Raw genomic sequence first — 253,072 nt, 5'->3', positions numbered from 1 at the left:
AAGCACTCTCAAAACAGTTGCACGCTTTGGGGTGTACATTTGTCCCACAACGATAATCGTCAGCTGCCTCGTTTGCTTTTCCTATATTGAAAACGCTGCGCCCGCTACTTTCCTGTCAAGAATGCAATGTCACGCTGATAACGCACATGCCGTTCGTGACTTGGAAGTACTGGGCTCGCAGCGTCAAGGAAAGGAAATGCTGGCAAACGATTATTCTTGTGGGACAAGTTACACCCCGAAGGGTGGAAACTTGTTAAGAGTGTGGGGAGTACACAGTCCATACACTTGCAGTTACACCCCAGGAGGACGAATGCTTGTGACGGGTCTGTTACTCCTAAAATGGAGTAAAATCGTTATGCCTTTTCGTTCTTGGAGTGTTGTTGCCTCAAAACATGGCTCGTACCCACAGTTTGGATTAACCACACTGGGTTGATTGAAAAGTGCATCTAACAAAATACCAAAAGGGGGTGAAGGCAAATATTCAAAACGAAGCATTAGGCAACTGAATGCTAACAGAAACTTCTAGAGGGCCTATACATCAATTTAGAATAAAATGAGCAAGTAAAGTGTCCCACAGTCGGTACCCTAGCGGCGAAACCTTTCTGACTCTTCAGTGAGCTTGTGTATAGAGAGAGAGAGACAACGTTATTCGCGTGAGTGGGGAGCTAATTCATGGGCCCGTCGGGAAGGCCAGATGACCGCCAGGCGATGCGTGACGGCGACCTCTTCGGCTCGCTTCACGGCTCGGAGTTGCAGGTCCGGGCTGGAGCTAAGCAGCACTTCCACCCACGATGAAGGTGAGGGAGCGGCCAGGAGATCGTCACATCCTCTGAGACAGTGAGGAGAACTTGTGTATTGCAGTAATCATTGACCCATAGCTTGCCTAGTTGACAGGAACCAAAGTACACAATATTTGGTGTAGTAAACGCTAACCCCAGCTTACTATAGTAGGACACAACTTAAAAAAAGTTGGCAACCAAGGCACACGAACCGCCCGGGGTTACTCGGCTAGCCAATCATAGAAGCAAACGAAGTCGTCATGCGACGTTTTCAAAATGACGTCGTACTTGATACCTCCTGAGCATCTGCTGCTCTTCAGGAGTCCTTTCATCGGCGGAAGCAATGAGGTGTGCAACAGACGTGGACAAAGTGTATGAAGTCTGAGCATTTCACTCTTCAAAAGTCCCCGGTACAGTTTATTTCACTGAGTCCATGAAAGTTCAATGCCAAGTGAAGTGAAATTTGACAGTAAATAGCTGCAGCGAAGCAAGCGTTTTATTTCAGCTCAATAAATAAATAGGCTTTTACCGTTACACAATAACAGTCGAGGGAAGGCGGGTACAGGAATGGTGCGATGTTTGGTTGATGACACTCAACCAGTGGCGTAGTAACAGGGGGGGAGGGGGGGGCGCCGTGGGCCCCGGGTGCACGGGGCCAGGAGGTGGGGGGGGGGTGTCTTATACGTCTGAAGACACCCGAAAGTTGTCGATATCCTCGCCTTCGTCGACTACACCCGGGGGGGGGGGGGGGGGTTGACAGAGGAGCTAAGGGCCCCGGGTGCCAGACGACCTAGCTACGCCACTGTACAGACAGCTCTCATAATACGTGAACCATAGGTGCACATTTCATTTTCTTTGCATCACGTGTTTCAGACCACCTCAGCCAGAGATCTTGCATCGGTCTGTCTCCTCCGACCGCGCTCGAAAAAGAGAGCGGGTTGCGTGAAATACATTTCCTGTGTTCCCGATCTAAACCAACACATCATGCTTGCTGTCTATCATTTATTGTTGGCCGAATACATTTAGCCAGGAACTTCGTACTCGATACCGATACTCAGGAAGAAAGTCCGAGTACACGTAAACGTTAGTTATGAGTTGTAAATACGAAAGCATAAATATCCAACTGAACGCTGCTGAACGGTCCTTCGAGTTATGAACTCCTTGCGGACAAGCGAACGCGCTGAGATGCTTGGCACGTTCTGATTTGGCCTCACCGAGGCGTAGTTAGTGCGCAGGTTAGAGCTTGCACAGACAAGGAATGCGCGGATAACACAGGCCTCCGAGAGCGAGGGTACGAGAGCGCGAGGCACGCTCGTGACCTAGCGTCGCAGCCAATGGAAAGTTGGGTGCCGTTTCACTGCTACAGGCGCCACTGACGTTTTCGCTCAATGGGCCATGTCACGCTTTCGCACCCAAATTGTTTTGTGGCATGTTATCCGTAGGCAACGCTCGTCAACGAAAGGTTATTACAACGAGCCATAAAAGGCGCACGTATCTGATTGAATAGAGCATCACAATATAGCGTGATGAAATCGGGATTAAGTCCCACAACGACGCGTAAATATTTTTCGAAATTATTATTTCAATTCTAATAAAATTGTATTCCTTATTTAACTATTACGACCCGGGGCGAAAGACAAGAATGTACGCGTACTCGAAGTTGCATGGGCTTTAAAGAACCCCAAGTGTTCGACATTTATCCGAAGCCGCCAACTATGGCACACCTATAGCCCGTCAGTTGCTTTGGTTCGTTCAATGACATCATTCATTCGTTCGTTAAGTCTTTCTTTTCCGTTGACGACTATAATGACGTCTCGTCTATAGTGTCAAGAACTTCATGAATATTAAACCTGCCGTTCTGTGTGATTCTGTGGCACTCGAAGCCTATCCTGTCTATAATTATGATCCATGTCGTTTTTGGGTGGGAAATGTGTTGTCAAAAGCTTCACTGAAGATTTATTTTTTAGGCACTTTTAAAGGGAGAGCTTGCTTCCCACAACAGTCTAACTAGCACTACCTGTCTGTTACACGTGGCGCCACCTGCATTCGCGTTATGGCCATAACTTGGCGAAGTCATTACATCTACGGACCGCTACAACCAGTGACACAGAACTGTTCCGCCGTTTTTAACAAAAAAAAATGAAGTTCTCAATTCTAGGAAGCCTGCGGGCAAACTACAGGGCATGACGTTAAGATCAGAGGGAAGTATAACCGTCAATTTACGTGTTGGAAGCGGTGATTTGTGAAAATTTGTCGTCATTATCACTAAGAATCTGTCGTCATCGTCATCGTACATACTTTTAGAGCCACCGTCCGCCAATGCACCCCTGTGTTGAATGTGGAGGAAACAAGCAATGTATTAGATGAGCACCAAATAGCACTGCTTGCAGAAATGCTTCATTAAGTAATCGTTCAACTGAAATTCTTTATTTCAGCAAAAGAAAAAAATAACTGTAATGTTCTGATTAGCAGCCACTCAGTTGCCGCAAAAGGTGTCGTCGTTGCTTTTAAAGTGAGCGCAAACGTAGTGAGAGGCGCAAGCAATATCAGCCACTGATCGCTTAAGCACACGCCAGTAAATCTGTAGCGTTGATAAGACGCGCATAAGCTTCAATGCAAAAGTTAGGATTCGGAATCAGCAAATCGGAATTTCTTATGCTACTGGAACCCTTCTAACTGCGTAGCAAGTATTATCTTACCCCGCCTTTCTAGCGCTGTCGCTATGCTCCCCAATAAGCAGCCTATAAGGGGCCCTATAACGGAAAACTATTGCAATGTGTTTTTTTATTCCAATCTCCGCACGTCAAATTTACGTAACCGCCAACGCAAGTATTGGAAGGCGGCCCGCAGCGTTGTTTGAACAGCCCTACCAAATGCTCTCATGGTTTACTGGAGATCACTTCTGTTTTCTTTGAAAGCCAATAGCGCGGGCTGCCTTGACAGGTTTCTTTTTTTTCTTATGGCTCACTAGAGCCGTGGAGCGCCCACAAGTGCAGAGGGTTTCGGTGGGTCCGACCTAGTGCAGTGAAAGTCGACAACCGAATGGGGAGGGTGGTGACGGCGTCTGCAATTGGTCCGCTTCCCCTTGCCTATAGCATGCGGTTGGCTGGCCGAAAATCGCTACTTATGCAAAGCAAGTTTAAAAAATACCTCTAAAGCTTGTCCTCAGCGAAGAATCGTTGTCAGAGGATATCCTGTACGTGCCGACAGGCCTAGACAACGTTGTACTGAGCCCCCAATTTTAATTTTTATTATACGCTCATAAATCCAGTCTCGCTGGTAGCTCCGAGTTGCCAGTGCCTGAGCAATGGGTGTGCATTCATCTGATATTTCTTTCGGAACCAGACAATCTCAGGCTATTCCAAAACAATTTTTTTTCTTCGGTACATTAATGTGTCTTTAGGGCGTGCACGTCACTTGGACGTGGCGAGTTCTCGCGGCTTTGTGCCATCGCATGACAGACAGTTGTAGTGGGCGCGGCGCGTAAACGTTTTGCTGAAAGCGGAGGGCTAATGGCAGCGGCGTACAAACAGCAATATTTGTTTTGCTCTTTTTCGATGCATTTATTCCTAATCAGTGTGTACACATCATATTAGGATGAGAGTTCTTGCAATTTACGTGACATCGCGTGACCGACGGCTGAAGTGGGGGGTAGCCCGAAAAATGTTTCACCTCTCATGGAGGGCTAGTTGCGGAATTCGAATGGGAACCGATTAGAATAGCTTCCCATTGCAGCGCCCAAGATCACGTCAACTTGTTAGTACTGGCCGCGGGAACTGCACCCGTCGTTTACAAAATCGCTGCCGGTAGTGCAAACTGTTCGCTTTAGAAAAGCGTTATCACGCGTATGAGCGAGAGTAAGTGAGGAGTAAGCAGGGGACCCTCCTTTAGTTATTATCAACCGTTTGAAGCCAACAGATAATGAAGCTAAGCATGTAAATTATTTGTAGTTCTCATTGAAGTGACCGAATGATAAGCTAAAGGGAAATGAAAATGGACGCTCATTTCTGCATTTTAATTAAAGCTACAAATAACTTTTCTTATGCTTCCCGTTGCTTCGTCATCTATTGGGCTCACATGATCGGGAATAATGAACATTGGTCTCGCTTCTCCTTCATTGCATAGCGAGGGTCTCGACCTCAACATGACTGATTACTTCAGGTGGCATGCGAAGGTTTATGGGTCAGCTGTCTGCTCCTAAAGTAAACGCACTGCGTGACGCCGTCAGCCACAAGGGCGTCCCACATCCGCCGCCAGGATCATGAGTGGCGCAGGCTAGCACAACCCGAGTTAGATCGCGTACACATATAAAATACCCGAGGATGGGGACGCGGGAACTGCTGCCGCCGAGGCACAAATTTTGTGACGCGCACGTAATTTCTAAGTTGTGTTTGGCTCCCACCAGCGACAAGTTGCTTTTTCAGGGTCCCCTTTCATTTTCCTTGAGTTTGTCATTTCTAAATTTCAATTGAAACTACAAGGAACTGCCCTTGGCTTCATTATCTGTTGGCCTTACACGCGTAACGACCGTTCACGAGCTATGCCTTTCACGATTCCCTCAGCTTCGCCTTCCTTCGCCTCGCTCTGTCCTACTCGTCTATGCGAGTGAGCTACGTAAGCAAATGATGCCAACGAAAACAGTTGCGGGATTGAAGACATGTCCCCTTGCCGAAACGTTGGCAAAGCGACTTGCCAGCAAGAAGATAGATACTTTGTACCGTATTTTCCGGTGTATAAGACGCACCCTTGTATAAGACGCACTCGCCATATATGAAGGCTCTCATTGAAAAAGTTGGTATATAAGACGCACCCGTGTATAAGACGCACCCCAATTTACCCACTTAGGCTAGTCAGGGTTAATTAAACACGCTTGATCGACCATCGCGAAATGAACCATGGGTGGACTCATCTGATCGCATAAAAGCTCCGTAGAGCTAAATAATGTTATCCTACCCACCTACCTACCTATCTGTGAGAAGTTCTTGGTTTATGGTTTATGGGGTTTAACGTCCCAAAGCGACTCAGGCTATGAGAGATGCCGTAGTGAAAGCCCCGGAAATTTCGACCACCTGAGGTTCTTTAACGGGCACTGACATCGCACAGTACACGGGCCTCAAGAATTTCTCCTTCAAAGAAATTATAGCCGCCGCGGCCGGGATTGAACCCGCGTCGTTTGGGTCAGCAGTCGAGCACCATAACCACTGAGCCACCGCGGCGACCTGTGAGAAGTTCTTAAGCAACGCTAAGTGATCGCAAAAGGCAACACTCACGCCATACCTGCCCACGTTTTAGCAAAAAAGAAAGAAAAATACGACGAAAGAACTCTCCCATATGTCCATAACAACATTTTATTTTTACTTAAAACCATCGAAGTCTTCATCTTCGGATGCGCTCTCAAAAAGCTCGCCCATTTCTGGAGGCAACGGCAACCTTGAGCCCGTTGTTCAAGAGCCCACTTGAGGAGCCGGTCTTCAAGTTCAGGCCACCGCGCCTTCTTCCCGCGGTCAGCCTTCTTTCCGCTCTTCATCGCCTGCAGTTTGGCGGACGACTGTCGCCACGTGCGAATCATCCTCTCAGTGACGTCGAAATGGCGGCCCGCAGCCCGATTTCCGCTTTCGGTAGCATACTCGACCGCAGATAATTTGAACTTTGCGGTGTAGCTCTTGCGCGAATTCGGTGGCATACTGTAGTAAGACCGAGCACGACAGGTGTAGGTAGTGGAAAACACACGCCGAAGTCACCAACACAGACGTAATACGTACACGGTTGCGAAGTTGCAAAGAATGACTAAAAAAGAACGCCGGCTTGGCTTGTCTTGACAATGTCGAGAAGCGCGACTGTCGCCATCTTTGGGAATTTCACATTACTTTTGCTTGCGCCTCCGAAACGACCGCGTGTTTGCGATTCTGGAAGTCGCCATCCCCGCCGTTTCATGATAAAGTTCACCTAAAAAAAGTTGCGCACGGCGGTCCCCGTATTGAAGTATTAACCGTGCTACTACCGCATCATTGGTAGTGATATTTTTTCGGTGAAAAAAAGCTTGAGCATGAACCTGAGTAATTTCTGAACCCGCAAAAAAAAACGAAAAATTCGCATATAAGACGCACCCTTGTATAGGACGCACCAGCAAGATTTTTGGAAAAAAACCGCGTCTTATACACCGGAAAATACGGTATCTACCATCTCGTGAACTGCTTATATAGGATTTATTTATTTATTTATTTATTTATTTATTTATTTATTTATGAGGCTGTACATTTGTTTTTAAACACTAACTTCGAGCTTTACTTTATTTCCAGAAAGTACGTGTTTAGGCTCTAGGCCATGACTAGACACGTTCGATAATGTGTATTTGCTTCTCCCCTATTACGTCATCGTTCCTTGCCTCTTCTCCCCGACCCCGGTGTAGAGTAGCTGGCTAGAAGAATGTGCCTCGGGCCAGGACTCTCTGCATTTCTTATAAGTCTACTTTTCGCTCAATGTACTTCTATATTTCATTTGACAGTCAACCCTTGCATGATTACACGAATATTGGAGATCTCGGTGTTTTTTGCGTAACCAGCAAGCGAGCGAAGAGAAATCGATTACGAAAGAAAAAAAAGGCCTACTGGTACGTGACTTCGAATGAAGTGCCAAGATTACGTCTTTTGTTTTGCTCGTTTGCGACAAAGTAGAGGGAAATACGCAACCTGATGTCGTAGTAGTGGTTCTGGCCGCAGATGAATAATTACGACAAACAATTAGGCCTAGAGAAGAACAAGAACGCATAAGACAAGGGACAGTCCCTTTTTCATTTCGTGTCTTTCTTTCTTTTCTATCTTCATACATTCACGTTTTCTTTCTTTTTCATGCGTCTGTCATCATTATGAAGCATGACGAAATAACCCAACTCTTAGTTGTATTTCCTTAGTTGGAGACCTCGTGGGAAACAGCACATGTCCACTTGGGATGTCGGCCTATTATTACGGTAATATTAATGGAGGATGGTAAATAACATAAGAAATTGCCTGCCACGTGCCATAGTTTAAAGAAAACATAAACAAAAACTCCATAGTGAATGCGACAAAGTGAATCAGAGTGATGGCATAACTGGGAGTTCCAGTCATTGTAAAAGTGATATTCCTCGTCAGAACCGATTAGTAGCTGTTTGTCGATCAATCTGGTTGCGCTCTTTCTTATCTGAAAAGGCCTCGGCTGTGATGGTGGACGATATCTCCCTGATAAATACACACATGTTTGATTAGGTCAACATGAAAGAGTATCATGTGTTCATAAACAACCATATGTGAAACCCATGGTATTTCATAGGTATTCGTTAAGAAGGTTATGGAACCTGATTTTCAAAAAGCCATTGCACTACTTGACGACTCTTGTTTCGTACCCTACTTGAACCCTATTCTTGTGACACATTTCTAGCGCATTTGCGACACTCTTGAGGACTCTAGCGAATATTTAATATCGGCACATTGGGATCATTGTTTTAAGCAACGTGGCAACACCGTTAACAACGTGTCCACCGTGAGAGTGTCGCTGAAGCAGCAACATGTGTGGCCCAGGTTACATGTGCACTGACGTATCTCTGACGTAGATATAAACTACGTTAGAGAAGCAATGGTGTCTTTGCAGTTGTACTGCGACACCCTAGGCTTCGAGCGCGCTCAAAACCGCGTGGCCGAAGGAACGCGCGAAAGCAAACATTCCACTTCGGTTATTCAAATTAGTCAGTCACGTGCCGTGAGCAGGGCATCTATGACGATTTGCAATGGCTATTTCTTTTGCTAACCGATGTTTACAAGATTGTGATTTTTCCAAGAATAATCACGAAAAAGTCCTCACCAGACTACGGAAGAAAAGAAAATAGCATCCGTCATGAAGATCACACACTAAAAGAACGACATCTACGTCCACAGTTTGCCTTTACTGCTGTCGATGTATTTACATTTCTTGTTTTACACTTTACAGAGAGCGCTTAAAACAAACAAAAATCAGCTGACCATGTCATGCGCCTAATTTGTTCATTATGACTTTGTTAGGCTGTAAATGAGTGTCGTGTGTAAAAACGTTGCCAAGAATTGGGTCACGGTTCATCATTGCAGGCAGGGCACGCGAGAGTGTTCAGAAACTTTGAGCCAGTGCTCTCGTGCATCCTTTACCAATCAGCTTTTTCCTACGTCAGACACGCTGCTTCCTTCCACATTCCAGTTTTGACGAAGCATCTGTGTCAGTTCCGAGGACTATGAGGAAACCTATAAACTTTATTTTACAGTAGTTAGGCTAGAACTTAGGCTATAGTTGTAATATTACAGTCGTTGAATGTTTGCACTGTGTTGATAATCCGGGGTGTAGAACACGAAAGTTTCTTTCTTCCCGCTACTTTCTTCTTTAGTGTAGATGAAAATAATTAAGTTTCCATTTTGCAGTTCCTTCGCCTTGCTCACAAGTACTATACAAACAAGTTATGCCGATCTCACGCACTGTGGGAATCGATGTAAGCGAAGCTTTCCGTTGTGGATGCTTTGAATGACGATAATTAACGGTGATGTGAACGGCTGAAGCTTAACTTCTTCAATGTTTAGGCTAACACGAGAGTGGTGAGTTGATGTTATACGTTACCGTGCGTGCCCCACTGCAGTTTGTCTGCGTAGTACACAGAGCAGAGAGGGAGAGGTGATTGCTTGAGGCGTCGTTGCGTGCCACATTTTATAACCTCTGAGATGGTCGAGTGTTGTCATTTCCACACGTGCCACATCGCATTGTGGCAGTACTAAACTTGAATTGGATTACGGGGCTCTACGTTCCAAAATCCAACTCGGATTAGGTGGCAAGCCACAGGGGCGGACTCCGGAATAATTTTGACACCGTGATGTTCTTTAGCGTGCCCGAAAATCTAAGTGCACATGCTTTTTCCATTTCGCCCGATTGGGATCAATTCCACATCCTCTAGCAATGCCATAGCCGCTAAGCTACCGCGGTGGGCACAAAAATGTGTATTTTACGGTGGACCGCTTCCACAGTGTCGTCTGGGCCCTGCGGTGCGCATTAATTAATGCAACACTGCTTCTGCACGCCCTCCGTAATTTGTCCCCTTGACATATTTGCATCGTGTTTACTTTTCAGACATAGCAGGAATATGCTGTACCGTACCTCGAACTTAAAGTTATCCAGTTTCCCCGCAACCATTCTCGTATAGTAGTAGGCTTTCCTTGCCTTCGCACGTTGCCTTCACCCCCTCCCCCTTGTATGGTAACTACCTCTTCTCTTCCCTCTTCTCTACAGTTCTATCTACGTCCCCTCTGGACTCGCAAGTTAAGAGAAAGAGAAGTGCTGGATTTCCTGCAATGCTTTTGAGGAGAATCAGGGATAATTACAGCTGTCAAGAGGCTAAGCGGCGACGCCCAGACTGCTCCAGAGGGCATTGTACACATTCGACGCGGCGGGGTGAAAACGAGTTTCTAGCGTTCCCTTTCCTCTTTTACTCACGTACTCGCGCCTATCATCTATATACACGCGCCTATCATCTAAGACACGCAGCAAGTGCTCGAAAAAGAGTGAAGTCGGCGTATATTGTCCATTCTCGTGAACGCCCTTGCAGCTATAATTCCCGGAGCTTAACAATTGTGTGCTCGTGCTGTAAATCGTTCTATAGTCGGCGAGGTTCGTTAAACGACACGTTAATTCTTGCATTTTACGAGTCAGAATTGTGGGGTTTGTGGCAGCCAGAATGTTATCAAGACATCGTCCTGATGTAATCCGCTTTTTTATGGTTTAATTTTTCTCGAATTTTCGAATTGTTGTTTCTTTTCTTTGTTCTATGTTTGTTTTGTTTATTTGCACACGCAGTTTTTTTCTGCTTTGTTTGTTTGTTTGCTTTTCATAGTTATTGTGATCCGTAAACAGATTATATTAGCACCATACGATGCCGAAATATTCGCAAGCCCGGCGTGTCAGCTTTTTGTGCCGGCTTCCTTTTCAAAGAAAGCTAGGACGTGAATATCTCAGTACATTTTTTCTTTATTTTTAGAGGCTTCCTTGTTATGGATTTTCATTTCTCACAGCTATTATAGAAGTGTGTTAGCAGCCCCTCCGTTTAATAACACTACACAAGAGGTGTTTTTCGTAGTTGCTCCTTGGAAGCTCCATATTTAAATTGAACTACGCTCTGTGTGCTTCTTCAAGTAATATGGGCGAGACCATCAATAAGCTTGAACGGTAGTTAAAGAGGGGTAAACGTTCTGGGGGCCATGATGTGCTCAAAATATAGCGCTAATAATAATTACAGACAATATCGGCGCTACTATATTATGTCGTATTATTCCGATGAAGAAAGGAAAGCTTCTACTATTATCAATTTGTCCGAGTGCCACTAAAAAATGCTGGGAGAATCGGGGAGATGGAAGTCATTCTTCCCCCGAGTTCAGCGGGAGGGAGGGGGAGGGGCTTTGTGGTATTGACATAATTTAGTACAACGTACATGTTATACGTGAAAATATACAAAGAACGAATCTGCCACTAACTCCAATTAAACGCAATTTTTTTCGTATACATGATATCGACGCCCTTCGTGTATTACGTCTCGGGGCAGCCTTCGAGCAACAACAAAAAATTCAAGCTCATTTCGCCTTGTGAAGGTGAATGACGAGTGGAGCTGTAAACATCCCGGTAAGAAATCTTGTAGTAAATACTTTATTGCATCGGTCACAGTGGCTTTGTGGTCGCTATGATATACACTGATCGGCATAGTCGCAAATGCAAACACATTCTTCGATAAATCATATCGCCAAATCGATACACATACACCGCTGGGTGGTCGGGTGGGCCGCATCGGTGTGACATCTCAAGCGATATGTGCGCAACACGAAACGCGTAAACCACTCTTTTTCCAGCCCCGACACGTCCACATTAAAATCAGCGACAACGACCGAAGCTGTGGTGCCATCGCAACTAACCCACGTAAAATGAGTATCCGTGAACCTTACGGGGCTATGAGCCATTGTATATTTTTTTTTGCTTGCTGACTTACGGGGGTATGAGCCACTGATGCTGATAGTTTTCAACTTGCTCTTCTGCATGTTGTATGCGTGATTAGAAAGAATGTAAGCACTGTCCGCTTCACTGTGCTGAGTGCTTGTAGCCTCTGGCTTCCTGGGCTATGAGCCATTACACCTTTTTGATTGCTTACGGGGGTATGAGCCATTGATAATGATATTTCTTTTTATGTGCGTACGCGAAAATTCTATGATACCCTAGACATGTACAGCTCCGCTGTAAAATTATTATGTAGATCCAGCACGCATACTGAAATCTGTGCGAATGGAAGATTTCTCGAAGCGGGCAAATAAATGCTATGGAACTAAATAACGATGCCTTAAATTGTCTTTATTGGGGTACGATGCAAAGTGTAATCGTACGCAATGTCCGTGCTTACGAGCCACACAGGTCGCGCAAGCTTCGTAGCACGCAACGTCGATCCACTACGACGTTCGCAAGCAGCGCCGAAGTGCAGCCAACAGTTCGTGCGAATCCGCAATGCGAAAACGTCACAGGGGGCAGGGAAAGCGCCAAATGTAGGCTCTGTTCAGAAACAGGAACACCCACACACATAATGTGGGAATGCACCTCGCTCCCGTTCTCTCATCCCCCCGTCAGCAGCGAGACTGACTGGACAGCCTCGCTCAGTTCCGGATACGTCGACCGACAACTTGAACTGGTGGACTGGGCGGAAAAGGCCAAGCAGGCCCAGGGCCTTACTTGAGCCCTAACCCTCAGCCACGTCACTCTTTACCCTTCCCCCTTTCAATAAAGTTTATCACCACCACCACCACGCAGCGCTGCCACGAGGAGGAAGGACGCCTCGTTTGTCGAGGCGGGCGAGAACGTCCGGCGCAAGAAGAAGAGGAGGAAGAAGACGAAGAAGGACGAGCCTCGCCATGGAGCAGCGTTCCTCTGGAACTCCGACGAAGACCGCGAAAGGTGCGACGGACCAGCGAAAATCGAGACACAGTCGTCGCACCGGTTCGCCTGCCCGGAAAGCCTCGAAGCCGAAAAAGCACCGGGAACCGGCTGGGCAGCCGGCTGCGCTCGACGCGAGTCCGCGCACCGCCGCCCAAGACAGCCCCGCGGACTCGCGCCCGGGTCCTTCGCCCAAGCGTAGCGATTCCATTGGCAGCAACTCGCTGGCTCGCATGAAAGACCTGGTGAGCACCCTCCGTGTTTTCGGGAGAATCTTTATTCATTCCTTCTTGTGAGACAAATGCGGAAAACAAAATATGCAGGTGGAGGAGGTTGAACATCTTGAAGGGGCGGCGCTAGACGACCAAGACCGAAGGCGGGAAGCACGAGGGACTGCGCTGAACTCACGAGTAGCTTTCTCAGAAGGCATACGCAACTTTAGTACTACAACCTATAACCACGTGCCCTCCCATCGATGGCGTCATGATCAGTGCACAGGCAAACAGCAAAACCCAGTGATCTAATGCTATACTATGAAGTGGTTTAAAAATGCAAATTCACTGTCATGCAAATTTAATGAAGGCATGCTTACACAAAGCGATCATTTTTTCCTGATATGGTAGGCTTCAATAATCTCCCTCGCAGTCGAATTTCTATGTACGTAAATAATTGTGGTGTCTTCATAGAATGGAGTACACCCATGCTCGGATCAATGCGTGTAATGAGTGTGACTGCATTTGGGATTTTTTTTTTAGATCAATGAGGCGCGCTTCCCTAGCGTACGTTCATTCCGATGTGAATTAATTTCCTGTTCCACTGCAGGAGAACGGCTTCTCCCGTCGATATCCAATAACCGTTGCCTCGCGGCAGCTGATTCCGTCTTATGACTGCAAGTTTTCTTACTCCACCACACCACCTAATTCATTGCCGTCCTCGACTGCGCTTCCTTTCTGTTACTACCCATTCTACATGTGTAACAGACAATCGGTTGTATTACACGGTATAACCAATGTGATTTCTTCCTCTAAACTTCAACACAGAATATCGGCAACCCCAGTTTGCTCTCTAAACCGCTCGGCCTGTCTTCCTGTGTCTTAACTCTACGCCTGTCCCTTTTTTTTTTCTTCGTTCCAACGCTGGTATCCCGAATCTTACCTCCTTATGAAGCTTCCTTTATTTATGCGTTTAAATGTTATCGAGGGTGCAAATTAATATATAACACCCTTACACACGAAGGGTGTAAATGTGTGCGTTGTACATTGATTTACACCCTTATTCACTTTTAAAAGACGTAAATTATTTTACAGTGTGCGCGTGTCGTGTTACATCTTTTTTTTTACGCGTTCCGTCCGATATTTTTTCGTTATTTGTTTTCCCTAAATGACCTGGCTTTCTTTCTCCCGTCGTCCGCAGGCCCTGACTGGCCGGGAAGACCAGCGTCGCCCCTCCGAGTCGTCATGGAGGCGTGCGAAGGTGGCGGGGCTGTCGTGCGCCCGCACCGCGACTCCACTCTGTGTCTTTTGTGTGGCACTGGTCGGTGCCGGCCTGCTCACCGCCTTGATCCTCGGCTCGTCAGCAACGCGCAAGGCCCGTCAGATTGCCTTCCAGTACAAAGGCTGCACGACCAGGTGATACGGTGGTTCACGCTCCCACGGGCGGGGGGGAGTCACTGATGGCGGGTTGTTCTCACTTTCGGTTTCTTAAAACCGTTCAGTGTCCTACAGAAGTTACTATGTAGAAATCTATCCTTGCAGCTGCAGGTTTGAGGCGTAACCAACGCATTTTCTGCGAGGCAAAGTGCAATCTGATGCAAGATATAGAAAGAAGCAGCTTATTTATTTCAAACACTTTTTTTTCGATAATCAGTTTGTGTAGTTGAAATGATTAACATTGTAGCTAGTTTTCTTTGTTTTCTTTTTTTTTTGGGGGGGGGGGGGAGGGCAGCACGCGCTTGACCTGGGAAAGTGGAAGAGGGTGGCTGGGTGTTGTCATTCGTCATTGTTTGCCAGGTACCCTAATACTCGAATTTCGCGGGGAGGAAGGTAGGTTCCGGGTGTGCCCCCTCCCCATCCCTCTATCCACACCCCATGGGATTATGAATAGCTAGTACATTGATTGCCCTAATTTTGCAGAAATTATAAAGTTGGCATCATATGAATTAGAAATGACTTTTTTTTGGGGGGGGGGGGTGGTTATTAACGTGCGCAAGCATCTATCCATTTAAGTTTTGTTCCTAGTGTGGTATTTTTGTGGAAGTAATTACGTGTTTATTTTTGCGTGAACTGTCTAGTCTTATAACGGTGTACTGTAGCTCTACCTTTCTAGCGACATATAGCAGTAATACTATATGTCGCTTTGTGAGGCAATTTTTGTGAGGCAATTGCCTCACAAAAATTTCTAGTGGGTACTCCGCCGCTAGTGTCTATTAAGAATGGTGGTTCAGCAGGCCTGTGAACGGCGTAGGCTACATGGATTTGTCTACTAGACATCGTCCTTGTGGCTTCGAACGGTTTTTTGACTTTGTAAATCGGTGATTTTTAACAAAATATTGTATTACGAATGCAACACTTCACAATGAGTATGTATGAGTGCATTGTGTAATTGTCTTGCTGTGCTTAAAGAAACTAAGTGCCTGGAAATTTAGATATATACGGCGTAATAAATAAGCCGACAAGAACGTTTGAAGCTACAAGCAAGCGCGAATATTAGACAAACCTGTGAACAAAGAACCACTCGCATGTTAACGGGAAAACCGCAGTGCGAGAGTTACCTATAGCAATCATTGCAGAAAATTCCATGCAACCAGTGATCAGTTCCCGAAGAGTATACTGCCAAACAAATATCGAAGGTCACGCGTTTGCATATTGTACGTGCGAAAGCGACGTCATGGCGGTCATATTTTGAACACCAGCATAGTAGAAAAGTGCACAGACATGGTGCTGATGGTGGTGGTGGTGAATGGGGGTCAAGGGTGCGAGTATCCTAAGAATAAACCTGCATAAAAAAAGACTGTGTTTTCATCTGTTTGGTCGACAAGATCGTAGGCAGCTGTTGGTTTTATGTGGTAGATGTTTTTTATGCGAAAGCGTCAGATAGCCCATTGAACGAAAAAGCCGGCGTCTGTCGTCTGGAGCAGCGAATCGGCTCCTAGATTCCTATTGGTTGCGACGCCACGCGCTTCGACGGAGCAAAGTGGGCGAGAGGGAACATCTATTGTTCTGCTAGCGCGCCAGGTGTTGCGGAAGGGGAGAGAACATCGTCGCGACGGCCCGTCACCCTCGCTCTCGCTGTGGGAAGCCTGCATTACCCGCGCGTTCCTTGTCCGCGCAAGCTTTCGCCTGCGTTCTATCTGCACCTCAGTGACGCCAGACCAAAACGCGCCGAGTGTCTGAGCGTGCTCGCTTGCCCGCAAGGAGTTTGTAACTTGAAGGGCTGCTCAGCGGCGTTCCATTGGACATTAATGTTTTCGCTTTGACAACGCATAAAAAGTGCTTAGGTGTCCTAGGATGTTTTTAAAGCGAAAGCTTTACTGGCCGCGAACTTGCGATTACACCGTGACCGTGCTCCGAGGAGGCACATTACGTCGGGCCGCGTTCCTCGTCGTTGCGTTCGCCTCCGCTCGCTTCGCCAGCTGCGTCGCATGCCTGATAACGTGTCGGAGGATTGAAAAGGAGTGCTCGCGTGTGCCGCAACCACAGTTGAGTCGGCAGTATGGACGGCGACAGTTCTGATAAGCAGGAGGAGGCCTGGAATCGACATCGGAACGAGATGAAGAGGAAACGAGTCGCCCAGGAAACAGACAAACAGCGCGCCGAACGACTGGCTAAACGCCGCAACATAGCTAGACAACCAGACTAACCAGGACTTGCAATCAAGATTAACCAAGGCTAACCATGCTATGCCTTGGCTTTCACTACGTATATCCTGGCATAGCCGAGCCAATTCACTGCCAATTTTGTTTTATGCGAAGCATATTATTAGAGCTCAACCCAGCTCCTCAGGCGCGGCGGTGTCGCCTTCAATACCACGTGACACCGTGACGTCACGACAGAGGAGAAACGGGGCTCCAACTCGTGCCGTCGCTCGCGGTGTCGCGGCGGTATATAAGCAGCTGCGCTTGCCTCTGCTAGACACTCACGAGGTGAGATGCCTCCTGGAGACAGAGCTGCTCGTTGGAATGAGAAGCGAAGGTTGCGGCGTGCTACAGAGGCTGTTTCTAGGTGGCTTTGCTACGGCGCAGCGACTACGCGCCCCGAATCGGACGCGGTGAGCGTCGAGCAACGCAGCGTTCGGCGCGACAACGAAGTGTGCGCCTGAGCATGCGCCGCACGCCTGAGCCGACGCCGACGACACCGGCTTTTCTGCGACAGGAGCTCCTTAACGCTGTCGCGTTAAAATAAAGGCTAGTATGCTTCGCATCCTGGGCTTAACCTTGGCTAAGCCACAGCCAGTTTTTTCTTTAGCTCCTTTCCTAAACATGCGTTCTGTAATCATCGGTAAAGGGGCATTGACGCCACAATTCTTAAGCTCGCAATCATGCGTAGCACATGAGAACACACACGTCCCACAACAAGCCGGCAAAAAATGGACCGCATTCGGCGCTGTAGGAAATTCGTAGTATAAGCTTTATGTCGCATTTGAACCTTACAGCAATGTGGCAACACTGAGTAGTGGTGCAATGAAATCGCACTGCCAGAAACAGCTCTCTCGGATCACCCAAAGCCAAACGCCGAAAGTTATTGCGGGAGACTAAAATGCGTGTGGCTGCCGTGCGTCATATCGTCTTTTTTTTTCTTTTTTTTGCATCTGCGTCTCATTGGTCTGGTGTTGCTTTTTATCGCGTGAGTAAAAGAATCGCACGCCCAATTGTTCGGCGACGCCCTTGCTTCGCAGTTCGGTGCCAGAGCATGTGGAGCGTAAAACGTTCGACGTGGTTTCGAACTGTTTCGGGGCAGACGACCCAGCGACGGCTTTAACTGTCGTTGTCTTAATAATCCTGTTTCACTCGTACTTTGCTTGTTTGTTTGTTTTGTTTTGCGTATGGCCCGATGGCTGACAGTACACCGTGAGTCTTCTTAACGCGTTCTTGTTGCCCGAAAGTCATGAGTCTGCGGTGGCAACATGTTCTCGCGAGTCGAAGCGATGACGTCGTCTCACGCCTGGGGCTCTCCCATGCTCGCCGCACAGAGGCTGCCAGGAGCACTTGGAGCGCCTGTCCAACACCCTCAACAAGACCGTAGACCCGTGCAGGGACCCGATGGCCTACGTGTGCGACAAAGTGCGCTGGCGGAGCGAGATCGTAAGGGACGCGCTCACCGACACGCTGGTGCACTGGTACGAGCTCGGCGCCACCTTCCTCGAAAAGCAGCGAAGACCATCGCGTGAGTGATGCGCGCAGCTGTGTAGCTCGGCTCTTGTCTGTATGCTTTTACGAAGGTGAAGGTTTATTTTGTTTCCATTGGAGAAACGTGAATAACAGCGGTCGAACGAGAAACGAAGTTTCTCTGTCGCGAAAAAAGAAAAAAAAAAGAATAAAACAGACTAGGCAGTACAAGACGAGACAGGCACGTATGCTTCCAAATGATCACATTTACTGCTATTCAACTTACATACGTACGAATGGTCAAGAACAATGCATGTTCGCAAAAGCAACACACGCCGCCAATCCTCGCTATGTCTGCTAGCCGTGCTAGACCGTGCAGCCAAGGTACAAAACATTTTCCTTTTTTTGCTGACAGCCCAATCGAAACCCTACTGAAAGTTTTCGGACGCATTTTTTTATCCTTTCAGCATCGACGATAACGCGTGTGAGCTGACTGGGATGTCGTTGTAAAACGACGCATTCTTCGGGCTGCATTCGCACCATGCTGCCGCACACTTGTTCCCTGATTACCTGGACACTGTACAACTTCGTGTTCTTTATCTTTTCTGCGCTATCGCTGTCCGTGCAATGTCAGCTCGTCCAGGATACAAAATATTAGGTTACTGAACAATGAACTATTTTGGAGCAAACATTTCGACAAGGGGGCTTGCCTTGGTCCTTTACAGGTAGTGTTTCTTGTGGGCTTTTGTCTTGGTGGTGAGATCGGCGTCGACTTATGTTCGTCTGACGATTTGTTTGTTAATGTATGCAGGTTCCTGCGTGAAAGTAGTGCGTTCTTTTGTGGGCTTTGGTTGTAGCGCGTGTGTGCGTGGTTCTTCTGCTATTCTTTTTTCTTTCTTCTTTTTTTTTTCACGTAGTCTTGATCCCACGTCCACCGTATGCGTAGATGCTTCATGTGTATTGTCTTCGCCGGAACTTGTTTTACAGCTATAGTATACTCTTGTACAAGCGTTGGCTCCAGCGACATTGTTTCGTTCGACCGTTGTTATCCACTTCAAGCCTCCATCCGCCTGCGAATTTTCTCTCGTTCGGATCTCTATACATACAAGGATCATTCGTAAGTTAATTACACAATCGTAATGAAACGTGACAGACGCCGCGACCGAGGGAAATCAATAGCATCACTTTTCGGTTCTAACAAACGAGCCTTGTTAACAACAAACGTGCGTTGTGCTCATTCATTGTAAACAATTCTCCCAGGTGGGGCAAACGTGGTTTTTAGTCATTTGTCTTTTTGTCAGCGCATGTCCTGTTTTATTGTGATCGTTACCGACTAGACGAGATTTCGTCCGATTCTCGACCTCTGACCATCGTCCCTGTAATTATTTTTGCTCCAGATTCGTGAACATGTCAGTGCTTAGAGATTCACAGGCAACGAATAGTACATAGCTTAGACAGCGGGGCTATTGACCCTTTTCGCGGAGCAGTTTGTTCTAGAGAAACGAGATGGCGCTTTCTGCGGCGCGCCGCACCTCGCCTCGGCGACAGCGTACGGATACGAAACCATTACCGCTTCCGCCTTGCTTCTGTGCGATCAGTTTTCGCGAACGCACTATGCTCCAATGATGCCGGATTGAATCACGCGCATTGAAGACGTGTGCAGTAGTTGGCTGCAAAAATAGTGACTGGCGTATTAAGGAATGGAATGGATATGTGCAGCAAACTTCGCGGACCGTTGCTGGAACTTACCCGGCACTTAGAGATGTGCGGTCGAGTGCAAAATTTTAGAGACCATGGGAGCGGCGATTAAACTGCATCGCCGCGCCTTCTGGCGGCTGCGCGCCTAAGTTCGACAGCCCACACGGCGCACACGGCGCACGCGCGTCCTCTCTTAAAGGGACCCTGAAACGATTTTGGCGATTTTCTACAAACGTACTGAGTCGTTACAGTAGGTCGTTCTGACCATTAATTGATGCATCTAAGTGCTCTGCGTAAAGCGTGTAATTTATTATAAGGTTTTAAAAATGCACATCGCTGTCGACAGCAGCGCACTGCTCGGCGGAATTTTAAGCCGCCCCTACCCATATGATGCAAATAACCCATATGACGTCACATGGTCGAGCTATCTGATTGGCTGACCAGGGCGCGTGGTCGATAATTTTTCCAACTTTATGGTGAACAAATGATGCTCGTAATAGTTGGAATGTTAGTTACTTTGTTTTTGTAAAAAGAAAATAACTTAAAGAGAATACACAAGAATAGTTTTTTAGTACACTTGAGCACTTCCGGCACACAGCAGGTGTCGTCTGCTTGTGTTACAACGTGCGCAGTCTTTGACGAGAGCTCCGCCGTCAGTGTCGATCAGTCTTTTCATGAACACGATGAATCACCCTTGTTGCGTTGTGGGCTGCAGACGTAGCGACTGGAAAGATGTGAAGTTGCGAAATCGTGTCTATCTGCAAGGCAGCATACGAGCGAACTGGCTGCTGCGCATCGGACTGCGGCTATCCGATAGGCGCCAGGATTTGCGCGTTTGTGGCCGTCACTTTACAGCGGAAGATTACTAACGCAATAGCGTTTCGCAAGTCCGGTATTAGGGCAAACACAAGCGCAAGGGGACAGGGTCTGGCCGCTTGACTGCGCCGGGATGAGCCATGAGATGAGCAGAAAGGTAAATGTGAATGGTCTGCACGGTGCAGCCACCTGGTGGCACAGAGCTCAACCATACACAGTAGCAGCAACGAAGTGCATTTTTCTTTGCTGCTGGTGTGTATTTTCCGCAGGAGTGTAATCATCAACACGTTGTTCTTATGAATGTTTAAAATGTTTTACACTTGGTTAGAGCAATATTAGCGCTTCGTTTGACTGGTTAAGCGCTGCGCCTACAAGTGTCTGGACAGTGCAGACCGATCAGGCTGCTCACGTACGTCCACTCTGAAGTTCCTTCATCAGCTTGAGTTTATGCCTCCAGTCATTTGCCGAAATGACCAGCTTGCCTGTGGTTACCGGAATACCGGCCACCTTCGGCACTACGACAGAATTCTCGCAACGCACGCTGCTTCGATGACTCTCGGTCGACGGCCAAGCGGCCAGCGGAGAGGTCTCGCGCGGGAGGAGGCGTGCTCCAACAAACGGAAGTGGACGATGTGACATCGCATCGTGACGCAGGACCAGTGAAGGCGGAGCTTAGCGCCGCTCGCTCGGCGAGCGAGTTGAGGAGGAAAGGCATGGTTAGTGAGGAGGGTAACTTCTAATCGCTTGTAACTCCATTAATACGTAACGCTTCACTTAAATTGTGGTGCGAATGTTCTACTTAAGCTGTACCCTATGCGCCTACAAAATTTGTCCGAACCGTTTCAGGGGCCCTTTAAATGTTAGCCTGCCCGTTCGCTCGTTTCAACACGCGCGCACCGGAACGCGGAAGTGGACGCAAGTTGCCACTTCTGCAGTCGCCGTAGAAGCGCCCGGGCGATGATATCGTGGTGAACATCCTTCATTTGTACTGGCAGGGCTCGGAGTGTGCTGCTCTCTAAGCCTTGATTCTAGACGCTCCGCGCCGCGGGAAACGTGCTTTGCGTCACTTTTTCTCTGAAATCGTATTATGCGATACTTCGGGGGAACTTGCGCACGCTGCAAATATTCGTGGTACTAAGTCCAAATATCGTCCGCCCGGACGCATGTGTGGAACCACCGGATATCGAGCAGCTGGAGAGAAGAGCCAGGGAAGAGAACGGAGAATGCGCAAGTCCCCCACGAAGTATCGCATAATTCGATTTCAGAAAAAGTGACGCTAGGCATGTTTTGAGGAGCTGGTGCTGACTAATTTCAGCTGGAAGAAAGCCGAAAACTCCAAAGCGCATAGCCACAGGGCTAGACGACGTTCCCGTTAGGCTTATTGATGTATACTAGAAACAAACCAGAAGGAAGCTCTGTTCAAAGCAATAGAAAAAACTTTGAAAGATAGACCAATACCAGAGAGTCGGCAATAAAGTTTCACTCATATAGACCGTTGACCATTGCATCAGTAATAAACAAGTTAGCAATGCGAGCAATTAAATTAAAGCTACAAGCATGGGTAGAAAATAATGGCACTTTGGGAATACTTCAGGATGGCTTCAGAATGGCTTCCACACTACCATCATGCCGAAACCCTTCCTATTGCGCATTATTCTGCGCAGCCCGCGGAATCTGCTCATCCACGGACGGACATGTTTAGCCTGTCTCCTAGACTGTAAGGGGCGATCGCATTAGAATTGGTGAGAGTGCTCGACGGTGTACGCTCCGTTTCTATTCCCTATGCCACCGGACAAAATCCTGATTTCTTACGAGACCCGTTCAAGATACTTGAGAGCGTATTGACGCGCTCGGCCCAATCTTTAGCTCAGGGGTTCCCAAATTGGGCTTCCGCGACACCCCCCAGTTCCACAAACGGCATTTTAGTCTTCCACGAGTAGCCAAAACGAATCCGACCCCATCCCTCTTCCGGCATATCCTTTTTTTTTTTACATTTCAGTTTGGACTTATCAATTAAAACCGCCACATCCGCATCAGAGTAATGGAAGGAGAGTTGGTACCGCAGACCTCAGGGCATGCAGGTGGGGCAAGAAAGTTTTGGGACGCCTGCTCTAGCTCTTAGGTCGTAACCAATGTTCTCGTAGAAACAAAGACACCTCAACTCGTCTCTGCAGCTGTGTCGGCGCTGTACCAGGGTTGCGTCTCTCGGAAGGGCCACACCTACGACCGCCTCGAAGAGGTTCTGTCGTTCCTCATGGACCGCGGACTGCACTGGCCCCAACGGGTGACAGGCGTGGGCGCCAACAAGCACGCCCTGAACGTCATCCTCGACCTCCTCATCAACTGGGGCGTGCCCTTCTGGCTCGAGATAAGCCTGAAACAACTGCCCGGCCACACCAGGCACGTGTCTCTATAGGATAGGATAGGATAGGAATAAACTTTATTTGTCCAACGGTTGTTGATGTTGGTGCGCGGGGCTAGGCTGCCAGGGGTCCATCGCCCGAGGAGGATCGGTCTCTATACGCGGTCAGCTATAGAGACGGCACCACCCCCGCGGCCCGCTTCCGTAATTTCACCATCTTCGGCAACCTTTGAACAGATGAAAGCATTACTCATTAAAGGCTTTGCTCATTAGACACGTCTTCTCCGTTTACCTTATGCGCCTGCAGTATGTGAATTTAGCTGCATTACATGAATTGCTTCTATTGACTTTCAGACCGCGCGAGATGATGGGCTAGTTGGTTTGACATGCTAGTGTGCTTTAGCTTAGTACGACAAGTTAGGCCCACTCCGCATGCGCATCCTATGCCGTGGGCTACCGCGGCGCTACCTCCGGTTACCATTATTGAGTAACAACCAGGCAGCGCCGTGACCGCGCACATTGTTCAATTTAAATTCGCGATTTCATTCACCGTCGTGACAACAAAAAATCAATCGCAACAAAGGCCAATGGCACTTAGTCTCATCCCACACTGGACGAAGTGGACAAACTATTGAAGCACTTCTGTCGTACTTATTACGGTGAGCGTTCTGTTTTGGCACTGCCAGATCTGGAGACGAAATGCAAAAACGCCCGTGTCTCCGCGCATTGAGGGCATGTTAAAGATCACCTGGTGGTCAGAATTAACCCGAAGTCCCCCAATTCAGCGTGCCTCATAATCAAATCCTGCTATTGGCACTTAAAACCTTAGAATCCATTTATTCAAGACGGACATGCACGGGGAACGCCACAATCTCTGTAGAACCCTTTGCCTACTTTCAAAGGCAGTAAACGAGTGTATTTTTCATTTTTCTTTCTTAAGGTTGTGGACGAGTTCTTTCAAAAATTTAGATCATTATGTGCCAAAGTACGATATCAATATATTTATAGAGACTTACATAGATATTGGGTACTCCTTGATAAGCTCTCATTAGGGGGGGGGGGAGGGCGCTATATGGGAGATAGAGAGTTGGACTTCAGTGTGAGTTGACTCCAAATTTTTTGCTTATCAACGAAGCCGGCAGGAAAGGTCCGGCTTCACACATTAAAACAGTCCCTCAAACTTACTGGGCATTGAACTATGCAGTTTATCGCGGTGACCTTGCTAAAAGAAAACGCTCGCCTGTCCCCCATCAAGTTGTGACCAAGCACAGTTCGTTAAATAATGTGTGACGTAGTACACACAAATCTAGCCCTTGCACGTTGCGCGGAGACAAGCAGTGTTTCTTTTCTAGAGGGCCACTCTTATGCGCCCGTTCCTGCGTTGAGCGTCACCGTCCCTCGGCGTAACCAAGCGAACGAGCACAGCGAAGGATAAAAGAGCAAACGCGGAGCGCAGCGGGGGATGAAAAACGGCGACGGCGAAGAGAGTGCAAGGAGAAAAAGCGACCAGGTCCCACGTGACTTGGTCGCAACTCGACGCGAGTGTCACCCTCGGATGAACGACAAGTTGGGGTCAGCTTTCCGAGCTAGTCTTTCAACTATGGGGGCGCCTAAATTTGTTCGTTGTAAAGGCAAAGCCGTCGTAGTGGTCTTTGTTGTCGAGGCCTTTATGCTAAATATAGGAAGTCGACCGGGGCATAATGAATCCTTCGTTGTACAGGTGATTCCGCTGTAGAGGCATTCGACTTTATTCTACAAATTTTACCACACAGATTAACCCACTTTGGCTTTAAGCATAGCATATAATCTTTATGCCAGGTCATTTCAATCCTGTATGTGTGTGTGCGTGCGTGCGTGTGTGTGTGTGTGTGTGTGTGTGTGTGTGTGTTTGTGTGTGTGTGTTCTTTCGTATGTCCCCTTATACGCAAAAAAATTTGAGGACGCTTGAGTTCCGCGTTTAAGAGTGAACGCCATAGCATTCGAAGATCCCTCTCGCTTCCCGGCAACTGCAGCTTATGTAACTGTGATATTTAACGGGAAACGCTGGCGCCCAATGCTGTTCACGAAGGTGAGCTTTCTGCTAGAAATGACACGCAATGCTGCGGAGGCGAGTGCCATCTGGAGGTGTCGCAAGGAAACGGACGCGCCGCTCCATGGCCTCCAAAATTGGCTCGCGCCAATCTTGGAGGCCATGACCCCCCTATAAATAGAGTAGAAACGTTGGAAAATGTCTTTGTGTGTCCGTGTAAGAGAAATATGTCTTCTCGTATATTCATATTACAGGCCGATGCTGTCCTGCCTGTAAATTGTGTTTAGATTCTACCTTACGATTTTTCTGACGCATGGTACTTTCAGGAATTAAATTAGTTGCTCTTGCGTCTGGGAACCGAACCCACGACCTCGAGGCTAGTGCTCAGCGTGCACCAAAACGTAGCAACACCTCTCCGTCAGTCGGATGACCTGCGTGTTAGCGGCTCAGAAATATTTTTCGCTAGGCGCCGTCCAATGCCGATATCGGATTTTTTGCGGCACGGGGTCCTTAATGCTGTCGCGTTACTAACGTTTGGCGGTCCCTGTGAACTTCCTCAATAAAAGTCTTATTGAAAAGCCGCTTCTCATCCGCAGCCGACAGGCATCAGGGATGTGTATTGCGCATACTTTTTTACGCTTGGGTTGAATTTTACTCGCGGTAAAAGTGCGTTTCGTGCCAGTTTTCCCAGGTTTCCCAATCGTTCCTATACGCACGGACTCCACCCTTTGAGTGCAGGTACAGCCTACACATGGCCTACAGCATGGTCAGCGTCCACAGCGCCAAGTGGCTCAACTACACCAAAGCGTACGGCAAGCGGCTCGAATACGTGCGTTCCATGTACAGACTGTACGGGGCCGGAGACACGCCGCTGGCCCAGTTGCGGGACCTGGTGGCCGACGAGGACGCGTGGGTTCGCGCCGTCACCGATGGCATCGCGAGCTCCAACCGCGTCATCATGAAGCTGCGGTTAGCCCACCTCGACCAGCTCACTCCGAACGTGAGCAGCCGCCGCTGGCTGGACTACCTGAATGAACACCTGCGCCCGCACCGCCTCTCACCGGACGACAAACTGCTGCTCGTCGACAAGATTGTGAGCACCGTGACCAACAACCTCTTCGAGAGGTATTGCGTGTCTCATACTTATGTGGGGAACGGAACATCAGAGCTCTCAAAAACGGCGACTTTTCTTTTTCGAGACTACCTTATTACACTGTTGCACTTTTCGCTCTACTTCGTTTTAATGGTTTTTTTTTTCACAATACAAATTGCTCGTCAACCTCGCGTGCACTTTATTTCTTCAATGCTGTGCATTCGCATAGTGTTCCTGAGGTGTAAAGTACCGGAAGTGCCAGTGATATAAAAAGAAGTTCGGCAGCATGTTACATTACCTGTAACACTTGAAGGCGAAAGCCTGCTGCACACTTGGTAATGAATTAAGTTATAAAATCGAGGGCCAGACTTCTTGCAAGACATAACGAGCCGCAGTGTGAATTACACGCGTGGCGCTCTTAGGTCCCCCCCTCCCTTTCAGTGAAAGGAAACATCCCTGCACCAGCCAATATATCGCGAAATGAAAACACGTATAGAACTGCGCTCAAATGTCGTATTAAGGAGTATCGGAATCGTCTGTGAACTTCTTTTTCTGCAGCACTCCCAGGTGTCACCATGTTGCAAATACTTGCTCCTCTGTGTTTCTTGTGCTCAAGTAGTCAATTCGGGCACCCTAAAGCAAGGCACTGCCATTTGTGTTATCGTAAAAATATTATTTCTTGGCTTTGTCTTTGCCGTCTTTGTAAAAGACTTTGAACATCCTCATATCATCATCCTCATCATTTTCATCCTTTGCAATAAGTTTACCATCTCTCTCTCAGCTTCTTTTAGAGTGTGTGTGATTGCCAACCTTCCTTAGCTCTTCCATTGTTCCGGGTCTCTGAGGTATAAAGATGTCTGAGCACTCTAGCTACCCGCCTATGTTCATCGGTGTTCCCGAATATTTTCTCTCTCTGGCTCTGCGAGCCTCCGACTCCAAAAGAGGGCCGGTCCAGATTGTGCACTATATACTCTGCGCAAGTAGAATTCTCCATGAACCTGTGGGTGATATTGACGGAGCAGGCAGTGTTAGGCGTAAGAAACTACGCGTGCAACGACCTTCAAATCCGGGAATGCTTGTGGTACCACTGAATGATCCACTTAAAACGCACAGCTATAGCCCTGCCGCAGGTTCTTTCTGTGACGCATTTCTCCTCCTCCTCCTCATTCTGCCCTCAAGGTTCAGCAACGCAGCCATCTTGGAGCAGGTCGCGTGGCGCTTCATCGAGGACTACTCGTACGCCAACGCGTACGCCGCCGCCGTCGCCACGTTCGGCAACAGAGAAGCCGTGGATCGCTTCAGGCCCCGCAACTGCTACTCGTTCACCGAGAGCCGCTTCCAGTAGTGGCTTTTCGTGTGGAGGGTCGGTGAACAGCTGCAGCCGCCCTTCCTGAGCACCGTCAACGCCATCTTCGAAGACTTGCGCAACACCACCCAGCGGCTGCTCTCCGATGCGGTGCCTTGGATAGATCCGGCCGCCCGAATCGAGGCGGTGGCCATATTGCAGCGGTTGCACCTGGAACCGTTCTGGTCGCTGTTCGGTGCCGAGGGATTCAACCCGATGCTGCCTCTCAGCGCCATCCACAAGTACCTGAACGCCTTCCCGACGCAATTTTCATCGCCACTGAAAGGATGGATGCAGGTAACCGGGCATCATTGAAAACATTGGCAAAGCTATAGTCGGCGACAACCTAAAACATACAAACAAGCTCCACCCGCAAAAACGCCATGCGCTTGCCATTCACGTCTGAAAGAGAGCCGAGCCAGCCGTAGTCCACTAACAGTTTAGTGACATTGCCTTTTTTTTTATAAGTGCTGGGTCAATCGAAAAAAAAAGGATCGTTGTTCCAAACTAAAATATTATCTTCGTCCTGAAAGCAGTGACCTAAAGACAATTCTCTACGGAAAGAATTGTCTTAATCTCGCCCGAGCGCTTGACATAAGGCAAATAGGCGTACCTAATTGTCCCCCGGTCTTCGGAAATGGAATGTTCTCCACCGACTCCACCGCTCTTCGGCGGCGCTATCCACCGACCCCTGCTAGAGTTACTATATAGGCTCCCTCTAGATAGGCTCCATCCAATACGATAACTCTAACCACTTACCCTGCCGCTTGTTACCATCGCGCACAGAGAGACGTGTTCAGAGGAAAGCGCGTAAATTATCGCTGATTGAGGTTTTCGTCTCTTATCGCGGTTATAACAGCCAGTCTCGAAGACATCGCACAGTGCTTCTGCAAATCATATTATCCTTACAGAGGTCGCAGGGAAACTCTATGTTCTGTAGCGAACTTGTCAACATCTATTGAAATTCCGCGTTTTACAAGCAAGACATGTTGCCACAAGGAGCATAATTAGGAAAATATTTTTTAGAGCGATAGCTCTACGTTTTTAGGTGCAAACCCAGAAAACGCCTGGTTCCGTAAATGTGACCTTCAAGCTCCGACAAGGTCAAATTGGGACTTAGCGTGCCACTACCCGCGGCAGTGCACCCTTGAACCTTGCAGCGAGTGGGCGCTGCCCGGCACACCATAACTGGCACCCCCCCTGCACCTTTTCGTTTGTGGTGCCGTGCACCTTTTTTCTGAATCGATTATGCGTGCACAGCCTTTGCACCAGCGGCGATGACTGCGCAGGCTGCCGACCTGCACCGCCGCACGTTCCCCGGCTGGCCCCTCAACGACTCGCTGCTGCACCGCCACGGCGAGTACTCGTTCCCGGTGCAGTACGACAACTGGTGGAACTCGGTGTACCTGCACCTGGCCGTGGCGGCGCCGCCCATGTTCTACACGGACGCGCCCGCTTCGGTCAACTACGCGGCCTTCGGCTGGGCCGTCGCCAGGCAGCTGGTCAGGGGCTTTGACCCGCAGGTGGGTTTTCCTCCTCCGCCGCGCTTGCCCGACACCCCGCGGGTGCGCGTGCGAAGGTCGTGTGTGGGCACCGTGTGCACGCTCGCGGGGCGCCATGACGTATCTCTGGCCCCTTCAATCCGGTTCCGGCATTTCAGCGGGCCATTTCGATTGGCCGTCTCGTATGCCGTCCAGGACTGCGCGACGCTCATTGGTTGAAAGCACCGCCTTGTATGGGCAGTCAGGGACTGTCAGGGACGGATGATAGAATAGACCCAGTATATATGAAAGCTAATGGCTTCGCGATTCATTTCGTTATGCTCTGAGGGTGCCGCCACGGGGAGGGCGTAAATTGAGCACCGTATTTTCTCACGCGGTCTCAGAGGGTGCTATTGTATTGATTCCGCCTAACATCGAATTCTGCAACGATGGTACTTTGAGCCAGTCAGAGAGGCCGTGGCAACGCCGTGTGCCAATTAGACCTTGGCAATGTCCTGAGCGCACTCCCTCTGCGCACACACTTACAACCCCCGAGATCACGAGCGCTGTTCCATCTCGGAGGCCACGCTTGCTTACACGCTCCACAAAACATCAACATCGCAGAAGGGCGCGTTCCTGGACTCCAACAGAACCGTGAGGAGCTGGATGTCGAGAGCCACGCGCGAAGAGCTGCAGAAGAAGATCTCGTGCGCTGGCGGCAGATCCTCCGTGCTCATGGACGTGGCCGCCGCCCAGGTCGCGTACCGGGCCTTTCAGGAACACCGAGCGGCCGAGCCTAGACGCTACGCCGTGAGCAAGGACATCTCGCTGACGCCGGACATGCTCTTCTTCGTGACTCTCTGCCGCAGCCTGTGCGGCCGGGGTGAACTGTGTCCCAAGGTGCTGAGCAACATGGCTGCGTTTAGCCGCGCGTTCTCCTGTAAACCCGATGCGCCCATGAACCGCGCCGACAAGTGCTCCTTCTTTGAGCAGGCGTGATATATCTCGCCAAATATGGAACAGTGGTTGCCGAGTTCCTTCGAGAGGCACCATTCGTTTGTATGCCCATAGTGTTTTGCATCAGAGTTTTATGAATTGCAAATAACGTGCGATATGAGTACAATTTTGCGCTCTTTTTTTTTAATACTTCGCCTGAGCTCACGGGGGTTGCAATGTGGGCTTGTGGGTAATGTATCTTCAAGGGGAGTACGGTAGCGCGATTAAAAGTTGCGACAAAAGAAGGCACATAGGGACAAGCGCAGTTCTTGATCAAGATTTCAACGTACGAAAGATGTTGCGTTCCATGCAGCTCAACTTTTTTCCTGATTCATTTATAATTTTTGCTTGCGCATTTGCTTTTTTGCCTCAATCTCCGTACGGAACGTGCTTCAATTAATAAGCTGTTACTTAAGGACGTGAGGAAAAGCGTGCGCGTTAGTACCTGGTTCTTCCATGTACGCGTCAACGTCGTTAAATATTCAGTTTAGTGTATATCGTAGATCGAAACTTTGGAATAGCCAATGAAACACAGCGGATTTAGGTCTGTTCAAGTGGATTACTTTTAGGGCAGCGTTGCCTGCCCGAATAATTGCTATGTACAGGTGGATAAGTTTAAGAATGTGTTACCTTCCTTTTCTTAATTGTTAATGTTGGGGCACATGATCCAATTACAAAATTAAAGTTGAGCAGCAGTGAAGCCATGTTTGCTTATCAGAAATCGTAAAACTAGCACCACTTCCCTAATATCCGGCCCGTTAAAGAGACCGACAGCCAGTTTTTATAGCACCTATTCAGCTGGGCAACTGAAGGCTTACTGGTCGGAATGCCCAATCCTGCAATGGCAACGCGAAATAACGCATTAGAACATTTTTTATCAATTATTTTATCTGTAATCGCTATCATGTTCATGCAGTCATACTGGAAACAGTCGTATGTGAGCGCGATAACGATTGTACGCCGACGTCAGTGGGAAGCAGGCAAGTGCGGCCCTAGCCGCAACTAATTTATCTGTTTTTTATCAAGCCGATGTTCATGCGTAGGTCAAGCAGTTTGAAATGAGCTTAACTGTAAGGCCAATGCGTTTTTTTTTTAGAATTTTGGAACGGATCTTTCAAGAGTAGCACTAGTCTTATCTTTGGGCTAAGCAGGCATGGTTCCACTACTGCTTAGCTTTAGTAAATATTTTATTTAGCTACATGGACATTAATTAATGCCCGCCTCTTAGATAATCTACCTTGATAGGCCGAATCGTGTCGTAAGTCTTCATAATTGTGGCTTCGTTTATTGGGCTTATGTGTCTAAATCGCCGAAAATTATTTTTCGAAACGCCGGAAGGCATTAAGTCTCTGCGTGCTTGCATAATCATTGCGAGTTCTTGAACTTATAGTGTGATATAAACTGTGAACAATCAACATGCGAAGTCTCAAAGTCGGAAGGGCGAGGTTTAAGCAAATCAATGCATACTCTCAATATAATTCCCACGATGGCTTAACAACCACACTGGCAGCTCCCGTAGACACTAACGCCAGAACTCCGTCTAGAAAATTTTCGAGAAACTGCACGGATAGGATACGGACGAAGGAAAACTTGTCAACGTTTGCGCGCGCTTTTCCAGTGCTGCAATCGTCTTGTATAAACCCCGAGAACAAAGCGAGTACTGGAAACGTTTCTTTCTTTCTTCAAGAGTAACTGCTTGCTTTGAGTCTTATTTAACTCCACTTAACGCAACTTATTGTACGCTGTAAGAAGAGTTTGCAAACTTTGATGCTTACCTTGTTCCCAGACTACAAAAGATTTAGCTCGGGGGCTCCTATATAAATACATAGGAAAGGAGAAATAGCTTTTCTCAACAGCCACTGCAACGAATTTGACGGGATTCATTACATTTAAAAGAAAAAGTCAAAATCTATTGACTGATGGAAGCGGATTTCTTATTTAGGCCGTTCGTTTTTTTTTTAAATATGAAACATCGCAAATTCTCAGGAAACGGAACTATAAAGTTCACGACTCCGTAACTCAGCAATGCAAAACGATATCACAATTCTGTAAATTGCGTCTAATAGCACATCTAAAGCGAAAAAAATGTATCTATTATACATTTTTCTCAAGTACACCAATAATATGCGAGTAGTATTTTCGCAAAACCTTTGTAAACAGACAAATTATTGTATCAAATTTGCCCGCCTTGGATGTTCTGGTGGATGCTATTTACAGAACGGCGATGTCTGGTTCTGACGCAGAGGGACAAATTTGTAAACTTAGGGCTTCCATGTTTTTAAACACAAAATTATATAAAGATCCTTGTAAAAAAATAAGGCCATAAATCGAAATTCCACTTCTAACAGTCACTAGAATTTAATTTTTCAGTCAAACGCCAGGAATTTCATTAAAATCGGCCCTGGGCTTATCCCACAAAAGCATTTCGGAATGGCTGGTTGCGCGATGGCCTTGAAAAAAAAAACACAGCGTCTACTCGAGCAGTACAAAAAAAAAGACCACGTGACCTTCTCCGAGCGAGCGACGATGGGCGATGGAGGGTGGAACGAGCGGCGCGCGCAGACAGGTGTTCCGTTGCTGACGTCACGCAGCGGCGGCGGCGGCGGTTGTGGCGACAGTCGACTGCGAAGCGAGAGAGACGGCGATGGAGGGCGCTGGCCCGCGGCATAACGGATTGCGCGGTAGGCCTCGGGAGTACGTTACGGTCGAGGATGCTCGCCAGGCGACAAACGAGGCGCGACGTGCGAAGTGGCGGGAGCAAGGCGTGCCGCTCTCCTCTGCTAAGAGGATGCAGCGTAATTGTGTCCGGTTTGTGTTACGCAATTGTAACGCTTACTGGCGACAAGCATGCTGCATCTTTAGGCAGTGCTTTAAGTGCTCGCATGTGTCGTTGAGGGGGTCGACCTAAAGCGCCACACGTGTACTTCACACTGTGGCTTGCTATATGTCTTGCAAGAAGACTGACCCTCCGATCGTATAAACTTATTGCATTACCAGGTGAACAGGCTTTAGCCTTAACGTGTTACAGAAGTGTAATATGCTGCCGAACTTTTACAGGGAAGCTGTTTACGGCTAGGGTTCCGTGAAATTTTCATGTGTGTGAGCAAAAACTATAATCATCAGCAATGGCTCGTGCCACTGCTCACGTGTTTTTCGTCGTCTTCCACAGCTGGCTCCGACTGTGCTCATCGTGCCAGCGTTCCCACACTGTCCTTCCCTTTGCGAAGGCGCTGGCGGTACTGGCCCACTGCCAGTCAGTGCGGTGATTTTGGTCTCAGATTCTTTTGATGATGGTGATGATGATCTTCACGCGTTTGGCGCATAACCACGTACGGAGATTGGGCAAGAGTGCATAGTGCTAAGGTAATACATATAAAAATCTATAATTTTCATGAATAAAAGCGAGGAAAGTTCAAAACAATTTAGTAAACAGTCATTCGATAAAAAAGTATATGTAATATATATGAGGCAATAAAGGAGGAATAAAATGAATAATACGGTCAACAATGAAAACGGTTTGATTCAATTATGAATTTTTTTTATGGCGATGCACACATTCCTGCGTGAGTGCCCAAGCACAGAAGCTCCGAAAGACTGCAGTACCGGAGTGTTAAATGGCAAGCCGAGCTGTGCCACTGTAATCTCCACAGCTGACTCTGATGGTACCCATCATGCAAGCGTTTCCATACTGCCCCTCCCTGTGCGAAGGCGCTGACGGCACTGGCCCACATGCCTATCGGTACGGTGATTTCGGTCTCAGATTCCTTGCTTCAGTATATCGCGAAATGAAAACACGAATGTATGTAATGAATGTGTAACACGAATGAACGCGAAAGTATAAAAATAAATGTATGTGCGTGCCTTTCGTGCCGACGACTACCGATCAAGACATAAACATGTTCATACCTTTGTTCGAAATTCCGCGTCACCTCTTTGTCATTTGCTACACAGCTTCGCTGGTCATCCACCTTCACAGAGTGGTACGGCTCATGATTTTTTTTTTTTTGTGCGCACCTTTCCTGAGCGCCAGCTGCAGTCCGGTCGCGAAAGGTATGCGCGTATTAGCTTGAAATGTCGTTGTTGTTTTTATTACAAAAAAGTACCGAGCGCAGAGTGTTAAAGAAAGGAGACGCACGCACAAAGGTAAAGATTGTTGTTTGGGTTCAAGGTAAGCCCCAAAGGGTGTAATTTTTTTAGTGTTTAGCATATTCACTCCGAGCACAAGCAGAGTGAGCTTATTGCACGGCGTGCGTAGTGAAAAAGAATTCCCGAAAATAGATTTAAATATATGAGACAATAATTTACTCCCTGAAATGGAGTTGCCCCGACTGCAGTTGTTCTTAGAACGCATTTATTTATTTATTTATTTATTTATTTATTTATTTATTTATTTATTTATTTAATGCAGTACTCTCAAGGTATTAGAGAGGGGGTGAATGCCAACAAGATCATAACTAAGACAAACATTACCTACAAATTAGGGTACATTGTGACAGATTATATATATATATATATATATATATATATATATATATATATATATATATATATATATATATATATATATATATATATATATATATATATATATATATCGACGCTACAGGCCAGGCCCAGCCGGCGCAGAGTACCACGAAATTACGCGCGCACTCTACTTCTTCTTTCTCTGCCTCAGCCGCGCAGTGCTGCGACTGCGACATTTTCCCCGGGGGCAGACGAAGCTCGCTGAGCGAGTTAAAGGGACCTGTGATGGCACTGGCCACGTGAACAACTCGCGTCGCCCATGAACGCCGATTACTTGCTGTCACTTTGGCGACGGCATAGTTCACATCATTCAAGTGGCTGAGTATAACGAATGGTCCGGTTTAAGTGGCGAGAAACTTGGGGTACAATCCCTTTTTGCGAACAGGTGTCCACAACCACACATAATCACCGGGAGTAAAAGCTGACGGAGATATACCGCGCATCATAGCGAATCTTGCTGTTGCCTTGTGAGGACAACGTCCTAAGATGCGCCAGTCGACGTGCTTCCTCAGCACGACACAGAGTTTGGGCGATGAAAGGATCTTCTTGGCACGATAAAGGTAGAACAGTTTCCAGAAAGGTCTGGGGAGCGCGTGCGTACAGCAAGAAGAACGGCGCATATCCAGTAACTTCGTGCTTGGCACTATTGTACGCGTACGTTACAAAAGGTAAGACGGCGTCCCAATTCTTGTGGTCAGCAGTGACATACATTGATAACATATTGGTAAGAGTTTGATTCGTCCGCTCCGTGAGGCCACTGCTTTGCGGGTGGTAAGGATTGGAATGACAATATGCAGAATCACAAAGCCGTAAAAGTTCTTCAACGACGTCGGCGGTGAATTGCCGTCCACGGTCACTGATTACAACACGGGGAGCGCCGTGACGGAGTATGACAGGATGCAACAAAAATGAAGAGACATCTGCTGCAGTGGCAGATGGAAGTGCCGCCGTTTCCGTGTAGTGAGTAAGATAATCTACGCATACTATAATCCAGCGGTAGCCAGCTGACGTATTTGGGAGCGGGCCTAGCAAGTCGTTGCCGTCTTTTTCAAAGGGTAACGTCGGTGGCCTAACTGGTTGTAAATAGCCTGCTGGGGTCGTCGTCGTTTGCTTGTGGTGCTGGCAAACAGTACATCTGGCGACATACTGTTTCGTTGTTTTCCAGAGCTTGGGCCAGAAAAATCTCTAAGTAGGTGTAGTGTGCGTGCAAAGCCAAGGTGCCCGGACGTGATATCGTCATGCATGGGACGAAGGACAGCAGGGCGCAGGTTTTCGGGCACACCTAGAAGCAATGGGGGACCATCAGCCGAGTAATTTTTTTTTGTACAGCAAACCATTACGAAAAGTAAACGGTGTTGTTCCTGCCAGCTCACGTGCAGCTGCCCGTAGGGATTTCAAGGTAAGGTCGCAACGTTCCTCGCTCTCGAAGGTACGCAAGTCTGGAAAGTCAGAAGAGATGGAAACTAGGTAGTCATCGAAGTCATCATCCTCAGCTTTAGTGTGAGGCGAAGGGAGACGGGATAGGCAATCAGCATCCGTGTGACAGCGTCCGTATCTACATTTTTGTAGATGCTATGAAGAGTATCAGCCTCACAAAGGAGCTACCGGAGGACAACACCCTGCGTTTTATGGACGTTCTATCTTTCTTTCAGGAAAGAACATGTATGCTGGCGGTATGCATCCCGCTCAGCAAAAAGCATCTTGCCTTTTTCGTTGGCTCACCCTAGGTTAGTGAAGAGGGGAATCGCAAAAGCCGCCTTCCGTAATGCACTGCAAAGATCGTGCGTGCACGAGAATGAAGTGGCCTTTGAAGGCCAGGGTCAGCTGCTTTTGCGGGCTGGTTTTCGGAGCGTACTCCGTGTACAGCTAGCAGCAGACATGTTAGCGGAAATGCACCGAGGGAAGATGCCACGCAATACCGAGATCAATACTTCAAAAATGGCTGTCATCCTCGATTTGCACGGGATGTCCCATAGTGTAGACTGAAGAAGGCCGCCTGAAGGTTGGGTGTTTCGGTTGTGTTTTCAGGCCCAGGCGAGTTGAACTCCTTATGCAGATTCGTCGACCGAGACGGGACGCTGCCTTAATGATCGCCTCAGGGAACACGCTAACATAAAACAAAAATACAGCAGCAATCTTGCCCTGCATTGCAGGTCTTGCAAATGCATCCCTTGTTTTAGAAAGGTCACCGTCATCCAAAAGCACGCTGACAAGCGCATGCGTGAAATTATCGAGGCATTTGCCATCATCCAACGCGCTCCTTCATGCGTTAGTTAGCCATCCATCCAGTTATTAAACTAAGAAAACCACGGATCTGCAAATTCCGCCCACCTGCAAGCTCAAGTCATTCTACTCACGTTTATCACGCCATTTATGTTTTCATTCTTGCTTCTCTGCCTACATATTCCGCGACCGCGCAATAAACATACTTGTTGGAAGTCAGCGGCTGTGTCGTGTGCCCCCTTTTCTGTGTCCCGTTACTTGCGCTGTTTCCTAAAGTATGTGTTCGTACCAAAAAGCTCGGCCAGTCACTATTCTTAAGTTCGTTTTAAAAATAATGGGGGGCTTTCGTTTTGTAGTCGCATATATGTTTGCAAGTGCAAGCATGCAACGTTAGACTTTTCCTGCAAAGCATATACAAAATGCCGTGTCTCTTGCCTCATGCCTCACCTGGGCTGAAATGTTTACCATGGTCTCAGTATTGTCTCTCATCAACACCGGGCCGCTGGGAAACTCGAGTTCGAGTCCTGCCTTGTACCGCTTTTATTTTCTTGTTTTCTCAGCTCAAAAATTATTTTAGCAGCATATAAATAGCTCACGTTGTTATTTGCTTATTTGATGAGCATAGTATGTCCGCTATTCCCTTAAAGACCATTGAAAAAGGGCAACTGGTAGTCCTTGAAGGAGAAGCCGCAAGCATTCTCAAAACAGTTGCACCCTTTGGGGTGTACATTTGTCCCACAACAATAATCGTCAGCTGCCTCGCTTACCTTTCCTATATTGAAAACGCTGCGCCCGCTACTTTCCTGTCAAGAATGCTATGTCACGCTGATAATGCACATGCCGTTCGTGACTTGTAAGTACTGGGCTCGCAACGTCAAAGAAAGAAAATGCGGGCAAACAATTATTCTTGTGGGACAAGTTACACCCCGAAGGGTGGAAACTTGTTAAGAGTGTGGGGATTATACAGTCCATACACTTGCAGTTACACCCCAAGAGGACGAATGCTTGTGACGGGTCAGTTACTCCTATAATGGAGTAAAATCGATGTGCCTTTTTGTTTTTAGAGTTTTGCCTCAAAACATGGCTCGTACCCACAGGTGGGATTAACCACACTGCGTTGATTGAAAAGTGCATCTAACAAAATACCAAAAGGGGGTGAAGGCAAATATTCAAAATGAAGCATTATGCAACTAAATGCTAACAGAAACTTCTAGAGGGCCTATACATAAATTTAGAATAAAATGAGCAAGTAAAGTGTCCCACAGTCGGTACCCTAGCAGCGAAACCTTACTGACTCTTCAATGAGACTGTGTATAGAGAGAGAGAGAGAGAGACAACGTTATTCGCCTGAGTGGGGAGCTAATTCATGGGCCCGTCAGGAAGGCCAAATGACCGCCAGGCGATGCGTGACGGCGACCTCTTCGGCTCGCTCCACGGCTCGAAGTTTCAGGTCCGGGCTGGAGCTAAGCAGCACTTCCACCCACGATGAAGGTGAGGGAGCGGCCAGGAGATCGCCACATCCTCTGGGACAGTGAGGAGTACTTCTGTATTGCAGTAATCATTGACCCATAGCTTGCCTAGTTGACAGGAACCGAAGCCCACAATATTTGGTGTAGTAAACGCGAACCCCAGCTTACTATAGTAGGACGCAACTTAAAAAAAGTTGGCAACCAAGGCACACGAACCGCCCGGGGTTAGTCCACTAGCCAATCACGGAAGCAAACGAAGTCGTCATGCGACGTTTTCAAAATGACGTCGTACTTGATACCTCCTGAGCATCTGCTGCTCTTGAGGAGTCCTTTCATCATCTGAAGCAATGAGGTGTGCAACAGACGTGGTCAAAGTGTATGAAGTCTGAGCATTTCACTCTTCAAAAGTCCACGGTACAGTTTATTTCACTGAATCCATGAAACTTCAATGCCAACTGAAGTGAAATTTGACAGTAAATAGTTGCAGCGAAGCAAGCGTTTTATTTCAGCTCAATAAATAAATAGGCATTTACCGTTCCACAATAACAGACGAGTGAAGACGGGTACAAGAATGGTGCGATGTTTGGCTGATGACACTCAACCAGTGGCGTAGCAACAGGGGGGGCCGGGGGGCCGTGGGCCCCGGGTGCACGGGGCCAGGAGGGGGTGGGGGTGTCTTATGCGTCTGAAGACACCCGAAAATTGTCGATATCCTCGCCTTCCCCGACTACACCCGAAGGGGGGGGGGGGGTGACAGAAGAGCTAAGGGCCCCGGGTGCCAGACGACCTAGCTACGCCATTGTACAGACAGCTCTCATAATACGTGAACCATATGTGCAGATTTCATTTTCTTTACATCACATGTGTCAGACCACTGCAGCCAGAGATCTTGCATCGGTCTGTCTCCTCCGACCGTGCTCGAAAAAGGAAGCGAGTTGCGTGAAATACATTTCCTGTGTTCCCAATCTAAACCAACACATCACGCTTGCTGTCTATCATTTAGTGTTGGCCGAATACATTTAGCCAGGAACTTCGTACTCGATACCGATACTCAGGAAGAAAGTCCGAGTACACGTAAGCGTTTGTTATGAGTTGTAAATACGAAAGCATAAATATCCAACTGAACGCTGCTGAACGGTCCTTCGAGTTATGAACTCCTTGCGGACAAGCGAACGCGCTGAGATGCTTGGCATGTTTTGATTTGGCCTCACCGAGGCGTAGTTAGTGCGCAGGTTAGAGCTTGCACAGACAAGGAATGTGCGGATAACACAGGCTTCCGTGAGCGAGGGTACGAAAGTGCGAGGCACGCTCGTGACCTAGTGTCGCAGCGGAAGGGAAGTTGGGTGCCGTATCACTGCTACAGGCGCCACTGACGTTTTCGCTCAATGGGCCATGTCACGCTTTCTCACCCAAATTGTTTTGTGGCATGTTATCCGTATGCAACGCTCGTCAACGAAAGGTTATTACAACGAGCCATAAAACGCGCCTGTATCTGATTGGGTAGAGCATCACAATATAGCGTGATGAAATCGGGATTAAGTCCCACAACGACGCGTAAATATTTTTCGAAATTATTATTTCATTTCTAATAAAATTTATTCCTTACCTAACCATTACGACCCGGGGCGAAAGACAAGAATGTACGCGTACTCGAAGTTGCATGGGCTTTAAAGAACCCCAAGTGTTCGACATTTATCCGAAGCCGCCAACTATGGCACACCTATAGCCCGTCAGTTGCTTTGGTTCGTTCAATGACATCATTCATTCGTTCGTTAAGTCTTTCTTTTCCGTTGACGACTATAATGACGTCTCGTCTATAGTGTCAAGAACTTCATGAATATTAAACCTGCCGTTCTGTGTGATTCTGTGGCACTCGAAGCCTATCCTGTCTATAATTATGATCCATGTCGTTTTTGGGTGGGAAATGTGTTGTCAAAAGCTTCACTGAAGATTTATTTTTTAGGGCACTTTTAAAGGGAGAGCTTGCTTCCCACAACAGTCTAACTAGCACTACCTGTCTGTTACACGTGGCGCCACCTGCATTCGCGTTATGGCCATAACTTGGCGAAGTCATTACATCTACGGACCGCTACAACCAGTGACACAGAACTGTTCCGCCGTTTTTAACAAAAAAAAATGAAGTTCTCAATTCTAGGAAGCCTGCGGGCAAACTACAGGGCATGACGTTAAGATCAGAGGGAAGTATAACCGTCAATTTACGTGTAGGAAGCGGTGATTTGTGAAAATTTGTCGTCATTATCACTAAGAATCTGTCGTCATCGTCATCGTACATACTTTTAGAGCCACCGTCCGCCAATGCACCCCTGTGTTGAATGTGGAGGAAACAAGCAATGTATTAGATGAGCACCAAATAGCACTGCTTGCAGAAATGCTTCATTAAGTAATCGTTCAACTGAAATCCTTTATTTCAGCAAAAGAAAAAAAAATAACTGTAAAGTTCTGATTAGCAGCCACTCATTTCCCGCAAAAGGTGTCGTCGTTGCTTTTAAAGTGAGCGCAAACGTAGTGAGAGGCGCAAGCAATGTCAGCCACTGATCGCTTAAGCACACGCCAGTAAATCTGTAGCGTTGATAAGACGTGCATAAGCTTCAATCCAAAAGTTAGGATTCGGAATCAGCAAGTCGGAATTTCTTATTTCTACTGGAACCCTTTTAATTGCGTAGCGAGTCTTATCTTACCCCGCCTTTCTAGCGCTGTCGCTATACTCCCCAATAAGCAGCCTATAAGGGGCCCTATAACGGAAAACTATTGCAATCCATTTATTATTCCAATCTCCGCACGTCAAATTTACGTAACCGCCAACGCAAGTATCGGAAGGCGGCCTGCAGCGTTGTTTGAACAGCCCTACCAAATGCTCTCATGGTTTATAGGAGATCACTTCTGTTTTCTTTGAAAGCCAATAGCGCTGGCTGCCTTGACAGGTTTCTTTTTTTTTATGGCTCACTAGAGCCGAGGAGCGCCCACAAGTGCAGAGGGTTTCGGTGGGTCCGACCTAGCGCAGTGAAAGTCGACAACCGAATGGGGAGGGTGGTGACGGCGTCTGCAATTGGTCCGCTTCCCCTTGCTTCTAGCATGCGGTGGCTGGCCGAAAATCGCTACTTATGCAAAGCAAGGTTAAAAAATAGCGCTAAAGCTTGTCCTCAGCGAAGAATCGTTGTCAGATATCCTGTACGTGCCGAAAGGCCTGGACAACGTTGCACTGAGCCCCCAATTTTTATTTTTATTATACGCTGAGAAATCCAGTCTCGCTGGTAGCTCCGAGTAGCCAGTGCCTGAGCAGTGGGTGTGCATTCATCTAATATTTCTTACGGAACCAGACAATCTCAGGCTATTCCAAAACAATTTTTTTTCTTCGGTACATTAATGTGTCTTTAGGGCATGCACGTCACTTGGACGGGGCGAGTTCTCGCGGTTTTGCGCCATGGCATCACAGACAGTTGTAGTGGGCGCGGCCCGCAAAAGTTTCGCTGAAAGCGGAGGGCTGATGGCAACCGCGTACAATCAGCAATATTTTTTTGCTCTTTTTCGATATATTTATGCCTAATCAGTGTGTACACATCATATTAGGATGAGAGTTCTTGCAATTTACGTGACATCGCGTGACAGACGGGTGAAGTGGGAGGTAGCCCGAAAAATTTTTCACCTCTCATGGAGGACTAGTTGCAGAATTGGAATGGAAACCGATTAGAAGAGCTTCCCATTGCAGCGCCCAAGATCACGTCAACTTGTTAGTACTGGCCGCGGCAACTGCACGCATCGTTTACAAAATCGCTGCCGGTAGTGCAAACTGTTCGCTTTAGAAAAGCGTTCTTACGCGTACGAGCGAGAGTAAGTGAGGAGTAAGCAGGGGACCCTCTTTTAGTTATTATCAACCGTTTGAAGCCAACAGATAATGAAGCTAAGCACATAAATTATTTGTAGTTCTCATTGAAGTGACCAAATGATAAGCTAAAGGGAAATGAAAATGGGCGGTCATTTCTGCACTTTGATTAAAGCCACAAATAACTCTTGCTATGCTTCCCGTTGCTTCGTCATCTATTGGGCCCACATGATCGGGATTAATGAACATTGGTCTCCCTTCTCGTTCATGGCGAGGTTCTCTACTTCAACATGACTGATTACTTCAGGTGGCATGTGAAGGTTTATGGGTCAGCTGTCTGCTCCTAATGTAAACGGATTACGTGATGCGTCAGTCACAAGGGCGTCCCACATCCGCCCTCAGGATCATGAGTGGCGCAGGCTAACACAACCGGAGTTAGTTCTCGTACACATATAAAATACCCGAGGATGGGGACGCGGGTACTGCTGCCGCCGAGGCACAAATTTTGTGACGCGCACGTAATGTCTAAGTTGTGTTTGGCTCCCACCGGCGACAAGTTGCTTGTTTTTCGGTCCCCTTTCATTTCCCTTGAGTTTGTCATTTCTAAATTTCAATTAAAACTACAAATAACTGCTCTTGGCTTCATTATCTGTTGGCCTTACATGCGTAACGACCGTTCACGCGCTATGCCTTTAACGATTCCCTCACCTTCGCCTTTCTCCGGCTTGCTCTATCCTACTCGTCTATGCGAGTGAGCTACGTAAGCAAATGATGCCAACGAAAACAGTTGCGGGATTGAAGACAAGTCCCCTTGCAGAAACGTTGGCAAAGCGACTTGCGAGCAAGATGATAGATACTTCGTATATATCTTCTCGTAAACTGCTTATATAGGATTTATTTATTTGTTTACTTATTTATTTATTTATTTATTCATTTATTTATGAGGCTGTACATTTGTTATTAAACACTAACTTCGAGCCTTACTTTATTTCCAGAAAGTACGCGTTTAGGCTCTAGGCCATGACTAGACCTGTGCGATAACGTGTTTTTGCCTTTCCCCTATTACGTCATCGTTCCTTGACTCTTCTCCCCGCCCCTGGTGTAGAGTAGCTGGTTAGAAGAATGTGCCTCGGGCCAGGACTCTCTGCATTTCTTATAAATCTACTTTTCGCTCAATGTACTTGTATATTTCATTTGACAGTCAACCCTTGCATGATTACACAAATATGGGAGATCTCGGAGTTTTTTGTGTAACCAGCAAGCGAGCGAAAAGAAATCGATTACGAAAAAAAAAAGCCTGCGGATACGTGACTTCCAATGAAGTGCCAAGATTACGTCTTTTGTTTTGCTCGTTTGCGACAAAGTAGAGGGAAATACGCAACCTGATGTCGTAGTAGTGGTTCTGGCCGCAGATGAATAATTACGACAAAAAATTAGGCCTACAGAAAAACAAGAACGCATAAGACAAGGGACAGTCCCTTTTCCATTTGGTGTCTTTCTTTTGTTTTCTAACGTCATGCATTCATGATTTCTTTCTTTTTCATGCGTCTGTCATCATTATGAACCATGACAAAATAACCCAACTCTTAGTTGTATTTCCTTAGTTGGAGACCTCGGGGGCAACAGCACATGGCCACTTCGGATGTCGGCCTATTATTACGGTAATATTAATGGAGGATGGTAAATACCATAAGAAATTGCCTGCCACGTGTCATAGTTTAAAGAAAACATAAACAAAAACTCCGTAGTGAATGCGACAAAGTGAATCGGAGTGATGGCATGACTGGGAGTTCCAGTCATTGTAGAAGTGATATTCCTCGTCAGAACCGATTAGTAGCTATTTGTCGATCAATCTGGTTGCGCTCTTTCTTATCTGAAAAGGCCTCGGCTGTGATGGTGGATGATATCTCCCTGATAAATACACGCATGTTTGATTACCTCAACATGAAAGAGTATCATGTGGTCATAAACAACCATATGTGAAACCTATGGTATTTCATATGTATTCGTTAAGAAGGTTATGGAACGTGATTTATAAAATGCCATTGCACTACTTGACGATTCTTATTTCGTACCCTACTTTGACACTATTCTTGTAAACACATTTCTAGCGCATTGGCGACACTATTGAGGACTCTAGCGAATATTTAATATCGGCATATCGGGATCATTGTTTTAAGCAACGTGGCAACACCGTTAGCAACGAGTCCACCGTGAGAGTGTCCCTGAAGCGGCAACATGTGTGGCCCAGGTTGTGTGTGCACTGACGTATCTCTGACGTAGTTATAAACTACGTTAGAGAAGGAATGGTGTCCTTGCAGTTCTACTGCGACACCCTAGGCTTCGAGCGCGCTCCAAACCGCGTGGCCGAAGGAACGCGCGAAAGCAAACATTCCACTTTGGTTATTCAAATTAGTCAGTCACGTGCCGTGAGCAGGGCATCTATGACGATTCGCAATGGCTATTTCTTTTGCTAACCGCTGTTTACAAGATAGTGAACTTTCCAAGAATAATCACGAAAAAGTTCTCACCAGACTACGGAAGAAAAGAAAATAGCATCCGTCATGATGATCGCACACTGAAAGAACGACATCTGCGTCCACAGTTTGCCTTTACTGCTGTCGATGTATTTACATTTCTTGTTTTACACTTTACAGAGAGCGCTTAAAACAAACAAAAATCAGCTGACCATGTCATGCGCCTAATTTGTTCATTATGACTTTGTTAGGCTGTAAATGAGTGTCGTGTGTAAAAACGTTGCCAAGAATTGGGTCACGGTTCATCATTGCAGGCAGGGCACGCGAGAGTGTTCAGAAACTTTGAGCCAGTGCTCTCGTGCATCCTTTACCAATCAGCTTTTTCCTACGTCAGACACGCTGCTTCCTTCCACACTCCCGTTTAGACGAAACATCTGTGTCAGTTTCGAGGACTGTGAGGAAACCTATAAACTTTATTTTACAGTAGTTAGGCTAGAACTTTTAGGCTATAGTTGTAATATTACTGTCATTGAATGTTTGGACTGTGTTGATAGTCCGGGGTGCAGAACACGAAAGTTTCTTTCATCCCGCTTTTTTCCTCTTTAGTGTAGATGAAAATAATTAACAGTATCCATTTTGCAGTTCCTTCGCCTTGCTCACAAGTACTATGCAAATAAGTTATGCAGATCTCACGCACTGTGGGAATCGATGTAAGCGAAGCTTTCCGTTGTGGATGCTTTGAATGACGATAATTAGCCGTGATGTGAACGGCTGAAGCTTAACTTTTTCGACGTTTAGGCTAACACGAGAGTCGTGAGTTGATGTTAAACGTTACCTTGCGTGCACCACTGCTGTTTTTCTGCGTAGTACACAGAACAGAGAGGGAGAGGTGATTGCTTGAGGCGTTGTTGCGTGCCACATTTTATAACCTCTGAGATGGTTGAGTGTTGTAATTTCCTCACGTTCCACATCGCATTGTGGCAGTACTAAACTTGAATTGGATTACGGGGCTCTACGTTCCAAAATCCCACTCGGATTAGGTGGCAAGCCGTAGTGGCGGACTCCGGAATAATTTTGACACCGTGATGTTCTTTAGCGTGCACGAAAATCTAAGTGCACATGCGTTTTCTATTTCGGCCCCGTCGAAAGGCGGCTGCCGTGATTGGGATCAATTCCACTTCCTCTAGCAATGCCATAGCCGCTAAGCTACCGCGGCGGGCACAAAGATGTGTGTTTTACGGTGGACCACTTCCACACTGTCGTCTGGGCCCTGCGGTGCGCATTAATTAATGCGACACTGCTTCTGCGCGCCCTGCGTAATTTGTCCCCTTGACATATTTGCATCGTGTTTACTTTTCAGACATAGCAGGAACATACTGTACCGTACCCCGAACTTAAGGTTATCCACTTTCCCCGCAACCATTGTCGTATAGTAGTAGGGTTTCCTTGCCTTCTCACGTCACCTTCACCCCCCTCCCCCTTGTATGGCAACTACCTCTTCTCCTCCCTCTTCTCTACAGTTCTATCTACGTCCCCTCTGGACTCGCACGTTAAGAGAAAGAGAAGTGCTGGATTTCCTGCAATGCTTTTGAGGGTGGTCAGGGATAATTACAGCTGTCAAGAGGCTAAGCGGCGACGCGCAGACTGCTCCAGAGGGCATTGTGCACATTCGACGCGGCGGGGTGAAAACGAGTTTCTAGCGGTCCCTTTCCTCTCTTACTCACGTACTCGCACCTGTCATCTATATACACGCTCTGAACTCCTCGCCCCCCCCCCCCCCCCTCCGACGCGATTTGCGCAACAGCAGCAGCAGGAGCAGCAGTGGGAAATTCTAAGGAACAGGCAAAGGAAGCCTAATTCGCTTTAAAAAAACAAAGGCCACGGAACGAAACTGACTAAAAACTTTTGTCAACACGTACCCGTTCTCCGGTGTAAGGCTTGCCAGAAGACCGATGGCTATCAGTGCCAGGACGAGCGAGCGGCGAATTTCTTCTCCATAGTTGCTGTTTCGGGCAAAGCAAGACCTGCGCGTAAGGCTTACTCAAATAGCGTGACCACGTCAAGGGCTTCGAGACCGCATGTTCTTTACGAGGATATGTACTTAATACGCGGTACATGAAAACCTTCAGAAACAGGAATTCCAAGATACTCACTCCACCAATGAATCTATACGAAGACGAGAAGAGAGACGATGTTGTAGATCCTTAGTCGTCGTAATGGTGCACCGGGCGACGAGGGTTATTAGTTTTTGAAAGACAGGCAGCAAGTGCTCGAAAAAGAGTGAAGTCGGCGTATATTGTCCATTCTCTTGAACGCCCTTGCAGCTATAATTCCCGGAGCTTAACAATTGTGTGCTTGTGCTGTAAATCGTTCTATAGTCGGCGAGGATCGTTAAAAGACACGTTAACTCTTGCGCTTTACGAGTCAGAATTGTGGGGTTTGTGGCAGCCAGAATGTTATCAAGACATCGTCCTGATGTAATCCGCTTTTTTATGGTTTAATTTTTCTCGAATTTTCGAATTGCTGTTTCTTTTGTTTGTTCTACGTTTGTTTTGTTTATTTGCACACGCGTTTTTTTTTCTCGCTTTGTTTCTTTGTTTGTTTGTTTGCTTTTCATAGTTATTGTGATCCGTAAACAGATTATATTACCACCATACGATGCCGAAATATTCGTAAGCCCGGCGTGTCAGCTGTTTGCGCCGGCTTCCTTTTCAAAGAAAGCTAGGACGTGAATATCTCAGTACATTTTTTTCTTTATTTTTAGAGGCTTCCTTGTTATGGATTTTCATTTCTCACAGCTATTATAGAACTGTGTTAGCAGCCCCTCCGTTTAATAACGCTACACAAGAGGTGTTTTGCGTAGTTGCTCCTTGGAAGCTCCATATTTAAGTTGAACTATGCTCTGTGTGCTTGTTCAAGTAATATGGGCGAGACCATCAATAAGCTTGAACGACAGTTAAAGAGGGGTAAACGTTCTGGGGGCCATGATACGTTCAAAATATAGCGCTAATAATAATTACAGACAATATACTTTACCCGTCTCTGTAAAATTATTAATTTATAATGCCTTATTCGTGTCTCACATACATTATGGGCATCTTGTATGGGGCACCACAACTGAATGTAACTTGAGTAAATTATTTCGTATGCAGAAGAAAATAATACGTGTCATCGCTAATGTACCGTTTGCCGCCCATACTGAAAACCTGTTCAAGAAATACAACATTGCGACAGCCCATAAAATCTATAACTGCAGACTATTACGCGAGTATTACTTTAATACCAAACGTAACAATACTTTACTTGTAGAACTTGCAAATCTATCCGTCAATTCATACCGTTATTCCATTCGTGCACCTGAAGTCTGGAAGGTTCCGCGCTCTAGAACTAACTATGGTTGTCAAATGCTGTGTAATAACCTTCCAAGATTACTGAATTTATACGACAGAGCAGGCTTCAATTTACAGGATTTATCACTGTCAGAATTTAAAACTCTATTGCTTTCACTTCAGAGCACGTTTGTTAGTGATTAGTAATGTGTGTTATGTTCCTCTTTTTTTGTCTGTTACCAAGTGTATATCATTTATTTATTTCAATGCCGCAGTGTGTTTGGCATTGTTATTGTGGAAACATTTCACTGTTATTTCATATATTATATAATTGCAATGTTTTATGGCCACTAGATAAATGTAATTTATATGGCGCTTGATGTGTAACCCCATGCAGCCATATTGTACCTAAGGGGGTGAGGTTACCTCAAGCCGCGTCTGTGCGGCTTTTTTCCCTCATCCACCTCCATTTACCACTCCTCTGTACATGTGTGTGTGTAAATGGAAATCAATAAATCAAATCAAATATCGGCGCTACGATATTATGTCGTATTATTCCGATGAGGAAACGAAAGCTTCTACTATTATCAATTTGTCCGAGTGCCACTAAAAATGCTGGGAGAATCGGGGAGATGGAAGTCATTCTTCCCCCGAGTTCAGCGGGAGGGAGGGGGAGGGGCTTTGTGGTATTGACATAATTTAGTACAACGTGTTATACGTGAAAATATCCAAAGAACGAATCTGCCACTAACTCCAATTAAATGCATTTTTTTCGTATACATGAGATCGACGCCCTTCGTGTGTTACGTCTCGGAGCAGCCTTCGAGCAACAACAAAATATTCAAGCTCATTCCGCCCTGTAAAGGTGAATGACGAGTGGAGGTGTAAACATCCCGGTAAGAAATCTTGTAGTAAATACTTTATTGCATCGGTAACAGTGGCTTTGTGGTCGCTATGATATACACTGATCGGCATAGTCGCAAATGCAAACACATTCTTGGATAAATCATATCGCCAAATCGATACACGTACACCGCTGGGTGGTCGGGTGGGCCGCATCGGTGTGACATCTCAAGCGATATATGTGCGCAACACGAAACACGTAAACCACTCTTTTTCCAGCCCCGACACGTCCACATTAAAATCTCGGACAACGACCGAAGGTGTGGTGTCATCGCAGCTAACCCACGTAAAATGAGTATCCGTGAATCTTACGGGGCTATGAGCCATTGTATATTTTTTTTTTGCTTGCTGACTTACACCAAAGTGCGCCGCCCATAATGACCTCACGAACCGCGGATGAGACGACGACTGAGGATCGCCAAGTCATAGTGATGCTGAAGTCACTTATGGACGCCATTCGCATTCTACTGAGCAGCATGAAAACCCCATGGGCACAGAGCGCACTGCAGGTGCTGGACACCTTGAGTCCGGTGCTTGCGGCTCTAGGGTAAAACCATGGCCCGAGCGATGCCGTCGTTTCAAGAGAAAGTCAAGCATGTATCTGTCTTGCAGTGGAACGCCAGAGGGCTTAAGTCACACATGTCCGACTTTAGACAGTTTGTTTTTACGCACCAGTTCCCCATTATCGTGATTTGCGAGCCCCACCTGTCAGCTCCCATCAGACTGTCCGGGTATGAGTGCTTTATGTCCTCTACCCACGGAGAGTGCAGCAAGGTTGTTGTGTTTATACGCCGTGACTTGACTTATGTACATCACCCAGTGCCTCCTGACGAAGCGAATCAATACGTTTGCTTAACAGTGAAGAAGAAAAAGCTCACGTTTAATATTCTTGGAGCCTATTTATCTCCAACAAGCCGTCTAGATTGTGAGCGCCTACGGGGAATTTTGACATCTACTCCAGAGCCGTGGGTGCTCACTGGTGACTTCAACGCCCACCATTACCTATGGGGAAGCTCCAAAGTTAACTCTAGGGGCAGAACGTTTGTGTCCTTTGCCTCTGAACGGGAATTTTGCTTGTCAAATGATGGTAGCCCTACTTATCTGCGTGGATCAGCGCATGGCAGCTGCTTGGACCTAACCTTCGTGTCACGGTCGCTTTCGAGAAGAGTGCACTGGTTTTCTGATTTAGAAACACGGGGTAGCGACCACATCCCAACCTATTTGAAGATCGAAGGTTTGACTAGTTCCAAGTCTTCCAGAACCGTCCAGTGCACCGATTGGCCTAAATCGTGCGTCGTTTACCTCAGGGTACGCACCTGCGGCCACGCCAGCGTTTCCTCCGTGGTGTTTGAGCCGTCCACAAGTTGAGATAATGATTCCAGGACTACAGAAGAAGACAGATCTACCGGCCCCTGCTCTAAAACAGCTGAGCTTACTTCTTCTGCATGAAAAGTACAGCAACCACGTGCACATCTACACCGATGGATCGACTACGTCATGCAGTTCTGGTGGTGCCGTGGTTATAGCAACGCGAGGAATGACACTGCGGTTCAAGACATCGCATGTCACGACCTCAACGGCGGCAGAACTAACGGCCCTGCGTCGAGCACTGGAATTCATTGATTCGGAAAGACCCAGAAAATGGGCTGTGTTCTGTGATTCAAAACCGGCATTACAGTGCACGCAGTCAGTTCTCCGACACGGATGTCATGACCAATTGACATACGAAGTCGTGAAACTACACCATGGCGTCCAACAAAAAGGCCACGAAGTCGTTTTTCAGTGGGTACCTGGCCACTGTGGAATCAGTGGCAATGATTCCGCCGATAACGCTGCTCGCACAGCTCATCAAGAAGAGCACAGCGTTCTGATTCCGCTTTCAAGGACTGACGCTGCAAGGCAGCTTCGACACCTGGCACGTAGCCTCACAGTGACCGAGTGGAACTCGCAAAACTTACGACTGACACGACTACATCGACTAAACCCCTCCCTGCAGCTCCGACCTCCACCCGGACTTCCTCGACGTGAAGCTACGCTTCTCTGTCGCCTTTGGTTAGGAGTGGCCTTCACAAAGGCATACTCTACATTAATTGGAGTGACTGACAGTGCGGCATGCGAGGTCTGTGGCACCGAAGAAACCATCGACCACCTGCTGTGCCACTGTCCAAGATATGCCCTAGAGAGACAAGAACTTGCCAAAGCTTTCTAAAAACTGGACAATTGGCCGCTTTCTGTGCAGGTGCTGCTGGAACACCGCCCACATCGCCCGTCGGCCCATAAAGCGGTGAAGGCACTTTTGTGTGGACGACGGGTTTGTGCGACCACCTGTGACTATTAAGGCAATCGTTGTAAAACCACACGCGTCAGCGAACTTGCCGCAATTTCCTTCTTTCCTTCCCTCCTCTCTCTCCCTGTGATCATTGCTTTCCCCTTTCCCATTCCCCCGGTGTAGGGTAGCCAACCGGACGTTATTCTGGTTAACCTCCCTGCCTTCTTCTTTTCTCTTTCCTCCTGCTGACTTACGGGGGTATGAGCCACTGATGCTGATAGTTTTCAACTTGCTGTTCTGTATGTTGTATGCGTGATTAGAAAAAATGTAAGCACTGTCCACTTCACTGTGCTGAGTGCTTGTTGCCTCTGGCTTCCTGGGCTATGAGCCATTACACCTTTTTGATTGCTTACGGGGGTATGAGCCATTGATGATGATATTTCTTCTTATGTGCGGACGCGAAAATTTTATGGTACCCTAGACATGTACAGCTCCGCTGTAAAATTATTATGTAGATCCGGCACACATATTGAAATCTATGTGAATGGAAGATCTCTCGAAGCGGGCAAATAAATGCTATTGAACTAAATAACGATGTCTAAAATTGTCTTTATTGGGATTCGATGCAAAGTGTAATCTTATGCAGTGCTCGTGCTTATGAACCACACAGGTCGCAACCTTCGTGGCACGCAACGTCTATCCACTACGACGTTCGCAAGCAGCACCGAAGTGCAGCCAAACAGTTCGTGCGAATCCGCAATGCGAAAACGTCGACGCAGCGCTGCCACGAGGAGGAAGAACGCGCTGGACGTTTGTCGAGCAGGGCGAAAACGTCCGGCGTAAGAAGAAGAGGAGGAAGAAGACGAAGAAGGACGAGCCTCGCCATGGAGCAGCGTTCCTCTGGAACTCCGGCGAAGACCGCGAAAGGTGCGACGGCCCAACGAAAATCGAGACACAGTCGTCGCACCGGTTCGCCCGCCCAGAAAGCCTCGAAGCCGAAAAAGCACCGGGAACCGGCTGGGCAGCCGGCTGCGCTCGACGCGAGTGCGCCCACCCAGCTCGCACCCGCCGCCCAAGACAGCCCCGCGGACTCCCGCCCGGGTCCTTCGCCCAAGCGTAGCGATTCCATCGGCAGCAACTCGCTGGCTCGCATGAAAGACCTGGTGAGCACCCTCCGTGTTTTCGGGAGAATCTTTATTCATTCCTTCTTGTAAGACAAACATGGATAATAAAGCATACAGGTGGAGGAGGTCGAACATCTTGAAGGGGCAGCGCTAGACGACAAAGACCGAAGGCGGGAAGCACGAAGGACTACGCTGAACTCACGAGTAGCTTTCTTAGAAGGCACACGCAACTTTAGTACTACAACCTATAACCACCTGCCCTCCCATCGATGGCGTCATTATCAGCCCACAGACAAAGAGCAAAACCCAGTGATCTAATGCTGTACTATGAAGTGGTTTAAAAATGCAAAATCACTGTCATGCAAATTTAATGAAGGCATGCTTACACATAGGGATCATTTTTTCTTGATATGGTAGGCTTCAATAATCTCCCTCGCAGTCTAATTTCTATGTGCGTAACTAATTGTGGTGTCTTCATAGAATGGAGTACACCCGTGCTCGGAGCAATGCCGCGTGACGTGTGAGTAGGCATTACCCGCTGGCGAGCGTCTATGCTCTGACAATATAATGTTCAGGCATCGACCTGTTTGGCCGATATAGACGTTACCAAAGAAAAACTGAAGCTCGTAAACAACTCCCGCTGTACATTGCACAGGCAGAGACGTGTGCTTAACAGTGCAGCCTTTCCCAGCAAGCGTGGAGGCAGCCTGTGCCTACTTCCTATGAATCTTACTGCAAATGTTGATCATCTTGTTAGGTGAAGAAAAAGGAACCTTTACATCAAATATACCGGCTACATTCCTGAGGTTCTGTGATAGTTTATGAGCATATGGAATTACAACTGCTTTCTTTTTCTTGTCGGCAGGCTCTGGATTATTCATTCTTGTGGGCACTCCTAATTTTACACGCTTAACAAGCTTCTACGCTGCCCCTTCAAGATGTTCAACCAGTGCCAACTTGCCCAAATGTCGATTCTTCTACAGGGGGAAGTCGAAGGGATCTGTGCTGCCAGAGGGTCTCTTGCAGATATAAAAAAAAAGAAAACAGGTAATACAAATGCAGCAAAGGAATGATATGATTACCAAGCACGCGCACAGATAAAAAAGTGTAGGCAGCAAAAAAATGTAATGATACACAGAACTATAGATTGTAAGTATAATCGAGCGCACAAGGCAGAATAAATGACACTGCTGCAAATTAAAATCGCAATTCATGCAAAAAACAAAAGTAACTTTTTCAAACGTGCCTATATCTTAAAGATTGGGGAAACTGCCTGTCCTAGGGGGGAGCGAGGTATGTACGTGTTGAATGCCACAACTCAACGGAATTCCGCGGGATCTCAAAGAAAGAAATTCACCGCGATCACGACACTCCCTAATGCGAAATTTGAGCGCAGCTCGATACGTGTTTTCATTTTTTGTTTTATGATTATATGTGTACACGGTTTATATTAGGAAGAGAGCGCTGTCCGTAGCGCGGGTGTCGCGGACGATCTGTCTCGTGCGGCACATTGCAAAAAGGAACGAAAGGGGGCGCGACTGCCTCGCCCATCGGGAGATCGCGAGAGGCAGTGCGTGGGTGACGCGTGGGCGCGATTCAAAGCAGCAGCCGAGTGGTTTTTGTTGTTAATGATAATAACTAAAAGGCAGTTCTCTGTTCTTTCCTCATCACACATATATAACATTGAGCAGGTCTTTTTTGGGGGGGTTGCACGAAATCAAACTCTCTCTCGTTTTAATTAAAAGGTTGTCTTTTTTTTCTTTCTCAGTCTTCGTTCCTTCCTCACATTGTCGCTTTTCAATCGCTGCTCCCATAGACGCGCTTGCTGATGCTCGTGAAAATTGGTTCTCGACCGCTTTTCGGCCGAAGCTGCGCGGCCCGTTTGGATCGACATTCGAAAGCACATTAGCGTCGGCACCTGCGCGACGTTCTGCGCAAGAAGTCACACGTCACTGAACACTCAGTTCCAGAGCACCGCTCATTTGCGTCGGCTGCTAATGCTTTGAAAACCATTTCCCTAAATGATGAGCCAGGAGGTTTTTCTAGCGAAGCTTTCCTTTCTAACCATACAGGACTTTGCTCGCCGCGGTTGTCTTGTTGAATAGCCCAGCACGAAGGACGCCACACTTATATCACCAATACAGCTTTTATAGCCATTCGTTCTACGCCTAAAGATCCGCTGGTGAACGGCTTTGTTCTTAGCTGGATTAAATAATGAAGGAACGAACGTTACCTAAATAGCTTTACCGCAACAAACATGTGTCTACCTGCACATAATTATCTTATTAAAGTGAAGCCTTAATTTATTTCCTCCTCGGAAATATGGTGAGCCTGCTCGGTCGGTTTCTCGCCGAACTCGGAGGTAGTGCAGTCCGCGGTAGCGTATGGCACTTGTGTCGTATCCGCGTCTTGCCGTCCAGCCGTGGCATGCACGCATTCGCTACGCTACGTTACGCTAGGTTACGCTACGTTTTGCACGCTACACTGCAAAACGCGGTCTGGAACACGAACTGTCGCGTTGCCGGAAACCCTAACGACCCAAAACTTCTGCGACGGGACAAAAACGCGAACAGTTCGTGGCTCCAACTTGGAAATTAAAGAAAAAGTTCGCGCATCAGGTGCGTCTTTGCAAATAATTTAATTGATGGGTTTCAATTACCGTTTCGTGCTTCCTCTCTATAGTTGATTCCGACAAGTTCGTTGGACATACCGTATTTCTCTCGATACAGGTCGTTATTTTATTATAACAGTATCACGAAAATTCCGTGACACTATACAAGACCAACGCAAGGAAAAATTTCGAAATTCTTTTTAATCGTGTATGCTGTGTTGAAATGAACACTAAAGAAAACCGCTTAATCGGTTAAGACTGATACAGTATTACTTAAAATTTCTACTTTTCCCTTAGTTTTGTCCTATGAGGCTGGTTGCCAGAAGGGACAATGAGGATCACACTTCCCTTCCTTGATTTTCGCACCGTAATCACAGCGCCAAACAGCCAGTGTGACGCCGCCGATTTCAAAGTATTTATGGCGTTTCTGCTGTGGTGAAGAGCACAAGTTTTCGAAATATAAAACTCTTGCTAATTTCAGTCATTCGCTTGTTAAATATTACAATTTATTCCATCCTCACGAAAAAGAAAATTTACTAGCCGCGGGCAGACGTAATCGAAATCATTTATCTCAGGGCGGGTTGATACGGCAACTTCAAAGTGGCTTCGCCATCCGCCTTTTGTTCTAGCGCCTCTTCTGGCTTACCAGCCCTCCCAACATGGTATGAATGGCGTTCTTTCCATTGAGGAAGCATAATTTACCAATACAACTCAACTTACTTTTGTAATTAGTACCCTCTTATTAAAGAGCGATTTCTAGTCCTCTTAATGTGCGCTGCATGTTTTCCTTCTACATGACTATATAAGCTACCACATCAGCAAACCAGCCAACTATCTCAAGCCAATTAACGCAGAGGAATCAGCTGCGTTTGTAACAGTGAAGACCAACAATTAGCTCCGTTCATCGTTCTACGAAGACGTAAAGACGCTGAGAGTCTCTCGGGGCTTTTGCTTGTGAGTGAGCAGCAAATGAGTGATTGCTTCCCGCAGGACCTGTTTTATATTCCTGCCACGAGGTATACCCTTTTCTGGGAGGTGATAAACTACGGGTTATGGTGCCTATGACTCATTCAACCTCGGATTTTACATCTAGAGTTTTGCGGACGCTTACGTGTATGTAAACAATCTGTAGTGTTGCAGGAAAAAGAAATAGCAAGGCCAGCGTGTCTAATCTCTTACAACTTCTTTTATTGCGATGGGAATTATATGGGCACCCCAGCCGCATTTATGACGTCGCCGTCGGCGTTAGGTTCCGTATGAAGTCCAAGGGCGATAACACCGTCGCCGCGTGTCGTATGTGTGGGCGAGTGAAAGCACGCGAGGGAAGCCGGCGATCGCGGCTCAATCTGGCGCGCGCGAAGAAAGAAAGCGGAGAGCAAGCGCGCCGTCTTCCGTCGCGCGAAAGGCCGTGGGGGGAAAGGAGGGAAGGGAAGGGGGGAGGGCGCCGTTATGCAACGGCAGCAACTGCGCATTTCGCTACTGGGCGCAAAGGGAACTATTAATCGTGGCTCAATCGGGCTCAATCTCTCGCTCCATATTTAGAGGAAAGCGCGCGGTCGCATGCGCCGTGCACCGTGCAGACGGCTCACCGTGCAGACGGCTCATACCTTCTTGCGCTCTGTGTTCTCGCCGCTCTTGCGCTGAAACGATAGACGGCGCGAAGGTCAAGTCACTCGCTGCTGCTGCCGTAGAGCTGCCTGTTATTTGCTATCGTAATCGATGCCCCGCCTTTCGGGCTAAACTGCGACTTTTTTTTCTTTTTAGTGTGACTGCATTTGGGATTCTTTTTTTAGATCAATGAGGTGCCCTTCCCTAGCGTACGTTCATTTCGATGTGAATTATTTTCCAGTTCCACTGCAGGAGAACGGCTTCTCCCGTCGATATCCAATAACCGTTGCCTCGCGGCAGCTGATTCCGGCTTATGACTGCAAGTTTTCTTACTGCACCACACCACCTAATTCGTTGCCGTCCTCGACTGCGCTTCCCTTCTCTTACTACACATTCTACATGTCTAACAGACAATCGGTTATATTACACGGTATAACCAATGTGATTTCTTCCTCTAAACTTCAACACAGAATATCGGCCGCCCCAGTATGCTCTCTCTACCGCTCGGCCTGTCTTCCTGTGTCTTAACTCTACGCCTGTCCCTTTTTTTTTCTTCGTTCCAATGTTGGTATTCCGAATCCTACCTCCTTATGAAGCTTCCTTTATTGGCGGCCTTAAAAGTTATCGAGGGTGCAAATAACTATATAACTAACACCCTCACACACGAAGGGTGTAAATGCGGGAGTTGTGCATTGATTTACACCTTTATTCACGTTTAACAGACGTAAATTATTTCGATGGGGGCGAAATGCCAAAACACGCGTGTACTTAAATTTAGGTGCACGTTAACGAACCCCAGGTGGTCGAAATTCCCGGAGTCCTCCACTACGGCACGCCTCATAATCAGAAAGTGGTTTTGGCACGTAAAACCCCATAATTTAATTTAATTTTTAAAGACGTAAATTATTTTACAGTGTGCGCGGGTCGCGTTACCTTTTGTTTGTTTTGTTTTCCCTAAATGACCTGGCTTTCTTTCTCCCGTCGTCCGCAGGCCCTGATTGGCCGGGAAGACCAGCGTCGCCCGTCCGAGTCGTCAAGGTGGCGTGCGAAGGTGGCGGGGCTGTCGTGCGCCCGCACCGCGACTCCACTCTGTGTCTTTTGTGTGGCGCTGGTCGGTTCCGGCGTGCTCACCGCCTTGATCCTCGGCTCGTCAGCGACGCGCAAGGCCCGTCAGATGGCCTTCCAGTACAAAGGCTGCACGACCAGGTGACACCGTGGTTCACGCTCCCACGGGCGGGGGGGAGTCACTGATGGCGGGATGTTCTCACTTTCGGTTTCTTAAAACCGTTCAGTGTCCTACAGAAGTTACTATGTTGAAATCTATCCTTGCAGCTGCAGGTTTGAGGCGTAACCAACGCATTTTCTGCAAGGCAAAGTGCAATCTGATGCAAGATATAGAAAGAAGCGACTTATTTATTTCAAACAGTTTTTTTTCGATAATCAGTTTGTGTAGTTGAAATGATTAACAGTGTAGCTAGTTTTCTTTGTTTTCTTTTTTTTGGGGGGGGAGGAGGGCAGCACGCGCTTGACCTGGGAAAATGGGAGAGGGTGGGTGGGTGTTGTCATTCGTCATTGTGTGCCAGGTACCCTAATACACGAATTTCCCCATCCCTGTATCTACACCCCATGGAATTATGAATAACTAGTACATTGATTGTCTTAATTTTGCAGAAACTATAAAGTTGGCATCATATGAATTAGAAATGACTTTCTTTGTTTTTTTTTTGTTATTAACGTGCGCAAGCATCTAGCCATTTAAGTTTTGTTCTTAGTGTGTTCTTTTTGTGGAAGTAATTACGTGTTTTTTTTTTCGTAAACTGTCTAGTCTTATAACGGTGTACTCTATATCTACCTTTCTAGCGACATATAGCATTGCCTCACAAAAATTTCTAGTGGGTACTCCGGTGCTAGTGTCTATCAAGAATGGTGGTTCAGCCGGCCTGTGAACGGCGAAGGCTACATGGATTTGTCTACTAAACATCGTCCTTGTGGCTTCGAACGGTTTTGTGACTTCGTAAAATCGGTGATTTTTAACAAAATATTGTATTACGAATGCAACACTTCACAATGAGTATGTATGAGTGCATTGTGTAATTGTCTTGCTGTGCTTAAAGAAACTAAGTGCATGGAAATTGAGATATATACGGCGTAATAAGTAAGCCGACAAGAGCGTTTGAAGCTACAAGCAAGGGCGAATATTAGACAAACCCGTGAACAAAGAACCACTCGCATGTTAACTGGAAAACCGCAGTGCGAGAGTTACCTATAGCAATCATTGCAGAAAATTCCATGCAACCAGTGATCAGTTCCCTAAGAGTATACTGCCAAACAAATATCGAAGGGCACGCGTTTGCATATTGTACGTGCGAAAGCGACGTCATGGCGGTCATATTTTGAACAGCAGCATAGTAGAAAAGTGCACAGATGATGGTGGTGGTTGTGAATGGGGGTCATGGGTGCGAGTATCCTAAGAATAAACCTGCATGAAACATGACTTATGTTTTCATGTGTTTGGTCGACAAGATCGTAGGCAGCTGTTGGTTTTAGGTGGTAGATGTTTTTTTTTATGCGAAAGCGTCAAATAGCCCATTGAACGAAAAAGCCGGCGTCTGTCGTCTGGAGCAGCGAAACGGCTCCTAAATTACTATTGGTTATGAAAGGGAACATCTGTTGTTCTGCTAGCGCGCCAGGTGTTGCGGAAGGGGAGAGAACATCGTCGCGACAGCACGTCACCCTCGCTCTCGCTCTGGGAAGCCTGCGTTATCCGCGCGTTCCTTGTCCGCGCAAGCTTTCGCCTGCGTTCTAACTGCACCTCGGTGACGCCAGACCAAAACGCGCCGAGTGTCTCAGCGCGTTCGCTGGCCCACAAGGAGTTTGTAACTTGAAGGGCCGCTCAGCGGCGTTCAATTGGACATCGATGTTTTCGCATTCACAACGCATAAGAAGTGCTTAGGTGTCCTCGGATGTTTTTAAAGCGAAAGCTTTACTGGCCGCGAACTTGCGATTACACCGTGACCATACTCCGAGGAGGCACATGACGTCGCAACGCGTTCCTCGTCGTTGCGTTCGCCTCCGCTCGCTTCGCCAGCTGCGTCGCATGCCTGATAACGTGTCGGAGGATTGAAAAGGAGTGCTCGCGTGCACCGCAACCACAGTTGAGGCGGCAGTATGGACGGCGACAATTCTGATAAGCAGGAGGAGGCCTGGAATCGACATCGGAACGAGATGAAGAGGAAACGAATCGCCCCGGAAGCAGACAAAAAGCGCGCCGAACGACTGGCTAAGCGCCGCAACATAGCTAGACAACCACACTAACCTGGACTTGCAATCAAGATTAACCAAGGCTAACCATGCTATGCCTTAGCTTTCACTACGTATATCCTGGCATAGCCGAGCCAAGTCACTGGTAATTTTTTTTCTTGAGCTCCTTTCCTAAACCTGCGTCCTGTAATCTTCGGTAAAGGGGCATTGACGCCACAATTCTTAAGCTCGCAATCATGCCTAGCACGTGAGACCACACACGTCCCACAACAAGCTGGCAAAAAATGGACCGCATTCGGTGCTGTGGAAAATTCGTAGTAGAAGTTTTATGTCGCATTTCAACCCTACAGCAATGTGGCAACACTGAGTAGTGGTGCAATGAAATCGCACTGCCAGAAACGGCTCTCTCGGATTAACCAAAGCCAAACGCCGGAAGTTATTGCGGGAGACGAAAATGCGTGTGGCTGCCGTGCGTCATATCGTCATTTTTTTCTTTTTTTTTTCATCTGCGTCTCATCGGTCTGCTGTTGCTTTTTATCGCATGAGTAAAAGAATTGCACGCCCAATTATTCGGCGACGCCCTTGCTTCGCAGTTCGGTGCCAGAACATGTGGAGCGTAGAACGTTCGATGTGGTTTTGAACTGTTTCGGGGCAGACGACCCAGCGATGGCTTTAACTGTCGTTGTCTTAATGGTCCTGTTTCACTCGTACTTTGTTAGTTTGTTTGCTTGTTTGTTTGTTTGTTTTGTTTTGTTTTGTTTGTGGCCCGATCGCTGTCAGAATACCGTGCGTCTTCTTAACGCGTTCTTGTTGCCCGAAAGTCATGAGTCAGCGGGGGCAACATATGTTCTCGCGAGTCGAAGCGATGACGTCGTCTCACGCCTGGGGCTCTCCCATGCTCGCCGCACAGAGGCTGCCAGGAGCACTTGGAGCGCCTGTCCAACACCCTCAACAAGACCGTAGACCCGTGCAGGGACCCGATGGCCTACGTGTGCGACAAAGTGCGCTGGCGGAGCGAGATCGTAACGGATGCGCTCACCGACTCGCTGGTGCGCTGGTGCGAGCTCGGCGCCACCTTCCTCGAAAAGCAGCGAAGACCATCGCGTGAGTGATGCGCGCAGCTGTGTAGCTCGGCTTTTGTCTGTATGCTTTTACGAAGGTGAAGGTTTATTTTGTTTCTATTGGAGAAACGTGAATAACAGCGGTCGAACGAGAAACGAAGTTTCTCTGTCCCAAAAAAGGACAAAAAAAAAAGAATAAGACAGACTAGGCAGTACAAGACGAGACAGGCACGTGTGCTTCCAAATGACCACATTTACTGCTATTCAACGTACATACGTACGAATTGTCAAGAACAATGCACGTTCGCAAAACCAACACACACCACCAATCCTCGCTATGTCTGCTAGCCGTGCTGGACCGTGCAGCCAAGATACAAAACATTTTCCTTTTTTTGCTGACAGGTCAATCGAAAGCCTACTGAAAGTTTTCGCACGCATTTTTTTTATCCTTTTAGCATCGACGATAACGCGTGTGAGCTGACTGGGATGTCGTTGTAAAACGACGCATTCTTCGGGCTGCATCCGCACCATGCAGCCGCACACTTGTTCCCTGATTACCTGGACAGCGTACAACTTCGTGTTCATCTTTTCTAAGCTATCGCTGTCTGTGCAATGTCAGCTCGTCCAGGATACAAAATATTAGGTTACTGAACAATGAACTATTTTGGAGCAAACATTTAGACAAGGGGGCTTGCCTTGGTCCTTTACAGGTAGTGTTTCTTGTGGGCTTTTGTCTTGGTGGTGAGGACGGCGTCGACTTCTGTTCGTCTGACGATTTGTTTGTTAATGTATGCAGGTTCCTGCGTGAAAGTAGTGCGTTCCCTTGTGGGCTTTGGTTGTCGCGCGTGTGTGCGTGGCTCTTCTGCTTCTTCTTTTTTCTTTTTTTTTTCAGGCAGTGTTGCTCCCACGTCCACCGTATGCGTAGATGCTTCATATGTATTGTCTTCGCTGGAACTTGTTTTACAGCTATAGTATACTCTTGTAGAAGCGTTGGCTCCAGCGAGATTGTTTCGTTCGACCGTTGTTATCGACTTCAAGCCTCCATCCGCCTGCGAATTTTCTCTCGTTCGGATCTCTATACATACGAGGATCATTCTTAAGTTAATTACACAATCGTAATGAAACGTGATAGACGCCGCGACCGAGGGAAATCAACAGCATCACTTTTCGTTTCTAACAAACGAGCCTTGTTAACAACAAACGTGCGTTGTGCTCATTCATTGTAAACAATTCTCCCAGGCGGGGGCAAACGTGGTTTGACCCGCCGCGGTTGCTCAGTGGCTATGGTGTTAGGCTGCTGAGCACGAGGTCGCGGGATCGAATCCCGGCCTAGCGGCCGCATTTCGATGGGGGCGAAATGCGAAAACACCCGTGTACTTAGATTTAGGTGCACGTTAAAGAACCCCGGGTGGTCGAAATTTCCGGAGTCCTCCACTACGGCGTGCCTCATAATCAGAAAGTGGTTTTGGCACGTAAAACCCCATAATCCATCCATCCAAATGTGGTTTTTAGTCATTTGTCTTTTTGTCAGCGCATGTCCTGTTTTATTGTGATCGTTACTGACTAGACGAGATTTCGTCCGATTCTCGACCTCTGACCATCGTCCCTGTAATTATTTTTGCTCCAGACTCGTGAACGTGTCAGTGCTTAGAGATTCATAGGCAACGAATAGTACATAGCTTAGAAAGCGGGGCTATTGACCCTTTTCGCGGAGCAATTTGTTCTAGAGAAACGAGATGGCGCTTTCCGCGGCGCGCCGCACCTCGCCTCGGCGACAGCGTACGAATACGAAACCATTACAGCTTCCGCCTTGCTTCTGTGCGATCAGCTGTCGGAAATGCGACTGAGTTTTCGCTAAAGCACTATGCTCCAATGATGCCGGATTGAATCATGTGCACTGAAGACGTGTGCAGTAGTTGGCTGCAAAAATAGTGACTGGCGTATTAAGGAATGGAATGGATATGTGCAGCAAAGTTCGCGGACCGTTCCTGCAACTGTCCGCACGTGTTACCGGCACTTGGAGATGTACGGTCGAGTGCAAAATTTTAGAGACCATGGGAGCGGCGATTAAACTGCATCGCCGCGCCTTCTGGCGGCTGCGCGCCTATGTTCGACGGCGCACACGGTCCACGCGCGTCCACTGTTAAATGTCAGCCTGCCCGTTCACACGCGCGCACCGGAACGCGGGAGTGGACGCAAGTTGCCACTTCTGCAGTCGCCGTAGAAGCTCCAGAGCGATGGCATCGTGGCGAGCATAAAGCCCCTTAAACCTCGTAAAGTAGTGCCACTCTCCTCCTCCGCCTTCACTTCTCCTCGTTTCTCCTCTCTTTCACGCTCCCTCCTCGACCATGGCGCCACCTACATTGCTCGAGCGTAGCAACGGCCCCAACATGCGCTCCTCGCCACTCCGTAGACGCTTCTCGAGCAAAAATGGCGCTTAAGTAAGGCGAGTGGGCCCACGTGATGTTATTAGGCCAATAGCGACGCGGCCGCGGCCTCGGCCAGAGCGCGCGAGGAGGAGGCGGCATTCTTCAAAGCGTGGCACTACTTTATGAAGTTTAAGGGGCTTTAGGCGAGCATACTTCATTTGTACTGGCAGGGCTCGGAGTGTGCTGCTCTCTACAATTTGATTCTAGACGTTCCGCGGCGCGGGAAACGTGCTTTGGGTCGCTTTTTTTCTGAAATCGAATTATGTGGCACTTTGGGGGAACTTGCGCACGCTGAAATTATTCGTGGTACTAAGTCCAAATATCGTGCGCCCGGACGCATGCGTCAAACCGCGGGATATCGAGCAGCTGGAGAGAAGAGCCAGGGAAGAGAACGGAGAATGCGTAAGTCCCCCACAAAGTATCGCATAATTCGATTTCAGAAAAAGTGACGCAAGGCATGTTTTGAGGAGCTGGTGCTGACAAATTTCAGCTGGAAGAAAGCCGAAAATTCCTAAGCGCACAGCCACGAGGCTAGACGAGGTTCCGGTTAGGCTTATTAATGTACTAGGAACAAACCGCAAGGAAGCTCTGTTCAAAGCAGCAGAAAAACTTTGAAAGATAGACGAATACCAGACAGTTGGCGACGAAGTTTCACTCATATAGACCGTTGACCATTGCATCGGTAACAAACAAGTTAGCAATGCAAGCAATTAAATTAAAGCTACAAGCATGGGTAGAAAATAATGGCACTTTGGGAGAACTTCAGAGTGGCTTCATAATAGGTAGGCGTTTAGATGATAACTCATTTGTTCTTACTTAGTGTATTGAAATATCAAAAATAGAATGCAGACCGTTATATGTGGCGTTTTTAGACATTATAGTTGCGTATGACAACGCAGACCGCAACATTTTGTGAGATATTCTGGAAGGGCAAGGTTTCGGCGCGAATTGTATACAGTTTTTGAGATAGATTTACCTAGAAAATACGATCTGCGTTGAATGGGAAGGGATGAAGAACGAGGAGAAAGTTGACATCAACAAGAGACTGAGGCAGGGGTGCCCAATATCCCCACTGCTGTTTACGATGTACATGGTGAGGATGGAGAGGGCACTAGAAGGAAGTAATATCGGGTTCAATCTCTCATGCAAACAGGCGGCTACGGTAGTAGAGCAGCAGCTCCCAGGATTATTTTATGCAGACGACATTGTGTTACTAGCTAACAAGCAAAGTGATTTGCAACGTCTGGCTAATATCGGTGGAGAAGAAGGCGATAATTTAGGCTTGAAATTAAGCGTTAGAAAATGAGGTGTTATGATATTCAGTGAAAACAGTGAAGAGACAGTGGCAATACTGTGCCAGGAAATACCCCGGTTAAAAGAACATAAATACCTTGGTATATGTATAAACTAAGGCAATAGATTTATGGAAACACCGCAAAAACAATAAGAGTTAAGGGGAAGAAAAATGCAGCCATAATGAAACACAGAACGCTATGGGGATACAATAGGTACGAGGTGCTCTGGGGTATGTGGAAAGCCTTAATGATTTCAGGACTTACTTTTAGAAATGTGGTTGTTTGCTTTATATCAGGGGTAGAATCAGGACTCGATGGCAACCAAATGTCATTGGGATGCCTCGCATTGTGCGCTCATAGGAAGACTTCAAATGAAGCTGTGCAGGGAGATATGGGCTAGACAAGCTTTGAAGTGCGAGAAGCTCACAATAAAATTGATTATGAAGAACGACTGAGGAATATGGAAGAAAGTAAATGGGCAGGGAGTGTGTTCAGGGTTTTGTACAGGAAGAACATTGATTCACTGTAGAGGAAAAGAACTAGGAGGCTCACCAGCAAGTATGCGACCTGTATGGTGAGCTACATGGCCACAAAGAACCTCAAGCGGAAAGTCAGAGAGGCTAGGATAATCTCATGGCTGGCGGCACTGGAAAAGAAACCTGCTATGAGTTACTACTGAAGAGGGCAAAAACAAAATTGGGAAAGAAACTATTTATGATATCTCAAAGGGAAGCTCATTACATCTCGAACCGAAATTTGGATGCCTTAGAACACGCATTTATAGATACAAGAAGGAAGAATAAGCTTATGCTTGCTGCGGTAAAGCTATGGAAACTATGGGGCACGTTATATTAGAATGTGAAGATATCTGCCCAGCTGTTGATTTAGGCACCTCTGGCCTCCTTGAAGCCGTCCTTGTTGTCCGCAATAAAGATTAGTAAGAGGCGATTGGAAGATTGGTGGAAGTAGAGCAACGACAGACAATGGAGGCCTACAAAAATAAATTTCCCAAAAGGGGTTCAAAAAGTTTCGTTATGGAAATTCTTCGTGTTTTTTTTCCTTTTCTTTCTTTAATATAGGTAGGACATTATGCAATATGATAACAAGAGCTTGGTGGCGCAACCCACCACCCTCTTCCAAAGGGGGCGACCATAGCATCCATGCATCACGTGCTGTTTCTACCAGAAAGCTCGCCTTCGTGCATAGTGTTCGGTGCCAGCGTCTCCCGGTAAACACTACATTTACATAAGCTGCAGTTGCCGGGAAGCATGAAAAGCAATCAGGGATCTTTGAATGCTATCGCGTTCTACTCTTAAAGGCGTTTGCAGCAGCAGCAGCAGTAGGAAAGTGAGAAAATTGACTGCAAGTGTAACGTACTTATCCTGGTCGAGTCACGAAATTACCTCTGTACGGGAAATCCCTGTGCATTGTGCAGTCAAATGTTGCGCATGAGGGTTGTGACGTTGCAGTGATCGACCATCTCGCCATCCTTCGCGCTTGCATTTAGACAAATAGAACGCTGTAACGCGTTTCCGCAGCATCATATACGCTATGCTAATAGTGATACCGGCACGCTTCTTTTTTTAGTCGTATCTCCCTTTGCAGCGCATCCCGGACATTCATGGACGTGTGCGATGGATGCTGCTGCTGTCTAGCTGGAGAGCTCATACCTAAAGAAAAAAAAAAAGAAAATAACTCAGTGTCTTGTCACACTGTGAAGAAGGATGACCAGCGAAGCTGTGTATGCGGGCCCCTCAATGGCGAACTACAGCTCCGCTGTGGATGGGGCCTGTGTTGCACTATCATCGGGATTTTTTTTTTCTACACGCAGACACGAAAGCATGAGGGAAAATAGCCTTAACAGCTTCGCTGCAAAAACTAATTACGTGCCCGATGGTGGGACTGCAGATCGGTGTCCCAGCACAGCAGCCCGGTGCTCTAACCACTAGGCCACAACCGCACGTACACTTGTATCTTGGCAAAGGTGACTAGCTCTTTGAGGTGACCGCCGCATGTGCCAGACTGCGTGGCGTGGGTGCACGAGAGAACGTGCTCGCACGCGAACTTCTTCTACATCGAAGACGCAAGGGGAAAGACAATGGGCAAATTTATAGCATTGAATTACTCCTTCAGGAAAGCGTCGCTTCTCGGGGATTCCAAGATGTGCACTGGATCTGCGTAATCTGGGGCGCTATAGCGTAAAACTATTCCAAACTTTTTGTCTATTCCGATTCTGCAGTCAGTCCTCCGCGATTGGTCAAAAACGACCAAACACCCCCCCCCCCCCTCCACTTAACCTGCCTGTCACGCGACGTCACGAAAACCGCAATCGCTCCCCCGTCCGCAATGACGTGTACACACTGGTTATGCATGATCTGACCTAACAAAAGAAAAATATTTATTTCTGAATCGACGCCTTTTCGCCATTAGCCCTCGACTATTGGTCAAGAGTTTTCATGCAATAATATGCTGAACAAAACTGAATTTTCTTCTGAATAGCAGCATGCTGCCCCGATACTGAAAGGTATAAAAGATGGCTCCCGCCGATCACTCGGGCACTGGCTACTCGCACCTGCAGGAGAGCATGGGTTTATTTGCGTATAATAAAACATTTTGAGTGGCCGTGTAACGTTTTCGAGCACTTTTGGCACGTTTACGACCTCACTTTGCGAACACGTTGCTGAGGATCAGTTTTAGCGTCATTCTTAAGTTTCCGTTGCATGCCGCCGTGATTTTCGACCAGCCACCGCAAGCTAAGGGGAAGCGGACCAATCGCAGACGCCGGCACCGCCCTCTTCATCTGGTTATCGATTTTCAGTGCAGTGGCTCGACCCCATCGAATCCCTCTCCACTTGAGCGTGTTCCTCGCCCCTTATCAGACAATTAGATAAGACAAGCCGCTCAGTGTAGGCAATGTTATTAGTTTTTCAAGGAAACAAAAGTGGCCTCCTGTGAACGAGGAGAGAGTTTGATTGGTCTGTTGAGACAACCCTGCGGGTACCGCCCGATGCTTTCGTCGGTGCTTACGCAAATTTGACGTCAGGAGATTGGAATAAAAACATATCGGAATAGTTTTACGTTATAAGACCCCTATTTTGTTTTCCTCGGATATGTGTATGGCCACACTACCATCATGCCGAAACCCTTCCTATTGCGCATTGTTTTGCGCAGCCCGCGGAATCTCCTCATCCACGGACTGACATGTTTAGCCGGTCTCCTAGACTGTAAGCGGCGATCGCAATAGAATTGGTGAGAGTGCTCGACGGTGTACGCTCCGTTTCTATTCCATACGCCACCGGCAAAATCCTGATTTCTTACGATACCCCTTTCAAGATACTTGAGAGCGTATTGACGCGCTCGGCCCAATCTTTAGCTCAGGGGTTCCCAAATTGGGCTTCCGCGACACCCCCCAGTTCCACAAACGGCATTTCAGTCTTCCACGAGTAGCCAAAACGAATCCGACCCCATCCCTGTTCCGGCATATTCTTTTTTTTACATTTCAGTTTGGACTTATCAATTAAAAGCGCCACATCCGCATCAGAGTAATGGAAGGGGCGTTGGTACCGCAGACCTCAGGGCAGGCAGATGGGGCAAGAAAGTTTCGGGACGCCTGCTCTAGCTCTTAGGTCGTAACCGATGTTCTCGTAGAAACAAAGACACCTCAACTCGTCTCTGCAGCTGTGTCGGCGCTGTACCAGGGTTGCGTCTCTCGGAAGGGCCACACCTACGAGCGCCTCGAAGAGGTTCTGTCGTTCCTCAGGGACCGCGGACTGCACTGGCCCCAACGGGTGACAGGCGTGGGCGCCACCAAGCACGCCCTGAACGTCATCCTCGACCTCCTCATCAACTGGGGCGTGCCCTTCTGGCTCGAGATAAGCCTGAAACAACTGCCCGGCGACACCAGGCACGTTTCTCTATACGCGGTCAGCTAGAGGCGGCACCGCCCCCGCGGCCCGCTTCCCTAATTTCACCATCTTCGGCAACCTTTGAACAGATGAAAGCATTACTCATTAAAGGCTTTGCTCATTAGACACGTCTTCTCCGTTTACCTTATGCGCCTGCAGTATGTGAATTTAGCTGCATTACATGAATTGCTTGTATTGACTTTCAGACCGCGCGAGATGATGGGCTAGTTGGTTTGACATGCTAGTGTGCCTTAGCTTAGTACGACAAGTTAGGCCCACTCCGCATGCGCATCCTATGCCGTGGGCTACCGCGGCGCTACCTCCGGTTACCATTATTGAGTAACAACCAGGCAGCGCCGGGACCGCGCACATTGTTCAATTTAAATTCGCGATTTCATTCACCGTCGTGACAACAAAAAATCAATCGCAACAAAGGCCAATGGCACTTAGTCTCATCCCACACTGAACGAAGTGGACAAACAATTGAAGCACTTCTGTGGTACTTATTACGGTGAGCGTTCTGTTATGGCACTGCGAGATCTGGGGACGAAATGCAAAAGCGCCCGTGTCTCCGCGCATTGAGGGCACGTTAAAGATCACCTGGTGGTCAAAATTAACCCTGAGTCCCCCGATTCAGCGTGTCTCATAATCAAATCCTGCTATTGGCACGTAAAACCTTAGAATCCATTTTTTCAAGGGGGATATGCACGGGGAACGCCAGGATCTCTGTAGAACCCTTTGCCTTCTTTCAAAGGCAGTAAACGAGTGTAATTTTCATTTTTCTTTCTTAAGGTTGTGGACGAGTTCTTTCAAAAAGTTTAGATCATTATGTGCCAAAGTACAAGATCAATATATTTATAGAGACTTGCATGGATATTGGGAACTCCTTGATAAGCTCTCATTGGGGGGGGGGGGGGGGTGCTATATAGGAGATGGAGAGTTGGACTTCAGTGTGAGTTGACTCCACATTTCTTGCTTATCAACGAAGCCGACAGAAAAAGTCCGGCTTCACACATTAACACAGTCCCTCAAATTTACTGGGCATTGAACTATGCAGTTCATCGCGGTGGCCTTGCTGAAAGAAAACGCTCGCCTGTCCCCCATAAAGTTGTGACCAAGCGCAGTTTGTTAAATAATGTGTGACGTAGTACACACAAATCTAGCTCTTGCACGTTGCGCGGAGACAAGCAGTGTTTCTTTTCTAGAGGGCCGCTCTTATGCGCCCGTTCCTGCGTTGAGCGTCACCGTCCCTCGGCGTAACCAAGCGAACGAGCACAGCGAAGGATAAAAGAGCAAACGCGGAGCGCAGCGGGGGATGAAAAACGGCGACGGCGAAGAGAGTGCAAGGAGAAAAAGCGACCACGTCCCACGTGACTTGGTCGCAACTCGATGCGAGTGACACCCTCGGTGAGCGACAAGTTGGGGCCAGCTTTCCGAGCTAGTCTATCAACTATGGGGACCCCTAAATTTGTTCGTTGTAAAGGCAAAGCCGTCGTAGTAGTCTTTGTTGTCGAGGCCTTTATGCTAAATATAGGAAGTCGACCGGGGCATAATGAATCCTTCGTTGTACCGGTGATTCCGCTGTAGAGGCATTCGACTTTATTCTAGAAATTTTACCACACAGGTTAACCCACTTTGGCCTTAAGTATATAATCTTTATGCCATGTCATTTCAATCCTGTGTGTGTGTGTGTGTGTGTGTGTGTGTGTGTGTGTGTGTGTGTGTGTGTGTGTGTGTGTGTGTGTGTGTGTGTGTGTGTGTGTTCTTTCGTATGTCCCTTTATACGCGAAAAAATTTGAGGACGCTTGAGTTCCGCGTTTAACAGTGCACGCCATAGCATTCGAAGATCCCTCACGCTTCCCGGCAACTGCAGCTTATGTAACTGTGATGTTTACCGGGAAACACTGGCGCCAAATGCTGTTCACGAAGGTGAGCTTTCTGCTAGAAATGACACGCAATGCTGCGGAGGCGAGTGCCATCTGGAGGTGTCGCAAGGAAACGGACGCGCTGCTCCATGGCCTCCAAAATTGGCTCGCGCCAATCTTGGAGGCCATGACCCCCCTATGAATAGTAGAAACGTTGGAAAATGTGTTTGTGTTTCCGCGTAACAGAAGTATGTCTTCTCGTATATTCTTATTACAGGCCGATGCAGTCCTGCCTGTAAATTGTGTTTAGATTCTACCTTACGATTTTTCTAACGCATGGTACTTTCAGGAATTAAATTAGTTCAGCAACGCCTCTGCGTCACTCGGATGGCCTGCCTGTTAGCGGGTCAGAATTATTTTTCGCTAGGCGACGTCCGATGCGATATCGGATTTTTTGCGAAACGGGGTCTTTAATGCTGTCCCGTTACTAACGTTTAGCGGTCCCCGTGAACTTCCTCAATAAAAGTGTTATTGAAAAGCCGCTTCTCATCCGCAGCCGACAGGCATCAGGGATGTGTATTGCGCATACGTTTTTACGCTTGGGTTGTATTTTACTCACGGTAAAAGTGCGTTTCGTGCCAGTTGTCCCAGGTTTCCCAATCGTTCCTATACGCACGGACTCCACCCTTTGAGTGCAGGTACAGCCTACACATGGCCTACAGCGAGGTCAGCGTCCACCGTGCCAAGTGGCTCAACTACTCCAAAGCCTACGGCAAGCGGCTAGAATACGTGCGTTCCATGTACAGACTGTACGGGGCCGGACACACGCCGCTGGCCCAGTTGCGGGACCTGGTGGCCGACGAGGACGCGTGGGTTCGCGCCGTCACCGATGGCATCGCGAGCTCCAACCGCGTCATCATGAAGCTGCGCTTAGCCCACCTCGACCAGCTCACTCCGAACGTGAGCAGCCACCGCTGGCTGGACTACCTGAATGAACACCTGCGTCCGCACCGCCTCTCACCGGACGACAAACTGCTGCTCGTCGACAAGATTGTGAGCACCGTGACCAACAACCTCTTCGAGAGGTATTGCGTGTCTCATACTTTTGTGGGGAACGGAACATCAGAGCTCTCAAAAACGGCGACTTCTCTTTTTCGAGACTACCTTATTACACTGTTGCACTTTTCGGTCTACTTCGTTATAATGTTTTCTTTTTTACAATACAAATTGCTCGTCAACCTCGCGTGCACTTTATTTCTTCAATGCTGTGCATTCGCATAGTGTTCCTGAGATGTAAAGTACCGGAAGCGCCAGTGATATAAAAAGAAGTTCGGCAGTATGTTACATTCCCTGTAACAATTGAAGGCGAAAGCCTGCTGCACACTTGGTAATGAATTAAGTCATAAAATCGAGGGCCAGACTTCTTGCAGGACATAACGAGCCACAGTGTGAATTACACGCGAGGCGCTCTTAGGTCCCCCCTCCCTTTCAGTGAAAGGAAACATCCGTACGCCAGCCTATACATCGCGAAATGAAAACACATAAAGAGCTGTGCTCAAATGTCGGATTAAGGAGTATCGGAATCGTCTGTGAACTTCTTTTTCTGCAGCACTCCCAGGTGTCACCATGTTGCAAATATTTGCTCCTCTGTGTTTCTTGTGCTCAGGTAGTCAATTCGGGCACCCTAAAGCAAGGCACTGCCATTTGTGTTATCGTAAAAATATTATTTGTTGGCTTTGTCTTTGCCGTCTTCGTAAAATACTTTGAACATCCTCATATCCTCATCCTCATCGTTTTCATCCTTTGCAATAAGTTTACTATTTCTTTCTCACCTTCTTTTCGTGTGTGTGTGATTGCCAACCTTCCTTAGCTCTTCCATTGTTCCGGGTCTCTGAGGTATAAAGATATCTGAGCACTCTAGCTACCCACCTATGTTCATCGGTGTTCCCGAATATTTTCTCTAAACTAACTCTGGCTCTACGAGCCTCCGACTCCAAAAGAGGGCCGGTCCAGATTCTGCACTATATATTCTGCGCAAGTAGAAATCTCCATGAACCTGTGGATGATATTGACGGAGCAGGCAGTTTTAGACGTAAGAAACTACGCGTGCAACGACCTTCAAATCCGGGAATGCTTGTGGTACCAATGAATGATCCACTTAAAGCGTATAGCTATAGCCCTGCCGCAAGTTCTTTCTGTGACGCATTTCTCCTCCTCATTCTGCCCTCAAGGTTCAGCAACGCAGCCATCCTGGAGCAGGTCGCGTGGCGCTTCATCGAGGACTACTCGTACGCCAACTCGTACGCCGCCGCCGTCGCCACGTTCGGCAACATAGAAGCCGTGGCTCGCTTCAGGCCCCGCAAATGCTACTCGTTCACCGAGAGCCGCTTCCAGAAGTGGCTTTTCGTGTGGAGGGTCCGTGAACAGCTGCAGCCGCCCTTCCTGAGCACTGTCAATGCCATCTTCGAAGACTTGCGCAACACCACCCAGCGGCTGCTTTCCGACGCGGCGCCTTGGATAGATCCGGCCGCCCGAATCGAGGCGGTGGCCATATCGCAGCGGTTGCACCTGGAACCGTTCTGGTCGCTGTTCGGTGCCGAGGGATTCAAACCGATGCTGCCTCTCGGCGCCATCCACAAGTACCTGGACGCCTTCCCGACGCAATTTTCATCGCCATTGAAAGGCTGGATGCAGGTAACCGGGCAATATTCAAAACATTGACAAAGCTATAGTCGGCGATAACCTAAAACTTATAAACAAGCTCCGCCCGCAAAAACGCCATGCACTTGCCATTCACGTCTGAAAGAGAGCCGAGCCAGCTGTAGTCCACTAACAGCTTAGTGACATTGCCTTTTTCTATAAGTGCTGAGTCAATCGAAAAAAAAAAAGATCGTTGTTCCAAACTAAAATATTATCTGCGTCCTGAAACCAGTGACCTAAAGACAATTCTCTACGGAAAGAATTGTCTTAATCTCGCCCGAGCGCTTGACATAAGGAAAATAGGCGAACCTAATTGTCCCCCGGTCTTCGGAAATGCAATGTTCTCCACCGGCACCACCGCTCTCCGGTGGCGCTATCCACCGACCCCTGCTAGAGTTACTGTATAGGTTCCCTTTAGATAGGCTCCATCCAATACGATAACTCTAACCCCTTACCCTGCCGCTTGTTACCATTGCGCACAGAAAAGCGTGTTCAGAGGAAAGCGCGTAAATTATCGCTGATTGAGCTGGTTGAGGTTTTCGTCCCTTATCGCGGTTATAACAGCCAGTGTCGAAGACATCGCACAGTGCTTCTGCAAATATGATCCTTACAGAGGTCACAGGGAAACTCCATGTTTTGGAGCCAACTTGTCAACATCGATTAAAATTCCGCGTTTTACAAGCAAGACATGTTGCCACAAGGAGCATAATTAGGAAAATATTTTTTTGAGCGATAGCTCTACTACTTTAGGTGCAAACCCAGAAAACGCCTGGTTCCGTAAATCTGACCTTCAAGCTCCGACAAGGTCAAACTGGAACTTAGCGTGCCACTACCGGCGGCAGCCCCATACACCGCGTGGGCGCCCATGTCTTGAAAGCGATCTGCGACGTGTACAAAGGGCGCCGATCGAGTGCTGGTAGCTTCGTACGCGCTGTGCTTTCGACGCTTAGTTCGCGTTGAAGAGAGACGCGGCATCAAGGTCATTTCCATTGCCGCGCCGAGGAACGTCTGCGTGTTATCTTGTGGTGCAATTGTAGATGCGGTAGTCACTGACGGTGCCGAGCAGCGTCTGTGTACTTTCCTAAAGCAAGCAAAACCGTGCTATTGCTCGACAAACTTAGTTTAACCGCATTCAATCACGGCACTTTCTTTAGCGATACTATCTCTCTTACACCCTGAATCCGGCTCAGCGACAATGGTGCACTGATTAGTGCCGCTTTACAAGTGACATACCTTGGTGGTTACTCAGTAAAGCTCATGAGTGAGTATGTATGTTGCATATATGTTGTTCACGAGGACCAATAAAGATAATTATATTTATTGTTGATAAAACACCAAGAAATAATTGGTCTTCATTGCCTAGACCCTGAATTTCTGGTAACCCTATACCAAATTATTAGTGTTTTTAAAACAAAAAATGTGTGCATCATCTCTACCGGAGAATCATTGACGAAGTGTTCATCCTCATTATGACAGCCTATGTGGAAGACTCTCCCGTTCTGAGTTGCCCAGAGAGCCTGAACAGCTGGCATGGCAGGCGGTCAGCACATTTTATTGCTGAAAAGTTTATTCACCTACGCCTGGTCAGCCACGCAAGCGTTGTCACGATAAGAACGAAAAACACGTATAAAGCAACGAGTTATAAGGCACGGTGGCGTGGTCGTAGTAATATTATCTCACGCCGAGAATATGAACTGCATTAAGCATTGTCATTGCCTTCCACTTGTTCATAATCTATAAAGGGGTGTTTGTCGAAACGTGCTCTGATAAGGACCGTGCTTACTACCCTGTTTAACTAAAATGTACACGTGCCGTGCACTGCGCGTGGACACGCTATATGTCTCGGGCTGCTGAGGGCAATGCTTATCTCTAAAAAAGTTAATTATTTTCACGTCACCAGGGGTTGCGGGAAACGCGATCGGCCGGCTGGTCTCTCACCGTTTTTTGTCCCACATCTCATTTTTTTTTCGGAAAGTTTAACCCGTCAATTTAGCTGGTGGTGGCAAGTGCCCTTACAAAGGTTGTCACCACCCTAGAACAGAGCTTGCATGTAGGCTCCCCGACCCTAGCTCATCCTAGATCTTCCTCGCGCGCGCTGCTGGGTTTCGTGCCACACTACCAGATTGCGCTCGCCTTCGACCATCCCTGGAACAACCTGGAAGTTAGGAGGGAGGGAAAGAATGCCCTAGTACTTATCGGTGGTCATTCAAATATGAGGAGGTGCAAAAGAGCTATAATGGAGCGTGCAAATGGTGATAAGCGGGTAGCAGTCGGGACGTTCCCAGGCAGGCAATGGACGCAGTACTGAAAGAAACAAAAAGCGAGCTTTCTGAGAATGTTGCAGAGCACAATTTGGTAGTGGTAGCGGCGGGGCTAAATGATGTGTTGAATGGTGAAGCTGCAAAAGTAGTGGAAAGGTTAGCGGAGGGAGTTGACGATTTAAGGGCGATAGCACAGCAAGTCCAGATCGTGGTATGCACAGTGCCGGAGGTGCAAGGAAGGAACGGAGCTATTGCCAAGGACGTTGTGGCTGTAAATTGTGAAATAAGAAAGCTAAGCCAGGAGAAAGGATTTGAAGTGGCAGACATAAACAGAGAAGTGCATAGAGCAGGCTCTGGCGGAGGCTTTACACGAGATGGCATCCACTTTAATGGAAGGCTAGGAGCCGAGATCGGCTGGCGCATGGCAGGTCGGGCAGTAGCTTTTTTAGGGGGTCCACTGCGCCTCAGGGCGTAGGGGTAGGTAGAAACAGTGTAGAAAGTGCAACAATAGAGGCTGACGCCAATAAAATGGCCACTAGGAGGTCCAGGAAGAAAACTACAAATAAATTTAACACCAGGATCAGGTACATAAACATGCAAGGCGGTAGAAAAAGAGAGCGAGGTGGTTAGAAATAGAACAGCAGTTAAAGGACGAAGAAGAAGGTGTATACGCGCTATGCGAAACACACCTCAGGGATCTAGAAGACCCACCGCTTATTGAAGGCTACGTCTGGGAAAGGAGCAATAGAACAACAACGGAGAGGAAGGGAGGAGGAGTAGGTATGCTCTTACACCAAGGAACAAATTGGCAAAGAATAAAGTTAACTTGCAAAGAACATGTCTGGGTATCAGGTACAATTGCCGGTAAAAAGGCATGGCTAGGAGTAGTTTATTTAGGGACAGGGGACAAATACAGGCAAGAGAACAAAGATCTAGTGAAGTGTCTCGATGACGATATAAAGCAGTTTGGAGAAGGTGCCGATATTTGTCTGCTGGGTGACATGAATGGCCACATCGAGGATCTGGATGGATACACAGATTGTAATGGGAAGTTGATGCTAGACTTCCGTGAACGACACAACCTAGTTATAGTAAATAGAGAAACTAAGTGTGAGGGACAAATCACGTGGGAGTCCCGTAACAGACAAACGACCATTGACTACTGCATAATTTCGCAGGGATTGTATAGCAAGCTAGCAATAATGGAAATAGACGAAAAGGGGAAGTACAGCCTCGGAAGTGATCATAAATGTATTAGTCTACAGTAGGGAGCCCTACTCAAAAGAGAAATACAGGGAAGCCAAAAAGAGTACGCAAAATTAAATGACGCGCAAATAGCGCAAATAGCGGCTGGCATAGCGGAAGCAATAAAGAAATATCCCATGGAGAGGTGGGATTATAATCAGTTAGAACTACTCATTAGCACAAAAATAAAAGAGGCAAAAGGAGTAAACCGCTGGAGAGGAAAGGGGAAGCCACGAAGTTGGTGGAATATGTAAATGAGAGAGGCCATCGAACAACGACGGTGGGCATCTCGGGAACACAGAGAAGCAAAGTGGGCGCAGTTATCTGAAGAGGAAATAGGCGAAAAATGGGAATATTATCGACAAAAGAAACAACAAGTGCAGGTCCTCGTCCAGGCTAAAATAAAGCAGTCCTCTGATCGCTGGCTGGCTGAAGTTCGCGATGCAACTAAAAGGGGGTCAAGAAAATTCTGGAACCATATAAGCTGGCTGGGTAAAGCTAATCACAGAAAAGAGGAACAGATTCACGATGCCGAAGGAAATTGTTTAGAGGGAGATGACGCTGTGAACTACATTGGTTCAGTTATAGCAGAGTCATTTAGGAAAGACGATAGGGTAATCGTCCCAAGTGAGGGAGCAACACAGAATAGCATAATAGAAAACAGCTTTGAATTGACCAATCTTAACTGGAAAAAGGCAGAAGCAAATGTTCCAAAATGCACGTCCGCGGGGATAGACAAAATTCCAATCAAGTTAATTAATGAACTTGGCCCAAGAAGCAAGGAAACGCTGATAAAAGCATTGGAGGCACTCATAACAAATAAGCAAATTCGGCACAGCTGGAAACAGAGTAAAATGAATTTGATTTATAAAGGGAAAGGTGATAAGAAGAACATAAAATCTTTCCGACCAATTACGATAACATCAGTTATATATAGGCTGGCGATGCAGGCGGTGAAATTAGATATGCAGTCATGTGTAGAAAGTAATGGAATACTTGGAGAACTTCAGAACGGGTTCAGAAGTGGTAGGCGCTTAGATGATAGCCTGTTCGGGCTTACCCAGTGCAAAGAAATAGCTAAGGCGGAAAATAGACCTCTGTATTTAGCCTTCCTGGACATAAGTGGTGCATACGACAATGTGAACAGGGAACTCCCGTAGAACATATTAAAAGCTGAAGGTATCGGTAATGAGGTAATTGATTTTCTACAGGAACGATATCGAGAAAATAATGTTGAAATACCATGGGAAGGAATCAAGAGTACGACAACTGTCGAGGTTCACAAAGGATTAAGGCAAGGTTGTCCTCTATCACTGCTGCTGTTCATGCTTTATATGATAAGCATGGAAAGAAGGTTACAACGAAGCAATCTAGGGTATAATCTGTCGTACAGATTAGGCGAAAAGGTTGTTGAGCAACGACTACCGGGTTTAATGTATGCGGACGATATTGTACTGTTAGCAGATAGCCAAGAAGATTTGCAAACTCTGGTTAATTACTGTGGGGACGAAGGAGACAGTTTAGGTTTCAGTTTTAGTGCAGCTAAATCCGGTGGGATGTTTTTCAACGATACAACTGATCAGGAGCTTACAATACAAGGCCACGAAATACCCCGAGTGGCCGAATACAAGTATCTCGGGGTATGGATAAACAAAGGGCAGATGTACACGGAAAAGCACGAACAGTCTCTAATAGCAAAAGGGCGAAGAGATGCCGGGATAATGAAACATAAGGCATTGTGGGGTTACAACAGGTATGAGGTACTGAGAGGCATTTGGAAGGGAGTAATGGTGCCGGGGCTTACTTTCGGGAATGCGGTCCTGTGTTTAAGGGCAGAGGTTCAGTCGAGACTAGAAGTAAATCAGAGAGCTGTGGGAAGGTTAGCACTAGGTGCCCACGGGAAAACCACAAACGAAGCAGTACAGGGAGATATGGGCTGGGCATCGTTCGAAGCACGGGAAGCTCAGAGTAAAATCCTATACGAAAAACGTCTGAGGAAATTGGATGATAACAGGTGGGCAGCTAAGGTGTTTAAATACCTATACAGAAAGAGCGTTGACTCACAATGGCGGAAAAGAACTAGGAAGCTAACCAGTAAGTATGCCAGACACGAAGACGAAAAAGGACAGAGCATTAAACGACAGGTTAAAAATGCGGAAGGTAAAAATTGGATAAATTCAATGCAAAAGAAGCATAGTGTAGAACTATATCGATACTGGAAACAGCAAATCAGGAAGGAAGCGTTTTATGATAACTCAAGAGGCAGTGCCCTACTCTTTGAAGCTAGATCAGGATGTCTTAGAACGCGGAGCTATAAAAAGAAATTTAACGAAGAAGAAGACACATGTACTGTGTGTGGTAAATATGTAGAAACAATGGAACACCTCATACTAAAATGTGATGGTATCAATCCCGATGTCGATGCGGCCACAGTCACCCTTCCTGAGGCCCTAGGGTTCAGAGATAATGATGGTCATGTAAATAAATGTGCGTTGGAAATTAGCATAAGGCGATTGGAGGATTGGTGGCTCAAAAGCAGAGAGGTGACATAAGGTTAAAAGGGTAGGAAGACGTATTTAAAGAAAATCGAGAAATTCAATAACACACAACACAGACAAAAATAAAAGGCAAAATAAAAATCTGAGCATGGTGGCAACTGCCATCGCCCCGTTTCAAAGGGGACGCTCCTACCTTCCATCCATCCATCCATCCATCCCTACGCCCCGGCCGGGGCCACCGCGACAGCGCTTCACAGTTTGTGCGTTTGGCACGTGTTGTGCTTGCTTTCCTTATAGTTCTTAGATATCTTCTTTTTTTTTTGCTTTAAGAGCAGAAAAATCTAGCGACTTTAGCTGTCCTGTGCGACACAAATGCAGGTCAGGTGTTGGACTGTGGAGGTCGCGTGCTGGGCTTCGATAGTGTATACACTACAATCGTCCATAGCCTGAAGACAGCGCGTGGAGCTGGCGTCTCAATAGTGTGCTGGCCACTTATGCAGAAGGAGCACGTTAACATACGCGAGCAAAATGGCTACAAGCGTGCACTCAGCGCCGAGGACACCCAGGCCTGAAAAAAGCGTCGCGCGAAACAGGAGTGTCTTCGCTACTAATCGAAATTTATTGCAGACCGCGAATGTATGTATGCAGTGTGTACACACAATTATAATAATTAATCGAATTACGTACAGCTCACAATTAAATTAAAGTTTAACATTTTTGTCCCGATGCGATGTACCATGTAAGGCCATGATAATGCTCAACCCTGTCAGAAATTATGAACAATAACGCACAACAACGCCTAGCAAACATATATATCTCCCTGTGGGTTCTGCGGACTACGCAGACAAGCAGCAGTGGTGAACGCAAGGTAACGTTTAAAATCAACTCACCACTCTGGACTAAACGCTGAAGAAATTACACATTCACCGCCAATGTCACCGCGAGTTATCGTCATTCAAAGCAAACAGCAAACAAAGCTTCGCTTGCATCCATTCCCACAGTGCGTAGGATCAGCGTATTTTTTTTATCGGCGCCCTCCGGCGGCGTACAGGGGCCACTAGTGGTTGTCAGACGCCGGAGGCGAAACCGAAGCTCGCTGAACCGAAACTGTGTGCTCCCACACTACTCCCCTTCCTCCTAAATATGAAGAGACAAGTATATTATAGCAAGGACGTCGACAGCACAAGTATAGGTTAATAGTGAGTCATGTCCCAAGCCGCTGAGGTTGACGCACATTTCATTCTGAATTCGTAGCGCGCATGTGTGCGAGTCTTGGGCATGACTCGGTGTCGGTGTGGTTGAGTTGTTGCTCTACTTGCGCTGGTTTCAGTCGGCCCACGGAGATGACTCCAGAGTTTCAGCTGTGAAAGTTTTCGAGTTGCGACGAAATACTTTGAACGGGCCGTCGTGTGATGGCTGAAGGGGCTCCTCAAAGCATCGCGGCACTTGAAAGCGTGGGTGCTGTTACGCAAGTATTCGTACGCGTAGACAACAGTGTTATTCGCTCGAGTCGGCATGGGGTTAAAAGCGTGACAGGTACAGGAGAGGATCGGGCAAGTGCTAGTTTTTGCTCGCTTCCATAAATTGGCCAGGGTGGCGAAGGGTTGTGCCATAGAGCAACTCAGCGCTTGTACATTTCAAGTGACTTTTCAGCGTTAAGGCAATACGAATAACTAGCAGGACTTCGGTTCACCGACATGTTCCTCCGTAGGCAGTTGTAGAAGGCTTGAGCTGCCTATGCATTCGCTCATCCAGGCCGTTAGCTGCTGGGTGGTACGCAGTGGTACGAATACAAGGTGTGCCACGGAGAGCGAGAAGTTCCTCGATGATGGAAGACCCAAACTGGCGTCCGCAGTCTGTTGTGATGGTGTATGGTGTTCCGAAGCGTGCGATCCATGTCTACAAGGATTGCCTTTGCGACGGTCTTAGCAGACATATCTCGCATAGGAAAGGTTTCTGGCCAGCGAGTAAAGCGATCGACGCAGGTAAGAATGTGGCAACAATCTTGGGAAGGTCGGAAAGCGCGAGGTACGTCGATGTGGACTTCTCTTATCCAGGTGTCTGGTGGCAGGAAGGTTGACAATGGAGTCACAGTGTGGTGCTGTTTTTCACCGTCTTTCTTCCGCCACTGCTCTCAGCGTTCGCTCTTTCAACCTTTGATGCGCTCGATCGCCGAGGGGATGACGCCGACGCTAAACGCTGGAACGCCTGCGCTCTCAAATGCGTCAACTACGACTTGCGCACAAGCCGCGGAGATGATAGCTTCGAATTGTTGTTCGAATTGGTGGCGGAGTCATTAGAAAAAGCATACATCCTCATCCTTGTAGGCCTTCCACCTAGCGCAAGTGCGTTATTGCTCTAACTGAATTGCTCAAAGTAAGATGTCTGAGAAAATTTGTAAAACACAGCTTGCGCACAAGCTGCAGACATGGTACCGTTGTATTATAATTCGAATATTTGAAAACCATAATTCTGCTATGCGGAAACTCAAACACAAAGCCTTTCACCTGCCGTTTGTTTTTGTGTGGACAAAATTGCGCGCGCGCGTACACAAAAAATCCCGCTGTAAAAGAACAGAGACTGAGCAGCTTTGCGAGTGCCTTAGAAGGATAAGAATAGTACGAGATGGTAGCTCCAAAGCACAGTAAATGTGCGGGCACCTAGATCCCCAGCGTGAACGACACCATAGGCTTATGAGCTGGTACTCTCCTATATACTTCTGCAAAGCCGTGGATGACGAATAGGCGAGTTTCTGATACTGAGGTACAGCTGCTGGCTCGTATGTCCAGCAGGAGGCAAAATGGCAGCTCTTTTATGGAAAAGGTTACAATAGAAGACGGCACAGAGAGTGGTACGAGGCTAGATATCAAAGGAACATTTTGAAACTGGTTCTCAGGCGCATTCTCACCGGAAAACATTGCAATACATAAGTCCTGCGTGAAAAAAGTTTGAGATTTTGTGATAACCTAGCCCAAGTGTAAGGGAAAGAAGGCAAGAATTTAATGCCTCCAGCAAACCTGCAGGACGTTTCTGATGTTATCAGAGCTATGAACAGCGAATCAGCAACCGGCACAGATGGCTTACCAATCGAAATTTGTCGGACCTGTTGGCCAGAAGTAAGCGCTGCATTGGTATCTCTCCTTAACAGAATTTTCGCACGTAAATGTATTCCTAAATTGTTTACTCAGGGCCGCGTGATGCTCTTGCCAAAGCCAGACTATAATCTTGAAGATCGATTATCCTGGAAGCCTATAATGCTGCTCAACGTTGACAATAAGATATTGTCAAACTTTCCTGTAACTCGCATGAAAGTATCATTGCCGAAAATGATCAATGCACTTCAAACATGTTCCGTGCCTGGTTGGGATATATTTTCATCTCCCAACTTAACACATGATACCACACAATACACAAGAGCGCGTGAAGCTTTAGGAGCGCTGGTAACCTCGGACCATGCTGAAGCGTTCTACCGCTTAGAACACCAGTACATATATATTTGAGGTGCTACAAAGGTATAACTTCCCCAAAGTGTTTGTAATCATGCTGTGCATCTTGTACTTGGGAACAATGGCTGAGCTATTGCTTGATAGCCTTTTGGCACCTAGCGTTGATGTGACAAGGGGAATGTGGCAGAGCTTTCCTTTGTAACCTGTATTCGTGCTTGCGATTGACTCGTTGTTAAAGCGTTTTAGTGAGAGCCCGTTTATAAGAGGACTTTCTATGCAGCGAACAGGGGCACTACAATGTAAAACTATTCCAATGTGTTTTTATTCCAATCTCCTGACGTCAAACTTGCGTAACCGCCGACGCAATCATCGGGCGGTCACCCGCAGGGTTGTCTTAAAAGACCAATCAAACGCTCCCCTCGTTCATAGGAGATCAGTTTTGTTTGCTTGAAAAACAAATAACATTACCTACACTGAGCGGCTTGTCTTATCTAATTGGCTCACAAGAGGCGAGGAGCACGCTCAAGTGGAGAGAGATTCGATGGGGCCGAGCAACTGCACTAACAATCGATAACCGGATGAAGAGGGTGGTGCCGGCGTCTGTGATTGGTCCGCTTTACCTTACATAGCTTGCGTTGGGTCGTCGACAATCGCGGCGGCATGCAACGGAAGCTTAAGAATGACGCTAAAACTAATCCTCAGTAAAGAAGAGTTGCCAGAACGGCCACGAACGTTACACGGCCTCGCAAAAAGTTTTATTGCGCGCAAATAAGTCCATGCTCTCCGGCAAGTGCTAGCAGCCAGTGCCTCAGCGATCGGTGGCAGCCATCTTTTATTACTTTCAGAACGGAGCAGCCTGTGGCTATTCAGGATAAAATTCAATTTTGTTCATCATATTAATGCATCTTTAACGCGTACACGTCACTTTGGCGCGGTGAGTTTTTGCGGTTTTGTGACATCGCATGACAGGCAGGTGAAGTGGGTGCAGCCCGAAAACTGTTGACGAATAGCCGAAGGCTAATGGCGAAAAGGCGTCGAATCAGAAATAACTATTTTTCTTGCGTTCGGTCAAATAATGCAAAGTCAGTGTGTACACGTCATATCAGATAGGGAGCTATCGCGGTTTTCGTGACGTCGCGTGACAGACAGGTGAAGTGGGGGTGGCCCAAAAAGGTTTTTGACCAATCGCGGAAGGCTGGTTTCAGAATTGGAATATAAAAGTTTGGCATATAGTTTTACGTTATAGCGCCCCAGGATGCATAAAAGTATCAGCGTATGCTGATGACATTGCTTTGTTGTTACGAGATGGGGAAGTCGAGTTACGTTATCCGAATCTGGACTCAATCGTTGACAACACACCTTCGGAAGATCGGATATACTTATTTTTGGTTTCTACAGCCGTTCATTACACACTGCGACGTCCCCTTGTTCTTGACACGCCACATAGCACTGGTGGCGCCTTCCAGTAAGTGAAGTTTCCAAAGTCAGCATTGTCAGAAAATTCGCCAAGTATGATGCATGCATTGGCTAGACATGTGGTAACGTTGACTTGTAATGTAAACGTTTCACAAAAACACTTCCGCTTGCTTGGGCACTAGAACACTGCCGTTAGTTTCAGACGACGTGATGGATCTTGAGCGTTGTGTGAGTCGCGTACCGTTGTTGCAGTAAAATTTTGTACGAAGTAACATTTCGACGTGTTTCCAAATTTGATTAATTGCTGTGTTCAAAGTATTTATTTGGTGTGAGGTGTATTCCTCCATGATGTATACTAGGGTGCGCTAACATAAAGTTATTCCAATCTGCTTCTATTTAATTTCTGCCATTAGCCCTTGACGATTGGCCGAAAATTCCCGGACCATGCCCCCTTCAGCTGTCTGACTCGCGTCACCGAAAACTGCGAAAAAAAACTCCGTCTGCTGTGACACGTACACATGATAACGCATGATTAGGGCGAACAAAATAATAACAATTCATTCCGATTATATGCGTTTTTCGTCCTTAGTCCTCCACTATTGGCCAAGTTTCTCAGGCTGCGCTCACTTCCCCCATCTGTCGCGCGACGTCACAAAACCGCAAAAAAAAAAGCTTAACCACGTTACGGTGACGCGTAGGCACTAAAGATTCATTCATATGCGGAACAAAACTGAATTCCTTTTTTTTAATTGCCGGGGACTGCTCCGTTCCGAAAGGAAAAGACGATGACTGGTAACAGGTTACTCTGGCACTGGCCTCTCGGAGCTGCCGGCGAGAACGAATTCCTTCCCCGATAAGAAAAAAATTCCGCGGCAATATAACGCTGCCGAGCCCTTTCAGCACGTGGTATTCTTGTGGTATATTTGACTCCCAGTTGCACGCCTCCGTGCTTTTCGACCAGCCACCGCAAGCTCAGGAAGGACAAGCGGAGCAATCGCAGATTCCGGCGCCACTGTCCTCACCCGGTTACTACTTTAAAGGCACACTAAAGCGAAATAATAAATCAGTTGATACTAATAAAGCATTGTTTAAGAACCCTGCAGACAGTCATTTCAAAATAATAGTTTGATTATAAGATGAGAAAATGAAGGTCGAAGTATGAGTATTCGAAAGGTTGTCGAAACTTGCCATGTTTAATAGTTGGTTCCTTTAGAACACAATGTAGTAATTATGTACCGCCACATAATTAATTAGGCCCTAGAAGATGCCACCAAAATCCATGGCGTCAAGGCGACCAGGTGCGGAACTTCAAGGAGGCGTCACCATCCGTCTTTCGTTCTTGCTCTTTTTCCGGTTTACCAAGCGTCTTATCGTAGTAAGAGTGGTGGTTTTGGTTTCATATAAAGGTAATTTACTGATGCAGAAGAAATCGTTTTTCTCTTTAGCGTCCCTTTAACTACGCTAGCCCGGTCCCACTGCATCCCTTTCCCATTTTACGTGCTCCTCCCCTCTTTTCGGCCAGTTATATAAGAAACACCCGTGAATGTAGGCAATGCTGTCCGCTTTGAGAGCAAACAAAAGCGATCTCCCACAAACGAGGCGAGCGCTTGATTGGGCTTTTCAAACAAGCTGCGAGTCACAACGCGATGCTTGCGTCGGCGATTAAGTACATCTGACGTCAGGAGACTGCAATAAAATTGAAATGTAATAGTCTTACAATGTATGTCCCCTGTTTTTAGAAGCTCAACATGATCCACGCATCATGTATTAATGTTTTGATCACATAACAGGTGGTATCAAAATGTTTCGACACTGACTCTGTTTTGGAAACAACGATTTTATCAGTGTGCTCTCATACACTGCCACGGTCGAAATGGTCCCATTGCAGAGCAATACGGCGCTCGGAGCACTTTTTTACATCCTTTCGAACATGTCCTAAAAGTCTCCTTTCCAGAAGTGTTCGAAGACCTTCCGTCATTCGTGCTTCATTTCAGCGATTGGGTCAAAACTGCAACTTTAACTGGATTTTCATAAGCACACGTTCTTAAATTTTGGGAAAGAGAGTGAAATTAGCGGGAGCTAAATCTGGCGATTAAGGTGAGCGTTAAGAAGAAACATTGTTCCTTTGGGCGAGATGCTCGCGTATGCGGAGTGCTCAGTTGCAGGGTGCCTTATCGCCGTACAGCAACTACAGCAGCATCTGGCCGTTGGGCATAAATTGCTGACGCCCAATGTCGCAACAGTAAAAAAAAGGCGGTGAGCATGTACTTCATCGAGCTGTACACTTTTCCGGCCTTTGTTTTGGTCGTAGAGACGTTGGGCTTTTCCACTGCGACGACTATTGCGTGTTCCCAGGATGGTAACGAGCGTAAAGCAAGGTGCTACGCAATACAAACGTGGACGAGATGAGAACAAGGGCGGGCGCTCACCTTGCTTATAACGATGAACGACCGACTCGCCCAACAACGTGCACTATTCGTAACCGTAAACTTAACTTTCCTTTCTAGTGACGATCCTCGACGTGAAAGACGGGTCAGTTGACAGGTCTTGCTTCCGCTTATTTCTTCGCCCCCTTCCCAACAACAACAAAAAAAGAAAGCCCATCTCAACGGTTGCCGTTTCGACGCGATTGCCGAAATCAAGCGAGAACCGCAGAAGGGGTTCGACCTATTCCAAAAGCAGTTCAGGGACATATTCGCAAAGTGACATATGTAGGAACGCTGGGAACGCTATAATGCTGCGCTGCGGAACTATTTCTGTTGTGACAGCGTTCCAAGGCGCATAATTAAATTACTTCTTTGTGGTCTGATCCCGAAGAGGATGCAGTCTAACAGAGCATCTCAAAGCGTTAGCTGTCACGAGGGAAGACAGCCGGAAACCGCCACATGACGCACGCGCCAAATGTCTCACGGAGCTATACATACTTGCCGTTGGCAAGAGAGATGTGTATGCATGCGAGTGTGTCCTAGTGACAACGAAAACATATCAAAAGCGAGCGTCGGACTGCTGGGCTGTGGACAGAGGCTCCATTCCATCCATGGGGCACTTGAATTTCTTCTTTACATAAGAGGCGCGAAGCGAAGTGAGAAGCTGCTTACCGCAAAGTGTCTACATGGGATGAGTCAAAGAATGCTTCGCATTAAAGAAAGTTGCAGACTCGCGCCAAAGGCGAGACATCGACTGCGATAGCAAATTAATGGACAGCTATACGAAGTAAGGTCAGTAACATTATCGGTTGTATAAACTCGTAAACATTCGCTTACCAACAAAACTGACAAGCATGGTGTCACGCACGCGCAGGAAAATGTAAAGACATCTCAGTCGACGAGCGCGGACGCTCGCTGTCAGAAAGCTGGAGTGCGGAAGAGCGGCAGCAGCAGCGAGCGAATTGACCGTCGTGCTGCCTCTCGCTTCGACGCGAATTGAGCGGCAAGAACAAAGCGCACGCGAAGCTACGAGATGTATGCGCACCTGGACTCTCTACTCATCGCAGATCGCTTTCAAGATAGGGTCCGCGCGGTCGACCTCAGCCGAGCCATACGCACTGGCAGTCGGAGTAGAACGCCTCCCACCTCAACGCGGTGCCGCCTTGCTCCCTTTCCGCGCGCGAGATCAAGCCACCATCCTCGGTTTTATCCTCGCACGCTTTCACTCATACCTACAGCGTATACGGCCCGCGGCCACGGTGTTATCGCACTTCCTTTATGCGAAACATCACGGCAGCCCGAACGCCGCCGGCGACTATGATGGTGCTAATGCGCCTGGAGTGTCCATACAATTGCTATTGCAATACAAAAAGAAATCGCAGTTTCGCCCGAAAGGCGAAGCACCGGTTGCGATAGCAAATTCATCATCATCATCAGCGTGGTTACGCCCACTGCAGGGCAAGGGCCTCTCCCATACTTCTCCAACAACCCCGGTCACGTACTAATTGTGGCCATGTCGTCCCTGCAAACTTCTTAATTTCATCCGCCCACCTAACCTTCTGCCGCCCTCTGCTACGCTTCCCTTCCCTTGGAATCCATTCCGTAACCCTTAATGACCATGGGTTATCTTCCATCGGTTAACCTCCTATATAGCAAATTAGTAGATAGCTTTACGATGCAAGAATAGCAGTTTCATCGGCAATATAAACTTATCAACATTCGCTTACTAAGTAAATTAACAATCATAGAATATTATTGCGACATCATCGAGAGATGCTCAAGAGACGAACCGCCTCGAGAACGATGATGAAGTGGGTCTGTGCCCTTGGCACGAGCGAGGGTCGGCCTGGCTGTGTGGCTCCAGTGTAAATAGCCTGTAAATAGCCTATTTCGTCTGTGTCTTTCCACGCGTAACAATATGTAAGCGCGAGTGAACGGAGACAACGCTGTCTCTGTGTATGTGTTTCTTTCTACGTCCTCGTTCAGTCGCGCTTACACATTCTATCATAGATTCATACCAACTAGCCCGCCAACATGTCAGTTATATTTATATTTAACAGGCAGGGACCGATTTGTCAGTCACACTTCGTGAACCACGGGGGCCCGAAAAAAAATTATCTGAATTTACATTTCTATCTCTTGCAACTATGAAATCTCAAGATGATACAGGGACAAAAGGCAATGAGTGCCCCACAGTGGTCCCTGATCCCGCCCAGTAGCCGCAGTACAGCGCACATAAGCACGCACATTTGCTACAAAGAAGTATAATAATTCAACAAAGAATTGTACTTGCTGTTTAATACTACAACATAAATGTATCGCTAGCTTATGTAATAGTATTGCAGAGGTTATACGCAACGACGTACGATCAACATAAATTACTTGCAATATTCACGCAAAAAAATTTACTCGCTATCGCGGCCCTGCGACAATGGATATGCAGCGAAGCTGTTGAAAACCACCACAACATCTGCTGAGGGGAGAATACAACGCCTTATTGCTTTATAACGCCCCCCCCCCCCCTCCCCCTCAATTTCCGTTAGATTTGATTACTGTTGAGTTCACAGTTCTTCCAGGGCAACGGGATAACTTCTTTGTACGCAAAACACACTCATAAAGCTCTGGATAGCTTACATGCGTAATTTACAAAAACAAATTTCATTACTTCTCTATATTTGAAGTTTACCTACATATTGCCATAACGTGCCCTTTAGTTTCGCCAAATATAAGCAAAATATCTTGTTTAGTTCACCGAGGACATCGCGGAAACTAAGACAGAACGTGTCATGACGCCTGAAGATAGGGAAATAAGAACAACGGCTTATTAATTATTTGCAACGCTTCTAACCGGACCAGGAAGGTAAAAATATTGTCACACATTGCAGTTAGCGTGTCCCCCGTCCTCTTTCCACAAAATATAAACCTGTTGTAACGGTTACGTCGGGACACTGAGATGCTTAGCTAATAACGGCCATATATAAGATTTTTTTGCAACGGCTGTGTTTCATCTAACTGTATTTAACTTCGCACAGAGAGTTTCCATAGTGTACCACCAATTTCCACTAAATTTGGTCTTGGCGGCTTTTTTAGTTCTGCCAGGACAGCGGGCTATGGACCACTTGCATACGTATTCTACTGGAAAATGCGCATTTAACCCACCCATTTGGAACATTGCCTGCACATTACGCTTAATTTTCTGCAGATATAAACAAGATGCCTTGCTTAGCTTATCGAGGACATCGGAGAAACAAACTACGAATCTCGTAATATCCGCTTCAGTCACGGCGTACACGTTTGTGAACGCGACCTATTTTTGCCATTACATGCACGCAGAGTGCCTCGAGCGGCCAGTCACAGGGCAGTTTTGCGTGCATTTGCGGGCTTCGTTCACGCTGTGAAAAACTTTTATGTAGCACGTACTGGGCAACAGAAACCTGTATCAGGAATTTCTCATGTCACTCTACAACTTTCTCATTGCCACTTTTCATCTAATTATAATATCTGAGAAGTTGATTAATTAATCAGCTTCTATTATATTTAGGCGGATTGAAAAAAATAGTTTTGGCATCTCCAAGCGATGGCAAACAACATTACCTTGCTTCTGTCCAACTACGTGGCGTTCGAATATTTTTAAACTATGGCTAAAATTAGCTGGGACACCCTGCACATGGCGTCGGCCATCCGTTCACCATGCGGAACGCTCTAGTCACATCGAGGCCATGCGCTTGGCATGGCCGTAGCCGTGCGCCTTTAGAACAGTCGAAACGCAATGCTGAAACCGTTCTTCAAAAAACGTGCCCTCCGAATTCTCCGAATTATAGCTAATGTTTCGTGCTTCCACACTACTGCGCCGCTTTTCGCCAAGTTCAACATTATCAAGGTTACTGGCATTTATGAAATTGGTTTATTGTTTTGTAGTCTTCCTTTTCCTAAAGTAAGTTTTGATTGTTCTTGAAGTTGCTGTGAAGGCTACAGCGACAGCTAAGCGAAACGCGTACCCCCAGCCAGGATTGGCGACTAGAAGCACATCGGCGTGTACGTACTATTTGTTGCAATGATGAACATATAGTGTTCCTTCGCTCTTTATTAAATATGAAAAGAAAGACAGTGATATTGCCGCATCTATGTGGAGAGGGATGTGACAGCGTTTCTGTCAGTAAATATTATACCATGTTTTGTTTTGCTCCGTTCTTTCACGTGAGCCCGCATGCGAGAATTTGTGTATGGTTTTTCGCTTATGCTATACATTGCCTACAATTTCGTGGTATTCTGTCTTTGATGTACTTAATGCGTCTATTATTTGTTTCGTCGGGGTATGAAGTGGTACCATGTCTAAATTTTTTCTCGTCTCTGCTTGCAGCTGGCGTTGTCTTGTTAAATCAAATTAATTCTGATACGCTAAAATCATTTTACAGAATGTGCATTATAATATTCGCTGTTTCTCTTCCTGCACGTTGACTTCTGCATTGCCGTGAGAGGCCTTCAGGCACTTTCAAGCTACTCGCAACAGCTTTTTCGCCTGGACGCCCAACAAAATACGATTTTCCTTTCAGGACGACGGACGACAATATCAGTGTTGTCGCGCGATATAGTAGAAAATGCAGGAGGCTGTACGTGTCTCTTGCATGCCTTGGTTGGTTGAACGCGCTGGAATCAATGTACTCACTATTACCTGGGCCAAAGCTTGCATGGCAGCCGTCAAGTTCGCGTGAGAGATCTGAATTTCGTCTGGGAAGTCACCCATGCGGCAGCTTCGGTACAGCGTCACCTCCTCTTCGCGACGAGCATGCCGTTCTTGTCTAAGCTACTAAGCAATGAAAAAACAGCACACGCTCAGTATACAGTATAGGTCTATTCGATTCAGCCAAGTTTCTCTGCACCTTCTGCACCTATTCACGGTGCGCTGCACCTAGGCCTTCGATTCCCCGAGGTGCAGCGGTGCGCCCTGCACCCCCGTGCACGTTTGAACGGTGTGCAAGGCAAGGTGCCGCCGCGGTGCAGTGCACCCTTGAACCTTGCAGCGAGTGGGCGCTGCCCGGCACACCATAACTGGCACCACCCCCCTGCACCTTTTCGTCTGTGGTGCCGTGCACCTTTATTCTGAATCGATTATGCGTGCACAGCCTTTGCACCAGCGGCGATGACTGCGCAGGCTGCCGACCTGCACCGTCGCACGTTCCCCGGCTGGCCCCTCAACGACTCGCTGCTGCATCGCCACGGCGAGTACTCGTTCCCGGTGCAGTACGACTACTGGTGGAACTCGGTGTTCCTGCACCTGGCCGTGGCGGCGCCGCCCATGTTCTACACGGACGCGCCCGCTTCGGTCAACTACGCGGCCTTCGGCACGGCCGTCGCCAGGCAGCTGGTCAGGGGCTTCGACCCGCAGGTGGGTGTCATCCTCCGCCGCGCTTGCCCGAGACCCCGCGGGTGCGCGTAATCGTGTGAAGGTCGTGTGTGCGCACACGCTCGTGGGGCGCCATAACGTATTTCTGGCCCCTTCAATCCGGTTCCTGCAGCGGGCCATTTCGATTGGCCGTCTCGTATGCCGTCCAGGACTGCGCGACGCTCATTGGTTGAAAGCACCGCCTTGTATGGGCAGTCAGTGACTGTCAGGCACGGATGATAGAATAGACCCAGTATATATGAAAGCTAATGCCTTCGCGGTTCATTTCGTTATGCTCTGAGGGTGCCGCCACGGGGAGGGTGTAACTTGAACACCATCTTTTCTCACGCGGTCTCAGAGGGTGCTATTGTATTGATTCCGCCTAACATCGAATTCTGCAACGATGGTACTGTGAGCCAGTCGGAGAGGCCGTAGCAACGCCGTGTGCCAATTAGACCTTGGCAATGTCCTATGCGCACTCCCTCTGCGCACACACTTACAACCCCCGAGATCACGAGCGCTGTTCCATCTCGGAGGCCACGCTTGCTTACACGCTCCACAAAACATCAACATCGCAGAAGGGCGCGTTCCTGGACTCCAACAGAACCGTGAGGAGCTGGATGTCGAGAGCCACGCGCGAAGAGCTGCAGAAGAAGATCTCGTGCGCTGGCGGCAGATCCTCCGTGCTCATGGACGTGGCCGCCGCCCAGGTCGCGTACCGGGCCTTTCAGGAACACCGAGCGGCCGAGCCTAGACGCTACGCCGTGAGCAAGGACATCTCGCTGACGCCGGACATGCTCTTCTTCGTGACTCTCTGCCGCAGCCTGTGCGGCCGCGGTGAACTGTGTCCCAAGGTGCTGAGAAACATGGCTGCGTTTAGCCGCGCGTTCTCCTGTAAACCCGATGCGCCCATGAACCGCGCCGACAAGTGCTCCTTCTTTGAGCAGGCGTGATATATCTCGCCAAATATGGAACAGTGGTTGCCGAGTTCCTTCGAGAGGCACCATTCGTTTGTATGCCCATAGTGTTTTGCATCAGAGTTTTATGAATTGCAAATAACGTGCGATATGAGTACAATTTTGCGCTCTTTTTTTTTTAATACTTCGCCTGAGCTCACGGGGGTTGCAATGTGGGCTTGTGGGTAATGTATCTTCAAGGGGAGTACGGTAGCGCGATTAAAAGTTGCGACAAAAGAAGGCACATAGGGACAAGCGCAGTTCTTGATCAAGATTTCAACGTACGAAAGATGTTGCGTTCCATGCAGCTCAACTTTTTTCCTGATTCATTTATAATTTTTGCTTGCGCATTTGCTTTTTTGCCTCAATCTCCGTACGGAACGTGCTTCAATTAATAAGCTGTTACTTAAGGACGTGAGGAAAAGCGTGTGCGTTAGTACCTGGTTCTTCCATGTACGCGTCAACGTCGTTAAATATTCAGTTTAGTGTATATCGTAGATCGAAACTTTGGAATAGCCAATGAAACACAGCGGATTTAGGTCTGTTCAAGTGGGTTACTTTTAGGGCAGCGTTGCCTGCCCGAATAATTGCTATGTACAGGTGGATAAGTTTAAGAATGTGTTACCTTCCTTTTCTTAATTGTTAATGTTGGGGCACATGATCCAATTACAAAATTAAAGTTGAGCAGCAGTGAAGCCATGTTTGCTTATCAGAAATCGTAAAACTAGCACCACTTCCCTAATATCCGGCCCGTTAAAGAGACCGACAGCCAGTTTTTATAGCACCTATTCAGCTGGGCAACTGAAGGCTTACTGGTCGGAATGCCCAATCCTGCAATGGCAACGCGAAATAACGCATTAGAACATTTTTTATCAATTATTTTATCTGTAATCGCTATCATGTTCATGCAGTCATACTGGAAACAGTCGTATGTGAGCGCGATAACGATTGTACGCCGACGTCAGTGGGAAGCAGGCAAGTGCGGCCCTAGCCGCAACTAATTTATCTGTTTTTTATCAAGCCGATGTTCATGCGTAGGTCAAGCAGTTTGAAATGAGCTTAACTGTAAGGCCAATGCGTTTTTTTTTTAGAATTTTGGAACGGATCTTTCAAGAGTAGCACTAGTCTTATCTTTGGGCTAAGCAGGCATGGTTCCACTACTGCTTAGCTTTAGTAAATATTTTATTTAGCTACATGGACATTAATTAATGCCCGCCTCTTAGATAATCTACCTTGATAGGCCGAATCGTGTCGTAAGTCTTCATAATTGTGGCTTCGTTTATTGGACTTATGTGTCTAAATCGCCGAAAATTATTTTTCTAAACGCCGGAAGGCATTAAGTCTCTGCGTGCTTGCATAATCATTGCGAGTTCTTGAACTTATAGTGTGATATAAACTGTGAACAATCAACATGCGAAGTCTCAAAGTCGGAAGGGCGAGGTTTAAGCTAATCAATGCATACTCTCAATATAATTCCCACGATGGCTGAACAACCACACTGGCAGCTCCCGTAGACACTAACGCCAGAACTCCGTCTAGAAAATTTTCGAGAAACTGCACGGATAGGATACGGACGAAGGAAAACTTGTCAACGTTTGCGCGCGCTTTTCCAGTGCTGCAATCGTCTTGTATAAACCCCGAGAACAAAGCGAGTACTGGAAACGTTTCTTTCTTTCTTCAAGAGTAACTGCTTGCTTTGAGTCTTATTTAACTCCACTTAACGCAACTTATTGCACGCTGTAAGAAGAGTTTGCAAACTTTGATGCTTACCTTGTTCCCAGACTACAAAAGATTTAGCTCGGGGGCTCCTGTATAAATACATAGGAAAGGAGAAATAGCTTTTCTCAACAGCCACTGCAACGAATTTGACGGGATTCATTACATTTAAAAGAAAAAGTCAAAATCTATTGACTGATGGAAGCGGATTTCTTATTTAGGCCGTTCGTTTTTTTTTAAATATGAAACATCGCAAATTCTCAGGAAACGGAACTATCAAGTTCACGACTCCGTAACTCAGCAATGCAAAATGATATCACAATTCTGTAAATTGCGTCTAATAGCACATCTAAAGCGAAAAAAATGTATCTATTATACATTTTTCTCAAGTACACCAATAATATGCGAGTAGTATTTTCGCAAAACCTTTGTAAACAGACAAATTATTGTATCAAATTTGCCCGCCTTGGATGTTCTGGTGGATGCTATTTACAGAACGGCGATGTCTGTTTCTGACGCAGAGGGACAAATTTGTAAACTTAGGGCTTCCATGTTTTTAAACACACAATTATATAAAGATCCTTGTAAAAAAATAAGGCCATAAATCGAAATTCCACTTCTAACAGTCACTAGAATTTAATTTTTCAGTCAAACGCCAGGAATTTCATTAAAATCGGCCCTGGGCTTATCCCACAAAAGCATTTCGGAATGGCTGGTTGCGCGATGGCCTTGAAAAAAAAAACACAGCGTCTACTCGAGCAGTACAAAAAAAAAGACCACGTGACCTTCTCCGAGCGAGCGACGATGGGCGATGGAGGGTGGAACGAGCGGCGCGCGCAGACAGGTGTTCCGTTGCTGACGTCACGCAGCGGCGGCGGCGGCGGTTGTGGCGACAGTCGACTGCGAAGCGAGAGAGACGGCGATGGAGGGCGCTGGCCCGCGGCATAACGGATTGCGCGGTAGGCCTCGCGAGTACGTTACGGTCGAGGATGCTCGCCAGGCGACAAACGAGGCGCGACGTGCGAAGTGGCGGGAGCAAGGCGTGCCGCTCTCCTCTGCTAAGAGGATGCAGCGTAATTGTGTCCGGTTTGTGTTACGCAATTGTAACGCTTACTGGCGACAAGCATGCTGCATCTTTAGGCAGTGCTTTAAGTGCTCGCATGTGTCGTTGAGGGGGTCGACCTAAAGCGCCACACGTGTACTTCACACTGTGGCTTGCTATATGTCTTGCAAGAAGACTGACCCTCCGATCGTATAAACTTATTGCATTACCAGGTGAACAGGCTTTAGCCTTAACGTGTTACAGAAGTGTAATATGCTGCCGAACTTTTACAGGGAAGCTGTTTACGGCTAGGGTTCCGTGAAATTTTCATGTGTGTGAGCAAAAACTATAATCATCAGCAATGGCTCGTGCCACTGCTCACGTGTTTTTCGTCGTCTTCCACAGCTGGCTCCAACTGTGCTCATCGTGCCAGCGTTCCCACACTGTCCTTCCCTTTGCGAAGGCGCTGGCGGTACTGGCCCACTGCCAGTCAGTGCGGTGATTTTGGTCTCAGATTCTTTTGATGATGGTGATGATGATCTTCACGCGTTTGGCGCATAACCACGTACGGAGATTGGGCAAGAGTGCATAGTGCTAAGGTAATACATATAAAAATCTATAATTTTCATGAATAAAAGCGAGGAAAGTTCAAAACAATTTAGTAAACAGTCATTCGATAAAAAAGTATATGTAATATATATGAGGCAATAAAGGAGGAATGAAATGAATAGTACGGTCAACAATGAAAACGGTTTGATTCAATTATGAATTTTTTTTATGGCGATGCACACATTCCTGCGTGAGTGCCCAAGCACAGAAGCTCCGAAAGACTGCAGTACCGGAGTGTTAAATGGCAAGCCGAGCTGTGCCACTGTAATTTCCACAGCTGACTCTGATGGTACCCATCATGCAAGCGTTTCCATACTGCCCCTCCCTGTGCGAAGGCGCTGACGGCACTGGCCCACATGCCTATCGGTACGGTGATTTCGGTCTCAGATTCCTTGCTTCAGTATATCGCGAAATGAAAACACGAATGTATGTAATGAATGTGTAACACGAATGAACGCGAAAGTATAAAAATAAATGTATGTGCGTGCCTTTCGTGCCGACGACTACCGATCAAGACATAAACATGTTCATACCTTTGTTCGAAATTCCGCGTCACCTCTTTGTCATTTGCTACACAGCTTCGCTGGTCATCCACCTTCACAGAGTGGTACGGCTCATCATTTTTTTTTTGTGCGCACCTTTCCTGAGCGCCAGCTGCAGTCCGGTCGCGAAAGGTATGCGCGTATTAGCTTGAAATGTCGTTGTTGTTTTTATTACAAAAAAGTACCGAGCGCAGAGTGTTAAAGAAAGGAGACGCACGCACAAAGGTAAAGATTGTTGTTTGGGTTCAAGGTAAGCCCCAAAGGGTGTAATTTTTTTAGTGTTTAGCATATTCACTCCGAGCACAAGCAGAGTGAGCTTATTGCACGGCGTGCGTAGTGAAAAAGAATTCCCGAAAATAGATTTAAATATATGAGACAATAATTTACTCCCTGAAATGGAGTTGCCCCGACTGCAGTTGTTCTTAGAACGCATTTATTTATTTATTTATTTATTTATTTATTTATTTATTGCAGTACTCTCAAGGTATTAGAGAGGGGGTGAATGCCAACAAGATCATAACTAAGACAAACATTACCTACAAATTAGGGTACATTGTGACAGTATATATATATATATATATATATATATATATATATATATATATATATATATATATATATATATATATATATATATATATATATATATATATATATATATACATATATCGAAGCTACAGGCCAGGCCCAGCCGGCGCAGAGTACCACGAAATTACGCGCGCACTCTACTTCTTCTTTCTCTGCCTCAGCCGCGCAGTGCTGCGACTGCGACATTTTCCCCGGCGGCAGACGAAGCTCGCTGAGCGAGTTAAAGGGACCTGTGATGGCATTGGCCACGTGAACAACTTGCGTCGCCCGTGAACGGCGATTACTTGCCGCACTTTGGCGACGCCATAGTTCACATCATTCAAGTGGCTGAGTATAACGAATGGTCCGGTTTAAGTGGCGAGAAACTTGGGGTACAATCCCTTTTTGCGAACAGGTGTCCACAACCACACATAATCACCGGGAGTAAAAGCTGACGGAGATATACCGCGCATCATAGCGAATCTTGCTGTTGCCTTGTGAGGACAACGTCCTAAGATGCGCCAGTCGACGTGCTTCCTCAGCACGACACAGAGTTTGGGCGATGAAAGGATCTTCTTGGCACGATAAAGGTAGAACAATGTCCAGAAAGGTCTGGGGAGCGCGTGCGTACAGCAAGAAGAACGGCGCATATCCAGTAACTTCGTGCTTGGCACTATTGTACGCGTACGTTACAAAAGGTAAGACGGCGTCCCAATTCTTGTGGTCAGCAGCGACATACATTGATAACATGTTGGTAAGAGTTTGATTCGTCCGCTCCGTGAGGCCACTGCTTTGCGGGTGGTAAGGATTGGAATGACAATATGCAGAACCACAAAGCCGTAAAAGTTCTTCAACGACGTCGGCGGTGAATTGCCGTCCACGGTCACTGATTACAACACGGGGAGCGCCGTGACGGAGTATGACAGGATGCAACAAAAATGAAGAGACATCTGCTGCAGTGGCAGATGGAAGTGCCGCCGTTTCCGTGTAGTGAGTAAGATAATCTACGCATACTATAATCCAGCGGTAGCCAGCTGACGTATTTGGGAGCGGGCCAAGCAAGTCGATGCCGACTTTTTCAAAGGGTAACGTCGGTGGCCTAACTGGTTGTAAATAGCCTGCTGGGGTCGTCGTCGTTTGCTTGTGGTGCTGGCAAACAGTACATCTGTCGACATACTGTTTCGTTGTTTTCCAGAGCTTGGGCCAGAAAAATCTCTAAGTAGGTGTAGTGTGCGTGCAAAGCCAAGGTGCCCGGACGTGATATCGTCATGCATGGGACGAAGGACAGCAGGGCGCAGGTTTTCGGGCACACCTAGAAGCAATGGGGGACCATCAGCCGAGTAATTTTTTTTGTACAGCAAACCATTACGAAAAGTAAACGGTGTTGTTCCTGCCGGCTCACGTGCAGCTGCCCGTAGGGATTTCAAGGTAAGGTCGCAACGTTCCTCGCTCTCGAAGGTACGCAAGTCTGGAAAGTCAGAAGAGATGGAAACTAGGTAGTCATCGAAGTCATCATCCTCAGCTTTAGTGTGAGGCGAAGGGAGACGGGATAGGCAATCAGCATCCGTGTGACAGCGTCCGTATCTACATTTTTGTAGATGCTATGAAGAGTATCAGCCTCACAAAGGAGCTACCGGAGGACAACACCCTGCGTTTTATGGACGTTCTATCTTTCTTTCAGGAAAGAACATGTATGCTGGCGGTATGCATCCCGCTCAGCAAAAAGCATCTTGCCTTTTTCGTTGGCTCACCCTAGGTTAGTGAAGAGGGGAATCGCAAAAGCCGCCTTCCGTAATGCACTGCAAAGATCGTGCGTGCACGAGATTGAAGTGGCCTTTGAAGGCCAGGGTCAGCTGCTTTTGCGGGCTGGTTTTCGGAGCGTACTCCGTGTACAGCTAGCAGCAGACATGTTAGCGGAAATGCACCGAGGGAAGATGCCACGCAATACCGAGATCAATACTTCAAAAATGGCTGTCATCCCCGATTTGCACGGGATGTCCCATAGTGTAGACTGAAGAAGGCCGCCTGAAGGTTGGGTGTTTCGGTTGTGTTTTCAGGCCCAGGCGAGTTGAACTCCTTATGCAGATTCGTCGACCGAGACGGGACGCTGCCTTAATGATCGCCTCAGGGAACACGCTAACATAAAACAAAAATACAGCAGCAATCTTGCCCTGCATTGCAGGTCTTGCAAATGCATCCCTTGTTTTAGAAAGGTCACCGTCATCCAAAAGCACGCTGACAAGCGCATGCGTGAAATTATCGAGGCATTTGCCATCATCCAACGCGCTCCTTCATGCGTTAGTTAGCCATCCATCCAGTTATTAAACTAAGAAAACCACGGATCTGCAAATTCCGCCCACCTGCAAGCTCAAGTCATTCTACTCACGTTTATCACGCCATTTATGTTTTCATTCTTGCTTCTCTGCCTACATATTCCGCGACCGCGCAATAAACATACTTGTTGGAAGTCAGCGGCTGTGTCGTGTGCCCCCTTTTCTGTGTCCCGTTACTTGCGCTGTTTCCTAAAGTATGTGTTCGTACCAAAAAGCTCGGCCAGTCACTATTCTTAAGTTCGTTTTAAAAATAATGGGGGGCTTTCGTTTTGTAGTCGCATATATGTTTGCAAGTGCAAGCATGCAACGTTAGACTTTTCCTGCAAAGCATATACAAAATGCCGTGTCTCTTGCCTCATGCCTCACCTGGGCTGAAATGTTTACCATGGTCTCAGTATTGTCTCTCATCAACACCGGGCCGCTGGGAAACTCGAGTTCGAGTCCTGCCTTAGAGCGCTTTTATTTTCTTGTTTTCTCAGCTCAACAATTATTTTAGCAGCATATAAATAGCTCACGTTGTTATTTGCTTATTTGATGAGCATAGTATGTCCGCTATTCCCTTAAAGACCATTGAAAAAGGGCAACTGGTAGTCCTTGAAGGAGAAGCCGCAAGCACTCTCAAAACAGTTGCACCCTTTGGGGTGTACATTTGTCCCACAACAATAATCGTCAGCTGCATCGCTTACCTTTCCTATATTGAAAACGCTGCGCCCGCTACTTTCCTGTCAAGAATGCTATGTCACGCTGATAATGCACATGCCGTTCGTGACTTGGAAGTACTGGGCTCGCAACGTCAAAGAAAGAAAATGCGGGCAAACAATTATTCTTGTGGGACAAGTTACACCCCGAAGGCTGGAAACTTGTTAAGAGTGTGGGGATTATACAGTCCATACACTTGCAGTTACACCCCAAGAGGACGAATGCTTGTGACGGGTCAGTTACTCCTAAAATGGAGTAAAATCGATGTGCCTTTTTGTTTTTAGAGTTTTGCCTCAAAACATGGCTCGTACCCACAGGTGGGGTTAACCACACTGCGTTGATTGAAAAGTGCATCTAACAAAATACCAAAAGGGGGTGAAGGCAAATATTCAAAATGAAGCATTATGCAACTAAATGCTAACAGAAACTTCTACAGGGCCTATACATAAATTGAGAATAAAGTGTAAAGTGTATAAGTAAAATGTCCCACTGTCGGTACCCTAGCAGCGAAACCTTACTGACTCTTCAATGAGCCTGTCTATACATAGAGAGAGAGACACAACGTTATTCACCTGAGTGGGAAGCAAATTCATGGGCCCGTCAGGAAGGCCAGATGACCACCAGGCAATGCGTGACGGCGACCTCTTCGGCTCGCTCCACGGCTCGGAGTTGCAGGTCCGGGTTGGAGCTAAGCAGCACTTCCACCCACGATGAAGGTGAGGGAGCGGCCAGGAGATCGTCACATCCTCTGAGACAGTGAGGAGAACTTGTATATTGCAGTAATCATTGACCCATAGCTTGCCTAGTTGACAGGAACCAAAGTACACAATATTTGGTGTAGTAAACGCTAACCCCAGCTTACTATAGTAGGACACAAATTAAAAAAAGTTGGCAACCAAGGCACACGAACCGCCCGGGGTTAGTCCGCTAGCCAATCACAGAAGCAATCGAAGTCGTCATGCGACGTTTTCAAAATGACGTCGTACTTGATACCTCCTGAGCATCTGCTGCTCTTGAGGAGTCCTTTCATAGGCGGAAGCAATGAGGTGTGCAACAGACGTGGACAAAGTGTATGAAGTCTGAGCATTTCACTCTTCAAAAGTCCACGGTACACTTTATTTCACTGAATCCATGAAAGTTCAATGCCAATTGAGGTGAAATTTGACAGTAAATAGCTGCAGCGAAGCTAGCGTTTTATTTCAGCTCAATAAATAAATAGGCTTTTACCGTTCCACAATAACAGACGAGTGAAGACGGGTACAAGAATGGTGCGATGTTTGGCTGATGACACTCAACCAGTGGCGTAGCAACAGGGGGGGCCGGGGGGCCGTGGGCCCCGGGTGCACGGGGCCAGGAGGGGGGGGGGGGGTGTCTTATGCGTCTGAAGGCACCCGAAAATTGTCGATATCCTCGCCTTCCCCGACTACACCCGAAGGGGGGGGGGGGTGACAGAAGAGCTAAGGGCCCCGGGTGCCAGACGACCAAGCTACGCCATTGTACAGACAGCTCTCATAATACGTGAACCATATGTGCAGATTTCATTTTCTTTACATCACATGTGTCAGACCACCTCAGCCAGAGATCTTGCATCGGTCTGTCTCCTCCGACCGTGCTCGAAAAAGGAAGCGAGTTGCGTGAAATACCTTTCCTGTGTTCCCAATCTAAACCAACACATCACGCTTACTGTCTATCATTTATTGTTGGCCGAATATATTTAGCCAGGAACTTCGTACTCGATACCGATACTCAGGAAGAAAGTCCGAGTACACGTAAGCGTGTGTTATGAGTTGTAAATACGAAAGCATAAATATCCAACTGAACGCTGCTGAACGGTCCTTCGAGTTATGAACTCCTTGCGGACAAGCGAACGCGCTGAGATGCTTGGCACGTTCTGATTTGGCCTCACCGAGGCGTAGTTAGTGCGCAGGTTAGAGCTTGCACAGACAAGGAATGTGCGGATAACACAGGCCTCCGAGAGCGAGGGTACGAGAGCGCGAGGCACGCTCGTGACCTAGCGTCGCAGCCAATGGAAAGTTGGGTGCCGTTTCACTGCTACAGGCGCCACCGACGTTTTCGCTCAATGGGCCATGTCACGCTTTCTCACCCAAATTGTTTTGTGGCATGTTATCCGTATGCAACGCTCGTCAACGAAAGGTTATTACAACGAGCCATAAAACGCGCCTGTATCTGATTGGGTAGAGCATCACAATATAGCGTGATGAAATCGGGATTAAGTCCCACAACGACGCGTAAATATTTTTCGAAATTATTATTTCAATTCTAATAAAATTTATTCCTTACTTAACCATTACGACCCGGGGCGAAAGACAAGAATGTACGCGTACTCGAAGTTCCATGGGCTTTAAAGAACCCCAAGTGTTCGACATTTATCCGAAGCCGCCAACTATGGCACACCTATAGCCCGTCAGTTGCTTTGGTTCGTTCAATGACATCATTCATTCGTTCGTTAAGTCTTTCTTTTCCGTTGACGACTATAATGACGTCTCGTCTATAGTGTCAAGAACTTCATGAATGTTAAACCTGCCGTTCTGTGTGATTCTGTGGCACTCGAAGCCTATCCTGTCTATAATTATGATCCATGTCGTTTTTGGGTGGGAAATGTGTTGTCAAAAGCTTCACTGAAGATTTATTTTTTAGGGCACTTTTAAAGGGAGAGCTTGCTTCCCACAACAGTATAACTAGCACTACCTGTCTGTTACACGTGGCGCCACCTGCATTCGCGTTATGGCCATAACATGGCGAAGTCATTACATCTACGGACCGCTACAACCTGTGACACAGAACTGTTCCGCCGTTTTTAACAAAAAAAATGAAGTTCTCAATTCTAGGAAGCCTGCGGGCAAACTACAGGGCATGACGTTAAGATCAGAGGGAAGTATAACCGTCAATTTACGTGTTGGAAGCGGTGATTTGTGAAAATTTGTCGTCATTATCACTAAGAATCTGTCGTCATCGTCATCGTACATACTTTTAGAGCCACCGTCCGCCAATGCACCCCTGTGTTGAATGTGGAGGAAACAAGCAATGTATTAGATGAGCACCAAATAGCACTGCTTGCAGAAATGCTTCATTAAGTAATCGTTCAACTGAAATCTTTTATTTCAGCAAAAGAAAAAAAAATAACTGTAAAGTTCTGATTAGCAGCCACTCATTTCCCGCAAAAGGTGTCGTCGTTGCTTTTAAAGTGAGCGCAAACGTAGTGAGAGGCGCAAGCAATGTCAGCCACTGATCGCTTAAGCACACGCCAGTAAATCTGTAGCGTTGATAAGACGTGCATAAGCTCCAAAAGTTAGGATTCGGAATCAGCAAGTCGGAATTTCTTATTTCTACTGGAACCCTTTTAATTGCGTAGGGAGTCTTATCTTACCCCGCCTTTCTAGCGCTGTCGCTATACTCCCCAATAAGCAGCCTATAAGGGGCCCAGTTAAGTTTTTAGATGATTGTTCTTTTCTCCTTGAAGTCGACCAAAGTCTCTTCAAGGTGTTTATCGGCGTTGATGAAGCAGGAGGCAGGTTGGAGGCAACAAAACTTGAAGATATATTGTAACGGAAATATTTACACAGTCAAATACAGAGTTAGCAAAAGAACACTGATACAAAACACATAGGTAAACAGCGCCTTACTCTTCTACTTTCTCTTAAGTTAGAGCCTAGGACAACTGTCACTACATACGACCAACCGAGTCTCACTGTTCTACCACTAAGTGGTTACGGCCCAGACTAGCGTTGCATCGTACGGAGTCTTACTGTTCTATCAGGTTTAGTGATTACAGCCTAGACTGAGGAACAAGCACCTCGTCTCGGTTGTTATAGGGGAAAGAGACAAAGAAAAAGGGCGGTAGGGTCGTTAGCCCATCCCACGGAAGCAATTGCCAATGAGAGTTGACAGTTTCTTAAGCCACAACCCAAAGGGATGGGCTTACTCTCATAAGTGAATCTATTGGAAAACCACCCTGTTTTCCCTCTTCCCACATCTTCTTCTCCCCCTCCTATTTCCACGTGGTCAGTGACGGCCTCGTCAAACACGCCAGGCATGCATGATTTATTGAGGCCATCTCGCACCTCAGCGGCGTTTCTAGCCAGCAAGGGGGGGGCTCGGGCGCTGGTGTCCCAACACCGCGTACCGTAGTCCCCCTCAAGGTTTTTCCTGGTAGAAAACTAATTACCGCTGGCGGCATCCGGACTCGGGTGCTCTTAAAACGACGCCGCGCCCCTCTCTACGGCGCGCACTGCATGTTGTAACACGACACAAAGCGGGCTCTCCCCAGCGCTCAAAACAAGATGCACGTGGCTGCCGTCCGAATGCGAGGGGCGCGAACCCCCCGCTCCGTACGCGCCAGACGTGGTCAACAATGCTAGCAGCTGCGTCTCTAATTAGCAGGGGACTCAAGAGCCGGCGCCACAACGTCGCGTATACAACCTTTGTCCACTCGAGCTTTGTCCGCGTGGCCCTATTATGACCATCGGCGGAATGTCAACAAAGCCCGCGTAAAAGCATTTTCTCCGAATCCGCTTTTCGCCTCTGCACCGCGCCCCCCGCGGCGGCGCGCGCCTCGGCTCGTCACCCAACACCACGCGGGCCGTCCGACCCCTCAACAACAGAAACGGTTGCCGCCCGAGGCGCTGGGGGGTGGACGCTTCGCCATTCACAAAACGCATTGGCAACTCGCGGCACTGCAAAAGTATATACAAAACAATCATGCAGCCCTACGCCGTCAATTCTGCCTGTTCGACGATGAGCGGCCTAACACGTTCCCCCTAAAGAGTATACTGGGCTGATTTTCGCTCAGTGATACGATAAATCACTGCCGCGATTACGTAATGAACATTCTAATCACACCCTAGCCTAATTACATCACAACAACAAACACTTTCAAATAACAAAGCAAGAAGAGAGTAAAAAGAAATACACAATACATGTCATCAAACTATTAAGCACACGATTGCAGTTCCAAACTGTAAGAGCACTCTAGTGTCTCTGTGTCTTGAATCGGCACTCACAAAGTGCGCAATATGCAGCGCCAAGTGAGCAGGAACATTCACGCCCATCCAGTCGGCATGGCACTATAGTATTTCGCTGGCTTCCATGAGCTGTTGTGAAGCCTGGACAAAGCATCCGCGTTACCATTACTGACACCCTTCCGATGTCGCACTGACACGTGATATCGCTGTAAAGCCAGCGCCCATCTTGTCAATTTTGCCCCGTGTGGAGTCGAAGTTGTAAGGTACGACAATGGATTGTGGTCGGAAACAACGTTTATCACGGCACCAAAAAGCCAGTAGTCAAACTTCTTTACGGCCCATATGATAGCAAACGCTTCCCTCTCAATTGTCGACCATCGCGTCTGAGTCGGCGTGAAGCGGTGGCTGGCAAAGGCAATAGGCCTCTCCTTTCCCTCCGCTGTCATTTGCGCCAAACAAGCGCCCGCCGCCGTAGCTGACGCGTCTGTGAAAAGCCAGTAGGACTCAGATGGGTCCGGAGTGCTGAGCGCCACGGCCTCGCACAGGGACTGTTTCAGCGTCTTAAACGCCGTCTGAGCTTCCTCTGACCAGGGTATGCTATTGGGTACCCCTTTCTTTGTTAACCGCATGAGCGGGCTCGCCACCTCTGCACATTCTCGGACGCACTCGCGATAGTAGCCGCACAGTCCTAGCAGGCTGCGTAGCTCCTTTTTAGTGCGTGGTGTCGCCACATTCCTAATTGCAGCTATTTTCTCTTCGTGTTCTGGGGTTGAGAATCTTGGTGCGCAACCTAATTTCTCGAGCATCGACTGTGTGAGCTGTGATTTGAAATTAGTGCCCTGGTCGGAACAGATCATTTCCGGAACGCCAGTACGACTAAAAATTTCAATCAACGCGTCGCAAGTCGCCTTAGCTGTCAAAGAGCGCAGTGGGACAATCTCTGGCCCCCCTGTGCAAATGTTCACCAAGCATAGCGCGTACCTATGACCTTTCGCTGACGGTCTGTCTAAGGGTCCAATGATGTCTGCATTGACAATTTGAAAAGGGTGATTTGGCCTAGTGGGAGGAGTTATAGGTACTCTGTCCGTGCGACACCTGTCAGAGCGAATTTGACAATCATGGCATGAACGACAATGCTCTAATACCTCCTTCTCCATGCCAGGCCAAAAAAAAATATACCTAATGCGCGCTTTAGTTTTCTTCGGGCCTAGGTGCCCTCCGCATAGTGACTCGTGAGCCAAATGCATCACCTCACTGCGCTTGTCTTTCGGAACAACTAATTGTCTCACTCGGGTGCCTACTACTGAGTCCCAGTGGTATAAGAGTCCATCAGAGACGAACATGCCGGATTTCCCACTCCGAGCATCTTCCCACCCTTTCTTTAAGGTAGCGTCAGCTAGCTGCAATCTGCGGAACTCTTCTCTTTGGCTTATTGACGCATCCCTCTCGTCACCAATTAGCTCAACTTCTCCAGAAACACCTTCCTCTTCCAAAGTAACGTTGCAGGCCACTGCCTCGGCTTTCTCATTTGATCGCTCTATGATCTGAGCAGGCTCGGCCGGTGCTACAATGGATTCCAGAGAGCTGCTGGCCCTCAACAAATGTTCCCAATCTTCCTTGGTCAACAAACAATCTGTGCCCTCGACGAGCTCATTGGTCAACGCGCAGAGTAGGTCAATGTTCTGGGGCTCCGCCGCCATTTGCGGGCTATTTAACTTTACCGGCAACGTTGCTAGCTTTGCCTCGATAGTTTTACCAAACGCAGACACCAATCTTATTGTGCCTGATGGCTCCACTATACTTTTCGGAAGGAGACTCTCGCGTATGACAGTTATTTCACTTCCCGTATCTAGAATCGCATCTGTGGATACGTTTCCGCATGAGATAGGGATCAACTGCAGGTTAGTCATGCCTTCGCCTTTGTGTTTCAAGGCCTCTACCTTTGCAGTGAGGACTCCATTCGGTATCTCACTTCCCGTCTCGTCGGCTATCACCACCCTTTGTGTCCTCGGCCTTGGCTCGGTAGCCTTCTTTGGCTGCTTTCCCTTGTCACTAGACTTCGGGCAATCCTTAGCGAAATGGCCTGAGCTGTGACATACGTGGCACTTGAGGGCGCTTTTCGCCACTCGCGTCGGCTTTTGCCCCATCTCTGCCGCTGATGGCTTTGAGGCATATCCTTTGCCTTTCGCTTGTTCCAAAGTTTGCAGTACTTTGGCAATCTCAGGTGGCTTAAGCCATTCCTCGCCTTCTCGTAGCCTCACGTACTCAAGACCCTCTATACTAAGGCCCGCTTTTATACGATCCGCGACCATGAGTTCTGCCATCACTTCTACAGTGTCGGCTCCTCTTACTTGAAGGTAGTAGGAAAAATACGTTTTCACTCGCGACGCGAACTGTGACCACGTTTCCTCCTTCCGCTTCACTGCTCTCTCAAACCTTTGCAGATACTCTGCCGGAGAAAGCTTCAGTTCCATCAACACTGCCTGTTTAACTGACTCGTAATCTGTACTCTCTTCCTGGTTGAGGTTACGCAGTAGGTAGCGAACGCGCTCAGTTAGAGCCGGCATGACTAAATGCACGCGACTCTCATACGGTACCCCGTAAGTAGCAAAAAGTCGTTCTACCTCCTCAAACCATAAGGGTACATCCGCGTCACACGGCAGGCGGAACCCTTTCAGCAGTTTTGCGCATTGCGCGACGGAGTCGAAGCCCATTCGCCTCCGATCGCCCCGCTCCGACTCAGCGCTGGACGACGTGCCATTGAGACGTTCAGCATTCGTCCTTGCCTGCAACAGCCTTTCGTACTCGATCTGAAGTTGTATACAGGTAGTCTGAGCATTGAGCCTTTGAATTTCAAGTTCAAGCGTTCTTGTATCATTCGGAATTTGCAAAGGCTGAGATGCCTGCTGCGACAATTCCTGGCTCTGAGTGGGTTCTCTCATTTCATTTGACTTATCGGAATTTAGCCTATCGTCATTTGATGACTCCCGATTCCGATCCATTTCCGCCACCGTCACACCCTCAATTCCATTAGACTCCATTGTCTCTGGGCCCCCGCGTGTCCTCACCATTTGCTCTACACATCAACTGCCATGCCAACTTGAGAAAGACGCAAGAAATCCTGCTCACCCTTTGCTGAATGCACTGTCGTTTTCGGATCTCCTCCACGGTGCCGGGCTTGGCTGCTGTGGAATCTTCTCAAAGGTGCAGGAGGTGCTCGTTGGATGACTTGATCCCTTCACCACTGGTCCAGGATTCGATGTTGTAGAGCTCGCCGATCCTGTCGACTGCGCCAGTTAAGTTTTTAGATGATTGTTCTTTTCTCCTTGAAGTCGACCAAAGTCTCTTCAAGGTGTTTATCGGCGTTGATGAAGCAGGAGGCAGGTTGGAGGCAACAAAACTTGAAGATATATTGTAACGGAAATATTTACACAGTCAAATACAGAGTTAGCAAAAGAACACTGATACAAAACACATAGGTAAACAGCGCCTTACTCTTCTACTTTCTCTTAAGTTAGAGCCTAGGACAACTGTCACTACATACGACCAACCGAGTCTCACTGTTCTACCACTAAGTGGTTACGGCCCAGACTAGCGTTGCATCGTACGGAGTCTTACTGTTCTATCAGGTTTAGTGATTACAGCCTAGACTGAGGAACAAGCACCTCGTCTCGGTTGTTATAGGGGAAAGAGACAAAGAAAAAGGGCGGTAGGGTCGTTAGCCCATCCCACGGAAGCAATTGCCAATGAGAGTTGACAGTTTCTTAAGCCACAACCCAAAGGGATGGGCTTACTCTCATAAGTGAATCTATTGGAAAACCACCCTGTTTTCCCTCTTCCCACATCTTCTTCTCCCCCTCCTATTTCCACGTGGTCAGTGACGGCCTCGTCAAACACGCCAGGCATGCATGATTTATTGAGGCCATCTCGCACCTCAGCGGCGTTTCTAGCCAGCAAGGGGGGGGCTCGGGCGCTGGTGTCCCAACACCGCGTACCGTAGTCCCCCTCAAGGTTTTTCCTGGTAGAAAACTAATTACCGCTGGCGGCATCCGGACTCGGGTGCTCTTAAAACGACGCCGCGCCCCTCTCTACGGCGCGCACTGCATGTTGTAACACGACACAAAGCGGGCTCTCCCCAGCGCTCAAAACAAGATGCACGTGGCTGCCGTCCGAATGCGAGGGGCGCGAACCCCCCGCTCCGTACGCGCCAGACGTGGTCAACAATGCTAGCAGCTGCGTCTCTAATTAGCAGGGGACTCAAGAGCCGGCGCCACAACGTCGCGTATACAACCTTTGTCCGCTCGAGCTTTGTCCGCGTGGCCCTATTATGACCATCGGCGGAATGTCAACAAAGCCCGCGTAAAAGCATTTTCTCCGAATCCGCTTTTCGCCTCTGCACCGCGCCCCCCGCGGCGGCGCGCGCCTCGGCTCGTCACCCAACACCACGCGGGCCGTCCGACCCCTCAACAACAGAAACGGTTGCCGCCCGAGGCGCTGGGGGGTGGACGCTTCGCCATTCACAAAACGCATTGGCAACTCGCGGCACTGCAAAAGTATATACAAAACAATCATGCAGCCCTACGCCGTCAATTCTGCCTGATCGACGATGAGCGGCCTAACAGGCCCTATAACGGAAAACTATTGCAATCCATTTATTATTCCAATCTCCGCACGTCAAATTTACGTAACCGCCAACGCAAGTATCGGAAGGCGGCCTGCAGCGTTGTTTGAACAGCCCTACCAAATGCTCTCATGGTTTATAGGAGATCACTTCTGTTTTCTTTGAAAGCCAATAGCGCTGGCTGCCTTGACAGGTTTTTTTTTTTATGGCTCACTAGAGCCGAGGAGCGCCCACAAGTGCAGAGGGTTTCGGTGGGTCCGACCTAGCGCAGTGAAAGTCGACAACCGAATGGGGAGGGTGGTGACGGCGTCTGCAATTGGTCCGCTTCCCCTTGCTTCTAGCATGCGGTGGCTGGCCGAAAATCGCTACTTATGCAAAGCAAGGTTAAAAAATACCGCTAAAGCTTGTCCTCAGCGAAGAATCGTTGTCAGATATCCTGTACGTGCCGAAAGGCCTGGACAACGTTGCACTGAGCCCCCAATTTTTATTTTTATTATACGCTGAGAAATCCAGTCTCGCTGGTAGCTCCGAGTAGCCAGTGCCTGAGCAGTGGGTGTGCATTCATCTAATATTTCTTACGGAACCAGACAATCTCAGGCTATTCCAAAACAATTTTTTTTTCTTCGGTACATTAATGTGTCTTTAGGGCATGCACGTCACTTGGACGGGGCGAGTTCTCGCGGTTTTGCGCCATCGCATCACAGACAGTTGTAGTGGGCGCGGCCCGCAAAAGTTTCGCTGAAAGCGGAGGGCTGATGGCAACCGCGTACAATCAGCAATATTTTTTTTGTTCTTTTTCGATATATTTATGCCTAATCAGTGTGTACACATCATATTAGGATGAGAGTTCTTGCAATTTACGTGACATCGCGTGACAGACGGGTGAAGTGGGAGGTAGCCCGAAAAATTTTTCACCTCTCATGGAGGACTAGTTGCAGAATTGGAATGGAAACCGATTAGAAGAGCTTCCCATTGCAGCGCCCAAGATCACGTCAACTTGTTAGTACTGGCCGCGGCAACTGCACGCGTCGTTTACAAAATCGCTGCCGGTAGTGCAAACTGTTCGCTTTAGAAAAGCGTTCTTACGCGTACGAGCGAGAGTAAGTGAGGAGTAAGCAGGGGACCCTCTTTTAGTTATTATCAACCGTTTGAAGCCAACAGATAATGAAGCTAAGCACATAAATTATTTGTAGTTCTCATTGAAGTGACCAAATGATAAGCTAAAGGGAAATGAAAATGGGCGGTCATTTCTGCACTTTGATTAAAGCCACAAATAACTCTTGCTATGCTTCCCGTTGCTTCGTCATCTATTGGGCCCACATGATCGGGATTAATGAACATTGGTCTCCCTTCTCGTTCATGGCGAGGTTCTCTACTTCAACATGACTGATTACTTCAGGTGGCATGTGAAGGTTTATGGGTCAGCTGTCTGCTCCTAATGTAAACGGATTACGTGATGCGTCAGTCACAAGGGCGTCCCACATCCGCCCTCAGGATCATGAGTGGCGCAGGCTAACACAACCGGAGTTAGTTCGCGTACACATATAAAATACCCGAGGATGGGGACGCGGGTACTGCTGCCGCCGAGGCACAAATTTTGTGACGCGCACGTAATGTCTAATTTGTGTTTGGCTCCCACCGGCGACAAGTTGCTTGATTTTCGGTCCCCTTTCATTTCCCTTGAGTTTGTCATTTCTAAATTTCAATTAAAACTACAAATAACTGCTCTTGGCTTCATTATCTGTTGGCCTTACATGCGTAACGACCGTTCACGCGCTATGCCTTTAACGATTCCCTCACCTTCGCCTTTCTCCGGCTTGCTCTATCCTACTCGTCTATGCGAGTGAGCTACGTAAGCAAATGATGCCAACGAAAACAGTTGCGGGATTGAAGACAAGTCCCCTTGCCGAAACGTTGGCAAAGCGACTTGCGAGCAAGAAGATAGATACTTCGTATATATCTTCTCGTAAACTGCTTATATAGGATTTATTTATTTGTTTATTTATTTATTTATTCATTCATTCATTTATTTATGAGGCTGTACATTTGTTATTAAACACTAACTTCGAGCCTTACTTTATTTCCAGAAAGTACGCGTTTAGGCTCTAGGCCATGACTAGACCTGTGCGATAACGTGTTTTTGCCTTTCCCCTATTACGTCATCGTTCCTTGACTCTTCTCCCCGCCCCTGGTGTAGAGTAGCTGGCTAGAAGAATGTGCCTCGGGCCAGGACTCTCTGCATTTCTTATAAATCTACTTTTCGCTCAATGTACTTGTATATTTCATTTGACAGTCAACCCTTGCATGATTACACAAATATGGGAGATCTCGGAGTTTTTTGCGTAACCAGCAAGCGAGCGAAAAGAAATCGATTACGAAAAAAAAAAGCCTGCGGATACGTGACTTCGAATGAAGTGCCAAGATTACGTCTTTTGTTTTGCTCGTTTGCGACAAAGTAGAGGGAAATACGCAACCTGATGTCGTAGTAGTGGTTCTGGCCGCAGATGAATAATTACGACAAAAAATTAGGCCTACAGAAAAACAAGAACGCATAAGACAAGGGACAGTCCCTTTTCCATTTGGTGTCTTTCTTTTGTTTTCTATCGTCATGCATTCATGATTTCTTTCTTTTTCATGCGTCTGTCATCATTAAGAACCATGACAAAATAACCCAACTCTTAGTTGTATTTCCTTAGTTGGAGACCTCGGGGGCAACAGCACATGGCCACTTCGGATGTCGGCCTATTATTACGGTAATATTAATGGAGGATGGTAAATACCATAAGAAATTGCCTGCCACGTGTCATAGTTTAAAGAAAACATAAACAAAAACTCCGTAGTGAATCCGACAAAGTGAATCGGAGTGATGGCATGACTGGGAGTTCCAGTCATTGTAGAAGTGATATTCCTCGTCAGAACCGATTAGTAGCTATTTGTCGATCAATCTGGTTGCGCTCTTTCTTATCTGAAAAGGCCTCGGCTGTGATGGTGGATGATATCTCCCTGATAAATACACGCATGTTTGATTACCTCAACATGAAAGAGTATCATGTGGTCATAAACAACCATATGTGAAACCTATGGTATTTCATAGGTATTCGTTAAGAAGGTTATGGAACATGATTTATAAAATGCCATTGCACTACTTGACGATTCTTATTTCGTACCCTACTTTGACACTATTCTTGTAAACACATTTCTAGCGCATTGGCGACACTATTGAGGACTCTAGCGAATATTTAATATCGGCATATCGGGATCATTGTTTTAAGCAACGTGGCAACACCGTTAGCAACGAGTCCACCGTGAGAGTGTCCCTGAAGCGGCAACATGTGTGGCCCAGGTTGTGTGTGCAGTGACGTATCTCTGACGTAGTTATAAACTACGTTAGAGAAGGAATGGTGTCCTTGCAGTTCTACTGCGACACCCTAGGCTTCGAGCGCGCTCCAAACCGCGTGGCCGAAGGAACGCGCGAAAGCAAACATTCCACTTTGGTTATTCAAATTAGTCAGTCACGTGCCGTGAGCAGGGCATCTATGACGATTCGCAATGGCTATTTCTTTTGCTAACCGCTGTTTACAAGATAGTGAACTTTCCAAGAATAATCACGAAAAAGTTCTCACCAGACTACGGAAGAAAAGAAAATAGCATCCGTCATGATGATCGCACACTGAAAGAACGACATCTGCGTCCACAGTTTGCCTTTACTGCTGTCGATGTATTTACATTTCTTGTTTTACACTTTACAGAGAGCGCTTAAAACAAACAAAAATCAGCTGACCATGTCATGCGCCTAATTTGTTCATTATGACTTTGTTAGGCTGTAAATGAGTGTCGTGTGTAAAAACGTTGCCAAGAATTGGGTCACGGTTCATCATTGCAGGCAGGGCACGCGAGAGTGTTCAGAAACTTTGAGCCAGTGCTCTCGTGCATCCTTTACCAATCAGCTTTTTCCTACGTCAGACACGCTGCTTCCTTCCACACTCCCGTTTAGACGAAACATCTGTGTCAGTTTCGAGGACTGTGAGGAAACCTATAAACTTTATTTTACAGTAGTTAGGCTAGAACTTTTAGGCTATAGTTGTAATATTACTGTCATTGAATGTTTGGACTGTGTTGATAGTCCGGGGTGCAGAACACGAAAGTTTCTTTCATCCCGCTTTTTTCCTCTTTAGTGTAGAGGAGGAGGAGGAGGAATAAACTTTATTAGTAGAAATGAGCCGACGGTAAAATCGTCCGAGGTGGGCGGCTTCCCTAGTCCAGGATGCCGTGGGCCTGAGCTGATAACTTGGCCCTGCTCACCAGGCGATGCTGGTCTTCAGGGCTCGAGCTTGTCAGCTGGGCCTCCCACTGCTCGACGGTTGGTCCGGTGATGGGCGGTGTCGATGGGTTTTGCTGACATTCCCATACCATGTGGTAGAGGGTATTGGGCCTAGAGCAGAAAGCGCATTTGTGGGTATAGGTCGTAGGGTACATCGCGTGTAGCAGAGTGCCGTGCGGGAATGTGCCGGTCTGTAGTTTTCGGAACATCACCGCCTCTTCTCTTGTCAGCTGGGGATGCGGGGGTGGATAGATCCTCCTACTCAGCCTGTAGTGGCTCAGGATATCGGCGTATCTTTTCGGGACGCTATCTTGTTGGTCTACCGGTGCTCGTGAACCTGGTGGGATAGCCCGGAGAATGTGATCTCGGGCAGCGGCATTAGCCGCTACATTACCCGCCAGGGACTCGTGTCCCGGGGCCCAGACAATGTACAGTTCAGGAAAATTGTCTCGTTTTTCGAGGATGCTCAAGGCTTGTTTGGAAATGCGGCCCTTTTGGTAATTTCTACATGCTGTTTGCGAGTCGGTGATGATTGTGATTAGATCTTCCTCTCGCTGGCCCGTAGTGGCCGCCAGGGCTATCGCCGTTTCTTCCGCGCAGTCGATGTCTGTAGTGTTTACCGAGGCCGCAGCTACCTCTTGTCCTTGGCCGTTGATCACGCTGATAGCGTGGGCCGCTCTGTTCTTGTACTTTGCCGCGTCGGTGTATCGGACCTCTCCTTGTTTTGGTCCTTCGTAGGCCTTACGTAGAGCTTTCACTCTCGCTCGCCTCCTTTCTCTGTGGTATTCAGGGTGCATGTTTCTCGGGATGCTGGCCACCGTGATCTTCTCCCTCAGGGGTAGAGGAACCCGCTGTTTTGTAGACTCATATTCGACTGGGTAGCCCAGTCTTATTAGCATGTCCCTACCCGTGCTGGTGAGCTTGAGTCGCTCTATCTGGCTGGTCTTGTGGGCCTCTACAAGTTCCTCCCAAGTATTGTGTATGCCCAGGCTGAGCAGCTTCTCCGTCGACGTCGTCGGTGGAAGCCCCAGTGCCAGCTTGTAGGTTTTTCGTATTAGGGTGTTCAATTTGTCTCTCTCGCTGTTCTTGAGACCCAGGTATGGGGTGCCGTAAGTGACTCTGCTGATTATCAGGGCTTGTATTAATCTGATTGTGTCCTGCTCTTTCAGGCCGTGCTTTTTGTTTGTCACTCTTCGCACCAAGTGCGCGACTTGGATAACTGTCGCTTGCAGTTTTTTAATGGCGGCGAGACCGGCACCGTCCTTCTGGAAAGTGAGGCCCAGAATACGAAGTGTGTCCACCTTGGGTATGTTGACTCCATTTAGTGTCAACGTTGGGTCAGGTGTGTCCTGCGGAGGCCGCCCTCTTGTCCTCTTTTTGAGGATCAGGAGCTCCGACTTTTCCGGCGCGCATGAAAGACCGCAGTGGTGTAGATAATGCTCGGTCCTGTCGATGGCTTCCTGCAGGGCGTCTTGTTGTTCGCCCGCCGATCCCGTGCACGTCCACATGGTCAGGTCGTCTGCATACATTGCGTGACGGATACCCCTGATGTTCTCCAAGAGGTTCGGCAATCCCCTCATCGCTATATTGAACAGCAACGGGGAGATCACCGACCCCTGGGGGGTTCCTTTCTGCGGTACTGGGAACTTCTCGGTCCTGAGATTCCCCAGGCCTATGGTCGCCGTTCTACCCGTCAGGAAGTCCCGGACGTAGTTGTATGTCCGCCGTCCGCAGTTGGTATGTTGTAGGCTGTTTAGCACTGCTTCGTGTGAGACGTTGTCGAAGGCTCCCTTCACGTCGAGTGCCAGGATGGCACTCTTGTGGCATGTGCTGAGGCCGTCGATGACTTCTTCTTTAAGCTGAAGTAGAATGTCCTGGGTGGAGAGGTTAGGCCGGAAACCGAACATAGTGTTCGGCAGGTGCCCACCTTCTTCCAGGTAGGGCGAGAGACGATTGTGGACCATGTGCTCGAAGAGTTTTCCCGCGCATGACGTAAGAGAGATCGGACGCAGGTTCTGTAGGTTGATGGGCTTGCCGGGTTTCGGGATCATCGTTACGTCCGCGTGCTTCCAGGAAGCCGGTATACTGCCCGTCTCCCAGCTTTCATTGATATACTTTAGCAAACTCTCCGTCGCCCCGTCGTCCAGGTTACGGAGGGTCTTGTTGTTAATTTTATCCCTGCCGGGCGTCGTGTTTCTTGTGAGATTTCTTATGGCTGCCACGATCTCCGACTTGGTGAAAGGTTGGTCTAAATCCGGATTGGGTTCCCCCTCGTACTCCGGGTGAATGACTGGCTGCGTCTTCCGTTGTTGCTCGTCTCCGATGTATTTCGCAGTGATGGCTTCGAGCGCTTCTTCTTCGGTTCCCTGGAAGTTGTGTATAAGTCTTTGTATGTGTTGCCCCGTGACAGTTTTTGATTCCGTCTTCGCCAGAAGGGTCTTTAAAATGGCCCAGGTCTTTCGGTTGCTGAGGGTTCCCTGTAACTGGTCGCACACTTGATTCCAGTTCTGACGTCCGAGTTTTTCAGCATACTCCTCCGCCTGCCGCGAGATTGCGGCAATGCGGATCTTGAGTTTGCGGTTTCTCTTCTGCTAATTAAAATAATTAACAGTTTCCATTTTGCAGTTCCTTCGCCTTGCTCACAAGTACTATGCAAATAAGTTATGCAGATCTCACGCACTGTGGGAATCGATGTAAGCGAAGCTTTCCGTTGTGGATGCTTTGAATGACGATAATTAGCCGTGATGTGAACGGCTGAAGCTTAACTTTTTCGACGTTTAGGCTAACACGAGAGTCGTGAGTTGATGTTAAACGTTACCTTGCGTGCACCACTGCTGTTTTTCTGCGTAGTACACAGAACAGAGAGGGAGAGGTGATTGCTTGAGGCGTTGTTGCGTGCCACATTTTATAACCTCTGAGATGGTTGAGTGTTGTAATTTCCTCACGTTCCACATCGCATTGTGGCAGTACTAAACTTGAATTGGATTACGGGGCTCTACGTTCCAAAATCCCACTCGGATTAGGTGGCAAGCCGTAGTGGCGGACTCCGGAATAATTTTGACACCGTGATGTTCTTTAGCGTGCACGAAAATCTAAGTGCACATGCGTTTTCTATTTCGGCCCCGTCGAAAGGCGGCTGCCGTGATTGGGATCAATTCCACTTCCTCTAGCAATGCCATAGCCGCTAAGCTACCGCGGCGGGCACAAAGATGTGTGTTTTACGGTGGACCACTTCCACACTGTCGTCTGGGCCCTGCGGTGCGCATTAATTAATGCGACACTGCTTCTGCGCGCCCTGCGTAATTTGTCCCCTTGACATATTTGCATCGTGTTTACTTTTCAGACATAGCAGGAACATACTGTACCGTACCCCGAACTTAAGGTTATCCACTTTCCCCGCAACCATTGTCGTATAGTAGTAGGGTTTCCTTGCCTTCTCACGTCACCTTCACCCCCCTCCCCCTTGTATGGCAACTACCTCTTCTCCTCCCTCTTCTCTACAGTTCTATCTACGTCCCCTCTGGACTCGCACGTTAAGAGAAAGAGAAGTGCTGGATTTCCTGCAATGCTTTTGAGGGTGGTCAGGGATAATTACAGCTGTCAAGAGGCTAAGCGGCGACGCCCAGACTGCTCCAGAGGGCATTGTGCACATTCGACGCGGCGGGGTGAAAACGAGTTTCTAGCGGTCCCTTTCCTCTCTTACTCACGTACTCGCACCTGTCATCTATATACACGCTCTGAACTCCTCGCCCCCCCCCCCCCCCCTCCGACGCGATTTGCGCAACAGCAGCAGCAGGAGCAGCAGTGGGAAATTCTAAGGAACAGGCAAAGAAAGCTTAATTCGCTTTAAAAAAACAAAGGCCACGGAACGAAACTGACTAAAAACTTTTGTCAACACGTACCCGTTCTCCGGTGTAAGGCTTGCCAGAAGACCGATGGCTATCAGTGCCAGGACGAGCGAGCGGCGAATTTCTTCTCCATAGTTGCTGTTTCGGGCAAAGCAAGACCTGCGCGTAAGGCTTACTCAAATAGCGTGACCCCGTCAAGGGCTTCGAGACCGCATGTTCTTTACGAGGATATGTGCTTAATACGCGGTACATGAAAACCTTCAGAAACAGGAATTCCAAGATACTCACTCCACCAATGAATCTATACGAAGACGAGAAGAGAGACGATGTTGTAGATCCGTAGTCGTCGTAATGGTGCACCGGGCGACGAGGGTTATTAGTTTTTGAAAGACAGGCAGCAAGTGCTCGAAAAAGAGTGAAGTCGGCGTATATTGTCCATTCTCTTGAACGCCCTTGCAGCTATAATTCCCGGAGCTTAACAATTGTGTGCTTGTGCTGTAAATCGTTCTATAGTCGGCGAGGATCGTTAAAAGACACGTTAACTCTTGCGCTTTACGAGTCAGAATTGTGGGGTTTGTGGCAGCCAGAATGTTATCAAGACATCGTCCTGATGTAATCCGCTTTTTTATGGTTTAATTTTTCTCGAATTTTCGAATTGCTGTTTCTTTTGTTTGTTCTACGTTTGTTTTGTTTATTTGCACACGCGTTTTTTTTCTCGCTTTGTTTCTTTCTTTGTTTGTTTGCTTTTCATAGTTATTGTGATCCGTAAACAGATTATATTACCACCATACGATGCCGAAATATTCGTAAGCCCGGCGTGTCAGCTGTTTGCGCCGGCTTCCTTTTCAAAGAAAGCTAGGACGTGAATATCTCAGTACATTTTTTTCTTTATTTTTAGAGGCTTCCTTGTTATGGATTTTCATTTCTCACAGCTATTATAGAACTGTGTTAGGAGCCCCTCCGTTTAATAACGCTACACAAGAGGTGTTTTGCGTAGTTGCTCCTTGGAAGCTCCATATTTAAGTTGAACTATGCTCTGTGTGCTTGTTCAAGTAATATGGGCGAGACCATCAATAAGCTTGAACGACAGTTAAAGAGGGGTAAACGTTCTGGGGGCCATGATACGTTCAAAATATAGCGCTAATAATAATTACAGACAATATACTTTACCCGTCTCTGTAAAATTTTTAATTTATAATGCCTTATTCGTGTCTCACATACATTATGGGCATCTTGTATGGGGCACCACAACTGAATGTAACTTGAGTAAATTATTTCGTATGCAGAAGAAAATAATACGTGTCATCGCTAATGTACCGTTTGCCGCCCATACTGAAAACCTGTTCAAGAAATACAACATTGCGACAGCCCATAAAATCTATAACTGCAGACTATTACGCGAGTATTACTTTAATACCAAACGTAACAATACTTTACTTGTAGAACTTGCAAATCTATCCGTCAATTCATACCGTTATTCCATTCGTACACCTGAAGTCTGGAAGGTTCCGCGCTCTAGAACTAACTATGGTTGTCAAATGCTGTGTAATAACCTTCCAAGATTACTGAATTTATACGACAGAGCAGGCTTCAATTTACAGGATTTATCACTGTCAGAATTTAAAACTCTATTGCTTTCACTTCAGAGCACGTTTGTTAGTGATTAGTAATGTGTGTTATGTTCCTCTTTTTTTGTCTGTTACCAAGTGTATATCATTTATTTATTTCAATGCCGCAGTGTGTTTGGCATTGTTATTGTGGAAACATTTCACTGTTATTTCATATATTATATAATTGCAATGTTTTATGGCCACTAGATAAATGTAATTTATATGGCGCTTGATGTGTAACCCCATGCAGCCATATTGTACCTAAGGGGGTGAGGTTACCTCAAGCCGCGTCTGTGCGGCTTTTTTCCCTCATCCACCTCCATTTACCACTCCTCTGTACATGTGTGTGTGTAAATGGAAATCAATAAATCAAATCAAATATCGGCGCTACGATATTATGTCGTATTATTCCGATGAGGAAACGAAAGCTTCTACTATTATCAATTTGTCCGAGTGCCACTAAAAATGCTGGGAGAATCGGGGAGATGGAAGTCATTCTTCCCCCGAGTTCAGCGGGAGGGAGGGGGAGGGGCTTTGTGGTATTGACATAATTTAGTACAACGTGTTATACGTGAAAATATCCAAAGAACGAATCTGCCACTAACTCCAATTAAATGCATTTTTTTCGTATACATGAGATCGACGCCCTTCGTGTGTTACGTCTCGGAGCAGCCTTCGAGCAACAACAAAATATTCAAGCTCATTCCGCCCTGTAAAGGTGAATGACGAGTGGAGGTGTAAACATCCCGGTAAGAAATCTTGTAGTAAATACTTTATTGCATCGGTAACAGTGGCTTTGTGGTCGCTATGATATACACTGATCGGCATAGTCGCAAATGCAAACACATTCTTGGATAAATCATATCGCCAAATCGATACACGTACACCGCTGGGTGGTCGGGTGGGCCGCATCGGTGTGACATCTCAAGCGATATATGTGCGCAACACGAAACACGTAAACCACTCTTTTTCCAGCCCCGACACGTCCACATTAAAATCTCCGACAACGACCGAAGGTGTGGTGTCATCGCAGCTAACCCACGTAAAATGAGTATCCGTGAATCTTACGGGGCTATGAGCCATTGTATATTTTTTTTTTTGCTTGCTGACTTACACCAAAGTGCGCCGCCCATAATGACCTCACGAACCGCGGATGAGACGACGACTGAGGATCGCCAAGTCATAGTGATGCTGAAGTCACTTATGGACGCCATGCGCATTCTACTGAGCAGCATGAAAACCCCATGGGCACAGAGCGCACTGCAGGTGCTGGACACCTTGAGTTCGGTGCTTGCGGCTCTAGGGTAAAACCATGGCCCGAGCGATGCCGTCGTTTCAAGAGAAAGTCAAGCATGTATCTGTCTTGCAGTGGAACGCCAGAGGGCTTAAGTCACACATGTCCGACTTTAGACAGTTTGTTTTTACGCACCAGTTCCCCATTATCGTGATTTGCGAGCCCCACCTGTCAGCTCCCATCAGACTGTCCGGGTATGAGTGCTTTATGTCCTCTACCCACGGAGAGTGCAGCAAGGTTGTTGTGTTTATACGCCGTGACTTGACTTATGTACATCACCCAGTGCCTCCTGACGAAGCGAATCAATACGTTTGCTTAACAGTGAAGAAGAAAAAGCTCACGTTTAATATTCTTGGAGCCTATTTATCTCCAACAAGCCGTCTAGATTGTGAGCGCCTACGGGGAATTTTGACATCTACTCCAGAGCCGTGGGTGCTCACTGGTGACTTCAACGCCCACCATTACCTATGGGGAAGCTCCAAAGTTAACTCTAGGGGCAGAACGTTGGTGTCCTTTGCCTCTGAACGGGAATTTTGCTTGTCAAATGATGGTAGCCCTACTTATCTGCGTGGATCAGCGCATGGCAGCTGCTTGGACCTAACCTTCGTGTCACGGTCGCTTTCGAGAAGAGTGCACTGGTTTTCTGATTTAGAAACACGGGGTAGCGACCACATCCCAACCTATTTGAAGATCGAAGGTTTGACTAGTTCCAAGTCTTCCAGAACCGTCCAGTGCACCGATTGGCCTAAATCGTGCGTCGTTTACCTCAGGGTACGCACCTGCGGCCACGCCAGCGTTTCCTCCGTGGTGTTTGAGCCGTCCACAAGTTGAGATAATGATTCCAGGACTACAGAAGAAGACAGATCTACCGGCCCCTGCTCTAAAACAGCTGAGCTTACTTCTTCTGCATGAAAAGTACAGCAACCACGTGCACATCTACACCGATGGATCGACTACGTCATGCAGTTCTGGTGGTGCCGTGGTTATAGCAACGCGAGGAATGACACTGCGGTTCAAGACATCGCATGTCACGACCTCAACGGCGGCAGAACTAACGGCCCTGCGTCGAGCACTGGAATTCATTGATTCGGAAAGACCCAGAAAATGGGCTGTGTTCTGTGATTCAAAACCGGCATTACAGTGCACGCAGTCAGTTCTCCGACACGGATGTCATGACCAATTGACATACGAAGTCGTGAAACTACACCATGGCGTCCAACAAAAAGGCCACGAAGTCGTTTTTCAGTGGGTACCTGGCCACTGTGGAATCAGTGGCAATGATTCCGCCGATAACGCTGCTCGCACAGCTCATCAAGAAGAGCACAGCGTTCTGATTCCGCTTTCAAGGACTGACGCTGCAAGGCAGCTTCGACACCTGGCACGTAGCCTCACAGTGACCGAGTGGAACTCGCAAAACTTACGACTGACACGACTACATCGACTAAACCCCTCCCTGCAGCTTCGACCTCCACCCGGACTTCCTCGACCTGAAGCTACGCTTCTCTGTCGCCTTTGGTTAGGAGTGGCCTTCACAAAGGCATACTCTACATTAATTGGAGTGACTGACAGTGCGGCATGCGAGGTCTGTGGCACCGAAGAAACCATCGACCACCTGCTGTGCCACTGTCCAAGATATGCCCTAGAGAGACAAGAACTTGCCAAAGCTTTCTAAAAACTGGACAATTGGCCGCTTTCTGTGCAGGTGCTGCTGGAACACCGCCCACATCGCCCGTCGGCCCATAAAGCGGTGAAGGCACTTTTGTGTGGACGACGGGTTTGTGCGACCACCTGTGACTATTAAGGCAATCGTTGTAAAACCACACGCGTCAGCGAACTTGCCGCAATTTCCTTCTTTCTTTCCCTCCTCTCTCTCCCTGTGATCATTGCTTTCCCCTTTCCCATTCCCCCGGTGTAGGGTAGCCAACCGGACGTTATTCTGGTTAACCTCCCTGCCTTCTTCTTTTCTCTTTCCTCCTGCTGACTTACGGGGGTATGAGCCACTGATGCTGATAGTTTTCAACTTGCTGTTCTGTATGTTGTATGCGTGATTAGAAAAAATGTAAGCACTGTCCACTTCACTGTGCTGAGTGCTTGTTGCCTCTGGCTTCCTGGGCTATGAGCCATTGCACCTTTTTGATTGCTTACGGGGGTATGAGCCATTGATGATGATATTTCTTCTTATGTGCGGACGCGAAAATTTTATGGTACCCTAGACATGTACAGCTCCGCTGTAAAATTATTATGTAGATCCGGCACACATATTGAAATCTATGTGAATGGAAGATCTCTCGAAGCGGGCAAATAAATGCTATTGAACTAAATAACGATGTCTAAAATTGTCTTTATTGGGATTCGATGCAAAGTGTAATCTTACGCAGTGCTCGTGCTTATGAACCACACAGGTCGCAACCTTCGTGGCACGCAACGTCTATCCACTACAACGTTCGCAAGCAGCGCCGAAGTGCAGCCAAACAGTTCGTGCGAATCCGCAATGCGAAAACGTCGACGCAGCGCTGCCACGAGGAGGAAGAACGCGCTGGACGTTTGTCGAGCAGGGCGAAAACGTCCGGCGTAAGAAGAAGAGGAGGAAGAAGACGAAGAAGGACGAGCCTCGCCATGGAGCAGCGTTCCTCTGGAACTCCGGCGAAGACCGCGAAAGGTGCGACGGCCCAACGAAAATCGAGACACAGTCGTCGCACCGGTTCGCCCGCCCAGAAAGCCTCGAAGCCGAAAAAGCACCGGGAACCGGCTGGGCAGCCGGCTGCGCTCGACGCGAGTGCGCCCACCCAGCTCGCACCCGCCGCCCAAGACAGCCCCGCGGACTCCCGCCCGGGTCCTTCGCCCAAGCGTAGCGATTCCATCGGCAGCAACTCGCTGGCTCGCATGAAAGACCTGGTGAGCACCCTCCGTGTTTTCGGGAGAATCTTTATTCATTCCTTCTTGTAAGACAAACATGGATAATAAAGCATACAGGTGGAGGAGGTCGAACATCTTGAAGGGGCAGCGCTAGACGACAAAGACCGAAGGCGGGAAGCACGAAGGACTACGCTGAACTCACGAGTAGCTTTCTTAGAAGGCACACGCAACTTTAGTACTACAACCTATAACCACCTGCCCTCCCATCGATGGCGTCATTATCAGCCCACAGACAAAGAGCAAAACCCAGTGATCTAATGCTGTACTATGAAGTGGTTTAAAAATGCAAAATCACTGTCATGCAAATTTAATGAAGGCATGCTTACACATAGGGATCATTTTTTCTTGATATGGTAGGCTTCAATAATCTCCCTCGCAGTCTAATTTCTATGTGCGTAACTAATTGTGGTGTCTTCATAGAATGGAGTACACCCGTGCTCGGAGCAATGCCGCGTGACGTGTGAGTAGGCATTACCCGCTGGCGAGCGTCTATGCTCTGACAATATAATGTTCAGGCATCGACCTGTTTGGCCGATATAGACGTTACCAAAGAAAAACTGAAGCTCGTAAACAACTCCCACTGTACATTGCACAGGCAGAGACGTGTGCTTAACAGTGCAGCCTTTCCCAGCAAGCGTGGAGGCAGCCTGTGCCTACTTCCTATGAATCTTACTGCAAATGTTGATCATCTTGTTAGGTGAAGAAAAAGGAACCTTTACATCAAATATACCGGCTACATTCCTGAGGTTCTGTGATGGTTGATGTGCATATGGAATTACAACTGCTTTTTTTTTCTTGTCGGCAGGCTCTGGATTATTCATTCTTGTGGGCACTCCTAATTTTACACGCTTAACAAGCTTCTACGCTGCCCCTTAAAGATGTTCAACCAGTGCCTACTTGCCCAAATGTCGATTCTTCTACAGGAAGAGATCGAAGGGATCTGTGCTGCCAGAGGGTCTCTTGCAGATATAAAAAAAAGAAAACAGTTAATACAAATGCAGCAAAGGAATGATATGATTACCAAGCACGCGCGCAGATAAAACAAGAGTACGCAGCAAAAATGTAATGTTATACAGAACTATAGATTGTAAGTATAATCGAGCGCACAAGGCACAATAAATGACACTGCTGCAAATTAAAATCGCAATTCATGCAAAACACAAAAGTAACCTTTTTAAACGTCCCTATATCCTATATAGAGAATGGGGAAACTGCCTGTCCTAGGGGGGAGCGAGGTATGTACGTGTGGAATGCCACAACTCAACGGAATTCCACGGTATCTCAAAGAAAGAAATTCACCGCGATCACGACACTCCCTAATGCGAAATTTGAGCGCAGCTCGATACGTGTTTTCATTTTCTGTTTCATGATTATATGTGTACACGGTTTATATTGGGAAGAGAGCGCTCTCCGTAGCGCGGGTGCCGCGGACGATCTGTCTCGTGCGGCACATTGCAAAACGGAACGAAGCGAGGCGCGACTGCCTCGCCCATCGGGAGATCGCGAGAGGCAGCGCGTGGGTGACGCGTGGGCGCGATTCAAAGCAGCAGCCGAGTGGTTTTTGTTGTTGATGATAATAACTAAAAGGCAGTTCTCTGTTCTTTCCTCATCACACATATATAACATTGAGCAGGTCTTTTTTTGGGGGGTTGCACGAAATCAAACTCTCTCTCGTTTTAATTAAAAGGTTGTCTTTTTTTTCTTTCTCAGTCTTCGTTCCTTCCTCACATGGTCGCTTTTCAATCGCTGCTCCCATAGACGCGCTTGCTGATGCTCGTGAAAATTGGTTCTCGACCGCTTTTCGGCCGAAGCTGCGCGGCCCGTTTGGATCGACTTTGGAAAGCACATTAGCGTCGGCACCTGCGCGACGTTCTCCGCAAGAAGTCACACGTCACTGAACACTCAGTTCCAGAGCACTGCTCATTTGCGTCGGCTGCTAATGCTTTGAAAAACATTTCCCTAAATGATGAGCCAGGAGGTTCTTCTATCGAAGCTTTCCTTTCTAACCATACAGGACTTTGCTCGCCGCGGTTGTCTTGTTGAATAGCCCAGCATGAAGGACGCCACACTTATATCACCAATACAGCTTTTATAGTCATTCGTTCTACAGATCCGCTGGTGAACGGCTTTGTTCTTAGCTGGATTAAATAATGGAGAACGGGCGGTACTTAAATAGCCTTGCCGCAACAAACATGTGTCTACAAGCACGTAATTCTTTCATTAAAGCGTAGCCTTACTTTATTTCCTCCTCGGAAATATGGTGAGCCTGCTCGGTTGGTTTCTCGCCAAACTCGGAAGTAGTGCGATCCGCGGTCGCTTATGCCACTTGTGTTGTATCCGCGTCTTGCCGTCCAGCCGTGGCATGCACGCATTCGCTACGCTACGTTACGCTACGCGACGCTACGTCTGGCACGCTACACTGCAAAACGCGGTGCGGAACACGAACTGTCGCGTTGCCGGAAACCCTAACGACCAAAACTTCTGCGACGGGACAAAAACGTGAACAGTTCGTGGCTCCAACTTGGGAACTAAAGAAAAAGTTCGCCCATCATGTGCGTCTGTGCATAAAATTTAATTGATAGGTTTCAATTACTGTTTCGTGCTTCCTCCCTATAGTTGTTTCCGACAAGTTCGTTGGACATACCGTATTTCTCTCGATACAGGTCGTTATTTTATTTTTATAGTATCACGAAAATCTCGTGACACTTTACAAGACCAACGCAAGAAAACATTTCGAAATTTTTATTATCTTGTATGCCGCGTAGTCACCTGGCGTGTAGGGGTTGGAGGACGGACTTCGGGATGAAAACCAAACTTGGGATGGTTTATTTTACATTATATACAGAGAGGTGAGAGTCAAGTAACAGTCGTACAGTCATTACGGGCCAGCAGCAACTCGGACGCTGCGGCCCGCGGCAAGAAGTTCGAGAGAGGTGAATCAGGGAATCAGGGAATGCTTTGGTCTCTCTGGAATGCTTCTTTTAAACCCTTCGAGGACTGGACGTCGCGTCATGTCTGGCCAATGGGAGAGTCCGCTCAGATGACGCCATTTTCAGCCAATGGTTGGCGCCCGTGTCGCGGTGTCACACCCGGCGGCTCTCTGCGGTCTTGCCTCGCAGACTTGCAATGCGCTTCTTCCAAGGCGGAGAATGGGGGGCACTCATGCTCCATTGTCCGAGGGCCCACCTGCTCCCGGCGGTACGGCTCCGCAGTGGGGGCAAATGCCTTCTTCAAAGGCGAAGAGGGGTAGGCTTGGGCCTTCCCGGCACGTCCGCCTGTCACAGCTATTACCGCCGTCTTGGTTTGGCACCCACTTTACTTCCAACAGTGCCGTGCTATCCCCTCGTTTTTTGGAAGAGTCAAGCAGAGAACAGCTACCGGCGGCTTCCGAACTTGTTTGCACGTGAACTTGTTTGCTCGAGCGCTCCTCTGGAATGTGCTGCGATTCGATGTGGTCCAGGGGAACTCGAAGTAGGCGCAGGAAACAGCTCCATATCTAACAGGCGCTACCATGCGTACGCGCTTACGCGTCGTTTTGAGCGAAACACGCCAATACGCTACCAACGTTTTTCACGCGTTCATCTTCCAGAATATATTAGGCGCAAACTATCGCGAAACGAGCTATAGCTACATTGTTCTGTGCCAGATCTTGTCCGCGGTCAGCCAACTGCAAACTCTGGCTACGACGTAGCGTTTCCTTCTTGAATTACTGAATGAAATTATCGCGCCACGGCCGTTTCGCTGCGATTGCAATGACGGCTAATACGTTGATTTTTCTAGTCTTCATGCTTGGAGCGTCAGACGTTCTTCTGACTCGGTGTACTGTGCATGATTTGCCTGCATTAAGCGGAATTTCTAAGCAGTCCTATTTTTCTAAACGCGGAAGACAACGAGACTCTGCTCGCATGCATAATGGCTACGAATTGTGGCCTTTGTGGCGCAACAGTTTGTCGAAAATGACCAGTTTGCGAAGTCACAAAGCTGATGGAAGTCGGAAGGAGGGAAAGTCAGGAAAATGTACGCACTAACCGCCATTCCCAGGCTGGCTGAGCCACGATTATCGCAGCTCCCGTAGAAACTGTAACGCCGGAGACCCCTCCGGTAACTTTTGTGAAAACATGAGGCAGAGTCTGCCTCGTGTGTATCATTATTTCTCTTCGAAGCATTGAACTCCTGGCACGTGACGACTGTCACCTAACAGCCCACGTATACGAGAGCAGCAAACGTTGACAGAAGTACTGGAGTGATGAGAGTGCGAAAACATTTACTAAGACACTAAAGGGAAATGTTAGGTCGAGCTAGATCCATGCAACATCCGTCTATAAGTCTATTATCTTTTCCTGTGTGTCAATATTTCACTTTGTTACGTAGAAAATTGCCGCCGACGTTCCGGAAACGGCTGTTCTATTTTAACTGCCCGCACCCACCGTGGTTCGCCGCTGAGTGCCCATGCTTTGGCGTAGCGCTACTAAGCACGAGGTCGTGGGATCAAATCCCGGCCGCGAGGCCTCACTTTGTTGAGGGCGAATTGCAAACACGCCTGTGTACTGTGAGTAGTGTGTTCGATAAGGAAACCCAGCTAGTGAAAATTAATCCCGAACCCCCCAATACGGCGTGCCTAATAATCAGATCGTGTTTTTACCTTGTAAAACCGCAGAATTGAATCATCTGAATCACAAGCTCGGGAACGGACGAGTTTACGCAATCTTCACGTGAGCTCCCTGTATGGTGCTCTCTGTTAATCGGTCAGGGGTGGCGGTACAGGAGAGGTACCATTTCCTACAACAGGTGGTGCCACTATGATATTCTGACACCTAAAAAAAGAGTTTTCTTCTCGCTACGAATGACGAACTTGCTATTGCGGACTTCTAATCTTTCAATCTAGATCGATTTAACGTTTTTCTTTAGCGTCCTTTTAAAACTCTCGGTCCGAGGTCTTGTTGGCGCGGTGTACACTCCGGCGCTGGGCTGACTAAGTTGGCCAGTCATATTGCGGAGACCACGCTAACAGCCTTCATGTTCTCTGGTGCAACTGTATACCACATCCAACTTCCCAACCACAGTGTAAAATAACTTACAGCCTTAAAAGTGGATAAGGGTATGAATTAGTCTATAACTCGCGCCCTTGCACACTTCTTTGGTGTAATGTTGTATCAGTTTAAGACCTATTTACACCGTTACTAAATATTAAGGGCGTAAATTATTTTACAGCACATCTCCGAGATCGCCTACAACCACATCACCGTTGAGTGGCTGATTCTGTCATCCAGTCTGCAAGACGAACAAGGAGCTCAGTGATTAGCTCAGTGGTTTAGGTTGTCCGGCTCTCAACTGGACAATATGATAAACAATGGCGGTGGTGGTACGCAGCGAAGTGTTGGTTTTCCAAACCATACTGTGACTGTAAAGCTGACGAAGAGATCCTCGCCCGAGAATGACTGCGAAACGAAAAGAACGAACAAGGCTGTGTTGAAAGCGGAGAGCAAGCGCGCCGTCTACTGTCGCGCGAAAGGCAGGGGAGGGGATAGGAGGGAAGGGGGGGGGGGGCGCCGTCATGCAACGGCAGCAACAGCGCATTTCGCTACTGGGCGCAAAGGGAACTATTTATCGTGGCTCAATCGGGCTCAATCTCACGCTCCATATTTGGAGGAAAGCGGCGAGCCAGCGCAGGAGGGAGGGAGGCGGCTTCGACTCCGCCAACAAATGCGTACTTTGCACGCATGCGCGCGGTCGCGTGCGCCATCTCTTGAAAGGAATCTGCAGACGGCTCATACCTTTTTGCGCTCTGTGTTCTCGCCGCTCTTGCGCTGACGCGATAGACGGCGCGAAGGTCAAGTCACTCGCTGCTGCTGCCGTAGAGCTGCCTGTTATTTGCTATCGCAATCGATGCCCCGCCTTTCGCGCTAAACTGCGACTTTTTTTTTTAGTGTAACTGCATTTGGGATTTTTTTTTATATCAATGAGGCGCGCTTCTCTAGCGTACGTTCATTTCGATGTGAGTTAATTTACTGTTCCACTGCAGGAGAACGGCTTCTGCCGTCGATATCCAATAACCGTTGCCTCGCGGCATCTGATTCCGTCTTATGACTGCAAGTTTTCTTACTCCACCACACCACCTAAATTATTGCCGTCATCGACTGCGCTTCCCTTCTCTTACTACCCATTCTACATGTCTAACAGACAATCGGTTATATTACACGGTATAACCAATGTGATTTCTTCCTCTAAATTTTCACACAGAATATCGGCCACCCCAGTTCGTTCTCTAAACCGCACCGCCTGTCTTCCTGTGTCTAAACGCTACACCTGTCTCTTTTTTTTTCTTCGTTCCAACGCTGGTATCCCGAATCTTACCTCCTTATGAAGCTTCCTTTATTGGCGGCCTTAAAAGTTATCGAGGGTGCAAATAACTATATAACTAACACCCTTACACACGAAGGGTGTAAATGCGGGAGTTATGCATTGATTTACACCTTTATTCACGTTTAACAGACGTAAATTATTTCGATGGGGGCGAAATGCGAAAACACCCGTGTACTTAGATTTAGGTGCACGTTAACGAACCCCAGGTGGTCGAAATTTCCGGAGTCCTCCACTACGGCGCGCCTTATAATCAGAAAGTGGTTTTGGCACGTAAAACCCCATAATTTAATTTAATTTTTTAAGATATAAATTATTTTACAGTGTGCGCGTGTCGTGTTACCTTTTTTTTTACGCGTTGCGTCCGATAATATTTCGTTATTTGTTTTGCCTAAATAAACTGGCTTTCTTTCTCCCGTCGTCCGCAGGCCCTGAGTGGCCGGGAAGACCAGCGTCGCCCCTCCGAGTCGTCGTGGCGGCGTGCGAAGGTGGCGGGGATGTCGTGCGCCCGCACCGCGACTCCACTCTGTGTCTTTTGTGTGGCGCTGGTCGGTGCCGGCGTGCTCACCGCCTTGATCCTCGGCTCCTCAGCGACGCGCAAGGCCCGTCAGATGGCCTTCCAGTACAAAGGCTGCACGACCAGGTGACACCGTGGTTCACGCTCCCACGGGCGGGGGGTAGTCACTGATGGCGGGATGTTCTCACTTTCGGTTTCTTAAAACCGTTCAGTGTCCTACAGAAGTTACTATGTTTAAATCTATCTCTGCAGCTGCAGGTTTGAGGCGTAACCAACGCATTTTCTGCAAGGCAAAGTGCAATGTGATGCACGATATAGAAAGAAGCAGCTTATTTATTTCAAACACTTTTCTTTTCGATAATCAGTTTGTGTAGTTGCAATGATTAACAGTGGAGCTAGTTTTCTTTGTTTTTTTTTGGGGGGGGGGTTGAGCAGCAGGCGCTTCACCTGGAAAAGTGGGAGAGGGTGGGCGGGTATTGTCATTCGTCATTGTGTGCCAGGTACCCTAATACGCGAATTTCGCGAGGAGGAAGGTAGGTTCCGGGTGTGCACCCCTCCCCATCCCTGTGTCTACACCCCGTGGGATTATGAATAGTTAGTACATTGATTGCCCTAATTTTGCAGAAATTATAAAGTTGGCATCATATGAATTAGAAAAGATTTTTGTTTTTTTTTTGTTATTAACGTGCGCAAGCATCTATCCATTTAGGTTTTGTTCCTAGTGTGTTCTTTTTGTGGAAGTAATTACGTGTTCATTTTTGCGTGAACTGTCTAGTCTTATAACGGTGTACTCTATATCTACCTTTCTTGCGGCATATTGCATTGCCTCACAAAAATTTCTAGTGGGTACTCCGGCGCTAGTTTCTATCAAGAATGGTGATTCAGCCGGCCTGTGAACGGCGAAGGCTACATGGATTTGTCTACTAAACATCGTCCTTGTGGCTTCGAACGGTTTTGTGACTTCGTAAATCGGTGATTTTTAACAAAATATTGTATTATGAATGCAACACTTCACAATGAGTATGTATGAGTGCATTGTGTTATTGTCTTCCTGTGCTTAAAGAAACTAAGTGCATGGAGATTGAGATATATACGGCGTAATAAATAAGCCGACAAGAACGTTTGAAGCTACAAGCAAGCGCGAATATTAGACAAACCTGTGAACAAAGAACCACTCGCATGTTAACTGGAAAACCGCAGTGCGAGAGTTGCCTATAGCAATCATTGCAGAAAATTCCATGCAACCAGTGATCGGTTCCCTAAGAGTATACTGCCAAACAAATATCGAAGGGCACGCGTTTGCATATTGTAGGTGCGAAAGCGACGTCATGGCGGTCATATTTTGAACACCAGCATAGTAGAAAAGTGCACTGACATGGTGGTGATGGTGGTGGCGGTGAATGGAGCTCATGGGTGCGAGTATCCTAAGAATAAACCTGCATGAAACATGACTATGTTTTCATGTATTTGGTCGACAAGATCGTAGGCAGCTGTTAGTTTTAGTTGGCAGATGTTTTTTTTTTTTTTTAATGCGAAAGTGCCAAATAGCCCATTGAACGAAAAAGCCGGCGTCTGCCGTCTGGAGCAGCGAAACGGCTCCTAAATTCCTATTGGTTACGAAAGGGAACATCTGTTGTTCTGCTAGCGCGCCAGGTGTTGCGGAAGGGGAGAGAACATCGTCGCGACAGCACGTCACCCTCGCTCTCGCTCTGGGAAGCCTGTGTTATCCGCGCGTTCCTTCTCCGCGCAAGCTTTCGCCTGCGTTCTAACTGCACCTCAGTGACGCCAGACCAAAACACGCCGAGTGTCTCAGCGTGCTCGCTTGCCCGCAAGGAGTCTGTAACTTGAAGAGGCGCTCAGCGGCGTTCAATTGGACATTAATGTTTTCGCATTCACAACGCATAAGAAGTGCTTAGGTGTCCTCTGATGTTTCTAAAGCGAAAGCTTTACTGGCCGCGAACTTGCGATTACACCGTGACCGTGCTCCGAGGAGGCACATGACGTCGCACCGCGTTCTTCGTCGTTGCGTTCGCCTCTGCTCGCTTCGCAAGCTGCGTCGCATGCCTGATAACACGTCGGAGGATTAAAAAGGAGTGCTCGCGTGCGCCGCAACCACAGTTGAGGCGGCAGTATGGACGGCGACAATTCTGATAAGCAGGGGGAGGCCTGGAATCGACATCGGAACGAGATGAAGAGGAAACGAATCGCCCAGGAAGCAGACAAAGAGCGCGCCGAACGACTGGCTAAACGCCGCAACATAGCTAGACAACCAGACTAACCTGGACTTGCAATCAAGATTAACCTAGGCTAACCATGCTATGCTTTAGCTTTCACTACGTATATCCTGGCATAGCCGAGCCAAGTCACTGCCAATTTTTTTTTCTTTAGCTCCTTTCCTAAACCTGCGTCCTGTAATCTTCGGTAAAGGGGCATTGACGCCACAATTCTTAAGCTTGCAATCATGCGTAGCACGTGAGACCACACACGTCCCACAACAAGCAGGCAAAAAATGAACCGCATTCGGTGCTGTAGAAAATTCGTAGTATAAGTTTTATGTCGCATTTCAACCCTACAGCAATGTGGCAACACTGTGTAGTGGTGCAATGAAATCGCACTGCCAGAAACGGCTCTCTCGGATTAACCAAAGCCAAACGCCGGAAGGTACTGCGGGAAACGAAAATGCGTGTGGCTGCCGTGCGTCATATCGTCTTTTTTTCTTTTTTTTTCATCTGCGTCTCATTGGTGTGCTGTTGCTTTTTATCGCATGAGTAAAAGAATTGCGCGCCCAATTATTCGGCGACGCCCTTGCTTCGCAGTTCGGTGCCAGAGCATGTGGACCGTAAAACGTTCGACGTGGTTTCGAACTGTTTCGGGGCAGACGACCCAGCGACGGCTTTAACTGTCGTTGTCCTAATGGTCCTGTTTCGCTCGTACTTTGTTTGTTTGTTTGTTTTGTTGTGCGTGTGGCCCGATGGCTGACAGAATACCTGCGTCTTCTTAACGCGTTCTTGTTGCCCGAAAGTCATGAGTCAGCGGGGGCAACACATGTTCTCGCGAGTCGAAGCGATGACGTCGTCTCACGTCCGGGGCTCTCCCATGCTCGACGCGCAGAGGCTGCCAGGAGCACTTGGAGCACCTGTCCAATACCCTCAAGAAGACCGTAGACCCGTGCAGGGACCCGATGGCCTACGTATGCGACAAAGTGCGCTGGCGGAGCGAGATCGTATCGGACGCGCTCACCGACACGCTGGTGCGCTGGTACGAGCTCGGCGCCACCTTCCTCGAAAAGCAGCGTAGACCATCGCGTGAGTGATGCGCGCAGCTGTGTAGCTCGGCTTTTGTCTGTATGCTTTTACGAAGGTGAAGGTTTATTTTGTTTCTATTGGAGAAACGTGAATAAGAGCGGTCGAATGAGAAACGAAGTTTCTCTGTCGCAAAAAAAGGGAAAAAAAAACTGGCTGTGGCTTAGCTAAGGTTAAGCCCAGGATGCGAAGCATACTAGCCTTTATTTTAACGCGACAGCGTTAAGGAGCTCGTATCGCAGAAAAGCCGGTGTCGTCGGCGTCGGCTCAGGCGTGCGCCGTTTGCTCAGGCGCACATTTCGTTGTCGCGCCGAACGCTGCGCTGCTCGACGCTCACCGCGTCCGATGCGGGGGGCGACGCCGCGAGCGACGCCGCGAGTTGGAGCCCCGTTTCTCCTCTGTCGTGACGTCACGGTGTCACGTGGTATTGAAGGCGACACCGCCGCGCCTGAGGAGCTGGGTTGAGCTCTAGTAATATGCTTCGCATAAAAACAAGATTGGGAGAGAAACAATTTATGATATCTCAAAGGGAAGCCCATTACATCTAGAACCGAAATTTGGATGCCTTAGAACACGCATTTATAGATTGAAGAAGGAAGAATAAGCGTGTGCTTGCTGCGGTAAAGCTATGGAAACTATGCGGCACGTTTTATTAGAATGTGAAGATATCTGCCCAGCGGTTGATTTAGGCACGTCTGGCCTCCTTGAAGCCCTCCTTGATGTCCGGAATAAAGATTGGTAAGAGGCGATTGGAAGATTGGTGGAAGTAGAGCAACGACAAACAATAGAGGCCTATAAAAATAAATTTCCCAAAAGGAGTTCAAAAAGTTTGGTTATGGGAATTCTTCGTGTTTTTTTTCCTTTTATTTTTTTAATATAGGTAGGACATTATCCACTATGATAACAAGAGCTTGGTGGCGCAACCCCTCCACCCTCTTCCAAAGGGGGCGATCATAGCATCCATCCATCGCGTGCTGTTTCTACCAGAAAGCTCGCCTTCGTGCATAGTGTTCGGTGCCAGCGTCTCCCAGTAAACACTACATTTACATAAGCTGCAGTTGCCGGGAAGCATGAAAAGCAATCAGGGATCTTGGAATGCTATCGCGTTCTACTCATAAAGGCGAGGCTTAAGCGTCTTCCCAATTTTTTCACGAGATGTAGGATTAGCCTCCCGGCTGAATGTCGTCACGCAGGCGGCGGTAGCACGTTCGAATTCTCGCGAGCGTCTCTGTTTGCAGCAGCAGCAGCAGTAGGAAGGTCAGAAAATTGACTGCAAGTGTAACGTACTTATCCTGTGCACGTACAATCCCTGTGCATTGTGCAGTCAAATGTTGCGCATGAGGGTTGTGACGTTGCTGTGATCGACCATCTCGCCATCTTACGCGCTTGCATTTAGACAAATAGAACGCTGTAACGCGTTTCCGCAGCATCATATACGCTATGCTAATAGTGATACCGGCACGCTTTTTTTTTTTGTCGTATCTCCCTTTGCAGCGCATCCCGGACATTCATGGCCGTGTCCGATGATATGCTGCTGCTGTCTAGCTGGAGAGCTCATACCTAAAAAAAAGAAGAAAATAACTCAGTGTCTTGCCACACTGTGAAGAAGGATGACCAGTGAAGCTGTGTATGCGGGCCCCTCAATGGCGAACTGCAGCTCCGCTGTGGATGGGGCCTGTGTTGCACTATCGTCGGGATTTTTTTTCTACACGCAGACACGATAGCAGGAGAGAAAGTAGCCTTAACAGTTTCGCTGTAAAAACTAAATTACGTGCTCGATGGTGGGACTGAATATCGGTGCCCCAGCACAGCAGCCTAGTGCTCTAACCATTAGGCCACAAACCGCACGTACACTTGTACCGTGGCAAAGGCGACTAGCTCTTTGAGGTGACTGCCGCATGTGCCAGACTGCGTGGCGCGGGTGCACGAGAGAACATGCTCGCACGCGAACTTCTTTTACATCGAAGACGCAGGGGGAAAGACAATGGGCAAATTTATAGCATTCGGTTACCTCCTCCACGAAAGCGTCGCTTCTCGCGGATTCCAAGATGTGCACTGGATCTGCGTAATCTGGGGCGCTATAGCGTAAAACTATTCCAAACTTTTTGTCTATTCCGATTCTGCAGTCAGCCCCCCGCGATTGGTCAAAAACTTTTTGGACCCCCCCCCCCCCCCACTTAACTGGCCTGTCATGCGACGTCACGAAAACCGCCATTGCTCCCCCGTCCGCTATGACGTGTACACGCTGGTTATGCATGATCTCACCTAACAAAAGAAAAATTTTTATTTCTCAATCGACGCCTTTTCGCCACTAGCCCTCGACTATTGGTCAAGAGTTTTCATGCAATAATATGCTGAACAAAACTGAATTTTCTTCTGAATAGCAGCATGCTGCCACGATACTGAAAGGAATAAAACATGGCTCCCGCCGATCACTCGGGCACTGGCTACTCGCACCTGCAGGAGAGCATGGGTTTATTTGCGGATAATCAAACATTTTGAGTGGCCGTGTAACGTTTTCGAGCACTTTTGGCACGTTTACGACCTCATTCTGCGAACTCTTTGCTGAGGATCAGTTTTAGCATCATTCTTAAGTTTCCGTTGCATGCCGCCGTGATTTTCGACCAGCCACCGCAAGCTAAGGGGAAGCGAACCAATCGCAGACGCCGGCACCGCCCTCTTCATCTGGTTATCGATTTTCAGTGCAGTGGCTCGACCTCATCGAATCCCTCTCCACTTGAGCGTGTTCCTCGCCCCCTTATCAGTCAATTAGATAAGACAAGCCGCTCGGCGTAGGCAATGTTATTCGTTTTTCAAGCAAACAAAAGTGGCCTCCTGTGAACGAGGAGAGCGTTTGATTGGTCTGTTGAGACAACCCTGCGGGTACCGCCCGATGCTTACGTCGGTGGTTACGCAAATTTGACGTCAGGAGATTGGAATAAAAACATATTGGAATAGTTTTGCGTTATAGGACCCCTATTTTGTTTTCCTCGGATATCTGTATGGCCGCACTACCATCATGCCGAAACCCTTCCTATTGCGCATAGTTCTGCGCAGGCCGCGGAATCTCCTCATCCACGGACGGACATGTTTAGTCTGTCTCCTAGACTGTAAAGGGCGATCGTATTAGAATTGGTGAGAGTGCTCGACGGTGCACGCTCCGTTTCTATTCCCTACGCAACCGGGCAAAATCCTGATTTCTTACGAGACCTGTTCAAGATGCTTGAGAGTGTATTGACGCGCTCGGCCCAATCTTTAGCTCAGGGGTTCCCAAATTGGGCTTCCGCGACACCCCCCAGTTCCACAAACGGCATTTTAGTCTTCCACGAGTAGCCAAAACGAATCCGACCCCATCCCTTTTCCGGCATATTCTTTTTTTTACATTTCAGTTTGGACTTATCAGTTAAAACCGCCACATCCGCATCAGAGTAATGGAAAGGGCGTTGGTACCGCAGACCTCAGGGCAGGCAGGTGGGGCAAGAAAGTTTCGGGACGCCTGCTCTCGCTCTTAGGTCGTAACCGATGTTCTCGTAGAAACAAATACACCTCAACTCGTCTCTGCAGCTGCGTCGGCGCTGTACCAGGGTTGCGTCTCTCGGAAGGGCCACACCTACGAGCGCCTCGAAGAGGTTCTGTCGTTCCTCAGGGACCGCGGACTGCACTGGCCCCAACGGGTGACAGGCGTGGGCGCCACCAAGCACGCCCTGAACGTCATCCTCGACCTCCTCATCAACTGGGGCGTGCCCTTCTGGCTCGAGATAAGCCTGAAACAACTGCCCGGCGACACCAGGCACGTGTCTCTATACGCGGTCAGCTATAGAGGCGGCACCGCCCCCGCGGCCCGCTTCCCTAATTTCACCATCTTCGGCAACCTTTGAACAGATAAAAGCATTACTCATTAAAGGCTTTGCTCGTTAGACACGTCTTCTCCGTTTACCTTATGCGCCTGCAGTATGTGAATTTAGCTGCATTACATGAATTGCTTGTATTGACTTTCAGACCGCGCGAGATGATGGGCTAGTTGGTTTGACATGCCAGTGTGCTTTAGCTTAGTACGACAAGTTAGGCCCACTCCGCATGCGCATCCTATGCCGTGGGCTACCGTGGCGCTACCTCCGGTTACCATTATTGAGTAACAACCAGGCAGCGCCGGGACCGCGCACATTGTTCAATTTAAATTCGCGATTTCATTCACCGTCGTGACAACAAAAAATCAATCGCAACAAAGGCCAATGGCACTTAGTCTCATCCCACACTGGACGAAGTTGACAAACTATTGAAGCACTTCTGTCGTACTTATTACGGTGAGCGTTCTGTTTTGGCACTGCGAGACCTGGGGACGAAATGCAAAAACGCCCGTGTCTCCGCGCATTGAGGGCACGTTAAAGATCACCTGGTGGTCAAAATTAACCCGGAGTCCCCCGATTCAGCGTGCCTCATAATCAAATCCTGCTATTGGCACTTAAAACCTTAGAATCCATTTATTCAAGACGGACATGCACGGGTAACGCCACGATCTCTGTAGAACCCTTTGCCTTCTTTCAAAGGCAGTAAACGAGCGTATTTTTCATTTTTCTTTCTTGAGGCTCTGGACGAGTTTTTTCAAGAAGTTTAGATCATTATGTGCGAAAATACGAGATCAATATTGGTATAGAGACTTGCATAAATATTGGGTACTCCTTGATAAGCTCTCACTGGCGGGGGGGGGGGGGGGGGGCTGGCTATATAGGAGATGTAGAGTTGGACTTCAGTGTGAGTTGACTCCACATTTTTTGCTTATCAACGAAGCCGACAGGAAAAGTCCGGCTTCACACATTAAAACAGTCCCTCAAGTTTACTGGGCATTGAACTATGCAGTTTATCGCGGTGGCCTTGCTAAAAGAAAACGCTCGCCGGTCACCCATAAGGTTGTGACCAAGCACAGTTTGTTAAATAATGTGTGACGTAGTACACACAAATCTAGCTCTTGCACGTTGCGCGGGGACAAGCAGTGTTTCTTTTCTAGAGGGCCGCTCTTATGCGCCCGTTCCTGCGTTGGGCGTCACCGTCCCTCGGCGTAACCAAGCGAACGAGCACAGCGAAGGCTGAAAGAGCGAACGCGGAGCGCAGCGGGGGATGAAAAACGGCGACGGCGAAGAGAGTGCAAGGAGAAAAAGTGACCAGGTCCCACGTGATTTGGTCGCTGCTCGATGCGAGTGACACCCTCGGATGAGCGACAAGTAGGGGCCAGCTTTCCGAGCTAGTCTTTCAACTATGGGGACGCCTAAATTTGCTCGTTGTAAAGGCAAAGCCGTCGTAGTGGTCTTTGTTGTCGAGGCCTTTATGCTATATATAGGAAGTCGACCGGGGCATAATGAATTCGTCGTTGTACAGGTGATTCCGCTGTAGAGGCATTCGACTTTATTCTACAAATTTTACCACACAGGTTAACCCGCTTTGTCCTTAAGAATATAATCTTTATGCAAGGTCATTTCAATCCTGTATGTGTGTGTGTGTGTGTGTGTGTGTGTGTGTGTGTGTTCTTTCGTATGACGCTTTTTACGCAAAAAAATTTGAGGACGCTTCAGTTCCGCGTTTAAGAGTGAACGCCATAGCATTCGAAGATCCCTCAAGCTTCCCGGCAGCTGCAGCTTATGTAACTGTGATGTTTAACGGGAAACGCTGGCGCCAATTGCTGTTCACGAAGGTGCGCTTTCTGCTAGAAATGACACGCAATGCTGCGGAGGCGAGTGCCATCGGGAGGTGTCGCGAGGTAACGGACGCGCCGCTCCATGGCCTCCAAAATTGGCTCGCGCCAATCTTGGAGGCCATGACCCCCCTATGAAGAGTAGAAACGTTGGAAAATGTGTTTGTGTTTCCGCGTAACAGAAATATGTCTTCTCGTATATTCATATTACAGGCCGATGCTGTCCTGCCTGTAAATTGTGTTTAGATTCTACCTTACGATTTTTCTGACGCATGGTACTTTCAGGAATTAATTTAGTTCAGCAACGCCTCTGCGTCACTCGGATGGCCTGCCTGTTAGCGGGTCAGAATTATTTTTCGCTAGGCGACGTCGGATGCCGATATCGGATTTTTTGTGACACGGGGTCTTTAATGCTGTCGCGTTACGAACGTTTAGCGGTCCCTGTGAACTTCCTCAATAAAAGTCTTATTGAAAAGCCGCTTCTCATCCGCAGCCGACAGGCATCAGGGATGTGTATTGCGCATACGTTTTTACGCTTGGGTTGAATTTTACTCACTGTAAAAGTGCGTCTCGTGCCAGTTGTCCCAGGTTTCCCAATCGTTCCTATACGCACGGACTCCACCCTTTGAGTGCAGGTACAGCCTACACATGGCCTACAGCGAGGTCAGCCTCCACCGCGCTAAGTGGGTCAACTACTCCAAAGCGCGCGGCAAGCGGCTGGAATACGTGCGCACCATGTACAGACTGTACGGGGCCGGAGACACGCCGCTTGCCCAGTTGCGGGACCTGGTGGCCCACGAGGACGCGTGGGTTCGCGCCGTCACCGAGGGCATCGCGAGCTCCAACCGCGTCATCATGAAGCTGCGGTTAGCCCACCTCGACCAGCTCACTCCGAACGTGAGCAGCCACCGCTGGCTGGACTACCTGAATGAACACCTGCGTCCACACCGCCTCTCACCGGACGACAATCTGCTTCTCGTCGACAAGATTGTGAGCACCGTGACCAACAACATCTTCGAGAGGTATTGCGTGTCTCATACTTATGTGGGGAACGGAACATCAGAGCTCTCAAAAACAGCGACTTGTCTTTTTCGAGACTACCTTATTACACTGTGTCACTTTTCGGTCTACTTCGTTATAATGTTTTTTTTTTTATAATACAAATTGCTCGTCAACCTCGCGTGCACTTTATTTCTTCAATGCTGTGCATTCGCATAGTGTTCCTGAGGTGTAAAGTACCGGAAGCGCCAGTGATAAAAAAAGATGTTCGGCAGCATGTTACATTCCCTGTAACACTTGAAGGCGAAAGCCTGCTGCACACTTGGTAATGAATTGAGTCATAAAATCGAGGACCAGACTTCTTGGAAGACATAACGAGCCGCAGTGTGAATTACACGCGTGGCGCTTTTAGGTCCCCCCTCCCTTTCAGTGAAAGGAAACATCCCTGCACCAGCCAATATATCGCGAAATGAAAACACGTATAGAACTGCGCTCAAATGTCGTATTAAGGAGTATCGGAATCGTCTGTGAACTTCTTTTTCTGCAGCACTCCCAGGTGTCACCATGTTGCAAATACTTGCTCCTCTGTGTTCCTTGTGCTCAAGTAGTCAATTCGGGCACCCTAAAGCAAGGCACTGCCATTTGTGTTATCGTAAAAATATTATTTCTTGGCTTTGTCTTTGCCGTCTTTGTAAAATACTTTGAACATCCTCATATCCTCATCCTCATCGTTTTCATCCTCTGCAATAAGTTTACCATCTCTTTCGCACCTTTTTGTAGTGTGTGTGTGATTGCCAACCTTCCTTACCTCTTCCATCGTTCCGGGTCTCTGAGGTATAAAGATGTCTGAGCACTCTAGCAACCCACCTATGTTCATCGGTGTTAGCGAATATTTTCTCTAAACTAACTCTGGCTCTGCGAGCCTCCGACTCCAAAAGAGGGCCGGTCCAGATTGTGCACTATATACTCTGCGCAAGTAGAAGTCTCCATGAACCTGTGGGTGATATTGACGGAGCAGGCAGTTTTAGGCGTAAGAAACTACGCGTGCAACCACCTTCAAATCCGGGAATGCTTGTGGTACCACTGAATGATCCACTTAAAGCGTATAGCTATAGCACTGCCGCAGGTTCTCTCTATGACGCATTTCTCCTCCTCATTCTGCCCTCAAGGTTCAGCAACGCAGCCATCCTGGAGCAGGTCGCGTGGCGCTTCATCCAGGACTACTCGTACGCCAACTCGTACGCCGCCGCCGTCGCCACGTTCGGCAACAAAGAAGCCGTGGCTCGCTTCAGGCCCCGCAAATGCTACTCGTTCACCGAGAGCCGCTTCCAGAAGTGGCTTTTCGTGTGGAGGGTCGGTGAACAGCTGCAGCCGCCCTTGCTGAGCACCGTCAAAGCCATCTTCGACGACTTGCGCAACACCACCCAGCGGCTGCTCTCCGACGCGGCGCCTTGGATAGATCCGGCCGCCCGAATCGAGGCGGTGGCCATATCGCAGCGGTTGCACCTAGAACCGTACTGGTCGCTGTTCGGTGCCGAGGGATTCAAACCGATGCTGCCTCCCAGCGCCATCCACAAGTACCTGGACGCCTTCCCGAGGCAATTTTCATCGCCACTGAAAGGCTGGATGCAGGTAACCGTGCAACATTGAAAACATTGACAAAGCTATAGTCGGCGACAACCTAAAACATACAAACAAGCTCCACCGGCAAAAACGCCAGGCACTTGCCATTCACGTCTGAAAGAGAGCCGAGCCAGCCGTAGTCCACTAACAGCTTAGTGACATTGCCTTTTTTTTAAGTGCTGGGTCAATCGAAAAAAAAAGATCGTTGTTCCAAACTAAAATATTATCTTCGTCCTGAAACCAGTGACCTAAAGACAATTCTCTACGGAAAGAATTGTCTTAATCTCACCCGAGCGCTTGACATAAGGAAAATAGGCGAACATAATTGTCCCCCGGTCTTCGGAAATGGAATGTTCTCCACCGGCTCCACCGCTCTCCGGCGGCGCTTTCCACCGACCCCTTCTAGAGTTACTGTATAGGCTCCTTCTAGATAGGCTCCATCCAATACGATAACTCTAACCACTTACCCTGCCGCTTGTTACCATCGCGCACAGAGAGACGTGTTCAGAGGAAAGCGCGTAAATTATCGCTGATTGAGGTTTTCGTCTCTTATCGCGGTTATAACAGCCAGTGTCGAAGACATCGCACAGTGCTTCTGCAAATCATATTATAGTTACAGAGGTCGCAGGGAAACTCTATGTTCTGTAGCCAACTTGTCAACATCTATTGCAGCATCTAAGCAAGACATGTTGCCACAAGGAGCATAATTAGGAAAATATTTTTTAGAGCGATAGCTCTACGTTTTTAGGTGCAAACCCAGAAAACGCCTGGTTCCGTAAATCTGACCTTCAAGCTCCGACAAGGTCAAATTGGGATTTAGCGTGCCACTACCGGCGGCTGCTGCATATGCCGCGTGGGCGCCCATGTCTTGAAAGCAATCTGCGACGTGTACAAAGAGCGCCGATCGAGTGCTGGTAGATTCGTACGCGCTGTGCTTTCGACGGTTAGTTCGCGTTGAAGCGAGACGCGGCATGAAGGTCAATTCACTCGCTTCTGCTGCCGCGCCGAGGAACGTCTGCGTGATATCTTGTGGTGCAATTGTAGATGCCGGTAGTCACTGACGGTGCCGAGCAGCGTCTGTGTACTTTACTAAAGCAAGCAAAACCGTGCTATTGCTCGACAAACTTAGTTTAACCGCATTCATACACGGCACTTTCTTTAGCGATACTATCTCTCTTACACCTTGAATCCGGCTCAGTGACAATGGTGCACTGATTTGTGCCACTTTGCAAGTGACATACCTTGGTGGTTACTCAGTAAAGCTCATCAGTGAGTATGTATGTTGTATATATGTTGTTCTCGAGGAGCAATAAAGATAACTACATGTATTGTTTATAAAACACCAAGAAATAATTGGTCTTCATTGCCTAGACCCTGAATTTCTGGTACTCCTATACCAAATTATTAGTGTTTTTAAAACAAAAAATGTGTGCATCATCTCTACCGGAGAAGAATTGAGGAAGTGTTCATCCTCATTGTGACAGCCTATGTGGAAGACTCTCCCGTTCTATGTTGCCCAGAGAGCCTGAACAACTGGCATGGCAGGCGGTCAGCACATTTTATTGCTGAAAAGTTTATTCACCTACGCCTGGTCAACCACGCAAGCGTTGTCGCCGATAAGAACGAAAAACACGTGTAAAGCAACGAGTTATAAGGCATGGTGGCGTGCTCGTAGTATTATTATCTCACGCCAAGAATATGAACTGCATTAAGCATTGTCGTTGCCTTGCACTTGTTCATAATCTATGAAGGGGTGTTTGTCGAAATGTGCTCTAATAAGGATAATAATAAGGTTTTGTTAAATCAAATTAATTCTGATACGCTAGAATCATTTTACCGAATGTGCATTATAATATTCACTGTTTCTCTTCCAGCGCGCTGACTTTTGCATTGCCGTGAGAGGCCTTCAGGCATTTTCAAGCTACTCGCAACAGCTTTTTCGCCTGGACGCCCAACAAAATACGATTTTCCCTTCAGGACTACGGACGACAATATCAGCCCTCTCGCGCGATATAGTTGAAAATGCAGGAGGCTGTACATGTCTCTCGCATGCCTTGGTTTGTTGAACACGCTGGAATCAATGTACTCATTATTACCTGGGCCAAAGCTTGCATGGGAGCCGTCAAGGTCGCGTGAGAGATCTGAATTTCGTCTGGGAAGTCACCCATGCGGTAGCTTCAGTACAGCGTCACCTCCTCTTGTCTAAGCTACTAAGCAATGAAAAAACAGCGCACGCTCAGTATACAGTATAGGTCTATTCGATTCAGCCAAGTTTTTCTGCACCTTCTGCACCTATTCACGGTGCGCTGCACTTAGGCCTTCGATTCCGCGAGGTGCAGCGGTGCGCCCTGCACCCCCGTGCACGATTGAACGGTGTGCAAGGCAAGGTGCCGCCGCAGAGCAGTGCACCCTTGAACCTTGCAGCGAGTGGGCGCTGCCCGGCACACCATAACTGGCACCCCCCCCCCCCCCCCCTCTGCACCTTTTCGTTTGTGGTGCCGTGCACCTTTTTTCTGAATAGATTACGCGTGCACAGCCTTTGCACCAGCGGCGATGACTGCGCAGGCTGCCGACCTGCACCGTCGCACGTTCCCCGGCTGGCCCCTCAACGACTCGCTGCTGCACCGGCACGGCGAGTACGCGTTCCCGGTGCAGTACGACTACTGGTGGAACTCGGTGTTCCTGCACCTGGCCGTGGCGGCGCCGCCAATGTTCTACACGGACGCGCCCGCTTCGGTCAACTACGCGGCCTTCGGCACGGCCGTGGCCAGGCAGCTGGTCAGGGGCTTCGACCCGCAGGTGGGTGTCATCCTCCGCCGCGCTTGGCCGAGACCCCGCGGGTGCGCGTAATCGTGTGAAGGTCGTGTGTGCGCACACGCTCGTGGGGCGCCATAACGTATTTCTGGCCCCTTCAATCCGGTTCCGGCATTTCAGCGGGCCATTTCGATTGGCCGTCTCGTATGCCGTCCAGGACTGCGCAACGCTCATTGGTTGAAAGCACCGCCTTGTATGGGCAGTCAGGGACTGTCAGGGTCGGATGATAGAATAGACCCAGTATATATGAAAGCTAATGCCTTCGCGATTCATTTCGTTATGCTCTGAGGGTGCCGCCAGGGGGAGGGCGTAACTTGAGCACCGTATTTTCTCACGCGGTCTCAGAGGGTGCTATTGTATAGATTCCGCCTAACATCGAATTCTGCAACGATGGTACTTTGAGCCAGTCAGAGAGGCTGTAGCACATAGAGTTTCTAAAAATACCCTAGAGGGAAATGTGGCGCTAGTGTCTACGGGGGTTATCATGAGCGTCGCCTCAACCTACATGGGAATGATGGGAAGTACAGGCTTCGGATTGACTTCGGTCTTTAGACTAGTGGCGTTTGCTTCTGGCGCAGTAAACAGCGCTATACTCAAATATTATCGCGTAAAATCCAATTCTATTTCTGCAGTATGTTATATAATGCACAACACGCTACATAAACTTTGCATGACTTTGAGATGGAAGCATGGTTTACTATGGTTTGTCAGCAGGACACACCAGGGTATGCATACTTGTGCGATTCTGTTCCCAATTTAACGTCAAAGAATAATTATTTATTCACTTTTGCAACAGCAAAACAACCGTGCATGTACTTATATAAAAATACTCATCAAGTAGTTCTGGAAATAAAAATGTTGTATTCTGACAAAGCGTTGCGCCCTTGAGAGGAATGCCAAGGTCGGGAATGCTACAAGTGTCGTCTGCTACGACGCCTGCTCGCTGCAAACGCGAGACTTTTCTCGCAGACGACAGGCACTTGCGAACTCTCTCGCTCTTTCGAAAGGTTGCGTCGGCTGTCACAATTGCTGAACGTCTTCAAGTACTTTTAAACACATCTGCTGCAGTGCTAGCTAGGACGCTAGTGGCCTCCTACGAGTATGCTCCATCATATTTTATATTGGCGTACCGCTTCCGGAGCGTTACAGCGTGGCTTTGCGGGTACCCATTGTGCGACACTAGACTACAGCTAGGAAGCAACAGTCTTTCCTACCACAAGTAAGTTTGTGTTCTCAAAGTCCTAAAACACGCATTTCAATGACCACATAATGAAGCCCTCAATAAAATTTGATTGTCAAGCCACTAGAAGTACAATTGTATATGTCTTGTATCAGTAGTGCCTTCTTTGTTCTATTCTGAAGTTTCATAAAGCACGTAACGCTACAGTGCCAACCTAACACACTTAACAAACAAAGGTCTAAACGCTCAAAACATGTTCTTTCAACGTTTACGATGCCGCCGCTTTCTCGTCACGGCTTCAACGCCACACCGCGACCCAAGCATCGTCCCAGTCGCTGACCCAGCGCGCTATCGCCACTCCGAGCAACATAACAAACGCAGAGAGCTTTGCGTTGCACTGTCGAACTGCAGGTTATAGAATTTGCACTTGGAGCGAAACCGAAACTTTTAAAAAAATACTTGTGCACTAGTTCGTCAGTCAACAGAACGTCAATCCGAAGCCTGTACTTCCCATCATTCCCATGATGGTTGAACGATCGCAGCGCCAGATTTGCCTCTAGGTATACTAATATGAAACTCTATGCTGTAGCAACGCCGTGTGCCAATCAGACCTTGGCAATGTCCTGAGCGCACTCCCTCTGTGCACACACAACCCCCGAGATCACGAGCGCTGTTCCATCTCGGAGGCCACGCTTGCTTACACGCTCCACAAAACATCAACATCGCAGAAGGGCGCGTTCCTGGACTCCAACAGAACCGTGAGGAGCTGGATGTCGAGAGCCACGCGCGAAGAGCTGCAGAAGAAGATCTCGTGCGCTGGCGGCAGCTCCTCCGTGCTCATGGACGTGGCCGCCGCCCAGGTCGCGTACCGGGCCTTTCAGGAACACCGAGCGGCCGAGCCAAGACGCTACGCCGTGAGCAAGGACATCTCGCTGACGCCGGACATGCTCTTCTTCGTGACTCTCTGCCGCAGCCTGTGCGGCCGGGGTGAACTGTGTCCCAAGGTGCTGAGCAACATGGCTGCGTTTAGCCGCGCGTTCTCCTGTAAACCCGATGCGCCCATGAACCGCGCCGACAAGTGCTCCTTCTTTGAGCAGGCGTGACATCTTGCCAAATATGGAACAGTGGTGGCCGAGTTCCTTCAAGAGGCACCATTCGTTTGTATGCCCATAGCGTTTTGCATCAGAGTTTTATGAATTGCAAATAACGTGCGATATATGAGTACAATTTTGTGCTCTTTTTTTTAAATACTTTGCCTGAGCTCACGGGGGTTGCAATGTGGGCTTGTTGGTAATGTATCTTCAAGGGCAGTACGGTAGCGCGATTAAAAGATGGGACAAAGAAGGCACATAGGGACAAGCGCAGTTCTTGATCAAGATTTCAACGTACGAAAGATGTTGCGTTCCATGCAGCTCAACTTTTTTCCTGATTCATTTATAATTTTTGCTTGCGCATTTGCTTTTTTGCGTCAATCTCCGTAAGGAACGTGCTTCAATTAATAAGCTGTTACTTAAGGACGTGAGGAAAAGCGTGTGCGTTAGTACCTGGTGCTTCCATGTACGCGCCGACGTCGTTAAATATTCAGTTTAGTGTATATCGTAGATCGAAACTTTGGAATAGCCAATGAAACACAGCGGATTTAGGTCTGTTCAAGTGGATTACTTTTAGGGCAGCGTTGCCTGCGCGAATAATTGCTATGTACAGGTGGATAAGTTTAAGAATGTGTTACCTTCCTTTTTTTAATTGTTAATTTTGGGGCACATGATCCAATTACAAAATTAAAGTTGAGCAGCAGTGAAGTCATGTTTGCTTATCAGAAATCGTAAAACTAGCACTACTTCCTTAATATCCGGCCCATTAAAGAGACCGACAGCCAGTTTTTATAGCACATTTTCAGCTGTGCAACTGAAGGCTTACTGGTCGGAACGCCCAATCCTGCAATGGCAACGCGAAATAACGCATTGCAACATTTTTTATCAATTATTTTATCTGTAGTCGCTATCATGTCCATGCAGTCATACTGGAAACAGTCGTATGTGAGCGCGATAACGATTGTACGCCTTCGTCAATGGGAAGCAGACAAGTGCGGCCCTAGCCGCAGCTAATTTATCTGTTGTTTATCAAGCCGATGTTCATGCGTAGGTCAAGCAGTTTGAAATGAGCTTAACTGTAAGGCCAATGCGTTTTTTTATACAATTTTGGAACGGATCTTTCAAGAGTAGCACTAGTCTTATCTTTGGGCTAAGCAGGCATGGTTCCACTACTGCTTAGCTTTAGTAAATATTTTATTTAGCTACATGGACATTGCAATTTGTTATGCAAATAATGCCCGCCTCTTAGATAATCTACCTTAATAGGCCGAATCGTGTCGTAAGTCTTCATAATTGTGGCTTCGTTTATTGGGATTATGGGTCTAAATCTCCGAAAATATTTTTCGAAACGCCTGAAGGCATTAAGTCTCTGCGTGCTTGCACAATCATTGCGAATTCTTGAACTTATAGCGTGATATAAACTGTCAACAATCAACATGCGAAGTCTCAATGTCGGAAGGGCGAGGTTTAGGCAAATCAATGCATACTCTCAATAATTCCCACGATGGCTGAACAGCCACACTGGCAGCTCCCGTAGACACTAACTCCAGAGCTCCGTCTAGAAAATTTTCGAGAAACTGCACGGATAGGATACGGACGAAGGAAAAGTTGTCAACGTTTGCGCGCGCCTTTCCAGTGCTGCAATCGTCTTGTATAAACCCCGAGAACAAAGCGAGCACTGGAAACATTTCTTTCTTTCTTCAAGAGTAACTGCTTGCTTTGAGTCTTATTTAACTCCGCTTAACGCAACTTATTGTACGCTGTAAGAAGAGTTTGCAAACTTTGATGCTTACCTTGTTCCCAGACTACAAAAGATTTAGCTCGGGGGCTCCTGTCTAAATACATAGGAAAGGAGAAATAATTTTTCTCAACAACCACTGCAACAAATTCGACGGGATTCATTACAATTAAAAGAAAAAGTGAAAATCTATTGACTGATGGAAGCCGATTTCTTATTTAGGCCATTCGTTTTGTTTAATTACGAAAAGTCGCAAATTCGTGAATCTAGTTCACGACTCCGTAATTCAGCAATGCAAAACGATATCACAATTCTGTAAATTGCATCTAATAGCACATCTAAAGCGAAAAAAATGTATGTATTATACATTTTTCTCAAGTACACCAATAATATGTGAGTAGTACATTCGCAAAACCATTGTAAACATGCATAAATTATTATATCAAATTTGCCCGCTGTGGATGTTCTGGTGGATGCTATTTACAGAACGGCGATATCTGTTTCTGACGCAGAGGGACAAATTTGTAAACTTAGGGCTTCCATTTTTTTTAAACACACAACTATATAAAGATCCTTGTAAAAAAATAAGGCCATAAATCGAAATTCCACTTCTAACAGTCATTAGAATTTAATTTTTCAGTCAAATGCCAGGAATTTCATTAAAATCGGCCCTGGGCTTATCCCACAAAAGCATTTCTGAGTGGCTGGTTGCGCGATGGCCTTGAAAAAAAAAACACGGCGTCTAGTCGAGCAGTACAAAAAAAAAGACCACGTGACCTTCTCCGAGCAATCGGCCATGGGCGTCTTGCGCTGGAGTTTGAGGTATAGTAGCGGCGCCTGGTGGCGGCGCGGGAAACGACATCTTGGTCGTACCAGCTTGGGTCGTATTGAGCCCTGGCTATGGCGAAGCACGTTTGTAGGCCGAGTTTTGCGTCGATTGGCACTTTTTTCTGCTATGTTGCGGGTGCCAAAAGGCTCGTCACTTCTCACAGACCATGCCGACCACGCTGCGAGCTCGCCGCAGCTTATAGTTTAACGAAAATGGCGAAGCACGTTTGTAGGCCGAGTTTTGCGTCGATTGGCACTTTTTTCTGCTATGTTTCGGGTGCCAAAAGGCTCGTCACTTCTCACAGACCATGCCGACCACGCTGCGAGCTCGCCGCAGCTTATAGTTTAACGAAAACGGACTCTCCGTGTGCCGTGGGACGTAATGCTGGGAGCAGAAGGAATCGGTGACGCCGATCCGGAGAGAAGTAGCCCAGCGTCGAAAAGGCGTCACCGTCGTTACTTCTGCGTCGTGGGCTGCCAGGAACAAGGAGGCCTGGATCCCAACATCAGATTCTACCGTTTTCCTTCAAGACCTCACGAAGTGGAGCGTCTGGTGCGCTGCATAGCTGCAGTTCGTCGCGCTGAGTAAGCGAAACTTCGCGCCATGCTGACTGCTTCGCCTGTCTTGAAGCTTGCTTGATTATCTGCGTTCTAAATTCGAGACAAGTTCGTAGTGGCCCCTGTGCCCCGAAACGTCCATCCCGTCCACAACGAGGGCCGACGCAAGGCCAGAGCAGCCGCCATCCTCAAACAGATCAAGCGACACGACATTAGCGCAAGCTTCGTCGACGCTGCGGAGTACAGTGACGGGAAGACCTTTGCCGTCGTTGTGGTAGACTCGAGCGGAAACATTTCCAATAGCGCCTCGATTCGCCCTTCAGACCCCGGAGTCGCCGAGCAAGTCGCCATCGCCCTCGCCCTGCTAGACGGTCGTGGTTCCGAAATATAGAGTGACTCCAAAACGGCAGTTAGGGCTTTTCAAAAGGGTTGCATCGCCAAGGAAGCTCTTCGTCTTCTTAGCGGCTCGAGTCCACATGCTCTCTCAAACCATTCAATTCACTGGTTTCCCGCACACGTAGGATCGGTCGAGGGTGCTCCCCCGAACCTCAATGAGTCTGCCCACGAGGCTGCGCGTGACTTCACCGACCGCGCTTCCTCTATAAGGAGCACTGACTCCCCTCCTATCTACGGTCACAGGGACGCTCCTGCTACTCACAACGAGATTATTAAATATTTCTACATGTCCAGAAGGGTCTTTCCACCCCCTCACCCCAAGTTGAATAGGGCGCAAGCCGTTTCGCTTAGGCTCCTACAGACCAGCACATATCCGTGTCTGTCCGCTCTCCACGAGGCTTACCCCGACGTGTATCGCGACGACGCCTGCCCGTCCTGCGGCCAGACCTCCACTCTACCCCACATGCTCTGGGAGTGCGGGTCGACATACCCCAAGTTCATCAAGGAGGAGTGGGACTCGCTTCTGCGTAGCCCCGCTCTAGAAAAGCAAATCCTGGCTGTCCGGCGTGCCCGCGACCGGGCCGGTGGGCTAGACCTGCCGGTCCCGACGTGGGACTAGCCGGGTGCGCGACGAGTTCGCGTCCTCGCCGGACCTACAATAAAGTTTATTCACTCACTCACTCACTCTAAATTTCGGTCTTTTGCGCCTACAGTCCCGACAGCAGACCGACATAGCAGCAGGCATGGCTGGTAATTCACGATTCGAGACACGGCCACAGCGACGATTAACAATTCGACCGATGCGAAGTGGTGAAGTGACCAGGTGTATGCAAATGACCACAAATGGCCAGGAAGATTCGGTGACCATTCACTACCTCACTACGAGCAGCACAGGTTAGAGAGTTAAATGCGCTCATACTTGACCTCAAGCCAGCATGTTGAGGCAGCGCAGCAAGGTAGTATTGATTACAGCAGATCGATGTTCGAGCGCTGTCATTAAAAGCTACCTCAAGCGAGCAGCGCACGAGCTCGCGCTGCAGCGCGATTCGCACGTACGTGCGAGCTCATATGCATTCCATCAGTTATTACTAGTTATAAAAGGGACAGATGGCCGCTACTACATCGCAGGCATAACTACTTGTTTAGCGGCATGCAGTCAACAAAGATTGCAGGAGGCCCGCCGTTTCGCGGCATGGCGAAAGACCGCTGCCGTCGCGGCGCGTACGATCGTGCGATCGAGGAGTTCGTACATCGCGGCGCGTATCGTCGTGTGCTCGAGCAGTTCCGTACACAGGATGTCTGCTTATCGCTGCTGTGGATTCATTTATAGCAAGTATTTCCTCGCGTTTGTGCGCCTGAATCTAGCAGCTAGCGTGCAAACCTTACCTGAAGTTCCACTTCGTACGCGACTCGCTTCACTTGCGATTGACACTGCACTAAAACTTCGCCGCTTAATTCTTGCACGGCGTACACGCATTCGGCACTGCATACTTGCCTTTACGCAGCGTGCCACCCCTGAAAAAATTACCGACGATTACGTTACTTCCTAATGCGAAATTTGAGCGCAGCAAATAAGCTGTTTCACCTTTTCGATAGATTGACGCAAAGAAATCGAGCAACACATGTATGCGCTATCACAGAATTTTTTTTTTATTTTTCACACGTATTCCTTTAACAAAGACTCCATTAACAGTTCTTGACAGTCATGAAGGAAGCTTTGTGGTCGGAGAAATAGACTGATATATGTTCGACTTGGTACACCAATGCTTGATTCTCAGACGAGATCTATACAAGTGCCTCGCGAGGTTGTCACAGCCGTGGGACGCGTTACGAGCGAGAGGAACGGGATGTTCTCCCGCATAAGTGTTAGGAAATTGCTGTTTGTCTTTATGTCAACATTAAAGTCCCCCACTACTAACATCGGTGTGGATCGATGGACGGTTAATGCGAGTTGCAGGAAGTGCACGACGTCTTTCGTGAGTGCGGTAGCGGACTCACGAAAGCGGTATCAGTCGGTCGCTGCTAGCGCTGGGGGGATGAAAGGGGGGCGGAGCTGGTTATGAGGCCGACGACAACGCGAAACCCAGGAACGGACGCCAAAGAGCCATTTGTGTAGCCAGCCCTCCTCCACAGTCTCTCCTCCTCCCTTCCATCATCCTCCCTCGCCCGGAGAGCCGACAGCGCGCATGCGCGGCGGCGGAGCAGCGGCGCATGCGCGGTGGCGGAGCGCGGCGGCGGAGGCGAGCTGGTTACGAGGCCGACGCCGACGACGACGACGCCGACGACGACGCGAAACCCAGGAACGGACGCCAAAGAGCTGCGCTCTAAAAAATCTTCGGTGCCCGATATTCGCTGCAGGCCGTGATACAACACAACCGAAAGTGGCCGGTCCATATTGTAAACGTGCTTTCCGAAGCAGACGGCCCAGCTTGGTACGACCCATTTTAGGACAGAGGGCGCTTTTTAGCACCTTTTTCGCAGCGCCCCCTGGGCAATGCAAGAGCCCCATTGGCGATGGAGGGCGGAAGGAGCGGCGCGCGCAGACAGGTTATAGAGGCTAGAAGGTTTTCCTAGTGTCACGACCGAGCCGGCGCAGCTGAAATAACTTGCTATGCGCAAGGCAGATGGCGCTACCGCCCGCTGGCGCGCGGGCAGGCGCAAGAAGCTCTCATGGGGGTAGTGCTCTCTGGTTCAGTCGGTTGATTGTGTGTGTGCTGCTGTCACTGCTTTGACAAGGCGTTAAAGTGCTAAAGACAGTGCAAACTCTGGCATAGGTTCTCTTGTCATTTAGATTCGACACGGACTAGCTGTAACGCCGAGAGTGTGCCGCGGCCGGAGCAAATGCAAGCGTCACATCGGGCCCGACCTACTGCGCCGTAAAGAATTAAGCGTAAGAACACATCTTGTACATGATACCGAAACGAGAAAATGAAGCGGGACAAATTGCAGGGCGGAATGTCTTTATTACACAAGGTTCCATGGCAACAATATACTAATGCCTTTCCTTGTGGGAAGTGCCCTGTGCGAGGCTACCGACAGCGCCTCATTTTCAGCAGCTTTTTCTTTTATTGCTGCGCGCTTTGTTTACTGACTTTACAAGAAAATGCATCCTAGTCAAGGCGTAAAACTTCATCACTTCTGTCGTAATTCGACGTCCATGCTCCTCGCAGCTCTCACCTTGAAGCTCACGTCCCTGAAGAAAATGCAGAAAGCTGACCATGCTATCTGCGTGTAGCTTATTGCGACTGAAAAACACCGTAAATGCGTCCTCAAGCTTTGCTATGAGCTGTTCAATTGGCCTTGATGGATAAACTAAGCCTCCATGGTCAAAATTTCGAGTAAGCGAGGTATTGTTGTTTGACTCGGCTTGCAAAGACAAAGTGCTGAAACAAGTTGCACATTGAGGGCAAGGAAATCTTTTAAGGATTTTTCTTACAACATACCCAGCTACATAAAAAGATTAGTCTGCCGTCACTTTTTTTTTGTCTACACAGCCCTGAGGATCGCTCAGGCTGCTGTGCTCCTCGAGCAGCTCTGCATGCAGCAGAAGCCAAGTTTCCGCCATCCAGTAAATTATCGACAAGTTCAGTTATTCGCGCATTTTTTTCTTTGGGGACATGAGATGGCTGCAAGAGGGCAGTCACTACTTCTGCAGGTACTTTTGCTCCTTTTGGAGGCTTTGCGAGGCTGTAGAAAGCCAGGTTGTTGATAATTATCAAAAACTGCCCCACTATTGGATGATCATTGCAACCGAAGCACTGGCACGCAATACCAAATACATTCTCCATCCAGTCTTGGCTTAGGTTTGCGGTCAACAAGTACTTGTATTGCAGGGACGTGGTTAGGTATTTTACAAGCGGCAGTGTGCTTTGCAGCGTTACACGCAGCCCAAGGGCAGTTCCTGCACTTAAAAACCGCCACCATGCTGTGCAGCATATTCTTCCCATTCATTGAGAAAAACAATAAACTCATTAAAAAACTGTGCACTTCTTGAATCAGCACGATGGCCTTTTGATGGGATTCTAGACGACATTATAAAAATTAGTATTTCCATTAGTTTTAGAAACCGTTCTGTCGTGTCGATGTTTCAGACGTTGTCCCTTTGCAAATGCGGATCAGGAGCTGTGGGCTCCTCATCCGCATGAGGATACATTCCAACACCCACAGCTGATTGAACCGCATGCCCCGGGTTGACTTTCTGGAAGCTGCCTCGAAACGTGCCTTCACACCAAGGCGCTGCTTTGGAGGAAGGCCTCCGATTTTCTCCTCCAGCACAATAGTTGGGATGGACTGCGGGAGTACCCGGAGGTCTTTGACGGTCTTGCTGAAAGTTTTTTTTTTTTTTGGGGGGGGGGCGGATTAAGTCAAGGGATTTTCGCTTCCTTGCATTTATTTGTTTCAAAGTCGTTAGTCGTTTCTTATGCTGCCAGCTGAACTGGTTCAAGATAAGCTTTCTTGAGTATTTGCATCGTAGGCAAGTATTGCATATCGGACGTCGTCACAGTGCAGGGTTTCGAGAAGTACGCTTTTCCATACTGTGTATGTTGGCCAGGTGAGAGAGGCTCAATCTAACAGCCGGGACAAAGTAGCAATTTATCACCTGCTTTGAACGTAGCGTTCGTTGAAATGCCTTGAGCGCGCGACACAGGTTTCGTCGAGAGCCTTGTCATCTCGCGTTATGTTTCGAGCCCATTCTTGCGACCGATGAGGGTCGGACGGGGCGCGGAACGACACTTTTTCTTTCGACGACTTGTAGCCACCTTTGCAGAGCGGCACGAAACACGTGCGACCTTTTTTGTCGGCATTATTACATGTGCATCTAGAGGCACAAACAAATCGCGCACAAATCCCAGCCCGCGCGCACTTGCCAACTGGCTGGGCGAACGGCGCGCCTAGAACAGCGCCGCCAAAACTCGCCTGGTAGCTGCAGCGCCACCTACGCAGTGCATCCAAACTGGTTTCACAGGGGCCCCTTGAAATGGCGGCCGTTCACGACACTAGGAAAACCTTCTAGCCTCTGTAGACAGGTGTTCCGTCGCTGACGTCACGCAGCGGCGGCGGCGGCGGCGGTTGTGGCGATAGTTGACTGCGAAGCGAGAGAGACGGCGATGGAGGGCGCTGGCCCGGGGCATAACGGATTGCGCGGTAGGCCTCGCGAGTACGTTACGGTCGAGGATGCTCGCCAGGCGACAAACGAGGCGCGACGTGCGAAGTGGAGGGAGCAAGGCGTTCGACAGCGAGTGCCGCTCTCCTCTGCTAAGAGGATGCAGCGTAATTCTGTCCGGTTTGTGTTACGCAATTGTAACACTTACTGGAGACAAGCATGCTGCATCTTTAGGCAGTGCATTAAGTGCTCGCCTGTGTCGTTGAGGACGTCGACCTAAAGCGCCACACGTGTACTTCACACTGTGGCTTGCTATATGTCTTGCAAGAAGTCTGACCCTCCGATCGTATAACTTATTGGATTACCAGGTGAGCAGGCCTTAACGTGTTACAGAAGTGTAATATGCTGCCGAACTTTTACAGGGAAGCTGTTTATGGCTAGGGTTCCGTGAAATTTTCATGTGTGTGAGCAAAAACTATCATCATCAGCAATGGCTCGTGCCACTGCTCACGTGTTTTTCGTCGTCTTCCACAGCTGGCTCCGCTTATGCTCATCGTGCCAGCGTTCCCACACTGTCCTTCCCTTTGCGAAGGCGCTGGCGGTACTGGCCCATGCACTGCCAGTCGGTGCGGTGATTTTGGTCTCAGATTCTTTTGATGATGGTGATGATGACCTTCACGCGTTTGGCGCATAACCACGTACGGAGATTGGCCAAGAGTGCATAGTGCTAAGGTAATACATATAAAAATCTATAATTATCATGAATAAAAGCGAGGAAAGTTCAAAACAATTTAGTAAACAGTCATTCGATAAAAAAAGTATATAGTATAATATATATGAGGCAATAAAGGAAGAATAAAATGAATAATACGGTCAACAATGAAAACGGTTTGATTCAATTATGAATTTTTTTTATGGCGATGCACACATTCCTGTGTGAGTGCCCAAGCACAGAAGCTCCGAAAGACAGCAGTACCGGAGTGTTCAATGGCAAGCCGAGCTGTGCCACTGTAATTTCCACAGCTGACTCTGATGGTACCCATCATGCCAGCGTTTCCATACTGCCCCTCCCTGTGCGAAGGCGCTGACGGCACTGGCCCACATGCCTATCGGTGTGGTGATTTCGGTCTCAGATTTCTTGCCTCAGTATATCACGAAATGAAAACACGAATGTATGTAATGAATGTGTAACACGAATGAACGCGGAAGTATAAAAATAAATGTATGTGCGTGCCTTTCGTCCCGATGACTACCGATCAAGAAAATGATACGTTCATACCTTTGTTGGAAATTCCGCGTCACCTCTTTGTCATTTGCTACACAGCTTCGCTGGTCATCCACCTTCACAGAGTGGTACGGCTCACGATTTTTTTTTTTTGCGCACCTTTCCTGAGCGCCAGCTGCAGTCCGGTCGCGAAAGGTATGCGCGTATTAGCTTGAAATGGTGGTGTTGTTTTTTTTACAGAAAGCACCGAGCGCAGAGTGTTAAAGAAAGGAAACGCACGCACAAAGATGACGATTGTTGTTTGGGTTCAAGGTAAGCCCTAAAGGGTGTAATTTTTTTAGTGAATAGTACATTCACTCCGAGCACGAGCAGAGTGAACTTACCTCGCGGCGTGCGTAGTGTAAAAGAATCCTCAGTCGCGCAGTGCTGCGACATTTTCCCCGGGGGCAGACGAAGCTCGCTGAGCGAGTTAAAGGGACCTGTGATGGCACTGGCCACGTGAACAACTCGCGTCGCCCATGAACGCCGATTACTTGCTGTCACTTTGGCGACGGCATAGTTCACATCACTCAAGCGGCTGAGTATAACGAATGGTCCAGTGTAAGTGGTGAGAAACTTGGGGTACAATCCCTTTTTGCGAAGAGGTGTCCACAGCCAAACATAATCACCAGGAGTAAAGCTGACGGGGATATACCGCGCGTCATAGCGAATCTTGCGGTTGCGTTGTGAGGACAACGTCCTAAGTTGCGCCAGTCGACGTGCTTCCTCAGCACGACACAGAGTTTGGGCGATGGAAAGATCTTCTTGGCACAATAAAGGTAGAACAGTGTCCAGGAAGCTCTGGGGAGCGCGCACGTACAGCAAGAAGAACGGCGCATATCCAGTAACTTCGTGCTTGGCACTATTGTACGCGTACGTTACAAAAGGTAAGACGGCGTCCCAACTCTTGTGGTCAGCAGCGACATACATTGATAACATGTTGGTAACGGTTCGAATCGTCCGCTCCGTGAGGCCATTGGTTTGCGGGTGGTAAGGATTGGAATGACGATATGCAGAACCACAAAGCCGTAAGAATTCTTCAACGACGTCGGCGGTGAATTGCCGTCCACGGTCACTGATTACAACACGGGGAGCGCCGTGACAGAGTATGACATGATGCAACAAAAATGAAGAGACATCTGCTGCAGTGGCAGATGGAAGTGCCGCCGTTTCCGTGTAGCGAGTAAGATCATCTACGCATACTATAATCCAGCGGTAGCCAGCTGACGTCTTTGGGAGCGGGTCAAGCAAGTCGATGCCGACTTTTCAAAGGGTAACGTCGGTGCAGTGATGCCAACCCTATGGATTTATCCCTAGATATAGAGATTTTGTCTTTGCTTTAGGGATCTAGCGTCTTTTTGTGAAATCTAGGGATTTTAAGCGGTCGTATAATTGTTACTTTAAGCGGCGTCAAGGCAGGCGTATCTGATTATGTTGCCTTCCAAACAGAAAATACTATGAAAAATGCTAGTTACTGCTCATATATTTTTGGTGTTCTGCCAAGCCGATAGATGGCGACAGCAGTTCTGCAACGCGAAATAATCGGCTGCTGCACAGTGAGGTAAAACGAAACCATATGACTTTCAAACTGTTTAATCGTGCGTGTGATCTCCGGCGCTACGAGTGACTGCTGCTCTACGAAAGAAAAAGCTGAATTTTGACTTGTAGTGTCAGCATCGACGCGCTACGTTTACGCTCACCGCGTACCTTCACCGTTCAAACGTGCTGCATGTCAGATGGCAACTTCTGGACCAAGAGACTTTGATGATGGTGAGCCAAGCAAAAAGAAAGCGAAAGCGTACGACCAAAAATATTTGACCAAATGGGAAGCGGATCCGAAGTACAGAGGGTGGTTGTCAGCCAGTAAAAAAGGGCCCTTGTACTTTTCCTGCAAAGCATGCAGATCCGATTGTAAAGGTGGGAAATCAGAAATCGACCGCCACTTTGCAAGCTCCAAGCACAAGAAAAGCGCTGCAAGCTTGCAATCGACCTGCGCGCTGACATCCATGCCTTCAATAAGTGGGCAAACTCAAGTAGACAAATCGGTCAAAGAGGCTGAAATCAGGCTTGCAGCGTTTGTCACTGAACACAATCTACCTTTTAATGCCATGGGGCATTTAGTTGATGTTGTCAAGGCGTCGTGTGACGACTCGCAGATTGCAAAGAAGTTAAGTTGCCGCCGGACAAAGTGCGCTGCAACCATAAAGAATGTGCTTGGAGAGGAGAGTCGCGAAGAGCTCTATGAGCTTTTGCGCACACAGAAGTTCTCCCTTCTGGTGGACGAATCCACTGACAAGGCTACGGTGAAGCATCTGTCACTTGTCGCCCGAGTAATGAACGCCGACGGTGGCATAATGGATGCGTTTTTGGACTTAGTGCCAGTCAGTGATGCGACTGCCAGCTCTCTCTACACTAGCTTAAAGGCGGTGTTCAGTGCTGCGGAAATTCCGTACGCCAAAAATTTGATTGGTTTTGCGGCCGACGGAGCGAACGTAATGATGGGTGCAGTGCGCATCATTCCGTCGCGTCGCTGCTACAAGCAGAAATTCCAGGCCTCTTCATTATGAAGTGCGTTTGCCATTCGTTCCATCTGTGCGCCTCGTATGCGTGTAAAACACTTCCAAGAGGAGTTGAAGATCTGGCACGCGATGTTTTCAATTACTTTTTGTCGCCGAAGCAGACATCTGCCTTCCAAGAATTCCAGAAGCTGGCAGAGGCGTCTACAGATGCCTCTGCCAGCTGCGTCTACTACATATTTATTTATCTCTGATAAAATGTATAACAAATGGAACAAAGAGTGAACTGCGCTGAACTTTGTTAAAGCTGAAATTGCCACATTAACAAGTAAACAAAGGAAATCTAGGGATTTTTTTAAATCTAGGGATTTCTCGGGGTTCATTTTAGGGATAAAACGTTGACCTGAGTTGGCATCACTAAAGCCCCTCAATCTCCCAAAGTAGCGCCATTCACTTCCCTCCTCCTCCGCTCGGCGCGGCCTCGACGGTGGCGCCGCTGGTGGTGGGCCTGCCGTAGCAGACGACGGCTAACACGCTACGGGAGGAAATCCGCGGAAAAGTTCGTTCGAGTCCTGCGGAGCAGTTTTTTCAATCTAGATCTTGCTTTGTCAGTCGGTAACTGGCCTTAAGAATGTCGTGTCGGATTTGCGGAAGAAATAGAGAAAAGCACCATTATTCAAGGCGTATTTAAGGCGTAAAGCGCGCGCACGTTGAATGTTCGTGTTGCTGAAACACGACACAAGCACGCGGTGTGCTCAGACACGCGAGTAATTACCAGAGTTTCAGGTTTTGACAGCGCGAAAGTATGTGCACGTGGTTTCGTAGGTTAATTTACGTACCTGCAGGATGCTTTTGTTCGGCCGGCGCGTGAGAGATTCCGACTGTCTGCGGTCAGCAATGCCTGGCAGCAGGGCCGTTTCTGTTCCGCGCCTTTTACAGATGTACGTAGCTCATGCACAGGTTGTGGTGGCCATGAGCAACGTTTTCACACATAGGCGGTATAGATAATTTTAACAACGTACCAGCATGTGAAATCGTTATTTATTTATTACAGTGCAAATGGTTAGAATTTGATAGAAAAGTAAGAAGGAACTTGATGGGACAACTGGAAAGAGGTTCAGAAAATAATTATCCCCCTCCCTCATTGGCACCAGCAACACTTTTGTTGAAGTGCTAATTTTATCTCTGTATACTACGTGCGTCTGTATTCTTTTGCGTTGTAAGTTTTCACAAGGAAGGAGTATTGCGTTAACTGGAACAGTCAAGGCACACAAGACAGAAGAAAAGTTGATTCTTGGGTTTTACATCCCAACACCACGATCTCATAAGGCACGCCATAATGGGGGCTCTGGATAAATTTTTTTTTGCAGCTGGGGTTCTTTAACGCACCCCCAATGCACTGGACACGGGCCCGTTTTGACACGGGCGTCAAAAGAAGAGGTTGGAGGAGCCGTGTCACTTCACAAAGCCGCGCGTTCTTTGCCACTTGCTCGAAGTCAGCCCGCCCGATCTTGTGAATCCACACTTTTCTTCGTTTTGCGTTGCGCCCGGCGGATGGTAAAACAAAAAGCTTTTTGCCGTCACTGGGTCTGTTGTGGCAACCGTAGGCGCAGCAGCACGGCATCGCAATTAAGCACTCGGCCCTAACACATTGTATAAAACTACCGCGCTCCTTCAAACCGCCTGCCGTACTTCGTCGCGCAGGCCCAAGAATGGGGGTCGCAGGCCCAAGATTGGGGGTCGCAGCGCGCTGAAAAAAAAAGATATACAAAAGCGCGGCGCCTGCTCTGCGCCGGAAAGAAAAAAATATACAAAAGCGCGGGGCCTGCTTTCACGTGACACAGATTGGCCAATGGGGGAGCGGAGGAGGCTGGGGCGACAGGAGGAGTGGAGGAGGAAGCGCCTGGGTGAGCGGGGTGGCGGAAAGGTCTAAGAATGGCGCTACTTTTGGAAAATTGAGGGGCTTTAGGCATCACTGCGTCGGTGGCCTAACTGGTTGTAAATAGCCAGCTGGGGCCGTCGTCGTTTGCTTGTGGCGCTGGCAAACAGTACATCTGGCGACATACTGTTTCGTTGTTTTCCAGAGCCTGGGCCAGAAAAATCTCTAAGTAGGTGTAGTGTGCGTGCAAAGCCAAGGTGCCCGGACGTGATATCGTCATGCATGGAACGAAGGACAGCAGGGCGCAGGTTTTCGGGCACAACTAGAAGCAATGGGGGACCACCAGCCGAGTAATTTTTTTTTTGTACAGCAAACCATTACGAAAAGTAAACGGTGTTGTTCCTGCCGGCTCACGTGCAGCTGCCCGTAGGGATTTCAAGGTAAGGTCGCAACCTTGCTCGCTCTCGAAGGTACGCAGGTCTGGAAAGCCGGAAGAGATGGAAACTAGGTAGTCATCGAAGTCATCATCCTCAGCTTTAGCGTGCGGCGAAGGGAGACGGGATAGGCAATCAGCATCCGTGTGACAGCGTCCGTATCTACATTTTTGTAGATGCTATAAAAGTATCAGGCTTACAAAGGAGCTACCGGAGGACAACACCCTGCGTTTTCTGGACGTTCTCCTTTCTTTCAGGAAAGAACATGTATGCTGGCGGTATGCAGCCCGCTCAGCAAAAAGCCTCTTGCCTTTTTCGTTGGCTCACCCAAGGTTAGTGAAGAGGGGAATCGCAAAAGCCGCCTTCCGTAATGCACTGCAAAGATCGTGCGTACACGAGATTGAAATTACCTTTAAAGGCCCTGTACAGCTTCTTTTGCGGGCTGGTTTTCGGAGCGTGCTTCTGCTACAGCTAGCGGCAGACATGTTAGCTAAAATGCACCGAAGGAAGATGCTAGGCAATACCGAGACCAATACTTTAAAAATGGCTGTCATCCCCTATTTGCACGGGATGTCCCATAGTGTAGACTGAAGAAGGCCGCCTGAAGGTTGGGTGTTTCGGTTGTGTTTTCAGGCCCAGGCGAGTTGAACTCCTTATGCAGATGCGTCGACCGAGACGGGACGCTGCCTCAATGATCGCCTCAGGGAACACGCTAACATAAAACAAAAATACAGCAGCAATCTTGCCCTGCATTGCAGGTCTTGCAAATGCATCCCTTGTTTTAGAAAGGTCACCGTCATCCAAAAGCACGCTGACAAGCACATGCGTGAAATTATCGAGGCATTTGCCATCATCCAACGTGCTCCTTCATGCATTACTTAACCATCCATCCAGTTATTAGACTAAAGAAACCACGTATCTGCAAATTCCGCCCCCCCCCCCCCCCCCTGCAACCTCAAGTCATTCTACTCACGTTTATCACGCCATTTATGTTTTCATTCTTGCTTCTCTGCCTACATATTCCGCGACCGCGCAATAAACATACTTGTTGGAAGTCAGCGGCTGTGTCGTGTGCCCCCTTTCTGTGTCCCGTTAGTTGCGCTGTTTACTAAAGTATGTGTTCATACCAAAAAGCTCGGCCAGTCATTATTCTTAAGTTCGATTTAAAAATAATGTGGGGCTTTCGTTTTGTAGTCGATATATGTTTGGAAGTGCAAGCATGCAACGTTAGACTTTTCCTGCATGGCATACACAAAATGCCGTGTTTCTTGCGTATTGCCGCACCTGGGCTGAAATGTTTACCATGCTCTCAGTATTGTCTCTCATCAACACCGGGCCGCTGGGAAACGCGAGTGCGAGTCCTGCCTTGGAGTGCTTTTATTTCCTTGTTTTCTCAGCTCAACAATTATTTTAGCAGCATATAAATAGCTCACGTTGTTATTTGCTTATTTGATGAGCATAGTATGACCGCTATTCCCTTAAAGACCATTGTAAAAGGGCAACTGGTAGTCCATGAAGGAGAAACCGCAAGCACTCTCAAAACAGTTGCACGCTTTGGGGTGTACATTTGTCCCACAACGATAATCGTCAGCTGCCTCGTTTGCTTTTCCTATATTGAAAACGCTGCGCCCGCTACTTTCCTGTCAAGAATGCAATGTCACGCTGATAACGCACATGCCGTTCGTGACTTGGAAGTACTGGACTCGCAGCGTCAAGGAAAGGAAATGCTGGCAAACGATTATTCTTGTGGGACAAGTTACACCCCGAAGGGTGGAAACTTGTTAAGAGTGTGGGGAGTACACAGTCCATACACTTGCAGTTACACCCCAGGAGGACGAATGCTTGTGACGGGTCTGTTACTCCTAAAATGGAGTAAAATCGTTATGCCTTTTCGTTCTTGGAGTGTTGTTGCCTCAAAACATGGCTCGTACCCACAGTTTGGATTAACCACACTGGGTTGATTGAAAAGTGCATCTAACAAAATACCAAAAGGGGGTGAAGGCAAATATTCAAAACGAAGCATTAGGCAACTGAATGCTAACAGAAACTTCTAGAGGGCCTATACATCAATTTAGAATAAAATGAGCAAGTAAAGTGTCCCACAGTCGGTACCCTAGCGGCGAAACCTTTCTGACTCTTCAGTGAGCTTGTGTATAGAGAGAGAGAGACAACGTTATTCGCCTGAGTGGGGAGCTAATTCATGGGCCCGTCAGGAAGGCCAAATGACCGCCAGGCGATGCGTGACGGCGACCTCTTCGGCTCGCTCCACGGCTCGGAGTTGCAGGTCCGGGCTGGAGCTAAGCAGCACTTCCACCCACGATGAAGGTGAGGGAGCGGCCAGGAGATCGTCACATCCTCTGAGACAGTGAGGAGAACTTGTGTATTGCAGTAATCATTGACCCATAGCTTGCCTAGTTGACAGGAACCAAAGTACACAATATTTGGTGTAGTAAACGCTAACCCCAGCTTACTATAGTAGGACACAACTTAAAAAAAGTTGGCAACCAAGGCACACGAACCGCCCGGGGTTACTCGGCTAGCCAATCATAGAAGCAAACGAAGTCGTCATGCGACGTTTTCAAAATGACGTCGTACTTGATACCTCCTGAGCATCTGCTGCTCTTCAGGAGTCCTTTCATCGGCGGAAGCAATGAGGTGTGCAACAGACGTGGACAAAGTGTATGAAGTCTGAGCATTTCACTCTTCAAAAGTCCCCGGTACAGTTTATTTCACTGAATCCATGAAAGTTCAATGCCAAGTGAAGTGAAATTTGACAGTAAATAGCTGCAGCGAAGCAAGCGTTTTATTTCAGCTCAATAAATAAATAGGCTTTTACCGTTACACAATAACAGTCGAGGGAAGGCGGGTACAGGAATGGTGCGATGTTTGGTTGATGACACTCAACCAGTGGCGTAGTAACAGGGGGGGAGGGGGGGGCGCCGTGGGCCCCGGGTGCACGGGGCCAGGAGGTGGGGGGGGGTGTCTTATACGTCTGAAGACACCCGAAAGTTGTCGATATCCTCGCCTTCGTCGACTACACCCGAGGGGGGGGGGGTTGACAGAGGAGCTAAGGGCCCCGGGTGCCAGACGACCTAGCTACGCCACTGTACAGACAGCTCTCATAATACGTGAACCATAGGTGCACATTTCATTTTCTTTGCATCACGTGTTTCAGACCACCTCAGCCAGAGATCTTGCATCGGTCTGTCTCCTCCGACCGTGCTCGAAAAAGGAAGCGAGTTGCGTGAAATACCTTTCCTGTGTTCCCAATCTAAACCAACACATCACGCTTGCTGTCTATCATTTAGTGTTGGCCGAATACATTTAGCCAGGAACTTCGTACTCGATACCGATACTCAGGAAGAAAGTCCGAGTACACGTAAGCGTTTGTTATGAGTTGTAAATACGAAAGCATAAATATCCAACTGAACGCTGCTGAACGGTCCTTCGAGTTATGAACTCCTTGCGGACAAGCGAACGCGCTGAGATGCTTGGCACGTTCTGATTTGGCCTCACCGAGGCGTAGTTAGTGCGCAGGTTAGAGCTTGCACAGACAAGGAATGCGCGGAAAACACAGGCTTCCGAGAGCGAGGGTACGAGAGCGCGAGGCACGCTCGTGACCTAGCGTCGCAGCCGAAGGGAAGTTGGGTGCCGTTTCACTGCTACAGGCGCCACCGACGTTTTCGCTCAATGGGCCATGTCACGCTTTCTCACCCAAATTGTTTTGTGGCATGTTATCCGTAGGCAACGCTCGTCAACGAAAGGTTATTACAACGAGCCATAAAACGAGCATGTGTCTGATTGAATAGAGCATCACAATATAGCGTGATGAAATCGGGATTAAGTCCCACAACGACGCGTAAATATTTTTCGAAATTATTATTTCAATTCTAATAAAATTTATTCCTTACTTAACCATTACGACCCGGGGCGAAAGACAAGAATGTACGCGTACTCGAAGTTCCATGGGCTTTAAAGAACCCCAAGTGTTCGACATTTATCCGAAGCCGCCAACTATGGCACACCTATAGCCCGTCAGTTGCTTTGGTTCGTTCAATGACATCATTCATTCGTTCGTTAAGTCTTTCTTTTCCGTTGACGACTATAATGACGTCTCGTCTATAGTGTCAAGAACTTCATGAATGTTAAACCTGCCGTTCTGTGTGATTCTGTGGCACTCGAAGCCTATCCTGTCTATAATTATGATCCATGTCGTTTTTGGGTGGGAAATGTGTTGTCAAAAGCTTCACTGAAGATTTATTTTTTAGGGCACTTTTAAAGGGAGAGCTTGCTTCCCACAACAGTATAACTAGCACTACCTGTCTGTTACACGTGGCGCCACCTGCATTCGCGTTATGGCCATAACATGGCGAAGTCATTACATCTACGGACCGCTACAACCTGTGACACAGAACTGTTCCGCCGTTTTTAACAAAAAAAATGAAGTTCTCAATTCTAGGAAGCCTGCGGGCAAACTACAGGGCATGACGTTAAGATCAGAGGGAAGTATAACCGTCAATTTACGTGTTGGAAGCGGTGATTTGTGAAAATTTGTCGTCATTATCACTAAGAATCTGTCGTCATCGTCATCGTACATACTTTTAGAGCCACCGTCCGCCAATGCACCCCTGTGTTGAATGTGGAGGAAACAAGCAATGTATTAGATGAGCACCAAATAGCACTGCTTGCAGAAATGCTTCATTAAGTAATCGTTCAACTGAAATTCTTTATTTCAGCAAAAGAAAAAAATAACTGTAATGTTCTGATTAGCAGCCACTCAGTTGCCGCAAAAGGTGTCGTCGTTGCTTTTAAAGTGAGCGCAAACGTAGTGAGAGGCGCAAGCAATATCAGCCACTGATCGCTTAAGCACACGCCAGTAAATCTGTAGCGTTGATAAGACGCGCATAAGCTTCAATGCAAAAGTTAGGATTCGGAATCAGCAAATCGGAATTTCTTATGCTACTGGAACCCTTCTAACTGCGTAGCAAGTATTATCTTACCCCGCCTTTCTAGCGCTGTCGCTATGCTCCCCAATAAGCAGCCTATAAGGGGCCCTATAACGGAAAACTATTGCAATGTGTTTTTTTATTCCAATCTCCGCACGTCAAATTTACGTAACCGCCAACGCAAGTATTGGAAGGCGGCCCGCAGCGTTGTTTGAACAGCCCTACCAAATGCTCTCATGGTTTATAGGAGATCACTTCTGTTTTCTTTGAAAGCCAATAGTGCGGGCTGCCTTGACAGGTTTCTTTTTTTTCTTATGGCTCACTAGAGCCGAGGAGCGCCCACAAGTGCAGAGGGTTTCGGTGGGTCCGACCTAGTGCAGTGAAAGTCGACAACCGAATGGGGAGGGTGGTGACGGCGTCTGCAATTGGTCCGCTTCCCCTTGCCTATAGCATGCGGTTGGCTGGCCGAAAATCGCTACTTATGCAAAGCAAGTTTAAAAAATACCTCTAAAGCTTGTCCTCAGCGAAGAATCGTTGTCAGAGGATATCCTGTACGTGCCGACAGGCCTAGACAACGTTGTACTGAGCCCCCAATTTTAATTTTTATTATACGCTCATAAATCCAGTCTCGCTGGTAGCTCCGAGTTGCCAGTGCCTGAGCAATGGGTGTGCATTCATCTGATATTTCTTTCGGAACCAGACAATCTCAGGCTATTCCAAAACAATTTTTTTTCTTCGGTACATTAATGTGTCTTTAGGGCGTGCACGTCACTTGGACGTGGCGAGTTCTCGCGGCTTTGTGCCATCGCATGACAGACAGTTGTAGTGGGCGCGGCCCGTAAACGTTTTGCTGAAAGCGGAGGGCTAATGGCAGCGGCGTACAAACAGCAATATTTGTTTTGCTCTTTTTCGATGTATTTATGCCTAATCAGTGTGTACACATCATATTAGGATGAGAGTTCTTGCAATTTGCGTGACAACGCGTGACAGACGGCTGAAGTGGGGGGTAGCCCGAAAAATGTTTCACCTCTCATGGAGGACTAGTTGCAGAATTGGAATGGAAACCGATTAGAAGAGCTTCCCATTGCAGCGCCCAAGATCACGTCAACTTGTTAGTACTGGCCGCGGGAACTGCACCCGTCGTTTACAAAATCGCTGCCGGTAGTGCAAACTGTTCGCTTTAGAAAAGCGTTATCACGCGTATGAGCGAGAGTAAGTGAGGAGTAAGCAGGGGACCCTCCTTTAGTTATTATCAACCGTTTGAAGCCAACAGATAATGAAGCTAAGCATGTAAATTATTTGTAGTTCTCATTGAAGTGACCAAATGATAAGCTAAAGGGAAATGAAAATGGGCGCTCATTTCTGCATTTTAATTAAAGCTACAAATAACTTTTCTTATGCTTCCCGTTGCTTCGTCATCTATTGGGCTCACATGATCGGGAATAATGAACATTGGTCTCGCTTCTCCTTCATTGCATAGCGAGGGTCTCGACCTCAACATGACTGATTACTTCAGGTGGCATGCGAAGGTTTATGGGTCAGCTGTCTGCTCCTAAAGTAAACGCACTGCGTGACGCCGTCAGCCACAAGGGCGTCCCACATCCGCCGCCAGGATCATGAGTGGCGCAGGCTAACACAACCCGAGTTAGATCGCGCACACATATAAAATACCCGAGCATGGGGACGCGGGAACTGCTGCCGCCGAGGCAAAACGTTTGTGACGCGCACGTAATTTCTAAGTTGTGTTTGGCTCCCACCAGCGACAAGTTGCTTTTTCAGGGTCCCCTTTCATTTTCCTTGAGTTTGTCATTTCTAAATTTCAATTGAAACTACAAGGAACTGCCCTTGACTTCATTATCTGTTGGCCTTACACGCGTAACGACCGTTCACGAGCTATGCCTTTAACGATTCCCTCAGCTTCGCCTTCCTTCGCCTCGCTCTGTCCTACTCGTCTATGCGAGTGAGCTACGTAAGCAAATGATGCCAACGAAAACAGTTGCGGGATTGAAGACATGTCCCCTTGCCGAAACGTTGGCAAAGCGACTTGCCAGCAAGAAGATAGATACTTTGTATCTACCATCTCGTGAACTGCTTATATAGGATTTATTTATTTATTTATTTATTTATGAGGCTGTACATTTGTTTTTAAACACTAACTTCGAGCCTTACTTTATTTCCAGAAAGTACGTGTTTAGGCTCTAGGCCATGACTAGACACGTTCGATAATGTGTATTTGCTTCTCCCCTATTACGTCATCGTTCCTTGCCTCTTCTCCCCGACCCCGGTGTAGAGTAGCTGGCTAGAAGAATGTGCCTCGGGCCAGGACTCTCTGCATTTCTTATAAGTCTACTTTTCGCTCAATGTACTTCTATATTTCATTTGACAGTCAACCCTTGCATGATTACACGAATATTGGAGATCTCGGTGTTTTTTGCGTAACCAGCAAGCGAGCGAAGAGAAATCGATTACGAAAGAAAAAAAAGGCCTACTGGTACGTGACTTCGAATGAAGTGCCAAGATTACGTCTTTTGTTTTGCTCGTTTGCGACAAAGTAGAGGGAAATACGCAACCTGATGTCGTAGTAGTGGTTCTGGCCGCAGATGAATAATTACGACAAACAATTAGGCCTAGAGAAGAACAAGAACGCATAAGACAAGGGACAGTCCCTTTTTCATTTCGTGTCTTTCTTTCTTTTCTATCTTCATACATTCACGTTTTCTTTCTTTTTCATGCGTCTGTCATCATTATGAAGCATGACGAAATAACCCAACTCTTAGTTGTATTTCCTTAGTTGGAGACCTCGTGGGAAACAGCACATGTCCACTTGGGATGTCGGCCTATTATTACGGTAATATTAATGGAGGATGGTAAATAACATAAGAAATTGCCTGCCACGTGCCATAGTTTAAAGAAAATATAAAGAAAAACTCCATAGTGAATGCGACAAAGTGAATCAGAGTGATGGCATAACTGGGAGTTCCAGTCATTGTAAAAGTGATATTCCTCGTCAGAACCGATTAGTAGCTGTTTGTCGATCAATCTGGTTGCGCTCTTTCTTATCTGAAAAGGCCTCGGCTGTGATGGTGGACGATATCTCCCTGATAAATACACACATGTTTGATTAGGTCAACATGAAAGAGTATCATGTGTTCATAAACAACCATATGTGAAACCCATGGTATTTCATAGGTATTCGTTAAGAAGGTTATGGAACCTGATTTTAAAAAAGCCATTGCACTACATGACGACTCTTGTTTCGTACCCTACTTAAACCCTATTCTTGTGACACATTTCTAGCGCATTTGCGACACTCTTGAGGACTCTAGCGAATATTTAATATCGGCACATTGGGATCATTGTTTTAAGCAACGTGGCAACACCGTTAACAACGTGTCCACCGTGAGAGTGTCGCTGAAGCAGCAACATGTGTGGCCCAGGTTACATGTGCACTGACGTATCTCTGACGTAGATATAAACTACGTTAGAGAAGCAATGGTGTCTTTGCAGTTGTACTGCGACACCCTAGGCTTCGAGCGCGCTCAAAACCGCGTGGCCGAAGGAACGCGCGAAAGCAAAGATTCCACTTCGGTTATTCAAATTAGTCAGTCACGTGCCGTGAGCAGGGCATCTATGACGATTTGCAATGGCTATTTCTTTTGCTAACCGATGTTTACAAGATTGTGATTTTTCCAAGAATAATCACGAAAAAGTCCTCACCAGACTACGGAAGAAAAGAAAATAGCATCCGTCATGACGATCACACACTAAAAGAACGACATCGACGTCCACAGTTTGCCTTTACTGCTGTCGATGCATTTACATTCCTCGTTTTACACTTTACAGAGAGCGCTCAAAACGAACAAAAATCTGCTGACCATGTCATGCGCCTAATTTGTTCATTATGACTTTGTTAGGCTCTGAATGAGTGTCGTGTGTAAAGACGTTGCCAAGAATTGGGTCATGGTTCATCATTGCAGACAGGGCACGCGAGAGTGTTCAGAAACTTTGAGCGGGTGCTCTCGTGCATCCTTTACCAATCAGCTATTTCCTACGTCAGACACGCTGCTTCCTTCCACATTCCAGTTTTGACGAAGCATCTGTGTGAGTTCCGAGGACTATGAGGAAACCTATAAACTTAATTTTACAGTAGTTAGGCTAGAACTTAGGCTATAGTTGTAATATTACAGTCGTTGAATGTTTGCACTGCGTTGATAATCCGGGGTGTAGAACACGAAAGTTTCTTTCTTCCCGCTACTTTCTTCTTTAGTGTAGATGAAAATAATTAAGTTTCCATTTTGCAGTTCCTTCGCCTTGCTCACAAGTACTATACAAACAAGTTATGCAGATCTCACGCACTGTGGGAATCGATGTAAGCGAAACTTTCCGTTGTGGATGCTTTGAATGACGATAATTAACGGTGATGTGAACGGCTGAAGCTTAACTTCTTCAATGTTTAGGCTAACACGAGAGTGGTGAGTTGATGTTATACGTTACCGTGCGTGCCCCACTGCAGTTTGTCTGCGTAGTACACAGAGCAGAGAGGGAGAGGTGATTGCTTGAGGCGTCGTTGCGTGCCACATTTTATAACCTCTGAGATGGTCGAGTGTTGTCATTTCCGCACGTGCCACATCGCATTGTGGCAGTACTAAACTTGAATTGGATTATGGGGCTCTACGTTCCAAAATCCAACTCGGATTAGGTGGCAAGCCACAGGGGCGGACTCCGGAATAATTTTGACACCGTGATGTTCTTTAGCGTGCCCGAAAATCTAAGTGCACGTGCGTTTTCTATTTCGCCCCCGTCGAAAGGCGGCTGCCGTGATTGGGATCAATTCCACTTCCTCTAGCAATGCCATAGCCGCTAAGCTACAGCGGCGGGCACAAAGATGTGTATTTTACGGTGGACCGCTTCCACAGTGTCGTCTGGGCCCTGCGGTGCGCATTAATTAATGCAACACTGCTTCTGCACGCCCTCCGTAATTTGTCCCCTTGACATATTTGCATCGTGTTTACTTTTCAGACATAGCAGGAATATGCTGTACCGTACCTCGAACTTAAAGTTATCCAGTTTCCCCGCAACCATTGTCTTATAGTAGTAGGCTTTCCTTGCCTTCGCACGTTGCCTTCACCCCCTCCCCCTTGTATGGTAACTACCTCTTCTCCTCCCTCTTCTCTACAGTTCTATCTACGTCCCCTCTGGACTCGCAAGTTAAGAGAAAGAGAAGTGCTGGATTTCCTGCAATGCTTTTGAGGAGGATCAGGGATAATTACAGCTGTCAAAAGGCTAAGCGGCGACGCCCAGACTGCTCCAGAGGGCATTGTACACATTCGACGCGGCGGGGTGAAAACGAGTTTCTAGCGTTCCCTTTCCTCTCTTACTCACGTACTCGCGCCTATCATCTATATACACGCGCCTATCATCTAAGACACGCAGCAAGTGCTCGAAAAAGAGTGAAGTCGGCGTATATTGTCCATTCTCGTGAACGCCCTTGCAGCTATAATTCCCGGAGCTTAACAATTGTGTGCTCGTGCTGTAAATCGTTCTATAGTCGGCGAGGTTCGTTAAAAGACACGTTAATTCTTGCATTTTACGAGTCAGAATTGTGGGGTTTGTGGCAGCCAGAATGTTATCAAGACATCGTCCTGATGTAATCCGCTTTTTTATGGTTTAATTTTTCTCGAATTTTCGAATTGTTGTTTCTTTTCTTTGTTCTATGTTTGTTTTGTTTATTTGCACACTCAGTTTTTTTCTGCTTTGTTTGTTTGTTTGCTTTTCATAGTTATTGTGATCCGTAAACAGATTATATTAGCACCATACGATGCCGAAATATTCGCAAGCCCGGCGTGTCAGCTTTTTGTGCCGGCTTCCTTTTCAAAGAAAGCTAGGACGTGAATATCTCAGTACATTTTTTCTTTATTTTTAGAGGCTTCCTTGTTATGGATTTTCATTTCTCACAGCTATTATAGAAGTGTGTTCGCAGCCCCTCCGTTTAATAACACTACACAAGAGGTGTTTTTCGTAGTTGCTCCTTGGAAGCTCCATATTTAAATTGAACTACGCTCTGTGTGCTTCTTCAAGTAATATGGGCGAGACCATCAATAAGCTTGAACGGTAGTTAAAGAGGGGTAAACGTTCTGGGGGCCATGATGTGCTCAAAATATAGCGCTAATAATAATTACAGACAATATCGGCGCTACTATATTATGTCGTATTATTCCGATGAAGAAAGGAAAGCTTCTACTATTATCAATTTGTCCGAGTGCCACTAAAAAATGCTGGGAGAATCGGGGAGATGGAAGTCATTCTTCCCCCGAGTTCAGCGGGAGGGAGGGGGAGGGGCTTTGTGGTATTGACATAATTTAGTACAACGTACATGTTATACGTGAAAATATACAAAGAACGAATCTGCCACTAACTCCAATTAAACGCAATTTTTTTCGTATACATGATATCGACGCCCTTCGTGTATTACGTCTCGGGGCAGCCTTCGAGCAACAACAAAAAATTCAAGCTCATTCCGCCCTGTGAAGGTGAATGACGAGTGGAGCTGTAAACATCCCGGTAAGAAATCTTGTAGTAAATACTTTATTGCATCGGTCACAGTGGCTTTGTGGTCGCTATGATATACACTGATCGGCATAGTCGCAAATGCAAACACATTCTTCGATAAATCATATCGCCAAATCGATACACATACACCGCTGGGTGGTCGGGTGGGCCGCATCGGTGTGACATCTCAAGCGATATGTGCGCAACACGAAACGCGTAAACCACTCTTTTTCCAGCCCCGACACGTCCACATTAAAATCAGCGACAACGACCGAAGCTGTGGTGCCATCGCAACTAACCCACGTAAAATGAGTATCCGTGAACCTTACGGGGCTATGAGCCATTGTATATTTTTTTTTGCTTGCTGACTTACGGGGGTATGAGCCACTGATGCTGATAGTTTTCAACTTGCTCTTCTGCATGTTGTATGCGTGATTAGAAAGAATGTAAGCACTGTCCGCTTCACTGTGCTGAGTGCTTGTAGCCTCTGGCTTCCTGGGCTATGAGCCATTACACCTTTTTGATTGCTTACGGGGGTATGAGCCATTGATGATGATATTTCTTTTTATGTGCGTACGCGAAAATTCTATGGTACCCTAGACATGTACAGCTCCGCTGTAAAATTATTATGTAGATCCAGCACGCATACTGAAATCTGTGCGAATGGAAGATTTCTCGAAGCGGGCAAATAAATGCTATGGAACTAAATAACGATGCCTTAAATTGTCTTTATTGGGGTACGATGCAAGGTGTAATCGTACGCAATGTCCGTGCTTACGAGCCACACAGGTCGCGCAAGCTTCGTAGCACGCAACGTCGATCCACTACGACGTTCGCAAGCAGCGCCGAAGTGCAGCCAACAGTTCGTGCGAATCCGCAATGCGAAAACGTCACAGGGGGCAGGGAAAGCGCCAAATGTAGGCTCTGTTCAGAAACAGGAACACCCACACACATAATGTGGGAATGCACCTCGCTCCCGTTCTCTCATCCCCCCGTCAGCAGCGAGACTGACTGGACAGCCTCGCTCAGTTCCGGATACGTCGACCGACAACTTGAACTGGTGGACTGGGCGGAAAAGGCCAAGCAGGCCCAGGGCCTTACTTGAGCCCTAACCCTCAGCCACGTCACTCTTTACCCTTCCCCCTTTCAATAAAGTTTATCACCACCACCACCACGCAGCGCTGCCACGAGGAGGAAGGACGCCTCGTTTGTCGAGGCGGGCGAGAACGTCCGGCGCAAGAAGAAGAGGAGGAAGAAGACGAAGAAGGACGAGCCTCGCCATGGAGCAGCGTTCCTCTGGAACTCCGACGAAGACCGCGAAAGGTGCGACGGCCCAGCGAAAATCGAGACACAGTCGTCGCACCGGTTCGCCTGCCCGGAAAGCCTCGAAGCCGAAAAAGCACCGGGAACCGGCTGGGCAGCCGGCTGCGCTCGACGCGAGTCCGCGCACCGCCGCCCAAGACAGCCCCGCGGACTCGCGCCCGGGTCCTTCGCCCAAGCGTAGCGATTCCATTGGCAGCAACTCGCTGGCTCGCATGAAAGACCTGGTGAGCACCCTCCGTGTTTTCGGGAGAATCTTTATTCATTCCTTCTTGTGAGACAAATGCGGAAAACAAAATATGCAGGTGGAGGAGGTTGAACATCTTGAAGGGGTGGCGCTAGACGACCAAGACCGAAGGCGGGAAGCACGAGGGACTGCGCTGAACTCACGAGTAGCTTTCTCAGAAGGCATACGCAACTTTAGTACTACAACCTATAACCACGTGCCCTCCCATCGATGGCGTCATGATCAGTGCACATGCAAACAGCAAAACCCAGTGATCTAATGCTATACTATGAAGTGGTTTAAAAATGCAAATTCACTGTCATGCAAATTTAATGAAGGCATGCTTACACAAAGCGATCATTTTTTCCTGATATGGTAGGCTTCAATAATCTCCCTCGCAGTCGAATTTCTATGTACGTAAATAATTGTGGTGTCTTCATAGAATGGAGTACACCCATGCTCGGAGCAATGCGTGTAATGAGTGTGACTGCATTTGGGATTTTTTTTTTAGATCAATGAGGCGCGCTTCCCTAGCGTACGTTCATTCCGATGTGAATTAATTTCCTGTTCCACTGCAGGAGAACGGCTTCTCCCGTCGATATCCAATAACCGTTGCCTCGCGGCAGCTGATTCCGTCTTATGACTGCAAGTTTTCTTACTCCACCACACCACCTAATTCATTGCCGTCCTCGACTGCGCTTCCTTTCTGTTACTACCCATTCTACATGTGTAACAGACAATCGGTTGTATTACACGGTATAACCAATGTGATTTCTTCCTCTAAACTTCAACACAGAATATCGGCAACCCCAGTTTGCTCTCTAAACCGCTCGGCCTGTCTTCCTGTGTCTTAACTCTACGCCTGTCCCTTTTTTTTTTCTTCGTTCCAACGCTGGTATCCCGAATCTTACCTCCTTATGAAGCTTCCTTTATTTATGCGTTTAAATGTTATCGATGGTGCAAATTAATATATAACACCCTTACACACGAAGGGTGTAAATGTGTGCGTTGTACATTGATTTACACCCTTATTCACTTTTAAAAGACGTAAATTATTTTACAGTGTGCGCGTGTCGTGTTACATCTTTTTTTTTACGCGTTCCGTCCGATATTTTTTCGTTATTTGTTTTCCCTAAATGACCTGGCTTTCTTTCTCCCGTCGTTCGCAGGCCCTGACTGGCCGGGAAGACCAGCGTCGCCCCTCCGAGTCGTCATGGCGGCGTGCGAAGGTGGCGGGGCTGTCGTGCGCCCGCACCGCGACTCCACTCTGTGTCTTTTGTGTGGCGCTGGTCGGTGCCGGCCTGCTCACCGCCTTGATCCTCGGCTCGTCAGCAGCGCGCAAGGCCCGTCAGATTGCCTTCCAGAACAAAGGCTGCACGACCAGGTGATACGGTGGTTCACGCTCCCACGGGCGGGGGGGAGTCACTGATGGCGGGTTGTTCTCACTTTCGGTTTCTTAAAACCGTTCAGTGTCCTACAGAAGTTACTATGTAGAAATCTATCCTTGCAGCTGCAGGTTTGAGGCGTAACCAACGCATTTTCTGCGAGGCAAAGTGCAATCTGATGCAAGATATAGAAAGAAGCAGCTTATTTATTTCAAACACTTTTTTTTCGATAATCAGTTTGTGTAGTTGAAATGATTAACATTGTAGCTAGTTTTCTTTGTTTTCTTTTTTTTTTGGGGGGGGGGGGTGGGCAGCACGCGCTTGACCTGGGAAAGTGGAAGAGGGTGGCTGGGTGTTGTCATTCGTCATTGTTTGCCAGGTACCCTAATACTCGAATTTCGCGGGGAGGAAGGTAGGTTCCGGGTGTGCCCCCTCCCCATCCCTGTATCCACACCCCATGGGATTATGAATAGCTAGTACATTGATTGCCCTAATTTTGCAGAAATTATAAAGTTGGCATCATATGAATTAGAAATGACTTTTTTTTTGGGGGGGGGGGGGTGGTTATTAACGTGCGCAAGCATCTATCCATTTAAGTTTTGTTCCTAGTGTGTTATTTTTGTGGAAGTAATTACGTGTTTATTTTTGCGTGAACTGTCTAGTCTTATAACGGTGTACTGTAGCTCTACCTTTCTAGCGACATATAGCAGTAATGCTATATGTCGCTTTGTGAGGCAATTTTTGTGAGGCAATTGCCTCACAAAAATTTCTAGTGGGTACTCCGCCGCTAGTGTCTATTAAGAATGGTGGTTCAGCAGGCCTGTGAACGGCGTAGGCTACATGGATTTGTCTACTAGACATCGTCCTTGTGGCTTCGAACGGTTTTTTGACTTTATAAATCGGTGATTTTTAACAAAATATTGTATTACGAATGCAACACTTCACAATGAGTATGTATGAGTGCATTGTGTAATTGTCTTGCTGTGCTTAAAGAAACTAAGTGCCTGGAAATTTAGATATATACGGCGTAATAAATAAGCCGACAAGAACGTTTGAAGCTACAAGCAAGCGCGAATATTAGACAAACCTGTGAACAAAGAACCACTCGCATGTTAACGGGAAAACCGCAGTGCGAGAGTTGCCTATAGCAATCATTGCAGAAAATTCCATGCAACCAGTGATCGGTTCCCTAACAGTATACTGCCAAACAAATATCGAAGGGCACGCGTTTGCATATTGTAGGTGCGAAAGGGACGTCATGGCGGTCATATTTTGAACACCAGCATAGTAGATAAGTGCACAGACATGGTGCTGATGGTGGTGGTGGTGAATGGGGGTCAAGGGTGCGAGTATCCTAAGAATAAACCTGCATAAAACATGACTGTGTTTTCATCTGTTTGGTCGACAAGATCGTAGGCAGCTGTTGGTTTTATGTGGTAGATGTTTTTTTATGCGAAAGCGTCAGATAGCCCATTGAACGAAAAAGCCGGCGTCTGTCGTCTGGAGCAGCGAATCGGCTCCTAGATTCCTATTGGTTGCGACGCCACGCGCTTCGACGGAGCAAAGTGGGCGAGAGGGAACATCTATTGTTCTGCTAGCGCGCCAGGTGTTGCGGAAGGGGAGAGAACATCGTCGCGACGGCCCGTCACCCTCGCTCTCGCTGTGGGAAGCCTGCATTACCCGCGCGTTCCTTGTCCGCGCAAGCTTTCGCCTGCGTTCTATCTGCACCTCAGTGACGCCAGACCAAAACGCGCCGAGTGTCTGAGCGTGCTCGCTTGCCCGCAAGGAGTTTGTAACTTGAAGGGCTGCTCAGCGGCGTTCCATTGGACATTAATGTTTTCGCATTCACAACGCATAAAAAGTGCTTAGGTGTCCTAGGATGTTTTTAAAGCGAAAGCTTTACTGGCCGCGAACTTGCGATTACACCGTGACCGTGCTCCGAGGAGGCACATGACGTCGGGCCGCGTTCGTCGTCGTTGCGTTCGCCTCCGCTCGCTTCGCCAGCTGCGTCGCATGCCTGATAACGTGTCGGAGGATTGAAAAGGAGTGCTCGCGTGCGCCGCAACCACAGTTGAGTCGGCAGTATGGACGGCGACAGTTCTGATAAGCAGGAGGAGGCCTGGAATCGACATCGGAACGAGATGAAGAGGAAACGAGTCGCCCAGGAAACAGACAAACAGCGCGCCGAACGACTGGCTAAACGCCGCAACATAGCTAGACAACCAGACTAACCTGGACTTGCAATCAAGATTAACCAAGGCTAACCATGCTATGCCTTGGCTTTCACTACGTTTATCCTGGCATAGCCGAGCCAATTCACTGCCAATTTTGTTTTATGCGAAGCATATTATTAGAGCTCAACCCAGCTCCTCAGGCGCGGCGGTGTCGCCTTCAATACCACGTGACACCGTGACGTCACGACAGAGGAGAAACGGGGCTCCAACTCGTGCCGTCGCTCGCGGTGTCGCGGCGGTATATAAGCAGCTGCGCTTGCCTCTGCTAGACACTCACGAGGTGAGATGCCTCCTGGAGACAGAGCTGCTCGTTGGAATGAGAAGCGAAGGTTGCGGCGTGCTACAGAGGCTGTTTCTAGGTGGCTTTGCTACGGCGCAGCGACTACGCCCCCCGCATCGGACGCGGTGAGCGTCGAGCAACGCAGCGTTCGGCGCGACAACGAAATGTGCGCCTGAGCATGCGCCGCACGCCTGAGCCGACGCCGACGACACCGGCTTTTCTGCGACAGGAGCTCCTTAACGCTGTCGCGTTAAAATAAAGGCTAGTATGCTTCGCATCCTGGGCTTAACCTTGGCTAAGCCACAGCCAGTTTTTTCTTTAGCTCCTTTCCTAAACATGCGTCCTGTAATCATCGGTAAAGGGGCATTGACGCCACAATTCTTAAGCTCGCAATCATGCGTAGCACATGAGAACACACACGTCCCACAACAAGCCGGCAAAAAATGGACCGCATTCGGCGCTGTAGGAAATTCGTAGTATAAGCTTTATGTCGCATTTGAACCTTACAGCAATGTGGCAACACTGAGTAGTGGTGCAATGAAATCGCACTGCCAGAAACAGCTCTCTCGGATCACCCAAAGCCAAACGCCGAAAGTTATTGCGGGAGACTAAAATGCGTGTGGCTGCCGTGCGTCATATCGTCCTTTTTTTTCTTTTTTTTGCATCTGCGTCTCATTGGTCTGGTGTTGCTTTTTATCGCGTGAGTAAAAGAATCGCACGCCCAATTGTTCGGCGACGCCCTTGCTTCGCAGTTCGGTGCCAGAGCATGTGGAGCGTAAAACGTTCGACGTGGTTTCGAACTGTTTCGGGGCAGACGACCCAGCGACGGCTTTAACTGTCGTTGTCTTAATAATCCTGTCTCACTCGTACTTTGTTTGTTTGTTTGTTTTGTTTTGCGTATGGCCCGATGGCTGACAGTACACCGTGAGTCTTCTTAACGCGTTCTTGTTGCCCGAAAGTCATGAGTCTGCGGGGGCAACATGTTCTCGCGAGTCGAAGTGATGACGTCGTCACACACCCGGGGCTCTCCCATGCTCGCCGCGCAGAGGCTGCCAGGAGCACTTGGAGCACCTGTCCAACACCCTCAACAAGACCGTAGACCCGTGCTGGGACCCGATGGCCTACGTGTGCGACAAAGTGCGCTGGCGGAGCGAGATCGTAAGGGACGCGCTCACCGACACGCTGGTGCACTGGTACGAGCTCGGCGCCACCTTCCTCGAAAAGCAGCGAAGACCATCGCGTGAGTGATGCGCGCAGCTGTGTAGCTCGACTCTTGTCTGTATGCTTTTACGAAGGTGAAGGTTTATTTTGTTTCCATTGGAGAAACGTGAATAACAGCGGTCGAACGAGAAACGAAGTTTCTCTGTCGCGAAAAAAGAAAAAAAAAGAATAAAACAGACTAGGCAGTACAAGACGAGACAGGCACGTATGCTTCCAAATGACCACATTTACTGCTATTCAACTTACATACGTACGAATGGTCAAGAACAATGCATGTTCGCAAAAGCAACACACGCCGCCAATCCTCGCTATGTCTGCTAGCCGTGCTAGACCGTGCAGCCAAGGTACAAAACATTTTCCTTTTTTTGCTGACAGCCCAATCGAAACCCTACTGAAAGTTTTCGGACGCATTTTTTTATCCTTTCAGCATCGACGATAACGCGTGTGAGCTGACTGGGATGTCGTTGTAAAACGACGCATTCTTCGGGCTGCATTCGCACCATGCTGCCGCACACTTGTTCCCTGATTACCTGGACACTGTACAACTTCGTGTTCTTTATCTTTTCTGCGCTATCGCTGTCCGTGCAATGTCAGCTCGTCCAGGATACAAAATATTAGGTTACTGAACAATGAACTATTTTGGAGCAAACATTTCGACAAGGGGGCTTGCCTTGGTCCTTTACAGGTAGTGTTTCTTGTGGCCTTTTGTCTTGGTGGTGAGATCGGCGTCGACTTATGTTCGTCTGACGATTTGTTTGTTAATGTATGCAGGTTCCTGCGTGAAAGTAGTGCGTTCTTTTGTGGGCTTTGGTTGTAGCGCGTGTGTGCGTGGTTCTTCTGCTATTCTTTTTTCTTTCTTCTTTTTTTTTTCATGTAGTCTTGATCCCACGTCCACCGTATGCGTAGATGCTTCATGTGTATTGTCTTCGCCGGAACTTGTTTTACAGCTATAGTATACTCTTGTACAAGCGTTGGCTCCAGCGACATTGTTTCGTTCGACCGTTGTTATCCACTTCAAGCCTCCATCCGCCTGCGAATTTTCTCTCGTTCGGATCTCTATACATACAAGGATCATTCGTAAGTTAATTACACAATCGTAATGAAACGTGACAGACGCCGCGACCGAGGGAAATCAATAGCATCACTTTTCGGTTCTAACAAACGAGCCTTGTTAACAACAAACGTGCGTTGTGCTCATTCATTGTAAACAATTCTCCCAGGTGGGGCAAACGTGGTTTTTAGTCATTTGTCTTTTTGTCAGCGCATGTCCTGTTTTATTGTGATCGTTACCGACTAGACGAGATTTCGTCCGATTCTCGACCTCTGACCATCGTCCCTGTAATTATTTTTGCTCCAGATTCGTGAACATGTCAGTGCTTAGAGATTCACAGGCAACGAATAGTACATAGCTTAGAAAGCGGGGCTATTGACCCTTTTCGCGGAGCAGTTTGTTCTAGAGAAACGAGATGGCGCTTTCTGCGGCGCGCCGCACCTCGCCTCGGCGACAGCGTACGAATACGAAACCATTACCGCTTCCGCCTTGCTTCTGTGCGATCAGTTTTCGCGAACGCACTATGCTCCAATGATGCCGGATAGAATCACGTGCATTGAAGACGTGTGCAGTAGTTGGCTGCAAAAATAGTGACTGGCGTATTAAGGAATGGAATGGATATGTGCAGGAAACTTCGCGGACCGTTGCTGGAACTTACCCGGCACTTAGAGATGTGCGGTCGAGTGCAAAATTTTAGAGACCATGGGAGCGGCGATTAAACTGCATCGCCGCGCCTTCTGGCGGCTGCGCGCCTAAGTTCGACAGCCCACACGGCGCACACGGCGCACGCGCGTCCTCTCTTAAAGGGACCCTGAAACGATTTTGGCGATTTTCTACAAACGTACTGAGTCGTTACAGTAGGTCGTTCTGACCATTAATTGATGCATCTAAGTGCTCTGCGTAAAGCGTGTAATTTATTATAAGGTTTTAAAAATGCACATCGCTGTCGACAGCAGCGCACTGCTCGGCGGAATTTTAAGCCGCCCCTACCCATATGATGCAAATAACCCATATGACGTCACATGGTCGAGCTATCTGATTGGCTGACCAGGGCGCGTGGTCGATAATTTTTCCAACTTTATGGTGAACAAATGATGCTCGTAATAGTTGGAATGTTAGTTACTTTGTTTTTGTAAAAAGAAAATAACTTAAAGAGAATACACAAGAATAGTTTTTTAGTACACTTGAGCACTTCCGGCACACAGCAGGTGTCGTCTGCTTGTGTTACAACGTGCGCAGTCTTTGACGAGAGCTCCGCCGTCAGTGTCGATCAGTCTTTTCATGAACACGATGAATCACCCTTGTTGCGTTGTGGGCTGCAGACGTAGCGACTGGAAAGATGTGAAGTTGCGAAATCGTGTCTATCTGCAAGGCAGCATACGAGCGAACTGGCTGCTGCGCATCGGACTGCGGCTATCCGATAGGCGCCAGGATTTGCGCGTTTGTGGCCGTCACTTTACAGCGGAAGATTACTAACGCAATAGCGTTTCGCAAGTCCGGTATTAGGGCAAACACAAGCGCAAGGGGACAGGGTCTGGCCGCTTGACTGCGCCGGGATGAGCCATGAGATGAGCAGAAAGGTAAATGTGAATGGTCTGCACGGTGCAGCCACCTGGTGGCACAGAGCTCAACCATACACAGTAGCAGCAACGAAGTGCATTTTTCTTTGCTGCTGGTGTGTATTTTCCGCAGGAGTGTAATCATCAACACGTTGTTCTTATGAATGTTTAAAATGTTTTACACTTGGTTAGAGCAATATTAGCGCTTCGTTTGACTGGTTAAGCGCTGCGCCTACAAGTGTCTGGACAGTGCAGACCGATCAGGCTGCTCACGTACGTCTACTCTGAAGTTCCTTCATCAGCTTGAGTTTATGCCTCCAGTCATTTGCCGAAATGACCAGCTTGCCTGTGGTTACCGGAATACCGGCCACCTTCGGCACTACGACAGAATTCTCGCAACGCACGCTGCTTCGATGACTCTCGGTCGACGGCCAAGCGGCCAGCGGAGAGGTCTCGCGCGGGAGGAGGCGTGCTCCAACAAACGGAAGTGGACGATGTGACATCGCATCGTGACGCAGGACCAGTGAAGGCGGAGCTTAGCGCCGCTCGCTCGGCGAGCGAGTTGAGGAGGAAAGGCATGGTTAGTGAGGAGGGTAACTTCTAATCGCTTGTAACTCCATTAATACGTAACGCTTCACTTAAATTGTGGTGCGAATGTTCTACTTAAGCTGTACCCTATGCGCCTACAAAATTTGTCCGAACCGTTTCAGGGGCCCTTTAAATGTTAGCCTGCCCGTTCGCTCGTTTCAACACGCGCGCACCGGAACGCGGAAGTGGACGCAAGTTACCACTTCTGCAGTCGCCGTAGAAGCGCCCGGGCGATGATATCGTGGCGAACATACTTCATTTGTACTGGCAGGGCTCGGAGTGTGCTGCTCTCTAAGCCTTGATTCTAGACGCTCCGCGCCGCGGTAAACGTGCTTTGCGTCACTTTTTCTCTGAAATCGTATTATGCGATACTTCGGGGGAACTTGCGCACGCTGCAATTATTCGTGGTACTAAGTCCAAATATCGTCCGCCCGGACGCATGTGTGGAACCACCGGATATCGAGCAGCTGGAGAGAAGAGCCAGGGAAGAGAACGGAGAATGCGCAAGTCCCCCACGAAGTATCGCATAATTCGATTTCAGAAAAAGTGACGCTAGGCATGTTTTGAGGAGCTGGTGCTGACTAATTTCAGCTGGAAGAAAGCCGAAAACTCCAAAGCGCATAGCCACAGGGCTAGACGACGTTCCCGTTAGGCTTATTGATGTATACTAGAAACAAACCAGGAGGAAGCTCTGTTCAAAGCAATAGAAAAAACTTTGAAAGATAGACGAATACCAGAGAGTCGGCAATAAAGTTTCACTCATATAGACCGTTGACCATTGCATCAGTAATAAACAAGTTAGCAATGCGAGCAATTAAATTAAAGCTACAAGCATGGGTAGAAAATAATGGCACTTTGGGAATACTTCAGGATGGCTTCAGAATGGCTTCCACACTACCATCATGCCGAAACCCTTCCTATTGCGCATTATTCTGCGCAGCCCGCGGAATCTGCTCATCCACGGACGGACATGTTTAGCCTGTCTCCTAGACTGTAAGGGGTGATCGCATTAGAATTGGTGAGAGTGCTCGACGGTGTACGCTCCGTTTCTATTCCCTATGCCACCGGACAAAATCCTGATTTCTTACGAGACCCGTTCAAGATACTTGAGAGCGTATTGACGCGCTCGGCCCAATCTTTAGCTCAGGGGTTCCCAAATTGGGCTTCCGCGACACCCCCCAGTTCCACAAACGGCATTTTAGTCTTCCACGAGTAGCCAAAACGAATCCGACCCCATCCCTCTTCCGGCATATCCTTTTTTTTTACATTTCAGTTTGGACTTATCAATTAAAACCGCCACATCCGCATCAGAGTAATGGAAGGAGAGTTGGTACCGCAGACCTCAGGGCATGCAGGTGGGGCAAGAAAGTTTTGGGACGCCTGCTCTAGCTCTTAGGTCGTAACCAATGTTCTCGTAGAAACAAAGACACCTCAACTCGTCTCTGCAGCTGTGTCGGCGCTGTACCAGGGTTGCGTCTCTCGGAAGGGCCACACCTACGACCGCCTCGAAGAGGTTCTGTCGTTCCTCATGGACCGCGGACTGCACTGGCCCCAACGGGTGACAGGCGTGGGCGCCAACAAGCACGCCCTGAACGTCATCCTCGACCTCCTCATCAACTGGGGCGTGCCCTTCTGGCTCGAGATAAGCCTGAAACAACTGCCCGGCCACACCAGGCACGTGTCTCTATAGGATAGGATAGGAATAAACTTTATTTGTCCAACGGTTGTTGATGTTGGTGCGCGGGGCTAGGCTGCCAGGGGTCCATCGCCCGAGGAGGATCGGTCTCTATACGCGGTCAGCTATAGAGACGGCACCACCCCCGCGGCCCGCTTCCGTAATTTCACCATCTTCGGCAACCTTTGAACAGATGAAAGCATTACTCATTAAAGGCTTTGCTCATTAGACACGTCTTCTCCGTTTACCTTATGCGCCTGCAGTATGTGAATTTAGCTGCATTACATGAATTGCTTCTATTGACTTTCAGACCGCGCGAGATGATGGGCTAGTTGGTTTGACATGCCAGTGTGCTTTAGCTTAGTACGACAAGTTAGGCCCACTCCGCATGCGCATCCTATGCCGTGGGCTACCGCGGCGCTACCTCCGGTTACCATTATTGAGTAACAACCAGGCAGCGCCGTGACCGCGCACATTGTTCAATTTAAATTCGCGATTTCATTCACCGTCGTGACAACAAAAAATCAATCGCAACAAAGGCCAATGGCACTTAGTCTCATCCCACACTGGACGAAGTGGACAAACTATTGAAGCACTTCTGTCGTACTTATTACGGTGAGCGTTCTGTTTTGGCACTGCGAGATCTGGAGACGAAATGCAAAAACGCCCGTGTCTCCGCGCATTGAGGGCATGTTAAAGATCACCTGGTGGTCAGAATTAACCCGAAGTCCCCCAATTCAGCGTGCCTCATAATCAAATCCTGCTATTGGCACTTAAAACCTTAGAATCCATTTATTCAAGACGGACATGCACGGGGAACGCCACAATCTCTGTAGAACCCTTTGCCTACTTTCAAAGGCAGTAAACGAGTGTATTTTTCATTTTTCTTTCTTAAGGTTGTGGACGAGTTCTTTCAAAAAGTTTAGATCATTATGTGCCAAAGTACGATATCAATATATTTATAGAGACTTACATAGATATTGGGTACTCCTTGATAAGCTCTCATTAGGGGGGGGGGGGAGGGCGCTATATGGGAGATAGAGAGTTGGACTTCGGTGTGAGTTGACTCCAAATTTTTTGCTTATCAACGAAGCCGGCAGGAAAGGTCCGGCTTCACACATTAAAACAGTCCCTCAAACTTACTGGGCATTGAACTATGCAGTTTATCGCGGTGACCTTGCTAAAAGAAAACGCTCGCCTGTCCCCCATCAAGTTGTGACCAAGCACAGTTCGTTAAATAATGTGTGACGTAGTACACACAAATCTAGCCCTTGCACGTTGCGCGGAGACAAGCAGTGTTTCTTTTCTAGAGGGCCACTCTTATGCGCCCGTTCCTGCGTTGAGCGTCACCGTCCCTCGGCGTAACCAAGCGAACGAGCACAGCGAAGGATAAAAGAGCAAACGCGGAGCGCAGCGGGGGATGAAAAACGGCGACGGCGAAGAGAGTGCAAGGAGAAAAAGCGACCAGGTCCCACGTGACTTGGTCGCAACTCGACGCGAGTGTCACCCTCGGATGAACGACAAGTTGGGGTCAGCTTTCCGAGCTAGTCTTTCAACTATGGGGGCGCCTAAATTTGTTCGTTGTAAAGGCAAAGCCGTCGTAGTGGTCTTTGTTGTCGAGGCCTTTATGCTAAATATAGGAAGTCGACCGGGGCATAATGAATCCTTCGTTGTACAGGTGATTCCGCTGTAGAGGCATTCGACTTTATTCTACAAATTTTACCACACAGATTAACCCACTTTGGCTTTAAGCATAGCATATAATCTTTATGCCAGGTCATTTCAATCCTGTATGTGTGTGTGCGTGCGTGTGTGTGTGTGTGTGTGTGTGTGTGTGTGTGTTTGTGTGTGTGTGTGTTCTTTCGTATGTCCCCTTATACGCAAAAAAATTTGAGGACGCTTGAGTTCCGCGTTTAAGAGTGAACGCCATAGCATTCGAAGATCCCTCTCGCTTCCCGGCAACTGCAGCTTATGTAACTGTGATGTTTAACGGGAAACGCTGGCGCCCAATGCTGTTCACGAAGGTGAGCTTTCTGCTAGAAATGACACGCAATGCTGCGGAGGCGAGTGCCATCTGGAGGTGTCGCAAGGAAACGGACGCGCCGCTCCATGGCCTCCAAAATTGGCTCGCGCCAATCTTGGAGGCCATGACCCCCCTATGAAGAGTAGAAACGTTGGAAAATGTCTTTGTGTGTCCGTGTAAGAGAAATATGTCTTCTCGTATATTCATATTACAGGCCGATGCTGTCCTGCCTGTAAATTGTGTTTAGATTCTACCTTACGATTTTTCTGACGCATGGTACTTTCAGGAATTAAATTAGTTGCTCTTGCGTCTGGGAACAGAACCCACGACCTCGAGGCTAGTGCTCAGCGTGCACCAAAACGTAGCAACACCTCTCCGTCAGTCGGATGACCTGCGTGTTAGCGGCTCAGAAATATTTTTCGCTAGGCGCCGTCCAATGCCGATATCGGATTTTTTGCGGCACGGGGTCCTTAATGCTGTCGCGTTACTAACGTTTGGCGGTCCCTGTGAACTTCCTCAATAAAAGTCTTATTGAAAAGCCGCTTCTCATCCGCAGCCGACAGGCATCAGGGATGTGTATTGCGCATACGTTTTTACGCTTGCGTTGTATTTTACTCACGGTAAAAGTGCGTTTCGTGCCAGTTCTCCCAGGTTTCCCAATCGTTCCTATACGCACGGACTCCACCCTTTGAGTGCAGGTACAGCCTACACATGGCCTACAGCGAGGTCAGCGTCCACCGTGCCAAGTGGCTCAACTACTCCAAAGCCTACGGCAAGCGGCTAGAATACGTGCGTTCCATGTACAGACTGTACGGGGCCGGAGACACGCCGCTGGCCCAGTTGCGGGACCTGGTGGCCGACGAGGACGCGTGGGTTCGCGCCGTCACCGATGGCATCGCGAGCTCCAACCGCGTCATCATGAAGCTGCGGTTAGCCCACCTCGACCAGCTCACTCCGAACGTGAGCAGCCGCCGCTGGCTGGACTACCTGAATGAACACCTGCGCCCGCACCGCCTCTCACCGGACGACAAACTGCTGCTCGTCGACAAGATTGTGAGCACCGTGACCAACAACCTCTTCGAGAGGTATTGCGTGTCTCATACTTATGTGGGGAACGGAACATCAGAGCTCTCAAAAACGGCGACTTTTCTTTTTCGAGACTACCTTATTACACTGTTGCACTTTTCGCTCTACTTCGTTTTAATGGTTTTTTTTTTCACAATACAAATTGCTCGTCAACCTCGCGTGCACTTTATTTCTTCAATGCTGTGCATTCGCATAGTGTTCCTGAGTTGTAAAGTACCGGAAGTGCCAGTGATATAAAAAGAAGTTCGGCAGCATGTTACATTACCTGTAACACTTGAAGGCGAAAGCCTGCTGCACACTTGGTAATGAATTAAGTTGTAAAATCGAGGGCCAGACTTCTTGCAAGACATAACGAGCCGCAGTGTGAATTACACGCGTGGCGCTCTTAGGTCCCCCCCTCCCTTTCAGTGAAAGGAAACATCCCTGCACCAGCCAATATATCGCGAAATGAAAACACGTATAGAACTGCGCTCAAATGTCGTATTAAGGAGTATCGGAATCGTCTGTGAACTTCTTTTTCTGCAGCACTCCCAGGTGTCACCATGTTGCAAATACTTGCTCCTCTGTGTTTCTTGTGCTCAAGTAGTCAATTCGGGCACCCTAAAGCAAGGCACTGCCATTTGTGTTATCGTAAAAATATTATTTCTTGGCTTTGTCTTTGCCGTCTATGTAAAAGACTTTGAACATCCTCATATCATCATCCTCATCATTTTCATCCTTTGCAATAAGTTTACCATCTCTCTCTCAGCTTCTTTTAGAGTGTGTGTGATTGCCAACCTTCCTTAGCTCTTCCATTGTTCCGGGTCTCTGAGGTATAAAGATATCTGAGCACTCTAGCTACCCGCCTATGTTCATCGGTGTTCCCGAATATTTTCTCTCTCTGGCTCTGCGAGCCTCCGACTCCAAAAGAGGGCCGGTCGAGATTGTGCACTATATACTCTGCGCAAGTAGAAGTCTCCATGAACCTGTGGGTGATATTGACGGAGCAGGCAGTTTTAGACGTAAGAAACTACGCGTGCAACGACCTTCAAATCCGGGAATGCTTGTGGTACCACTGAATGATCCACTTAAAGCGTATAGCTATAGCCCTGCCGCAGGTTCTTTCTATGACGCATTTCTCCTCCTCCTCCTCATTCTGCCCTCAAGGTTCAGCAACGCAGCCATCCTGGAGCAGGTCGCGTGGCGCTTCATCGAGGACTACTCGTACGCCAACGCGTACGCCGCCGCCGTCGCCACGTTCGGCAACAGAGAAGCCGTGGATCGCTTCAGGCCCCGCAACTGCTACTCGTTCACCGAGAGCCGCTTCCAGAAGTGGCTTTTCGTGTGGAGGGTCGGTGAACAGCTGCAGCCGCCCTTCCTGAGCACCGTCAACGCCATCTTCGAAGACTTGCGCAACACCACCCAGCGGCTGCTCTCCGATGCGGTGCCTTGGATAGATCCGGCCGCCCGAATCGAGGCGGTGGCCATATTGCAGCGGTTGCACCTGGAACCGTTCTGGTCGCTGTTCGGTGCCGAGGGATTCAACCCGATGCTGCCTCTCAGCGCCATCCACAAGTACCTGAACGCCTTCCCCACGCAATTTTCATCGCCACTGAAAGGCTGGATGCAGGTAACCGGGCATCATTGAAAACATTGGCAAAGCTATAGTCGGCGACAACCTAAAACATACAAACAAGCTCCACCCGCAAAAACGCCATGCGCTTGCCATTCACGTCTGAAAGAGAGCCGAGCCAGCCGTAGTCCACTAACAGTTTAGTGACATTGCCTTTTTTTTATAAGTGCTGGGTCAATCGAAAAAAAAGGATCGTTGTTCCAAACTAAAATATTATCTTCGTCCTGAAACCAGTGACCTAAAGACAATTCTCTACGGAAAGAATTGTCTTAATCTCGCCCGAGCGCTTGACATAAGGAAAATAGGCGTACCTAATTGTCCCCCGGTCTTCGGAAATGGAATGTTCTCCACCGACTCCACCGCTCTTCGGCGGCGCTATCCACCGACCCCTGCTAGAGTTACTATATAGGCTCCCTCTAGATAGGCTCCATCCAATACGATAACTCTAACCACTTACCCTGCCGCTTGTTACCATCGCGCACAGAGAGACGTGTTCAGAGGAAAGCGCGTAAATTATCGCTGATTGAGGTTTTCGTCTCTTATCGCGGTTTTAACAGCCAGTGTCGAAGACATCGCACAGTGCTTCTGCAAATCATATTATCCTTACAGAGGTCGCAGGGAAACTCTATGTTCTGTAGCGAACTTGTCAACATCTATTGAAATTCCGCGTTTTACAAGCAAGACATGTTGCCACAAGGAGCATAATTAGGAAAATATTTTTTAGAGCGATAGCTCTACGTTTTTAGGTGCAAACCCAGAAAACGCCTGGTTCCGTAAATCTGACCTTCAAGCTCCGACAAGGTCAAATTGGGACTTAGCGTGCCACTACCCGCGGCAGTGCACCCTTGAACCTTGCAGCGAGTGGGCGCTGCCCGGCACACCATAACTGGCACCCCCCCTGCACCTTTTCGTTTGTGGTGCCGTGCACCTTTTTTCTGAATCGATTATGCGTGCACAGCCTTTGCACCAGCGGCGATGACTGCGCAGGCTGCCGACCTGCACCGCCGCACGTTCCCCGGCTGGCCCCTCAACGACTCGCTGCTGCACCGCCACGGCGAGTACTCGTTCCCGGTGGAGTACGACTACTGGTGGAACTCGGTGTACCTGCACCTGGCCGTGGCGGCGCCGCCCATGTTCTACACGGACGCGCCCACTTCGGTCAACTACGCGGCCTTCGGCTGGGCCGTCGCCAGGCAGCTGGTCAGGGGCTTTGACCCGCAGGTGGGTTTTCCTCCTCCGCCGCGCTTGCCCGACACCCCGCGGGTGCGCGTGCGAAGGTCGTGTGTGGGCACCGTGTGCACGCTCGCGGGGCGCCATGACGTATCTCTGGCCCCTTCAATCCGGTTCCGGCATTTCAGCGGGCCATTTCGATTGGCCGTCTCGTATGCCGTCCAGGACTGCGCGACGCTCATTGGTTGAAAGCACCGCCTTGTATGGGCAGTCAGGGACTGTCAGGGACGGATGATAGAATAGACCCAGTATATATGAAAGCTAATGCCTTCGCGATTCATTTCGTTATGTTCTGAGGATGCCGCCACGGGGAGGGTGTAACTTGAACACCATCTTTTCTCACGCGGTCTCAGAGGGTGCTATTGTATAGATTCCGCCTAAAATCGAATTCTGCAACGATGGTACTTTGAGCCAGTCAGAGAGGCCGTGGCAACGCCGTGTGCCAATTAGACCTTGGCAATGTCCTGAGCGCACTCCCTCTGCGCACACACTTACAACCCCCGAGATCACGAGCGCTGTTCCATCTCGGAGGCCACGCTTGCTTACACGCTCCACAAAACATCAACATCGCAGAAGGGCGCGTTCCTGGACTCCAACAGAACCGTGAGGAGCTGGATGTCGAGAGCCACGCGCGAAGAGCTGCAGAAGAAGATCTCGTGCGCTGGCGGCAGATCCTCCGTGCTCATGGACGTGGCCGCCGCCCAGGTCGCGTACCGGGCCTTTCAGGAACACCGAGCGGCCGAGCCAAGACGCTACGCCGTGAGCAAGGACATCTCGCTGACGCCGGACATGCTCTTCTTCGTGACTCTCTGCCGCAGCCTGTGCGGCCGTTGTGAACTGTGTCCCAAGGTGCTGAGCAACATGGCTGCGTTTAGCCGCGCGTTCTCCTGTAAACCCGATGCGCCCATGAACCGCGCCGACAAGTGCTCCTTCTTTGAGCAGGCGTGATATATCTCGCCAAATATGGAACAGTGGTTGCCGAGTTCCTTCGAGAGGCACCATTCGTTTGTATGCCCATAGTGTTTTGCATCAGAGTTTTATGAATTGCAAATAACGTGCGATATGAGTACAATTTTGCGCTCTTTTTTTTTAATACTTCGCCTGAGCTCACGGGGGTTGCAATGTGGGCTTGTGGGTAATGTATCTTCAAGGGGAGTACGGTAGCGCGATTAAAAGTTGCGACAAAAGAAGGCGCATAGGGACAAGCGCAGTTCTTGATCAAGATTTCAACGTACGAAAGATGTTGCGTTCCATGCAGCTCAACTTTTTTCCTGATTCATTTATAATTTTTGCTTGCGCATTTGCTTTTTTGCCTCAATCTCCGTACGGAACGTGCTTCAATTAATAAGCTGTTACTTAAGGACGTGAGGAAAAGCGTGTGCGTTAGTACCTGGTTCTTCCATGTACGCGTCATCGTCGTTAAATATTCAGTTTAGTGTATATCGTAGATCGAAACTTTGGAATAGCCAATGAAACACAGCGGATTTAGGTCTGTTCAAGTGGATTACTTTTAGGGCAGCGTTGCCTGCCCGAATAATTGCTATGTACAGGTGGATAAGTTTAAGGATGTGTTACCTTCCTTTTCTTAATTGTTAATGTTGGGGCACATGATCCAATTACAAAATTAAAGTTGAGCAGCAGTGAAGCCATGTTTGCTTATCAGAAATCGTAAAACTAGCACCACTTCCCTAATATCCGGCCCGTTAAAGAGACCGACAGCCAGTTTTTATAGCACCTATTCAGCTGGGCAACTGAAGGCTTACTGGTCGGAATGCCCAATCCTGCAATGGCAACGCGAAATAACGCATTAGAACATTTTTTATCAATTATTTTATCTGTAATCGCTATCATGTTCATGCAGTCATACTGGAAACAGTCGTATGTGAGCGCGATAACGATTGTACGCCGACGTCAGTGGGAAGCAGGCAAGTGCGGCCCTAGCCGCAACTAATTTATCTGTTTTTTATCAAGCCGATGTTCATGCGTAGGTCAAGCAGTTTGAAATGAGCTTAACTGTAAGGCCAATGCGTTTTTTTTTTAGAATTTTGGAACGGATCTTTCAAGAGTAGCACTAGTCTTATCTTTGGGCTAAGCAGGCATGGTTCCACTACTGCTTAGCTTTAGTAAATATTTTATTTAGCTACATGGACATTAATTAATGCCCGCCTCTTAGATAATCTACCTTGATAGGCCGAATCGTGTCGTAAGTCTTCATAATTGTGGCTTCGTTTATTGGGCTTATGTGTCTAAATCGCCGAAAATTATTTTTCGAAACGCCGGAAGGCATTAAGTCTCTGCGTGCTTGCATAATCATTGCGAGTTCTTGAACTTATAGTGTGATATAAACTGTGAACAATCAACATGCGAAGTCTCAAAGTCGGAAGGGCGAGGTTTAAGCAAATCAATGCATACTCTCAATATAATTCCCACGATGGCTGAACAACCACACTGGCAGCTCCCGTAGACACTAACGCCAGAACTCCGTCTAGAAAATTTTCGAGAAACTGTACGGATAGGATACGGACGAAGGAAAACTTGTCAACGTTTGCGCGCGCTTTTCCAGTGCTGCAATCGTCTTGTATAAACCCCGAGAACAAAGCGAGTACTGGAAACGTTTCTTTCTTTCTTCAAGAGTAACTGCTTGCTTTGAGTCTTATTTAACTCCACTTAACGCAACTTATTGTACGCTGTAAGAAGAGTTTGCAAACTTTGATGCTTACCTTGTTCCCAGACTACAAAAGATTTAGCTCGGGGGCTCCTGTATAAATACATAGGAAAGGAGAAATAGCTTTTCTCAACAGCCACTGCAACGAATTTGACGGGATTCATTACATTTAAAAGAAAAAGTCAAAATCTATTGACTGATGGAAGCGGATTTCTTATTTAGGCCGTTCGTTTTTTTTTAAATATGAAACATCGCAAATTCTCAGGAAACGGAACTATAAAGTTCACGACTCCGTAACTCAGCAATGCAAAACGATATCACAATTCTGTAAATTGCGTCTAATAGCACATCTAAAGCGAAAAAAATGTATCTATTATACATTTTTCTCAAGTACACCAATAATATGCGAGTAGTATTTTCGCAAAACCTTTGTAAACAGACAAATTATTGTATCAAATTTGCCCGCCTTGGATGTTCTGGTGGATGCTATTTACAGAACGGCGATGTCTGTTTCTGACGCAGAGGGACAAATTTGTAAACTTAGGGCTTCCATGTTTTTAAACACAAAATTATATAAAGATTCTTGTAAAAAAATAAGGCCATAAATCGAAATTCCACTTCTAACAGTCACTAGAATTTAATTTTTCAGTCAAACGCCAGGAATTTCATTAAAATCGGCCCTGGGCTTATCCCACAAAAGCATTTCGGAATGGCTGGTTGCGCGATGGCCTTGAAAAAAAAAACACAGCGTCTACTCGAGCAGTACAAAAAAAAAAGACCACGTGACCTTCTCCGAGCGAGCGACGATGGGCGATGGAGGGTGGAACGAGCGGCGCGCGCAGACAGGTGTTCCGTTGCTGACGTCACGCAGCGGCGGCGGCGGCGGTTGTGGCGACAGTCGACTGCGAAGCGAGAGAGACGGCGATGGAGGGCGCTGGCCCGCGGCATAACGGATTGCGCGGTAGGCCTCGGGAGTACGTTACGGTCGAGGATGCTCGCCAGGCGACAAACGAGGCGCGACGTGCGAAGTGGCGGGAGCAAGGCGTGCCGCTCTCCTCTGCTAAGAGGATGCAGCGTAATTGTGTCCGGTTTGTGTTACGCAATTGTAACGCTTACTGGCGACAAGCATGCTGCATCTTTAGGCAGTGCTTTAAGTGCTCGCATGTGTCGTTGAGGGGGTCGACCTAAAGCGCCACACGTGTACTTCACACTGTGGCTTGCTATATGTCTTGCAAGAAGACTGACCCTCCGATCGTATAAACTTATTGCATTACCAGGTGAACAGGCTTTAGCCTTAACGTGTTACAGAAGTGTAATATGCTGCCGAACTTTTACAGGGAAGCTGTTTACGGCTAGGGTTCCGTGAAATTTTCATGTGTGTGAGCAAAAACTATAATCATCAGCAATGGCTCGTGCCACTGCTCACGTGTTTTTCGTCGTCTTCCACAGCTGGCTCCGACTGTGCTCATCGTGCCAGCGTTCCCACACTGTCCTTCCGTTTGCGAAGGCGCTGGCGGTACTGGCCCACTGCCAGTCAGTGCGGTGATTTTGGTCTCAGATTCTTTTGATGATGGTGATGATGATCTTCACGCGTTTGGCGCATAACCACGTACGGAGATTGGGCAAGAGTGCATAGTGCTAAGGTAATACATATAAAAATCTATAATTTTCATGAATAAAAGCGAGGAAAGTTCAAAACAATTTAGTAAACAGTCATTCGATAAAAAAGTATATGTAATATATATGAGGCAATAAAGGAGGAATAAAATGAATAATACGGTCAACAATGAAAACGGTTTGATTCAATTATGAATTTTTTTTATGGCGATGCACACATTCCTGCGTGAGTGCCCAAGCACAGAAGCTCCGAAAGACTGCAGTACCGGAGTGTTAAATGGCAAGCCGAGCTGTGCCACTGTAATTTCCACAGCTGACTCTGATGGTACCCATCATGCAAGCGTTTCCATACTGCCCCTCCCTGTGCGAAGGCGCTGACGGCACTGGCCCACATGCCTATCGGTACGGTGATTTCGGTCTCAGATTCCTTGCTTCAGTATATCGCGAAATGAAAACACGAATGTATGTAATGAATGTGTAACACGAATGAACGCGAAAGTATAAAAATAAATGTATGTGCGTGCCTTTCGTGCCGACGACTACCGATCAAGACATAAACATGTTCATACCTTTGTTCGAAATTCCGCGTCACCTCTTTGTCATTTGCTACACAGCTTCGCTGGTCATCCACCTTCACAGAGTGGTACGGCTCATGATTTTTTTTTTGTGCGCACCTTTCCTGAGCGCCAGCTGCAGTCCGGTCGCGAAAGGTATGCGCGTATTAGCTTGAAATGTCGTTGTTGTTTTTATTACAAAAAAGTACCGAGCGCAGAGTGTTAAAGAAAGGAGACGCACGCACAAAGGTAAAGATTGTTGTTTGGGTTCAAGGTAAGCCCCAAAGGGTGTAATTTTTTTAGTGTTTAGCATATTCACTCCGAGCACAAGCAGAGTGAGCTTATTGCACGGCGTGCGTAGTGAAAAAGAATTCCCGAAAATAGATTTAAATATATGAGACAATAATTTACTCCCTGAAATGGAGTTGCCCCGACTGCAGTTGTTCTTAGAACGCATTTATTTATTTATTTATTTATTTATTTATTTATTTATTTATTTATTTATTTAATGCAGTACTCTCAAGGTATTAGGCCCAGCCGGCGCAGAGTACCACGAAATTACGCGCGCACTCTACTTCTTCTTTCTCTGCCTCAGCCGCGCAGTGCTGCGACTGCGACATTTTCCCCGGGGGCAGACGAAGCTCGCTGAGCGAGTTAAAGGGACCTGTGATGGCATTGGCCACGTGAACAACTTGCGTCGCCCGTGAACGGCGATTACTTGCCGCACTTTGGCGACGCCATAGTTCACATCATTCAAGTGGCTGAGTATAACGAATGGTCCGGTTTAAGTGGCGAGAAACTTGGGGTACAATCCCTTTTTGCGAACAGGTGTCCACAACCACACATAATCACCGGGAGTAAAAGCTGACGGAGATATACCGCGCATCATAGCGAATCTTGCTGTTGCCTTGTGAGGACAACGTCCTAAGATGCGCCAGTCGACGTGCTTCCTCAGCACGACACAGAGTTTGGGCGATGAAAGGATCTTCTTGGCACGATAAAGGTAGAACAGTGTCCAGAAAGGTCTGGGGAGCGCGTGCGTACAGCAAGAAGAACGGCGCATATCCAGTAACTTCGTGCTTGGCACTATTGTACGCGTACGTTACAAAAGGTAAGACGGCGTCCCAATTCTTGTGGTCAGCAGTGACATACATTGATAACATATTGGTAAGAGTTTGATTCGTCCGCTCCGTGAGGCCACTGCTTTGCGGGTGGTAAGGATTGGAATGACAATATGCAGAACCACAAAGCCGTAAAAGTTCTTCAACGACGTCGGCGGTGAATTGCCGTCCACGGTCACTGATTACAACACGGGGAGCGTCGTGACGGAGTATGACAGGATGCAACAAAAATGAAGAGACATCTGCTGCAGTGGCAGATGGAAGTGCCGCCGTTTCCGTGTAGTGAGTAAGATAATCTACGCATACTATAATCCAGCGGTAGCCAGCTGACGTATTTGGGAGCGGGCCTAGCAAGTCGTTGCCGACTTTTTCAAAGGGTAACGTCGGTGGCCTAACTGGTTGTAAATAGCCTGCTGGGGTCGTCGTCGTTTGCTTGTGGTGCTGGCAAACAGTACATCTGGCGACATACTGTTTCGTTGTTTTCCAGAGCTTGGGCCAGAAAAATCTCTAAGTAGGTGTAGTGTGCGTGCAAAGCCAAGGTGCCCGGACGTGATATCGTCATGCATGGGACGAAGGACAGCAGGGCGCAGGTTTTCGGGCACACCTAGAAGCAATGGGGGACCATCAGCCGAGTAATTTTTTTTTGTACAGCAAACCATTACGAAAAGTAAACGGTGTTGTTCCTGCCGGCTCACGTGCAGCTGCCCGTAGGGATTTCAAGGTAAGGTCGCAACGTTCCTCGCTCTCGAAGGTACGCAAGTCTGGAAAGTCAGAAGAGATGGAAACTAGGTAGTCATCGAAGTCATCATCCTCAGCTTTAGTGTGAGGCGAAGGGAGACGGGATAGGCAATCAGCATCCGTGTGACAGCGTCCGTATCTACATTTTTGTAGATGCTATGAAGAGTATCAGCCTCACAAAGGAGCTACCGGAGGACAACACCCTGCGTTTTATGGACGTTCTATCTTTCTTTCAGGAAAGAACATGTATGCTGGCGGTATGCATCCCGCTCAGCAAAAAGCATCTTGCCTTTTTCGTTGGCTCACCCTAGGTTAGTGAAGAGGGGAATCGCAAAAGCCGCCTTCCGTAATGCACTGCAAAGATCGTGCGTGCACGAGATTGAAGTGGCCTTTGAAGGCCAGGGTCAGCTGCTTTTGCGGGCTGGTTTTCGGAGCGTACTCCGTGTACAGCTAGCAGCAGACATGTTAGCGGAAATGCACCGATGGAGGATGCCACGCAATACCGAGATCAATACTTCAAAAATGGCTGTCATCCCCGATTTGCACGGGATGTCCCATAGTGTAGACTGAAGAAGGCCGCCTGAAGGTTGGGTGTTTCGGTTGTGTTTTCAGGCCCAGGCGAGTTGAACTCCTTATGCAGATTCGTCGACCGAGACGGGACGCTGCCTTAATGATCGCCTCAGGGAACACGCTAACATAAAACAAAAATGCAGCAGCAATCTTGCCCTGCATTGCAGGTCTTGCAAATGCATCCCTTGTTTTAGAAAGGTCACCGTCATCCAAAAGCACGCTGACAAGCGCACGCGTGAAATTATCGAGGCATTTGCCATCATCCAACGCGCTCCTTCATGCGTTAGTTAGCCATCCATCCAGTTATTAAACTAAGAAAACCACGGATCTGCAAATTCCGCCCACCTGCAAGCTCAAGTCATTCTACTCACGTTTATCACGCCATTTATGTTTTCATTCTTGCTTCTCTGCCTACATATTCCGCGACCGCGCAATAAACATTCTTGTTGGAAGTCAGCGGCTGTGTCGTGTGCCCCCTTTTCTGTGTCCCGTTACTTGCGCTGTTTCCTAAAGTATGTGTTCGTACCAAAAAGCTCGGCCAGTCACTATTCTTAAGTTCGTTTTAAAAATAATGGGGGGCTTTCGTTTTGTAGTCGCATATATGTTTGCAAGTGCAAGCATGCAACGTTAGACTTTTCCTGCAAAGCATATACAAAATGCCGTGTCTCTTGCCTCATGCCTCACCTGGGCTGAAATGTTTACCATGGTCTCAGTATTGTCTCTCATCAACACCGGGCCGCTGGGAAACTCGAGTTCGAGTCCTGCCTTGGAGCGCTTTTATTTTCTTGTTTTCTCAGCTCAAAAATTATTTTAGCAGCATATAAATAGCTCACGTTGTTATTTGCTTATTTGATGAGCATAGTATGTCCGCTATTCCCTTAAAGACCATTGAAAAAGGGCCACTGGTAGTCCTTGAAGGAGAAGCCGCAAGCATTCTCAAAATAGTTGCACCCTTTGGGGTGTACATTTGTCGCACAACAATAATCGTCAGCTGCCTCGCTTACCTTTCCTATATTGAAAACGCTGCGCCCGCTACTTTCCTGTCAAGAATGCTATGTCACGCTGATAATGCACATGCCGTTCGTGACTTGTAAGTACTGGGCTCGCAACGTCAAAGAAAGAAAATGCGGGCAAACAATTATTCTTGTGGGACAAGTTACACCCCGAAGGGTGGAAACTGCTTGTCAGGGGTCAGTTACTCCTAAAATGGAGTAAAATCGATGTGCCTTTTTGTTAGAGTTTTGCCTCAAAACATGGCTCGTACCCACAGGTGGGATTAACCACACTGCGTTGATTGAAAAGTGCATCTAACAAAATACCAAAAGGGGGTGAAGGCAAATATTCAAAATGAAGCATTATGCAACTAAATGCTAACAGAAACTTCTACAGGGCCTATACATAAATTGAGAATAAAGTGTAAAGTGTATAAATAAAGTGTCCCACTGTCGGTACCCTAGCAGCGAAACCTTACTGACTCTTCAATGAGCCTGTCTATACATAGAGAGAGAGACACAACGTTATTCACCTGAGTGGGAAGCAAATCCATGGGCCCGTCAGGAAGGCCAGATGACCACCAGGCAATGCGTGACGGCGACCTCTTCGGCTCGCTCCACGGCTCGGAGTTGCAGGTCCGGGTTGGAGCTAAGCAGCACTTCCACCCACGATGAAGGTGAGGGAGCGGCCAGGAGATCGTCACATCCTCTGAGACAGTGAGGAGAACTTGTATATTGCAGTAATCATTGACCCATAGCTTGCCTAGTTGACAGGAACCAAAGTACACAATATTTGGTGTAGTAAACGCTAACCCCAGCTTACTATAGTAGGACACAAATTAAAAAAAGTTGGCAACCAAGGCACACGAACCGCCCGGGGTTAGTCCGCTAGCCAATCACAGAAGCAATCGAAGTCGTCATGCGACGTTTTCAAAATGACGTCGTACTTGATACCTCCTGAGCATCTGCTGCTCTTGAGGAGTCCTTTCATAGGCGGAAGCAATGAGGTGTGCAACAGACGTGGACAAAGTGTATGAAGTCTGAGCATTTCACTCTTCAAAAGTCCACGGTACAGTTTATTTCACTGAATCCATGAAAGTCCAATGCCAATTGAAGTGAAATTTGACAGTAAATAGCTGCAGCGAAGCTAGCGTTTTATTTCAGCTCAATAAATAAATAGGCTTTTACCGTTCCACAATAACAGACGAGTGAAGACGGGTACAAGAATGGTGCGATGTTTGGCTGATGACACTCAACCAGTGGCGTAGCAACAGGGGGGGCCGGGGGGCCGTGGGCCCCGGGTGCACGGGGCCAGGAGGGGGGGGGGGTGTCTTATGCGTCTGAAGGCACCCGAAAATTGTCGATATCCTCGCCTTCCCCGACTACACCCGAAGGGGGGGGGGGTGACAGAAGAGCTAAGGGCCCCGGGTGCCAGACGACCTAGCTACGCCATTGTACAGACAGCTCTCATAATACGTGAACCATATGTGCAGATTTCATTTTCTTTACATCACATGTGTCAGACCACCTCAGCCAGAGATCTTGCATCGGTCTGTCTCCTCCGACCGTGCTCGAAAAAGAAAGCGAGTTGCGTGAAATACATTTCCTGTGTTCCCAATCTAAACCAACACATCACGCTTACTGTCTATCATTTAGTGTTGGCCGAATACATTTAGCCAGGAACTTCGTACTCGATACCGACACTCAGGAAGAAAGTCCGAGTACACGTAAGCGTTAGTTATGAGTTGTAAATACGAAAGCATAAATATCCAACTGAACGCTGCTGAACGGTCCTTCGAGTTATGAACTCCTTGCGGACAAGCGAACGCGCTGAGATGCTTGGCACGTTCTGATTTGGCCTCACCGAGGCGTAGTTAGTGCGCAGGTTAGAGCTTGCACAGACAAGGAATGTGCGGATAACACAGGCCTCCGAGAGCGAGGGTACGAGAGCGCGAGGCACGCTCGTGACCTAGCGTCGCAGCCGAAGGGAAGTTGGGTGCCGTTTCACTGCTACAGGCGCCACCGACGTTTTCGCTCAATGGGCCATGTCACGCTTTCTCACCCAAATTGTTTTGTGGCATGTTATCCGTAGGCAACGCTCGTCAATGAAAGGTTATCACAACGAGCCATAAAACGAGCATGTGTCTGATTGAATAGAGCATCACAATATAGCGTGATGAAATCGGGATTAAGTCCCACAACGACGCGTAAATATTTTTCGAAATTATTATTTCAATTCTAATAAAATTTATTCCTTACTTAACCATTACGACCCGGGGCGAAAGACAAGAATGTACGCGTACTCGAAGTTCCATGGGCTTTAAAGAACCCCAAGTGTTTGACATTTATCCGCAGCCGCCAACTATGCCACACCTATAGCCCGTCAGTTGTTTTGGTTCGTTCAATGACATCATTCATTCGTTCGTTAATTCTTTCTTTTCCGTTGACGACTATAATGACGTCTCGTCTATAGTGTCAAGAACTTCATGAATATTGAACCTGCCGTTCTGGGTGATTCCGTGGCACTCGAAGCCTATCCTGTCTATAATTATGATCCATGTCGTTTTTGGGTGGGAAATGTGTTGTCAAAAGCTTCACTGAAGATTTATTTTTTAGGGCACTTTTAAAGGGAGAGCTTGCTTCCCACAACAGTCTAACTAGCACTACCTGTCTGTTACACGTGGCGCCACCTGCATTCGCGTTATGGCCATAACTTGGCGAAGTCATTACATCTACGGACCGCTACAACCAGTGACACAGAACTGTTCCGCCGTTTTTAACAAAAAAAATGAAGTTCTCAATTCTAGGAAGCCTGCGGGCAAACTACAGGGCATGACGTTAAGATCAGAGGGAAGTATAACCGTCAATTTACGTGTTGGAAGCGGTGATTTGTGAAAATTTGTCGTCATTATCACTAAGAATCTGTCGTCATCGTCATCGTACATACTTTTAGAGCCACCGTCCGCCAATGCACCCCTGTGTTGAATGTGGAGGAAACAAGCAATGTATTAGATGAGCACCAAATAGCACTGCTTGCAGAAATGCTTCATTAAGTAATCGTTCAACTGAAATCTTTTATTTCAGCAAAAGAAAAAAAAATAACTGTAAAGTTCTGATTAGCAGCCACTCATTTCCCGCAAAAGGTGTCGTCGTTGCTTTTAAAGTGAGCGCAAACGTAGTGAGAGGCGCAAGCAATGTCAGCCACTGATCGCTTAAGCACACGCCAGTAAATCTGTAGCGTTGATAAGACGTGCATAAGCTTCAATCCAAAAGTTAGGATTCGGAATCAGCAAGTCGGAATTTCTTATTTCTACTGGAACCCTTTTAATTGCGTAGCGAGTCTTATCTTACCCCGCCTTTCTAGCGCTGTCGCTATACTCCCCAATAAGCAGCCTATAAGGGGCCCTATAACGGAAAACTATTGCAATCCATTTATTATTCCAATCTCCGCACGTCAAATTTACGTAACCGCCAACGCAAGTATCGGAAGGCGGCCTGCAGCGTTGTTTGAACAGCCCTACCAAATGCTCTCATGGTTTATAGGAGATCACTTCTGTTTTCTTTGAAAGCCAATAGCGCTGGCTGCCTTGACAGGTTTCTTTTTTTTTATGGCTCACTAGAGCCGATGAGCGCCCACAAGTGCAGAGGGTTTCGGTGGGTCCGACCTAGCGCAGTGAAAGTCGACAACCGAATGGGGAGGGTGGTGACGGCGTCTGCAATTGGTCCGCTTCCCCTTGCTTCTAGCATGCGGTGGCTGGCCGAAAATCGCTACTTATGCAAAGCAAGGTTAAAAAATACCGCTAAAGCTTGTCCTCAGCGAAGAATCGTTGTCAGATATCCTGTACGTGCCGAAAGGCCTGGACAACGTTGCACTGAGCCCCCAATTTTTATTTTTATTATACGCTGAGAAATCCAGTCTCGCTGGTAGCTCCGAGTAGCCAGTGCCTGAGCAGTGGGTGTGCATTCATCTAATATTTCTTACGGAACCAGACAATCTCAGGCTATTCCAAAACAATTTTTTTTTCTTCGGTACATTAATGTGTCTTTAGGGCATGCACGTCACTTGGACGGGGCGAGTTCTCGCGGTTTTGCGCCATCGCATCACTGACAGTTGTAGTGGGCGCGGCCCGCAAAAGTTTCGCTGAAAGCGGAGGGCTGATGGCAACGGCGTACAATCAGCAATATTTTTTTTGCTCTTTTTCGATATATTTATGCCTAATCAGTGTGTACACATCATATTAGGATGAGAGTTCTTGCAATTTACGTGACATCGCGTGACAGACGGGCGAAGTGGGAGGTAGCCCGAAAAATTTTTCACCTCTCATGGAGGACTAGTTGCAGAATTGGAATGGAAACCGATTAGAAGAGCTTCCCATTGCAGCGCCCAAGATCACGTCAACTTGTTAGTACTGGCCGCGGCAACTGCACGCGTCGTTTACAAAATCGCTGCCAGTAGTGCAAACTGTTCGCTTTAGAAAAGCGTTCTTACGCGTACGAGCGAGAGTAAGTGAGGAGTAAGCAGGGGACCCTCTTTTAGTTATTATCAACCGTTTGAAGCCAACAGATAATGAAGCTAAGCACATAAATTATTTGTAGTTCTCATTGAAGTGACCAAATGATAAGCTAAAGGGAAATGAAAATGGGCGGTCATTTCTGCACTTTGATTAAAGCCACAAATAACTCTTGCTATGCTTCCCGTTGCTTCGTCATCTATTGGGCCCACATGATCGGGATTAATGAACATTGGTCTCCCTTCTCGTTCATGGCGAGGTTCTCTACTTCAACATGACTGATTACTTCAGGTGGCATGTGAAGGTTTATGGGTCAGCTGTCTGCTCCTAATGTAAACGGATTACGTGATGCGTCAGTCACAAGGGCGTCCCACATCCGCCCTCAGGATCATGAGTGGCGCAGGCTAACACAACCGGAGTTAGTTCGCGTACACATATAAAATACCCGAGGATGGGGACGCGGGTACTGCTGCCGCCGAGGCACAAATTTTGTGACGCGCACGTAATGTCTAAGTTGTGTTTGGCTCCCACCGGCGACAAGTTGCTTGTTTTTCGGTCCCCTTTCATTTCCCTTGAGTTTGTCATTTCTAAATTTCAATTAAAACTACAAATAACTGCTCTTGGCTTCATTATCTGTTGGCCTTACATGCGTAACGACCGTTCACGCGCTATGCCTTTAACGATTCCCTCACCTTCGCCTTTCTCCGGCTTGCTCTATCCTACTCGTCTATGCGAGTGAGCTACGTAAGCAAATGATGCCAACGAAAACAGTTGCGGGATTGAAGACAAGTCCCCTTGCCGAAACGTTGGCAAAGCGACTTGCGAGCAAGAAGATAGATACTTCGTATATATCTTCTCGTAAACTGCTTATATAGGATTTATTTATTTGTTTATTTATTTATTTATTTATTCATTCATTTATTTATGAGGCTGTACATTTGTTATTAAACACTAACTTCGAGCCTTACTTTATTTCCAGAAAGTACGCGTTTAGGCTCTAGGCCATGACTAGACCTGTGCGATAACGTGTTTTTGCCTTTCCCCTATTACGTCATCGTTCCTTGACTCTTCTCCCCGCCCCTGGTGTAGAGTAGCTGGCTAGAAGAATGTGCCTCGGGCCAGGACTCTCTGCATTTCTTATAAATCTACTTTTCGCTCAATGTACTTGTATATTTCATTTGACAGTCAACCCTTGCATGATTACACAAATATGGGAGATCTCGGAGTTTTTTGTGTAACCAGCAAGCGAGCGAAAAGAAATCGATTACGAAAAAAAAAAAAGCCTGCGGATACGTGACTTCGAATGAAGTGCCAAGATTACGTCTTTTGTTTTGCTCGTTTGCGACAAAGTAGAGGGAAATACGCAACCTGATGTCGTAGTAGTGGTTCTGGCCGCAGATGAATAATTACGACAAAAAATTAGGCCTACAGAAAAACAAGAACGCATAAGACAAGGGACAGTCCCTTTTCCATTTGGTGTCTTTCTTTTGTTTTCTATCGTCATGCATTCATGATTTCTTTCTTTTTCATGCGTCTGTCATCATTATGAACCATGACAAAATAACCCAACTCTTAGTTGTATTTCCTTAGTTGGAGACCTCGGGGGCAACAGCACATGGCCACTTCGGATGTCGGCCTATTATTACGGTAATATTAATGGAGGATGGTAAATACCATAAGAAATTGCCTGCCACGTGTCATAGTTTAAAGAAAACATAAACAAAAACTCCGTAGTGAATGCGACAAAGTGAATCGGAGTGATGGCATGACTGGGAGTTCCAGTCATTGTAGAAGTGATATTCCTCGTCAGAACCGATTAGTAGCTATTTGTCGATCAATCTGGTTGCGCTCTTTCTTATCTGAAAATGCCTCGGCTGTGATGGTGGATGATATCTCCCTGATAAATACACGCATGTTTGATTACCTCAACATGAAAGAGTATCATGTGGTCATAAACAACCATATGTGAAACCTATGGTATTTCATAGGTATTCGTTAAGAAGGTTATGGAACATGATTTATAAAATGCCATTGCACTACTTGACGATTCTTATTTCGTACCCTACTTTGACACTATTCTTGTAAACACATTTCTAGCGCATTGGCGACACTATTGAGGACTCTAGCGAATATTTAATATCGGCATATCGGGATCATTGTTTTAAGCAACGTGGCAACACCGTTAGCAACGAGTCCACCGTGAGAGTGTCCCTGAAGCGGCAACATGTGTGGCCCAGGTTGTGTGTGCAGTGACGTATCTCTGACGTAGTTATAAACTACGTTAGAGAAGGAATGGTGTCCTTGCAGTTCTACTGCGACACCCTAGGCTTCGAGCGCGCTCCAAACCGCGTGGCCGAAGGAACGCGCGAAAGCAAACATTCCACTTTGGTTATTCAAATTAGTCAGTCACGTGCCGTGAGCAGGGCATCTATGACGATTCGCAATGGCTATTTCTTTTGCTAACCGCTGTTTACAAGATAGTGAACTTTCCAAGAATAATCACGAAAAAGTTCTCACCAGACTACGGAAGAAAAGAAAATAGCATCCGTCATGATGATCGCACACTGAAAGAACGACATCTGCGTCCACAGTTTGCCTTTACTGCTGTCGATGTATTTACATTTCTTGTTTTACACTTTACAGAGAGCGCTTAAAACAAACAAAAATCAGCTGACCATGTCATGCGCCTAATTTGTTCATTATGACTTTGTTAGGCTGTAAATGAGTGTCGTGTGTAAAAACGTTGGCAAGAATTGGGTCACGGTTCATCATTGCAGGCAGGGCACGCGAGAGTGTTCAGAAACTTTGAGCCAGTGCTCTCGTGCATCCTTTACCAATCAGCTTTTTCCTACGTCAGACACGCTGCTTCCTTCCACACTCCCGTTTAGACGAAACATCTGTGTCAGTTTCGAGGACTGTGAGGAAACCTATAAACTTTATTTTACAGTAGTTAGGCTAGAACTTTTAGGCTATAGTTGTAATATTACTTTCATTGAATGTTTGCACTGTGTTGATAATCCGGGGTGTAGAACACGAAAGTTTCTTTCATCCCGCTTTTTTCCTCTTTAGTGTAGATGAAAATAATTAATAGTTTCCATTTTGCAGTTCCTTCGCCTTGCTCACAAGTACTATGCAAATAAGTTATGCAGATCTCACGCACTGTGGGAATCGATGTAAGCGAAGCTTTCCGTTGTGGATGCTTTGAATGACGATAATTAGCCGTGATGTGAACGGCTGAAGCTTAACTTTTTCGACGTTTAGGCTAACACGACAGTCGTGAGTTGATGTTAAACGTTACCTTGCGTGCACCACTGCTGTTTTTCTGCGTAGTACACAGAACAGAGAGGGAGAGGTGATTGCTTGAGGCGTTGTTGCGTGCCACATTTTATAACCTCTGAGATGGTTGAGTGTTGTAATTTCCTCACGTTCCACATCGCATTGTGGCAGTACTAAACTTGAATTGGATTACGGGGCTCTACGTTCCAAAATCCCACTCGGATTAGGTGGCAAGCCGTAGTGGCGGACTCCGGAATAATTTTGACACCGTGATGTTCTTTAGCGTGCACGAAAATCTAAGTGCACATGCGTTTTCTATTTCGGCCCCGTCGAAAGGCGGCTGCCGTGATTGGGATCAATTCCACTTCCTCTAGCAATGCCATAGCCGCTAAGCTACCGCGGCGGGCACAAAGATGTGTGTTTTACGGTGGACCACTTCCACACTGTCGTCTGGGCCCTGCGGTGCGCATTAATTAATGCGACACTGCTTCTGCGCGCCCTGCGTAATTTGTCCCCTTGACATATTTGCATCGTGTTTACTTTTCAGACATAGCAGGAACATACTGTACCGTACCCCGAACTTAAGGTTATCCACTTTCCCCGCAACCATTGTCGTATAGTAGTAGGGTTTCCTTGCCTTCTCACGTCACCTTCACCCCCCTCCCCCTTGTATGGCAACTACCTCTTCTCCTCCCTCTTCTCTACAGTTCTATCTACGTCCCCTCTGGACTCGCACGTTAAGAGAAAGAGAAGTGCTGGATTTCCTGCAATGCTTTTGAGGGTGGTCAGGGATAATTACAGCTGTCAAGAGTCTAAGCGGCGACGCCCAGACTGCTCCAGAGGGCATTGTGCACATTCGACGCGGCGGGGTGAAAACGAGTTTCTAGCGGTCCCTTTCCTCTCTTACTCACGTACTCGCACCTGTCATCTATATACACGCTCTGAACTCCTCGCCCCCCCCCCCCCCCCCTCCGACGCGATTTGCGCAACAGCAGCAGCAGGAGCAGCAGTGGGAAATTCTAAGGAACAGGCAAAGGAAGCCTAATTCGCTTTAAAAAAACAAAGGCCACGGAACGAAACTGACTAAAAACTTTTGTCAACACGTACCCGTTCTCCGGTGTAAGGCTTGCCAGAAGACCGATGGCTATCAGTGCCAGGACGAGCGAGCGGCGAATTTCTTCTCCATAGTTGCTGTTTCGGGCAAAGCAAGACCTGCGCGTAAGGCTTACTCAAATAGCGTGACCACGTCAAGGGCTTCGAGACCGCATGTTCTTTACGAGGATATGTACTTAATACGCGGTACATGAAAACCTTCAGAAACAGGAATTCCAAGATACTCACTCCACCAATGAATCTATACGAAGACGAGAAGAGAGACGATGTTGTAGATCCTTAGTCGTCGTAATGGTGCACCGGGCGACGAGGGTTATTAGTTTTTGAAAGACAGGCAGCAAGTGCTCGAAAAAGAGTGAAGTCGGCGTATATTGTCCATTCTCTTGAACGCCCTTGCAGCTATAATTCCCGGAGCTTAACAATTGTGTGCTTGTGCTGCAAATCGTTCTATAGTCGGCGAGGATCGTTAAAAGACACGTTAACTCTTGCGCTTTACGAGTCAGAATTGTGGGGTTTGTGGCAGCCAGAATGTTATCAAGACATCGTCCTGATGTAATCCGCTTTTTTATGGTTTAATTTTTCTCGAATTTTCGAATTGCTGTTTCTTTTGTTTGTTCTACGTTTGTTTTGTTTATTTGCACACGCGTTTTTTTCTCGCTTTGTTTCTTTGTTTGTTTGTTTGCTTTTCATAGTTATTGTGATCCGTAAACAGATTATATTACCACCATACGATGCCGAAATATTCGTAAGCCCGGCGTGTCAGCTGTTTGCGCCGGCTTCCTTTTCAAAGAAAGCTAGGACGTGAATATCTCAGTACATTTTTTTCTTTATTTTTAGAGGCTTCCTTGTTATGGATTTTCATTTCTCACAGCTATTATAGAACTGTGTTAGCAGCCCCTCCGTTTAATAACGCTACACAAGAGGTGTTTTGCGTAGTTGCTCCTTGGAAGCTCCATATTTAAGTTGAACTATGCTCTGTGTGCTTGTTCAAGTAATATGGGCGAGACCATCAATAAGCTTGAACGACAGTTAAAGAGGGGTAAACGTTCTGGGGGCCATGATACGTTCAAAATATAGCGCTAATAATAATTACAGACAATATACTTTACCCGTCTCTGTAAAATTATTAATTTATAATGCCTTATTCGTGTCTCACATACATTATGGGCATCTTGTATGGGGCACCACAACTGAATGTAACTTGAGTAAATTATTTCGTATGCAGAAGAAAATAATACGTGTCATCGCTAATGTACCGTTTGCCGCCCATACTGAAAACCTGTTCAAGAAATACAACATTGCGACAGCCCATAAAATCTATAACTGCAGACTATTACGCGAGTATTACTTTAATACCAAACGTAACAATACTTTACTTGTAGAACTTGCAAATCTATCCGTCAATTCATACCGTTATTCCATTCGTACACCTGAAGTCTGGAAGGTTCCGCGCTCTAGAACTAACTATGGTTGTCAAATGCTGTGTAATAACCTTCCAAGATTACTGAATTTATACGACAGAGCAGGCTTCAATTTACAGGATTTATCACTGTCAGAATTTAAAACTCTATTGCTTTCACTTCAGAGCACGTTTGTTAGTGATTAGTAATGTGTGTTATGTTCCTCTTTTTTTGTCTGTTACCAAGTGTATATCGTTTATTTATTTCAATGCCGCAGTGTGTTTGGCATTGTTATTGTGGAAACATTTCACTGTTATTTCATATATTATATAATTGCAATGTTTTATGGCCACTAGATAAATGTAATTTATATGGCGCTTGATGTGTAACCCCATGCAGCCATATTGTACCTAAGGGGGTGAGGTTACCTCAAGCCGCGTCTGTGCGGCTTTTTTCCCTCATCCACCTCCATTTACCACTCCTCTGTACATGTGTGTGTGTAAATGGAAATCAATAAATCAAATCAAATATCGGCGCTACGATATTATGTCGTATTATTCCGATGAGGAAACGAAAGCTTCTACTATTATCAATTTGTCCGAGTGCCACTAAAAATGCTGGGAGAATCGGGGAGATGGAAGTCATTCTTCCCCCGAGTTCAGCGGGAGGGAGGGGGAGGGGCTTTGTGGTATTTACATAATTTAGTACAACGTGTTATACGTGAAAATATCCAAAGAACGAATCTGCCACTAACTCCAATTAAATGCATTTTTTTCGTATACATGAGATCGACGCCCTTCGTGTGTTACGTCTCGGAGCAGCCTTCGAGCAACAACAAAATATTCAAGCTCATTCCGCCCTGTAAAGGTGAATGACGAGTGGAGGTGTAAACATCCCGGTAAGAAATCTTGTAGTAAATACTTTATTGCATCGGTAACAGTGGCTTTGTGGTCGCTATGATATACACTGATCGGCATAGTCGCAAATGCAAACACATTCTTGGATAAATCATATCGCCAAATCGATACACGTACACCGCTGGGTGGTCGGGTGGGCCGCATCGGTGTGACATCTCAAGCGATATATGTGCGCAACACGAAACACGTAAACCACTCTTTTTCCAGCCCCGACACGTCCACATTAAAATCTCCGACAACGACCGAAGGTGTGGTGTCATCGCAGCTAACCCACGTAAAATGAGTATCCGTGAATCTTACGGGGCTATGAGCCATCGTATATTTTTTTTTTGCTTGCTGACTTACACCAAAGTGCGCCGCCCATAATGACCTCACGAACCGCGGATGAGACGACGACTGAGGATCGCCAATTCATAGTGATGCTGAAGTCACTTATGGACGCCATGCGCATTCTACTGAGCAGCATGAAAACCCCATGGGCACAGAGCGCACTGCAGGTGCTGGACACCTTGAGTCCGGTGCTTGCGGCTCTAGGGTAAAACCATGGCCCGAGCGATGCCGTCGTTTCAAGAGAAAGTCAAGCATGTATCTGTCTTGCAGTGGAACGCCAGAGGGCTTAAGTCACACATGTCCGACTTTAGACAGTTTGTTTTTACGCACCAGTTCCCCATTATCGTGATTTGCGAGCCCCACCTGTCAGCTCCCATCAGACTGTCCGGGTATGAGTGCTTTATGTCCTCTACCCACGGAGAGTGCAGCAAGGTTGTTGTGTTTATACGCCGTGACTTGACTTATGTACATCACCCAGTGCCTCCTGACGAAGCGAATCAATACGTTTGCTTAACAGTGAAGAAGAAAAAGCTCACGTTTAATATTCTTGGAGCCTATTTATCTCCAACAAGCCGTCTAGATTGTGAGCGCCTACGGGGAATTTTGACATCTACTCCAGAGCCGTGGGTGCTCACTGGTGACTTCAACGCCCACCATTACCTATGGGGAAGCTCCAAAGTTAACTCTAGGGGCAGAACGTTGGTGTCCTTTGCCTCTGAACGGGAATTTTGCTTGTCAAATGATGGTAGCCCTACTTATCTGCGTGGATCAGCGCATGGCAGCTGCTTGGACCTAACCTTCGTGTCACGGTCGCTTTCGAGAAGAGTGCACTGGTTTTCTGATTTAGAAACATGGGGTAGCGACCACATCCCAACCTATTTGAAGATCGAAGGTTTGACTAGTTCCAAGTCTTCCAGAACCGTCCAGTGCACCGATTGGCCTAAATCGTGCGTCGTTTACCTCAGGGTACGCACCTGCGGCCACGCCAGCGTTTCCTCCGTGGTGTTTGAGCCGTCCACAAGTTGAGATAATGATTCCAGGACTACAGAAGAAGACAGATCTACCGGCCCCTGCTCTAAAACAGCTGAGCTTACTTCTTCTGCATGAAAAGTACAGCAACCACGTGCACATCTACACCGATGGATCGACTACGTCATGCAGTTCTGGTGGTGCCGTGGTTATAGCAACGCGAGGAATGACACTGCGGTTCAAGACATCGCATGTCACGACCTCAACGGCGGCAGAACTAACGGCCCTGCGTCGAGCACTGGAATTCATTGATTCGGAAAGACCCAGAAAATGGGCTGTGTTCTGTGATTCAAAACCGGCATTACAGTGCACGCAGTCAGTTCTCCGACACGGATGTCATGACCAATTGACATACGAAGTCGTGAAACTACACCATGGCGTCCAACAAAAAGGCCACGAAGTCGTTTTTCAGTGGGTACCTGGCCACTGTGGAATCAGTGGCAATGATTCCGCCGATAACGCTGCTCGCACAGCTCATCAAGAAGAGCACAGCGTTCTGATTCCGCTTTCAAGGACTGACGCTGCAAGGCAGCTTCGACACCTGGCACGTAGCCTCACAGTGACCGAGTGGAACTCGCAAAACTTACGACTGACACGACTACATCGACTAAACCCCTCCCTGCAGCTCCGACCTCCACCCGGACTTCCTCGACGTGAAGCTACGCTTCTCTGTCGCCTTTGGTTAGGAGTGGCCTTCACAAAGGCATACTCTACATTAATTGGAGTGACTGACAGTGCGGCATGCGAGGTCTGTGGCACCGAAGAAACCATCGACCACCTGCTGTGCCACTGTCCAAGATATGCCCTAGAGAGACAAGAACTTGCCAAAGCTTTCTAAAAACTGGACAATTGGCCGCTTTCTGTGCAGGTGCTGCTGGAACACCGCCCACATCGCCCGTCGGCCCATAAAGCGGTGAAGGCACTTTTGTGTGGACGACGGGTTTGTGCGACCACCTGTGACTATTAAGGCAATCGTTGTAAAACCACACGCGTCAGCGAACTTGCCGCAATTTCCTTCTTTCCTTCCCTCCTCTCTCTCCCTGTGATCATTGCTTTCCCCTTTCCCATTCCCCCGGTGTAGGGTAGCCAACCGGACGTTATTCTGGTTAACCTCCCTGCCTTCTTCTTTTCTCTTTCCTCCTGCTGACTTACGGGGGTATGAGCCACTGATGCTGATAGTTTTCAACTTGCTGTTCTGTATGTTGTATGCGTGATTAGAAAAAATGTAAGCACTGTCCACTTCACTGTGCTGAGTGCTTGTTGCCTCTGGCTTCCTGGGCTATGAGCCATTACACCTTTTTGATTGCTTACGGGGGTATGAGCCATTGATGATGATATTTCTTCTTATGTGCGGACGCGAAAATTTTATGGTACCCTAGACATGTACAGCTCCGCTGTAAAATTATTATGTAGATCCGGCACACATATTGAAATCTATGTGAATGGAAGATCTCTCGAAGCGGGCAAATAAATGCTATTGAACTAAATAACGATGTCTAAAATTGTCTTTATTGGGATTCGATGCAAAGTGTAATCTTACGCAGTGCTCGTGCTTATGAACCACACAGGTCGCAACCTTCGTGGCACGCAACGTCTATCCACTACAACGTTCGCAAGCAGCGCCGAAGTGCAGCCAAACAGTTCGTGCGAATCCGCAATGCGAAAACGTCGACGCAGCGCTGCCACGAGGAGGAAGAACGCGCTGGATGTTTGTCGAGCAGGGCGAAAACGTCCGGCGTAAGAAGAAGAGGAGGAAGAAGACGAAGAAGGACGAGCCTCGCCATGGAGCAGCGTTCCTCTGGAACTCCGGAGAAGACCGCGAAAGGTGCGACGGCCCAACGAAAATCGAGACACAGTCGTCGCACCGGTTCGCCCGCCCAGAAAGCCTCGAAGCCGAAAAAGCACCGGGAACCGGCTGGGCAGCCTGCTGCGCTCGACGCGAGTGCGCCCACCCAGCTCGCACCCGCCGCCCAAGACAGCCCCGCGGACTCCCGCCCGGGTCCTTCGCCCAAGCGTAGCGATTCCATCGGCAGCAACTCGCTGGCTCGCATGAAAGACCTGGTGAGCACCCTCCGTGTTTTCGGGAGATTCTTTATTCATTCCTTCTTGTAAGACAAACATGGATAATAAAGCATACAGGTGGAGGAGGTCGAACATCTTGAAGGGGCAGCGCTAGACGACAAAGACCGAAGGCGGGAAGCACGAAGGACTACGCTGAACTCACGAGTAGCTTTCTTAGAAGGCACACGCAACTTTAGTACTACAACCTATAACCACCTGCCCTCCCATCGATGGCGTCATTATCAGCCCACAGAAAAGAGCAAAACCCAGTGATCTAATGCTGTACTATGAAGTGGTTTAAAAATGCAAAATCACTGTCATGCAAATTTAATGAAGGCATGCTTACACATAGGGATCATTTTTTCTTGATATGGTAGGCTTCAATAATCTCCCTCGCAGTCTAATTTCTATGTGCGTAACTAATTGTGGTGTCTTCATAGAATGGAGTACACCCGTGCTCGGAGCAATGCCGCGTGACGTGTGAGTAGGCATTACCCGCTGGCGAGCGTCTATGCTCTGACAATATAATGTTCAGGCATCGACCTGTTTGGCCGATATAGACGTTACCAAAGAAAAACTGAAGCTCGTAAACAACTCCCACTGTACATTGCACAGGCAGAGACGTGTGCTTAACAGTGCAGCCTTTCCCAGCAAGCGTGGAGGCAGCCTGTGCCTACTTCCTATGAATCTTACTGCAAATGTTGATCATCTTGTTAGGTGAAGAAAAAGGAACCTTTACATCAAATATACCGGCTACATTCCTGAGGTTCTGTGATGGTTGATGTGCATATGGAATTACAACTGCTTTTTTTTTCTTGTCGGCAGGCTCTGGATTATTCATTCTTGTGGGCACTCCTAATTTTACACGCTTAACAAGCTTCTACGCTGCCCCTTAAGGATGTTCAACCAGTGCCTACTTGCCCAAATGTCGATTCTTCTACAGGAAGAGATCGAAGGGATCTGTGCTGCCAGAGGGTCTCTTGCAGATATAAAAAAAAAGAAAACAGTTAATACAAATGCAGCAAAGGAATGATATGATTACCAAGCACGCGCGCAGATAAAACAAGAGTACGCAGCAAAAATGTAATGTTATACAGAACTATAGATTGTAAGTATAATCGAGCGCACAAGGCACAATAAATGACACTGCTGCAAATTAAAATCGCAATTCATGCAAAACACAAAAGTAACCTTTTTAAACGTCCCTATATCCTATATAGAGAATGGGGAAACTGCCTGTCCTAGGGGGGAGCGAGGTATGTACGTGTGGAATGCCACAACTCAACGGAATTCCACGGTATCTCAAAGAAAGAAATTCACCGCGATCACGACACTCCCTAATGCGAAATTTGAGCGCAGCTCGATACGTGTTTTCATTTTCTGTTTCATGATTATATGTGTACACGGTTTATATTGGGAAGAGAGCGCTCTCCGTAGCGCGGGTGCCGCGGACGATCTGTCTCGTGCGGCACATTGCAAAACGGAACGAAGCGAGGCGCGACTGCCTCGCCCATCGGGAGATCGCGAGAGGCAGCGCGTGGGTGACGCGTGGGCGCGATTCAAAGCAGCAGCCGAGTGGTTTTTGTTGATGATAATAACTAAAAGGCAGTTCTCTGTTCTTTCCTCATCACACATATATAACATTGAGCAGGTCTTTTTTTGGGGGGTTGCACGAAATCAAACTCTCTCTCGTTTTAATTAAAAGGTTGTCTTTTTTTTCTTTCTCAGTCTTCGTTCCTTCCTCACATGGTCGCTTTTCAATCGCTGCTCCCATAGACGCGCTTGCTGATGCTCGTGAAAATTGGTTCTCGACCGCTTTTCGGCCGAAGCTGCGCGGCCCGTTTGGATCGACTTTGGAAAGCACATTAGCGTCGGCACCTGCGCGACGTTCTGCGCAAGAAGTCACACGTCACTGAACACTCAGTTCCAGAGCACTGCTCATTTGCGTCGGCTGCTAATGCTTTGAAAAACATTTCCCTAAATGATGAGCCAGGAGGTTCTTCTAGCGAAGCTTTCCTTTCTAACCATACAGGACTTTGCTCGCCGCGGTTGTCTTGTTGAATAGCCCAGCATGAAGGACGCCACACTTATATCACCAATACAGCTTTTATAGTCATTCGTTCTACAGATCCGCTGGTGAACGGCTTTGTTCTTAGCTGGATTAAATAATGGAGAACGGGCGGTACTTAAATAGCCTTGTCGCAACAAACATGTGTCTACAAGCACGTAATTCTTTCATTAAAGCGTAGCCTTACTTTATTTCCTCCTCGGAAATATGGTGAGCCTGCTCGGTTGGTTTCTCGCCAAACTCGGAAGTAGTGCGATCCGCGGTCGCTTATGCCACTTGTGTTGTATCCGCGTCTTGCCGTCCAGCCGTGGCATGCACGCATTCGCTACGCTACGTTACGCTACGCGACGCTACGTCTGGCACGCTACACTGCAAAACGCGGTGCGGAACACGAACTGTCGCGTTGCCGGAAACCCTAACGACCAAAACTTCTGCGACGGGACAAAAACGTGAACAGTTCGTGGCTCCAACTTGGGAACTAAAGAAAAAGTTCGCCCATCATGTGCGTCTGTGCATAAAATTTAATTGATAGGTTTCAATTACTGTTTCGTGCTTCCTCCCTATAGTTGATTCCGACAAGTTCGTTGGACATACCGTATTTCTCTCGATACAGGTCGTTATTTTATTTTTATAGTATCACGAAAATCTCGTGACACTTTACAAGACCAACGCAAGAAAACATTTCGAAATTTTTTTTTATCTTATATGCCGCGTAGTCACCTGGCGTGTAGGGGTTGGAGGACGGACTTCGGGATGAAAACCAAACTTGGGATGGTTTATTTTACATTATATACAGAGAGGTGAGAGTCAAGTAACAGTCGTACAGTCATTACGGGCCAGCAGCAACTCGGACGCTGCGGCCCGCGGCAAGAAGTTCGAGAGAGGTGAATCAGGGAATCAGGGAATGCTTTGGTCTCTCTGGAATGCTTCTTTTAAACCCTTCGAGGACTGGACGTCGCGTCATGTCTGGCCAATGGGAGAGTCCGCTCAGATGACGCCATTTTCAGCCAATGGTTGGCGCCCGTGTCGCGGTGTCACACCCGGCGGCTCTCTGCGGTCTTGCCTCGCAGACTTGCAATGCGCTTCTTCCAAGGCGGAGAATGGGGGGCACTCATGCTCCATTGTCCGAGGGCCCACCTGCTCCCGGCGGTACGGCTCCGCAGTGGTGGCAAATGCCTTCTTCAAAGGCGAAGAGGGGTAGGCTTGGGCCTTCCCGGCACGTCCGCCTGTCACAGCTATTACCGCCGTCTTGGTTTGGCACCCACTTTACTTCCAACAGTGCCGTGCTATCCCCTCGTTTTTTGGAAGAGTCAAGCAGAGAACAGCTACCGGCGGCTTCCGAACTTGTTTGCACGTGAACTTGTTTGCTCGAGCGCTCCTCTGGAATGTGCTGCGATTCGATGTGGTCCAGGGGAACTCGAAGTAGGCGCAGGAAACAGCTCCATATCTAACAGGCGCTACCATGCGTACGCGCTTACGCGTCCTTTTGAGCGAAACACGCCAATACGCTACCAACGTTTTTCACGCGTTCATCTTCCAGAATATATTAGGCGCAAACTATCGCGAAACGAGCTATAGCTACATTGTTCTGTGCCAGATCTTGTCCGCGGTCAGCCAACTGCAAACTCTGGCTACGACGTAGCGTTTCCTTCTTGAATTACTGAATGAAATTATCGCGCCACGGCCGTTTCGCTGCGATTGCAATGACGGCTAATACGTTGATTTTTCTGGTCTTCATGCTTGGAGCGTCAGACGTTCTTCTGACTCGGTGTACTGTGCATGATTTGCCTGCATTAAGCGGAATTTCTAAGCAGTCCTATTTTTCTAAACGCGGAAGACAACGAGACTCTGCTCGCATGCATAATGGCTACGAATTGTGGCCTTTGTGGCGCAACAGTTTGTCGAAAATGACCAGTTTGCGAAGTCACAAAGCTGATGGAAGTCGGAAGGAGGGAAAGTCAGGAAAATGTACGCACTAACCGCCATTCCCAGGCTGGCTGAGCCACGATTATCGCAGCCCCCGTAGAAACTGTAACGCCGGAGACCCCTCCGGTAACTTTTGTGAAAACATGAGGCAGAGTCTGCCTCGTGTGTATCATTATTTCTCTTCGAAGCATTGAACTCCTGGCACGTGACGACTGTCACCTAACAGCCCACGTATACGAGAGCAGCAAACGTTGACAGAAGTACTGGAGTGATGAGAGTGCGAAAACATTTACTAAGACACTAAAGGGAAATGTTAGGTCGAGCTAGATCCATGCAACATCCGTCTATAAGTCTATTATCTTTTCCTGTGTGTCAATATTTCACTTTGTTACGTAGAAAATTGCCGCCGACGTTCCGGAAACGGCTGTTCTATTTTAACTGCCCGCACCCACCGTGGTTCGCCGCTGAGTGCCCATGCTTTGGCGTAGCGCTACTAAGCACGAGGTCGTGGGATCAAATCCCGGCCGCGAGGCCTCACTTTGTTGAGGGCGAATTGCAAACACGCCTGTGTACTGTGAGTAGTGTGCTCGATAAGGAAACCCAGCTAGTGAAAATTAATCCCGAATCCCCCAATACGGCGTGCCTAATAATCAGATCGTGTTTTTACCTTGTAAAACCGCAGAATTGAATCATCTGAATCACAAGCTCGGGAACGGACGAGTTTACGCAATCTTCACGTGAGCTCCCTGTATGGTGCTCTCTGTTAATCGGTCAGGGGTGGCGGTACAGGAGAGGTACCATTTCCTACAACAGGTGGTGCCACTATGATATTCTGACACCTAAAAAAAGAGTTTTCTTCTCGCTACGAATGACGAACTTGCTATTGCGGACTTCTAATCTTTCAATCTAGATCGATTTAACGTTTTTCTTTAGCGTCCTTTTAAAACTCTCGGTCCGAGGTCTTGTTGGCGCGGTGTACACTCCGGCGCTGGGCTGACTAAGTTGGCCAGTCATATTGCGGAGACCACGCTAACAGCCTTCATGTTCTCTGGTGCAACTGTATACCACATCCAACTTCCCAACCACAGTGTAAAATAACTTACAGCCTTAAAAGTGGATAAGGGTATGAATTAGTCTATAACTCGCGCCCTTGCACACTTCTTTGGTGTAATGTTGTATCAGTTTAAGACCTTTTTACACCGTTACTAAATATTAAGGGCGTAAATTATTTTACAGCACATCTCCGAGATCGCCTACAACCACATCACCGTTGAGTGGCTGATTCTGTCATCCAGTCTGCAAGACGAACAAGGAGCTCAGTGATTAGCTCAGTGGTTTAGGTTGTCCGGCTCTCAACTGGACAATATGATAAACAATGGCGGTGGTGGTACGCAGCGAAGTGTTGCTTTTCCAAACCATACTGTGACTGTAAAGCTGACGAAGAGATCCTCGCCCGAGAATGACTCCGAAACGAAAAGAACGAACAAGGCTGTGTTGAAAGCGGAGAGCAAGCGCGCCGTCTACTGTCGCGCGAAAGGCAGGGGAGGGGATAGGAGGGAAGGGGGGGGGGGCGCCGTTATGCAACGGCAGCAACAGCGCATTTCGCTACTGGGCGCAAAGGGAACTATTTATCGTGGCTCAATCGGGCTCAATCTCACGCTCCATATTTGGAGGAAAGCGGCGAGCCAGCGCAGGAGGGAGGGAGGCGGCTTCGACTCCGCCAACAAATGCGTACTTTGCACGCATGCGCGCGGTCGCGTGCGCCATCTCTTGAAAGGAATCTGCAGACGGCTCATACCTTCTTGCGCTCTGTGTTCTCGCCGCTCTCGCGCTGACGCGATAGACGGCGCGAAGGTCAAGTCACTCGCTGCTGCTGCCGTAGAGCTGCCTGTTATTTGCTATCGCAATCGATGCCCCGCCTTTCGCGCTAAACTGCGACTTTTTTTTTTAGTGTAACTGCATTTGGGATTTTTTTTTATATCAATGAGGCGCGCTTCTCTAGCGTACGTTCATTTCGATGTGAGTTAATTTACTGTTCCACTGCAGGAGAACGGCTTCTGCCGTCGATATCCAATAACCGTTGCCTCGCGGCATCTGATTCCGTCTTATGACTGCAAGTTTTCTTACTCCACCACACCACCTAAATTAATACCGTCATCGACTGCGCTTCCCTTCTCTTACTACCCATTCTACATGTCTAACAGACAATCGGTTATATTACACGGTATAACCAATGTGATTTCTTCCTCTAAATTTTCACACAGAATATCGGCCACCCCAGTTCGTTCTCTAAACCGCACCGCCTGTCTTCCTGTGTCTAAACGCTACACCTGTCTCTTTTTTTTTCTTCGTTCCAACGCTGGTATCCCGAATCTTACCTCCTTATGAAGCTTCCTTTATTGGCGGCCTTAAAAGTTATCGAGGGTGCAAATAACTATATAACTAACACCCTTACACATGAAGGGTGTAAATGCGGGAGTTATGCATTGATTTACACCTTTATTCACGTTTAACAGACGTAAATTATTTCGATGGGGGCGAAATGCGAAAACACCCGTGTACTTAGATTTAGGTGCACGTTAACGAACCCCAGGTGGTCGAAATTTCCGGAGTCCTCCACTACGGCGCGCCTTATAATCAGAAAGTGGTTTTGGCACGTAAAACCCCATAATTTAATTTAATTTTTTAAGATATAAATTATTTTACAGTGTGCGCGTGTCGTGTTACCTTTTTTTTTACGCGTTGCGTCCGATAATATTTCGTTATTTGTTTTGCCTAAATAAACTGGCTTTCTTTCTCCCGTCGTCCGCAGGCCCTGAGTGGCCGGGAAGACCAGCGTCGCCCCTCCGAGTCGTCGTGGCGGCGTGCGAAGGTGGCGGGGATGTCGTGCGCCCGCACCGCGACTCCACTCTGTGTCTTTTGTGTGGCGCTGGTCGGTGCCGGCGTGCTCACCGCCTTGATCCTCGGCTCCTCAGCGACGCGCAAGGCCCGTCAGATGGCCTTCCAGTACAAAGGCTGCACGACCAGGTGACACCGTGGTTCACGCTCCCACGGGCGGGGGGTAGTCACTGATGGCGGGATGTTCTCACTTTCGGTTTCTTAAAACCGTTCAGTGTCCTACAGAAGTTACTATGTTTAAATCTATCCTTTGCAGCTGCAGGTTTGAGGCGTAACCAACGCATTTTCTGCAAGGCAAAGTGCAATGTGATGCACGATATAGAAAGAAGCAGCTTATTTATTTCAAACACTTTTCTTTTCGATAATCAGTTTGTGTAGTTGCAATGATTAACAGTGGAGCTAGTTTTCTTTGTTTTTTTTTTGGGGGGGGGGGTTGAGCAGCAGGCGCTTCACCTGGAAAAGTGGGAGAGGGTGGGCGGGTATTGTCATTCGTCATTGTGTGCCAGGTACCCTAATACGCGAATTTCGCGAGGAGGAAGGTAGGTTCCGGGTGTGCACCCCTCCCCATCCCTGTGTCTACACCCCGTGGGATTATGAATAGTTAGTACATTGATTGCCCTAATTTTGCAGAAATTATAAAGTTGGCATCATATGAATTAGAAAAGATTTTTGTTTTTTTTTTGTTATTAACGTGCGCAAGCATCTATCCATTTAGGTTTTGTTCCTAGTGTGTTCTTTTTGTGGAAGTAATTACGTGTTCATTTTTGCGTGAACTGTCTAGTCTTATAACGGTGTACTCTATATCTACCTTTCTTGCGGCATATTGCATTGCCTCACAAAAATTTCTAGTGGGTACTCCGGCGCTAGTTTCTATCAAGAATGGTGATTCAGCCGGCCTGTGAACGGCGAAGGCTACATGGATTTGTCTACTAAACATCGTCCTTGTGGCTTCGAACGGTTTTGTGACTTCGTAAATCGGTGATTTTTAACAAAATATTGTATTATGAATGCAACACTTCACAATGAGTATGTATGAGTGCATTGTGTTATTGTCTTCCTGTGCTTAAAGAAACTAAGTGCATGGAGATTGAGATATATACGGCGTAATAAATAAGCCGACAAGAACGTTTGAAGCTACAAGCAAGCGCGAATATTAGACAAACCTGTGAACAAAGAACCACTCGCATGTTAACTGGAAAACCGCAGTGCGAGAGTTGCCTATAGCAATCATTGCAGAAAATTCCATGCAACCAGTGATCGGTTCCCTAAGAGTATACTGCCAAACAAATATCGAAGGGCACGCGTTTGCATATTGTAGGTGCGAAAGCGACGTCATGGCGGTCATATTTTGAACACCAGCATAGTAGAAAAGTGCACTGACATGGTGGTGATGGTGGTGGCGGTGAATGGAGCTCATGGGTGCGAGTATCCTAAGAATAAACCTGCATGAAACATGACTATGTTTTCATGTATTTGGTCGACAAGATCGTAGGCAGCTGTTAGTTTTAGTTGGCAGATGTTTTTTTTTTTTTAATGCGAAAGTGCCAAATAGCCCATTGAACGAAAAAGCCGGCGTCTGCCGTCTGGAGCAGCGAAACGGCTCCTAAATTCCTATTGGTTACGAAAGGGAACATCTGTTGTTCTGCTAGCGCGCCAGGTGTTGCGGAAGGGGAGAGAACATCGTCGCGACAGCACGTCACCCTCGCTCTCGCTCTGGGAAGCCTGTGTTATCCGCGCGTTCCTTCTCCGCGCAAGCTTTCGCCTGCGTTCTAACTGCACCTCAGTGACGCCAGACCAAAACACGCCGAGTGTCTCAGCGTGCTCGCTTGCCCGCAAGGAGTCTGTAACTTGAAGAGGCGCTCAGCGGCGTTCAATTGGACATTAATGTTTTCGCATTCACAACGCATAAGAAGTGCTTAGGTGTCCTCTGATGTTTCTAAAGCGAAAGCTTTACTGGCCGCGAACTTGCGATTACACCGTGACCGTGCTCCGAGGAGGCACATGACGTCGCACCGCGTTCTTCGTCGTTGCGTTCGCCTCTGCTCGCTTCGCAAGCTGCGTCGCATGCCTGATAACACGTCGGAGGATTAAAAAGGAGTGCTCGCGTGCGCCGCAACCACAGTTGAGGCGGCAGTATGGACGGCGACAATTCTGATAAGCAGGGGGAGGCCTGGAATCGACATCGGAACGAGATGAAGAGGAAACGAATCGCCCAGGAAGCAGACAAACAGCGCGCCGAACGACTGGCTAAACGCCGCAACATAGCTAGACAACCAGACTAACCTGGACTTGCAATCAAGATTAACCTAGGCTAACCATGCTATGCTTTAGCTTTCACTACGTATATCCTGGCATAGCCGAGCCAAGTCACTGCCAATTTTTTTTTCTTTAGCTCCTTTCCTAAACCTGCGTCCTGTAATCTTCGGTAAAGGGGCATTGACGCCACAATTCTTAAGCTTGCAATCATGCGTAGCACGTGAGACCACACACGTCCCACAACAAGCAGGCAAAAAATGAACCGCATTCGGTGCTGTAGAAAATTCGTAGTATAAGTTTTATGTCGCATTTCAACCCTACAGCAATGTGGCAACACTGTGTAGTGGTGCAATGAAATCGCACTGCCAGAAACGGCTCTCTCGGATTAACCAAAGCCAAACGCCGGAAGGTACTGCGGGAAACGAAAATGCGTGTGGCTGCCGTGCGTCATATCGTCTTTTTTTCTTTTTTTTTCATCTGCGTCTCATTGGTGTGCTGTTGCTTTTTATCGCATGAGTAAAAGAATTGCGCGCCCAATTATTCGGCGACGCCCTTGCTTCGCAGTTCGGTGCCAGAGCATGTGGACCGTAAAACGTTCGACGTGGTTTCGAACTGTTTCGGGGCAGACGACCCAGCGACGGCTTTAACTGTCGTTGTCCTAATGGTCCTGTTTCGCTCGTACTTTGTTTGTTTGTTTGTTTTGTTGTGCGTGTGGCCCGATGGCTGACAGAATACCTGCGTCTTCTTAACGCGTTCTTGTTGCCCGAAAGTCATGAGTCAGCGGGGGCAACACATTTTCTCGCGAGTCGAAGCGATGACGTCGTCTCACGTCCGGGGCTCTCCCATGCTCGACGCGCAGAGGCTGCCAGGAGCACTTGGAGCACCTGTCCAATACCCTCAAGAAGACCGTAGACCCGTGCAGGGACCCGATGGCCTACGTATGCGACAAAGTGCGCTGGCGGAGCGAGATCGTATCGGACGCGCTCACCGACACGCTGGTGCGCTGGTACGAGCTCGGCGCCACCTTCCTCGGAAAGCAGCGAAGACCATCGCGTGAGTGATGCGCGCAGCTGTGTAGCTCGGCTTTTGTCTGTATGCTTTTACGAAGGTGAAGGTTTATTTTGTTTCTATTGGAGAAACGTGAATAAGAGCGGTCGAATGAGAAACGAAGTTTCTCTGTCGCAAAAAAAGGGAAAAAAAAACTGGCTGTGGCTTAGCTAAGGTTAAGCCCAGGATGCGAAGCATACTAGCCTTTATTTTAACGCGACAGCGTTAAGGAGCTCGTATCGCAGAAAAGCCGGTGTCGTCGGCGTCGGCTCAGGCGTGCGCCGTTTGCTCAGGCGCACATTTCGTTGTCGCGCCGAACGCTGCGCTGCTCGACGCTCACCGCGTCCGATGCGGGGGGCGACGCCGCGAGCGACGCCGCGAGTTGGAGCCCCGTTTCTCCTCTGTCGTGACGTCACGGTGTCACGTGGTATTGAAGGCGACACCGCCGCGCCTGAGGAGCTGGGTTGAGCTCTAGTAATATGCTTCGCATAAAAACAAGATTGGGAGAGAAACAATTTATGATATCTCAAAGGGAAGCCCATTACATCTAGAACCGAAATTTGGATGCCTTAGAACACGCATTTATAGATTGAAGAAGGAAGAATAAGCGTGTGCTTGCTGCGGTAAAGCTATGGAAACTATGCGGCACGTTTTATTAGAATGTGAAGCTATCTGCCCAGCGGTTGATTTAGGCACGTCTGGCCTCCTTGAAGCCCTCCTTGATGTCCGGAATAAAGATTGGTAAGAGGCGATTGGAAGATTGGTGGAAGTAGAGCAACGACAAACAATAGAGGCCTATAAAAATAAATTTCCCAAAAGGAGTTCAAAAAGTTTGGTTATGGGAATTCTTCGTGTTTTTTTTCCTTTTATTTTTTTAATATAGGTAGGACATTATCCACTATGATAACAAGAGCTTGGTGGCGCAACCCCTCCACCCTCTTCCAAAGGGGGCGATCATAGCATCCATCCATCGCGTGCTGTTTCTACCAGAAAGCTCGCCTTCGTGCATAGTGTTCGGTGCCAGCGTCTCCCAGTAAACACTACATTTACATAAGCTGCAGTTGCCGGGAAGCATGAAAAGCAATCAGGGATCTTGGAATGCTATCGCGTTCTACTCATAAAGGCGAGGCTTAAGCGTCTTCCCAATTTTTTCACGAGATGTAGGATTAGCCTCCCGGCTGAATGTCGTCACGCAGGCGGCGGTAGCACGTTCGAATTCTCGCGAGCGTCTCTGTTTGCAGCAGCAGCAGCAGTAGGAAGGTCAGAAAATTGACTGCAAGTGTAACGTACTTATCCTGTGCACGTACAATCCCTGTGCATTGTGCAGTCAAATGTTGCGCATGAGGGTTGTGACGTTGCTGTGATCGACCATCTCGCCATCTTACGCGCTTGCATTTAGACAAATAGAACGCTGTAACGCGTTTCCGCAGCATCATATACGCTATGCTAATAGTGATACCGGCACGCTTTTTTTTTTGTCGTATCTCCCTTTGCAGCGCATCCCGGACATTCATGGCCGTGTCCGATGATATGCTGCTGCTGTCTAGCTGGAGAGCTCATACCTAAAAAAAAGAAGAAAATAACTCAGTGTCTTGCCACACTGTGAAGAAGGATGACCAGTGAAGCTGTGTATGCGGGCCCCTCAATGGCGAACTGCAGCTCCGCTGTGGATGGGGCCTGTGTTGCACTATCGTCGGGATTTTTTTTCTACACGCAGACACGATAGCAGGAGAGAAAGTAGCCTTAACAGTTTCGCTGTAAAAACTAAATTACGTGCTCGATGGTGGGACTGAATATCGGTGCCCCAGCACAGCAGCCTAGTGCTCTAACCATTAGGCCACAAACCGCACGTACACTTGTACCGTGGCAAAGGCGACTAGCTCTTTGAGGTGACTGCCGCATGTGCCAGACTGCGTGGCGCGGGTGCACGAGAGAACATGCTCGCACGCGAACTTCTTTTACATCGAAGACGCAGGGGGAAAGACAATGGGCAAATTTATAGCATTCGGTTACCTCCTCCACGAAAGCGTCGCTTCTCGCGGATTCCAAGATGTGCACTGGATCTGCGTAATCTGGGGCGCTATAGCGTAAAACTATTCCAAACTTTTTGTCTATTCCGATTCTGCAGTCAGCCCCCCGCGATTGGTCAAAAACTTTTTGGACCCCCCCCCCCCCCCCACTTAACCGGCCTGTCATGCGACGTCACGAAAACCGCCATTGCTCCCCCGTCCGCTATGACGTGTACACGCTGGTTATGCATGATCTCACCTAACAAAAGAAAAATTTTTATTTCTCAATCGACGCCTTTTCGCCACTAGCCCTCGACTATTGGTCAAGAGTTTTCATGCAATAATATGCTGAACAAAACTGAATTTTCTTCTGAATAGCAGCATGCTGCCACGATACTGAAAGGAATAAAACATGGCTCCCGCCGATCACTCGGGCACTGGCTACTCGCACCTGCAGGAGAGCATGGGTTTATTTGCGGATAATCAAACATTTTGAGTGGCCGTGTAACGTTTTCGAGCACTTTTGGCACGTTTACGACCTCATTCTGCGAACTCTTTGCTGAGGATCAGTTTTAGCATCATTCTTAAGTTTCCGTTGCATGCCGCCGTGATTTTCGACCAGCCACCGCAAGCTAAGGGGAAGCGAACCAATCGCAGACGCCGGCACCGCCCTCTTCATCTGGTTATCGATTTTCAGTGCAGTGGCTCGACCTCATCGAATCCCTCTCCACTTGAGCGTGTTCCTCGCCCCCTTATCAGTCAATTAGATAAGACAAGCCGCTCGGCGTAGGCAATGTTATTCGTTTTTCAAGCAAACAAAAGTGGCCTCCTGTGAACGAGGAGAGCGTTTGATTGGTCTGTTGAGACAACCCTGCGGGTACCGCCCGATGCTTACGTCGGTGGTTACGCAAATTTGACGTCAGGAGATTGGAATAAAAACATATTGGAATAGTTTTGCGTTATAGGACCCCTATTTTGTTTTCCTCGGATATCTGTATGGCCGCACTACCATCATGCCGAAACCCTTCCTATTGCGCATAGTTCTGCGCAGGCCGCGGAATCTCCTCATCCACGGACGGACATGTTTAGTCTGTCTCCTAGACTGTAAAGGGCGATCGTATTAGAATTGGTGAGAGTGCTCGACGGTGCACGCTCCGTTTCTATTCCCTACGCAACCGGGCAAAATCCTGATTTCTTACGAGACCTGTTCAAGATGCTTGAGAGTGTATTGACGCGCTCGGCCCAATCTTTAGCTCAGGGGTTCCCAAATTGGGCTTCCGCGACACCCCCCAGTTCCACAAACGGCATTTTAGTCTTCCACGAGTAGCCAAAACGAATCCGACCCCATCCCTTTTCCGGCATATTCTTTTTTTTTACATTTCAGTTTGGACTTATCAGTTAAAACCGCCACATCCGCATCAGAGTAATGGAAAGGGCGTTGGTACCGCAGACCTCAGGGCAGGCAGGTGGGGCAAGAAAGTTTCGGGACGCCTGCTCTCGCTCTTAGGTCGTAACCGATGTTCTCGTAGAAACAAATACACTTCAACTCGTCTCTGCAGCTGCGTCGGCGCTGTACCAGGGTTGCGTCTCTCGGAAGGGCCACACCTACGAGCGCCTCGAAGAGGTTCTGTCGTTCCTCAGGGACCGCGGACTGCACTGGCCCCAAAGGGTGACAGGCGTGGGCGCCACCAAGCACGCCCTGAACGTCATCCTCGACCTCCTCATCAACTGGGGCGTGCCCTTCTGGCTCGAGATAAGCCTGAAACAACTGCCCGGCGACACCAGGCACGTGTCTCTATACGCGGTCAGCTATAGAGGCGGCACCGCCCCCGCGGCCCGCTTCCCTAATTTCACCATCTTCGGCAACCTTTGAACAGATAAAAGCATTACTCATTAAAGGCTTTGCTCGTTAGACACGTCTTCTCCGTTTACCTTATGCGCCTGCAGTATGTGAATTTAGCTGCATTACATGAATTGCTTGTATTGACTTTCAGACCGCGCGAGATGATGGGCTAGTTGGTTTGACATGCCAGTGTGCTTTAGCTTAGTACGACAAGTTAGGCCCACTCCGCATGCGCATCCTATGCCGTGGGCTACCGTGGCGCTACCTCCGGTTACCATTATTGAGTAACAACCAGGCAGCGCCGGGACCGCGCACATTGTTCAATTTAAATTCGCGATTTCATTCACCGTCGTGACAACAAAAAATCAATCGCAACAAAGGCCAATGGCACTTAGTCTCATCCCACACTGGACGAAGTTGACAAACTATTGAAGCACTTCTGTCGTACTTATTACGGTGAGCGTTCTGTTTTGGCACTGCGAGACCTGGGGACGAAATGCAAAAACGCCCGTGTCTCCGCGCATTGAGGGCACGTTAAAGATCACCTGGTGGTCAAAATTAACCCGGAGTCCCCCGATTCAGCGTGCCTCATAATCAAATCCTGCTATTGGCACTTAAAACCTTAGAATCCATTTATTCAAGACGGACATGCACGGGTAACGCCACGATCTCTGTAGAACCCTTTGCCTTCTTTCAAAGGCAGTAAACGAGTGTATTTTTCATTTTTCTTTCTTGAGGCTCTGGACGAGTTTTTTCAAGAAGTTTAGATCATTATGTGCGAAAATACGAGATCAATATTGGTATAGAGACTTGCATAAATATTGGGTACTCCTTGATAAGCTCTCACTGGCGGGGGGGGGGGGGGGCGGGGGGGGCTGGCTATATAGGAGATGTAGAGTTGGACTTCAGTGTGAGTTGACTCCACATTTTTTGCTTATCAACGAAGCCGACAGGAAAAGTCCGGCTTCACACATTAAAACAGTCCCTCAAGTTTACTGGGCATTGAACTATGCAGTTTATCGCGGTGGCCTTGCTAAAAGAAAACGCTCGCCGGTCACCCATAAGGTTGTGACCAAGCACAGTTTGTTAAATAATGTGTGACGTAGTACACACAAATCTAGCTCTTGCACGTTGCGCGGGGACAAGCAGTGTTTCTTTTCTAGAGGGCCGCTCTTATGCGCCCGTTCCTGCGTTGGGCGTCACCGTCCCTCGGCGTAACCAAGCGAACGAGCACAGCGAAGGCTGAAAGAGCGAACGCGGAGCGCAGCGGGGGATGAAAAACGGCGACGGCGAAGAGAGTGCAAGGAGAAAAAGTGACCAGGTCCCACGTGATTTGGTCGCTGCTCGATGCGAGTGACACCCTCGGATGAGCGACAAGTAGGGGCCAGCTTTCCGAGCTAGTCTTTCAACTATGGGGACGCCTAAATTTGCTCGTTGTAAAGGCAAAGCCGTCGTAGTGGTCTTTGTTGTCGAGGCCTTTATGCTATATATAGGAAGTCGACCGGGGCATAATGAATTCGTCGTTGTACAGGTGATTCCGCTGTAGAGGCATTCGACTTTATTCTACAAATTTTACCACACAGGTTAACCCGCTTTGTCCTTAAGAATATAATCTTTATGCAAGGTCATTTCAATCCTGTATGTGTGTGTGTGTGTGTGTGTGTGTGTGTGTGTTCTTTCGTATGACGCTTTTTACGCAAAAAAATTTGAGGACGCTTCAGTTCCGCGTTTAAGAGTGAACGCCATAGCATTCGAAGATCCCTCACGCTTCCCGGCAGCTGCAGCTTATGTAACTGTGATGTTTAACGGGAAACGCTGGCGCCAATTGCTGTTCACGAAGGTGCGCTTTCTGCTAGAAATGACACGCAATGCTGCGGAGGCGAGTGCCATCGGGAGGTGTCGCGAGGTAACGGACGCGCCGCTCCATGGCCTCCAAAATTGGCTCGCGCCAATCTTGGAGGCCATGACCCCCCTATGAAGAGTAGAAACGTTGGAAAATGTGTTTGTGTTTCCGCGTAACAGAAATATGTCTTCTCGTATATTCATATTACAGGCCGATGCTGTCCTGCCTGTAAATTGTGTTTAGATTCTACCTTACGATTTTTCTGACGCATGGTACTTTCAGGAATTAATTTAGTTCAGCAACGCCTCTGCGTCACTCGGATGGCCTGCCTGTTAGCGGGTCAGAATTATTTTTCGCTAGGCGACGTCGGATGCCGATATCGGATTTTTTGTGACACGGGGTCTTTAATGCTGTCGCGTTACGAACGTTTAGCGGTCCCTGTGAACTTCCTCAATAAAAGTCTTATTGAAAAGCCGCTTCTCATCCGCAGCCGACAGGCATCAGGGATGTGTATTGCGCATACGTTTTTACGCTTGGGTTGAATTTTACTCACTGTAAAAGTGCGTCTCGTGCCAGTTGTCCCAGGTTTCCCAATCGTTCCTATACGCACGGACTCCACCCTTTGAGTGCAGGTACAGCCTACACATGGCCTACAGCGAGGTCAGCCTCCACCGCGCTAAGTGGGTCAACTACTCCAAAGCGCGCGGCAAGCGGCTGGAATACGTGCGCACCATGTACAGACTGTACGGGGCCGGAGACACGCCGCTTGCCCAGTTGCGGGACCTGGTGGCCCACGAGGACGCGTGGGTTCGCGCCGTCACCGAGGGCATCGCGAGCTCCAACCGCGTCATCATGAAGCTGCGGTTAGCCCACCTCGACCAGCTCACTCCGAACGTGAGCAGCCACCGCTGGCTGGACTACCTGAATGAACACCTGCGTCCACACCGCCTCTCACCGGACGACAATCTGCTTCTCGTCGACAAGATTGTGAGCACCGTGACCAACAACATCTTCGAGAGGTATTGCGTGTCTCATACTTATGTGGGGAACGGAACATCAGAGCTCTCAAAAACAGCGACTTGTCTTTTTCGAGACTACCTTATTACACTGTGTCACTTTTCGGTCTACTTCGTTATAATGTTTTTTTTTTTTATAATACAAATTGCTCGTCAACCTCGCGTGCACTTTATTTCTTCAATGCTGTGCATTCGCATAGTGTTCCTGAGGTGTAAAATACCGGAAGCGCCAGTGATAAAAAAAGATGTTCGGCAGCATGTTACATTCCCTGTAACACTTGAAGGCGAAAGCCTGCTGCACACTTGGTAATGAATTGAGTCATAAAATCGAGGACCAGACTTCTTGGAAGACATAACGAGCCGCAGTGTGAATTACACGCGTGGCGCTTTTAGGTCCCCCCTCCCTTTCAGTGAAAGGAAACATCCCTGCACCAGCCAATATATCGCGAAATGAAAACACGTATAGAACTGCGCTCAAATGTCGTATTAAGGAGTATCGGAATCGTCTGTGAACTTCTTTTTCTGCAGCACTCCCAGGTGTCACCATGTTGCAAATACTTGCTCCTCTGTGTTCCTTGTGCTCAAGTAGTCAATTCGGGCACCCTAAAGCAAGGCACTGCCATTTGTGTTATCGTAAAAATATTATTTCTTGGCTTTGTCTTTGCCGTCTTTGTAAAATACTTTGAACATCCTCATATCCTCATCCTCATCGTTTTCATCCTCTGCAATAAGTTTACCATCTCTTTCGCACCTTTTTGTAGTGTGTGTGTGATTGCCAACCTTCCTTACCTCTTCCATCGTTCCGGGTCTCTGAGGTATAAAGATGTCTGAGCACTCTAGCAACCCACCTATGTTCATCGGTGTTAGCGAATATTTTCTCTAAACTAACTCTGGCTCTGCGAGCCTCCGACTCCAAAAGAGGGCCGGTCCAGATTGTGCACTATATACTCTGCGCAAGTAGAAGTCTCCATGAACCTGTGGGTGATATTGACGGAGCAGGCAGTTTTAGGCGTAAGAAACTACGCGTGCAACCACCTTCAAATCCGGGAATGCTTGTGGTACCACTGAATGATCCACTTAAAGCGTATAGCTATAGCACTGCCGCAGGTTCTCTCTATGACGCATTTCTCCTCCTCATTCTGCCCTCAAGGTTCAGCAACGCAGCCATCCTGGAGCAGGTCGCGTGGCGCTTCATCCAGGACTACTCGTACGCCAACTCGTACGCCGCCGCCGTCGCCACGTTCGGCAACAAAGAAGCCGTGGCTCGCTTCAGGCCCCGCAAATGCTACTCGTTCACCGAGAGCCGCTTCCAGAAGTGGCTTTTCGTGTGGAGGGTCGGTGAACAGCTGCAGCCGCCCTTGCTGAGCACCGTCAAAGCCATCTTCGACGACTTGCGCAACACCACCCAGCGGCTGCTCTCCGACGCGGCGCCTTGGATAGATCCGGCCGCCCGAATCGAGGCGGTGGCCATATCGCAGCGGTTGCACCTAGAACCGTACTGGTCGCTGTTCGGTGCCGAGGGATTCAAACCGATGCTGCCTCCCAGCGCCATCCACAAGTACCTGGACGCCTTCCCGAGGCAATTTTCATCGCCACTGAAAGGCTGGATGCAGGTAACCGTGCAACATTGAAAACATTGACAAAGCTATAGTCGGCGACAACCTAAAACATACAAACAAGCTCCACCGGCAAAAACGCCAGGCACTTGCCATTCACGTCTGAAAGAGAGCCGAGCCAGCCGTAGTCCACTAACAGCTTAGTGACATTGCCTTTTTTTTAAGTGCTGGGTCAATCGAAAAAAAAAAGATCGTTGTTCCAAACTAAAATATTATCTTCGTCCTGAAACCAGTGACCTAAAGACAATTCTCTACGGAAAGAATTGTCTTAATCTCACCCGAGCGCTTGACATAAGGAAAATAGGCGAACATAATTGTCCCCCGGTCTTCGGAAATGGAATGTTCTCCACCGGCTCCACCGCTCTCCGGCGGCGCTTTCCACCGACCCCTTCTAGAGTTACTGTATAGGCTCCTTCTAGATAGGCTCCATCCAATACGATAACTCTAACCACTTACCCTGCCGCTTGTTACCATCGCGCACAGAGAGACGTGTTCAGAGGAAAGCGCGTAAATTATCGCTGATTGAGGTTTTCGTCTCTTATCGCGGTTATAACAGCCAGTGTCGAAGACATCGCGCAGTGCTTCTGCAAATCATATTATAGTTACAGAGGTCGCAGGGAAACTCTATGTTCTGTAGCCAACTTGTCAACATCTATTGCAGCATCTAAGCAAGACATGTTGCCACAAGGAGCATAATTAGGAAAATATTTTTTAGAGCGATAGCTCTACGTTTTTAGGTGCAAACCCAGAAAACGCCTGGTTCCGTAAATCTGACCTTCAAGCTCCGACAAGGTCAAATTGGGATTTAGCGTGCCACTACCGGCGGCTGCTGCATATGCCGCGTGGGCGCCCATGTCTTGAAAGCAATCTGCGACGTGTACAAAGAGCGCCGATCGAGTGCTGGTAGATTCGTACGCGCTGTGCTTTCGACGGTTAGTTCGCGTTGAAGCGAGACGCGGCATGAAGGTCAATTCACTCGCTTCTGCTGCCGCGCCGAGGAACGTCTGCGTGATATCTTGTGGTGCAATTGTAGATGCCGGTAGTCACTGACGGTGCCGAGCAGCGTCTGTGTACTTTACTAAAGCAAGCAAAACCGTGCTATTGCTCGACAAACTTAGTTTAACCGCATTCATACACGGCACTTTCTTTAGCGATACTATCTCTCTTACACCTTGAATCCGGCTCAGTGACAATGGTGCACTGATTTGTGCCACTTTGCAAGTGACATACCTTGGTGGTTACTCAGTAAAGCTCATCAGTGAGTATGTATGTTGTATATATGTTGTTCTCGAGGAGCAATAAAGATAACTACATGTATTGTTTATAAAACACCAAGAAATAATTGGTCTTCATTGCCTAGACCCTGAATTTCTGGTACTCCTATACCAAATTATTAGTGTTTTTAAAACAAAAAATGTGTGCATCATCTCTACCGGAGAAGAATTGAGGAAGTGTTCATCCTCATTGTGACAGCCTATGTGGAAGACTCTCCCGTTCTATGTTGCCCAGAGAGCCTGAACAACTGGCATGGCAGGCGGTCAGCACATTTTATTGCTGAAAAGTTTATTCACCTACGCCTGGTCAACCACGCAAGCGTTGTCGCCGATAAGAACGAAAAACACGTGTAAAGCAACGAGTTATAAGGCATGGTGGCGTGCTCGTAGTATTATTATCTCACGCCAAGAATATGAACTGCATTAAGCATTGTCGTTGCCTTGCACTTGTTCATAATCTATGAAGGGGTGTTTGTCGAAATGTGCTCTAATAAGGATAATAATAAGGTTTTGTTAAATCAAATTAATTCTGATACGCTAGAATCATTTTACCGAATGTGCATTATAATATTCACTGTTTCTCTTCCAGCGCGCTGACTTTTGCATTGCCGTGAGAGGCCTTCAGGCATTTTCAAGCTACTCGCAACAGCTTTTTCGCCTGGACGCCCAACAAAATACGATTTTCCCTTCAGGACTACGGACGACAATATCAGCCCTCTCGCGCGATATAGTTGAAAATGCAGGAGGCTGTACATGTCTCTCGCATGCCTTGGTTTGTTGAACACGCTGGAATCAATGTACTCATTATTACCTGGGCCAAAGCTTGCATGGGAGCCGTCAAGGTCGCGTGAGAGATCTGAATTTCGTCTGGGAAGTCACCCATGCGGTAGCTTCAGTACAGCGTCACCTCCTCTTGTCTAAGCTACTAAGCAATGAAAAAACAGCGCACGCTCAGTATACAGTATAGGTCTATTCGATTCAGCCAAGTTTTTCTGCACCTTCTGCACCTATTCACGGTGCGCTGCACTTAGGCCTTCGATTCCGCGAGGTGCAGCGGTGCGCCCTGCACCCCCGTGCACGATTGAACGGTGTGCAAGGCAAGGTGCCGCCGCAGAGCAGTGCACCCTTGAACCTTGCAGCGAGTGGGCGCTGCCCGGCACACCATAACTGGCACCCCCCCCCCCCCCTCTGCACCTTTTCGTTTGTGGTGCCGTGCACCTTTTTTCTGAATCGATTACGCGTGCACAGCCTTTGCACCAGCGGCGATGACTGCGCAGGCTGCCGACCTGCACCGTCGCACGTTCCCCGGCTGGCCCCTCAACGACTCGCTGCTGCACCGGCACGGCGAGTACGCGTTCCCGGTGCAGTACGACTACTGGTGGAACTCGGTGTTCCTGCACCTGGCCGTGGCGGCGCCGCCAATGTTCTACACGGACGCGCCCGCTTCGGTCAACTACGCGGCCTTCGGCACGGCCGTGGCCAGGCAGCTGGTCAGGGGCTTCGACCCGCAGGTGGGTGTCATCCTCCGCCGCGCTTGGCCGAGACCCCGCGGGTGCGCGTAATCGTGTGAAGGTCGTGTGTGCGCACACGCTCGTGGGGCGCCATAACGTATTTCTGGCCCCTTCAATCCGGTTCCGGCATTTCAGCGGGCCATTTCGATTGGCCGTCTCGTATGCCGTCCAGGACTGCGCAACGCTCATTAGTTGAAATATCCGCCTTGTATGGGCAGTCAGGGACTGTCAGGGTCGGATGATAGAATAGACCCAGTATATATGAAAGCTAATGCCTTCGCGATTCATTTCGTTATGCTCTGAGGGTGCCGCCACGGGGAGGGTGTAACTTGAACACCGTATTTTCTCACGCGGTCTCAGAGGGTGCTATTGTATAGATTCCGCCTAACATCGAATTCTGCAACGATGGTACTTTGAGCCAGTCAGAGAGGCTGTAGCACATAGAGTTTCTAAAAATACCCTAGAGGGAAATGTGGCGCTAGTGTCTACGGGGGTTATCATGAGCGTCGCCTCAACCTACATGGGAATGATGGGAAGTACAGGCTTCGGATTGACTTCGGTCTTTAGACTAGTGGCGTTTGCTTCTGGCGCAGTAAACAGCGCTATACTCAAATATTATCGCGTAAAATCCAATTCTATTTCTGCAGTATGTTATATAATGCACAACACGCTACATAAACTTTGCATGACTTTGAGATGGAAGCATGGTTTACTATGGTTTGTCAGCAGGACACACCAGGGTATGCATACTTGTGCGATTCTGTTCCCAATTTAACGTCAAAGAATAATTATTTATTCACTTTTGCAACAGCAAAACAACCGTGCATGTACTTATATAAAAATACTCATCAAGTAGTTCTGGAAATAAAAATGTTGTATTCTGACAAAGCGTTGCGCCCTTGAGAGGAATGCCAAGGTCGGGAATGCTACAAGTGTCGTCTGCTACGACGCCTGCTCGCTGCAAACGCGAGACTTTTCTCGCAGACGACAGGCACTTGCGAACTCTCTCGCTCTTTCGAAAGGTTGCGTCGGCTGTCACAATTGCTGAACGTCTTCAAGTACTTTTAAACACATCTGCTGCAGTGCTAGCTAGGACGCTAGTGGCCTCCTACGAGTATGCTCCATCATATTTTATATTGGCGTACCGCTTCCGGAGCGTTACAGCGTGGCTTTGCGGGTACCCATTGTGCGACACTAGACTACAGCTAGGAAGCAACAGTCTTTCCTACCACAAGTAAGTTTGTGTTCTCAAAGTCCTAAAACACGCATTTCAATGACCACATAATGAAGCCCTCAATAAAATTTGATTGTCAAGCCACTAGAAGTACAATTGTATATGTCTTGTATCAGTAGTGCCTTCTTTGTTCTATTCTGAAGTTTCATAAAGCACGTAACGCTACAGTGCCAACCTAACACACTTAACAAACAAAGGTCTAAACGCTCAAAACATGTTCTTTCAACGTTTACGATGCCGCCGCTTTCTCGTCACGGCTTCAACGCCACACCGCGACCCAAGCATCGTCCCAGTCGCTGACCCAGCGCGCTATCGCCACTCCGAGCAACATAACAAACGCAGAGAGCTTTGCGTTGCACTGTCGAACTGCAGGTTATAGAATTTGCACTTGGAGCGAAACCGAAACTTTTAAAAAAATACTTGTGCACTAGTTCGTCAGTCAACAGAACGTCAATCCGAAGCCTGTACTTCCCATCATTCCCATGATGGTTGAACGATCGCAGCGCCAGATTTGCCTCTAGGTATACTAATATGAAACTCTATGCTGTAGCAACGCCGTGTGCCAATCAGACCTTGGCAATGTCCTGAGCGCACTCCCTCTGTGCACACACTTACAACCCCCGAGATCACGAGCGCTGTTCCATCTCGGAGGCCACGCTTGCTTACACGCTCCACAAAACATCAACATCGCAGAAGGGCGCGTTCCTGGACTCCAACAGAACCGTGAGGAGCTGGATGTCGAGAGCCACGCGCGAAGAGCTGCAGAAGAAGATCTCGTGCGCTGGCGGCAGCTCCTCCGTGCTCATGGACGTGGCCGCCGCCCAGGTCGCGTACCGGGCCTTTCAGGAACACCGAGCGGCCGAGCCTAGACGCTACGCCGTGAGCAAGGACATCTCGCTGACGCCGGACATGCTCTTCTTCGTGACTCTCTGCCGCAGCCTGTGCGGCCGGGGTGAACTGTGTCCCAAGGTGCTGAGCAACATGGCTGCGTTTAGCCGCGCGTTCTCCTGTAAACCCGATGCGCCCATGAACCGCGCCGACAAGTGCTCCTTCTTTGAGCAGGCGTGACATCTTGCCAAATATGGAACAGTGGTGGCCGAGTTCCTTCAAGAGGCACCATTCGTTTGTATGCCCATAGCGTTTTGCATCAGAGTTTTATGAATTGCAAATAACGTGCGATATATGAGTACAATTTTGTGCTCTTTTTTTTAAATACTTTGCCTGAGCTCACGGGGGTTGCAATGTGGGCTTGTTGGTAATGTATCTTCAAGGGCAGTACGGTAGCGCGATTAAAAGATGGGACAAAGAAGGCACATAGGGACAAGCGCAGTTCTTGATCAAGATTTCAACGTACGAAAGATGTTGCGTTCCATGCAGCTCAACTTTTTTCCTGATTCATTTATAATTTTTGCTTGCGCATTTGCTTTTTTGCGTCAATCTCCGTAAGGAACGTGCTTCAATTAATAAGCTGTTACTTAAGGACGTGAGGAAAAGCGTGTGCGTTAGTACCTGGTGCTTCCATGTACGCGCCGACGTCGTTAAATATTCAGTTTAGTGTATATCGTAGATCGAAACTTTGGAATAGCCAATGAAACACAGCGGATTTAGGTCTGTTCAAGTGGATTACTTTTAGGGCAGCGTTGCCTGCGCGAATAATTGCTATGTACAGGTGGATAAGTTTAAGAATGTGTTACCTTCCTTTTTTTAATTGTTAATTTTGGGGCACATGATCCAATTACAAAATTAAAGTTGAGCAGCAGTGAAGTCATGTTTGCTTATCAGAAATCGTAAAACTAGCACTACTTCCTTAATATCCGGCCCATTAAAGAGACCGACAGCCAGTTTTTATAGCACATTTTCAGCTGTGCAACTGAAGGCTTACTGGTCGGAACGCCCAATCCTGCAATGGCAACGCGAAATAACGCATTGCAACATTTTTTATCAATTATTTTATCTGTAGTCGCTATCATGTCCATGCAGTCATACTGGAAACAGTCGTATGTGAGCGCGATAACGATTGTACGCCTTCGTCAATGGGAAGCAGACAAGTGCGGCCCTAGCCGCAGCTAATTTATCTGTTGTTTATCAAGCCGATGTTCATGCGTAGGTCAAGCAGTTTGAAATGAGCTTAACTGTAAGGCCAATGCGTTTTTTTATACAATTTTGGAACGGATCTTTCAAGAGTAGCACTAGTCTTATCTTTGGGCTAAGCAGGCATGGTTCCACTACTGCTTAGCTTTAGTAAATATTTTATTTAGCTACATGGACATTGCAATTTGTTATGCAAATAATGCCCGCCTCTTAGATAATCTACCTTAATAGGCCGAATCGTGTCGTAAGTCTTCATAATTGTGGCTTCGTTTATTGGGATTATGGGTCTAAATCTCCGAAAATATTTTTCGAAACGCCTGAAGGCATTAAGTCTCTGCGTGCTTGCACAATCATTGCGAATTCTTGAACTTATAGCGTGATATAAACTGTCAACAATCAACATGCGAAGTCTCAATGTCGGAAGGGCGAGGTTTAGGCAAATCAATGCATACTCTCAATAATTCCCACGATGGCTGAACAGCCACACTGGCAGCTCCCGTAGACACTAACTCCAGAGCTCCGTCTAGAAAATTTTCGAGAAACTGCACGGATAGGATACGGACGAAGGAAAAGTTGTCAACGTTTGCGCGCGCCTTTCCAGTGCTGCAATCGTCTTGTATAAACCCCGAGAACAAAGCGAGCACTGGAAACATTTCTTTCTTTCTTCAAGAGTAACTGCTTGCTTTGAGTCTTATTTAACTCCGCTTAACGCAACTTATTGTACGCTGTAAGAAGAGTTTGCAAACTTTGATGCTTACCTTGTTCCCAGACTACAAAAGATTTAGCTCGGGGGCTCCTGTCTAAATACATAGGAAAGGAGAAATAATTTTTCTCAACAACCACTGCAACAAATTCGACGGGATTCATTACAATTAAAAGAAAAAGTGAAAATCTATTGACTGATGGAAGCCGATTTCTTATTTAGGCCATTCGTTTTGTTTAATTACGAAAAGTCGCAAATTCGTGAATCTAGTTCACGACTCCGTAATTCAGCAATGCAAAACGATATCACAATTCTGTAAATTGCATCTAATAGCACATCTAAAGCGAAAAAAATGTATGTATTATACATTTTTCTCAAGTACACCAATAATATGTGAGTAGTACATTCGCAAAACCATTGTAAACATGCATAAATTATTATATCAAATTTGCCCGCTGTGGATGTTCTGGTGGATGCTATTTACAGAACGGCGATATCTGTTTCTGACGCAGAGGGACAAATTTGTAAACTTAGGGCTTCCATTTTTTTTAAACACACAACTATATAAAGATCCTTGTAAAAAAATAAGGCCATAAATCGAAATTCCACTTCTAACAGTCACTAGAATTTAATTTTTCAGTCAAATGCCAGGAATTTCATTAAAATCGGCCCTGGGCTTATCCCACAAAAGCATTTCTGAGTGGCTGGTTGCGCGATGGCCTTGAAAAAAAAAAAAACACGGCGTCTAGTCGAGCAGTACAAAAAAAAAGACCACGTGACCTTCTCCGAGCAATCGGCCATGGGCGTCTTGCGCTGGAGTTTGAGGTATAGTAGCGGCGCCTGGTGGCGGCGCGGGAAACGACATCTTGGTCGTACCAGCTTGGGTCGTATTGAGCCCTGGCTATGGCGAAGCACGTTTGTAGGCCGAGTTTTGCGTCGATTGGCACTTTTTTCTGCTATGTTGCGGGTGCCAAAAGGCTCGTCACTTCTCACAGACCATGCCGACCACGCTGCGAGCTCGCCGCAGCTTATAGTTTAACGAAAATGGCGAAGCACGTTTGTAGGCCGAGTTTTGCGTCGATTGGCACTTTTTTCTGCTATGTTGCGGGTGCCAAAAGGCTCGTCACTTCTCACAGACCATGCCGACCACGCTGCGAGCTCGCCGCAGCTTATAGTTTAACGAAAACGGACTCTCCGTGTGCCGTGGGACGTAATGCTGGGAGCAGAAGGAATCGGTGACGCCGATCCGGAGAGAAGTAGCCCAGCGTCGAAAAGGCGTCACCGTCGTTACTTCTGCGTCGTGGGCTGCCAGGAACAAGGAGGCCTGGATCCCAACATCAGATTCTACCGTTTTCCTTCAAGACCTCACGAAGTGGAGCGTCTGGTGCGCTGCATAGCTGCAGTTCGTCGCGCTGAGTAAGCGAAACTTCGCGCCATGCTGACTGCTTCGCCTGTCTTGAAGCTTGCTTGATTATCTGCGTTCTAAATTCGAGACAAGTTCGTAGTGGCCCCTGTGCCCCGAAACGTCCATCCCGTCCACAACGAGGGCCGACGCAAGGCCAGAGCAGCCGCCATCCTCAAACAGATCAAGCGACACGACATTAGCGCAAGCTTCGTCGACGCTGCGGAGTACAGTGACGGGAAGACCTTTGCCGTCGTTGTGGTAGACTCGAGCGGAAACATTTCCAATAGCGCCTCGATTCGCCCTTCAGACCCCGGAGTCGCCGAGCAAGTCGCCATCGCCCTCGCCCTGCTAGACGGTCGTGGTTCCGAAATATAGAGTGACTCCAAAACGGCAGTTAGGGCTTTTCAAAAGGGTTGCATCGCCAAGGAAGCTCTTCGTCTTCTTAGCGGCTCGAGTCCACATGCTCTCTCAAACCATTCAATTCACTGGTTTCCCGCACACGTAGGATCGGTCGAGGGTGCTCCCCCGAACCTCAATGAGTCTGCCCACGAGGCTGCGCGTGACTTCACCGACCGCGCTTCCTCTATAAGGAGCACTGACTCCCCTCCTATCTACGGTCACAGGGACGCTCCTGCTACTCACAACGAGATTATTAAATATTTCTACATGTCCAGAAGGGTCTTTCCACCCCCTCACCCCAAGTTGAATAGGGCGCAAGCCGTTTCGCTTAGGCTCCTACAGACCAGCACATATCCGTGTCTGTCCGCTCTCCACGAGGCTTACCCCGACGTGTATCGCGACGACGCCTGCCCGTCCTGCGGCCAGACCTCCACTCTACCCCACATGCTCTGGGAGTGCGGGTCGACATACCCCAAGTTCATCAAGGAGGAGTGGGACTCGCTTCTGCGTAGCCCCGCTCTAGAAAAGCAAATCCTGGCTGTCCGGCGTGCCCGCGACCGGGCCGGTGGGCTAGACCTGCCGGTCCCGACGTGGGACTAGCCGGGTGCGCGACGAGTTCGCGTCCTCGCCGGACCTACAATAAAGTTTATTCACTCACTCACTCACTCTAAATTTCGGTCTTTTGCGCCTACAGTCCCGACAGCAGACCGACATAGCAGCAGGCATGGCTGGTAATTCACGATTCGAGACACGGCCACAGCGACGATTAACAATTCGACCGATGCGAAGTGGTGAAGTGACCAGGTGTATGCAAATGACCACAAATGGCCAGGAAGATTCGGTGACCATTCACTACCTCACTACGAGCAGCACAGGTTAGAGAGTTAAATGCGCTCATACTTGACCTCAAGCCAGCATGTTGAGGCAGCGCAGCAAGGTAGTATTGATTACAGCAGATCGATGTTCGAGCGCTGTCATTAAAAGCTACCTCAAGCGAGCAGCGCACGAGCTCGCGCTGCAGCGCGATTCGCACGTACGTGCGAGCTCATATGCATTCCATCAGTTATTACTAGTTATAAAAGGGACAGATGGCCGCTACTACATCGCAGGCATAACTACTTGTTTAGCGGCATGCAGTCAACAAAGATTGCAGGAGGCCCGCCGTTTCGCGGCATGGCGAAAGACCGCTGCCGTCGCGGCGCGTACGATCGTGCGATCGAGGAGTTCGTACATCGCGGCGCGTATCGTCGTGTGCTCGAGCAGTTCCGTACACAGGATGTCTGCTTATCGCTGCTGTGGATTCATTTATAGCAAGTATTTCCTCGCGTTTGTGCGCCTGAATCTAGCAGCTAGCGTGCAAACCTTACCTGAAGTTCCACTTCGTACGCGACTCGCTTCACTTGCGATTGACACTGCACTAAAACTTCGCCGCTTAATTCTTGCACGGCGTACACGCATTCGGCACTGCATACTTGCCTTTACGCAGCGTGCCACCCCTGAAAAAATTACCGACGATTACGTTACTTCCTAATGCGAAATTTGAGCGCAGCAAATAAGCTGTTTCACCTTTTCGATAGATTGACGCAAAGAAATCGAGCAACACATGTATGCGCTATCACAGAATTTTTTTTTTATTTTTCACACGTATTCCTTTAACAAAGACTCCATTAACAGTTCTTGACAGTCATGAAGGAAGCTTTGTGGTCGGAGAAATAGACTGATATATGTTCGACTTGGTACACCAATGCTTGATTCTCAAAGACGAGATCTATACAAGTGCCTCGCGAGGTTGTCACAGCCGTGGGACGCGTTACGAGCGAGAGGAACGGGATGTTCTCCCGCATAAGTGTTAGGAAATTGCTGTTTGTCTTTATGTCAACATTAAAGTCCCCCACTACTAACATCGGTGTGGATCGATGGACGGTTAATGCGAGTTGCAGGAAGTGCACGACGTCTTTCGTGAGTGCGGTAGCGGACTCACGAAAGCGGTATCAGTCGGTCGCTGCTAGCGCTGGGGGGATGAAAGGGGGGCGGAGCTGGTTATGAGGCCGACGACAACGCGAAACCCAGGAACGGACGCCAAAGAGCCATTTGTGTAGCCAGCCCTCCTCCACAGTCTCTCCTCCTCCCTTCCATCATCCTCCCTCGCCCGGAGAGCCGACAGCGCGCATGCGCGGCGGCGGAGCAGCGGCGCATGCGCGGTGGCGGAGCGCGGCGGCGGAGGCGAGCTGGTTACGAGGCCGACGCCGACGACGACGACGCCGACGACGACGCGAAACCCAGGAACGGACGCCAAAGAGCTGCGCTCTAAAAAATCTTCGGTGCCCGATATTCGCTGCAGGCCGTGATACAACACAACCGAAAGTGGCCGGTCCATATTGTAAACGTGCTTTCCGAAGCAGACGGCCCAGCTTGGTACGACCCATTTTAGGACAGAGGGCGCTTTTTAGCACCTTTTTCGCAGCGCCCCCTGGGCAATGCAAGAGCCCCATTGGCGATGGAGGGCGGAAGGAGCGGCGCGCGCAGACAGGTTATAGAGGCTAGAAGGTTTTCCTAGTGTCACGACCGAGCCGGCGCAGCTGAAATAACTTGCTATGCGCAAGGCAGATGGCGCTACCGCCCGCTGGCGCGCGGGCAGGCGCAAGAAGCTCTCATGGGGGTAGTGCTCTCTGGTTCAGTCGGTTGATTGTGTGTGTGCTGCTGTCACTGCTTTGACAAGGCGTTAAAGTGCTAAAGACAGTGCAAACTCTGGCATAGGTTCTCTTGTCATTTAGATTCGACACGGACTAGCTGTAACGCCGAGAGTGTGCCGCGGCCGGAGCAAATGCAAGCGTCACATCGGGCCCGACCTACTGCGCCGTAAAGAATTAAGCGTAAGAACACATCTTGTACATGATACCGAAACGAGAAAATGAAGCGGGACAAATTGCAGGGCGGAATGTCTTTATTACACAAGGTTCCATGGCAACAATATACTAATGCCTTTCCTTGTGGGAAGTGCCCTGTGCGAGGCTACCGACAGCGCCTCATTTTCAGCAGCTTTTTCTTTTATTGCTGCGCGCTTTGTTTACTGACTTTACAAGAAAATGCATCCTAGTCAAGGCGTAAAACTTCATCACTTCTGTCGTAATTCGACGTCCATGCTCCTCGCAGCTCTCACCTTGAAGCTCACGTCCCTGAAGAAAATGCAGAAAGCTGACCATGCTATCTGCGTGTAGCTTATTGCGACTGAAAAACACCGTAAATGCGTCCTCAAGCTTTGCTATGAGCTGTTCAATTGGCCTTGATGGATAAACTAAGCCTCCATGGTCAAAATTTCGAGTAAGCGAGGTATTGTTGTTTGACTCGGCTTGCAAAGACAAAGTGCTGAAACAAGTTGCACATTGAGGGCAAGGAAATCTTTTAAGGATTTTTCTTACAACATACCCAGCTACATAAAAAGATTAGTCTGCCGTCACTTTTTTTTTGTCTACACAGCCCTGAGGATCGCTCAGGCTGCTGTGCTCCTCGAGCAGCTCTGCATGCAGCAGAAGCCAAGTTTCCGCCATCCAGTAAATTATCGACAAGTTCAGTTATTCGCGCATTTTTTTCTTTGGGGACATGAGATGGCTGCAAGAGGGCAGTCACTACTTCTGCAGGTACTTTTGCTCCTTTTGGAGGCTTTGCGAGGCTGTAGAAAGCCAGGTTGTTGATAATTATCAAAAACTGCCCCACTATTGGATGATCATTGCAACCGAAGCACTGGCACGCAATACCAAATACATTCTCCATCCAGTCTTGGCTTAGGTTTGCGGTCAACAAGTACTTGTATTGCAGGGACGTGGTTAGGTATTTTACAAGCGGCAGTGTGCTTTGCAGCGTTACACGCAGCCCAAGGGCAGTTCCTGCACTTAAAAACCGCCACCATGCTGTGCAGCATATTCTTCCCATTCATTGAGAAAAACAATAAACTCATTAAAAAACTGTGCACTTCTTGAATCAGCACGATGGCCTTTTGATGGGATTCTAGACGACATTATAAAAATTAGTATTTCCATTAGTTTTAGAAACCGTTCTGTCGTGTCGATGTTTCAGACGTTGTCCCTTTGCAAATGCGGATCAGGAGCTGTGGGCTCCTCATCCGCATGAGGATACATACCAACACCCACAGCTGATTGAACCGCATGCCCCGGGTTGACTTTCTGGAAGCTGCCTCGAAACGTGCCTTCACACCAAGGCGCTGCTTTGGAGGAAGGCCTCCGATTTTCTCCTCCAGCACAATAGTTGGGATGGACTGCGGGAGTACCCGGAGGTCTTTGACGGTCTTGCTGAAAGTTTTTTTTTTTTTGGGGGGGGGGGCGGATTAAGTCAAGGGATTTTCGCTTCCTTGCATTTATTTGTTTCAAAGTCGTTAGTCGTTTCTTATGCTGCCAGCTGAACTGGTTCAAGATAAGCTTTCTTGAGTATTTGCATCGTAGGCAAGTATTGCATATCGGACGTCGTCACAGTGCAGGGTTTCGAGAAGTACGCTTTTCCATACTGTGTATGTTGGCCAGGTGAGAGAGGCTCAATCTAACAGCCGGGACAAAGTAGCAATTTATCTCCTGCTTTGAACGTAGCGTTCGTTGAAATGCCTTGAGCGCGCGACACAGGTTTCGTCGAGAGCCTTGTCATCTCGCGTTATGTTTCGAGCCCATTCTTGCGACCGATGAGGGTCGGACGGGGCGCGGAACGACACTTTTTCTTTCGACGACTTGTAGCCACCTTTGCAGAGCGGCACGAAACACGTGCGACCTTTTTTGTCGGCATTATTACATGTGCATCTAGAGGCACAAACAAATCGCGCACAAATCCCAGCCCGCGCGCACTTGCCAACTGGCTGGGCGAACGGCGCGCCTAGAACAGCGCCGCCAAAACTCGCCTGGTAGCTGCAGCGCCACCTACGCAGTGCATCCAAACTGGTTTCACAGGGGCCCCTTGAAATGGCGGCCGTTCACGACACTAGGAAAACCTTCTAGCCTCTGTAGACAGGTGTTCCGTCGCTGACGTCACGCAGCGGCGGCGGCGGCGGCGGTTGTGGCGATAGTTGACTGCGAAGCGAGAGAGACGGCGATGGAGGGCGCTGGCCCGGGGCATAACGGATTGCGCGGTAGGCCTCGCGAGTACGTTACGGTCGAGGATGCTCGCCAGGCGACAAACGAGGCGCGACGTGCGAAGTGGAGGGAGCAAGGCGTTCGACAGCGAGTGCCGCTCTCCTCTGCTAAGAGGATGCAGCGTAATTGTGTCCGGTTTGTGTTACGCAATTGTAACACTTACTGGAGACAAGCATGCTGCATCTTTAGGCAGTGCATTAAGTGCTCGCCTGTGTCGTTGAGGACGTCGACCTAAAGCGCCACACGTGTACTTCACACTGTGGCTTGCTATATGTCTTGCAAGAAGTCTGACCCTCCGATCGTATAACTTATTGGATTACCAGGTGAGCAGGCCTTAACGTGTTACAGAAGTGTAATATGCTGCCGAACTTTTACAGGGAAGCTGTTTATGGCTAGGGTTCCGTGAAATTTTCATGTGTGTGAGCAAAAACTATCATCATCAGCAATGGCTCGTGCCACTGCTCACGTGTTTTTCGTCGTCTTCCACAGCTGGCTCCGCTTATGCTCATCGTGCCAGCGTTCCCACACTGTCCTTCCCTTTGCGAAGGCGCTGGCGGTACTGGCCCATGCACTGCCAGTCGGTGCGGTGATTTTGGTCTCAGATTCTTTTGATGATGGTGATGATGACCTTCACGCGTTTGGCGCATAACCACGTACGGAGATTGGCCAAGAGTGCATAGTGCTAAGGTAATACATATAAAAATCTATAATTATCATGAATAAAAGCGAGGAAAGTTCAAAACAATTTAGTAAACAGTCATTCGATAAAAAAAGTATATAGTATAATATATATGAGGCAATAAAGGAAGAATAAAATGAATAATACGGTCAACAATGAAAACGGTTTGATTCAATTATGAATTTTTTTTATGGCGATGCACACATTCCTGTGTGAGTGCCCAAGCACAGAAGCTCCGAAAGACAGCAGTACCGGAGTGTTCAATGGCAAGCCGAGCTGTGCCACTGTAATTTCCACAGCTGACTCTGATGGTACCCATCATGCCAGCGTTTCCATACTGCCCCTCCCTGTGCGAAGGCGCTGACGGCACTGGCCCACATGCCTATCGGTGTGGTGATTTCGGTCTCAGATTTCTTGCCTCAGTATATCACGAAATGAAAACACGAATGTATGTAATGAATGTGTAACACGAATGAACGCGGAAGTATAAAAATAAATGTATGTGCGTGCCTTTCGTCCCGATGACTACCGATCAAGAAAATGATACGTTCATACCTTTGTTGGAAATTCCGCGTCACCTCTTTGTCATTTGCTACACAGCTTCGCTGGTCATCCACCTTCACAGAGTGGTACGGCTCACGATTTTTTTTTTTGCGCACCTTTCCTGAGCGCCAGCTGCAGTCCGGTCGCGAAAGGTATGCGCGTATTAGCTTGAAATGGTGGTGTTGTTTTTTTTACAGAAAGCACCGAGCGCAGAGTGTTAAAGAAAGGAAACGCACGCACAAAGATGACGATTGTTGTTTGGGTTCAAGGTAAGCCCTAAAGGGTGTAATTTTTTTAGTGAATAGTACATTCACTCCGAGCACGAGCAGAGTGAACTTACCTCGCGGCGTGCGTAGTGTAAAAGAATCCTCAGTCGCGCAGTGCTGCGACATTTTCCCCGGGGGCAGACGAAGCTCGCTGAGCGAGTTAAAGGGACCTGTGATGGCACTGGCCACGTGAACAACTCGCGTCGCCCATGAACGCCGATTACTTGCTGTCACTTTGGCGACGGCATAGTTCACATCACTCAAGCGGCTGAGTATAACGAATGGTCCAGTGTAAGTGGTGAGAAACTTGGGGTACAATCCCTTTTTGCGAAGAGGTGTCCACAGCCAAACATAATCACCAGGAGTAAAGCTGACGGGGATATACCGCGCGTCATAGCGAATCTTGCGGTTGCGTTGTGAGGACAACGTCCTAAGTTGCGCCAGTCGACGTGCTTCCTCAGCACGACACAGAGTTTGGGCGATGGAAAGATCTTCTTGGCACAATAAAGGTAGAACAGTGTCCAGGAAGCTCTGGGGAGCGCGCACGTACAGCAAGAAGAACGGCGCATATCCAGTAACTTCGTGCTTGGCACTATTGTACGCGTACGTTACAAAAGGTAAGACGGCGTCCCAACTCTTGTGGTCAGCAGCGACATACATTGATAACATGTTGGTAACGGTTCGAATCGTCCGCTCCGTGAGGCCATTGGTTTGCGGGTGGTAAGGATTGGAATGACGATATGCAGAACCACAAAGCCGTAAGAATTCTTCAACGACGTCGGCGGTGAATTGCCGTCCACGGTCACTGATTACAACACGGGGAGCGCCGTGACAGAGTATGACATGATGCAACAAAAATGAAGAGACATCTGCTGCAGTGGCAGATGGAAGTGCCGCCGTTTCCGTGTAGCGAGTAAGATCATCTACGCATACTATAATCCAGCGGTAGCCAGCTGACGTCTTTGGGAGCGGGTCAAGCAAGTCGATGCCGACTTTTCAAAGGGTAACGTCGGTGCAGTGATGCCAACCCTATGGATTTATCCCTAGATATAGAGATTTTGTCTTTGCTTTAGGGATCTAGCGTCTTTTTGTGAAATCTAGGGATTTTAAGCGGTCGTATAATTGTTACTTTAAGCGGCGTCAAGGCAGGCGTATCTGATTATGTTGCCTTCCAAACAGAAAATACTATGAAAAATGCTAGTTACTGCTCATATATTTTTGGTGTTCTGCCAAGCCGATAGATGGCGACAGCAGTTCTGCAACGCGAAATAATCGGCTGCTGCACAGTGAGGTAAAACGAAACCATATGACTTTCAAACTGTTTAATCGTGCGTGTGATCTCCGGCGCTACGAGTGACTGCTGCTCTACGAAAGAAAAAGCTGAATTTTGACTTGTAGTGTCAGCATCGACGCGCTACGTTTACGCTCACCGCGTACCTTCACCGTTCAAACGTGCTGCATGTCAGATGGCAACTTCTGGACCAAGAGACTTTGATGATGGTGAGCCAAGCAAAAAGAAAGCGAAAGCGTACGACCAAAAATATTTGACCAAATGGGAAGCGGATCCGAAGTACAGAGGGTGGTTGTCAGCCAGTAAAAAAGGGCCCTTGTACTTTTCCTGCAAAGCATGCAGATCCGATTGTAAAGGTGGGAAATCAGAAATCGACCGCCACTTTGCAAGCTCCAAGCACAAGAAAAGCGCTGCAAGCTTGCAATCGACCTGCGCGCTGACATCCATGCCTTCAATAAGTGGGCAAACTCAAGTAGACAAATCGGTCAAAGAGGCTGAAATCAGGCTTGCAGCGTTTGTCACTGAACACAATCTACCTTTTAATGCCATGGGGCATTTAGTTGATGTTGTCAAGGCGTCGTGTGACGACTCGCAGATTGCAAAGAAGTTAAGTTGCCGCCGGACAAAGTGCGCTGCAACCATAAAGAATGTGCTTGGAGAGGAGAGTCGCGAAGAGCTCTATGAGCTTTTGCGCACACAGAAGTTCTCCCTTCTGGTGGACGAATCCACTGACAAGGCTACGGTGAAGCATCTGTCACTTGTCGCCCGAGTAATGAACGCCGACGGTGGCATAATGGATGCGTTTTTGGACTTAGTGCCAGTCAGTGATGCGACTGCCAGCTCTCTCTACACTAGCTTAAAGGCGGTGTTCAGTGCTGCGGAAATTCCGTACGCCAAAAATTTGATTGGTTTTGCGGCCGACGGAGCGAACGTAATGATGGGTGCAGTGCGCATCATTCCGTCGCGTCGCTGCTACAAGCAGAAATTCCAGGCCTCTTCATTATGAAGTGCGTTTGCCATTCGTTCCATCTGTGCGCCTCGTATGCGTGTAAAACACTTCCAAGAGGAGTTGAAGATCTGGCACGCGATGTTTTCAATTACTTTTTGTCGCCGAAGCAGACATCTGCCTTCCAAGAATTCCAGAAGCTGGCAGAGGCGTCTACAGATGCCTCTGCCAGCTGCGTCTACTACATATTTATTTATCTCTGATAAAATGTATAACAAATGGAACAAAGAGTGAACTGCGCTGAACTTTGTTAAAGCTGAAATTGCCACATTAACAAGTAAACAAAGGAAATCTAGGGATTTTTTTAAATCTAGGGATTTCTCGGGGTTCATTTTAGGGATAAAACGTTGACCTGAGTTGGCATCACTAAAGCCCCTCAATCTCCCAAAGTAGCGCCATTCACTTCCCTCCTCCTCCGCTCGGCGCGGCCTCGACGGTGGCGCCGCTGGTGGTGGGCCTGCCGTAGCAGACGACGGCTAACACGCTACGGGAGGAAATCCGCGGAAAAGTTCGTTCGAGTCCTGCGGAGCAGTTTTTTCAATCTAGATCTTGCTTTGTCAGTCGGTAACTGGCCTTAAGAATGTCGTGTCGGATTTGCGGAAGAAATAGAGAAAAGCACCATTATTCAAGGCGTATTTAAGGCGTAAAGCGCGCGCACGTTGAATGTTCGTGTTGCTGAAACACGACACAAGCACGCGGTGTGCTCAGACACGCGAGTAATTACCAGAGTTTCAGGTTTTGACAGCGCGAAAGTATGTGCACGTGGTTTCGTAGGTTAATTTACGTACCTGCAGGATGCTTTTGTTCGGCCGGCGCGTGAGAGATTCCGACTGTCTGCGGTCAGCAATGCCTGGCAGCAGGGCCGTTTCTGTTCCGCGCCTTTTACAGATGTACGTAGCTCATGCACAGGTTGTGGTGGCCATGAGCAACGTTTTCACACATAGGCGGTATAGATAATTTTAACAACGTACCAGCATGTGAAATCGTTATTTATTTATTACAGTGCAAATGGTTAGAATTTGATAGAAAAGTAAGAAGGAACTTGATGGGACAACTGGAAAGAGGTTCAGAAAATAATTATCCCCCTCCCTCATTGGCACCAGCAACACTTTTGTTGAAGTGCTAATTTTATCTCTGTATACTACGTGCGTCTGTATTCTTTTGCGTTGTAAGTTTTCACAAGGAAGGAGTATTGCGTTAACTGGAACAGTCAAGGCACACAAGACAGAAGAAAAGTTGATTCTTGGGTTTTACATCCCAACACCACGATCTCATAAGGCACGCCATAATGGGGGCTCTGGATAAATTTTTTTTTGCAGCTGGGGTTCTTTAACGCACCCCCAATGCACTGGACACGGGCCCGTTTTGACACGGGCGTCAAAAGAAGAGGTTGGAGGAGCCGTGTCACTTCACAAAGCCGCGCGTTCTTTGCCACTTGCTCGAAGTCAGCCCGCCCGATCTTGTGAATCCACACTTTTCTTCGTTTTGCGTTGCGCCCGGCGGATGGTAAAACAAAAAGCTTTTTGCCGTCACTGGGTCTGTTGTGGCAACCGTAGGCGCAGCAGCACGGCATCGCAATTAAGCACTCGGCCCTAACACATTGTATAAAACTACCGCGCTCCTTCAAACCGCCTGCCGTACTTCGTCGCGCAGGCCCAAGAATGGGGGTCGCAGGCCCAAGATTGGGGGTCGCAGCGCGCTGAAAAAAAAAGATATACAAAAGCGCGGCGCCTGCTCTGCGCCGGAAAGAAAAAAATATACAAAAGCGCGGGGCCTGCTTTCACGTGACACAGATTGGCCAATGGGGGAGCGGAGGAGGCTGGGGCGACAGGAGGAGTGGAGGAGGAAGCGCCTGGGTGAGCGGGGTGGCGGAAAGGTCTAAGAATGGCGCTACTTTTGGAAAATTGAGGGGCTTTAGGCATCACTGCGTCGGTGGCCTAACTGGTTGTAAATAGCCAGCTGGGGCCGTCGTCGTTTGCTTGTGGCGCTGGCAAACAGTACATCTGGCGACATACTGTTTCGTTGTTTTCCAGAGCCTGGGCCAGAAAAATCTCTAAGTAGGTGTAGTGTGCGTGCAAAGCCAAGGTGCCCGGACGTGATATCGTCATGCATGGAACGAAGGACAGCAGGGCGCAGGTTTTCGGGCACAACTAGAAGCAATGGGGGACCACCAGCCGAGTAATTTTTTTTTTGTACAGCAAACCATTACGAAAAGTAAACGGTGTTGTTCCTGCCGGCTCACGTGCAGCTGCCCGTAGGGATTTCAAGGTAAGGTCGCAACCTTGCTCGCTCTCGAAGGTACGCAGGTCTGGAAAGCCGGAAGAGATGGAAACTAGGTAGTCATCGAAGTCATCATCCTCAGCTTTAGCGTGCGGCGAAGGGAGACGGGATAGGCAATCAGCATCCGTGTGACAGCGTCCGTATCTACATTTTTGTAGATGCTATAAAAGTATCAGGCTTACAAAGGAGCTACCGGAGGACAACACCCTGCGTTTTCTGGACGTTCTCCTTTCTTTCAGGAAAGAACATGTATGCTGGCGGTATGCAGCCCGCTCAGCAAAAAGCCTCTTGCCTTTTTCGTTGGCTCACCCAAGGTTAGTGAAGAGGGGAATCGCAAAAGCCGCCTTCCGTAATGCACTGCAAAGATCGTGCGTACACGAGATTGAAATTACCTTTAAAGGCCCTGTACAGCTTCTTTTGCGGGCTGGTTTTCGGAGCGTGCTTCTGCTACAGCTAGCGGCAGACATGTTAGCTAAAATGCACCGAAGGAAGATGCTAGGCAATACCGAGACCAATACTTTAAAAATGGCTGTCATCCCCTATTTGCACGGGATGTCCCATAGTGTAGACTGAAGAAGGCCGCCTGAAGGTTGGGTGTTTCGGTTGTGTTTTCAGGCCCAGGCGAGTTGAACTCCTTATGCAGATGCGTCGACCGAGACGGGACGCTGCCTCAATGATCGCCTCAGGGAACACGCTAACATAAAACAAAAATACAGCAGCAATCTTGCCCTGCATTGCAGGTCTTGCAAATGCATCCCTTGTTTTAGAAAGGTCACCGTCATCCAAAAGCACGCTGACAAGCACATGCGTGAAATTATCGAGGCATTTGCCATCATCCAACGTGCTCCTTCATGCATTACTTAACCATCCATCCAGTTATTAGACTAAAGAAACCACGTATCTGCAAATTCCGCCCCCCCCCCCCTGCAACCTCAAGTCATTCTACTCACGTTTATCACGCCATTTATGTTTTCATTCTTGCTTCTCTGCCTACATATTCCGCGACCGCGCAATAAACATACTTGTTGGAAGTCAGCGGCTGTGTCGTGTGCCCCCTTTCTGTGTCCCGTTA

The 253,072-nt window shown here is 48.0% G+C and overlaps 1 protein-coding gene and 1 long non-coding RNA gene across 5 annotated transcripts; one reads left to right on the top strand and one right to left on the bottom strand.

The window, feature by feature from the left end:
• Window positions 1-12,696: 12,696 nt before the first annotated feature.
• LOC135896209 (uncharacterized) lies at window positions 12,697-237,587 on the top strand. Of its 3 annotated transcripts, XM_070523634.1 has the most exons (23): window positions 12,697-12,973; window positions 14,142-14,356; window positions 17,916-18,109; window positions 22,740-22,965; window positions 25,695-26,081; window positions 51,577-52,069; window positions 57,241-57,455; window positions 60,421-60,614; window positions 67,974-68,199; window positions 70,764-71,150; window positions 122,983-123,475; window positions 130,285-130,499; window positions 179,772-179,965; window positions 184,593-184,818; window positions 187,541-187,927; window positions 213,172-213,664; window positions 220,471-220,685; window positions 223,672-223,865; window positions 227,428-227,653; window positions 230,187-230,573; window positions 231,721-232,183; window positions 234,738-234,971; window positions 236,899-237,587. In XM_070523634.1, exons 1-23 carry the CDS (start codon window positions 12,707-12,709, stop codon window positions 237,271-237,273), a joined length of 6,906 nt encoding a protein of 2,301 aa, XP_070379735.1. In that variant the 5' UTR covers window positions 12,697-12,706; the 3' UTR covers window positions 237,274-237,587. The 3 variants fall into 3 exon arrangements, with proteins under 3 accessions (XP_070379735.1, XP_070379737.1, XP_070379736.1); XM_070523635.1 differs by lacking the exon at window positions 22,740-22,965 and having other exon boundaries at window positions 12,837-12,973; XM_070523636.1 differs by lacking the exons at window positions 213,172-213,664; window positions 220,471-220,685; window positions 223,672-223,865; ... (3 more) ...; window positions 234,738-234,971; window positions 236,899-237,587 and adding exons at window positions 189,075-189,537; window positions 190,528-190,761; window positions 191,344-191,619; window positions 194,885-195,615.
• On the bottom strand, window positions 164,032-208,391 carry LOC135896237 (uncharacterized). Of its 2 annotated transcripts, none has more exons than XR_011507974.1 (4): window positions 208,156-208,391; window positions 207,922-208,026; window positions 199,561-199,736; window positions 164,032-164,142 (listed from the first exon to the last, which is right to left on the bottom strand). It is a non-coding gene; the product is annotated as an uncharacterized lncRNA (long non-coding RNA). The 2 variants fall into 2 exon arrangements; XR_011507973.1 differs by having other exon boundaries at window positions 207,922-208,005.
• Window positions 237,588-253,072: the final 15,485 nt, after the last annotated feature.

The sequence above is a fragment of the Dermacentor albipictus genome, chromosome 8 (assembly GCF_038994185.2).
Source record: "Dermacentor albipictus isolate Rhodes 1998 colony chromosome 8, USDA_Dalb.pri_finalv2, whole genome shotgun sequence".
NCBI lineage: Eukaryota > Metazoa > Arthropoda > Arachnida > Ixodida > Ixodidae > Dermacentor > Dermacentor albipictus.
The sequence above is the reverse complement of the archived record's forward strand: the minus strand, read 5'-3'. Positions and strand labels throughout refer to the sequence as shown.

Excerpts from the sequence above, each read along its gene's own strand:
- LOC135896209 (XM_070523634.1), top strand. The coding sequence starts at position 12,707 with ATGGAGCAGCGTTCCTCTGGAACTCCGACGAAGACCGCGAAAGGTGCG. Across the intron at positions 57,456-60,420 it reads TACAAAGGCTGCACGACCAG|AGGCTGCCAGGAGCACTTGG; the intron begins GTGACACCGTGG and ends CTCGCCGCACAG. Across the intron at positions 71,151-122,982 it reads ACCAACAACCTCTTCGAGAG|GTCGCAACCTTCGTGGCACG; the intron begins GTATTGCGTGTC and ends TGAACCACACAG.